This window comes from Salmo salar, chromosome ssa03 (genome assembly GCF_905237065.1).
Source record: "Salmo salar chromosome ssa03, Ssal_v3.1, whole genome shotgun sequence".
In the NCBI taxonomy this organism is placed as follows: domain Eukaryota; kingdom Metazoa; phylum Chordata; class Actinopteri; order Salmoniformes; family Salmonidae; genus Salmo; species Salmo salar.
In genome coordinates this window covers 53666654-53940382 of record NC_059444.1, presented here as the reverse complement: position 1 = coordinate 53940382, position 273729 = coordinate 53666654, and the positions used below count along the sequence as shown (strand labels likewise).

Genomic DNA, 273729 nt, shown 5'->3' with positions numbered 1-273729 from the left:
AGTCCCCCCTTATCTCAGCTCGCTGGTCACCATAGCAGCACCCAACTGTAGCACGCGCTCCAGCAGGTATATCTCTCTGGTTACCCCCAAAGCCAATTCCTCCTTCGGCCGCCTCTCCTTCCAGTTCTCTGCTGCCAATGACTGGAACGAACTACAAAAATCTCTGAAACTGGAAACACTTATCTCCCTCACTAGCTTTAAGCACCAGCTGTCAGAGCAGCTCACAGATTACGGCACCTGTACATAGCCCATCTATAATTTAGCCCAAACAACTACTTCTTCCCCTACTGTATTTATTTATTTATTTTGCTCCTTTGCACCCCATTATTTCTATTTCTACTTTGCACTTTCTTCCACTGCAAATCTTCCATTCCAGTGTTTTACTTGCTATATTGTATTTACTTCGCCACCATGGCCTTTTTTGCCTTTACCTCCCTTATCTCACCTCATTTGCTCACATTGTATATAGACTTATTTTTCTACTGTATTATTGACTGTATGTTTGTTTTACTCCATGTGTAACTCTGTGTTGTTGTATGTGTCGAACTGCTTTGCTTTATCTTGGCCAGGTCGCAATTGTAAATGAGAACTTGTTCTCAACTTGCCTACCTGGTTAAATAAAGGTGAAAAAGTCAAAAATAATACTTTTTACGCTCTAAACTCTGTAGGGGTGGGGCGTGAGGCAGAGTTGAGCAAAGCAGCTTCAATGGTAAACTTGACCCCGCCTTTATAAATCTAAATAAAATATTACAGTCGGAGGTGTATCACGTTATTCACTCAGCCTAAAGATGAGAAGTGTTTTTTCCCCCACTTTTTTATGGACAGCTAAAGGAGTCATCACTAACCACCCCAGTGGCTTTCCATAGCCCCCCTACACACACTGCGGTGCGATCTGTCCATTGTGCTGGCATAGCACAGCAGAGATAGATTGTTTTCCCCCACGTGGAGCCGGGCCACAATGTGTTGAATAGTCCATCAAAAAATGTATATACACAAGTTCACTGAATAGGTGTATAGTAATCCTTACTGAAGTAGTAATTACTCTGAATCAAAAAATATAAAATGTTAGTTAATTTGATCACTTACAACTTTAACATAACCATGTATAGCATAACAATAAACAATGAAGCTGACGGACCATACACATAAACCAAAAACACCATACATTTAGTTAAGTTATATTCTTTAAGAATCAATGGGATCAATGGGTATTCATCATTAATTTATTCAGTGCATTCGGAAAGTATTCAGACCCCTTCACTTTTTCCACATTTTGTTACATTACAGCATTATTCTAAAATGGATTAAATAAATACAAATCCTCAATCTACACACAATACCCCGTCATGACTAAGTGAAAATAGGTTTTTAGACATTTTTGCATATGTATTAAACATAAAAAGATACCTTATTTACATAAGTATTCAGACCCTTTGCTATGAGACATCGAAACATGATTTGGAAAGAGCAAAAACCAAGCCATGAGGTCGAAGGAATTGTCCATAGAGCTCCGAGACAGGATTGTGTCGAGGCACAGATATGGGGAAGGGTGCCAAAAAATGTCTACAGCATTGAAGGTTCCCAAGAACACAGTGGCCTCCATCATTCTTAAATGGAAGAAGTTTGGAACCACCAAGACTCGTCCTAGATGGTAGAATCTTCCAGAAGGACAACCATCTCTGCAGCACTCCACCAATCAGGCCTTTATGGTAGAGTGGCCAGACGGAAGCCACTCCTAAAAGGCACATGACAGCCCGCTTGGAGTTTGCCAAAAGGCACCTAAAGACTCTCAGACCATGAGAAACAACATTCTCTGGTCTGATGATACCACGATTGAACTCTTTGGCCTGAATGCCAAGCGTCACATCTGGAGGAAACCTGGCACCATCCCTACGGTGAAGCATGGTGTTGGCAGCATCATGCTGTGAGGATATTTTTGAGCGGCATGGACTGGGAGAGAGATCCTTGATGAAAACCTGCTCCAGAGTGCTCAGGACCTAAGACTGGGGCGAAGGTTCACGTTCCAACAGGACATAACCTTAAGCACACAGCCAAGACAACGCAGGAGTGGCTTCGGGACAGGTCTCTGAATGTCCTTGAGTGGCCCAGCCATAGCCCGGACTTGAACCCGATCGAACATCTATGGAGAGACCTGAAAATTGCTGTGCAGCGTCGCTCCCAATCCAACCTGACAGAGCTTGAGAGGATCTGTAGAGAAGAATGGGAGAAACTCCCCAAATACAGGTGTGCCAAGCCTGTAGCATCATACCCAAGAAGACTCAAGGTATGTAGTCGCTGCCTAAGGTGCTTCAACAAAGTACTGAGTAAAGGGTCTGAATACTTATGTAAATGTTACATTTCTGTTTTTTTGTTTTATACATTTGCAAAAATGTAGAAAAACCCGTTTTTGCTTTGTCAATACGGGGTATTGTGTGTAGCTTGGGAAGGGCGAAAAAACAACAACTATTTAATCAATTTTAGAATAAGGCTGTAACGTAACAAAATGTGGAAAAAGTGAAGGGGTCTGAATACTTCCCGAATGCACTGTATTTGCACGGGTGTTGCTAGGCCAAAGACAAAGTCGAGGGCCAACAAACCTTGCAAATATATCCTCTAACCACCGGCTTCAAGGGCATTAACCTTTTTATACAATGGGTTACCTACATATTCAAATTACTATTTACATATTTTCATAAATGTTATTTTGATTCATTCATTCTATTTCATCCTTCCACAAGATATAGTCCCGATACAAATCTAGGGTTGCTACCCAAGCCGGCTGGTCGTTCGTTCTATCGGTTCGGTTGCCAGAGACGCGACTCAGTCGTTCAGTCTTTTTGTTCTGTATCTATAGACGTGACCCATTCGTTCGTTCTAAATGTTCCGTTGCCAGCCTTATGCCTTGCTTGCTAGCATGCCAACTATGGCTAACTTAGTCACATTAAAAAGTGCAGCCAGAATAACAGCAAAGTGTCAAAGTTCTGTATGTTTCATTGCCGGGTGAGAAACTACTCCAGTGTGATAAAGACTCCTATATGGCTGGACAGGGTTGTGGAGAAGCTGCAGCAGAATCTCTACCAAACAGTGCAACACTTTGTGTATGATGTGTTCCTTATCTTCACCAACTGTGCCACATTTAACAGGGTAAGACTGCACTACTGCAGTATCCAATGTGAAGACTCAGGGCTAACATTTTGATTATACTAGTCAACTTGTGCTAAATGAATGAATAACACTTTAAAATGTGCCCTTGTTTAATCCATAACAAATATGAATTAGGCTAAATGAGTTGTTTATTGCATTTCTAGCTTGTTTATTATATGTTCTATACAAATGTGTCTGTGTTTTTTTCTGAGGGATAATGCAGAGTTCCATGGAATGGGCGAAAGATTGAAGGATCTATTTGAGAGAGAGTTCAAGAGTACATTCAGCGGGCGGACAGGCAGGCAGGCAGAGCCAAGCACGAGCTAGCGAAATCCTATTGGCGCGTTCTATCGTTATCTGCATATTTCCGTTAGGGAACGCCTACTACGTGAAGGGCGCGTGTGCAATAACTCGATTCGCATTTGCACTCCTGAGCAACGCCATTTTTTTAAAACGTTTACAAAGGTTAAAGTCTACAAACTTTAGTCCACTCTGTTCATAACATATTCTTGTTTTGGGAACGGAAAACTTTATTGAGATCAAATGTTTCATCGCTGAGAACATTTGCAGAATGTCGGCCAAAATCCATCTTCTCCCACTGTCCGCCAGTGGTCTTCCTCTCAGTACCATATTTGGTAGCGAGTGGAAACGTCAAGCGGATGCTTCACATTTAAACATCCAGTGAAATATCTGTCTCATTGTTCTATCTGTGATGTCACCTTCATAGTTTTTTTTTTAATCCGCTTTGTACGTGCGTTTTTTTATTTTTTATTTGCTGTCGAAAATAAACCCACATTTTCTAAAACATTGTACAACATACTATAGGTCTACATGTTTAACAGAGTGTAGCCTACCAGAATATGGTTCTGTTGAGGAGAATGTCATCAGAGCAGCAGCGCCCTCTTCAGGGCAGTTTGGGCAGCGTCTGCGTTGCGTCTCTGCACTCGTGCAGGGCCTGCGCACGCTGGTACACGTCACCACAATTGCCAGCAGCGAATCCCTGCTCAGAGCTGCGAAGCAGCGTTGCGCAGACATGCTTGGTAAAGTACGCAGCCATTTCTCTTCAGCTTGTTGTAAAGTCACAGGTCCGATAACGCAAATACTGCGATAGTGGCTGATGTTGGGGTTTGTAGGCGAATTTCTTTATCTAAATGAAAGACTAAAACTTTTTCCTTCTCATAAGCATTGAGAGAAACAGCCACATAGGCAGCCTATTTAGACGTGGTCGAGCGATTTCATAACCAAGACAGTGCGCTTGGTAGACGCGGTAATGTCGTTGAATATCACTGTGAAAAGTGAAGACTCCGAGTCCTTTGACGAAGAAGACGAATCATCTTCGCTGCTTTCGGGCAAAAGAGCATCGGAGTCTGCAGCACGTCATGATATTTCTCCGGGAGAATGCGGTCCAATAGAAGACCATGCAGGATATTCAACACAGCATGGGCGGCTAGCAACTAAAACGACCAGCAAACCCATCGTACTGTGTAAGTTGTTGGTACAGTATAATCAGACAGCGAGAGCATATTTTTCAGTCTTGTCTCACAGGAACTTTTACTTTAAAAACACTATTAGATAATAGGCCAAATCTACCGCACACCCAGAGCTGAATAGTGAAGGTATTGGACATAAAAGGCAAACCTGGAGAAACAGGAAAAAGGCTCTGCACACTTTAGAAATATTTGTATAATCTATAATGAATGATCAGAATATTATTGACATTATGAACTATCGCAAAATACTAAACTGTATTTGACGGTTTTGCTTGTGACACCTGCCTCTCTTTCTGTCCACTAGATCCAGTGAGTGCTGACCGTTTCTTTTCCTCTACTTCTGCAGATGGCAAAACCATCTTAAAGATAGCTCCAGGTGAGTCCTATTTTTCCCGTTTAAGAGTGAGGGAGATAGAGGGGAGTAAAATAAAGAGGGAACATCAAACAAATATAACTCCTTCCTATATTTCTTGGTCTTAAGCACCTACTGTAGACGTACCATTTATCTGCAGCACCCAGAACCAAATCTCACATGCATGCTGGCTAGCTGATCGAGTGACTTACAGTACTTATATACTTATTAAACATCCCTCTTCTCCAACCTCCTTCCTCTCCTCCGCAGCCACAGTCATGACCCTCCCGACTCCTCGGCCTCCTCCCCAGGTTTCCCCAGAGTTCTCCTACCAGGCCATCGTGTACCTGATCGAAGCAGTGGGGCGCCGCTGGAGCCTGTATGGGACCCGGGAGCGTTCGCAGCTCTTCCAGAGCGTGCAGAAGGAGTTGGAGGAGCAGGGTCACTGTCTCCCCGTTGAGAAGATCCGCCGCAAGTGGAACAACTTGATCGTCACCTACAAGAGGGTCAAATACAGAGGCAGGGAGACCGGCCAGGCCAGAACCTCCTGGGAGTACTTTGAGGTACTTGTTTGTTTTTATTATAATAGACGTGTGATGTTTAGCAAGAAAACCGATGCGTGTGCATCTTCTGGGCAAAACAGACAGGGTTGGCTTTGAATCATAGGATTATTGAAACTATATTAAGTTTCCAAATGTTTATTGAAAACACAATAAGCACTTTTTGTCTCTCAAATACATCGTGACAGTTGTTAGCTAGCTAGCGAATTTGAGCCATATTATCGTAGATGTGGTATAAGTCAAAACACCTTAAAACGTGACATGGTATCACAAACAAGATACTACAAGCCACCTACGATGCCCCACATGGCAGTTTCTTGTCATTGTTTGCTAGCTCTGGCTGTTCAGGATCACAGCAACACATGGCCTACTCATCCGTACCTCACACATCATTTTCGTGACGTTGTCAGGCAACCGTCTCTTCATTTTGTTGAAAATGTTGTTCTAGTGGTCTTGTAGTGAATGCTCATCAATTCTAGTGACATTGGGGGTGTATTATGAAAGTAAGAAACAAGATAGGTATTATAAGCTGCCCAAGGGTGCTAACAAGACCCTCTTATCTCAACTATCCATCTCTCTCTTTCTGTCTCTCACTCGCTCATAAGATGATGGATGCCATGCTTGGTGACACCATCGCGCCGAGACCACTAGCAGCCCTACCCTAGTAACCAGCATCCCTAAGGTGAACGTCGCCACGGAAACCGCCAAAACAGAGCAGAAGCCCCTCCTTCCCCATGGCAACCTCATCACTGCATGCACTCGGACACTCACCCTTGTCCCCTCCTCCCTCCCACTCCACACGCCAGTTCCCTCCACCCTCCCTCTCTACACCTTTGTCAGATCCCTCCCTCCCCCTACCCCCGTCCGCTCCTCACTCCCTCTCCCCACCCCCTTGGACACGCCCTCTCCCAGGATAGCCAATAACACAGACCCTCTACAGCCAAACCCCTCCCCTGCCTCCCATCACATCCCCTCCAACCTCAGCCGCGTACACCTCCGCAGAAAGAAGCGCCGTCACTTCTCCTCCAAGGGCTCCTCCATTACCTCCCTTCTGGCCCAGCAGCAGAAGCGAGTGGAAGAAGGCACCTCCCTGCTGCAGGAGTTCCTGCGGAGGCAGGAGGGGCAGGCCAAGGAGGAGCAGGGGCGTCGCAGCAGGACGGAGGCCCGGGGGAGGAGGCGCGAGAGGAGGGAGGCGCGCATGGCAGAGTCCCTGGGTAGGATGGCCACGGCTCTGGAGCTGCTCTCCTCCAAACAGGACACGGTCATTGCCCTGCTGCAGAGACTGGCTGAGAGAGACAGGAAGTGACAGTCATCACCCCGGATTGTCACTAGCTTCTATAGCCACAAAGCCATAATTATGGCTAAACCCCGCCTATTTTTACTATTCATTTTACATTTTGATTGTTAAACCTAACATGCTAACCTTGTGCCTAACCTTAAATTAAGGACAAAAACCTCATGTTTGTTTTCATGAATTTTGACTTTGTGGCTATATAATCTAGTGGAAACGCTGCTGCAGAGACTAGCTGAAGTGACACTGTAATCGCCCTACTGCGGCAGGGTAGCCTAGTGGTTAGAGCGTTGGACTAGTAACCGAAAGGTTGCAAGATCGAATCCCCGAGCTGACAAGGTACAAATCTGTCGTTCTGCCCCTGAACAAGGCGGTTAGCCCACTGTTCCTAGGCCGTCATTGAAAATAAGAATTTGTTCTTAACTGACTTGCCTAGTTAAATAAAGGTAAAATTTAAAAAAACTGCAGAGCCTGGCCGAGAGAGACGGGGAGGCTGACTCAGCATGCGACCGAAGGGGTACTCTTTTCCCTATATACTGCACTACTTATGAGCTAAAACACAGTAAAAAACCCACCTTGTGTCCCAGGTCTAAATTGGTCCCTGATTAGAGGGGAAGAATTAAAATGAGCAGTGGAACTGGGTTCGAGGTTCATATTTGAATTTGCCTAATGTAAGGAAATAGGGTGCCATTTTGGACGCAGACTCAGATAATGTTAATTGATTGTGTTGTAGAGTTTACAATGGAATAACAATTTTGATTGATTTAAATGGTTTATTAATTAATGATTGATCATTATAATCAAAGTAATTTACAACAGCAGCATTTGGTTGCAGCATTTCTGGTTGGAGAAACCGGTGTGGTGAGTGGAAAGCACAATTTAGGCCTACACAGATGGATAAGGATGGTGAGACTTGTTCTCACTAGTCTGGCATCTGGTCCAACCAGTAACTCCCGAAACGCACACGGTATTCTCAACTGTTTGGTTATCAGGCAGCATACATGAGGCCGATTCAGACCGAGGCAGATGCGGACACTCTGAGACAGGCGAACAACCTTGGAGAACAGCACCTGTAGCTACAGTAAGTGAATTGTTTGACAAAGATTATCTTAAATGATAGCAATGTTTTCTAAATGGGTGTTTTCATAGTGTTGCCGGCTTGTAAAAAAAAAAAAAAAACAGAAACACATACTGTATAGTCAAGGTGCGTAAATGGAATCATTGAGGATGACACAAAAGTCTTGACTTATTTCCATCGTGGTTCTCTAACCTATAGATGCAACCAGTACATCAGTGATGGAGAGGGATCTCCTTAGAAGAGGCACCTTCAGTGGTCAACATGAGATAGACTGAAGGAACTGATCCACTCTGAGGGGGTGGGATATCAGATAACCAAATTCTGGTTTCACCTTTCACTAAGAAAAACAGGTTGCCTCAACTCATCCAATGGAGACAGAAACAATGGGAGGGTGATTGACTGAACAGTTTTGGTGATTCAATAAAAAAAAAAAATTGTTCATTAAAAAAAAAACGATGGGAGAGGGAACAGAGAGAGACGGATCGTTCTCCATCCAGGGGAGAAGAAAATACGAGAAGGACGTAGGAGGAGGGGGTAGATGCTGGAGCATCATGGGACGTCAGTGGGTGTTTGTAAGGGCCATATTGGTAGTGGTGAGTCTGGGAGCTCTCTTTCTCTCTCTTGGAGCATGGTCAGTACTGGGACTGGAAGACATAGAGGAGGAGAGTCCAGGGGAAGCAGAGTCACTGCCACCAGCAAGACCGCTGGACTACCACCTCTGTGTGGAGCTGGTGTTGAGAACCACAGCCAGAGGGGGTGCCATCGGGCTACTGAGAGGACTAGCAGCCATCTCAGTGGTCTGGATAGCAGAGGTCCTGTCTGGGTCTAATGGCCTGGTTACATCGGTGCTCCGCGCCCCCTTCTTGGGGCTTCTGATAGGGCTGGGGCTGGGTGCTGCAGATGGGGTGGCCCAGGCAGAGGAGCTCCAAGAGCCTGGGGTGTGGTGGGAGGTTGTGGGTAACGGGATGAGCGGGGCTGGGGTGGGGGCCAGGGTGGCTGCAGTGAGTGGGGTGGTCATCGCTGGTTTGATGAGCATCATGACGGTCAGGGCAGTGAAGAATGTGGCGAAGAGCGGTGAGATCAGGATGGCACAGTTCATTACCGTATCGGTGGCTGTGGGGGCTGCTAGGATGGTGCTGTGTTTGGCTCCCGGATGCATGGCCACAGGAGCCTTGGTAGTATCCATCCTAGGGACCGGGAGGGACCTCCACAACTTGGGGGCCCTAGTCGTGCTGGGGTTGGGGTGGTGTGCAGGGCAAAGGTGGCTCTGTGGTGGTGTGTCAGTTTTCTTGATGTGGGATAAATTGGGGAAACTCTCACCCAGATATCTAATAGGAAGGTTAGTGGGCTTGACTGTAGCTGTGGTTGGATCCATGTGCCTGGGGTTCTCTCTGCAGATGTACTCAGCCCTGGTCAGTGTGTTACTGGGTGCTTCTATAGCCTTTCTGTCCTGGAGGGGTGGGGAGGCTGTTTGTCAAGTTTTTGCTGAGGTGGTAGAGAGATTATTTGTAGCTATAAGCATCAATACATATCATGGACAAGAAGAGAGACTTTTGAATACCTTTGGATGGGGAAAGAGGCCTCTCGATGCTTGATATATTTGTCTTATTTGTTGGGATTAATTACTGTGATTAGTAGTCTCAAATGCATTTATTTCCCAACATGATTTACTTTTCCAAATGTTAGAAGTTTAGAATTTGTTGGATAGGGATGCAGAAAGTACATTTTGTAGTGAACTTTAATATTTGCAACCACAAAACACAATAAAACTACATACCCTTTTCCAGAAAGGAGCACATTTTAGAAGTTTAGAATTAAGAATACAGACAGGTGTATTAGCTAGCCTGTAGAATGAACAAGACTATGAAAACAACATGATTTCCACTAGATAGCACAGCCACAAGGTCAAAATGGTCTATCCTAAAAATGTATGAAAATAAAAATGTGCTTTTTGGTCTTAATTCAAGGTTAGGGTTAGGCACAAAGTTAAGTGTTGTTAGGCTCCCAGGTGGCGCAGAGGCCTAAGGCACTGCATCGCAGTGCTAGAGGTGTCACTACAGACCCCGATTCGATCCCGGGCTGTATCACAACCAGCCGTGATCGGGCGGCACAGAATTGGCCCAGCGTCGTCCAGGTTAGTGGAAGGTTTGGCCGGGATAGGCCGTCATTGTAATTAAGAATTTGTTCGTAACTGACTTCGCCCAGTTAAATAAAGGGGTTAGGTTTAAGAATCTTTATTTTAGAAATAGGCAGGGTTTATGACGTCTGTGGTAAATGTGACGACCGGAAAACATTGTGGGACAAGCGCCAAGCCAGAGATATTAGAGAAAAGTAACTCCAAACCACAGGAGATTGGTGGCACCTTAATTGGGGAGGACGGGCTTGTGGTAATGGCTGGAGCGGTATTAATGGAATGGTTTCATGTGTTTGATGCCTTTCCATTTGCTCCATTACAGATATTATTATGAGCAGTCCTCCCCTCAGCAGCCTAGTCCACATTTTTGTTTTATAACTAACCCATTATTCTGTCTGTGGAACTGTATCTGGATAAGCCTGAGATGCGTTTCGTTCGCTTGAACGTTTGCTATGTTGCGGAACGGTTTGTACTGAACGACACGTTTACCCAAAACGTTCTTGAACCGACTGAGGTACTTTTGCTCCGGTTTGGTGGGTGTGGCTTGAAGTAATGAGTGTATTTAAATGGCAGTGGTACTGTTGACAGCGTTCCCCAACCAAATACAGTACAGTATGACAACCCGTCCCCGTTATTCAACTGGTCATTCAGTACAGCACCGTTTCCGTTCAATTGAGTGTTCCAGAACGTAAAAGCCTACTGAACGCAGCCCTACTGTTTCATTTGTTTGAGTGACAACTGGAAAAGCCAATAAAATGAACACGCGGCATCGCCTATTGTCCAATCACCTTATTGGGAAAGGGAATATATTTACCATTGGCTATACGAACGACCTGGATGTAAAATGAGTAAGAAGCGCATTCGGGGGAAAATGGTTTTAATGTCTATGTGAGAAACCCATAAGAGCATCCAGCCGCGTTGTTTTTTGGAAGGAACGAAAATGTCAGTATCAGTATCTCTATTCCCTAACTATTTTGCATAGTGGGATGCAAACAAAACTGTCAACTTTACATGTGTATCTACCGCAATTAAAATGAGCACTCGAGAATTTCGATTTGCTGAAGTTTTCTCGTACGAAAGCTTGGTGCATGCTATGGCAGGAGCAGTGGTAAGTAAACTTTGTTGACGTGCATAGCCTTTTTTTTATAGTAGGTTATTGCAGATTCTCTGCATTACATGAAAACAAGGGGCAGTATTTCCTTAAATTGCTATCTGACAGGCCAATACTGCCAAACCTGTATCCCCTATAAATAAGGTTAGCCTAATATCAGCAAATCAGGGGCGAAAATCTGATATCAACTTTGGAGGGGACAATTACATTACATTTTCTCAAGAGCAATTCCTGAGGGGGACACCAAAAGTAGTGCTGTAACACATAGCCTACATTGTAATATGGTAAATGTATATTGAGGAACCAAAGAAATAAGGTGTTTGCCGTACTCCTAACTACCGGTACCCAAAACTACACAACTAATCACAACAGCAATACCATTGCCTTTAACAAATCTTAGTTCAGTCACCAGTTTAAGTTGAGAGTGGGGGTATCCATGGCGTTTTCCAATTATGTTCCTATTTTACAAGTCAAAAAAATGGAGAACCTTTCATAATGTTGCCAAACAAAGACTCAACAAACTTACCTGAGACTCCCTGTCTCTGCCAGTCTGTCCCTGCACATCTGTCCCCAACTCTGCTGTCTGTGTGCCATCTGTTGCCTGCTCTGCCTAATGACATCATTGTGAAACATTTCCATTAGAATTTCATTTCTTTCTTATGAACATTTTATCAACTAGTCTTTGAGATATTAGGCTACTAGGGTTCTTACTTTGCGTTTTGGTGTACTGAAAAATACTCTAATGTCCGTCTTTTATTTTTCTGTCATTTTTCTACCTGGCTGGCTGGCTGGCTACACACACACACAGTGTGTAGGTTATTTACAGTAGGAGATGGGCTTCTATCATTCTATATGGGCTTCGATCTAAAAGGTAGCTAGCAAATGTGAAATGGATTAAAATGACAAGAGTTGACAGCTGTATGAGTTCACCATTTACACAACATATGCTGCAACCTTTTGTAATTTTAATAGTTTGTTTCATATTGGCTGGCTTCCAACAATAGCTGAATTTGCAAAGCTAGCGAGCACCAATTACGTTTCAGTGGTGTTTGCTATAATCTTTGCTACCCGGGTTAAATAAAGGTGAAATAAAATAAATAAATAAAAGTTCCCTTGCAACAATTTAGCTTTTGCAACGAGACCATTAAATATATTTAAGACAATGGTAGAAGAGAGTGTAGTTCTGTTCAGTTTGGACTTCAGTTTATCGCTAACCTTATCGCAGGGACTTTGAAGCACTAACTTACATCATCTGCATGCTGATCTTGGAATAAATTGACGATAGCAAAGATTCCATCTTTGACGAGGCCACATAAATGGAATAGGTACTAGCTAGCTTAATAGTTAATATTTGCGAGCTAGCTCTGCATATTCAGCTAGTGTGTGTGCACGATTGACTGGATTAACCTCACTTCAGTTACGTTCATTGAGTGCCTTTCAGACAGTAGATACGACCCCTCTGTTACCTTGCCAACTAAGGAACTGGCAGTGGATCAAAACATTGTGAGGCAAAGGGTGGGGGGGTCGCAATCTTTTGAAACTTAAAAACACGCTATTAAGTGTCTATAATCAGCACAATTGCTTTCATTGCGTATTATTAATATTATTTAAATTACATAGTTATGTTTCAATGATATATTGGGGGAGACAAATCATATTTTTCCAAGGATGGGGGGGTCGTGTCCCCCCTGTCCCCCCCGGGATTTCTGCCCCTGCAGCAAATGTTCACATTTTGAAGACCCTACATTTGACAGTAGGCCTATATGTTTTTAGGGGAGTGTGACAGCAATGACCGTTTTCTTCCCACTTGACACTGCAAGACTACGGCTGCAAGGTAAGGCTAGCTATGTCTTTACGCCTTTGTGCCAAACTGAATAGAGGACATAAGATATCTCGGTGCAAGTCTCATGTCTATTCTTCTCTCTGTTCCTTTTTTTCTATAGTGGATGAGAAGAGGAAAGCCAGGTCCACTCCTGCCATTCTGTCAGAGATTGTCAAGGAAGAGGGGGTTGTGAGTAAGCAAGAGCTCTGTCTCTCTGTCTTTCTCTCGCTCTCCTTTCTCTCTGCTCTTTTAGCCTTTTTGTATTTGAACAGAATCACTTGAGGTTGTATCTGTCCCCCTGCCTGTCCTCTCTGCAGGCTGGCGCCCTACAGGGGCTGGCTCCCAGTGATCTGCAGTCTCTGCTGCTCCAACTTCGTCTACTTCTACTGCTTCCACAGCCTGAGAGCCAGCTGGCTCTGGGGACACAAGTCAACTCCAAGCAGAGACCTGCTATTGGGCACCGCTGCAGGTAGGCCTAAATAAGACCCTAAATACCCAGACGCTGATACTAACTTACCAAGTTATTAAGACTTAATAACACTTAAACAGTGTCATGGAATGATTGAGCTTTCTCTCTCCCCATCTCTCTCTCTCTCTCTCTCTCTCTCTCTCTCTCTGCAGGTGTAGTGAATGTGCTTATGACCACTCCGCTGTGGGTGGTCAACACACTACTCAAGCTTCAGGGGGCAAAGTTCCACAATGTAGACATCCTTCCTACTAACTACTCAGGCATCATGGGTAAAGGCAGCTGCAGTATGAGTGTTGGAAACAGATAAAGTTGTGGATGTGTGCCAGTATAATCTCTCTCTCTCTCTCTCTCTCTCTCTCTCTCTCGCATCATACATACACTCGCTCTCTCTCGCATCGTACATACACTCGCTCTCTCTCGCATCGTACATACACACTCTCACTCTGTCTTTTTCTTTCAAACACGCAGGCAAACACACATTGTACTACTGTTGTCCTAGTCTGGTTTCTTTGTCACTATGTCAGATTATCTCTAGGGTAAACAGTATCCCGCTCTCCTCCCCTCAGATGCCTTTGTGCAGATCATTGACGAAGGGGTGGGGGCCCTGTGGAACGGAACATTCCCCTCTCTCCTGCTGGTGCTCAACCCGGCTGTCCAGTTCATGATCTGAGGGCTTGAAGAGGCAGCTGAGAAGCTTGGTTCACAGAGAGGTAATGGGAGGGGGCGGAGGGATTACTTGCAAAGACTGGGCAAAATTATCGATGGGAATTGAATTCTCATTAATGGGAAAAAGCCCTTCAGTCCTCCCTCACTAACAAAAAATGGTATAACAGAAGAGCAAAGAGGAATCAATAGCGTTATCTTTCAACAAGTACTTTTTTATTTTTAACCTTTATTTAACTAGGCAAGCCAGTTAAGTACAAATTCTTATTTACAATGATGGCCTACCAGAAGGCAAAACGCCTCCTGCGGGGACGGGGGCTGGGATTAAAAATAAAAAAATGTTTTAGGACAAAACACATCACGACAAGAGCGACACCACAACACTACATAAAGAGAGACATAAGACAACAACACAGCATGGCAGCAACACATGAAAACACAACATGGTAGCAACACAAAACATGATACAAACATTACTGGGCACAGACAACAGCACAAAGGGCAAAAAGGTAGCGACAACAATACATCACGCGAAGCAGCCACAACTGTCAGTAAGAGTGTCCGTGATTGAGTCTTTGAATGAAGAGATGGAAATAAAACTATCCAGTTTTAGTTTTTTTGCAGTTCGTTCCAGTCGCTAGCTGCAGTAAACTGAAAAGAGAAGCGACCCAAGCGTGTGTGCTTTGGAGACCTTTAACAGAATGTGACTGGCAGAAAGGGTGTTGTAGGTGGAGGATGAGGGCTGCAGTAGGTATCTCAGATAGGGGGGAGTGAGGCCTAAGAGGGTTTTATAAATAAGCATCAGTACACATCTTGATTGAAAATATTGATTTAAAAAGTATATAAATATAAAAATGCCCTGGTATGCTGTATTATCATATACCTGCCCAACCCTATTTAAACTGGAACTAACTGATACTGTTTCTGTCCATTTCTCTAGTTGTTGTCTCTTGAGGTCTTTCTGATTGGTGCCATAGGCAAAGCAGTGGCCACCACAGTCACATACCCACTACAGACTGTACAGTCCATCCTGAGGGTAAGAACAGTGTGGGTATGCGTGTGTTTGTGTGAATGTTCCTCATGAAAAAGTACTACTGAATCACTTCTACCCAAGATCTACACAAAACCTGGTTTTGCTATTTGTTTGAGATGTGTAGTAAACCAGTAATGATTTATGTAGTTATTTAAGTAGTAATGAGTGATAAATTGGGGCGTTTCAAGACTTGTGAACACTACGTATTTCCTAGTTACTGTGTAACTACTGAGCTTTTGGGTATCTATTACTTAAAACCTACACATTCTACCACAATTCCTACATGTTCACTATTGAATTACTACTTAATGCCTACACCTTCAGTGTGTAGTGTTGTGTCAGTACTGATTTGCACCTGATACCTTTTCATTTCCTACATAAACCCTTTTGAATTACTAATGAAGACGGACACATTTACAACTGTTTGCCTATTCAAAATCACTATTGGCATCTTCTTGTGTCACTACTGTGTCTCTACTAGACTAGTGCACATGTAGTTATATCATCAAACAAGAAATAACATGTTTACACAAATGTAGTAGCAAAAAATATTACATTAATTACATATTAAATTAGATATTTACACTTTTTGTTTATCCTTATCTATATTTAGAATATAAAGACAAGTACAAGAAACAATTAAAAGCCATTGTCAATCCTCTGCTAACAGAAGTCACATAAGACAAACAAATAAATATTTGATCAACAATATTAATCTTACCAACAATGGCCTCCAGTCTTATGTCGAGGGCTTCCTTGGCAACAGGTCAAAAGAGGTAAGTAGAATGGGTAAGTATACCAGTAAGAACATACTGTACATCTGCATACAAACACCTTTCTATTAACTAGCATGCCGAAAACAGGGGCTACATAGCTACATTTCAATGGTGCTAGCAAACAGCTCGGCTACCAACATCAAGTAGTAAAACTCTCTACCTGATTACTACTGGAAACGCTACTGTTTTCCTACTGAACACGACAAAACTCTACTTGTGTATCTTGAGTAGTGTGTAAACTACACAATCCCTACAAGTCTCTACATTGCCGCTAATGCACAAATAGGTTCTGTGTAGTAATTCTGTAGTACTCTTTCATGAGGGCTGTCTGTCCTGTGACTGTGTATGAGTGTGTCCGCCAGTTTGGATGTTCCATTTTAGTGCTCTGCTGTGAACATTGGGCTGTCCCAATGTTTAGTGTTATTCCAGTGGAATAAGCTCTCCGTGTGTTCATTTCACTGCTCGTTATCTGCATCTCGTTCTCAGTTTGGTCAACACACGCAGCACACAGACGGATCACCATTGCTGAACAGCCTGAGAAGTGTGATGCATCTGCTGATCAATAGAGTGAAGTTGGTCCATCCACACACACACACCTGCCTACCTTATTTCAACATTTTATTTACCAAGCACCATGACTGCTACCACTCCCAGACTTAGTCAGTGGTTGCGTTCCAGGTTGTCTTATTGCCGTCGTGCTGTGCATCTCAGAGGATTCTTATACCATATTGTGTTTCCTGAGATGTCAAACACTTCTCCAGGCGTTGTGAGATCTGGTCATATGTGCAGCACAATTGCAATGAAGACTACCTGGAACGCAGTCAATGCCTTCATCTCTTACATATTCTGTTTTTCGACGCTCTCTCCCACCCATAGGAAGTACAGCATGCTGGGCCTGTTCAAAGGCCTGGAAGCTAAACTCCTACAGACTGTCCTGACCGCTGCCCTCATGTTCCTGCTCTACGAGAAGATCGCCAGCAGCACTTTCAGAGTCATGTGATTGAAGAGGCCTGCGTTCAGCCACTAGCCTGTCTGTTACATCAGACATCCAATCCCATATTGCTCCCTATCTGTCTCCCCCGTAGCCCTAACCCCTCAATGTTGGCATGTCTAAAGGGTCTGGATAGGTATACGCAGTGTGGCTAGGGGTAAATCTTCCACCGTATTGCTTCCACCTTACAGATATGCAAGCGTCAAAAGGTTAGGGCCAAAGGGAGGGGAAGGGATCGAACTGAGACCAGCTGAGACTGTACCAGAGATATTAGAGAAAGGATGAGATAGCAGTCCCATTGGGCAATGAACGGGAGGAATGTATAACGCTTCACCCAGAAGACTGTCGACCAATCACTTGGTCCACGCGGTGCATTCTGGGCAACTCTGGGACAAGAAGAGCTCTCCTTCAAACAGTGAATGGGAGTCAATTGGGCGCTAGCTCGAAAACCCCAAATTAGCATGAATAACCGAAACCCTTTTCCTAACCTTAATTCTCCTAATCTGCTTCGTAAATTGTCCTAACCTGCTATGAAAAGCCAAATCTGACGTTCATTTGACAAAAGCTGTATCCCTTCTAGCCATGACCGAGCTCTCCTTGTCCAAGGTTTTTTGTCTATTTATTTTTCTGTAACTGCCATTTTTGTGGAAGTAGACACCACTTGTTCCTCAGACCTCCTGTGGATTTCACCATTTTGTACTTTCTATGTTCTTCTAAGGTTAGCTGATTAACAAAATCCACAAATTATTTAGTGATGCATTGTTGCTCTTGTCAAATCCCTGGAAATGTTTTCATTGTGTCATTAACTGTCTCTCTGACAAACGTATAGAATAATTAAGGGATGTATTTAAATGTATTTTTGTACAGTGCAATGTCATGTATGGATAATTCACCAACATTTCAGATTCTCAGAAAGGTAGAAATAAAATGTTGCTTCTAAAATAAGTACATTTTAGTATTTTTTGACCATATGCATTCACTGTCATTTTCAGATTGTCATTTTAAAAAATCAGTTTTTCCTCTGATTTGCGTACTTCCTTTTACTGATGTGGAGCGTTTTTTTTTTTTTTTTTTTTTTACAGTAATATAATTTTGGACCAGTAGATGGGGTCACAGCCCCAGAAAATAATAAAGATTTAAAATGTAGCGTTTACTACGGTGCTATATGTTTAATCAAATTATTGGTATGTATTCCGTTTAACTATAAAATGTTCGAGATAACAAAGCATATTTTTTATCCACATGTATGCTATTTTAATCTGTTTCACGTCATACGTATGCGTCGGCCGGAAATTGAATTTCCATCGCCTCTTGTTTTTGTTCCCAGTTAGATTCTGTTCAGCAGCTGGGTTAGGTAGGCTTTTTGTGTTCGAAATTTACGAAATATTTGGTTAGTTTGAACAACTTTATCAATTCAAACGGTGTTTGGACAATAACGCAGAGCCATGTCTAAACGCGCTTCTTTTCACACACAACTGTCCTCCATCATGGAAATACTGTCCAGAACCGCAATGGCTCATGTGTGCAAACTGGTTGACGACGAATACGCGGGAATGTCTTTAGAAAATGAGGCTCTCACTGATAAATTGCATAATCTGGAAAGTGAACTGACAATTGTGAAAAGCACAGCTCCCAAGCTGTCTGGAAACTATCGCTCTGTTGGTGTTCAAACTGGTGAAACTATCACCAGAATAGACAGAGGTATGTTGAGGTTCTTTGATAATGCATCCATGACAGGGAGGAGGATGCATGTTGTGTTGACAACAATGCATGCAGAATGGGGATTTTATAGTCTTCCTTCCTTTCCCTTTTAGTCTATTCGTCCTATAGGGGCCACTGTTTTCAATGTGTTTGACACAATATGCCCAAGTGCCAATTCAGTTCTGCATTCTCTTCCAGGGCTAAATGGGTCCCCCACCATCGAAGGAATATTTGGGAAGGAATGGTGCCTTGATCTATGGAACCATGGGGATCCCTACAGCACAGAGAACAGTCCGCAACACACTGCTAAAGTGAGTGAGTAGACTGAGGACAGTTTCCCTTGCCTCATCCGCTGTTCTTCATCTGCACTGATATGAGAAAGCACTAGGCAGGATTGTGGAAACCAACAGAGGACTCAGGCTTACCAGAGGACATGCTGTCAGATGCCCAGCTCTTTGAAATGAGTGACTCAGAGGCTCCCCTACATTATTGACACTTACCCCTTCTGTCATGTTTAGAAGTCTTATTCCTTCAATGCATTTTGTTATTTAGTGTCTGCATTTTTCATGTGGCTCCTAAAAATATTTGTCTTATTCTCATAGTCAACAGGGGTGCCTTCAGGCCAAGCTGACGTTAAAGAGGAGGATTTTGAGGTGGAAATCATAAACAGCAGAGACCCACAGGAAAGACCAACAATAATTTTAGATGGTAAGTTGTTAGAGGTTTTAATCTGAGATGTTTGAATTGCCTGGCTGGTGTAGTGCTAAATCGCATAGGTTTAACTGTATGCGTTTGATGACATGCACAGTTATAAGACACTGTGACCGTCATCGTGGAGGTTTGGACATTGTTTTTCATGAATAGGTGGACAGGCAATCGAAGCCACAACTCGTATGTGTATTCTTTTTGTATTTTCTCTGTTGCTTCAGGAGATGATGACTTATTGGACAATGGAAGAGAAGGGCCCTCCAATGAGTATCCATCCTTTGATTCCTTCCGCCAGGACAGGCCAGGGAGACGGGATAAACAGGTACTGGAGATGTCAACTACGGATGTCTCCACAGGACACACTTTACGTTTCATATCCATCGACGGAGTGGAGGAGGAATATGGCGAGCATGTCTTTCCCATTGAGGACGATGAGACAAATGAGTTCCTACCAGACGATACCGAGCTGTTGCCCAACGAAGGACAAGATGAACACATCACAAAGCCAACGTACGCAAAGAAGTCTTTAGCAAAGTCAAAAAGCAAAGCTGGAAAGACTGCTGGGAAGACTTTCAGTTACTTTAACAGGTTTAACTTGCACTCCCATAGTAAATCCGAAACAAACAAGTTAAGTTGCGTGATTTGTAAGAAGACTTTCTTGCGGCAGAACCATCTGACAATGCATATGAAATCTCACAAGTCGCTTTACTGCAGTGTGTGTAAGAACTGTTATCCTGGGAAAACTCAGCTCAAAAAACACAAATGTGTTGCTCCCGATTATCTGGCCTCGAACAGCTCGAAGTACTTTTGCCATTACTGCGGCAAGTCTTTCAGCTGTCCGTCAAGCCTGAGGATACACCACCTGGTGCACACTGGAGAGAGACCCCACACGTGCACTGTCTGCGGGAGAGGATTCACACAGAAGGGCAATCTGAAATGTCACATGCGCCTTCACACTGGTGAGAAACCGTTCAAATGCCTCACATGCGAAATTGGTTTCACCCAGAAAGTATACCTCACTCAGCACTTGGCCAAAGCTCACGGTCAAAAGGAAGATAAGAAAAAGAAGGCGCAAGTGCACAAATGTTCTAAGTGTCAGTTGTCTTTCGTCAATCAGCAACTGCTCCAAACACACATGGCTGTTCATAAAAATAAATGAAGTATTTTTGGTTGATTGCAATACTCTTGACTTAAAGGGGCAAGCTGCAGTTGCTACATGTATTTTGGGACTTAGAAATTATGTACTCATTTATTGTTGAAGAATATAACTTATTAATCCCTCATGAGCTTAGTTGAACTGTTGTACCCCATCAGAACCCAACATAAACAAAGTAAATAAACACTTAACATTTGTCATTTAGCAGACGCTCTTATCCAGAGTGACTTACAGGAGCAATTAGGGTTAAGTGCCTTGATCAAGGGCACATCGACAGATTTTTCTCCAGGCCCAGCCCTCAGCTTTTTACCGAAACAGGTGGGGAGGCCTCTATCTGAACCGCTGATTGCCCCTTTAAAGGATTGTGTGCCTGCTCTGCTCAAACTGGAGAACCGAATACTGTCTAATGTATGTCATACTTCACAATATTGGAGCGACCTTGTCAAGGGGTTTGGATCTGGACACTGGAAGTCCCCCCCCCCCCCAAATAAGCTACAGTATGTTGTAGGCTTTAAGTGTATTTATTACACTTGTTTTATTTGACTGAATTCGCTACAACACTAACAGGATGTATTAGGCTATCTGGTATGATTTACCTACAATAAAAGTAAATTGAAGTTTTATTTTGCAAAGAACGTGGTGCATGAGTATTGCACAATTCATAGGTACTGTAATGTTTACCTTCCTGCCTGTTCTATATTTTAGGCTCAAGGAATTAACCTGCCAATGTTTGGTGCAAGATGGCAGTTGGTACTGTATCTGCATTGTCCTCTATACATTGGTAAATATGACAAGTTATCATTAAATGGATGTTTTCAATTTCTGTTCCCAGCAGCGCATTTTATACTTGTTTTGTACATAATGCTTCCATGATTGTCTGTTTTTCTGGAGTATATTCATCTGCTGTAAACTTAATTTGCTTTTAATTAAAACAGCATTATGGGTATAACATTTCAATCATTTAATCATTGCCATGTTTACATTTTTATAACATATGGAATACAAATGTAATGTGAGTACAAATAAGTAAATGTATTACTGTACCCGTTTAATTCATTACAGAAAATTATTTGGCACACGTTTACGTGACCGGTCTACCACACTGGCATTCTTCACAGTAGCACAAACAACTGGTATCAGGACTACCACTGTTTAGCACAAACAGTACATGTCTTTAGAAATACTTCAAAAATGTCTTCATCTAACAGTGGGGCATCTAGTCTATTGCCAATTGTGTGACAAGAAGGCAGTGTGTGTGTGTGTGCAATCCTACAGACAGAGCAGGAGGGAAAACTTGAATGGAGCAGTTCTGCCATGTAGTGAAGAGTAACAGCTTGGTCATGTTCATTAGGGCACACAGTAGCGCAAAACAGTTAACTTTAAAAAAAAATCTACCTACTGAAAACCACCATGATTACAATACGGCTAAAGATGTTTCAGTTTTCAAAACAAGGTTGAAATGTAAATTATTTGAAACATTGGTGTGTGTTAAAACCGTGTTTATAGGTGTAGCTCTTCCCACAGTCGACACAGCTATAAGGCTTCTCCCCGGTGTGACTCCGGAGGTGGACATTCAGCGAGCTCTTCTGAGAGAAACTCTTCCCACACTCTGTGCAACTGTAAGGTTTCTCCCCAGAGTGTGTACGCTGATGCAGCTTCAGGTACGTCTTCTGAGCGAAGCGCTTCCCGCAAACGGTGCAGCCAAACGGTTTCTCTCCAGAGTGGCGTCTGATATGGACTTTCAAGTAGCTCAAATAACCAAAGCTCTTCCCACAAAACAAACAGTCAAACTGCTGCTTCAGGTCTTTTCCAGTTCCCTGCTGGTGGCTTGGCCGGTTTCTTGGTGCGTATGTGTTGCGGGGAGGATAGTCCATGTACATCCCATTGGCTGTGTCAAGGGCCAGGCTCTGTGTGGTCAACCGGGCCAGGCTCTGTGTGGTCAACCAGACCAGCCAGAGTGGGGTCTTCCATGAGGCTCTCAATGGATGTGGGCTGCTCTGTGTCAGGCTGTACCTGATGGCTGCCTGCAGGGTATGTGTTTAAGTCCCCCTTGTATAGGTGAAGTTGACTGGCAGCTGCTCGCTCCACTGCTGGAGCATCCTCCACAGCTACGCTCCCTGTACAGTACAAATGAAAAATCTCAATACCAGCATCACAGCTGTGAAACAATTCAATAACCAGTCCCATATAGGGCTATTGCAGTGACTGTATTACTGCCACACATATTACACATGGCAAGGGCACGTCGACAGATACAGTTGAAGTCGGAAGTTTAAACGTATTTGGCTAAGGTGTATAAACTCAGTTTTTCACAATTCCTGAAATTTAGTCCTAGTAAAAATCCCCTGTCTTAGGTCAGTTAGGATCACCACTTTATTTTAAGAATGTGAAAAGTCTGAATAATAGTAGAGTGATTTATTTCAGCTTTTATTTTTTTCATCACATTCCCATTGGGTCAGAAGTTTAGATGCACTCAATTAGTATTTGGCAGCATTTCCTTTAAATAGTTTAACTTGGGTCAAATGCTTTGGGTAGCCTTCCACAAGCTTCCCACAATAAGTTGGGTGAATTTTGGCCCATTCCTCCTGAGAGAGCTGGTGTAACAGAATCAGGTTTGTAGGCCTCCTTGCTCGCACACGCTTTTTCAGTTCTGCCCACAAATTTTCTATAGGATTGAGTTCAGGGCTTTGTGATGGCCACTCCAATACCTTGACTTTGTTGTCCTTAAGCCATTTTGCCATAACTTTGCAAGTATGCTTGGGGTCAATGTCCATTTGAAAGACCCATTGCGACCAAGCTTTAACTTCCTGACGTCTTGAGATGTTGCTTCAATATATCCACATAATTTTCCTACCTCATCTATTTTGTGAAGTGCACCAGTCCCTCCTGCAGCAAAGCACCCCCACAACATGATGCTGCCACTCCCGTGCTTCACGGTTGGGATGGTGTTCTTCGGCTTGCAATCCTCCCTCTTTTTCCTCCAAACATAATGATGGTCATAATGGCCAAACAGTTCTATTTTTGTTTCATCAGACCATAGGACATTTCTCCAAAAAGTACGATCTTGGTCCCCATGTGCAGTTGCAAACTGTAGTCTGGCCTTCTTATGGCGGTTTTGGAGCAGTGGCTTCTTCCTTGCTGAGCGGCCTTTCAGGCTAAGTTGATTAAGGACTCGTTTTACTGTGGATATAGATACTTTTGTACCTGTTTCCTCCAGCATCTTCACAAGGTTCTTTGCTGTTATTCTGGGATTGTTTTGCACTTTTCGCACCAAAGTACATTCATCTCTAGGAGACAGAACACGTCTCCTTCCTGAGCGGTATGAAGGCTGCGTCGTCCCATGGTGTTTATACTTGCGTACTACTGTTTGTACAGATGAACGTGGTACCTTCAGGCGTTTGGAAATTGCTCCCAAGGATGAACCAGACTTGTGGAGGTCTACAATTTTTTTCTTAAGTCTGATTTCTTTTGCATTTTGGAGTAGAGGCACTGAGTTTGAAGGTAGGCCTTGAAATACATCCACAGGTACACCTCCAATTGACTCAAATTATGTCAATTAGCCTATCAGAAGCTTCTAAAGCCATGACATAATTTTCTGGAATTTTCAAAGCTGTTTAAAGGCACAGTCAACTTAGTGTATGTAAACTTCTGACCCACTGGAATTGTGATACAGTGAATTATAAGTGAAATAATCTGTCTGTAAACAAGCTTGCGGATGGCTACCCGAAACATTTGACCCAAGTTAAACAATTTAAAGACAATGCTACCAAATACTAAATTGAGTGTGAACTTCTGACCCACTGGAAAGGTGATGAAATAAATCATTCTCACTACTATCATTCTGACATTTCACTTTCTTAAAATAAAGTGGTGATCCTAACTGACCTAAGACAGGGAATGTTTACTAGGATTAAAATGTCAGGAATTGTGAAAAACTGAGTTTAAATGTATTTGGCTAAGGTGTATGTAAACTTCTGACTTCAACTGTATATCTTTTGATTTCTAAGGCTTGTATCATTCACAACAAAAGTTGCCAAATAACTGTTTCAAATGATACATTTTACACTCAACATAGCCACTTCATATGCACACAGTCATTCTATTTTATTCAGGTAACTTCAATTACATTCTTCTTAATATAAAATAATGGCACAGATCTTATAAGCTTACCTTGTCTACTAAATGAACAAGCCTATGTTATGGTGCATAGCCAGATAACATACAGTTGGCCAACTCATTCTGTTCTTCTGAAATACATTTTCATATCATAACGTTTCTTCAGACCTGCCTAAAATAATGAATTTGTGATTGTGGTGTATAGTCAATTGATTTATTCAACTTTTTTTAAATGCAGACATTCCAAAGGCGTGCATCAGAGGCTTGTACGAGTGGAGCCTGGAGATGCTAAACGTATTCATGTTAATTAACAGTTAATTACCGTGAGACCAGCTGTCTTTCGCATGACAATAACAGGCTGACAAAATGTAATGACCGCCACAGCCCTAGTTCCTTAACAAGTCATAGTAGCATACAACTCTTATCCAGAGACTGACTTACAATTGCAACTCGCATCCTTCCTTCATGAAAGGATGTCATTTATTTTACATATGAATGAGTTGTCCAAATTTCAATGATCACGACACACATACTTTTTCTGTTGCTTGCATGTCCCCTCTGCTGGTCCACTGGCTGATCCTCAAACAGCTCTTCTTTGATAAACACCAAGTCAGGCTCATTGTCCACCAAGTCTATTGCCTACACAAGACAGGTGAGTGACCGTTAGACAACACATCGTTCTTTTTTATTCTGAATGTAACAGAAGCACCTTTGTAACCTTCATTGTGATCCATGAGTATAACCCTTCCCAGTCCCAATTTACTCCTTAACCCTTTCCCTAGGCCCTAACCTTTTGATCTGAATGGTCTGGATAGGTATAAACACTCAGCTTCCACCACATTGCTGGGTCTTTAACCTTACAGATCTGCAAACATCAAATCGGTAGGACTATTGTCAGGGGAAGGGAGCAAATTGGGACAGCCTGGCTAGCAGATGCACTATTCAAGGATATTAATAAATCTGACCTGAGTGACCTCATCATCGCCCAAGATGGCAGATCCAATTGTTGTCTCTTTATCCTGAGGGATTGACTCCCCATCTCTCCATAGATCCATGCACCAGTCCTTACCAAAGACACTCTCTATCGCGGGGGCAGACTGCTTCTCTGAAAAGGGGAACGTCGATCATGAATATAATGACCGTGGCTGAACCAGCCTCCATCTTCCCATTAAACAGCTCTGCAAGCGTTATAACGTTAAAATATGTTACTCACCAAATATGCCTGCCCTGCCTGCAACTATCGCCATTTACTGCTGTTACGCCCGGTATGTACTTCCAAAAAAGGCCTAAATAAAAATTGACAAGCAACCGGAAAAAAATTAAGTATTGTTTTTTGACCAGAAGAGGTGCCTATTGGTAGCTCTTCCGGTCAAAAACACTACATAGAAAAAAAGTGTCCGGTTGCTTATACATTTTTATTTAGACCGTTTTTGGAAGTACATACATGCTTGCAGAGTTGTCTACTGGGAAGATGAATAGAAGCTTTGTGGGAAAAGAGGAGATTGTCATATCAAATCAAAATGTATTTGTCATGTGTTCATAAACAGGTGTAGACTAATAGTGTAATGCTTGCTTACGGGTCCTTGTCCAACATGCAAAATAGTGACAAGGAATAAATACACAGTGAATAACTTGTAAAAAATAACATGGCTATATACAGTGAATACCAGTACTGATTCGATGTGCAGGGATACGGCGTAATTAATGTAGCTATGTACATATAGTTAGGGGTAAAGTGACTAGGCAACGGGACAGATAATAAACCGTGGCAGCAGCATATGTGGTGAGTGTGAAAGTGTGTGTGTGGGCTTATGTAGTGTGTATGTTGGTGTAAGTACGTGTGTGGGTAGTCCAATGTGGGCATAGAGTCGGTGCAAGAGAGTTAGTGCAAAAAAGGGTCAATGCAGGTAGTCCGGGTAGCCATTTGATTAGCTATTTAGAAGTCTTGTTGGTTTCAGACTTGGTGCACTGGTACCACTTTCCATGCGGTTGCAGAAAACGGTCTATATATCACTTGGGTGGCTGGCACCAGACACTTTTTTGGTTCTTCCTCTGACACTGCCTGGTGTAGAGGTCCTCAATGGCAGGGAGCTCGGCCTCAGTGATGTACTAGGCCGCACTCACCACCCTCTGTAGTGCCTTGTGGTCAGGTGCCTTGCAGTTTCCATACCAAGCATTGATGCAGCCAGTCAACATCCTCTTAATGGTGCACCTGTAGAACTTTGAGGCCCATGCCAAATCTTTTCAGCCTCCTGAGGGGGAAAGAGGTGCTGTCATGCCCTCTCCACAAAATGTGCAGACCATGTTAATTCCTTAGTAATGTGGACACTGAGAAATTTGAAGAGCTCGACCCTCTCCACCACTGCCCCATCGATGTGGATGGGGGCATGCTCGCCCCTCTGTTCCTGTAGTCCAAGATCAGCTCCTTTCTCTTGCTGATGTTGAGGGGGAGGTTGTTGTGCTGGCACCACATTGCCAGGTCTCTGACCTCCTCCCTATAGGCTGCCTCAGTCATCAGGCCTACCACCATCATGTTGTCGGCAAACCTGATGGTGTTGGAGTCGTGCGCAGCCACGCAGTTGTGGGTGAACAGGAGGGGACTAAGCACACAACCCTGAGGGGCCCCGGTGTTGATGGTCAGTGTGGCAGATGTGTTGTTGCCTACCCTCACCGCCTGGGGGTGGCCAGTCAAGAAGTCCAGGAACCAGTTGCGACCTCCCAGGGTCTTATGATGTTGAATGCTGAGCTGTAGTTTAACAAACGGTTAAATTACCACATACCTTTACAGGGTTAAGGGTTCCGACATGAACAAATGTCCATGTTACAGCGCTCGTTTACGGAAAACAGCTGGAAGACAGAGGCGTACCTGTGCTAATTAACGTTAGCCATCTGCGTCTCCGAACACCTTCGTGTAAACGGAAGATGGACGCCACAAACATGTTGTCGCCTGCAACTGTGTTAAAACCGGTTAAAACAGTGCAGTAACTGTATAATTTGAATTTGTGAAATGTTTTATGTAATATTAAAGTAGGAGGGATTTATGTTTCTAGAATTGTACCAGAATTGAGTCACGTTTAGATGGAATAACGTTATTTGGCTGTTTGGCCGACGTCACAAAGTTATCAAAAACTAACAATGTATTGATTACATCACCCAAAGAATAGCCCGGAATTACAAAGAATGTGTGCAGCTAATTGCGGGCTATTCTTTGGGTGCTGAAATCACTAGTTGTATCTAAAGTCTGCCCACACTAGTCTTAACTCGTAAATCGTGGGATCTATTTTAATCGGCTACAGTAGCAAGCTAGCTAACGTTACCGTCTAAAAATGCTCACCTCGGTTCTCTGTTGCTCGATGCGTAAATATTTGTCCCGAGACCTGAACTCCATTCTGACAACGGCTGGCAATGACCCTTTTACGCTCGTGCAGTTTTACCGTCTTTAATTCAATCTCTAGCAGATAACATTTCTTCTTTAATGCCTCGTTCTCATTCATGTGTTGGGATATTTCAGAACGGAGAACGGACGAGCACTCGTCGACAAGTTTACCGATTTCAACCACAGCAGCTTTGCTTAGCATTTCCATAATGGAAGCTAACTGGATCTGAAAACTTCCCCGATTTATCATCGTATTCATGGTTTTGTTTTAAAAAGAAACTAAGTCCAACGTGTATGATAGGCTGGCGATATTAATAAAAATGATTAATAATAGACATTGATTGGGTGGCTAGCTAGCTGAAATAGACCAGGGATAAGAGAAATTACGAGATAGGAATCCTATTGGGCAAAGATCTTCGAATGTATAAAGCCCCACCCATCAGACTTTCGACCAATCGCGTTTAGGTTGTCATGCTGCGTCACGCGGTTGCTAAACTGATCGTCACGCAATCCCTTCTCAAAGTCGGGGTATGGCTATTTTCCTCGAAAGTACGATGCAAAAGCTGTACGATATTACAGATAAGTTAATTATCTCACATCTCCGAAAATATTTTTTATGTGGTACTTCTTGTCGAAATTCATGCTAATGTTGGGGGTTTAGAGCTAGCCCAATTGACTCCCATTCACTTCTTGAAGGAGCGCTCTCCTTGTCTCAGAATCACCCAGAATGCACCGTGCGGCTCATTGACGACGCATGGGCAGCGTAGACAATGGGCTGGAATACGAATGCAATGGAGTTTTCCATCTTCTCAAAAATATCTCTGAATAGACCTCTCGCTCACGATTCTAAACATTACCGCTTTGAATTGTGGGATTCTTTACCGTAAACCCACAAAGTAATGGTCATGTACACATTTTTTGTTGAGCTTTAATTCATAGTTTATGGTCAAATATCCCACAATCCAATGCGGTAATGTTTCGATCCAATTAAAAAACTATACCCTTGGCAATTGGCTGTTACTTTCAGGGCTATATTTCACCTCCAAACCCGATTTCAAATGAGGAAAACGATATCCAGGCTGTATCACATCCTGCCGTGATTTGGAGTCCCATAGGGCGGCGCACAATTGGCCCAGCCGTCATTGTAAATAACAATTTGATCTTAACTGGCTTGCCTAGTTAAATAAAGGTTACATTTGAATAAAATAAAAATGACAGAGCGCAAAATAGAGACCTGGCAAATGTTGAAAAATAGGACAGCTTTATTTTTCTGAAAAGCAGAGACTAATATTTTATGAGGAAAACTTTGAATGACTGAAGTCCAGCAAATCCGCTGCAGAGGCTGTAGGCCTATGGTTGGTACTAGTACGGATGAGGTCTATTTGTCCATCTGTCCTCTTGTAAACTGGACTCACTGTAAACATGCATGCTAAACTCTGTATGTACACCCATGTGTTTCTTAAGGTTACAGTTTTTAGTAAATCCCTTCCCACATTTCACACAAACATAAGGTTTTTCTCCGGTGTGGGTGCGCTGGTGCATATCGAGAGTGCATTTTTGAATGAAGCTCTTGCCACAGTCGAGGCAGCGATATGGCTTTTCTCCGGTGTGTGTGCGTTGGTGGGTATAAAGATGCCCTTTCTGTGCGTATCTCTTTCCACACAGCGTGCATCGGTACGGTTTCTCTCCAGTGTGACTTCGCTGGTGTATTTCCAGCTGACTAGAACACCTGAAGTTCTTGCCACATTGCATACAGCCAAATCTTTTAGCTCCTGATGTTCTCAGGCTGTGGATCTTCATGTTCGACTTTGCCACACTGAAACTCTGAGAGGGCACATTTGTTATACCACCAGAGCTGTTTCCAGTTATGGAGTTTCTCTGTGCAGCAGGTGTGATCTGCTGCGCATCCTGGCTCTGTGAACATGCAGGTGGCGTCCAATGGGTGTCCAGGTCCTCCAATTGCACTCCGGATGAGTGCTGAGTGCTGTGGTTCCCTTGGCTCTTAGTTAGTATAGGGTGGTTGTCTGAGCTGTCTGGACAATGCTGAAGCACATTGAGACACCCAACATCTGTATCAAGTGATGTTGCTGCTCCTGTTTGACACAGGAAGGAATGTGTAAGTATATCTTTTAGAACATAATTAAAACAGTTCAACCTTTATATTCAGTTACACAAGACAAGCCGATGCTTCTGCATTTTGCCTATTGCACTATATTACCCAACTTTCTAGGTTACCCAACTGTTAAGCAATGCCAATACAAGTCACTGTCCTCCCTGACAGTGTACTATTTGGCACCCAGGCCCTCATGTGATTTTTAATCCATCAACACTCACCATTTTCATGTATGAGTTCGGTCTTTGGCCCACTACCCCATATGTCCACCTCTGAAGGTTCCTCCTTGATCACAATCAACTCAGGCTGGTCTCTCACCACTGTGGTAGGCTTTGGGGTAAACAACAACAGCTCAGCAAAAAATGGTAACTAGAAGGACATTACAGTGAGGCTACTTGACAGAAGGAATGACAGTTAATGTACCACTGTTTCCAAAACAAGAGCACCATCTTCAACCTGATGGATGACGTGCATCTCTTGGGGAGGACAAATGTTTTCCCAGGAACTCTCACTAAGCAGACAAGAAAACAAATAGATTCAATTCTGCCAGATTAAAAGGGTTGGGTTCAATCAATAAATCAAGTATTTAATAAAATTATTTTTACATCAGCATTTATCAAGAACTGCTTTACAGTTACCCAGCCTAAACCCAAAGAGCAAGAAGAAGCCACAGGATTCAGGCAGCACAGGGTTTCATGCAGAATCATTAAAATATCTGTGATTTGTGGCCAGTATAATCCAGACCTGGGTCAAAAACTATAGCAAATTAGAAATGTGCACTTTTGGGACTCAAACACAGCACACGTCTTTGACTCAGATCTATTACACACACACACACACACACACACACACACACATTACCTGCCCATAGAATATTCAATAAGGGTCAACTTTGCAAACCTTTTTTTGATTGCAGGTATTTTGGGCTCAGACTGAGGTATTTCACAATAACCGTTCATTAAACCATCTCTCATTCTTGTTGGCGTTTTCGTGAGTGTATCTGCCGTTGCGTCCTGCCTGTGCCCTCCATCGATCCAAAGCAAATTCTCCATCAGCTGCAGTTTCTCTGTAAGTGTTGCTATTTCATTCCGACCACGCGTTATTTCTAATTTTAAAACCTTTGATTCGATGTCGACTAGTTTGCTTATTTCTGAAACTGCTGTTTTTGATAACGCGTCCATGACAGAAACGAGCTGTGCTTGAAAACAAAACGCTGTCGACATTTTGGCAAAAGTATTTATATAAAACTCTAATCTGCTGATAACTGTATGTATTACTTCCAACGAGCTGTCAAATATTTAGTTTGTTGTATAAAACAACGTGTGCCTCGAGTTCTTTGTACAAACATGCACACAACAAAGACGCATGGTTCCATCTACAGGATCGGAGGGGAAATCACAAAGGATCACAGCAAAGAGAAGTGGCATCTAAAAAGCATTTGGGAGAATAATTTTAGAGCATTTTCATTTAATTAATAACTACCACAATTATAACGAGTAAAGGGGTTTCATTAGTATACGTAGTTCATAGTCTGTTACTATACTGTTAATTATCAGTTAGTTGATTTACATCTAATATCGTATACAATCCAGATCATCAAAGACGATTAGAGTGTACTAAAGACAGTTCTTAGGGTTAAATCCAAATACAGTGCACACAACACACACAGCATTTGAGGCAATCACAATCACTACAATTACCAGAATTCAACATAACAGGGCGGTCCTGGATATTTGATTGGCTAGTGGAGGAAAAGTTTCAGGAAGTGCTGCGAGTGGCAAATTTGCGTTCGCCGACAAAAAAACAGAAGGTAATTAAACAAGATTTACTTTGAGTAAAATGTTGCTTTTTCACACGCTTTATTAGAGCTAATAGTATGAATTTGATACCTGTCTGGAACTGGTGAGCTTCACCTACTCTCCAGATTGAGATGCAAGCTATCAATGGCACTGCAGAGCTCTCTTACATGCACCATACTGGACACTTAACGTGCATCAGTGAGATTATGCTGATAAATCCGAATGTTATACCAGTTTTCTTGTTACACAGCCTGAAACTAAGCACTGCAAAAACGTTTCTTTACAAGCCAGAAAGTTCAATATAATTACATTTGAACTTAGTCTGATGTACAGGCAATGTAAAGCGTAGTCACATTCGGACTACAGTGAGATGTGAATTTCCCCAGAATACTCACCATCATCATTATTATTATAGACCAGTCCACTCTTGCCTTTTTTTGTTATATTTATTGGTAGCTGGCCCGCTTCTCTTGAATTGGGGAAATTATGCAATATCATGGTGAATTGTAAAACAATGTGGTGTATTGACAGTGACACTTCCTCCTTACTGGTATAAGAAGTGCATCACTGATTCTAAAATGAACTGTTTTCTGTTACCCTTCTTTTTCCTCCCTCTTCTATTCCAGTCAGGATGTCAGGCAGAAGAGTAGTGGTGTTCCCCTCAGCAGCAGAGCTTGGTCCAGCTCTAGCTCACCTGGTAGTATCTCGGGCTGACAAGGCCCTGTTGGACCATGGCCGGTTCTCCCTGGGCCTCTCAGGGGGCAGCCTGGTGTCCATGCTCAGCAAGGAGCTGCCCGCCCTGCCAGACCTGGACTGCAGCCTCTGGCTAGCAGGGTTCTGTGATGAGAGGCTGGTTCCCTTCGACGATGGAGAGAGTACCTATGGACTGTACAAGGTAACATAATCTCATAGTTTACTGGTCCTCGCCTCATCAGCTGCATATATTAACATCAGTTTACTGTAAACCTGCTATGCACAAAAGATGACAATTAATATACAATGAATGTACAAAATATAGGAACACTTGTTATTTCCATGACAGACTGACCAGGTGAAGGATATGATCCCTTATTGATGTCAGTTGTTAAATCCACTTCAATCAGTGTAGATGAAGGCTAGGAGACATCTTAAAAAAGGACAATTGAGACATGGATTGTGTGCAGCATGTGTACCATTCAGAGGGTGAATGGGCAAGACAAACTATTTAAGTGCCTTTGAACAGGGTATGGCGCTAGGTGCACCGGTTTAAATTTGTGTCAACAACTGCAACACTGCATGTTTTTTTTACGCTCAACCGTTTCCTGTGTATCAAAAATGGTCCACCATCCAAAGGACATCCAGCCAACTTGACACAACTATGGGAAGCATTGGAGTCAACATGGGCCAGCGTCCCTGTGGAACACTTTCGAAACCTTGTAGAGTCCATGCCCCGACAAATTTAGGCTGTTCAGAGGGAAAAAGGGGGTGCAACTCAATGTTAGGAAGGTGTTCCTAATGTTTTGTACAGTCAGTGTATGTGAATATTCTTATCCTACAGCCTGATGTCTGTATTTTTCTGCAAGCACACATATTAATTCAGGGGCAGGGCATGTACCTTTTTCTAGTTTTCATTAAAACCTTTTAAGGCCAGTTCTATCAAGTGTTGATCCTATTAGGATCAACACTTCTATTCATCCTAACTCTTTATATTCAATCATGTTTTGTTTTTGTCAACAGAATCAGTTGTTCTCCAAAATCAACATCCCAGACAGTGGGGTCCTGGCGATTGACCCCTCTTTATCTGTACAGGAGTGTGCTGAGGATTATGCCCGCAAACTGAAGGAGGTACACACCCACACACACACACATATACACACACAGTGATTTAATCACTTGTATGGTTATGAAACAAAGAAAAGTTATGACATGAAACACTGAAATATTATAGTCTATTTTGGTATTGAAGGTAGACTCAGCGATATGACGTAGATGCAAAAAGTAAACAGCATAGTTGGTCAATTTCCACAACAACTAAGAGCGTTGAAGCGCAAGACTTTACTTCTCTGCTGTTTTGGTGCCCTGTCTACCACGCTGTGAACAGCGTGAAGGGAACCCGTGCCGATACTGACTGTGTGTGAGCGAAGTGTTGCATCTCGCTCACCTCAATATCTCCGGTGCTGCTCATGGCAACGTCATTTTGACTGTGTCTACCTTTAATTATTTTGTCTCACATGTACATATAGGCCTTCCCGAAGGAGGATATCCCAGTGTTTGATCTGTTGCTGCTGGGCATGGGGCCTGATGGACACACCTGTTCCCTCTTCCCAGACCATCCCCTGCTGGAGGTGAGCACAGTCTACGCCCCAGTTCCAGGCCGTCTTTATTGCGCTGTAGCCTCGTTCCATGTTGACTCCCAGGTTGTCTTTTTTTGCAGTCGCGTTGCACTGATGATCAAATCTCACAACGCCTGGAGAAGTGTTTAGCATTTTCTATGATAAAGCAATCTTCTCAGACGACCTGGATCCCCGCCTGTATCACTCACTAGGTTGTAATTTTGGTATCGGAGGAGCTAAAACGCATAACTATTTACATCGATGTTACTGATACATCTTCTTTTTTTGAACCATGTGGTCTTGTGATGATCAGATCATGACGTTCCATCTGTTCTCCATGAGGGTTAAAAAAGGCGTTGCTTGGTCTGGGCGTAATTAAAGCTGTTCGATACTATTCTCATCAGATAGTCTTTCATAATGGAAGAACTGTCATCTGTTATGGGAGAAGAGAAAACCCTCAGCATACATGTCGGAAGCAGCCCTCTCCCCGTTTCATGTTGTTTGAACTGGAAATTAGCCGTAACCCCTCTACAGTTAGTTGAATATAAATATTTATGTTTAACACATGTAAGGGAAGGCGTTCATGTTGACAGAAACATCATGTATTGTAGTGCAAATACATGAATGCGTGATCACAAATTACTGTCAGACCGACATATGGGGCTTTTAACAATATAAAAAAATCCCACACCCATTTTAGAAATCCCCCTGGGAACCCACCCTTCGTCTACTTTAATTAGAACGTCTTTTAACGACACTTATAGATACAGTTGAAGTCGGTAGTTTACATACACCTTAGCCAAATACATTTAAACTCAGTTTTTCACAATTCCTGACATTTAATCCTAGTAAAAATTCCCTTAGGTTAGTTAGATCACCACATTATTTTAATGTGAAATGTCAGAATAATAGTAGAGTGATTTATTTCAGCTTTTATTTCTTTCATCACATTCCCAGTAGTTCAGAAGTTTACATACACTCAATTAGTATTTGGTAGCATTGCCTTTAAATTGTTTAACTTGGGTCAAACGTTTCGGGTAGCCTTCCACAAGCTTCCCACAATAAGTTGGGTGAATGTTGGCCCATTCCTCCTGACAGAGCTGGTGTAACTGAGTCAGGTTTGTAGGCCTCCTTGATCGCACACGCTTTTTCAATTCTGCCCACAAATTTTATGTAGGATTGAGGTCAGGGCTTTGTGATGGCCACTCCAATACCTTGACTTTGTTGTCCTTAAGCCATTTTGCCACAACTTTGGAAGTATGCTTGGGGTCATTGTCCATTTGGAAGACCCATTTGCGACCAAGCTTTAACAGCTTGTGATGTTGCTTCAATATATCCACATAATTTTCCTGTCTCATGATGCCATCTGTTTTGTGAAGTGCACCAGTCCCTCCTGCAGCAAAGTACCCCCACAACATGATACTGCCACCCCCGTGCTTCACAGTTGGGATGGGGTTCTTCGGCTTGCAAGCCTCCCCCTTTTTCCTCCAAACATAACGATGGTCATTATGGCCAAACAGTTCTATTTTTGTTTCATCTGACCAGAGGACATTTCTCCAAAAAGTACGATCTTTGTCCCCATGTGCAGTTGCAAACCGTAGTCTGGCTTTTTCTATGGCAGTTTTGGAGCAGTGGCTTCTTCCTTGCTGAGAGTATTTTCAGGTTATGTCGATATAGGGCTCGTTTTACTGTGGATATAGATACCTTTGTACCTGTTTCCTCCAGCATCTTCACAAGGTCCTTTGCTGTTGTTCTGGGATTGATTTGCACTTTTTGCACCAAGTACGTTCATCTCTAGGAGACAGAACGCGTCTCCTTCCTGAGCGGTATGATGGCTGTGTGGTCCCGTGGTGTTTATACTTGCGTACTATTGTATGAACGTGGTACCATCAGGCGTTTTGGAAATTGCTCCCAAGGATGAACAAGACTTGTGGAGTTCTACAATTTGGTTCTGAGGTCTTGGCTGATTTCTTCAGATTTTCCCATGATGTCAAGCAAAGAGGCACTGAGTTTGAAGGTAGGCCTTGAAATACATCCACAGGTACACCTCCAATTGACTCAAATGATGTCAATTAGCCTATCAGAAGCTTCTAAAGCCATGACATAATTTTCTGGAATTTCCCAAGCTGTTTAAAGGCACAGTCAACTTAGTGTATGTAAACTTCTGACCCACTGGAATTGTGATACAGTGAATTGTAAGTGAAATAATCTGTCTGTAAACAATTGTTGGAAAAATTACTTGTGTCATGCACAAAGTAGATGTCCTAACCGACTTGCCAAAACTATAGTTTGTTAACAAGAAATTTGTGGATTGGTTGAAAAACGAGTTTTAATGATTCCAACCTAAGCGTATGTAAACTTCAGACTTAAACTGTAATATGCAGTAGGTTCAAATACGGATTCAAAGGTATGGGGCTATACATGAAAGTACAGACAGTATTTTGTGGAGTCTCAGTGTAAGGTTTAAAAAAATTATCTTTAGATTCTTCCTTTCAGTTAATTCAGGTCTGGTTCTGTCCAGTACTGTGTTTATTTAATGTGTTCCTTTACACACACGGATACACCAGTCCTGTCATGCATGTGTTGTTTTAGTCACTCCACTGGCTATGTATGGACTGTTCTTGTGTTTTGGGTTTACCCCTCTTTTAGGAAACCCAGAAAATTGTGGCCCCAATCAGTGACTCGCCCAAGCCCCCACCACAACGTGTGACCATGACATTTCCCATGGTGAACTTAGCCCGCTGTGTGGTCTTTGTGTCAACAGGGGGCAGCAAAGCACCAGTGCTAAAGGTACTGTATCCTATCCTCCAAACTGGCATCCTCTCTGATGGAATAATATCTCACTCTGATCCTAACCTATTAAGAATCAAGAAATGTCACTATGAAGACTTGATTCAGTTTATTTGTATTTATGTTTACTTGTCATTTACTGTCATAATTTTTTTTTAAATCACTAAAATAAATGTCGCTGAATAACAGTAATGGATTGAGAGCATTTCTGTGGTTGTTGATAACACTACGACAAGTGAGCGTTTCCTTTCAACTTGTGAGTTTCTGTTTTGGTCTCCCACAGCAAGTGCTGGAGGGTGGGGAAGGCCCGGCCCTACCTGCAGCCAGAGTGGTCCCCAGCCACGGTGAGCTGTTCTGGCTCATAGATGAACCAGCTGCTGCCTCCTTGACACTCCAGGTGGAGAGACCAGGCTCTGCAGCAAAACTCTAAAGACCAAAGAGAAGGACAAAAAGTAATTCAAGAACTCAACATCCACAGAGAAAAATGTACAGGATATCACTGAACGTTCCCGTTTCTATTTGACGGTGTTATGTTTTAGACATGAGATTAAAACCTACATATCATGAAAATGGGATGTAAGTGAATGAATGAATGAATAGGAAAAACATTGGATTGTTAACACATCTGTTGTAGAACTGTGCTGTGTGTGTGTGTATCATGATGGGAAAACCATTTGAAGTAGTTGCTGGATGATTCATTCCAGACGAAACGGTGTAACGTCATAATAATACAAATAGATTTACTATTAAAGTTTCAGGGTTCAGATGTCGTGAAAACTTTAGTGTGTACAATCTCGTGGAACTGTATGGGATTCCAACTAGCTGCTTGTATGGTAGCTAGCCTCAGCCAGAAAGTCTCCATATGGGACCAGTGTTTACTTTGTTACTAATCTGTTGACCTCTGTACTTTAAATTTCGACTTTGCATTTGACTAGCAAAGTGGGCGATAAAAATTAGGACATGCACTTCTAACCAAAAATGTAGGATTTTGATGATAAACTGAAATGGCACATGCCCTTCTTGGCTAAAGGGTACAATGATGAAAATAAAGATTTGTACAGAATTATCAATATTAACATTAAGAATTGATGAATAAAGGTAAAACAAATCATTTGCTCAATTCGTAGTTGTTTCCACATGCAAAAATTATTATTCAATATGTCATAAGCTTGCTGTTACATTGTAACAACCACTGTGTAATTTAGGCCCATCCCCTTTAAACATTGAGGGACATCTCCTTTAATCCCCTGGTTGAATATCGCTGAGACTGTTTGCAGCTTTGTAATTGAGGCGTTGCGTTTTTGTCGGTGGTGGCATATTTTCATGAAAGGGCTTCAAGTCAGTGAAATATTTGCTCTTTCTGCATAGTGTGTTTCTTTGTTAGTTTATAACTTGCTTTTTTCCATTTGCTGTGCTTTGCGATGCACGGGTACAACGTACTTCTGTCCACCGCCCTGACGATACTGTTCTCCGGAACAGCTCAAGGATACTTCCCCGAAGAGCGCTGGAGCCCCGAATCTCCACTTCTTGCCCCGCGGGTCCTCATTGCCCTCGTCTGCCGCAACTCTGAACATTCTCTGCCTTATTTCCTTGGAAATATCGAACGTCTGAATTATCCCAAGGACCGCGTGGCAATTTGGTAAGTGTGTTTAAATGTGAGGTATGGTCTCTGTTTTATGATGGTATTGATGTGGCTAGCATATTAGTTAGCTAACGTTACTGTCATTTACAAGGGCAGGGTGAAATTCCTCGTTACTGGGTCAATTGTATGTATGTTAGATGACAGTCAAAAGCAACTTTCCTAGCACCAACCATAATGTACATATGCAAGATCAGAATTACAGCTACCATCACAAAAGTTCTAGAAAGATAAATCCGGGCGAGGGGGCGCGACTTTCCTTGCAGTGAGTCTGTGAACGTTTTTAGGGGGAAAAAGGGGGTAGTCATTTTCCTGCAACGTCACCAGAGTGCACTGCATGGTGCTTAGTGTTAAATTGAATTGGTCAGATGTTTGGCATTTCTGTTGAAGTAGAGGCCACTACTACTAGCCAGTGCCTACGTGGTATTTCAGATTTTATTTCGTTCATCACATTCCCAGTGGGTCAGAAGTTTACATACACTCAGTTAGTATTTGGTAGCATTGCCTTTAAATTGTTTTACTTGGGTCAAACGTTTCGGGTAGCCTTCCACAAGCTTCCCACAATAAGTTGGGTGAATTTTGGCCCATTCCTCCTGACAGAGCTGGTGTAACTGAGTCAGGTTAGTAGGCCTCCTTGCTCACACACGCTTTTTCAATTCTGCCCACAAATTTTCTATAGGATTGAGGTCAGGGCTTTGTGATAGCCACTCCAATACCTTGACTTTGTTGTCCTTAAGCCATTTTGCCACAACTTTGGAAGTATGCTTGGGGTCATTGTCCATTAGGAAGACCCATGTGCAGCCAAGCTATACTCACTGATGTCTTGAGATGTTGCTTCAATATATCCACATAATTTTCCTGCCTCATGATGCCATCTATTTTGTGAAGTGCACCAGTACCTCCTGCAGCAAAGCACCCCCACAACATGATGCTGCCACTCCCGTGCTTCACGGTTAGGATGGTGTTCTTCGGCTTGCAAGCCTCCCCTTTTTTCTCCAAACATAACGATGGTCATTATGGCCAAACAGTTCTATTTTTGTTTCATCAGACCATAGGACATTTCTCCAAAAAGTATGATCTTTGTCCCCATGTGCAGTTGCAAACCGTAGTCTGGCTTTTTTATGGCGGTTTTGGAGCAGTGGCTTCTTCCTTGCTGAGCGGCCTTTCAGGTTATGCCGATATAGGAGTCGTTTTACTGTGGATATAGATACTTTTGTACCTGTTTCCTCCAGCATCTTCACAAGGTCCTTTGCTGTTGTTCTGAGATTGATTTGCACTTTTTGCACCAAAGTACGTTCATCTATAGGAGACAGACTTGTGGAGGTCTACAATTTTGTAGAAATGACTTGTGTCATGCACAAAGTAGATGTCCTAACCGACTTGCCAAAACTATAGTTTGTTAACAAGAAATATGTGGATTGGTTGTAAAACAAGTTTTAATGACTCCAACCTAAGTGTATGTAAACGTCCGACTTCAACTGTGCATATAAATATATCTGGATGAGCAAGAAGTGGGATAGGCAAGATGCAATAAATGATATAAAATACAGTATATACATATGAGATGAGAAATGCAAGATATATAAACATGATTAAAGTGGCATTATTAAAGTGACTAGTGATCCATTTATTAAAGTGTCCAAAGAGTTCAAGTCTGTATGTAGGCAGCGGCCTCACTGTTAGTGATGACTGTTTAACAGTCTGATGTCCTTGAGATAGAAGCTATTTTTCAGTCTCTCGGTCCTAGCTTTGATGCATCTGTACTGACCTCGCCTTCTGGATGGTAGTGGGGTGAGCAGGCAGTGGCTTGGGTGGTTGTTGTTCTTGATGATCTTTTTGGCCTTCCTGTGACATCGCGTGCTGTAGGTGCCCGGAGACACCTGAAACCCCACCTCTTTAAGGAATACCTAGGATAGGATAAAGTAATCCTTCTAACCCCCCCCCTTAAAAGATTTAGATGCACTATTGTAAAGTGGTTGTTCCACTGGATATCATAAGGTGAATCCACCAATTTGTAAGTCGCTCTGGATAAGAGCGTCTGCTAAATGACTAAAATGTAAACGTAAAATGTGTCCTGGAGGGCAGGTAGTTTGCCCCCGGTGATGCGTTAGGCAGACCACACCGCGCTCTGGAGAGCCCTGCTGTTGTGGGCGGTGCTGTTGCCGTACCAGGCGGTGATGCAGCCCAACGGGATGCTTTCAATTGTGCATCTGTAAATGTTTGTGAGGGTTTTAGGTGACAAGCCAAATTTATTCAGCCTCCTGAGGTTGAAGAGGCGCTGTTGCGCCTTCTTCACCACACTGTCTGTGTGGGTGGACCATTTCAGTTTGTCTGTGATGTGTACACCGAGGAACTTAACTTTCCACCTTCTCCACTGCTGTCCTGTCGATGTGGATAGGGGGGTGCTCCCTCTGCTGTTTCCTGAAGTCCACGATCATCTCCTTAGTTTTGTTGACGTTGAGTGAGAGGTTGTTTTCCTGGCACCACACTGCCTTCTGGGCCGGCAGCCTTTTGCAGGGTTAACACGTTTAAATGTCTTACATCGGCCACGGGGAATAACTACACTGTTTGTATTCGGCCATATTCCCAGTCAACTTTCCATGGTTAAATGAGGTGGTTCCTGCTTTCAGTTTTGAGTGAATACCTCCATCTATCCACGGTTTCTGGTTAGGGTAGGTTTTAATAGTCACAGTGGGTACAACTTCTCCTATGCACTTCCTTATAAACTCACTCACCGAATTAGCGTAGAAATCGATATTATTCTCTGAGGCTACCCGAAACATGTCCCAGTCCGCGTGATCAAAACAATCTTGATGCGTGGATTCCGATTGGTCAGACCAGCGTTGAGTAGTCCTTGTCACGGGTACATTCTGTTTGAGTTTCTGTCTATAGGAAGGGAGGAGCAAAATGTAGTTGTGGTCAGATTTCCTGAAGGGTGGGCGGGGGTAGGCCTTGTATGCATCTCGGAAGTTATAGTAGCATTGATCCAGTGTATTGCCAGCACGAGTGCTACAATCAATATGCTGATAGAATTTAGGTAGCCTTGTTCTCAAATTTGCTTTTTTTAAATCCCCAGCTACAGTAAATGCAGCCTTAGGGTATATGGTTTTCAGTTTGCATGAAGTCCAGTGAAGTTCCTTGAGGGCCGTTGTAGTATCGGCTTGAGGGGGGATATACACAGCTGTCACAATAATTGACGAGAATTCTCTTGGGACTTATTGTTAGTGAATGAGTTGTGTACAGGCCAATGAGGCCAATGCGCTTGGACTGAGTGGGACATTGCCATAATTACAATGGACTATCCAGAGCAACTGGAAATCCTCTCAAACTAGAGTAGCTGACAACATTAGTTTAGATTTAACACTTTGTGACAAACAAACCATGACAAACAAGATTCTCTGGTCTGATGAAACCAAGATTGAACTCTTTGGACTGAATGCTAAGCGCCAGGACTGGAGGAAACCCGGCACCATCCCTCCCATAAAGCATCATGCTGTGGGGATGTTTTTCAGTGGCATGGACTGGATAGTCAGGATAGATGGAAAGATAAACAGAGAAAAGTACAGCGAGATCATTGACGAAAACCTGCTCCAGAGCGCCCAGGACCTCAGACAGGGCGAATGTTCACCTTCCAAGAGGAGAACGACCCTAAGCACACAGCCAAGACTACGCGAGAGTGGTTTCGGGACAAGTCTCAATGTCCTTGAGTGGCCTAGCCAGAGCCCGGACTTGAGCCCTATCGAACATCTCTGGAGAGACCTGAAAATAGCTGTGCAGCGACGCTCCCAATCCAACCTGACAGAGCTTGAGAGGATCTGCAGAGAAGAATGGGAGAAACTCCCCAATACAGGTGTTTCAACAAAGTACTGAGTAAAGGGTCTGAATACGTATGTAAATGTGATAGTTATCTTTTTCTATTTTATACATTTGCAAACATTTCTAAAACCCTGGTTTTGCTTTGTCATTATGGGGTATTGTGTGTAGATTGAGGGGGAAAAAAATAAGTTAATATATTTTAGAATAAGGCTGTAACGTAACAAAGTGGAAACAGTTGTCATGTTCGTTGGAATAATCGGACCAAGGCGCAGCGTGAGTAGCGTTCCACATCTTTAATATAAAGTGAAACTAAGCAACATACAAAAACAATAAAGAATAAACGAAACGTGACGACAATGAAACTACACATAAACAGAATATCCCATAACCCACAGGTGGAAAACATGCTACTTAAGTATGATCCCCAATTAGAGACAACGATTACTAGCTGCCTCTAATTGGGAATCATACAAATCAACCAAACATAGAAAAACTAAACGAGAACCCCACATAGAAAATATAAACTAGATTAACCCCCCCAGTCACGCCCTGACCGACTATACCATAGAAAATAAAATCTTTCTATGGTCAGGACATGACGACAGTCAAGGGGTCTGAATACTTTCCGAATGCACTGTAAATAGAAATAATGAAGTGTCTTACTCTTCTCCATGGTTGGTTCTCTTTCCTAATCTTTGAAGGTGGAAGGAGCCACAGTTATACACCTGAGCCTGCTTACTTGCACAACACAATCCATCAATCAGGTTTATACACAGTGTGTAGTTGTGGGTTATGGGGTGTCTAATTGTTCTACATTTGTTCAATATGGGTGACTCTTAAAAGATACTTTTTTCCCATACAGACACCACCCTTACCTGAACAGCACCCTCAAGTAAGAAGTAGAAATCAAGGGGAGAGAAACTGGGAATTGAATAACTGCAGCTAACATAGCTAAGTAAATGGAAGAATACTCTTATTTCAATATGAATGGCTGTTAACTTCTATGGGCTACGTGGGACGCTAGCGTCCCACCTGCGGGACACAGCCAAATTCAAAAACAACAAAATGTCATAATTAATCTTTCTCAAACATACAACTATTTTACACCATTTTAAAGATCCACTTCTCCTTGATGTAACCACATTGTCCGATTTCAAAAAGGCTTTAAAGCGAAAGCAAAACATTAGATTATGTTACGAGAGTACATAGACAAAAATAATCACACAGCCATTTTCCAAGCAAGGACATGTCAATAAAACCCAAAACACAGCTAAATGAAGCACTAACCTTTGACGATCTTCATCAGATGACACTCCTAGGACATTATGTTACACAATACATGTATGTTTTGTTCTATAAAGTTCATATTTATATCCAAAAACAGCATTTTACATTGGCGCGTGATGTTCAGAAAATGTATTCCCACCAAAACATCCGGTGAATGTGCACATCAATTTACAAAAATACTCATCATAAACGTTGACAAAATATATATATAACAATTATTTAAAGAATTATAGATGGACTACTCCTGGATGCAACCGCTGTGTCAGATTTTAAAATAGCTTTACGGAGAAAGCACATTTTTCAATATTCTGAGGACATAGCTCAGCCATCACGGCGAGCTATTCAGACACCCGCCAAGTTCGGGGCAACCTATACACAGAATTAGTATTAGAAATATTCTCTTACCTTTGCTGAGCTTCGTCAGAATGCACTCCCAGGACTGCTACTTCCACAAGAAATGTTGTTTTTGTTCGAAATTATCCATATTTATGTACAAATACCTCCGTTTTGTTCGTGCGTACAGATCACTTATCCAAAGGCATAACGCGCAAGCGCGGAACCAGAGACGAGAAGTCAAAATGTTCCATTACCGTACTTAGAAGCATGTCAAACGCTGTTTAAAATCAATCTTTATGGTATTTTTAACGTAAAATTGCAATAATATTCCAACCGGACAATAGCATATTCATTCAAGAAGAAAAAGGAGGGGCGCGCTCGCGGGACCGAGCATGTCCAATCCCTTTGTTGCCAGGCAGACCACTCAGAAACTGAGCTCCTATTATCTGCCCAGTGACAGGAGAATGCTCATACCACTTTCTGAAGGCTGTTGACAGCCAATGGAAGCCTTAGGAAGTGCAACGTCCCCCACAGACACTGTAGTTTCGATAGAGAATCAAAAGAAGAACTACAATTCTCAGACTTTCCACTTCCTGCTTGGATTTTTCTCAGGTTTTTGCCTGCCATATGAGTTCTGTTATACTCACAGACACCATTCAAACCGTTTTAGAAACTTCAGAGTGTTTTCTATCCAAATCTACTAATCATATGCATATTCTAGTTTCTGGGCCAGAGTAGTAACCTGTTTAAATTGGGTACGTTTTTCATCCGGCCGTGAAAATACTGCCCCCTAGCCCAGACAGGTTAAAAGAGCCTTTGGTTGTGCGTAGTGTAGTCTCTGGTGTTGCCAGGGAACAGCACCCTCTTCGAAGAAGTAGAAGGTGAAGATCTCCCGCACATGGATTGTTGGCCCCCATCCTGGCAAAACCCTGCAGAGCAGCAGACCTCTCCTCGTGTCCATCCTCATGGCGTTATGCAGGACACAGGTAGCCTTCACACACGCCTAAATTCCCCCACCAGGCAGTTCCAGATGGCCCTGGTCAACCAACCATGCAATGCCCTACACGGTAACTGTAGGCAATCGTTTTGAAGGAATCTCCAGTTTCGAGGTATCTGTAGGAATATGGAAGGTAATGTCATCTATTAGACTTTTACATCACCAAGTCACTGTGGATTATTAAAGTATAATATCTCTTATAACAAATCATGATAACATTGGATAGATGGACGAATGTGCACACACGTGTGCATGTGTAGCATGTGACAACAGCAGGATCATATCAAGGATCGCATCACAAATGAATACATAAATACCACTTGAAGGTTGCTGATGAGTTGATCATTTGAAACAGCTGTGTTTCTGGGGAAGGAGGAGGGGGGGATGGGTTCACCATTTTACACCCAAACAACATGCTCAAACAGGGTATGAGGCTCTGAGGCTCGAGCTGTTTGCTTGGCTGTGCTGGAGAGGATTGGAATGTTCTAAAATGATCTTCACTCATCTACTTTAGGCCTACCTCCATGAATGGGCCACAGTGTAGTGAGGTCACAATATACCACGGTGTTACGGCTAGACTCTAGCCCTTGAATATACTAGCCTAACTGGTGGATGTGTGGGCTTAGGCTATACTCCAATTGACAGTAAATGTGTTACTGTTTGTGTAAAAAAATATATACATTTATTCAATGTTATACCAAAACGAAGCATTTTGTTTAGATGTGTTTGTAAGCCCATTAAGTCACATCTTTGCTTTTTCCAAACAGTTTCCTATGTTAAAAACATGGCTCATGTACTGTTATAAACACGGCCTTACAGTAACAAACAGTTTTGCGCTTGGATTTCCATAATAAGCTTAAGGATATCTTACTGTTACATCAACGTTTTGTCAGCTCATGTTGAGATAAGTCCAGGTCCCAGCTCCAGACCATTTTTGTATAGATCCAGCTATATGTCTCAGACCCAAAATGAATGTAAAATGTCATTATTGGAGTTGAAACATAGGCCTATCTGGACCTACACAATCAATGGCTTGGGCAGAATGACGGTGTAGGCTACCCCTGCGTACGTTTTCTGAAGAGCTCAGGAGGAGCGGATTTCGACTGTGCACAAGGCTTGGAGAGTCCTGGATGTGAAATCGGTTTGATGAGTATGTAGGTGCGTCTTGGCGGGCTAAAGTGAGGAGACGGGAGAGAACAAACTTAGCGAGGAGCTGCCGTGTTCTCACAGACCAGTGTGACATCAGCACTCCAGCACTCCACACTGAGAAGGTAGAACCTGCTTTGGCTGCCTGCCGTCAGGACTGGAGAATTACAAGCTGTGCTGTCAGTGGCACAGTTGTGCTTAGAGGTTTAGGCCAGACCAGCACTCTGACTCTGTTGCCTGCCTAGAAACAACCCCTAGGCACTATTCTGCATGATTTGGATAGGTTAAGGCTAAGCAAAATGGGGAGTAGCTCCTCCCTTGGGCACCATCCAGAAACGGCCCCTAACCCCTAGGCACTGATCTGGAAGAATTTGATAGGAAGGCCAGCAGAATAAACATTCTGCTGGCTCCTCCTTGCCCTCTGCTTACAGAATAGCCTACCTAGCCAATCCTCTCAGATCTACATGCCGAGAGGAGATATGGGATAGGGGTTGTCTCTTGACGGGGCCTAGGGCTCAGGAGGAGTAATGGGTGTTGTAACTAGAGAACGACCGATGTGGATTTTTTTTTAGGGCCAATACTGATTTTTGGGGGTCAAGGAGGCCGATGGCCGATATGCAATATCATTAATATAATTTCGCAGCAACAGCTGTGTATATTCATCAATATACATATATATATCAATTTTAAAATCACACAATGTTTTTACCAAAGTTAAATGTAATCTAACTACGTAACAACATAATGTTATTTGAATGGTAAATCTTTTGATAAACTGGGTAAATGAAGATGGCATAGGCCTACTCACAATACAGGTGAATGCATATTCGATAAGTGTGTGCATGCATTGATTGAGTTATTGAGGAGGGGGGTGGCAGGTAGGTGAACAAGGCAGTTAACCCACTGCCCCTGAACAAGGCACTGTTCCCCGGTAGGCCGTCATTGTAAATAAGAATTTGTTCTTAACTGACTTGCCTAGTTAAATAAAGGTTGCAAAAATTGAGCTTGTTTGGCTGATCGGTAGAGTGTATCGATGGTGCTACAGGTAACAAAATCTGTTTTGTCTTCCATTTGGGACTTATATTAGCCTACAACTGATCAGAGATGGGCAGAATTTCTGTTATATGTATTTGAAATAATTACTTCTGAGTATTTTGTAATTGGAATTACACTGGGCTGAACTACACTCCAATGTATTTAAAAAATACAAAATGCTTTTCTATAAAAATGTTTTATAGCTGCTCACATCTTGTGGCCCCCCCTTTCACCCTTCATTGGTATCAGAAGTCTGACACAGTATGGTGTGATAAGAGCGTCTGATAAATGAACTAAATGTATATGTATAAATGTTTCTTGAAGGAAAAAGTACTTGATACAATTATGATATGTTGTTGTCTCACCTGTATTCGGAAAGTATTCAGACCCCTTGACTTTTTCAACGTTTTGTTACATTTCAGCCCAATTCTAAAATGGAATCTATGAAGTTTTTCCCCCTAATCAATCTACACACAATACCCCATAATGACAAAACAAAAACAGAAATGGTTGCTAATTTATTGAAAATAAGTCAAATTTACATAAGTATTCAGACTCTTTGCTAAGACAAAGCAAAAGGGGCTTCGGGACAAGTCTCTGAATGTCCTTGAGTGGCCCAGCCAGAGGCCGGACATGATGCCGATCGAACATCTCTGGAGAGACCTGAAAATAGCTGGACAGCAACACTCCCCATCCAACCTGACAGACCTTGAGAGGATCTGCAGCGAACAATGGGGGAAATTCCCCAAATACAGGTGTGCCAAGCTTGTACCATCATACCCAAGAAGACTCAAGGCTGTAATTGCTGCCAAAGGTGCTTCAACAAAGTACTGAGTAAAGTGTCTGAATACTTATGTAGATGTCATATTTCAGTTTTTTACATTTTATACATTTGCTAACATTTCTATAAACCTGTTTTTGTTTTGTCATAATGGGGTATTGTGTATAGATAAATGAGGGGGAAAAACGATTTCATCCATTTTAGAATAAGACGTAACAAAATGTGGAAAAAGTTAAGGGGTCTGAATACTTTCCAAATGCATTGTATCTTAAGATGAACATACTATTTGTAATTTGCTCTGGATTAGAGCGTCTTCTAAATGACTAAAATGTCAATGTAAAAATGAACAATTGCAAAGCATGCTGAGTATTATTCTAATGAGCTCTGCCCTGAAACAAGGCCAATAATAAACCTAGTGTGCTTTGCAGTTCATTTTGGTATGTTCTGTTGACATATACATTTTGGTCATTTAGCAGACACTCTTATCCAGAGTGACTTGCCCAACTAAGGTAGATAAACAACAACATATTACAGTCATAGCAAGAAACATTTTTGTAACTGTTCCTCAGAATGTTGTTGCTGTTCGGGCCAGCTACTTGCAAATTCATTTTTGTATTTTAAAATACAAAAAACATGTATTTTAATTAAATACATTACAAAATAAAAAAAACATTTTTTAGTTTATTTTGATACATTGATCTTTATGGTATTTTGTATCTGTATGTTGTAATAGTATTTAGTAATTGTTGTCCATCCCTGCTACTGATCAACGTTTGCATAGGAGCATCATTCCAGCATGTCACGCCTGTATGGAAGGACATCATTATAGGCACTGCTCTTAGTTTGAGAATATAAAATAACATCAATGCAAATGGGTCTAACGTTAAGTCATGATTTGTGATCATCATTTTCCATGATCATTTTCCATGATCGGGAATAAGGATTATCTCTAAACAACTCAGCTGCCAAGACGAAATTCCAAACAACTCAATTGGCTATTTCAGCTATGTGTTAAGAAATGGGCGGGTTGTAACTTGATCCTACTGCTGCGATTCGATAGAGCGAGGCTGTAACTCCGCTCCCTTTCACATCTCATCATATCTCTCTCCATCGCTCATACACTACATGGCCAAAAGTATGGGAACATAATTTCAAATTGGTGGATTCAGCTATTTCAGCTACACCCGATCACACAGCCATGCAATCTCAATAGACAAACATTGGCAGTAGAATGGCCCGTACTGAGGAGCTCACTGACTTTCAACGTGGAACCGTCATAGGATGGCACCTTTCCAACAAGTCAGTTCGTCAAATTTCTGCCCTGCTAGAGCTGCCCTGGTCAACTGTAAGTGCTGTTATTGTGAAGTGGAAACGTCTAGGAGCACACACAAGCTCACTACCGAGTTCCAAACTGCCTCTGGAAGCAACGTCAGCACAATAACTTTTCGTATGGGAGCTTCATGAAATGGGTTCCATGGCTGAGCAGCTGCACACAAGCCTTAAGCCTGTCCACATACTTTTGGTCATGTACTTGGTCCACATACTTTTTGTCCCTGTACCTAAGAAAGCAAAGGTTATTGAACTAAATGACTATCGCCCCGTAGCACTTACCTCTGTCATCATGAAGTGCTTTGTGAGACTAGTCAACGGTTCGCCCCCAGGTGGTGAAGGTAGGAAACAACCTCCTCTTTGCTGATCCTCAACACTGGGGCCCCACAAGGGTGCGTGCTCAGCCCCCTCCTGTACTCCCAGTTCACCCATGACTGTGTGGCCAAGCACGCCTCCAACTCAATCATCAAGTTTGCAGATGACACAACAGTAGTAGGCTTGATTACCAACAATGATGAGACGGCATACAGGGAGGAGGTGAGGGCTCTGAGAGTGTGGTGCCAGGAAAATAACCTCTCACTCAATGTCAACAAAACTAAGGAGATGATCGTGGACTTCAGGAAACAGCAGAGGGAGCACCCCCCTATCCACATCGATAGGACAGCAGTGGAGAAGGTGGAAAGCTTCAAAGTTCCTTGGCGTATACATCACTGACAAACTGAAACGGTCCACCCACACAGACAGTGTGGTGAAGAAGGCGCAACAGCGCCTCTAACCTCAGGAGGCTAAATAAATAACAGCTTCTATCTCAAGGCCATCAGACCGCTAAACAGCCATCACTAGCACATCAGGTGGCAGCCTGATGGGGCTGCCTATAGACATAGATTAGGAATCACTGGCCACTTTAAGGAAATGAAACACTAGCCACTTTAATAATGTCTCCGTATCTTGCATTACTCATCTCATATGTATAAACTGTACTCTATACTATTCTACAGTATCTTAGTCACTTTAATTATGTGTAAATATTGCATCACTCATCTCATATGTATATACTATGCCACTGTATCTTAGTCCAATGCCGCTCTGACACACACACACATATATGTATATATATACTGCTCAAAAAAATAAAGGGAACACTTAAACAACACATCCTAGATCTGTATGAAATAAATAATCTTATTAAATACTTTTTTCTTTACATAGTTGAATGTGCTGACAACAAAATTGCACAAAAATAATCAATGGAAATCCAATTTATCAACCCATGGAGGTCTGGATTTGGTGTCACACTCAAAATTAAAGTGGAAAACCACACTACAGGCTGATCCAACTTTGATGTAATGTCCTTAAAACAAGTCAAAATGAGGCTCAGTAGTGTGTGTGGCCTCCACGTGCCTGTATGACCTCCATACAACGCCTGGGCATGCTCATGATGAGGTGGCGGATGGTCTCCTGAGGGATCTCCTCCCAGACCTGGACTAAAGCATCCGGCAACTCCTGGACAGTCTGTGGTGCAACGTGGCGTGGGTGGATGGAGCGAGACATGATGTCCCAGATGGGCTCAATTGGATTCAGGTCTGGGGAACGGGCGGGCCAGTCCATAGCATCAATGCCTTCCTCTTGCAGGAACTGCTGACACACTCCAGCCACGTGAGGTCTAGCATTGTCTTGCAATAGGAGGAACCCAGGGCCAACCGCACCAGCATATGGTCTCACAAGGGGTCTGAGGATCTCATCTCGGTACCTAATGGCAGTCAGGCTACCTCTGGCGAGCACATGGAGGGCTGTGCGGCCCCCCAAAGAAATGCCACCCCACACCATGACTGACCCACCGCCAAACCGGTCATGCTGGAGGATGTTGCAGGCAGCAGAACGTTCTCCACGGCGTCTCCAGACTCTGTCACGTCTGTCACGTGCTCAGTGTGAACCTGCTTTCATCTGTGAAGAGCACAAGGCGCCAGTGGCGAATTTGCCAATCTTGGTGTTCTCTGGCAAATGCCAAACGTCCTGCACGGTGTTGGGCTGTAAGCACAACCCCCACCTGTGGACGTCGGGCCCTCATACCACCCTCATGGAGTCCGTTTCTGACCGTTTGAGCAGACACATGCACATTGGTGGCCTGCTGGAGGTCATTTTGCAGGGCTCTGGCAGTGCTTCTCCTGCTCCTCCTTGCACAAAGGCGGAGGTAGCGGTCCTGCTGCTGGGTTGTTGCCCTCCTACGGCCTCCTCCACGTCTCCTGATGTACTGGCCTGTCTCCTGGTAGCGCCTCCATGCTCTGGACACTACGCTGACAGACACAGCAAACCTTCTTGCCACAGCTCACATTGATGTGCCATCCTGGATGAGCTGCACTACCTGAGCCACTTGTGTGGGTTGTAGACTCCGTCTCATGCTACCATTAGAGTGAAAGCACTGCCAGCATTCAAAAGTGACCAAAACATCAGCCAGGAAGCATAGGAACTGAGAAGCGGTCTGTGGTCCCCACCTGCAGAACCACTCCTTCATTGGGGGTGTCTTGCTAATTGCCTATAATTTCCACCTGTTGTCTATTCCATTTGCACAACAGCATGTGAAATTTATTGTCAATCAGTGTTGCTTCCTAAGTGGATAGTTTGATTTCACAGAAGTGTGATTGACTTGGAGTTACATTGTGTTGTTTAAGTGTTCCCTTTATTTTTTTTAGCAGTATGTATATATATATATATATATATATATTAATCCATTCCTTATTTAGATTTACATGTTTTTGAACATTTGTTGTGAAACTTAGATATTACTTGTTAGATATACTGCACTGTCGGAGCTAAAAGCACAAGCATTTTGCTAACCCGCAATAACATCTGCTAAACACGTGTATGTGACCAAAATTTGAATTGATGTAGTGTATCACTTGGTGCTGTTTATTGCGATGACATTTTGCTACCAAGCCATAAATGTGCATAATATCTAACAAGCAGAGCGAAGGCAGGAAAAACGATGCAAGTCAATATACGGATACGATTGCAGCTGGTCAGATCAGCAAACCTGTAAATAGCTAACGTTACTCAGCAAGTCAGATGGCTCGTTGCCGAAAATAGTGCATGTAGCTAGCTAGCCACATTTGCTATTAGCTCCTATCAGATATCTTAGCACCATGTTTATTGGACAAAGGGTATGAGAAAATGCAAAACGTATAATGTCTCCTAAACCTGTGTTAACTTCAGGGTTCTGATCTAGAAGCACGGTTTTGACTGCTCCTACAGTTTTGCATCGGTACCACAGTTCAACTGATGCCCCGGCCCAAAAAGACGATTTCAACACACTGCCACATAGAGAAGTCAGATTAGAACATTCTTAATAAGACACTTTAGTCATCGCCTTTGTGCACAAAACATCCATTGACTTATTCAAATAATTGTCGCTGAGGCCAATTGTTTTTCATCACTCACAGGCGAAGATATTACATTTTATATTCATCCAATGTCTGACATGTTTTTTTTTTGGATGACTTGATGACGGCGTCGCTTCTCACGCTGCTCTCTGTGCACGCTGAGTGCTAGTGCGCACGCTTGTATGGAATCCAATGCTGGAGTCAGTATCCCACGGCTCCTGACAATAGGCCACGATGAAGTGAACACTGAAGTACTGTCATCTGAGCCCTGATATGCTCTTTCACATTCACTGTCTCTACTTTACTCAGGTCTACTTCCAATGCCACATCTCCTATACAATGCCAATGCCACGTCTGTGTGTGTGTGTCTATGTGCTTATTACCCTTACGCTGTTGACCAGAAAAGGAAAAAAAGAATAATGTGCCTCTCTCTCTGCGTTGTACAGGGTAGCGACGGACCACAATGTGGACAACACTACAGCCATCCTGCGTGACTGGCTCGTCAAGGTCCAAAAACTCTACCACTATGTGGAGTGGAGGCCGCAGGAGGAGCCCACGTGAGTTCCTCTCATGTTCACTTTATAAACTGTGTGTGTTTCTGTATCTATCTGTCTTATTTATACAGGAGAGGTAACACTTTTACATTACATTTGTAAGGCATCTTAATGTAAAGTGTCACCGGAGAGGCACCTTAATGTAAAGAGTTACGGAGAGGCACCTTAATGTAAAGTGTCACCGAGAGGCACCTTAATGTAAAGTGTTACGGACAGGCACCTTAATGTAAAGTGTCACCGGAGAGGCACCTTAATGTAAAGAGTTACGGAGAGGCACCTTAATGTAAAATGTCACCGGAGAGGCACCTTAATGTAAAGAGTTACGGAGAGGCACCTTAATGTAAAATGTCACCGGAGAGGCACCTTAATGTAAAGTGTCACCGGAGAGGCACCTTAATGTAAAGTGTCACCGGAGAGGCACCTTAATGTAAAGTGTCACCGGAGAGGCACCTTAATGTAAAGTGTCACCGGAGAGGCACCTTAATGTAAAGTGTCACCGGAGAGGCACCTTAAAGTGGCAATCGGCAGTAGAAACAATAATAAAGCGTCCTCCCTGCCTCTATTTCGGTATAAAGCTGAGGGATGGGGCTAGAGGAATATAACTACTCAAATTCATAGACAGCGAAGGACTGACCATCCATTATATCAGCATTATAGTTTTAACCATGTCGTGAGACTATATAGTGTTTGTTTACATTTACTTTGTTTATAAACATTGGAGTAAAACAAGCTTATTTTGGCTTCTGATGGGGTACAGCAGTTGAACTAAGCTCATGAAGAATTTATAAATTAGCCTATATTCTTCAAGAATCGATGGGGAATCCTACATATCATTAATTCATTTAGAAGTCCCAAAATGTATGTAGCAACTGCTGATTGCCCCTTTAATGTAAAGTGTTACGGAGAGGTGCCTGAATGTAAAATGTTACAGAAAGGAACCTTAATGTAAAGTGTTACGGAGAGGCGCCTGAATGTAAAATGTCACAGAAAGGAACCTTAATGTAAAGTGTTACGGAGAGGCACCTGAATGTAAAATGTTACAGAAAGGCACCTTAATGTAAAGTGTTACGGAGAGGTGCCTGAATGTAAAATGTTACAGAAAGGAACCTTAATGTAAAGTGTTACGGAGAGGTGCCTGAATGTAAAATGTCACAGAAAGGCACCTTAATGTAAAGTGTTACGGAGAGGTGCCTGAATGTAAAATGTTACAGAAAGGAACCTTAATGTAAAGTGTTACGGAGAGGTGCCTGAATGTAAAATGTTACAGAAAGGCACCTTAATGTAAAGTGTTACGGACAGGCACCTTAATGTAAAGTGTCACCGAGACGCACCTTAATGTAAAGTGTTACGGACAGGCACCTTAATGTAAAGTGTCACCGAGAGGCACCTTAATGTAAAGTGTTACGGAGAGGCACCTTAATGTAAAGTGTTACGGAGAGGCACCTTGCTGTAAATTGTTCCCAGAGAGGATGTACTGAATGTCCTGTTTGTTTATGTTTGTCACTCAGAGAGTACCAGGATGCAGACAGCCCGAAGCAGTGGACCAACCTCCGCTATGCACACGTGATGAAGTTACGGCAGGCAGCACTGGACTCCGCAAGAAACATGTGGGCAGACTACTTCATGGTACATCTTTCTCCAGTCTCCATGACGACCCCACCCTATTTTACAGATAAACCGGGTGTGTCCCGAACGGCACCCTATTCCCTACATAGTGTGTAGGGAATAGGGTGCCATTTGGGACGCAGAGTGCACTGCTTTTGACCAGGGCCAATATGTAGGGTATAGGGTGCCATTTGAGACGCTGTCAAGTCTTTCTCCACAACGACCCGCCCAATTTTACGGCGGCGCAGAGTTCTCCTTACAAGAACAATAACGCAGTAAGAGAACAGCAGGAGTCATGTTTTCCTGTCTCACTTCTGGTTTAGAGGAAACCAATTCATCTGGCTTGGTGTTACTATGTACCATTCTGTAACAAATCTGGCTAAATCTTAAATATGACAGCTTTGAGTTCTATTCTTGCACCCCAAAGCATGAACACGTTGTCCAGGACTCGCAGGGGTATAATTTTGGGACGGAGTGAAAGGACAGATGAGGAATTTTTGTTCTTGAAATGTGCCTTTTGTCTTCAGTAATGTTGTGCAATTAAAGCTGGGTTAAAATAGAGCAGCTAAAGTTTATGAATGATAACAAATACTATTTGAACCCAGGTCTGTGGCCAATACTGCCTCTTCATTCTAACACTGATTCTGGTGGCTGGACTTAGGCTACAATGACATCCATTGTTCAAAGTGTCTCTAGAGAGGGTTGACATTGCAGAGTGATGTTTAAAGCGTGAAGTGGATTAAGTGTCCCACTGTTCCCTCTCCCTCTTCTATCACACTCTCACACACACACTCACACCCTCTTCCACTCTCCCCTGTCTAGGTGGCGGACTGTGATAACCTTTTGACCAATCCTAATGTACTGTGGAAGCTCATCAAGGAGAAGAAGACCATCGTAGCTCCCATGTTAGAGTCCCGTGCAGCCTACTCCAACTTCTGGTGTGGCATGACCTCCCAGGTATGCTACTATGTGTGTGGGTGGGTGTGTGTGCTTGTGTGCAGGCGTGCGGTCGTGTCCTCTCCACATACTTTGCATGCGATCATGCATTAAAGTGAGAGCACAATAACCTTGATTGAAGCGCTTAGAAGTGCTCATCGTATTCTGAACTGTTCTCCCTCGTCCTCCTCCAGGGTTACTATAAGCGCACCCCGGCCTACATCCCTATGAGAAAGCAGGTGCGTAAAGGATGCTTCGCGGTTCCCATGGTGCACTCCACCTTCCTGATTGACTTGAGGAAGGAGGCGTCACGCCAGCTGGCCTTCCACCCCCCTCACCCAGACTACAGCTGGGCCTTCGATGACATCATTGTCTTCGCCTTCTCCGCTCGCATGGCAGGTACTGTTAACGTGTTCTCTCTCTTTTATCCTGCTTAGTAGCTTTCACATGCAATACAGCATGATAATGATTTGGTACACTTCACTGTGTTTGACCTCTACGCTCACATGGCAGGTGGGATTACTGTGGTTATTCTGTTTTACATGGCAGGTAGGCCTACTGCTGTTATTCTGTTCATAGGGCAGGTAGACCTACTACTGTTATTCTGTTCATAGGGCAGGTAGGCCTACTGCTGTTATTCTGGTCACATGGCAGGTAGTCTTACTGTGGTTATTCTGTTCACATGGCAGAAAGGCTTACTACTGTTATTGTGTTCACAGGGCAGATAGGACTACTACTGTTATTGTGTTCACAGGGCAGGTAGGCCTACCTTTTAGATCCGAGTTTTTCACAACAGTAATGAATAAGACTATATGGACAGGGAGGACCTGATACTAGATCAGCTGTCCGCTTCCCGAGGCGCTTTGTGAATAGGCTGAGGCTATGACTACGTAGATTTCACCCCTGCCCCACCCCCGTCCTGCCCCTCAGGGGACTTCTTTCTCAAATCTAAGGATCAGAAATCACGTTCTGCACGTGTTTTTTTTAAATTATTTATTTATTTTTAATTCCTGGGGGTTTAACAGACAGTGGTGAGTTTCCAGAGTCTGTTTTTTCTAATTCTATCCATAGACATAGCGTATGCTTTGTGTAAGATATCTTAATTATACTTTTGCATAAATACATAGTGTCATATTTTGAAGGATGCTATTTTGAGGCGTGACACAAAGAACCTCATCTACAGTGAGACTTGTAGTGTGAATAGCCATCGCAAAGCAATGTGTAACTGTTTGTAGTAACCTTGTCGTTAATAACAAACGTCTCTTCTCCCTCAACACTACTCTTCCTCCGTCTTCCACAGATGTGCAGATGTTCCTATGTAACAGAGAGACTTATGGGTATTTCCCCGTGCCACTGCGAGCCCACAACTCCCTGACAGACGAAGCGGAGAGCTTCTTACATTCCTTGTTGGAGGTCAATGGTGAGTGTTATGTCATATTGTCACAGGTCAAAAGGTAGTCGGCTCTAATGTCCATACTAGCATCCAAACGGGCAAAACTGGTTGAAATGACCTATTTTTGATGCTCAATACATTGCCTCATTCTAAGTGGTAGGCCAGTGTGGATATCGGAACACAGCTGGAAGTTAGAGCTTTTCGTTCTTCTCTAACTAATGTTACTGGTCGGCATGTGAGTTGTTTAACATTCCTATAATTTTTCTCCTTTCTCACGTTAGTGCGGAACCCTCATGTGCTGCCCTCTGAGTACATCCCGGCCCCCATAAAGATACAAGATAAACTGGGCTTTGATGAGGTGGGATATGAGCCAGCTCAGAATATGGTTTCTGAGTTCCTTATTGACCCCTACCCCCTATTGTCAAACTCTTTCTATGGAGGTTGCGTGTCTGCAGGTTTTCACTCCTCCCTTGTACTTGACTGATCAATTAAGGTCACTGATTAGTTAAGAACGCCCCTTGCGTGGTTGTCTAGCTCTTCATTGGACACAGTCGAAAGTAAATGTGAAAAACCAGCAGACACTCGGCCCTCCATGGAATGAGTTTGACACCTCTGACATAGGCACTCCTGAAGATGTGTAAGGATCTAATGGCATTAAGCCATAAGGCAATTGCTTCACCATGTCTTCTGGTAGGCTCGGTTGAATTGTCACCACATTTCATACACCTATCCAATTGTTTCCGAGTGTTTAAGGGTAGCTGTCTTTTTAGCATTTATCACTAGAATTCAGAATGTCTCTTTTGCACCCTTCAGCTCTAAATGTCTCCCTCTGTGGGTGACATGTGGTATTGCATGTATTGACTCACTACCATACACTAAGGCCCATGTATTGCATGTGTGCAGGTGTTCATGATCAACCTAAAGAAACGGACAGACCGGCGGGATCGCATGCTGAGGACTCTGTACGAGCAAGAGATTGCCTGCAAGGTCATTCAAGCGGTAGACGGCAAGTAAGTTGACCCCTTTTTGAAGGCGCTCCTCTCTCTGCACGTCATACACTTCATGTACCATTTAAAGGTAGACTCAGTGATGGGACATCATCGCACACAGCAGAAGTTGCCTCACTGTTTACAATGTCATGTCGCTAAGTCTTCAAGTGCTCAAAATGACCCTGTTATTTCTCTCTCCATCTCTATTTGTGTCTCTCTTTATCTCTGACCCTTTCTCTCTCACCCCCCCCTCTCCTGCCCCTCCCTCTCTCCCCCTCAGAGCGATGAACATCAGTGAGATCAATGCCCTGGGGATCCACATGCTACCAGGCTACAGTGATCCGTATCACGGCAGGCCCCTCACTAAGGGAGAGCTGGGCTGCTTCCTCTCACACTACAACATCTGGAAAGAGGTGAGCCCTGCAGCTGCAGGCCAGGGTAGTGTTCAGTGGGGAGAACATTTTTAGAAACGGTGTGAAACAGGGAGGGTAGTACCTGAACTTGTCCAATAAGAACACAGATTAACAAAAAAGTTTTACTTCAGTGTGCTCTCCTAATGAATACATTAGGGTTGGGCTCAATTCATCATATTATTGAGAATGCCTCAAATTCTTGAATTGAAATTGACTTGAATTGAATTTGAATTGAAGTAGTAAACCAGATACAGAATTGCAATTCAAATTTGAATGAAAGGAAATAGAATTGAATTCAATGAAATTCAAAATCCTCTTCTATTCTACAGTACATCTTGCACATAAAACATGTCGTGATAAACGCTTAAAATGAATGGCCAAGGCAAACAAAACCTGTATCAAAATAACATTGAAAAAGAACATTGGCCTGTATGCGAATAAGTTATATTTCATTAACTGAAACTTTGTTCAATTTGGGGAAAATACAATATTTCCCAGAATGTATTAGTTTAACCCTCAAGTTGACCCTGAGGCCTTCAAAAAGAAGCCAAAGAAATGAAATGGTTGGTGGAAATATCATTGGATATTCTAGTCATATAGTCTTTGGTATCTGGAAGTGTGACCTGTCAGATTCACTGAAACTCTCATGTTCTATGATTTCTTTGAATTAAATTATACTTCACTCAAATTCAACATCCTGTTCAACTCATGCTGGGATGTGTTTTTCAATGATGTTAAAGGTAATTATGATGCAACTATGATGGTGATACGATATGGATTACAATTATCATCATGAATATTAAGGCTATACACACTACATGTTACACACATAGACACTCAACCATGCAAATTGGCAGGGTTATTATTTATTTGGACATCACACATTATAGTCTTACTCTTATACAGACATCGTACACACTCACTAAATCACATCCAATATCATACACATCAACCTACTCAGATTTACTACACACATAATATCTTATCTAAATTTTTTTAACATCTGTGGCATTGGCTCACAGGCAAACAGGCAACAGAATAAAACAAATATTGCTAGAACCCATTTCTTGAATTCTAAATATCAGACATTTGAAAGCTCTAATTTTGACCGTCATAATACCTCTGATAGCAGTAACTTTACAATCACTAATTATGGTAAATTTTGACAGAATAGTATCTAGTTATGGTAAGGGGTGAAATAAATATAGCCAGTTATAATTGTAACGGTTTAGCAGATTATAAAAAAGATCAGTCTTTACATGGTTGAAAGAAAAGGAATATAACATATACTGTTTACAGGAAACTCACTCTACGTCCTTAGATGAAGTTGCTTGGAAAAAGGAATGGGGTGGTGAAATAATTTTCTGTCATGGACAAAGGAACTCAAAAGGTGTGATGATATTAATTAACAAAAATGTCTATCTGAATGTGCAAATAGTCAGGAGTGATTTGCAAGGCTGGTGGATATTTTTGAATATGAAAGTGGATGAAAAACAGATTTGGCTCATTAATCTATATGGTACGAATAAGGATGATCCATACTTCTTCGAAAAAATGTATATCAATTTATTGAACTTACATCAACAAATGATCAAATCATTATGGTGGGAGACTATAACACAGTGTTAAGTACCTCAATGGACCGTAAAGGAAATCACTCTACAAACTATCATCACCAGTCTATCTAAAAAAACTGGAGGCCCCTTACACTTCAATGTTGTGATGCAAAAATACTAGTGAAATGCATAGCACTCAGAATTAAAAAGGGTTTACCAGGTATTGTTCATCCTGATCAGACAGGTTTTTTACATGAACGATACATTGGAGATAATATACGACAACTACTAGAAATAATAGAACATCATGAAACATCCAAGAAGCCAGGCCTGGTATTTATAGCAAAGTTTGAAAAGGCATTTGATAAAGTAAGACTGGATTTTATTTACAAATGACTGGATTTTTTCAATTTTGGTGACTCTTATAAAATGGGTAAAAGTAATGTATAGCAACCCCAGGTGTAAAATAGTAAATAACTGCTACTTCTCAGAGTTTTTAATTGTCAAGAGAAGTTAAACAAGGGTGTCCGCTGTCACCATATCTATTCGTTATGGCAATCGAAATGATAGCTATTAAAATCCAATCTAATAACAACATTAGAGGATTAGAAATCCAAGGCTTAAAACAAATGTGTCAATGTATGCCGATGACTCGTTTTGTATTAAGTCCGCAAGCTAAATCCCTGCAATGTCTCATTGAAGATCTAGATAACCTTTCTGGACTCTCTGGACTAAAACCTAAGTATTTAATGTTACGTATTGGATCTTTAAAAAATACAACTTTTACATTACCCTGCAGTGTACCTATAAAATGGGCTGACGGTGAAGTACAGAATCTTGGTATTCATATCACAAAATATATAAATAAGCTCTCCACAAGGAATTTCAATAGAAAACTTGTAAAAATAGACAAGATCCTGAAACCATAGAGAGGTAAATACCTGTCTATTTATAGAAAAATTGCCCTGGTTAACTCCTTAGTCATATCTCAGTTTACTCACTTATGGTGCTGCCTACTCCTGATGATTCGTTTTTCAAATCATATGAGCAAAATATATTTTGCTTTAACTGGGACGCTGAACCAGACAAAATAAAGCATGCCTATCTATATAATGAATATGATTTGAGTGTGTTGAGATGATTAAATATAAAAGCACTAAACCTCTCTAAAAGCTTCACTAATTCAAAAGTTTTACTTGAACCCTAAATGCTTTTAAAGTAGGTTACTAAGAAAAGCTCATCCATTGTTTAAAAATGGCCTTTTTGCCTTTGTGCAGATTGCCATGTCTCATTTTCAATTAATTGAAAATGATACTTTTAGAAAGTATCTCTCTTTTTCAAACAAGCATTGCAGAGCTGGCAACAATTTCAATGTCATCCCCCTGAAAAAAATAGAACAAATATTATGGTTGAACTCAAATGTGCTGGTTGATAAAATACCTGTTTTCATGGGAAAGATGTTTGAAAATGGTATTTTGTTCGTAAATGATATTGTAAATTGGAATGGTAGAGTTATGTTTTTCATGGAGTTATCAGAATTGTACGGGAAGGTCTGCTCAATTCAAGAGTACAACCAATTGATTACAGCATTACCCCAAAAATGGAGGAGGCAGGTGGCAGCGGGAGGAGGAAGGTAACTGGTCTGTGTAATATAAAGGATCAAATCTGGCAGAGGAATAAAAATAGCATAAATAGGAAATTATACCAGTTTCGTTTAAGGACCAGGATGTTGACAACTGTGCCATACAGATTTCAAAATAGTTAGGAAGAGATTTTTGATGTACCGATTCCATGGTACAGGGTGTATGAGTTGATATATAAAACGACGCAAGATTCAAGACTTCGTGCTGTTTCTGGTCTCAGGTTCAGGAATGGAATGGCATAACATTTTAAATTGACCCTAGAAATAGTACTGTTAGGGAATCTGGAGAGACCGGGTCAGTCAATTACTAATATACCAATACTCTTAGTAAAAGTATTTATCTTCAACTCGCAATCTGTGGATTCTATTTGATTAGATAGATTGAAATTGTACGTTAAACATAACATAACAGCATAGTTGAAGATATACACCAGCGTTCAAAAGTGAAGAGGCGACTCCGGGATGCTGGCCTTCTAGGCAGAGTTACAAAGAAAAAGCCATATCTCAGACTGGCCCAAAAAAAGAAAATATTAAGATGGGCCAAAGAACACAGACACTGGACAGAGGAATTCTGCCTAGAAGGCCAGCATCCCAGAGTCGCCTCTTCACTGTTGACATTGAGACTGGTGTTTTGCGGGTACTATTTAATGAAGCTGCTTGTGAGGTGTCTGTTTCTCAAACTAGACACTCTAATGTGCTTGTCCTCTTGCGCAGTTGTGCACCGGGGCCTCCCACTCCTATTTCTATTCTGGTTAGAGCCAGTTTGCGCTGTTCTGTGAAGGGAGTAGTACCAGATCTTCAGTTTCTTGGCAATTTCTCGCATGGAATAGCCTTCATTTCTGAGAACTAGAATAGACTGACGAGGTTCAGAAGAAAGTTCTTTGTTTCTGGGCATTTTGAGCCTGTAATCAAACCCCAAAATGCTGATGCTCCAGATACTCAATTAGTCTAAAGAAGGACAGTTTTATTTATTCTTTAATCAGAACAACAGTTTTCAGCTGTGCGAACATAATTGCAAAGGGGTTTTCTAATGATCAATTCACCTTTTAAAATGATAAACTTGGATTAGCTTACACAACGTGCCATTGGAACACAAGAGTGATGGTTGCTGATAATGGGCCTCTGTGCGCCTATGTAGATATTCCCCCAAAAAATCTGCTGTTTCTAGCTACAATAGTCATTAACAATGTCTACAATGTATTTCTGATCAATTTGATGTTATTTTAATGGCCGGATGGTTGAGGGGCAGCTATTGGAGAACTGTGGGGGGGATCTTGGAGGGTTCGGGTCCCCGTTTTTGGCCTTGTGGGAGATCTGTCGACATGCCCTTGAGCAGGGCATTGACCCTGGATACTTATGTATGTCGGTCTGAATGGGAGTCTGTTGGATGACTGGTGTGGTGTAGTTGTTGAGCGGCTTCACTGCAAGTATATTGTATGTTTTGGATTCCATATTTTTTTTTAACTCATGAGTTGAATATGGAGTCAATTCCAACATTCTGAATTGAGCCCAACCCTTGGAACACACCTCTGACTGCCACTCTCAGGTATAGATAGAGTGTACATACATTTCTTTGCGTCCTCTGAATGTGACGGTCACTGTTTTCTCTCTGGCTATCTCTCAGATCGCAGAGCGGGGTCTAAAGAGTTCCCTGGTGATCGAGGACGATCTGCGTTTCGAGGTCTTCTTCAAGCGACGCCTGATGAACCTGATGAGTGAAGTGGAGAGCCAGGGTCTAGACTGGGACCTGATGTGAGTGTTCCATTCACTGTTCCACTCATAGAGATACATTCAATTGCTGTTGTGTTCTGATGACTGAAGTGGAGAGCCAGGGGTAAGACTGGCACCTGATGTAAGTGTTCCATAGACTGTACATCATCCACTATACACACTGGATATCCTCTATTATAGGTCAGTGATTCTCAACCTCTGGTCCGGGGACCGGCATTGGTCCCTGGGATGTCGCTGGCCGATCCCTCAGACACATGATACAGTATTTGGTTAGTTCTTAAGTGTTAATTGTAATGTTAGAAGTCCTTTTAAAAGAGTTAAGAACCCCTGTTCTAGCTTGCTGACTCAGCACTTACTGTCTACCCTTCCCATGTGGTGTAAGCTTCAACTTCTTCTTTCCCTAACTGTTCTTCCTCCCAGTTATATCGGCAGGAAGAGGATGCAGGTGGACCGCCCTGAGAAGTCCGTGCCCAATATACACAACCTGGTGGAGGCCGACTACTCCTATTGGACGCTGGGATATATGATATCATTACAAGGAGCCCAGAAGCTGCTGAGGGCAGAGCCGTTGAAGAGGATATTACCCGTAGATGAGTTCCTCCCTGTCATGTTCAATAAGCACCCTGTGTAAGTTTACCCCTCTCTGTCGCACGCTTTCTCTCTTTGTCTTTCTGTCGCCTCGGGTAAATCTCAAAAGTATTTTCCTGTATTCCTTGAGTCCTGTCTTCTCGCCTCCTTTTCAAAGTGCAGCAAACGAAGGGAGCATCAGAGGAGAAAGATATTCTCTTCCGAAGCTCCCTTCACCCCCCTTCACGGTTTGAGGAGGCAGCGAGGAGAGAAGACACTTGAGAAAAGACTTGAGATTCACCCCTTTTCACCTATTTCTCTTTTCAATGTTTCTCTTGACATCTTTATCTCGTCTCTCTCTTACCTCTCTCTCCAGCTCGGACTACATGGAGCAGTTTGAGGAGCGAAACCTGAAGGCCTTCTCAGCCGAGCCTCTGCTAGTGTTCCCCACTCACTACACAGGAGACGCGGGCTACATCAGCGACACAGAGACCTCCGTGGTGTGGGACAACGAGAAGGTGCGTACGGACTGGGACCGAGCCCGCTCGGGGAAGACACAGGAGCAGGCGGAGATCAGCAGCGAGGCCCAGAACTCTGACGTACTCCAGTCACCTCTGGACAGCACAGCCACACGGGACGAACTATGAGAGGGGAATGGGTGGAGAGGAAGGGGATGGGATTGGCGATGGAGGATAGATGGAGAGAAATGCTGAAGATTAAGAACCACCTTGGGTTATTTTGTCTTTTTTTTTTTACGTTTTAGCCCCGTTTCTTTGCATCATTGCAGCGACAGGATGTATAGTACATGGGCACCTGTTTTTGTTTCATTTTTTTAACCAAAGAGGACAAGTTAAAAAAGGGATCGGTTGCTTTCTTTTAGAACATTTTTTCTTCCATTAACTTTTTCATTTCAGAAATATGTTGGACTCACCTTTTTTTGCTGCATTTACTAGACCTAAATACAGGGTGGGATCTGTATGTCAACAGTGATCTGGTTGGACTGTCTATTACATTTCAGTGAAGTGATTGGCCTGTGAACTGGAACTTTGTTTTCTGATTGGTCACTACCATGCCTCAAGTGCCTTATAGCCTAGTTCATCATGCCAAATCTCACAACTGACCCGAGTAGACCTTGTGACCCCTAGAATTAATAAATCATTTTTTAATTGTTAATTAATTAACATGTGTGCATGTACTATAACAGTGTACTGTAGCAGTCTTTCTGAAAGGACTGGAAAAGACAAGCATCTGCATGCTTTTGGATATGGCTTTAAGATTACCTTTTTAATTTGTTCATTTTCAAACTATAGGTAGACCTAACATCTTTTGCATCATTTAGAGATTTATGCTTGAAAGTTGTGTGTGCCGCTTCGCAAACGAGTCCCATAGTTTTACGAAAACCTCACCAAGGAGCTCAAAGTCCTATCCTATGACATATGAGATTAATACCAAAACAGTAGTAATTAAAAAAGCAACAGCTCCCAAAGTGAATGACTTGGCTCCCTGTCAGACCCTAACCATTGAGTTACAGTAGTGCTCTTTATAGCAGTGGAGTACATCTGTTTAGAAACCAACATCTCAAGTTAATAACTATGGGTAGAATCCTAACTTCCACTTAAGTCAAATCTTCCTAATCTCTTAATTGAATCAATCAAATGTATTTATAAAGCCCCTTTTACATCAACAGATGTCAGAAAGTGCTATACAGAAACCCAGCCTAAAACCCCAAACAGCAAGCAATGCAGATGTAGAAGCACGGTGGCTAGGAAAAACTCCCCAGAAAGGCAGGAACCTAGGGAGAAACCTAGAGAGGAACCAGGCTCTGAGGGGTTGCCAGTCCTCTTCTGGCTGTGCCGGGTGGAGATTATAAGAGTACATGGCCATTTTAAGGCCAGATTGTTCTTCAAGATGTTCAAACGTTCATAGATGACCAACAGGGTCAAATAATAATCATAGTGGTTGCAGAGGGTGCAACAGGTCAGTGCCTCAGGAGTATGTGTCAGTTGGCTTTTCATAGCCGAGCATTGAGAGGTCGAGACAGCAGGTGCGGGAGAGAGAGAGAAAGAGTCGAAAACAGTAGGTCTGGGACAAGGCAGCACGTCCAGTGAACAGGTCAGGGTTCCATAGCCGCTGGCTATGCAGTAGCATGACCAGGTGGACTGGGGACAGCCAGGAGTCATCAGGCATGATCCTAGGCCTCAGGTCCTCCGGGAGGGGGGGAGAGAGAGAGAGAGAGAGAGAGAGGGGGGGGGGAGAGAGAGGGGGGAGAGAGAGAGAGAGGGAGAGAGAGAATACTTCAATTCACACAAGATGCCAGATAAGACAGGATAATTACACCAGATATAACAGACTAACCCTAGTCCCCCAGCACATAGACTATTGCAGCATCAATGCATCACTACAAGTGAAAATTCAACTTAAGTAGATGTTAGGATTCACCCCTATCTGCCTCCCCTGTCAGTCCATGGCCATTGAGTTGCAGTGGAGTACTCCTTTCCCCCACTTGCCACCTCTGGTCTGTTTCCAGACTAATGCCTTGTTGCCTTCACACAGAGTTATACGAGGGTCGCAGGCGGGAGCGACCACAGAGACCGCAGTAGACGCCTCACACTTTTGTGGTTGAGGAGCCATGTGAGCTATTAAGATTCAGTTGAGATTCAGTCATGGTAGTCTAAGAGATTACATTGTCTGTCATAACAGCGTTTTTGTAACCTCATACCAAATAATAAAATATTTTGTTTAAAAAAAAGAGTAACGATAATTGTGGTCTCTATTCCTCCACATGGTCAAATTAGAGATTTCTCTATTTGGCTAGATGTTGCACCACTGAAACGTTATCAAAGTTTATCTGTCTGTGATTATAGGGTTGTTGAGTGACAAATTGCCATCCCCTTCTTATTCTGTGCAACAATTGCAGAGTTCCTTTTTACATGTGCCATAACTCAGTGAACAAACTTTACCCAATAATTCAAAATAACTAACTATAGGATCCCCATGCATAACAGCAAGTTATTAAAAATGAAAGCCTAAAATCAAGGATTTCTAAATCATTTAAAAAAAAGCATTGCCTGCCAAATGGGAATAAGACATATCCGGATTAGACCTAGGCTAGGCCTAATTTGCTTCATGTGTGCTCTATAAACCAGTTATTCTGCTCCCAGTGTGATGGCCCGCGAAAATGTAACCTTGATAGGCCTTGTGTCCCAAAGGTGTTATTTTCAAGTGGTTTATAAATCAAACATTTAAACGAAATCCGGGAAACGATTAAAACCAGGGTCGAGATGACGCTAAGAGTGTTGCGACATATAGTAGGAATGCGGTTGGACAAGATGCCTAGCGGAACAAGACTGTACGTAGGGAGGGAAAACCCTAGTTGATAGACCTGGAAACATTGTTCTATGACACGGTTTTTACTTCTCAAAGAGATTGAGGAAATCAGTCGGAGGATATGAGACAACCGATAGTGGCTGAGTGGACTCTGGGCTAGGATGCGCCAAGGACACTGCCTATCCAAACTGACAATTACACACCTGAGGGAAATGTATTGATTTCCGAATGGATTTTGTTCTACATTGCATGAAATGGAAGGAATGTTTTTGATTTTAATCAATATAGCCTACCACATTTTGAGGTAGGCTATTTTAATGCGTGTTAGCCAAATTGTTTTGTGTTGCGTGCCTATATGGAATTAGACAGCTAGAAATGTCTTTGTTGGAGTTGAATATGTGCCAGCGGTGTGGTGTAAAGCATACGCCTACTGAACAGAGAGAGAATGATTCTCATTTACCGGGAATGAACGACACACTAATCCCGTGTCAAAACGGTAGTGGTATTCGTAGGATGAAATACTTCGATATAACATGGACAGTGTCAAGACTCCGCGCAGTGGCGGAATGTCTGAGACAACTTCGGCTGCTTTTTGAGGACTGTTGCGGTAAGTCAATGGAACATATTTACGCCTTTCACACATATGGATTTCTTTGTAGATCTAATGATTTACCATAAAGACGAATATGACTATGCAGTTATCTCATGTTATCTGAAGATCTTCGAGTCTGCCAAGGCATGCCACACATAGCCAAGTTCATGCGAGGACAAACAAAAGGATTGTCTGGGAGACTTTCATGTGCGCTCTGAGTCTGACACGAAGATTCGTTCATGTCCTAGGTTGCAGTTATACACATCCCGCGTTCAATTATTAAGTCGGAAATGTCAGAGTTTCCTAGTTCCAACTAGCACCTGAACCCGGCATAATGCCCATAGGCTTCACATCGTGACGTGTTTCATTACGCCGTACGTCATCACAGAGTCTTGCCCAATGATCCGTGTATTGCTGATAAACTACAGCTTTCAAACCAATACGTTTTTTCGCCAACTTTAGCATCTTGACAAATATTTTTTACATAGGCATATGTAGGCCAACGTTTTTTTTTTACTAGAGAAGTTGATTGGCCCTCTTCGATGTCACGAGCGTTGATACATTGCTGTGTTTTGATTTATAAAGCCCTTTTACAAAAAGTTCCACTGTACCTAACATCATACTAATTTAGACATACCAGTTACCACACCCAGTCTCAGGGATGGCTAACTCTGGAAATTCCTTTGGTCTCTTCTAGGTAGCCTAAATCAGTGTAGTTTCTTGCACCTTATTTGTGGAACAAACATCAAAATGTTCTTAAATTTGATGTTTCGGTGCCTCCAGGACAGGGGCGGGCAAACTTTTTGGCTGGATTTTGAAATTCAACGGAGGGCCGCATTTTTGGGGGGAACAATTGTTTGTTAAAATCAATTTGCAGGGGCCTCTCGAGTGGCGCAGCGGTCTAAGGCACTGCATCGCAGTGCTTGAGGCATCACTACAGTCCCGGGTTCGATCCCAGGCTGTGTCACAGCTGTGACTGGGAGACCCATGAGGCGGCGCACAATTGGCCCAGCGTCGTCCGGGTTAGGAGAGGGTTTGGCAGGCCAAGATTTCCTTGTCCCATCGCGCTCTAGCGACTCCTGTGGTGGGCCGGGAGCATGCACGCTGACACAGTCGCCAGGTGTACGGTGTTTCCTCCGACACATTGGTGCAGCTGGCTTCCGGGTTAAGTGGGCATTGTGTCAAGAAGCAGTGCGGCTTGGCTGGGTCGTGTTTCGGAGGATGCATGGCTCTCGAACTTCGCCTCTCCTGAGTCTGTACGGGAGTTGCAGTGATGGGACAAGACTGTAACTACCAATTTTTTTTATGTCTCACGAGCTGGATTGAAGTGCTTTGCCCCCCCTTGCTCTAGGGTCAATTCAGGAAGCTGATTGAGGACCTTATTACTGATGATTGAGGACCTTATTACTGATGAATGTTTGTTTTTTTATGGCTGTTTTTTTCTGCTTGCATTTTGTATTTATATTGATGTGTATTTTCTGTAATTTATGTAAATCAGGGCTCATCTGTAAAAGTTAAAAAAAAGCCTATACTTTTATTTCCGCCAACCGACCTAGTCATGATTGCAGTAAAGTTCTGCCTATGGCTTCATTGTCTTACATCAAATAGGCGGATTCCGCCTGCAAAGGGTAATGGGATAGATCTAAAGTAGACTGGCTACTTTTGCCATCAGTGGAGGCTGTTGAGGGGAGGACGGCTCATAGCCTATTAATGACTAGAATGGAGTGTAATGGCTGTAATTTAATTGTATCAAACAAACGTGTTTGATACCATTCCATATACTCTATTCCAGCAATTTATTATGAGCTGTCCTCCCCTCAACAGCCTCCACTGGCTGCCATAACATTCAGAAAAAATATTACACTTAGGTGACATTGTCTGCTGAACCCCATTTCTGCCTCAAACCAGTCTGAATTAATCTAAGCTAAAATAATAAATATGTCAATGAGGGAGTCTTGGTCACCCTATTTTACATCTAGCGAAGGATTATTGCGCTTTAATGAGCAGTAGTGAGTACATAGGTGTTTTTGCAGCATATGACATATGCTCTTGTTTGCCATTAATTCATGCCCTTGTACCTTCCTCATTATTATTAGCGATTCTGCAACATGGAATTGTAACAGATGGGATTTAAATGGAGTCCACAAAGGTACTTCCTGTGTGGTAGGCTAATAGTTTGCTTGTCAGCCTCAGTAAAGCCTGCAGTGTATTTCTCAACCTTTTATTGCTTTTGTCAGTAAGCATTGAAGGAATTTGATTCAATCACACGAAGGACAAAACACTCAATGTACAGAAAATGGTTAATGCATTTGATTGAAGCAATAGTCCACTCGTGCATTTCAGCACTATTTTGTGCTGTTAAGCATGGGGTCTTGATAAATCAATCAATGTCAGATTTTTCTGACGATAAACGTTGCACCCAAAACAGCGCAGTGGATTCGGCACAAAAGCTCTAACGAGAACTGATACAGTGCATTTGGAAAGTATTCACACCCTTTCCCTTATTCTAAAATGGAGTAAATACATTTTTTCATCATCAATCTACACACAATACGCCACAATGACAAGCCAAAACAGGTTAAAAAAATAAAAAGAAATACCTTATTTACATAAGCATTCAGACCCTTTGCGATGAGACTCGAAATTGAGCTCAGGTGCATCCTGTTTCCATTGATCATCCTTGAAATGTTTCTACAACGTGATTGGAGTCCACCTGTGGTACATTCGATTGATTGGACATGATTTGGAAAGGCACACACCTGTCCCGTGTGGCTCAGTTGGTAGAGCATGGTGTTTGCAATGCCAGGGTTGTGGGTTCGATTCCCACGGGAGACCAGTACAGAGAAAAATATTTATGAAATGTATGCATTCACTACTGTAAGTCGCTCTGGATAAGAGCGTCTGCTAAATGACTAAAATGTAAATGTAAAAAATGTCTATATAAGGTCCCACAGTTGACAGTGCATGTCAGAGCAAAAACCAAGCCATGAAGTCGAAGGAATTGTCTGTAGAGCTCCGAGACAGCATTGTGTTGAGGCACAGATCTGGGGAAGGGTACCAAAACATTTCTGCAGCATTGAAGGTCCCAAATAACACAGTAGCCTCCATCATTCTTAAATGGAAGATGTTTGGAACCACCAAGACTCTTCCTAGAGCTGGCCGCCCAGCCAAACTGAGCAATCGGGGGAGAAGGGCCTTGGTCAGGGAGGTGACCAAGAACCCGATGGTCACTCTGACAGAGCTCCACATGACAGCCCACTTGGAATTTGCCAAAAGGCACCGAAAGGACTCTCAGACCATGAGAAACAAGATCCTCTGGTCTGATGAAACTAAGATTGAACTCTTTGACCTGAATGCCAAGCGTCACGTCCGGAGGAAACCTGGCACCATCCCTATGGTGGTGGCATGCTGTGGGGATTTTTTTCAGTGGTAGGGACTGGGAGACTAGTCAGGATCAAGGGAAAGATGAACGGAGCAAAGTACAGAGAGATCCTTGATGAAAACCTGCTCCAGAGCGCTCAGGACTTCAGACTGGGGTGAAGGTTCACCATCCAACAGGACAATGACCTTAAGCACACAACCAAGACAACACAGGAGTGGCTTCGGGACAAGTCTCTGAATGTCTTGAGTGGCCCAACCAGAGCCCGGACTTGAACCCGATTGAACATCTCTAGAGAGACCTGAAAATATCTGTGCAGCGACGCTCCCCATCCAACTTGATAGAGCTTGAAAGGCTCTGCAGAGAAGAATGGAAGAAACTCCCCAGGTGTGCCAAGCTTGTAGTATCATACCCAAGAAGACTCGAGGCTGTAATTGCTGCTAAAGGTGCTTCAACAAAGTACTGAGTAAAGGGTCTGAAATACTTATGTAAATATTATATTTTAGTTTTTTTTGAATGCCTTGTCATTATAGGTTATTGTGTGTATATTGATGAGGGGAATGTATTTTTTTTAATGAATGTTATAATAAAGCCATATAACGTAAGAAAATGTGCAAAGAGTGAAGGGGTTTGAATACTTTCCGAATGTACTGGATATCCTAACATGACTTTGTCGGGTAAAGACTGACTCAAAACTCAAAAGGACTGACAGTGAATCCTCTGTTTCACCACGCTCACCACCGGGTCTGCTTTGCACCAAACGGCAGGCATCACAAACACCAGGAATCTTCAACTTCTATTGCTCCACCTTCACACTTTTAACGCTACCCCAGAAATCACTAATTTCATTTCATTTGTGCCCCGTTCCCAAGAGCAAAGCAAAAAACTGATTTTGACCCAAGTTGCGTGACACGGAGCACCCGCTCCCTCTGGTCAGAAGAAACACAAACAAATATAAGTCCACTGCAGGTTACCTTCCCTGATTCAACTGCACCCAACTTCTTTCCCACCCACCCTGAAACCACAAATGGATCCACCAAAAGGCAAGGATCCACTTTCTCCAAAAATGTCACTCCTACTGGACCAGATTCTTATTTATCATGTCCATTGATGCCAGGCTCGGGGTCCGAGCTCTTCACCACACCTTCCACCTCACTTAACTCACCCTCATTCACTGCCATTTTACCTCAAGAACTCACTGTTTGCACTTGTCACCAATCTCCTCCAGGTCTCACTCTGTTTTCACTTGACACCAATCTCCTCCAGGTCTCACTCTGTTTTCACTTGACACCAATCTCCTCCAGGTCTCACTCTGTTTTCACTTGACACCAATCTTCTTCGACACCCCATCTCTATTTGTATCGCCATCTTCCTCAGATTCATATCCAACCTCGGCTTTCCTCGTTCTCTTCCACCTCTTCTTCCTCTTTTCTCCTCCTCCTGCTCACCTCGGAAATGTGTCTTTTCCTGGCGCCGACATTTTGAGAGCATGAGCAGTCGCACAACCGTTCTCCCGTTCTTTCTCCTCTCCTACTGTCCCCCGACGAACAATGAGCCAGATATTTAATTGATGTATAAATGTCAAGCATCCGGTTGCCGTTTCCACTCACTACCAAATATGGCGATGAAAGGAAGCCCATTGGCCTGCTGTTGGAGAAGATGGAGCGAGATCCATTTCTGCTGACATTCTGCTAATTTTCTCATCATTGAAACATTTGATCTCCAAACAGTTTTCTATTTCCAAAAATAAAAACAGAGTGGACTGCGTTTTGTAGACTTTACCTTTTGCCAAAGTTTTACAAAATTGCGTTGTTTAGAAAGGGTGCAAGGGGTAATTGAGTTATTACATTTCAGAGTAGGTGTTCCCTAACGGTTAATAGGCAAGTCAATGCTAGAACGCGCCAATAGGCTCGTGCTTGGCTCTGCCCACCTCATTCTTCATTGCTCTTACCACGCTCTTACCACTTCATTGCTCTTCAAGGAGTGAATGGGAGTCAATTGGGCGCTAGCTCAAAAACCGAACATTAGCATGAATTTCGTTAACAACAAGTACAAGATTACAAATATTTTCTGAGATGTGAGATAATGAACTTACTTTCTAGGAAAATCTGTAGTTTTCTCGACTTGCTAACTGGTTGAACGTGGGACGTGTATAACTACAAGCAATTAGTAAGTCGGACATTTCCGAGTTTCCTAGTTCCCACTCTCACGTGAATGCGGCGTCATACACTGACTTGGGAATGGATTCAAATCAAATTTGATTGGTTGCATACACATGTTTAGCAGATGTTATTGCGAGTGTAGCGAAATGCTTGTGTTTCTAGCTCCAACAGTGCAGTAATATCTAACAATTCACAACAATACACACAATACTCACAAACCTAAAAGTAAAAGACTGTAATTAAGAAATATATAAACATTGGTGATGATTAAAGGTGCTGCATGGTCAATCTGACATCTGCATTGGCTGTTTAGCATTTACGGTGTTATGGCCTCTGCAGAAGTCAGGGCATTCATACTTCCTGCTTCACAAAGCCGCGCAGAGCTGTTGTGAAGGAAGCTGTCAGGGAAGTGAGTTTGTGTTTATATAGGACCTCCCGCCCCCACCTACTGTCAACCAATCATGTCAATAGCTATATGGAGTCCTCCGCATTGGTACAACATTTGGGTGGCACATGGTGATGCAGTACAGAGCTCAATTTGGCCCCACAGGCCCCTAGCTGTCAAGCACTGCTTTCCCGGTTATTTTAACGTTATGGCCAGGTTAATCACTACCCGCGCAGTGCCACGCGAGTGGGTTGGCTACACTAGCTAACTACATCCCTCACCGTAATTTTTTATTTTATTTTTTATTTCACCTTTATTTAACCAGGTAGGCTAATTGAGAACAAGTTCTCATTTGCACTGCGACCTGGCCAAGATAAAGCATAGCAATTCGACACATACAACAACACAGAGTTACACATGGAATAAACAAAACATACAGTCAATAATACAGTAGAACAAAAGAAAACAAAAAGTTTATATACAGTGAGTGCAAATGAGGTAAGTTAAGGCAATAAATAGGCCATGGTGGCAAAGTAATTACAATATAGAAATTAAACACTGGAATGGTAGATGTGCAGAAGATGAATGTGCAAGTAGAGATACCGGGGTGCAAAGGAGCAAGATAAATAAATAAATACAGTATGGGGATGAGGTAGGTAGATAGATGGGCTGTTTACAGATGGGCTATGTACAGGTGCAGTGATCTGTGAGCTGCTCTGACAACTGGTGCTTAAAGCTAGTGAGGGAGATATGAGTCTCCGGCTTCAGAGATTTTTGCAGTTCGTTCCAGTCATTGGCAGCAGAGAACTGGAAGGAAAGACGACCAAAGGAGGAATTGGCTTTGGGGGTGACCAGTGAGAGATACACTGCTGGAGCGCGTGCTACGAGTGGGTGCTGCTATGGTGACCAGTGAGCTGAGATAAGGCGGGGCTTTACCTAGCAGAGACTTGTAGATAACCTGTAGCCAGTGGGTTTGGCGACGAGTATGAAGCGAGGGCCAACCAACGAGAGCGTACAGGTCGCAGTGGTGGGTAGTGAATGGGGCTTTGGTGACAAAACGGATGGCACTGTGATAGACTGCATCCAGTTTGTTGAGTAGAGTGTTGGAGGCTATTTTAGAGATGACATCACCGAAGTCGAGGATCAGTAGGATGGTCAGTTTTACTAGGGTATGTTTGGCAGCATGAGTGAAGGATGCTTTGTTGCTATATAGGAAGCCGATTCTAGATTTAATTTTGGATTGGAGATGCTTAATGTGAGTCTGGAAGGAGAGTTTACAGTCTAACCAGACACCCAGGTATTTGTAGTTGTCCACGTATTCTAAGTCAGAGCCGTCCAGAGTAGTGATGCTGGATGGGCGAGCAGGTGCGGGCAGTGATCGATTGAATAGCATGCATTTAGTTTTACTTGCGTTTAAGAGCAGTTGGAGGCCACGGAAGGAGAGTTGTATGGCATTGAAGCTCGTCTGGAGGTTAGTTAACACAGTGTCCTAAGAGGGGCCAGAGGTATACAGAATGGTGTCGTCTGCATAGAGGTGGATCAGAGAATCACCAGCAGGAAGAGCAACATCATTGATGTATACAGAGAAGAGAGTCGGCCCGAGAATTGATCCCAGTGGCACACCTATAGAGACTGCCAGAGGTCCGGACAACAGGCCCTCCGATTTGACACACTGAACTCTATCAGAGAAGTAGTTGGTAAACCAGGCGAGGCAATCATTTGAGAAAGCAAGGCTGTCAAATCTGCCAATAAGAATGTGGTGATTGACAGAGTCGAAAGCCTTGGCCAGGTCGATGAATACGGCTGCACAGTAATGTCCCTTATCGATGGTGGTTGTGATGTCGTTTAGGACCTTGAGCGTGGCTGAGGTGCACCCATGACCAGCTCTGAAACCAGATTGCATAGCGGAGAAGGTACGGTGGGATTCGAAATGGTCGGTAATCTGTTTGTTAACTTGGCTTTCGAAGACCTTAGAAAGACGGGGTAGGATAGATATAGGTCTGTAGCAGTTTGGGTCTAGAGTGTCACCCCCTTTGAAGAGGGGGATGACCGCTGCAGCTTTCCAATCTTTGGGAATCTCAGACAATACGAAAGAGAGGTTGAACAGGCTAGTATTAGGGGTTGCAACAATTTCGGCGGATAATTTTAGAAAGAGAGGGTCCAGATTGTCTAGCCCGGCTGATTGGTATGGGTCCAGATTTTGCAGCTCTTTCAGAACATCAGCTATCTGGATTTGGGTGAAGGAGAAATGGTGGGGGCTTTGGCGGGTTGCTGTGGAGGATGCCGGGCAGTTGACCGGGGTAGGGGTAATGTTAACAGAACTGCGGGAAAGCAGTGCTCGGCAGGCGGGCGGCGAAGGACACTGTATACCAGTGTCCCTTAGCTAGCTAGCAGCCTCTTTCGGTGGGGGTTTTTGTCGGTTGGCATCCAACGTTGCACCAACACCTAGTGTGCTGGAATGTGTGCCAAAGAATGCGCTAGCATATCAATAGCAGTGGGCGCAACATGTAGTAAGTGACGTGTAGCGGGCGCAGAATGTACTTGATGTGGTATGTAGTAACCACATTCTGTATATAGACATTAAACATGCATGTTCAATCTGACGTCTGCTTTGACCATGCAGCATTTTATGGTGATATGGCAGAAGTCAGGCCATTCATACTTCTTGCACTTTGCGGAGCAGCGCAGAGCTGTTGTGAAGGAAGTTGTCAAGGAAGTGAGTTTGTGTTTATACCGGACCTCACGCCCTCACCTACCGCCAACCAATCATGTCAATGCGTAACTATAAGGAGCCCTCCTCATTGATCCAAAATTTGAGAGGTACTCTTCATGCCTCCGGAGGCTCCGCAATTGTGTCACACCATCCATATGGCGCCTCTGACCACATTATCGGATCAAGCATCAACTGGCTTTTATTAACTGAAGATGGGGCAAAGGTTGGAATAATACAAAGTATGCGGCGTCTGTATCGCAACGGAGCCTTCAACTGCAAGGGTTCGTTGAGATTCCACTCTGTTGCGTTGTGGACGTCCCCATTGAAATTTAAGACATCCAGCGCAACGTAACGGTTAAGAGACAATTTATGCTTGGTATGAAAATGTGGTCGGAGGCGCCATATGGATGGTGTGACGCAATTGCGGAGCATCCGGAGGCACGCAGAGGCCAAATTGAGCTCTTACATCATGAGCTACGTACATCTCAAATTTTGTGACTATGAAGGACTTAAATAGGAAGTGTAATATTGCAGTTTAAACAGAATAAGATTGGATTTTATGCACTTGGTAATGGACCTAGTTGTTTCCCAGTGGGCCCAAGCAGGGTCATGATTGTTCGACTTTCAAACCATTCAAGAACCCCCTTCATGCGTCTTCCGGGCACGCCTCAAGGGGTCGCCATCCTACTTCTGATTCCAATGCAAGTTGCAGGGCCAGTAGGCATACTGTCTGATATGCCAATTCAGTGTTGATTTTAGCATGTACATCTTGGTAGGGCATACCCAATTTATTTTAGATGCCTGCCAGCAAAGCCACTAAACCAGTGGCGACCCATCATTCAGGGCAGGTGTATCACCTGCATTTTGGAGGTGCCTTACTCCAAAAATCTAAAAGGAGATCATGTTTCTATCCAGCTTTTTTAACTCAATATCTATATATTTTTTTTACAGTTTGCAGACTGATATGTGACACCTATTAATGCCAATATAACATGCAAAACAAGCAACTACAAAAAATATATAAAATATACAGTGCCTTCGGAAAGTATTCAGACCCCTAGATTTTTTTTTGTTATGTTATAGCCTTATTCTAAAATGCATTAAATAAAAACAAATACTCAGAAATCAACACACACTACCCCATAATTACAAAGCAAAAACATGTTTTTAGATTTCTTTGCAAATGTATAAAATTTTTTAAAAAGTAGCTTGTTTACATAAGTATTCAGATTCGAAATTGAGCTCAGGTGCATCCTGTTTCCATTTATCATCTTTGAGATGTTTCAACAACTTGATTGGAGTCCACCGGTGGTAAATTCAATTGATTGGACATTATTTGGAAAAGCACACACCTGCTAATATAAGGTCCCACAGTTGACAGTGCATGTCAGAGCAAAAACCAAGCCATGAAGTCGAAGGAATTGTCTGTAGAGCTCCGAGACAGGATTGTGTCGAGGCACAGATCTGGGGAAGGGTACCAAAACATTTCTGCAGCATTGAAGGTTCCCAAGAACACAGTGGCCTCCATCATTCTTCAATGGAAGAAGTTTGGAACCACCAAGACTCTTCCTAGTGCTGGCTACCCGGCCAAACTGAGCAATCGGGAGAGAAGGGCCTTGGTCAGAGAGGTGACCAAAAACCCGATGGTCACTCTGACAGAGCTCCAGAGTTCCTCTGTGGAGATGGGAGAACCTTCCAGAAGGACAACCATCTCTGCAGCACTTCACCAATCAGGCCTTTATGGTAGAGTGTCCAGAAGGAAGCCACTCCTCAGTAAAAGGCACATGACAGTCCGCTTGGAGTTTGCCAAAAGTCACCTAAAGACTCTCAGACTATGAGAAACAAGATTCTCTGGTCTGATGAAACTAAGATTGATCTCTTTGGCCTGAATGCCAAGCATCACGTCTGGAGGAAACCTGGCACCATCCCTAAGGTGAAGCATGGTGGTGGCAGTATCATACTGTGGGGGGGGTTTCAGCGGCAGGGACTCGGAGACTAGTCTGGCTCAAGGCAAAGATGAACGGAGCAAAGTACAGAGAGATCCTTGATGAAAACCTGCTCCAGAGCGCTCAGGAGCTCAGACTGTGGCGAAGGGTCACCTTCCAACAGGACAGTGACACTAAGCATACAGCCAAGACAACTCAGGATTGGCTTCAGGACAAGTCTCTAAATGTCCTTGAGTGGCCCTGCCAGTAATTGCTACTCTGCCCCCCCTGCCCAGAATGACGGGTCGCCACTGTGCCAATTGACTATAGAAACGTTTAGTGTTTACCACACAAACACACACACACAGACAACGTTTATTTGATTACATTTTTTACAGTGCATAATACCAATTGTGCGACTGAGGTTTTTCTTCTCTCTCTCTTTCTCTCTCAATCTAAATGTTTTCTCTCTCTCTCTCTCTCTCTCTCTCTCTCTCTCTCTCTCTCTTTCCCTCCCTCATTCCCCCTCTCCGTCCCAGAGCTGGGTGGTCCTAACCAGGTGAATGTGTCCATGGGGCTCCAGGCCCTACAGCAGTCTCTCCAGCCCCTGGCGGAATGCTACCCATCCATGGGTCGACCTCCAGTCAGCCACACCCTCACCATGCTGCGTCTCTCCCTCACAGGTCAGTCTCAGCCTCTAGAATATATCTCCTGGACATTCTTACCTCACTATCATGGGTTGTGTAGGTCACACTGTAGCAAAATGTTTGCAACAGAAAAAGAAAACCTACAGTGAGGGAAAAAAGTATTTGATCCCCTGCTGATTTTGTACGTTTGCCCACTGACAAAGAAATTATCAGTCTATAATTTTAATGGTAGGTTTATTTGAACAGTGAGAGACAGAATAACAACACAAAAATCCAGAAAAACGCATGTCAAAAATGTTATAAATGTATTTGCATTTTAATGAGGGAAATAAGTATTTGACCCCCTCTCAATCAGAACGATTTCTGGCTCCTAGGTGTCTTTTATACAGGTAATGAGCTGAGATTAGGAGCACACTCTTAAAGGGAGTGCTCCTAATCTCAGTTTGTTACCTGTATAAAAGACACCTTTCCACAGAAGCAATCAATCAATCAGATTCCAAACTCTCCACCATGGCTAAGACCAAAGAGCTCTCCAAGGATGTCAGGGACAAGATTGTAGACCTACACAAGGCTGGATGGGCTAGAAGACCGTCGCCAAGCAGCTTGGTGAGGTGGTGACGACAGTTGGTGCGATTATTCGCAAATGGAAGAAACACAAAAGAACTGTCAATCTCCCTCGGCCTGGGGCTCCATGCAAGATGGACGGGGCCATGTACCGTCAAATCTTGGGTGAGAACCTCCTTCCCTCAGCCAGGGCATTGAAAATGGGTCGTGGATGGGTATTCCAGCATGACAATGACCCAAAACACACGGCCAAGGCAACAAAGGAGTGGCTCAAGAAGAAGCACATTAAGGTCCTGGAGTGGCCTAGCCAGTCTCCAGACCTTAATCCCATAGAAAATCTGTGGAGGGAGCTGAAGTTTCGAGTTGCCAAACGTCAGCCTCAACCTTAATGACTTGGAGAAGATCTGCAAAGAGGAGTGGGACAAAATCCCTCCTGAGATGTGTGCAAACCTGGTGGCCAACTACAAGAAACGTCTGACCTCTGTGATTGCCAACAAGGGTTTTGCCACCAAGTACTAAGTCATGTTTTGCAGAGGGGTCAAATACTTATTCCCCTCATTAAAATGCAAATCATTTTATAACATTTTTGACATGCGTTTTTCTGGATTTGTTTGTTGTTATTCTGTCTCTCACTGTTCAAATAAACCTACCATTAAAATTATAGACTGATCATTTTTTTGTCAGTGGGCAAACGTACAAAATCAGCAGGGGATCAAATACTTTTTTCCCTCACTGTATGTTGTTATTGGATACAGTTACAGTTATTAAAGGTACAATTAGTATTCCCATTTCAAGATGTTTACTGTCTACTGCAACACTGGTGAGGACTGTTATCTAATGAGGTTGATGTTGAATTGCAGAGATGTGCATTTTCTATTTTATTTAACCAAGTCAGTTCAGAACAAAATATTATTTACAACGACGGCCTACCGGGGAGCAGTGGGTTAACTGTCTTGTTCAGAACACCAGATTTCTACCTTGTCAGCTCGGGGATTCGATCCAGCAACCTTTCGGTTACTGGCCCAACGCTCTAACCACTAGGCAACCTGCCGCCTCAAATGTAGTATCAATATCATTCAGCTTTCAACGCCCATGAGAGAGATCATTTTAGAGATCAAAGTTTGATCTCTGAACATCTGCACAACACAAACAGTATAACACAGAGGCCACAACACAAACAGTATAACACAGAGGTCACAACACAAACAGTATAACAGAGAGGTCACAACACAAACAGTATAACACAGAGGTCACAACACAAACAGTATAACACAGAGGCCACAACACAAACAGTATAACACAGAGGCCACAACACAAACAGTATAACACAGAGGTCACAACACAAACAGTATAACACAGAGGTCACAACACAAACAGTATAACACAGAGGTCACAACACAAACAGTATAACACAGAGGTCAAACAGTAAACACAGAGGTCACAACACAAACAGTATAACACAGAGGTCACAACACAAACAGTATAACACAGAGGTCACAACACAAACAGTATAACACAGAGGTCACAACACAAACAGTATAACACAGAGGTCACAACACAAACAGTATAACACAGAGGCCAGCTCACTTTCTCTCTCTCTTTTTCCTCCTCCACCCTCTCACACATATCTAGCTACGTTCGGTATGACAACCTAGGTGTGACCTAGATTGACAGAGTCACACTTCCTCTTCATGATGGTGAAACCGTATTGGCCAACCTCGCTCTGCACTAGAGGAAGAGGACTCTGAGAGAACAAGAAGAGAAGGGTCAGACCCAGGCACTTTACCAGACAGCAGCATTGTGCTAGTCAAATGTTAGTGTGATTGAGTGCAACTAGAGGAAATCGAGCCCATTTCCTGCTCTGTCGCTGCTGTTTGTCATGTGTACGAGTACGCATTGCTAACGTTGATGGAATTGATAGATTGATTGATAGAAGGTTGATGGAACGTTGCTGGTGGAGCGGGGAAGATTGATGGGGTTGCTGTGGTAGATGCTGGTTTGGGGCTAGGTACACTTGTGATATTTAGTCTCAAATAGAGATGGAGAGGGAAGAAGAACCCGAAGTTAATGAGAAGGAGCACTCCAAAACCCCAGGTGAGTAACAACAAGAGAAAACAGAAGATTGTTATCATTTGGGCCAGTTTTCAGTGCTCAGATGAAGCCTACTCCTGGACCAAAGCATGCTCAATGGAGAATAGTCTCCATCTGGGTCTGGGAAACCATTAATTTGGGTAGAAAAGGAGGTGAGAAAATGTTTCAGGGAAGGTGTGTGAATGTGTATGTTTTACTATCCTTGTGGGGACCAGAAGTTCTCACAAGGATACTTTGGACAAGTTTTGGTCAGTCCTCACAAGGAAAAAGGCTATTTTAGGCTTAGGGGTTAGGTTTAGGGTTAGGATTAAGGTTAAGGGTTAGGGCTTAGGGAAAATAGGATTTTGAATGGGAATCAATTGTTTGGTCCCCACAAGGATAATACAAAAAAAAACGTGTGTGTGTGTGTGTGTGTGTGAGCATGCTACATCCTCCCAGTCAGTGCAGGATCAGTGAACCTCCTGAACTCATCCTCCATTTTGCGTGTTGGCGTGTGCCGTTCGTGAAACATATATCTTTTTTTAAATTTTTTATTAAGCTCTTGAAACCATCAAGTCAGGGACGTCAGTCTCCATCATTTTAAGAGAAAATGGTTTGACGGGAAACAAATACTATTTGAACCCACTCTCGATCTCCCTCTAGAACTCTGCCATGCACAGTCGGCTATAGGGCCCTGCTTTCTGTTAGACTAAGGGCTCGATTCAACCCATATTGCCGAAGTTCAGCACCATAGCTTGCTTAATATTTCAAGGTCATTTCTGATTGAGCCGCCATGTGCAGCGTTTACCGTGAATGCGGTTTCCGCGTAGGAGGGAACGTTGCTTATCAATGTAATTTGCGCTATAGAGCTGAACATGGTTGTTTACAGTTCTTACCTGTCTTCTACTGCCGTATGAACAGAACTGTGCTAAGGCGAATAAACAAGAACATTGTGTCTTCTGAGCAAAACATGACACACATCACAAGCAGGATGTGGTCGACCTAAATGGAGACAGAGCGAGAGAGGGAGGAGAGATGAAAAAATATCTACACTGGGAGTTGAGTGTTTTTGCATATTGACTGGGTTTTAAGCCTCATATGCAGTCTCAGCACATGATGCTAGCCCGCAAACGTCTGTTGAGTGAGACTACAGCATTAGGTTGTAGTCAGGGTTGGGTAGGTTACTTTCTACATGTAATCTGTTTACAGTTACAAGTTACCTGTCCAAAATTGTAATCAGTAATGTAACTTTTGTATTACGCAAACTCAGTAACGTAATCGGATTGCATTCTGTTACTTTTAGATTACTTTCCCTTTAAGAGGCATGAGAAGAAGACAAAAATGTATGTTACCAATTGAACGACATCTTTTGCAGGATAAATCAATGTTAAAGTTTATATAGCTGGCCATATATGGATGTTATATTTTACTTTATGGGTTGGTTACGTAGGCTTCTTCTTTCTCCTACATATAATAATATGATTAAATTATATCTTTACATTAAAAACCAAAGTCTATCAGCGTTCCAGTCATTCCGATAAATGTTATACACCTTGATCGTCAAGAATAGGACTTGCAAATATGGAAGTATAGATTAGCCAAATTGATTTACCTGAGCATGACCCCAAAACTAAAGACTTATTAGCCAGCCCTATTCTGTTGTTTATGATTTTGTTGTCGCGGAGGACTGATTGGGCTCATTGATTTGAGTTGAAAAATGGAATGGCATGCTTTACCAAGAGTGTTTAAAGCTGTCATCATGGCAAAGGGTGGATACTTTGAAGAATCTAAAATATATTTGGATTTGTTTAACACTTTTTTGGTTACTACATGATTCCTTATGTGTTATTTCATAGTTTTGATGTCTTCACTATTGTTTTACAATGTAGAAAATAGTAAAAATAAAGAAAAATCCTTGGAATGAGTAGGTGTCCAAACTTTTGACTGGTACTGTATATGTAATTTATAAGTCCAAAAATAGATGTAGCAACTACAGATTACCACTTTAAATCTATCAAAAGTGTGCAAATTTGAGCAAGTGTTCATTAGGACTATGGATTATTTTTTATCAGCATGAATTAGATTGAGCAATACAAGCCCCACTTTTATTCCATAGTCCTGGATCCGCACTATGCAGCTGTTGCAAGAGCGCATTTTTCACTGGCTGTCCACTGGTTTGAAGAACAATGATTGATAAGCAGCTTAAACTTCTTGAATTCAACCATTATCATGTTCAAATACACATTTAGATTTGTGAACAGCCATCCACAACGACCTGTAGCCTACAAAAGCCTATTCCTGCTCTTTTCCCGCGATCCATCAAACACATTTGGTGCGTCATCATTGCGGTCTCTACTTGTGGTCAGACTCGCTCAGGTGGAACAAATTTACATTTGCGCCTTTTTTCAATGCTGATTTTAATGTCTTTGAGAAGAAGTGTCAACAACAACAAAAAAAATCACAAAAATCTTTTCAGAATTTAATAGTACTCCTCGAAGTAATCAGCTAGTTTTTCAAAAGTATTGGTCATCTGATGTGTCACGTCACGACAGTTCCCCGTCCAGAGCTTCCGACGACAGTTCCCCGTCCAGAGCTTCCGACGACAGTTCCCCGTCCAGAGCTTCCGACGACAGTTCCCCGTCCAGAGCTTCCGGTGACAGTTCCCCGTCCAGAGCTTCCGGCGACAGTGCCCCGTCCAGACCTTCCGGCGACAGTGCCCCGTCCAGAGCTTCCGGCGACAGTGCCCCGTCTAGAGACGGCCCTCCAGTCCGGAGCTCCCAGAGACGGCCCTCCAGTCCGGAGCTCCCAGAGACGGCCCTCCAGTCCGGAGCTCCCAGAGTCGGCCCTCCAGTCCGGAGCTCCCAGAGTCGGCCCTCCAGTCCGGAGCTCCCAGAGTCGGCCCTCCAGTCCGGAGCTCCCAGAGTCGGCCCTCCAGTCCGGAGCTCCCAGAGTCGGCCCTCCAGTCCGAGGTCTTCAGCGATGCACCTTAGTCCAGAGACTTTGGGAGGGGTAAATAATAATAAGCAGTTAGCGGGGGTGGACAGGTTAGGTTGGGGAGTAAGGCCGGAGCCTGAGCCACCTCCGTAGTTGGAGGTTAGGGAGGGGGGGGTGTAGCACAAGAACTGTCGGTGACGGTGGCCACCCTCCCTTCCCTCCCTTTAGTTAGGGGATTTTTTTTGTGTTGGGGTTTATTTTTGTGTTTTTTTTTAAATTGTTGTTTAAAGTGCATCCGGGGTCTGCACCTTTGGGGGTGGGGTACTGTCACGTCCTGACCAGTAAAGGGGCTGTTTGTTATTGTAGTTTGGTCAGGGCGTGGCAGGGGGTGTTTGTTTAGGGTGTTTCGGGGTTGTTTGGGTTATGTTCTATGTTAGTGTATTTCTATGTTATTTCTAGTTGGTCTATTTCTATGTGGTGTTTATTGGGTTGACCTTCAATTGGAGGCAGCTGCTTCTCATTGCCTCTGATTGAAGGTCCTATTTATAGGGGTGTTTGTTCTATGGGGGTTTGTGGGTAGTTGTTTAGTGTTTGTTGCACCTGACGGGACTGTTTGGAGTCGTTTGTTTTTGTATACATGTTTATTTTGTTTTTCCTTCTTCAAAATAAAAAAAGAAGATGAGTATACATTTTCCCGCTGCGTTTTGGTCCACTCCTTACGACAATCGTGACATGATGACAATATTTTGCTGGTAACGTAACGGATTACAGTTATTACACGTAATCCGTTACTCCCCAACCCTGGTTGTAGTTCACTCAGAGTTAATGTACTACCATCGTTCAGTTTTGGGTGTCATCAACCTGTATTTTCCCCAGCTGAGTCATGTATTGTAAATGCCTAGCCTGGTTAAACCAGGCTTAACGCTGCACTCAGTAGTGAGCACAGCATTCAGTCTGTCCTAGGAAATGCATTCCACCATCTATGTATCAAATGAACAGAAACCCTTTGTTGGAGTTGCATTTCTCCTTTTTCTCTGTTTATTTCCAGTCCTTCCCATATTAGATGTTATAAAACAAGTAAATACGCTTGTCTGCCTTTCACACAAAGTTTAAAACCATTCCGAGCCATCTCAGCAGTACTTAGTGTGATTTAATGGGTGACCGACAGCGATATGCGTTTTTCACCAGAGGCTGGGGAATTGAAAGACAACAGTGTTACAGCTAATGCCTTTTACACGAACATACAATCACACATCTGAGGGCTCAGTCACCACCACCACCACCACCCTTCAAATCCACAAACGTCTTTATTTCCTTGCACATTGTTTAACAACTGGGTGTCGGCTGTTGGTTTACCCTTTATTTGTTATTTCTAAAAATAGAACATATTTCGTAAGCTGTTTTTTTTTTTTTACAGATCCATTTTTGAGAGCTGCAAAAAGCAATTTCAATTTGTGTGTTTTTTTATAATATTTATTTTATGAAAAGGAAAGAGCATTTGGCCTCTCTTGCTCACATGTTTGTCCTCCATCTTTTACCCCAGATGTGACGGTCCCCAACAAATCAGAGACCAAGCGCTACAGTGAGATCTTCCGGGACTTCGATAATTTTGAACTCTCTTTGGTCAACTCGTAAGTCTGACTTTTAGATTCACTCATCATGTACACACGTATTACCATTGTCACCCTCCACGTCATAATCAGTCCATCATTCTAGAACACCTTGACATGTTTTACATTTTAGTCCTTTAGCAGACTCTTATGCAGAGCGACTTACAGTGCATTCATCTTAAGGTAGCTCGGTGAGACAATCACATATCACATTCATAGTAAGTAAAGCACTTCCTCAATAAGGCAATTATCAGCAGTGAGCTAGTAAGAAAGACCAATGTGACTGTTAGTGCAGGGATTACTTTTTTATTTGTTGGGGGGGGGGGTCTGCTACTAGTTGCCAGAAAGAGGAAGTGTATACCTACGTGAGATTATAAACCGAGTATATTCTTCCTCTTACATCTATGTGGATATACAGTACCAGTCAAACGTTTGGACACACCTACTCATTCAAGGGTTTTTCTTTATTTTTACTATTTTCCAGGTGTGTCCAACCTTTTGACTGGTACTGTACCTTAGTTTGATAGGTCCTATTTAAGAGTAAGCCTTCATAATGGTATCTTAGGTTTCTTCATAAATCATTCATAAGCAATTGCAATGCTATATAGAAGGTGGAAAATGGGTTATGTCGCATTTGTCAGTGCACCAGATGTAAGGACCTGAAAGTAATACCTTTTATATATTCTGAACGCAAATATAAACGCAACATGTAAAGTGTTGGTCCTATGTTTCATTAGCTGAAATAAAAGATCCCAGAAATGTTCCATATGCACAAAAAAAATGATTTCTCTCAAATGGTGTTCACAAATTTGTTTACATCGACTGTTAGTGAGCATTTCTCCTTCGCCAAGATAATCCATCCACCTGACATGTGTGGCATATCAAGTAGCTGATTAAACAGCATGATCATTATACAGGTGCACCTTATGCTGGGGACAATAAAAGGCCACTGTAAAATGTGCAGTTTTGTCACACAACACAATTCCACAGATGTCTCAAGTTTTGCAATTGGCACGCTGACTGCAGGAATGTCCACAACAGCTGTTGCCATATAATTTAACGTACATCTCTCTACCATAAGCCACCTCCAACGTCATTTTAGAGAATTTGGCAGTACGTTCAACCGGCCTCACAACCACAGACCACGTGTAACCACATCCGGCTTCTTTACCGGCGGGATCATCTGAGGAGGGTGGGCTGGTGCTGAGGAGTATTTCTGTGTGTAATAAAACCCTTTTGTGGTGAAAAACAAATTCTGATTTAACTGGGCCTGGCTCCCCACCCATGGCTGTGCCCCTGCCCAGTCATGTGAAATCCATAGATTCGGGCCCAATGAATTTATTTCAATTGACTGATTTCCTTATATGAAGTGTAACTTAGTAAAAATCGTTGAAATTGTTGCATGTTGCGTTTATATTTTTGTTAAGTATAGTATGAATTTGCGCAGAAATAATAAGTGAAGCATCTAGTAATTCTAAAGGATTTACGAAGGCTTCATAAAGCCATTATAACATGTGTCTGCCCTCTGCTCCATCAGCACTGTGGAGGAGATGTTTCTAGACCCTGACTCCCAGTCAATCGCTGAGACCGTCTCTACGGAAACCACCGACAACACTGAGCTGGATCACGTGACGGTGGGGGAGCAGTACTATCAGTCAATCAATTAACTAATCAACATTATTTATAAAGCCATTTTTACACCAGCAGTTGTCACAAAGTGCTTTACAGATACCCAGCCTAAAAACAAACAATCAATCAATCAATCAATCGTTACTATGTCATCTCTGTCAATCAATCAACATTTTTTTCTAGCCTGGTGCTCCGTTGTGTTGATACTTTTGGTACCGTTTGTACTAGCCAACAGGGGAATCATTTTGAATTTAGGTTCCGCTCATATTCTACTGATGCGAAGTACAGTGTATATCGTCTTGTCTCCAAATCCATTTCTCTGTGTAATGGTCTGTATTCTGCCCTGCAGTGTGAGGATGTCTACCCCCCAGATGGTGATGACAAAGATGGAGGTCTATCAGGTATGTTTGTAATACAATCAAATGTATTTATAAAGCCCTATGTACATCAGCAGATGTCACAGAGTGCTTATGCAGAACGTGGCGTGTTGTATGCATGTGTGTTTTTCCATTTTGTTTTATTTCAGTTCAAATCACTTATACTGACTCGAAATGACCCCAACCCTGGTGTGAGTAACGGAGGTGGTTTGTTGGTTCAGCGTGATGAGTAACCTTGCCAGAGACATGAAGACTTGCATTAGCTCCCACACCTAAAACCTACTTAGGCTATAGCTCAGTGGGCTGAGGCATGTAGCACACAGGTGACCCAGGTTCAACCCCAGTTGGTAACATGTGCAAACCCTTGTGGTTTAGGCTTAGGCTTCAGTATCCATGGTGTGCAGCAGGGCATTTGTAAAGGCTAAGAGAGATTTCGTTACATTACAGCCAGCAGTAATTAGAGGACAGGGGTTATGGTTGTAATGTGTTGAAGGTGACTAGTCTCTGTGATCTCTATCACCAGCACCATATGTTCCTCGTGTCCATTACTCATTTTAGACAGAAGATGTGGTACTGTATGTTACCTGCAAAAAATATAAGGCAATGTTTGTATGACTAGCCCCTTATATACAGTGCATTCGGAAAGCATTCAGACCCCTTGACTTTTTCCACATTTTGTTACTTTACAGCCTTATTCTAAAATGTATTAAATCGTTTTTTTCCCTTATCAGTCTGCACATAATACCCCATAATGAAAAAATAAAAATAGGTTTTTAGAAATATTACATTTACATAAGAATTCAGACCCTTTACTCAGTACTTTGTTGAAGCACCTTTGACAGTGATTACAGCCTCGAGTCTTCTTGGGTATAACGCTACAAGCTTGGCACACCTGTATTTGGGGAGTTTCTCCCATTCTTCTCTGCAGATCCTCTCAAGCTCTGTCAGGTTGGATGGGGAGCGTTGCTGCACAGTTATTTGCAGGTCTCTTCAGAGATCATCGATTGGATTCAAGTCCGGGCTCTGGCTGGGCCACTCAAGGACATTCAGAGACTTGTCCCGAAGCCACTCCTGTTGGAAGGTGAACCTTCGCCCCAGTCTGAGGTCCTGAGTGCACTGGAGCAGGTTTTCATCAAGGATCTCTACTTTGCTCCGTTCATCTTTCCCTCGATCCTGACTAGTCTCCCAGTCCCTGCCACTAAAAAACATCCCTCAGCATGATGCTACCACCACCATCCTTCACCGTAGGGATGGTGCCAGGTTTCCTCCAAATGTGACGCTTGGCATTCAGAACAAAAAGTTCAATCTTGGTTTCATCAGACCAGAGAATCTTGTTGATCATGGTCTGAGAGTCTTTAGGTGCCTTTTGACAAACTCCAAGCGGGCTGTCATGTGCCTTTTACTAAGGAGTGGCTTCCATCTGGCCACTCTACCATAAAGGCCTGATTGATGGAGTGCTGCAGAGAAGGTTCTCCCATCTCCATAGAGGAACTCTAGAGCTCTGTCAGAATGACCATCAGGTTCTTGGTCACCTCTCCAGAGGGTGTGACAATAAGTCTTGTACAAACTTGGACCCAGGCGCAGAGAAACACAGCAGGCAGAGGTGAGGATAAATCCAGAACATTTACTGAAGCTTACACAGCAAAAACAACAAAGCACTGGCACATGAATCACTAAACAAAACAAGAGACCTGAGCAACCGGCCCAGTCCACAGAGGACCTAATAGTCATACACTAGGTGAACCCAATAAACCCAAATCAGGCTCACCTGGACACTAGAAAACACAGGTGGACTCCAATCAAGTTGTAGAAACATCTTATGGACGATCAAAAGAAACAGGATGAACCTGAGCTCAATTTCAAGTCTCATAGCAATATACTTATGTTAATAGGGTATTTCTGTTTTTTATTTTTAATACATTTGAGAGAGAAAAAATGAAAAACCTGTTTTCGCTTTGTCATTATAGGGTATACTGTGTAGATTGATGTGGATTTATTTATTTTTTAATCCATTTTAGAATAAAGCTGTAACGTAAGAAAATGTGGAAAAAGTCAAGGGGTCTGAATACTTTCTGAATGCTCTGTAAGGCAATATTTATTTCAAACAGCCCCTTATTACCAGTTGTTTGCAGGTATACCCCTTTTATACATATCAGTGGGTAATTGGCAAATTCGGAGGGTTGGGGGTTGTTGTTGAACCATGGGGGCTGTTTGCATTTCAAATGAGGGAGGTGTTAAACAATGGAAGTGTTAATGAATTTACCTGCAAGAAATCTGAGAACCATTCACACAGACCCAATACCTGTATTTTGGTTACAGGGTCAGTATAAATACAGGAATCATGACTAGGTGGGTTTTATTGTGCCATGTTTTTCTACCCCCTATGCTTTTCAGAAATACAAAAAAATCTGGCATAAAAATGCGGGCATGGTAAATTTGTGTGGTTTTGGTCTTTATGTGAAAGGAATGCAAGAGTCCAAGCCATTCTCTTCTGGAAACACTGGTGACTGACACTAATAGACAGCCAATCCAGGTGGGAGGTGATGAGTGATGTGGGTGGGACTAGTGGGGTGATAGCCAGTCACGGTGGTTAATCTCCACCTGTTCAACCTGTCTTGTTGACGTGTAATTAGCCGGTGGCACTAATTGCTTCTGTGTTAACGAGATTAGGAGAAGACGGGAGAGGGTGGGGGGAGAGAGAGGATTAGAGCTGCAGACAGATGCTCTCTGGTTTACCAATCAGACATATCCATCAAAACAGGAGAGAGAGGGAGGGAGGGAGAGGGGAAGGAAGGGATGAGAGAGGGGGAGAGAAGGAGATAGAGGTCGAGGGAATGCGAGAGGAAGGGAGGGATGTGGGAGTGAGGGAGAAAGGGAGGGATAGGGGAGGTAGAGCGGGATGGGGGAAAAGAGAGGGGGAGATCCCTTACGGGAAAAAACTACATCAATTTCACATGTGATCTCATGTGAAGTTAATATGATTACATGTGATATGTTAAAGAAGCATGTGATAGCATGAAACTACACATGTGAAAACATTTAAGCACATGTGAAAACATGATCTCATGTGAAATAAATGTGACGACATGGGAATGCAACATTTCCACAGGTGATACCATGAAAATAAACGTGACAACATTTTGAAGTTTTTCCATGTGAAAGTGCAAATTAGATTTTCACACATTTGAAAATGCAATTCCACATGTGAGAGTTAGGTTATAACATGTGAAACTGCAAATTCCACATGTGAAAAGATGGTGTGCACATGTGAACAACTGACCTCATTTGTGTCTCTTTTGTTTTCACATGTGAAAATTTCAGCTCAACATGTGAAAAAAGTTATAGGAAGTCATGAAATGATATAGGCGTTTTAAGGTAACTGGTGCGCTGATCAGCTAAAAGAGTGTCATTTAAAAAAATAATCTATGACAGACATCAAATCAAATTTTATTGGTCACACACACATATTTAGCAGATGTTATTGTGGGTGTAGCGAAATGCTTGTGTTTCTAGCTCCAACAGTGCAGTAGTATCTACGTTTTCACAACAATGCACACAAATCTAAAAGTCAAAGAATGGACATAAGAAATATAAATATTAGGACAATATGACGCCCCCTGGGATTTGAAGTGCGCTTATCTTTCTGCTGCGCCACAAAGCCTGTATCATTCTCAGAAGTCCCCTGCACGTTCATTACATATAATACCTCTCTGCACTGCTTTTTTTTTATATCAGTTAATATGACTATTCTCTCATCATTGATTCCATTGACTTATTTCAGTAATTTGAGGGTTTTCTGTATCGTTGTCTAATGTTGGTGAGGCATATAATTCTGTTTTAATATTACTCCTGAATGGATAACTAGGATAAATATAATAGTTTTCTTGAGTGTATTATACAAAGCTGAGATTGTACTATTAAGTCAAAAGTATAAGAATACAGGTGAAACTAGTCAATGACACAGACATGGTGGCGTAGCAGGAAGATCTGAATGCTGTGAACCAAGAGGTTGTGAGTTCAAATCCCAGGTGAGGACCTGTTGAATAATTATTACTGTATAAATAAACATACGCAATGTAATCATGTGTGTCAAATATGTAGGTTGGAAACACTGCGGTTATTTCGTGACGTTCCGGCGACATTCATTTTATTCACAACGCTTTGAAATGTTTTCCCCCCTACTGAACGCAGCCCACTTGTTTCTCTAGGAAGTGTGTATGTATGTAGGGATGTCCTTTGACCCCATTAAACCCCAATTCCATGGACACAGACACAGGTTGCCGTAATGGAGATTAAGGATTACAGGACCACGTAGAGCAGTGTTTAAATAAGACATTAGAATGGAAACATCCTGGAGCCGTGCCTAGTCGCTGTGCTGCACGCCACGGAAGGCCTCACGTCACCCACTGCAGCGCACCAGACAGCCACCTCTTCTTGGTGCGGGTTGCCCCTAGATGCTGATCTTTTTTTGTGTGTTGTAAGATTTTATTTGATCTTTTAGAAACGGTACAAAATATACACATACAAACGGCAACATCATACAAACATCAACTACATCACAACCGCCCAGACCCGTAAGCACAGACCCCAATCTCCAGCCCCCCTGCATCACTTTCCGTCACATGGCCTAAAACTGCACTATTTCTCTCCGTAGCCCACCCACTTTCAATATTTAAATAATAAATCATTACATTTTTCCATTGTGCTAATGATGGCGGATTGATTGATTTCCAAGTTTTTAGTATACGTAATTTTTTTTCAAGATGAGCGATGAAAAGAGAATCGTTCAACCCATCGGGTATCTCACGACACCCCCATATGCCATGTCTTGAAATATGCAGACCGACAGATTAAAGGGAAGTTTACATTGTAATACTTCTGACAGCCAACTGTCTAGGTCCCGTGTGGCTCAGTTGGTAGAGCATGGTGTTTGCAACGCCAGGGCTGTGGGTTCGATTCCCACGGGGGACCCGTACGAAAGAAGAAAAAAAATGTAGGAAATGTATGCATTCACTACTGTAAGTCGCTCTGGATAAGAGCGTCTGCTAAATGACTAAAATGTCAAATGTAGCTCCGCCTACAACTTTCGGGCTTTATAGCGTTCCCAGAAAGCTTGGATTGTCGAGTCATTATTCATTTTATACTTCAGACATGACTCTGCCATTGTGCTGTAGAATTTGTCAATTTTGTCTCTTGTATAATACATTCTATACATTAGTTTATACTGGGTTAAGCATACATTTTCGTTAACTGTAATTTTGGTAACACTTTACTTAACACCCAGCCTACGTGGTCATAACCATGCTATAATATGTCAAAACAGCTGACAGAACTTGTCATAACCTGTCATAATATGGTCATAACACTGTCATGACCCATATATTTACACCTGTTGTGACATATATTGCATTATTTTATGGATGGTTATGACACCTACATACTAGTGTCAAACCCCACATTTATTCAAATGTCTTTTTTACCTGCCAAGAAGTTTCCATTCGTTTCAAAGTTTATTTCTTAAGTCCTTTCATGTTTTTTTTCATCGTACAGTATTTTAAGTAGCTTCTAGAAAATACACTATGACACTGTCATAAAGGATTATGACCATCCTATGTCACTTTACTTGGACTAACAAAATACACTCTATGACACTGTCAAGAAGCATTATGACCATCATAATCGTATAAGCCAATCACGTACATTCCCTTATAAACTGGGTTGTTCGAGGCCTGAATGCTGATTAGCTGACAGCTATGGTATATCAGACCGTATACCACGGGTGTCATGGTATACGGTCATGGTATATCATCCCAGTCATCAGCCACAAAGCTTTGGGATAGGTGCACGTCGGACATTAATGTGTGTGCAATTACAATGATAGTTTAATATGGTCAATTTCAGAAAATGTTATATAACGTAAACATATTGTTGACAGGTAGGCTATAGTGTAATGGAACGTTTTGCCTTGTGTGGTAGGTTTTGTGGGTTTGGACAGTTATGTAGGTGTCTTATATGTCACAACAGGTCTAAATATATGTGTCATGGCAGTGTACGTCAGCTGTTTCGACATGTTATGACATGGTTATGTGTTATGACGCTGGCTATCAAGTGAAGTGTTAGCGTAATTCTGTTAGTTATGCTCCAACTTTACCTCCACCTTGTGCCAACATCCGTTCTTTTTAAGTCTTGGTTCCAATAGTTTATATATTTTTTTCTAAGAGATTGTCAGTTGGTTAGGCTCTCTGCAAGGTTTTATATATCTTACCTGTCATATGAACATCCTTTTCTGACTCAAATAAGATTCCCTAAATGATGCTCTGGTGCCCAAAAGATGTAAAAATCGAGTCGTAATAGGTCACTTTTAAGTTGCATGTATTTGAAACGATCAAATATGATCTTTTGGTCAATTTGGCATTTTCCCCACTAATGGTTAAGGTTAGGATTGGGGAGAGGAAGCTGATACTAGATCTGTACCTAGGGGAAACTTTACCCCGGAGCACCTCTTCTTTACCGTGTTACTAAGCATATAGCTATACCTTCCCTCTAAGTGCCCTCCTCCTCTCTCTTCATTCAGTTACATCGAAAACAGAATCCTGCCCTCACCCTCACCCAACCCACTCTTCCCAATCCCATATTCTCCCAGCTACCCCCTCACCCGTTTGGAGCTGATCTGTAATAAGTCAAATGGAGGGGCGAGGCGTGGGGCTGCGGATAGGGAGCGAGCGGTGGGGGGGGTAGGGTGGTAGGGCTGATGAGTTGAGTGGTCCGTGCCGTGGCCTGCTTTCTGTAATGCCTGTCGTCTGCCCCGTCGGGTTGACATTGATCCTTGCACTGTATATGTGCGCGTGTCAACTGTGTTGTTTATCTGTGTTAGTTGGTGTCAAGGGTAAATAACAGTATGGACCGAGTTCGGAGCTTGTGTAACTAACTACTGTCGGCACTTGTGTAACACAAGTTGACATTCTGACAGTCGTATATCAATATTCCTGATTTACTGTAATTCCACTAACCTACAGCTGTGAAGTTCTCTCTACTGAGACAGAAAGGGAGAGAGAGAGAGAGAGAAAGAGAGATTGGGAGAGGGCGAGAGAGAGAGAGATGGGGGGGGAGATCATGTACAGAAAAAATGCTGTAAGGAGGAGCATCCATAATCAGTTTGTACTGAGCTCTAACCCGTTCCTCACCCCATCCACCCTCATAGTCCTCCTGACAGGGTCTGCAAGTCGCACACACACACACACACACACACACACACCAGGAGGTAAAACCTGGTTGTGATCTAAAGCCTGTCACTCCACAATCTGGACCTGCCCTCTCTGGATAATCCATAGTCCCAGAAGCCAGCACAGGCAGAGCGGAGCGAGAGGACACACACACACACACACACACACACACAAGTGGCACAGGGACACTCGTTGCCGAAGTGTGAAGGGGTGCCCACAAGAGAGGGAGACAGGGAGCTAGAGCGAGAGAGAGAGAGAGAGAGTACAACGCAGCACAACACAGCAAGTCTTCATCGTTTTTGGTGGATTTTGCTCTCCGACATGGAGTTACTTGGAGCTACTTGTTTCAAGAGAGAAGCCCGTTGTTATCTGCTCTTCTCTCACTCTTGGAACTGAGAGCGGCGTCTGTGACAACACACAGAGAGGACTCGAGCTCAGAATTAGAGTGTAGGACACAATGCATCTCTGTGTTGGAGAAGAAGAAGTGAAACAGGAAATAGACTTCTCAGAAGACTGCGGTATTGACAGATCCAACAATCTATTTCTGTGCTGGCAGCTCGGCCGTGGACGGGTCAAAGAAGTGGAAGGACAGTGGTACCGAGAGTGACGCTGCGAGATCACGAGTGAGCAGGGGAAAAGAGGACTGAGAAAACACATGACAGGGAAAGAGAGAGCAGAAAGGAGAGAGCGGGAGGAAGGAAGAAAGATAGCAGATGACATGCGTTGCAAGATTGTTGCACATCGCCATCTGCTGTCACTGAGTCAGAGAGGAAGACGAGAGAGAGAGAGAGAGAGAGCAGTTGACTGACTTCAGACTGCTGTCAGTCACACCAACGCCCTGACTTCCATAACAACCACAACACAAAACACCCGCTCTGGTGTTGCCACATCGATTACAGCACTCTGGCACCGGGGAGTTGCCAGGGTGATCTTCTCAGACGTCACATTTTCTCTCTCTCTCTCTCTCTCTCTGACGGAGGAGGGGAGTGGTGGAACAGGTGCTGGAGGGAGGAGAGGAGGGGTTAGGAGCCAGAGAGAGGTAGAGAGAGGGAAGAGGAGAGGAGGTGTACCTAAAAAGCCTGTTTGGGACCCTCATGACATCCCTTTCTCTCTCTTTTCCTTTCTTCACTTCTGTCCGTCAAAGCACAGTCTGTTTAGCCCTGGAAGCAGCTGGTCTATGCTGGTACTGGAGAATTTCCTTGGGACGTTTAGATTTTCCCACATGATGACCTCTTGCTATGCGTGCTTTGAGATGACCAACCTATGACCACACCTCCACCCGTGGTGGTGTAGTAGTGACCACTTGGGCAACTGCAGCACCTGGAACTTGTGGACTCTGGGGACAAGCCCTTATGACAAGTCATTCTCAGTCTCTCTTCTCCATAGAGTTTGTTTGGCTAAAACCACAAAACCTGTTGTGGAAACAGAGCTATGTTTCTGATGAACTGAGAAATACCCTTTTCTGTCTGTTCTCTTTTATTCATTTTAGTCCTTTGTTGTTGTTTCTTGGATGACAAAGTATTCGGATTACATATTATTGATAGTATGGGACACAAAGCATACCCGTGAGCCCAGCTTTTCCCCTGGGAATCAGGGGGGGGGAGGGGTCTGTTTTGGACGCCCCGTGGGGGTCCAGACTGCCCCGTTGTGTGTGTTCTGGGGTAAAAAGCCCTCCTGACTGTGTGCCATCAGGGTGAGGTAGAGAGGATATGCAGTGATGCTGATGTACTCACTCTCAGCCCAGGAAGCAGACCTGGCTCTGTGTCGCTGTGAGGGAGGCGTGGAGCTGGCCCTGCAGTATGCCAAGATGTGGTGTCGCTACGCCAAGGACCTGCTGGCCTGGATGGAAAAGAGAATCAGCCTGGGTGAGTGGAGACGTGGGTGTGTACGTGGGTGTGGGTATTTCTATGTCTGTCTGCCTGTGTGTACGTGGTTGTGGGTGTGTTTGTTTCTGTGTCTGTCTGCCTGCTTGTCAGTCTGTCTCATATTCATACTTGCATATCTCACATTGACATAAACACATGATTTAATTAAAGTTAAGTGCACCTATCTCAAATTAGGGCATGGCCCATAGTGCATCACTGCAATGTGGTACAGACTCATTCAAAGTAACAAATGGACACAACTACCCAAGTATAACATATTCACAAACATATATTTGTAAATATGTGCTTGCATGTGAACAATGTGCTTTGCATATAAAGAAATGAAATAGTTCACACACCAAATGTGAAGTACATACCATGTTTCTGGCATTCATAGACAGTTAAACCTTCTCAAGACAATAATTTTAGGACAACACGAAAGGCTCTCTTATCCCTCTGTAAAAAAAGTAATTTTACGGGTATGGAACTGCAGTAACTACAGCAACCAAAGCTCTTCTCCTAGGAAAGACAAGCAGTTAGTCACTCTATTCCTGGAAAAGACAACAGAGTCTAAAGTAGGCCTACACTGCCATTAGAGAATGTGTGTTTATTCCTCAACTGTAATAGGATAATAGACCTTGTGGTTGAACCCTGTGTGGAAGGATAAACAGTATTCTCCACAGTACCCTCTGGTGGTAAAACTTCAGTATGACAAGGACTGTTATAAGGACCATTTACATTCCTAGTGAGCAAAAGTGGTTGAAAAGATATCAAAGAAAATAATTAACAATTTCAGGGACAGCAAGATAACACGGACCCCTTAGGTTGAGAAACACTGTTAGGGTATTACGTAGCGATATAACCTACCCTGAGAAAACACAGTTAGGGTATTACAGTATGATAAAACCTACCCTGATAAACACTGTTAGGGTATTACGGTATGATAAAACCTACCCTGAGTAACACTGTTAGGGTATTACTGAGCAATATAACCTACCCTGAGAACACTGTTAGGGTATTACGGAATGATAAAACCTACCCTGAGGAACCCTGTTAGGGTATTACGGAGCGGTATAACCTACCCTGAGGAACACTGTTAGGATAGTAGATCTGTATGGTTGGTAGCCAATGAGGATAACATGGAGTGGGCCAGCCACTCCCCCCAGGGGAACCCCACAGAGACTACAGGGCTTACAGGGCAGATTAACCAGGCCACAGCAGGAGAATGGACAGGATGGACAGCCTACGGTTCTGCTCTGTACTGTAGCTTTCTGTACTGTAATGTACTCTGCTATACCACACTGTAGTGTACTGCACTGTTCGGTGCTGTAGGAGGGCAAAGAGATCCGCTCACCAAGGTGCTGCCAAGCAGACCTGTGTTTTGATAGCTGTGTATAGGAAATGGAGAGAGGTCAGAGTGACACTGTAGGGGAAGTGGTCAGCGTAGAGGGAAAGGTCTGAGCCAGTGGTCAGAGGTCTGAGCCACTGTGGACAGTGGTCAGTTGAATGCAGTGGAGGCTGGTGGAAGGAGCTATAGGAGGGCTCATTGGGCTGGAACGGAATCAATGGACCGGTATCACACGCCAAACCTATAGAAAGCACACGTTTGACCCCGTTCCATTTATTCCATTCCAGGCATTACAACGAGCCCATCCTCCCATAGATCCTTCCACCAGCCTCCACTGGTTGAATGGTTGCAACGCTGCCACCACCGCATCAATATGGATCAGCAGATTAGTCTACTTGAAGTAGGGCAGCACTTAGGCAGCCAAAGCAGAGCATTGATTTTGATATTTGGTGATGTAAGCTGATCTGACCTCTCCTCTCTATGAGGTCTGATGGCCTGATATGGGATCTGATATGTTACATATTGGTTGTTATATCACCATTGAAAGGCATAAATGGAACACGCAACAGCTCCAAAAGTCATATGGATATTTGGCCTGATAAAAGCTTTTGACGAGACTGCCTGACAATATTGTTACGCTAATAAATTGTTTTTACTCAAATCAATCACGTCCCATCTTACTGACTTATTCTGGTCTGTTTGCAGAGCAAGAGTTTGCCAAGAACATCATAAAGGCAGCAGAGACGGCTAAGTCCTGTGTGGCTCAGCAGGTATGGATGCTTTTCTTGTCTCTCGTGTGCATGGGGCTGTACAGGTTGTACATGTGATGATGTGTACAGTAATGCATAGAAAAGTATTCAATTCATATCAGATGACTCTTCAGGCCTGTTATTAGCTACCTTAGTGGAATGCACTGAAAGTCGCTGTGCATAAAAGCGCCTGCTAAATTAGCAAAATAAAATGTTTTACAGCGCCTTGACTTTTTGCACCGTTTGTTGTGTTACGGCCTGAATTTCAAATGGATTAAATGTCTCTGGCCTACACACAATATCCCATAATGACAGAGTGGAATTATGTTTTTAGAAATAATTCATTAACAATGAAAAGCTGAAATGTTTAGAGTCAAGACTAAATATGTTCAGGAGTAAAAATGTGCTTAACAAGTCACATAATAAGTTGCATGGACTCTGTGTGCATTAATAATGTTTAACATGATTTTTGAATGACTACCTCATCTCTGTACCTCACACATACAATTATCTATAAGGTCCCTCAGTCGGGCAGTGAATTCCAAACACAGATTCAACCAGAAAAACCAGGGAGGTTTTTCCAATGCCTCGCAAAGAAGGGCAACTATTGGTAGATGGGTAAAAAAAAAAACAGACATTGAATATCCTTTTGAGCATGGTGAAGTCATTAATTACACTTTGGATGGTGTATCAATACACCCAGTCACTACAAAGATACAGGCGACCTTCCTAACTCAGTTGCAGGAGAGGAAAGAAACCGCTCAGGGATTTCACCATGAGGCCAATTTAAAACATTACAGAGTATAATGGCTGTGATAGGAGTAAACTGAGGATGAATCAACAACATTGTAATTACTTCACCATACTAACCTAATTGACAGAGTGAAAAGAAGGAAGCCTGTACAGAATACAAATATTCAAAAACATGCATCCTGTTTGCAACAAGGTACAAAAGTAATACTGCAAACAAATGTGGCAAAGCAATTCACTTTTTGTACTGAATACACAGTGTTGTGTTTGGGGCAAATCCAATACAACACATTACTGAGTACCACGCTCCATATTTTCAAGCATAGTGGTGGCTGCATCATTTTACTGTATGTGTACGCTTATAATCGTTAAGAACTTGGGAGTTTTTCAGGATAAAACCATTTACTAAATGGAGCTAAGCACAGGCAAAATCCTGGTTCAGTCTGCTTTCCACCAGACACTGGAAGATGAATATACCTTTCAGCAGTACAATAATCTAAAACACAAGGCCAAATCTACATTGGAGTTGCTTACCAAGAAGACAGTAAATGTTCCTGAGTGGCCAAGTTACAGTTTTGACTTAAATCTACTTGAAAATCTACGGCAAGACCTGAAAATGGTTGTCTAGAAATGATCAACTCTAACGTCCGTTGTTGGAATGAGACCAAGGCGCAGCGTGGGTTGGGTTCATCATACTTTAATAAAAACGGTGAACCAGCAAAAACCAAAACAAGAAACAACACAACGAATGAACAGTTTCGCAGGCTACTCACAGCAATGCAAAAACAACTTCCCACACCAGACAGGTGGAAAAAGGGCTACCTAAGTATGGCTCCCAATCAGCGACAACGAAGTACAGCTGTCCCTGATTGAGAGCCATACCAGGCCAACACACAGAAATACAAAACATAGATAGGGAACATAGAATGCCCACCCCAACTCACGCCCTGACCAAACCAAAATGGAAACATAAAAAGTAACTCTAAGATAAGGGCGTGACATCAACAACCAATCTGACAGAGCTTGAAAAATGTTGAAAATAATAATGGGCAAATGTTGCACAATCCAGGTGTGGAAAGATCCCAGAAATACTCACAGCTGTAATTGCTGCCAAAAGTGCTTCTACAAAGTATTGACTCAGGGGTGTGAATACTTATGTAAATGATATATTTCTGTATTTCATTTTCAATAATTTTGCAAAAAATTCTACAAACATGTTTTCAGGCAACACAACAAAATGTGGAATAGGTCAAGGGGTATGAATACTTTCTGAAGGCACATGTACAGTATTGCATAGAAACATATTATTTCATTAATTTCACCACTCTCTCTACATATTCTCTGAAATATATCTAAATAACGTATTGAAACGATATCTGTGTGTCACGGTTGTCGTCTGGAATGGAGGACCAAAACGCAGCAGGAATGTGGATGCTCATCTTATCATTTATTTTAAATGAAGAGAACACCAAAAACAACAAAACAAAGAACGCACGAACAACAAAACAGTCTTGTAAGGCTCACACAGGCAAAACAAGAAACAATCTCCCACAAACACTAAACCAAACACATACCCATATATAGGACTCTCAATCAGAGGCAACGAGAAAGCACCTGCCTCCAATTGAGAGTCCAAACCCCCATTAACCTAAACATAGAAATACAACTAACAAGACTAAACATAGAAATACATTAACATAGAACAGTGCCCAAAAACCCCGGAATACATAAATCAAATACCCTTCTACAAAACCACCACCCCGAACCACATAAAACAAATACCCTCTGCCACGTCCTGACCAAACTACAATAACAAATAACCCTTATACTGGTCAGGACGTGACACTGTGACCTGTTTCTTACTGTGCTGTTGTTACAGGACATGATGCCTCTGCAGTACATCTACACCATGGCCCTGGAGCACGATGTGAAGACCAGCCAGTCGACTAAACAGACATCAGAACTGCTGCACCAACGCTGCTACCAGGTACTACAGACAGACAGGCAGGCAGGCAGGCAGGCAGACAGGCAGACAGACAGGCAGGCAGGCAGGCAGGCAGGCAGGCAGGAGAACCGCCACAGACAGAAACAATTAGCAAGCCTACTCAATGTGTCCAAAAAAAACAAACCTTCCTGTATGCAAGAAAATGTGGAATAATGTGTAAACTGATTGAGTATGATGTGTTTAATCTGACGTCTTTATCCTGAAGGCCCTGGCATCCAAGAAGAATGAGATTGACAAGTGGCGCAGGGAGTTCAAGGATCAGTGGTCCAGAGAACAGAGGAGGATGGTAAACGCCGTTTTTTCTTTTAGACGCTAATGTGCGTGTTTAACAGCTTCTCCCATTGGTCGGAACATTGCGTTAACTAACGGCTTCTCCCATTGGTCAGAACAATGCGGGTAACGGCTTCTCCCGTTGGTCAGAACAATGCGGTAACAGCTTCTCTCATTGGTCAGAATGAGGTGGTGGCGGCTCTGAAGAAGGCTCGTCAGCAGTACCTGCAGCGCAGCGAGGACCTGGAGAAGACCAAGGCTTTGACGGCCAAGGCCGGGGACGAGCTCACAGCGGGAAACAAGACCCTGGACAAGAGGAGGAAGTCACGTGACGACGCACAGTCAAAGGTGTCATATGGGGTTCACTGAAACATATCCCTCTCTTATTTTGGTTCCACTTTTAAGGTTTTCATTTTTTTTTTTTATAGGAAAATTATAGTTATATTTTTCGGTCATCATGTGACTCACTGTGCCTATCTCTCTCTCTCTCTCTCTCTCTCTCTCTCTCTCTCTCTCTCTCTCTCTCTCTCTCTCTCTCTCTCTCTCTCTCTCTCTCGCTCTCTCGCTCTCTCTCTCTCCCTCTCATCCAGGTGATGGAGGCAGAGATGCAGTACAGACAGTGTGTGTGTGAGGCCCATGACCACCAGGACAAGCTGGAGAGCTTGAAGGAGAAGATCATAGTTCACACCCGCAAACTCATCTGCCAGGGGGACACTGTACTCAAGGAGGTGGGTGTCCAAGCCTATTGGAGAGAGAGAGACGTTCCCTGTGCTGGATGGAACAAGTGGAGTGCGTAATAGGGATAGTGATAGCATAAGGGTGGGCATAAGAGTAAACAGACTCAAGGCAGGCAGTCAGCAGCCGTTTCAGTTAGTCTTTTAATGAGGATACAATCCCGATAACGGGATTGGTTGGACAACAACCAGTGAGATAGCACGGCGCGATATTCAAAACAAAATAATCTCAAAATTAAAATTAAAGTATTATACGGCATTTTAAAGATACTCTACTCGTTAATCCAATCACATTGTCCGATTTCAAAAAGGCTTTACGGTGAAAGAAAAACATTAGATTATTTTAGCATAGCACCTCGGCAATTTTTTTTTTTAAATGCCATTTTCCAAGCACGATAGCCATCACAAAACCAGATATACAGCTAAAATTAAGCACTAACCTTTGACAATCTTCATCAGATGACACTCCTAGGACATCATGTTAGACAATACATGGATTTTTTGTTCGATCAAGTTTATATTTATATCCAAAAACCCAATTTTTACATTGGCGCGTGACATTCAGAAAATGTTTTCTCCCCATAACTTACGGTGAATAGGCACATTTAATTTACAGAAAAACTCATAAACGTTGAAAAAATGTATAACAATTATTTAAAGAATTAGAGATAATCTACTCCTTTATGCAACCACTTTGTCAGATTTCAAAATAACGTTACGGAAAAAGCACATTGTTCAATATTCTGAGTACAGAACTTAGCCTTCAATGCTAAGCTATATAGTTAGCCTACAACCACGGCGTCGACAAATCTCTAACAATATGTTCGATATATTTACTTACCTTTGCTGATCTTCGGCGGAATGCACTCGGATGGGCACCCACTTCCACAAGAAATGTTCATTTGTTCTGCAAAGTCCATCATTAATGTCCAAATACGTCCGTTTTGTTGACCCATCCAGAACACTTTACAATGCCATGTGGCGTAGACGCAAATCCATAGACAAAATGTTCAAAGTTCCATTACCGTTTGTAGAAACACGTCAAACGATGTTTACAATCAATCCTTTAGGGTATTTTTTAACATAAAATTGCGATAATTTTACAACCGGGCAATAGCTATTCATCCCAGAATAAAAATATAAAAACGATGACGTCACGTGCATCATAAGACACCTCTCCTCAGACTGGCCAATGATTGACTGAGCCAAAATGATCTGCCCGGTAACAGCTGACGGTTGAAACCAGTTCCTAAAGATTGTTGACAGCCAATGGAAGAGTTAGGAGGTGTAACGTAAATTCTATGTCACTGTAGTTTTTCAAGGGATTCAAAACAAAAACTACATTTCTAATTTCTCCCACTTCCTGCTTCAATTTTTCTCAGGTTTTTTGCCTGCCATATGAGTTCTGTTATACTCACAGACACCATTCAAACAGTTTTAGAAACTTCAGTGTTTTCTATTCAAATCTACTAATGATATGCACATTCTATTTTCTGGGCCAGAGTAGTAACCTGTTTAAATTGGGTACGTTTTTCATCCGGCCGTGAAAATACTGCCCCCTAGCCCCTAGAGGTTAAGACTGTCAATGCTTTTGATTTAAACAATCAAACAAACAAACAAAAAACATTCAAATATGGTCCAGTTCTCCATTTCTAAATAATATATTAATATAACACATGCCAGATAGCAGACCCTTTTATCCAAAGCAACTTAGTCACGCGTGCATACATTATACATACAGGAAGTCCAGGGATTGAACCGAATATGCTGGCGTTGCCATGCTCTGCCAACTGAGCTACAGAGGTATCTTGAGCTCAATGGGATGAATCATTTTGAAATAATCCCTCTTAATCATGTACCTCTACCACCCCCTAGGCCACAGTGAACATGTTCTACTTCCAGCGTCAGCAGACGGAGCCGGTTCCCCTGGGATACCACAACCTGGAGTTGACCTGCAGGCCGTGTGAACCCGGGGAGCCCTACCTGCTCTACGTCTTCAGGAAGAGAAGCCAAGAACAGCCCCTACAAACCTTCACCTTCCAGGAGTTTGTCCCTCAGAACAAGAGGTATGGACGGATGGATGATTTGTGCTGTTCGAGATAGGCTACGGCTCTAATGGATGCTACTGTTTGTCCCATTAGTGCCTGTTGTCTTATGTTTAGAGTTGTTGTCAATGGTAATTGTGTGTGTGTGTGTGTGTGTGTGTGTGTGTGTGTGTGTGTGTGTGTGTGTGTGTGTGTGTGTGTGTGTGTGTGTGGCACCTCCAAGTGGCCGTCGTAAGACCAGCAACCCCAGCTCTCTGCAGGACTCCTTCTCCCTGCCTGAAGAAAGTCTGGTTAAACGAAAGGGCTACAGTGACAGCGAGAGCATAGGAGGCAGTCTGGAGTCTCTGTCCAGCCCAGGTAAGCCTGTGTGCTTCACTCCACAGATTTCATTGAATCCTGCTCAGAAGATTGACCAAACGTCAATGTCATAATTGCTAGAGAAATCACGCGTTCGCTACGAAGCTTTACTCAGCTCGTCCTGTTTGTCCGGTCTTCTCTCCTTCTCTGTGTGTCTTACCCACATTGAACCCTGAACCCTGTAGCCCATGGCAACAGGAGGCTTCTTAAAGCCCCCTCCACAGGGACCATGTCATCAGACGACCTGGATGAGAGGGACATGGGCACCGTCCTGGAAGGAGGTGATTGTCACCGTCATCACCTAACTCACACAACAGACACCAACTCAACTCAGACACCAACTCATTGCTCTCTATATTATTTGAATCATCTGTGTAGTGTTAGGACAAACAACAACAGAAACGTGCAGCCCTTGAGGTCCCCAGGACCATGTTTGGGAAACGCTGCCCTAACCCCTACACCCTAGCCACTCCGGTAGATCTGAGAGGATTAGATCGATATAATCAATGTGGCAATTGTTTCTTGTCTACTGATTGGCTAGGTGGAAATGTCGCCGTATTCTTCCACTTGCCCAATCCTCTCAGGTCTAGGTGAGTTGCTCGGGAGTAGGGTTCTGTTTGGAACTGGGGGGGGGTTGTGTTTCCCACCATGACATGTACACTGCCGAGTATGACTGAGTCCTGTCCTGTGGTTTCCCCTAGACTGTGTGGACTCCACCCCAGAGGGGAACGGTACGGTGGGGAAGGTACGGACTACGTCCCGGGCCGCGCTGACGCACCGACTCCGGAAGATGAAGAGCAAGATGGTGAAGTGCAAACAGTGTGACAACTACATCGTGGTCAACGGCATCGAGTGTGAGGAGGTGAGAAAGGGGAGGAAGCGAAGGAGCCTGTTAAATGACAAAAGTAGAACGCTATTGCCGGATTCACAGTCACACTAAAGGGTTGAACCGAGCTGTACTGGGCTGGTTTGGTTCTCTATCCTCCACAGTGGCGCCAGCACGGTATGGTTCAGGTTGACTCTATAGTGTGAGCCAGGTTTATAGGGTGTGACTTGAGGTCACCCTGTGGTTTGCTAATCCGTGTCCTCTTGTCCCGCCCGCCACCCGTCTGTAGTGTGGCGTGGCGGTTCATAGGAAGTGTCTGGAGGTGTTACAGCATGAGTGTGAGAACAGGAAGGGCGTTCTGTTTGGGGTGGGTTTCTCCCTGTTGCCCCGGGACCGGCCTGACGAGGTGCCCTATGTGGTCCAGCGCTGCACGGCCGAGATAGAGAGCAGGGCCCTCACTCTGCAGGTACAGTATTAACCTGGATGTCATATGCCTTAGAATAAGTACTGAAGCAAACAGGAAAACTGTTTTGCAGAAGCGACAGTGCAGTGCCCTTCTCTCAATCCCTCTTGCTTTCTCTTGCCCTCCTTCCCCCCTTTCCCCCTACATCCATCCATCCATCCCACCCAGGGGGTGTATCGTATCAGTGGGTCGAAGCCTCGTATCCAGAAGCTGTGTCAGGTCTTCGAGACCCAGGGGGACCAAGTCGACCTCTCTGACCTTTCACCTCATGATGTCACCTCGGTCCTCAAACACTTCTTCAAGGAGGTACAACTCCACTGTTTCCCAGACAACAAAGAAAATGGATATTACAGACAATATGCTGTAGAGCCAACGATACAGTTAATACAGACAATATAATGTAGAGACAACGACACAGTTAATACAGACAATATACTGTAGAGCCAACGACAGTTAATAGAGACAATATCGAGTCGAATGGATTCTGACTTGAGATACAGTCATACACTGTTATTTAAGCTCTCACACAAAGCTCCCTTTCATGATTATGCCAAACTATGACTAATATGGACATATCTTAATTCAGGATTCCCCTTTTAGTGAACATCATGTGGTACAGTTGTCAGTCAATGCATCGAAGCTAATAAGTATTTATTATTATTATTATTATGTGTTAATTCATTGTTAATAATAACAATCTTCCTCCTCACACAGCTTCCAGAGCCGCTGTTGACCTTTGACCTATACAATGACTTCATCGGGGTGGGCAAGGAGATCCAGCGTCTCAGTGAGAGAGAGGCGGCAGCAGAGACTCCTGGGATAGTGAATGACCTCACATATAACCTGAGAGACCTGCTGGAGAGACTGCCCCCATACCGCTACTACACACTGCAGCATATGATGCGGCACCTTCACAGGTACTACTCTACTACACAGTGCAGCATATGATGCGGCACCTTCACAGGTACTACTCTACTACACAGTGCAGCATATGATGCGGCACCTTCACAGGTACTACTCTACTACACAGTGCAGCATATGATGCGGCACCTTCACAGGTACTACTCTATTATACAGTGCAGCACCATGCTCCCACCTATTCGGGACATCTATTTGGAAACGGTGCCCGAGGAAGGCCTGCAGCATCATCAAGGACCCCACACACCCCAGCCATGAGGTGTTCCCTCCCTTACCGTCGGGCAGACAGTATCGGTGCATGAGGTCTGATACAAACAGGCTCAGAGACAGTTTCTGTCCACAAGCCATCAGACTGCTGAACACTTGAACTGGACTGACCACCTGATCTGATTCTCCACACCTTAGAACACATGCACTCACCCACACATGCACGCCCACACAGACATACAAACATCACACACACACACACACACACACACACACACACACACACACACACACACACACACACACACACACACACACACACACACACACACACACACAGTACATTCATGCTACACACGCATCACAACTGCTGCTACCAGACTCTTATTATGATTGCTCAATACTGCACAATCCCCCCTTCCCCAAAACACATGTAAATATTGACTGTAAATTGTGCCTTCCTGTATTATTTACATATATATATATTTTATTTTTTTGAATTACCCCCCTTTTTCTCCCCCACTTCCATCTTGTCTCATCGCTGCAACTCCCCAACGGGCTCGGGAGGCGAAGGTCGAGTCTTGCGTCCTCCAAAACATGACCTGCCAAACCTTGCTTCTTAACACCTGACCGCTGAACCCGGAAGCCATCTGCACCAATGTGTCGTAGGAAACACTGTTCAACTGACGACCGAGGTCAGCCTGCAGGCGCCCGGCCCCCCACAAGGAGTCGCTAGAGCGCGATGAGCCAAGTAAAGCCCCCTCGGCCAAACCCTCCCCTAACCCGGACAACGCTGGGCCAATTGTGCGCTGCCCTATGGGACTCCCGATCATGCCTGGTTGTGATACAACCCGGGATCGAATCCGGGTCTGTAGTGACACCACTAGCACTGCGATGCAGTGCCTTGGACCGCTGCGCCACTCGAGAGGCCCTGTTTTATTTTATTCTACTGAGCCATTTACTTAATGTTCGGATTTTTCTTATTTCTTATTGTTGTTGCATTGTCGAGAAGGAACCTGAAGTAAGCATTTCGTTGGATGGTGTATACCATGTGTATCCCGTACTGGAACGTGCAACATGATGCGTCACCTACACAGATACTACAGCACACTGCAGTACATGATGTGTCACCTACACAGATACTACAGCACACTGCAGTACATGATGTGTCACCTACACAGATACTACAGCACACTGCAGTACATGATGCGTCACCTACACAGATACTACAGCACACTGCAGTACATGATGTGTCACCTACACAGATACTACAGCACACTGCAGTACACGATGCGTCACCTACACAGATACTACAGCACACTGCAGTACATGATGCGTCACCTACACAGATACTACAGCACACTGCAGTACACGATGTGTCACCTACACAGATACTACAGCACACTGCAGTACATGATGCGTCACCTACACAGATACTACAGCACACTGCAGTACATGATGCGTCACCTACACAGATACTACAGCACACTGCAGTACACGATGCGTCACCTACACAGATACTACAGCACACTGCAGTACATGATGCGTCACCTACACAGATACTACAGCACACTGCAGTACACGATGTGTCACCTACACAGATACTACAGCACACTGCAGTACATGATGCGTCACCTACACAGATACTACAGCACACTGCAGTACACGATGCGTCACCTACACAGATACTACAGCACACTGCAGTACATGATGCGTCACCTACACAGATACTACAGCACACTGCAGTACACGATGCGTCACCTACACAGATACTACAGCACACTGCAGTACACGATGCGTCACCTACACAGATACTACAGCACACTGCAGTACATGATGCGTCACCTACACAGATACTACAGCACACTGCAGTACACGATGTGTCACCTACACAGATACTACAGCACACTGCAGTACATGATGTGTCACCTACACAGATACTACAGCACACTGCAGTACATGATGCGTCACCTACACAGATACTACTGCACACTGCAGTACATGATGTGTCACCTACACAGATACTACAGCACACTGCAGTACATGATGCGTCACCTACACAGATACTACTGCACACTGCAGTAAACGATGTGTCACCTACACAGATACTACAGCACACTGCAGTACATGATGTGTCACCTACACAGATACTACTGCACACTGTGGCACATGATGCGTCACCTACACAGATACTACTGCACACTGAGGCACATGATGCGTCACCTACACAGATACTACTGCACACTGCGGCACATGATGCGTCACCTACACAGATACTACTGCACACTGTGGCACATGATGCGTCACCTACACAGATACTACTGCACACTGTGGCACATGATGCGTCACCTACACAGATACTACTGCACACTGTGGCACATGATGCGTCACCTACACAGATACTACTGCACACTGTGGCACATGATGCGTCACCTACACAGATACTACTGCACACTGTGGCACATGATGCGTCACCTACACAATTAGCAAACCTGGTTGTTGTGGAGATGTCTCAGTGAACCATGCTCATAGACTTGTGTTAGCTCCTCAAAGTTATGCTTCAGCTCACTGGGTAAACAGATTATTGTGGCGTGCAGCAGAACGCTCAGTCACCTGGTCATATGAGGGGTGCTGGGCCCTCCTCCAGATTGTCATTTTTTCTACCATACTCTATCCTCTCTTTTCTTCACTGATTTCACATTCTCTCTCTCTCTCTCTCTCTCTCTCTCTCTCTCTCTCTCTCTCTCACTCTCTCTCTCTCTCCACAGAGTATCAGAGAACTACGAGGAGAACAAGATGTCTCCCAGTAACCTGGGCATCGTGTTTGGTCCGACCCTGCTGCGCCCGCTGGTGTCTGTAGACGTGTCCATGGTGGCCCTACTGGAGACCACCTACCAAGCCCTACTGGTGGAGTTCCTCATCACCCACCACCAACACATCTTTGACGCTCCACCTCCCGCCCCCACCACCCCCCTCCCCGACACCCCTCCCCGGGCGACGTGTTCAGGGGGGGCCCAGAAGACCGTTGCTGGGGCTGACCCTGGCTCTCAGGACCCCCCCGCTGGAGGAGCCTCGTCCAAAGAACGGCCCCGTTCCCTAGAGGTAAGGGACACACTGAGGGGGGATTCCATCGTGTCAGACAAGCTCAATCAAGTGCAGCTTAAGTATTTGAATCCAAACATACCATTTGAACCCAGGTCTGGTTAACAGATGGGCTACCCTCAGCTGATAGACAAATACATACTTTTCAAATACTTTTCATAGACCCACTATACTGAAGTACATTTAAATACAGATTTTCTCCAATGTTTTTCAATGGTTTGAATAGGAGGGCAATGTTAACCTCAATCAAACGCTTCATTTTGAATCTGAGGCCTCTTGATCACACGTCTGGCAGCTGTAGATTTGTCAGCCAGTGATTGGTCTTCTAAGTCGAAGTAACATTGAGACGGCTCACGATGCCCTACAGTCAGACCTGGGTTAAAATACTATTAGAAATGATTTCAAATACCTTCGCCAGGCTACTACACGGCGCAATAGTTCCAATAGAATAGTCACAAAACTGTCAACCCAGCCCATATGGCACTCCAGGAAGGCTAGAGCAACTACTCAAAGTATTTGACAGATTTCAAATAGTATTTGAACCCAAGTCTGCCTCACAGCCAGGGTTCACGGAGTTCAGCCTGATGCCTTGAGCTGCTTTCTTTCCTGTTGCTTCTGTTACCTGTTGTTGTCTCAAAGGGGTAATCTGGGATTCAAACAACAAGAGGTCACTCCAGTCACTTTTTTTGGTAAACAGCTGAGGGATTGGGGTTGAACAAATATAACTAATGAGGCACTTATAAGGAATATTATTCAAGAGTCAATGGCTATATCATGTATTAAAATTAAAAGTCCCAAAACAGATGTACCAATCCCAGATTGCCCCTTTTAATGCTCCTGGCTCGCCATGCTGTGACTCTGCTGTGGCCAACCCGGAAGGGATTATGTGCTTTTTTTGTGAGGCTTAACACAATGCAACATTGGGGTGTGTGTGTGTGTCTGTGTGTGTCTGTGTGTCTATGCTACCTCTGACTGGTCTCTGATCTGACCCTTCCTTTCCTGACCAGATCTACCCCGGCTGGATCTCAATACTGTCCAATGGCTTCTTCTGTGAAATATAGTAAATGAGTGTCAAATTATTCCTGTTCTTCTTCTTCCTCTATTGTAAAATGACTTCCTTTCCTTTCTCCTCTCCTCCGTTACCACTGATAGGCCAAAGGACTGGATAATGTGTAAACGGCAGGATTCATGGGTAGGAAAGGACATGAGGAGAGGAAGCAAGTTAAAGCTATTGAGACACAGCCCTAGCGTGGGCGTTCTTGGCCACTAAATACACAACACTGACCACTGGGAAATACTGGGAGGGCGTGGGGGGGTGGAAGAGAAGGTTAGGGCCCTGCCCTTTACTGATTTCTTTGCCTGAAAACAGAACTGGGAGAACAAGTGACCAGGCAACTTGATTTTCTCCAATAAGTAAAAAAAAAAAAAATCCCTGTTATATGTATAGGATACTCAACATCCACAATTTACCTGTCAATCTCTCTGTAACCCACTGGGGTTCACTTTCTAGACCTAGAAATATAGTATTTATCTCGCTACAGCGTTCCATTCCCAACACTTCCTACCCCAAAAATCTGGTATCTATTCTCCAAAACTCAGAGTTTGTGTCATTTCAACAGACTCGTACAATCAAGAGAGACTCGAGCGAGGGTTATATATCTGACAAGTCGTCGTCCAATGAGGCAGTGGACCAGCTCAGCCCTGAAGCCAGTGAGAGAGCAGGTAGGCGGGATGTACTGTAGTATCAGAGGAATGGTTGGTTGGATTAATGGGTATTGTTGGTAAACAAGTGGGCTAGATGACTTTGCTGTTCTTATCTGATCTGTCATTTCCTTACATAACCTTTCTCTGCTGCCATCAGATCTTTTGTCTGCTCGCTGCTCACTGTTTTTGTCATGTTGTAGCGCCCTCTGCTGACTTCACTGCAGGCATTTTCTGCATTCGTTTGCCAATGTTCAACAGCCTCTCAAAAGCGAGCCCTAAACTCACACAACATGTTATGATAGAAAGAGACAGAGTATTTACTTTGCCAAGCTAAAGGTGAAGTACAGTGGTTAATCTGTGTTTCTCTGGTTTGTCTTGTTGTCGCATCTCTTCCCCTCTCTTCTCCCTTTCCTCCCCCTTGCTTCCCCAGTCGTGGCTGTGAGGGGGGCATCAACAGAGGCTGCTGCTCTGGGTGATCTGGTAGGGGGTCCAGAGCCAGGCGACTCTCCCTCCGTGGGGACCCAGCCACGGAGCCACTTCAGCAGGCAGCCTGTCAAGTACCCGCGCCAGTCCACCCCGGGTCTCCGCCGCTCCGCCGGCACTACCAGTGCCGGGCAGTTCGGGGAAGAGGAGGATGATGAAGAGGAGGATGAAGACGAGGAGAGGAAGAGAAACCAAGCGAGGAGCGCAGACAGCAGCCGTAGCCCCTCCCCTGAACCGGTTAGCCAGAGAATGAGAATCCTTCGATTGGAGCTTCCCCCCGAGACAACCGCCTACCACCTGCTCAGCCAGGCTGGAGGCCACGCCCCAGAGAGCCAGACGGAAAGAGAGAAGACACGCCCATATGAGGTTCCACAGGGCAGGCTGCGGGCGGGGACAGTGGTAGTAGAACCATCAATAGCTGCAACAACAGCAGGAGCCTATCCGACGCCGAGCACCGGTGCTCAGGAGGCGGGGCTTAGGAGTCGGTCTGCCACATTGTCTCAGCTGAACGTGAACCAGTCCAATAACAGGCAGGGGTGGGTGGGTGAGAGGCGGAGACTGAGCGGAGAGGAGGGTCTTAGTGGCCCGGCCCGGAAGATCTTGTCAGGGCTGAAGCTCAGACGTAGCCACTCAGGACTGCAGCAACACTTTGTCTGAGGAGGAGGAAGGTTGGAACTTTGAACCATAGAATTAGAATCACATTCGAGAACGGACATTCCCCATTCAAGTCAAAGTTCCGTGGACTGGCAGGATTCTATTTCTATGGTTAAACCCATAGAAGGGATGAATTGTATTGTGTAACGTCGTGTTTTTTACAAATACAGCGAAAAATGACATACACTCATGATTACTCGAGAATACTCATGAATACAGAACATACTAACATACAGTACCAGTCAAAAGTTTGGACACACCTTTTCTACATTGTAGAATAATAGTAAAGACATCAAAACTATGAAATAACACATATAGAATCATGTAGTAACCAAAGAAGTGTTAAACAAATCAAAATATATTTTATATTTGAAATTCCGCAAAGTAGCCACCCTTTGCCTTGATGACAGCTTTGCACACTCTTGGCATTCACTCAACCATCTTCATGAGGTAGTCACCTGGAATGCATTTCAATTAACAGGTGTCCCTTGTTAAAAGTTAATTTGTGGAATTTCTTTCCTTCTTAATGCATTTGAGCCAATCAGTTGTGCTGTGACAAGGAAGGGGTGGTATACAGAAGATAGCCCTATTTGGTAAAAGACCATATTATGGCAAGAACAGCTCAAATAAGCAAAGAGAAACAACAGTCCATCATTACTTTAAGACCTGAAGGTTAGTCAATCCGAAAAATGTCAAGAACTTTGAAAGTTTCTTCAAGTGCAGTCGCAAAAGTCGTGTAGACCGCCACAGGAAAGGAAGATTCAGAGTTACCTCTGCTGCAAAGGATAAATTCATTAGAGTTCACTGCACCTCCGATTGCAGCCCAAATAAATGCTTCACAGAGTTCAAGTAACAGACACACCTCAACATCAACTGTTCAGAGGAGACTGCATGAATCAGGCCTTCATGGTCGAATTGCTGTATAGAAACCTCTACTAAAGGATACCAATAATAAGAAGAGACCTGCTTGTGCCAAGAAACACAAGCAATCGACATTAGACCGGTGTAAATCTGTCCTTTGGTCTGATTAGTCCAAATTTGAGATATTTGGTTCCAACCACTGTGTCTTTGTGAGACGCAGAATAGGTGAACGGATGATCTCTGCATGTGTGGTTCCCACAGTGAAGCATGGAGGAGGAGGTGATGGTGTGGGGGTGCTTTGCTGGTGACACTGTCAGTGATTTATTTAGAATTCAAGGAACATTTAACCAGCATGGCTACCACTGCATTTTGCAGCGATACGCCAACCCATCTGGTCTGTGCTTAGTGCGACTATCATTTGTTTTTCAACAGGACAATGAGCCAAAACACACCTCTAGTTTGTGTAAGGGCTATTTGACCAAGGAGAGTGATGGAGTGCTGCATCAGATGACCTGGCCTCCACAATCACCCAACCTCAACCCAATTGAGATGGTTCGGGTTGAGTTGGACCGCAGAGTGAAGGAAAAGCAGCCAACAAGTGCTCAGCATATGTGGGAACTCCTTTAAGACTGTTGGAAAAGCATTCCTCATGAAGCTGTTTGAGAGAATGCCAAGAGTGTGTAAAGCTGTCATAAAAGCAAAGGGTGGCTACTTTGAAGAATCTCAAATATAAAATATATTTTGATTTGTTTAACACTTTTTTGGTTACTACATGATTCCATATGTGTTATTTCATAGTTTTGATGTCTTCACTATTATTCTACAATGTAGAAAATAGTAAAAATAAAGAAAAACCCTTGAATGAGTAGGTATGTCCAAACTTGTGACTGGTACTGTAACTCATCACAGTTATGCACATAGATATAAATGATACGCTCATCAAAGGGCCTACTCACACCACACACTGTCCATACGCACTGTCTATATACACAGACACACAGGACCGAATCTTGACTTTAAATAATTAAGCCCTATACTGTATGTATAATTTGCATCAACATGCACTGTAATGATATCAACAGGACTTCTGTGACAATTCCAGTCATGCACACTGTGTGTGTCTTCAATAGAAACCAAACTGAACCAAATGGGGAGGGACCTACCTGAATATGTCCAATAGAAACCAAACTGAACCAAATGGGGAGGGACCTACCTGAATATGTCCAATAGAAACTCTGGTAGCCCTTTACAGTAACTTCATGTAATAAAGCATTTGTAATGGATTAGTAAATTGTTTATTCGTCATTTATTAATCATTACTCCAGTCATAAGATGTTTAATATAGGTCATTTAAGCCATTTGAGAATCATTAGTTAAGTCTTTTTGCGTGGCCTCATATAAATTGTGTGCAATCTACACTTTATAAATACTTTATAAATGTTTTGAGTGACCAGTGTAATTTCTCACAAAAAGATGGACATGCCATTGGTAGACAGTCCAGCTGTACCTGATGCTCCTTATAAGGTATGAAACATACAGTATCAATGGTAAAAGAACAAGTACACAACGCAGGATGTTTAAAGGGCCAATTCAGACGTTTTTATCTCAATATCAAATAATTTCTGGGTAACAATTAAGTACCTCACTGTGATTGTTTTCAATTAAAATGGACAAAAAGAAACAAAAAAATAGCTTCTTAGCAAAGAGCAATTTCTCAAGCAAGAGTTTTGCTATGAATGTCGGAGTGGTCTGAGTGGGGAGGGGAAAACTTAAAAACTAGCTGTTATTGGCAGAGAACTTTTGTAAGGTCTTACACTAAAAGGGCATTATCATAATTTTCACAATTTCACTGGATTATTCCAATCTCATATTGTGGAAATATATATAAAACACAGGAAAATCTAGTGTTTGACTGCAGTGGACCTTTAAGTTAAGGAAATATATCAAACATTGTATTCACGAAAACTGTTGTAAAACAACTGTTGCAAGGACATGAGGAAGAGGTGTACTGTAGAGGTCTGCACCAGACTGATTTATTCATCCCGCTCCTGCCCGCACCCGCTCTCGCCCTCACCAGCATTTTTTCATACCACTGCTGGCTTTCTGTCCGACTCCCACCCGCCAATGCAAGAACTGGTCCCGAACCCAACTGCAGTCCCGCAATGTTCTTTTAGGCTTATGTGACCCAGCTCACTCCACTCTGTCTCGCACAGAAATGCAGCCCTCTATTGTAACGTGAATGTTTTGCTAATCTCGTCAACCTCACAAACGCAAACGAGTCATAAAACGGGGAGATGTAGCCTACACACAACAGCTGGCCAGATCGGTTGTTCTCTTTCGTCATTCATTACTACTGATAGTCCTATGTGATTGAGGTAGATATGTTCCATGTATGATTTGCAGATTGAAATGTTACATGTATAACTTTTGAATGCTTCCAGTCTTTAAAATGTAGTAACTCTTTAAACATAATGGGATAATTCAGCTAAATTATAAATTCAGATATTTGTTTCCCTACCTCGCAAGCTGTCTGTAGACTGACTGCTCCACACTTTGGTTTTGGTAGAAATGTCACTGTTAGCATTTTCAGACGAAAAAAACGTTATTCTACTCAGCATAGTGTGTCTGAAGTTACACATCGCACTATTACAACAGTGTGACTGTTTTGGAATAAAATGTTCAATATATTTAAACATCCTCTGTATTGTGTGATTATTGTTTAACCATTGATATGTTCTAAGGGGGGCATTTTGAGACCTGCAGCAGGTACTGCTAGAATGTCTACCAATGAATGGCATGGCCATCTTTTAATGAGAAATTACACTGGTCACTCAAAGCATTCATAAAGTATGAATAGCCCACACTTTAGATCAGGCCACGCAAAAATACTTAACTAATGATTACAAAATTGTATGAATGAGTAATGATTAATAAATGATGCGTGAACTATTTACTAATCCATTATAAAGCAGGAGAATCACTGTAATAACCCCTTTATGGAGAAGTCCATGTGTTTCCATCCCAAATGGCACTCTATTCCCAATAGTACATTACTCTTGACCAGTGCCCTACGGAAGGATTCAGAATAGGGTTCCATTTGGAACACAGATTCACTGTAACCCCTATAATGAGGAAGCACTCTCTCTCTCTCTCTCTCTCTCTCTCTCTCTCGCTCTGGAGTCCTTCCTGACATAGTTACAGACTACAGACGGACTACTCTGTCAAGGTTCTCTCCAGTAAAACTTGGACCAGACAAATATGTGATTTTTTGGGGGGTAAAGTTAATCTGGACTGCTCTGAAATATTTGTAACTGTAACTCTGAACTGCTCTGAATATTTGGATAGAGTTTGAGAGTTTTGGGGGAGAAGTATGCTCTATGCAGCAGCACACACAAAGACAAAGGCTAGATCGACTGCCCACTTACGGTCACAGGGCCGGGAAATAAATCTCTGTCTATAACCTCATCCTCTTGATGAATTCTGTAAAAAGTTTATCCCCCTCCAGCTCTGACAGGAGTGTTCCTGCACGGTTTGCTATTCCCTTAAAAACGTGAATGCCAGGCTTCTACTGTAAACAAACGGTACATGTGTGATTTTTCTATTACGTTTTATAGGAAGCTCATTGGAATGCTGTAAGATTTCTATTAATAAACACATATAAAATGTACTTACATTGAGCTTCCCTTTTGTAATCTATTCCATATTAACTTCTAACTACAACTATTTCCACATTTGGATCCATTTGACATGAATTCCAGTCAGATGAATTGCTGTATGGACTTTGTACGAAAGCATTTCATAGAATTGCTGGTGTGACTGACTTTACCATCATGTAAGAACAGTAGGCTGGCTGTAGGCAACTCGCCTCCACCTCTCTTGCCACACGGCGGCAGTAGAATTCACCGCATGAAAAGTGCTTCTTTTTTTTTTACAAACGGGGCCAAAAGTTAAACCAACCACTTATTATTTCTAGCAAGTAGGAAAACATTTGTTTCTAATTGTTTTGTTAGGTGCATGTTTTGTCTCACTCACACATAATTCATCAAACCCTTTCTCTTTACACATGTAGGTTGCTCATGCATACAGTAGGGCCTAGTCCAGCGTTTCCCAAACTCGGTCCTCGGGACCCCAAGAGGTGCACGTTTTTTGTTGTTGCCTTAACACTACACAGCTGATTCAAATGATCAAAGCTTGAAGATAAGTTGATTATTTGAATTAGCTGTGTAGTGTGAGGGTAAAAACCAAAACGTGCACCCCATGAGAGGCCCGATGACCAAGTTTGGGAAACCGTGGCCTTGTCATTGTTCAATAGGCCTAACTATCAAAATAGTTCTACGTCATCTCAACAGTTGAGAATACGGGTATAGCCAAGTAGGATAAGGTTTGAAATTTAAAACAAATCTTATAAAAGTTCCTATATTGCAGCAGCACTCTTTGATAAGATAACGTGTAAGCTACGCATTGATGGTCAATGGCTTATTTATTTTTACTGTGAATTTTATTGAAAGTCATTTTAATGTCAATGCTAATGCCTGATGGTTTTGTTAAAACAATCCAATTTATCTAAAAAGAACAACATTCATCACCCGATGGTGATTCCTTATTATCCAGTCTCCATCTCCACCACATGCAAACACCTTATTCCAGCACAGCACATTATCACTACGTCATACACCCCCTCACCTTAAGAACCGTCGCCGTTTCTCCTGCTCCCCCGACCCCCCCCTCCCCCCCCCCCCCCTCCCCTCCCCTCCTTCCACAGTATTGTGCACACCGAACTCCGGGCGCACAGTCCGCTTCAGAGCGACGGGGAGAAACGAGAGCACAATAGAATAGTTTGCCTTTACATGAAGCTATTTTGCTGCTGTTCGCTGTCTGGAGTTTGAAATAGGACTATACGACGCGTGCACGTCCACGGACCGACTAGTCTTATGTTATTTTAATGCTACCGATAGAGGTTTCGGAAGGAGTGTGTTTCACCTCAAGGTATGTGCGTCCGCCGCCAACATCCAAAACGCGTCGACAGGTTGTCGGTGCGTTGCCAACATCAATTTGCAGATATGTTGCCAATATGAAGTGTTACATTTTTCATCACATTTAACCAGGCCACCCCCTTTACGTGTCTTATTCTCCCTTGGAAATAGGAGGGATCCTACGTCGGTTTCTTGATGGTATTATTTGAGGCTCATGGGAATTCCTCCAAAGGTTTGACTTTTATCGAAGTGTAGGTTATGTGTTGCATATCGCCTGTAGCCTAATCTGCAATTTGACTAGCCCACATCATTTCCTATTTGTAGGCCTATCAACTTTAACATCAACTTTAACATAAATACCCAAATAGTTTTGTAATATTTGACTTTAATCTTTTGTTGAATGGTAAAGTTGTCGAGATACATTTTCTGTCTTATTATAGGCTTGCGGTCCATAGCAAACCTTTAGTCCTTATCGATATATTTTTTAATGATTATAGCCTATCTCAGGGCTTTTCAAAGCTCTCATCAGGAACCCCGAGAACCCAGCCCCTTCCAAAATGTAAACTATTCAAGAGCTAGCACACCTCATTCACCTCGTCAGCTAATTATCAAGCCCTTGATGAGGTAAACTAGTTCAGGGCTACAACACGACTGTGGAACATCTGGCGGTCCCCGTTGAGGGATTTGAAAACCGCTGGCCTTTCCCATGTCTACCTGTATGCTGATGATGATGATGATGATGATGATTGAGTCTCGCTCCTCATCGAGATAATAGCCACAACCTCGGTTGGAGCCAATGGTCCGAAATGTCAATGTAGGCATGTCTCTCCAATGAGTTGCAGAAATGTGGGCTGCTATTAGCCTATAAAGAAATATACTATTTATCCCAAACAAACAAATATTTGTCTAACAGTAGCCTACACATTTTTATATGAACATGTTGTGGAGAATATAGGCTACAGGGAGACGCAAATTGAAAAAGGCAGTGGTAGCCTAGTTATGTGAATATAATGGGGAAATATACGGGAAAATATGATATCAAATGGTGATTAGCTTTATTGTGAACGTGTGATGATGATGATGATGCGGTAATAACATAGCTCCACGAAAATCGACGACATAGCCTATATGCACCGCATTTGCTGGCAATCTTTCATTGTTAGTGCTATCCGCGATCCTTGTGACATCCCTACCCTAAACCCTACCCTAAACCTTAACCATAAACCTTACCTGACCCTAACCTTAACCTACAACTTCACACAACGCTTTAATTTTTGGCCTACCGAGCACATTCCCCAGACTTTGGTGTTAACAGAACATATTTTAAAGCTTTGATAGCCCTGTCACTACACAGGGCCTACAGCTTTTGATAGGCCTATGCTTTTTATTTAGAGGGGCCGCAAAATGAGACTAAACCAGGTGCCCCTTCAGTTTTGTCCAGTATATTATCGGTATAACGCAAAGCTCATCGGATAGACTCCAGTCAAAGACTCCAGCCATCCTAGACTGTTCTCTCTGCTACCGCATGGCAAGCGGTACCGGAGCGCCAAGTCTAGGTCCAAGAGGCTTCTAAACAGCTTCTACCCTCAAGCCATAAGACTCCTGAACATCTATTCAAATGTCTACCCAGAGTATTTGCATTGCCCCCCCCCCCCCCCTTTTTTTTTTTACACCGCCGCTACTCTCTGTTGTTATCATCTATGCATAGCCACTTTAATAATTATACCTACATGTACATATTACCTCGATTACCTCGACTAACTGGTGCCCCCGCACATTGACTCTGTACGGGTACCCCCCTGTATATAGTCTCGCTATTGTTACTTTACTGCTGCTCTTTAAATACTTGTTACTTTTATTTCTTATTCGTATTTTTTTTTTCAACTGCATTGTTGGTTAGGGGCTCGTAAGTAAGCATTTCACTGTAAGGTCTACACCTGTTGTATTCGGCGCATGTGACTAATACAATTTGATTTGATTTGATAGTAGTTTATGGATATACCGTTCTGGTCCACAGTATTAGTCTGCATGACCCTTACACAGTTATGAATAATAGACATGAAATTGCAATCAGTTATGTGCTCTCAGAAATAGACGAATAGAGACGCACGCGCTTTGGCACAAGCAAGGCAACAACAAGGCTCACATTCTATGACAGATAGTGTCCATTATAGCACTTGGTCGGGAAAACAAAATAATATTCCCTATTTGTTTTTCAAGAGATTTTATTGGTTTATGTGGTTTTCTAATATTATAGCCTATCTTGTAATCACTGTTGTGATCATTTGGATAATAATCAATTGAAATACATATTTGTGAAGTTATTGGATACAGTTCTGTAGTCTATGCACATGCATAGGCCTAAATTATTTGATTTAGTAGGCTATTTTGTTCGATATTGCAATCCTTAATTCAACACATAGGCCTAATAATTATTTCGATTTGTAATGACGGTGTAAATTACATTATAGCCTACATCAATTATGATTCATATTTCTTGATGATTTTTCAGGTTTAATTTTTTTTTTTCTTTTATTTTTATTCGAAGCAGTGACACCCTCATTCCTCCAATGAGAGCAAATGTATCTTGAAAGTCTATCAGGTCATTTCATGAACAGGTAGCCCACGGTAAGCTTCATATTCGATTAAGAATTGTTATCTGATAACCCAATAATTGATAAATAATATATTTAAATTAAATTGGTCATTCAGAACGGTTAGTTCCTTTCGAAATGTAGGATATTGGCGGGAATTAGATTTAGGCGTTCTAAATCATAAATATTCATAAAAAACAAACTTAATGTCGCTTTGATTTGGAATATTGTCAATTAACAAATAAACATGTTCTCGCTATGTTTCAATAGGCCTATTGAATACAGTGCATTCTTGAAATGTCACGATTTATGTAGATTAAGTTTGTGTTCATGGAATAGGCTTGAGAAATCCAAGACTAAGTGGCGTGAATGAACAATTCTATAGTCTACCACACCATTAGTAAATGTATTATCATATTATTATTATTTGTATTATTCTATTATTAACAGTATTATTAGCGTATTATTATTAATATTGGTATTATTATTCAAAGTATATTAATGAATCCCCATGCTTTAGTTGGAATTTAGATAGATTTCATACATTTCTATGAATTGTATTCGACAACATTATCAACATTACCCCCCCACCCCACCCTCCATTTATGCGTTTGTGTGGCCGTGTGGCGTCAGCAGGTCACGGGGTTTAAATCCCGACCAGTTTTTGGTCAAGATTAGGCCAAGGCCAGATCTCCGGTTCCACCCCCAATCTGACTTCGGGTATCACATGATGCAAGTAAATAAACAGGAATAGGGCCACACACCACCTTCGGCTCCATCGTTCAATCTCAGTGTGTCAGGTGTTTAAAACTCTGTTGAGTAGACCGAATTGAGTAGCCTATTAGGCCTAGCACATTTATTTAATTTCCTAATCATTTATCCAATCCACGGCAATATTTCTATTCTATATTATTCCTGTTGCAATATGTGCGCATTGCAGGGCGACTGTTCATGTAATTAATTTATAAATTGGATATTAAGTATGTTTTCAAGAGGACACTGAAATATAATATCCACGGTCATGTTTAGGCCTATAGCCTACGTGTCTTTCTTTCATTGACTTTTGATGCGTTTTATTTCCCCCTTACGGTATATACTCTTTCTCACTTTTCGTCGACGACAATCTGTCCTCTATTTTTTCTCTCTACACACTTGTTGTCTGTAGGCTTGATATTTAGAGGGTAACTGTCCCCTTTCTCTTTCCTCCTTCTCGTCCAGCGAACACGACGAAGGAAGGAGGGCCGGGATGAAAACAGAGGAGACCCAATCATGTCTTCAGCAGCCTCCAGCCTCCACGCCATTCGGTGAGGAGTGAAATGGGACTGACGTCTTGAGCCTGACTGGCACATAATGATTTTAGCATTATAGTCTAATAATGAAATAAATATCCATTGAAATTTCAAAGGTTATAGTGACAGAAACTTTTACATTGTCAACTTTATATGTTATAAATGGGAAAAATATATGATAAATATGTAATACATATGATATGTGATACATTTTCATTTGTATTTATTATTTGTATTACTATTTTTGTCATAAAAAAGAAATCCTGGACCTTGCTGGGAAGTAATACTGAATTGTATTCTTTTTTTTCAAGCTCTGCTTGACATTTACAGGTCTGAACACGCACACGCACACACACACACACACACACACACACACACACACACACACACACACACACACACACACACACACACACACACACACACACACACACACACACACTATACCCGATGACATGGACTTCGATTAAGGCAGCCCCCCTGCACCTCACTGATTCAGATGGGTTGGGTTAAATGCGGAAGCAATATTTGGGTAGAATGCATTCAGTTGTGCAACTGACTAGGTATCCCCATTCTCCTGTGTCCCCCTCTCCCCTCAGGTTCAGAACACAGGGGCGGAGGGGGCGAGGTGTGTGCGGGGTGTGAGTCGCCCATTGCCGACCGCTTCCTGCTGCGTGTCAACGAGCGCTCGTGGCACGAGACCTGCGTCAAGTGTGCGGTGTGTCTGAGCGCACTCAGTGGGACGTGCTACTGCAGAGACCGTCTGCTCTATTGCAAGCATGACTACGAAAAGTAAGAGAACGTCAATACTACTAAAATCCCAAAAGACACACAAACCTTAGTGTTGGCATTGTCTTAATCAGTGTTTTGTCACCTAGTCCTTGTGCCCCTCCTGAATCAGGTGTGCTGGTCTCGGGATAGAACAACAATTATTTAGGGGCTTATAGGAACTGGTCTATATGGAATAAGTGACAGAACAGATGTAAAATGTGTCAAACTCATTCCATGGAGGGCAGAGTACTTGATTGATGAATTAAGGTTACATTAGTAAAGAACTCCCCTCACCTGGTTGTCTAGGTCTTAACTGAAAGGAACAATTAAAACCTGCAGACACTAGTCCCTGAATGTTTGGTGGGTATATACATGAAACGCTGGATTGCTATTAGCGAGGCTTTAAGTTAGCTCCACACTTTCCTCTCTGATAAATATGACTTGGAGTTTTTAATCAGTCTGGGGGTCGGTTTGTCCGTCTGGGTTTGTGTGTACTTGTGTGGTCGTGTGTGCATTCGACTTGTGCGCGGGCGTGAGATCCCCAGGGACGGACGGCTGAAGGACGTAGCCGGCAGGTTGTTATCATTGTTGTGAAAAGTGTCAGACGACGTCCAGCCGCACAGACTCTCCCACTGTAGCAGACATCTGGAGGAGAGAGGGGGGGGAAAAGGGAGGGAGAGTTGGGAGAGAGGATAGGGAGGAGAGAAGGGAGAGGAGAGACAGAGGGATAGGTGAAGAGGGATATAGAGTGGAGACTGAGAGGTTATGAAGAGAAAGTGAGAGAGAGTAGTAGAGAAGTTCTCTCAGTTGCTGCGTCTTTGGAAATGATGTTTTACAATTCCCAACTTGAAAACTAAGATGAGTGTGTGTACCGTTACAGGGTAATTTGGGTGAGGTGTTAGTGGGGGGAATAGGAGGGCGACAGATATGAAATGGTGTTGAGTTGATGAGTTCACTGTCTCACTCCCTCTACAGTGCCTTCAGAAAGTAATCATACCACATTACTTTTCCCACGTTTTGTTGTGTTTCAAGGTGGGATTAAAATTGATTTAATTGTCAATGATCTACACAAATTACTCTGTAATGTCAAGGTGGAAGAAAAATTATATTTTTTGTGAAACATTCATGAAAAACACACAACTATATCTTGATTATATAAGTATTCAACCCCCTGAGTCTATACATGTTAGAATCACATTTGGCAGCGATTACAGCTGTGAGTCTTTCTGGGGTAAGTCTCGAAGAGCTTTGCACACCTGGATTGCACAATATTTGCACATAAATTTTTTTTGAAATTCTTCGAGCTCTGTCAAGTTGGTTGTTGATCATTGCTAGACAGCCAAGTGTTGCCATAGATGTACCACTCAGGAACATTCAATGTTGTCTTGGTAAGCAACTATATTTGGCATTGTGTTTTAGGTTATTGTCATGCTGAAAGGTGAATTTATATCCTGGTCTCTGTTGGAAAGCAGACTAAAGTACGTATCTCAGAGCATCGTAGCACCATTAGGTGCAAAAACTTAACTTACCCAGTTGCGGCCCACTTTTTGGAAGCAAACCATCCGATTTCGTCTCTGCGTTATATTGGTATCGAACATGTCACCCTCCCGAGGAGAGGGGGTGACCTTGATAATTTATTGTTGAAACGAGAGGCTGCCTGGATCTTTAATTTAAAGACCCTTGCTCCCTTCGGTCTCAACATAGACTTTGATCTGAAGCCATTCTTGTGATAATTGTGATTTTGCCATTGTAATTGTTTGTTAGATACATTTTAGACTACAAATGCTATGATCGTATGCTATCCATTTGTTTGTCTTTTTGTATGTTCTTTGTATGCCATTTTTTTAAATATTTGAGTTAACCAATGATATTAGGCCATACTTGGCCATGATTACAAACACCTGTGTGTCTTTTGACACTATATAAATGACTCATCTCGCAGTGTTTGATGATACCCTGATGAAGACAGCTTCGCTGTCGAAACGTTGGTGATTAAATTTTTGCATCTGAGCTCTTAGAGTGTGCGGCTTTCCTTTATTTTCTAGGAAAGCAGACTGAACCAGGTTTTCCTCTAAGATTTTGCCTCTGCTAGCTCTATTCCATTTCTTTTTATCCTAAAAAACTCCCTAGTCCTTGCTGATGACGAGCATACCCATAACATGATGCAGCCACCACCATGCTTGAAAATGAAGAGTGGTACTCTGTGATGTGTTGTGTTGGATTTTCCCCAAACATAACAAAGTCAATTTCTTTGCCACATTTTTTGCGGTATTACTTTAGTGCCTTGTTGCAAATAGGATGCATTTTTTGAGTCTTTTTTTATTCTGTACAAGCTTCCTTCTTTTGACTATGTCAATTAGGTTAATATTGTGGAGTAACTACAATGTTGTTGATCCATCCTCAGTTTTCATCCTATCACAGCCACTATACTCTGTATCTGTTTTAAAGTTATCATTAGCTTCATGGTGAAATCCCTGAGCGGTTTCCTTCCTCTTCGGCAACTGAGTTAGGAAGAACGCCTGTATCTTTGTAGTGACTGGGAGTATACTATCCAAAGTGTAATTAATATCTTCACCATGCTCAAAGGGATATTCAATATATGCTTTTTTTTAATCACCTACCAGTAGGTGCCCTTATTTGCGAGGCATTGGAAAACCTCCCTGGTCTTTGTGGTTGAATCTGTGTTTGAAATTCATTGCTTGGCTGAGGGACCTTACAGATAATTGTATGTGTGGGGTACAGAGATGAGGTAGTCCTTCAAAAATCATGTTGAACACTATTATTGCACACAGAATGAGTCCATGCAACTTATGTGACTTGTTCAGCACATTTTCACTCCTGAACTTATTCAGGCTTGCCATAACAAAGTGGTTGAATACTTATTGACTTAAGACATTTCAGCTTTACATTTTTTATTAATTTGTAAAAATGTCTAAAAACATAATTCCCTTTGACATTATGGGGTATTGTGTGTAGGCCAGGGACACATCTCAAAATAATCAATTTTAAATGCAGACTGTAACACAACAAAATGTTGAAAAAGTCTAGGGGTGTGTATTGCAGAGTTGCAAATGAAAAAGCCATATCTCAGACTGGCCAATAAAAATAAAAGATTAATATGGGCAAAAGAACACAGACACTGGACAGAGGAACTCTGAAGGCCAGCATCCTGGAGTCGCCTCTTTATTGTTGACCTTGCGGGTACTATTTAATGAAGCTGCCAGTTGAGGACTTGTGAGGCATCTGTTTCTCAAACTAGACACTCTAATGTACTTGTCCTCTTGCTCAGTTGTGCATCTGGGCCTCCCACTCCTCTTTCTATTCTGGTTAGAGCCAGTTTGCGCTGTTCTGTGAAGGGAGTAGTACACAGCATTGTACGAGATCTTCAGTTTCTTGGCATTTTCTCGCATGGAATAGCCTTCATTTCTCAGAACAAGAATAGACTTACGAGTTTCAGAAGAAAGTTATTTGTTTCTGGCCAAATTGAGCCTGTAATCGAACCCACAAATGCTGATGCTCCAGATACTCAACTAATCTAAAAAAGGCCAGTTTTATTGCTTCTTTAATCAGAACCACAGTTTTCAGCTGTGCTAACATAATTGCAAAAGGGTTTTCTAATGATCAATTAGCCTTTTAAAATGATCAACTTGGATTAGCTAACACAACGTGCCATTGGAACACAGGAGTGATGGTTGCTGATAATGGGCCTCTGTACGCCTGTGTAGATATTCCATAAAAAATGCTTTCCAGCTACAATAGACATTTAAAACATGAACAACAATTTTGATGTTATTTTAATGGACACAATTTTTTGCTTTTCTTTCAAAAACAAGGACATTTCTAAGTGACCCCAAACTTTTGAATGATATATATATATATATATATCATATCAATGTGTGTGTGTGACTTTCTCTCTATATAGTGTGTATATGTTGAGTCTCTCTCTATAAAGTGTGTGCATTGGCTTGCGAAAGTATTCACTCCCTTGGCATTTTTCCTATTTTGTTGCCTTACAACCTGGAATGAAAATGTATTTATTGGGGGTTTGTATCATTTGATTTACACAATATGCCTACCACTTTGAAGATGCCAAATATTTTTTTATTGTGAAACAAACAAGAAATAAGACAAAAAAACGGAGAACTTGGGCGTGCATAACTATTCACCCCCCCAAAGTCAATACTTTGTAGAGCCACCTTTTGCAGCAATTACAGCCGCAAGTCTCGTAGTGTGTCTCTATAAGCTTGGCACATCTAGCCCCTGGGATTTTTTCCCATTCTTCAAGGCAAAACTGCTCCAGCTCCTTCAAGTTGAATGGGTTCCGCTGCTGTACAGCAACCTTTAAGTCATACTACAGATTCTCAATTGGATTGAGGTCTGGGCTTTGACTAGGCCATTCCAAGACATTTAAATGTTTTCCCATAATCCACTTGAGTGTTGCTTTAGAAGTATGCTTAGGGTCATTGTCCTGCTGGAAGGTGAACCTCCGTCCCAGTCTCAAATCTCTGGAAGACTGAAACAGGTTTCTCTCAAGAAATTCCCTGTATTTAGCACCATCCATCATTCCTTCAATTCTGACCAGTTTTCCAGTCCCTGCCGATGAAAAACATCCCCACAGCATGATGCTGCCACCACCATGCTTCACTGTGGGGGTGGTGTTTTTGGGGTGACGAGAGGTGTTGGGTTTGTGCCAGACATAGCATTTTCCTTGATGGCCAAGAAGCAACATTTTAGTCTCATCTGACCAGAGTACCTTCCACATATTTGGGGGTCTCCCCATGCCTTTAGGCGAACACCAAAAGTGTTTCCTTATTTTTTTCTTTAAGCATTGGCTTTTTTCTGGCCACTCTCCTGTAATACCCAGCTCTGTGGAGTGTACGGCTTAAAGTGGACCTATGGACAGATACTCCAATCTCCGCTGTGGAGCTTTGCAGCTCCTTCAGGGTTATCTTTGGTCTCTTTGTTGCCTCTCTGATTAATGCCCTCTTTGCCTGGTCCGTGAGTTTTGGTGGGCGGCCCTCTCTCTTGGCAGGTTTGTTGTGGTGCCATATTCTTTCAATTTTTTAATAATGGATTTAATGGCGCTCTGTGGGATGTTCAAAGTTTGATATTTTTTTTATAACCCAACCCTGATCTGTACTTATCCACAACTTTGTCCCTGACCTATTTGGAGAGCCCCTTGGTCTTCATGGTGCCGCTTGCTTGGCGGTGCACCTTACTTAGTGGTGTTGCAGATTCTGGGGCCTTTCAGAACAGGTGTATATACAGATGAAGTCGGAAGTTTACATACACTTAGGTTGGAGTCATTATAACTCTTTTTTCAACCACTCCAAATTTCTTGTTAACAAACTATAGTTTTGGCATGTCGGTTAATACATCTACTTTGTGCATGACACAAGTAATTCTTCCAACAATTGTTTACAGACAGTGAAATAATCTATCACAATTCCAGTGGGTCAGAAGTTACATACACTAAGTTGACTGTGCCTTTAAACAGCTTGGAAAACTCCAGAAAACAATGTCATGGCTTTAGAAGCTTCTGATAGGCTAATTGACATCATTTGAGTCAATTGGAGGTGTACCTGTGGATGTATTTCAAGGACTACCTTCAAACTCAGTGCCTCTTTGCTTGACATCATGGGAAAAATCTAAAGAAATCAGCCAAGACCTCAGAAAAAAAAAATTGTAGACCACAAGTCTGGTTCATCCTTGGGACCATGCAGCCGTCATACCGCTCAGGGAGGAGATGTGTTCTGTCTCCTAGCGATAAACTTACTTTGGTGCGAAAAGTGCAAATCAATCCCAGAACAGCAAAGGACCTTGTGAAGGTACTGGAGGAATCAGGTACAAAAGTATCTATATCCACAGTAAAATGGAGTCCTATATCGACAGAACCTGAAGGGCTATAAACAAAAATAGTACTGTTTGGCCATTGTTATGTTTGGAGGAAAAAGGGGGAGGCTTTCAAGCCAAAGAAAACCATCCCAACCATGAAGCACGGGGGTGGCAGCATCATGTTGTGGGGTGCTTTGCTGCAGGAGGAACTTGTGCACTTCACAAAATAGATGGCATCATGAGGAAGGGAAATTATGTGGATATATTGACGCAACATCTCAAGACATCAGTCAGGAAATTAAAGCTTGATCGCAAATGGGTCTTCCAATTGGAAAATGACCCCAAGCATACTTGACAACAAAGTCAAGGTATTGGCCATCACAAAGCCCTGACCTCAATCCTGTAAAAAATTTGTGGGCAGAACTGAAAAAGTGTGTGAGCAAGGAGGCCTACAAACCTGACCCAGTTACACCAGCTCTGTCAGGAGGGGGGAAAAAAAGTCACCCAACTTATTGTGGGGAGCTTGTGGAAGGCTACCCAAAACGTTTGATCCAAGTTAAACAATTTAAAGGAAATGCTACCAAATACTAATTGAGTGTATGTAAACTTCTGATCCACTGGGAATGTGATGAACAAAATAAAATCTGAAATAAATCATTCTCTACTATTATTCTGACATTTCACATTCTTAAAATAAGGTGGTGATCCTAACTGACCTAAGACAATACATTTTTACTAGGATTAAATGTCAGTAATTGTGAAAAATTGAGTTTAAATGTATTTGGCTAAGGTGTATGTAAACTTTGACTTCAACGGTATACTGAGATCATGTGACACTTAATTAAAGTCCACCTGTGTGCAATCTAACTAATTATGTGACTTCTGAAGGTAATTGTTTGCACCAGATCTTATTTAGGGGCTTTATAGCAAAGGGGTGAATACATATGCCCGCACAACTTCAGTAAAAATGTAGATTATTTTGGTTTAAAAAAAGTAATTTTCTTCAGTTCACCTCACCCATTTGGACTATTGTGTCACGAACCAGCTCGAAGTTCATAACAAGGGAGACAAAGTGGAGATAAGGAATAACAAAATATATTTATTAACTGAAGTAAACTAAATACAATCAACAATGGTTTGTGTAGCCAGTAATCAGTATTGTAAGCGAGTGTTTGCGTGCATAACTGTGATAATGAGGGGTGTTGAAAGGTGCCAAAGCAAACAAACGGCCACAAAAATGCCACAACCAAAATCTATGTCTGTCTGCATGGAGCGAGAGTCTCCCCAATGAATGAGGTGTATTTATCCTGGGACACACCCGAGCCCAGGTGTCCCATTTCGCTGATGACCCTCCTGGCTCCACCCACTGACATCCTATTAAGGAAAATGAGAGCAAAGAGAAAGAATTCGGCAGACAGAGTGGGAGGGTCGTCACTCCCCCATAAAACTAGGGACCAACAAGGAACTCGGAAAACTGCGTCCCAAATTGACCCAGCCTCTGCGTCCCAAATTGACCCAGCCTCTGCGTCCCAAATTGACCCAGCCTCTGCGTCCCAAATTGACGAGGGGGTACATGTTCACACTTCCACTTTCCCCAGCAACCTTCGCACACAGGAAGCAACGTTTAAGAGGAAAGAAGAAAACAAGTCCAGAAGGGAACTGACAGGAACGACAGAAAAAGGACAGTACCAAACAATGGTCAGTCACGGAAACATTCAGGAACAGGGTGCACAAGAGCACGTCAGCAACAAGCTCCAACGAAAAGAACATCTCAGGGTCCTTCTAATTACATTTTGGCAACACCAACATTTTTTTAGACATTCATCACTCATTTCAATTTTGTAGTGTTCAGCGATCTTCAACAGCTGTTCTTTAGTACATCATTTTAACAGTTCCTCTGATGGAAAGCGAATGAACACGTCTACATTAGACGTCATAGTCACAAGTAAATACAAAAAAAAAATCTCGCTCTTACCCCCTGCTGAGCACACCAGACCGGACCACTAGAAGATAAATGACAACCACACTGGGCACCACAGAAGAGAGATGAGATATATATGGAGCTTCCCCAAAACCTACAGTAACTCAACCCTAGTCTTCGTGCGGATTTGCGGTGGGTAATTACGCACTGTAGCCCACTGGCAAGGGGAAAAAAAAACCCAGCAAGCTGGCAGATTCCCCCCATGCCACAGATGTGCCCCAGAGACAACTGCTCAGTCCACGGACACCACACAAATAAACAAAATAACCATGCCCAACGTACCCCAAAGTGTAACACGTCGCTAAGCCTAACAGGGGAAAAAGAAAGGCTATAGCAAGTTTCACTACCCTACCCAAATCTCCCACTGAGGTACATAGCCGATTGTACTCACCTCAGACCGATGTCCCAACAGCAGGTAGAGCAAGAGTCTCCAGCATGGGCAGGGGCCTGGAAACTAACCAATATACTCTTTCCAACGCAGCACACAACCAACTAGCCACCGCAGTGGCAAGTTACCCAAACAAACAAAAAAAGGCAGCCAATACTGGGCATTAAACATTACAACTCAAAAGCTGTAACCAAAAGATGCAAACAAAGCACCTACAGAGTTTTCAAACATTAACTCCACGTTTTCTCCCAAACACAACACGCATACAACGCCCAACGACACTAGTATTAGTCCTTCGTAATGCAACAAAGTGCTACATGCTAAAATGTCTAGGAACCAACCTTATGATCCCGGACGAGCCTCCACTTGTCACGAACCGGCTCAAAGTTCGTAACAAAAAGGAGACAAAGTGGGGATAAGGAATAACAAAATATATTTATTAAGAAAACTAAATACAATTAACAATGGTGTGTGTAATCAGTAGTGTAAGTGTTTGCGTGCATAAAAGTGATAATGAAGGGTGTTAAAAGGTGCCACAACCAAAATCTATCAGTGTGTCTGCATGGAGAGAGTCTCCCCAATCAATGGGGAAGAGGTGTATTTATCCTGGGACACACCCGAGCCCAGGTGTCCCATTTCGCTGACAACCCTTCCGGCTCCGCCCACTGACATCCTATTAAGGAAAACAAGAGCAAAGAGAAAGAATTCAGCAGACAGAGTGGGAGGGTCGTCAAATTTCTGTATGTCCATTACATGAAATCCAAATATAAACCTATTTAAATTACAGGTTGTAATGCAACAAAATAGGAAAAAAGCCAAAGGGGATGAATACTTTTGCAAGGCACCGTATATGTTGAGTCTCTCTCTGTATAGTGTGTATATGTTGAGTCTCTCTCTGTATAGTGTGTATATGTTGAGTCTCTCTCTCTATATTTTTTAAATGTAACCTTTATTTAACTAGGCAAGTCAGTTAAGAACAAATTCTTATTTCCAATGATGGCCTACCGGGGAACAGTGGGTTAACTGCCTTGTTCAGGGGCAAGACGACAGATATTTACCTTGTCAGCTCGGGGATTCGGTCCAGCAACCTTTACGGTTACTGGCCCAACGCACTAGGCTACCTGCCGCACAATATAGTGTGTATATGATGAGTCTCTCTCTATATAGTGTGAGTACAGTATATGTCTGTCTCTGTGAGAGACTTGGCACACGTCTTTACTGGTGACCTTCAGAAGATCAGTAACAATGTCTCCTTGTGTTCCCTGCAGTCACTCCATCAGCACCTCACACACACACACACACACACACACACACACACAGACACACACACCACTCCCCGGCTCCCCCTCAACCGTGAGCAGGTGTGTGTACTGCATGATGTACGGGAGGAGTGTGTATGATAATTTGGGGTGAGTGTGTGTGTGTTTGTGAGTCTAAGAATTTAGCAGAAATAGTGGAAAGCTTGAGATCAGTTTTTTTTGCTGTAACCCTTTGCGGTCTGGAGTTGTATGTGTTTGCTGATGGTTTGGCTTTTGGTTTGAGTTATTTTATCTGCTGTACGTTATTGCAAATGATCTCTTACTTAAGCATAGATTCGATCAGTTTATACAAATGCGATTCGCATGTCTGCGATAGGTATAACACGGGAAGCCGCTTCTGATTGGACAGTTCCAACGCAGTTCCACCTCCGACATCGCCTAAATAGAACAATAATACTGCTATGCAGAAGTCGGTTATCGCGGGCTAAAGTCGATCTGATTGAATGGAGCCCTTACTGTATCATTCCCATAGCACTCTAATAGTGACCTTGTAGTGACTGACTGGGTCTCCTGTGCTAGTCCTAAGACTGTGTTAGCCCGCTGAGCTAAGCCTAGGTATTAGCTTGGGGAGCTAATCAGGGGTTAAATTGTGAATTCGGAGTTGGGGGATTATGGTTGGAGCTGGATTTAGGGTTATGGTTGAACCGGGATGTGGACTTGAAGCTTGGGTAAGGGTATTGGTTGAAGCTAGGGTTAGGTTTCCTCATTACATGAGGAGCATGGTAACAGGTAATCAAATGGCTACCCGGACTATTTGCATTGTGTGCCCCCCCAACCCCTCTTTTTACGCTGCTGCTACTCTCTGTTTATCATATATGCATAGTCACTTTAACTATACATTAATTTACATACTACCTCAATTGGGCCGAACAACCAGTGCTCCCGCACATTGGCTAACCGGGCTATCTGCATTGTGTCCCGCCACCCACCACCCACCAAGCCCTCTTTTACGCTACTGCTACTCTCTGTTCATCATATATGCATAGTCACTTTAACCATATCTACATGTACATACTACCTCAATCAGCCTGACTAACCGGTGTCTGTATGTAGCCTCGCCACTTTTATAGCCTCACTACTGTATATAGCCTGTCTTTTTACTGTTGTTTTATTTCTTTACTTACCTATTGTTCACCTAACACCTTTTTTGCACTAGAGCCTGTAAATAAGCATTTCACTGTAAGGTCTACACCTGTTGTATTCAGCTCATGTGACAAATAAAGTTTGATTTGATTTGGTTCCACTCTGCTGTGCCTAGATGTTTGCCTCCTCCCGCTACGGTATCTCTGTCTAGCCATGGTTTTCAAATATTTTCATATTTGTCCTTTTTTCTTAGGCGAGAGGTGTGTGTGTGTGTTTACTGCACACAATTTCCAAGAGACACAGACCGCTGCCCATCCAGACTCTCCAGTATCCCCCAGTCACACTCTGATACGCACACACACACACATACACACTCCACACACACTTCCCACAGAACAACAGAGAGCAGAGTCTCCAGGCTGACCCAGGTCTCAGACCAATAAAGGCCCTGCGCCCTGGGGGCCCGGCGGGCGACTCGAGCCTGGAGGGGCCTGGAGCCCAGGTTCAATATCAGTCTGGAGTGGGAGGCCCCCCCCCCCACCACCACCACCACCACCACCACCAAGCAGCACATAGCCTGCTCCTACTGCACACACATATGGAGTGGATATCAACACGTAGAACACTACAGTGGTTATCACTGTATCACGATAGCTGGTGGTAAAACACCATCGATGTTTTTAGTAGTAGAGACATTGTAGAGAGAGGGGCCGGAAATGATAGCGAGAGGTTCGTGTGGAAAGTACGGCACCCAAGGTGGTATCGCCGGTAACTGCTAGACCCAACCCTCTGGCCCTGCAATGCTGGCTCTAATAGATCACTCTGTGGGGTGGGAGACCCTGTCTGGAGCAGGGGAGACTCCCACAGTCACACGGGAGCGGAGACCCCAAGAGTCACAGCCAAGTCCAATGTTCACTGACCCAACAATCTCTCAAACTGCCAGGCCAGAAGTCCACCTTCTCGTCTTACGTGGTTCTACGTGGAATCCCTGTTGTGCTATGCTGCGATTGAGAACAGAGAAATCATGTCTTCCACACAGATACAGCATCTCTCCCACCCGTCCCCCTCACGCTCCTCCCGCCTCCCTCTCTCGCTCCCCCTCTCTCCATTACCTCGTTCATCACTGTCTGGTTTGTAATAATATTTCTCAATTCCAAACCTCATTTCCCGCTCGTTGAGATTGATAGCAGTGATGACACCAATCAGTTTATCTCTCCGTTTATCCCTCGTTTTCTCTTAATCGTCTCTCCGCTCAGCGCCTCTTTGTGTCTCAGGACGGGAGGAGAGGGAAGGTGGGATGGAGGGAGGGGGTTGATTGGACACGGCGCTAATTACCAAATGTACTCAGCCACTCCAGTGATGACAAGCCTAAAAGAAGAACTATATATGCACAGTACCTGTATATAGTTATATTCTGTATATACCATAATATACAGTATAACTGTGCAAGGAGATGGATAGTTAGTATGCACAGTGGAAAGAATGGGTTAAATCAAGCATAAGACATTCTACCCCATACTGCTAAAACATATATACTGCTAAAAAAAGATATGCCAAAACCCACAAAGCTGATTGATCAACACAACTGCAGCAAGCCTAAATCAAATCAAATGTATTTATATAGCCCTTCTTACATCAGCTGATATCTTAAAAGTACTGTACAGAAACCCAGCCTAAAACCCCAAACAGCAAGCAATACAGAAGCCTACTGTACAATGCAGCACACAGTCAGAACCGAAGCATAGCCTATTGCAGCCAATGATATCCATTCTGAAGAATTATTTGTAGAATTGTTAGGAATTCATCCCATGTGTTTGCACTCACTATAGTTCAGTCTGAGGGAGTGTAGGAGTGTGTTAGGGATATGTTGTTGCTCTTGGCTCATACACAGTCGTCCACAGGGGTATGGTCAGACAGACAGACACAGCCACGTTTAGTACTCCATATCCAGACTGAGGAGTAGTATTGTGGTTTTTAACGCAATATCTTGTCTCTATCTGAAATGACATTAAATGGCATTTAAAGTATTTCATTATAGTGCACTATATAGGGAATAGGTTGACAGTCTGGTCAAAAGTAGTGCCTCTATATAGGGAAAATGGTGCTATTTCAGACAGTCCTTCTGTTCCACCAGACACACAGTAAGGGTTCTCACGTCACCTCCCAGCTCAGGTCAACAGGTGATGCGGGAGAGCGAGAGAGAGAGAAGAGGTAGGAAGAGAATAGAGATGGAGAGACAGAACCTCACAGTGATTTATATCAAGGCATGCATTGTGTCAAAGCTATGCAGAGAGAAAGGACAGAAAGAGAACAGAGAGATGACTGAAAACGAGAAGAAAGTTGGAGAAAGTTGATAGAGAAGATAAATTGCAGATCGGAGGGCGAGCATGGGATAAAAGCAACAGAGGGAGATTTAGGAGAAGATGAAAGCCATGGAGGAGAAGACAGAAGAGCAGGAAGGTGAGGTGTGTCTCTGTCAGCCCCTAGTAATATTGCCACGGTTTTTGCATAATGCCCGATGAGCCCCAATCATCTGGCCTCCCCCACAACAATTTCATTACAGACAGCTAATAAATGTTTCATGGAAGAACAAGCTGCTCGCCTCGCCGTTATTAAATCTGAGATAATAAAAGAAGAGCGAGAAAAGAAAAGATGGGGGGGTGGACCCGAGAGAGGGAGGGAGGGAGAGAGACAGAGAGAGGCAGAGAGAGAGCGGTGTCAACATTCTCAAATCGGGGGGCTGTATCTCCAGTTTCTGGGGCAACGGGTCCCCTCCCCTCCCCCTGCTCCCTCCCCCTTGCATCCCGCTCCGCCAGAGAGAGACAGGAAATGAGAAACCACTAGACAGGATATTGCGTTCTGGTGGCCTGGGGATTAGCTGTTTTATCTAAACACACACACACACACACACACACACACACACACACACACACACACACACACACACACACACACATATATACACACATATACACACACACACACACACACACACACACATACACACACACACACACAGAGACTCATCCATATCCTCGCACACATCCACACACTCCTCTCACACTCTCCCAAGCATCAAGCACAGTGTTCTGCACAGTTTTCAGTCGTTACTCTTTGCAGGTATATTCCATTTGGTCATGTTATGCCATATCTGAGCTGTCTTTCAAGGGTCAAATCTTTCAGTCGAGATCAGATGTGGAGTATGGAGTATCTCAAGTATTATTAGGAACAGTGTAAATAGTTGAGAAAAGAAAAGTGTATGGAAAGACTGGTCTGCTAATCATTAGCAATAAACCTTGATATTGTATTTTATACTAATCAGAGGGTCATTCATACCGTATAGCTCAACACATAGGCTTTGAAGGAAATGGCTTCCATCTGCGTGTGTGTGTGGGATTGCAAGTTGTTTCTGTTTGTATATCACCGTTCTGTGATGTACCGTGTCTGTGACGCATACACTCCAAGAAATGCTGGGTTAAAAACAACCCAATTTGGATTATTTGGTAACCCAGCACTGGGTAAGTATTGGACAGAACACACGCTGGGTTATTTTGACCCAGCCAGTTGTTTTTGGGGTTGTTGGGATTACCCAAACATGGGTTAATTTAACCATCAGTTGGGTATTTTTTACTCTCATTCTGAGTTGACCTAGCAGCTGGGTCTGTTTTCAATGTAATCCTTCAATTATTTTCAGATAGATTTTATTTGTCTACCTGTTATTTTGTTTTTGCATTTTACACATTCTTCAATCTATAACATGAAGATAATTTATTACATACTGTATTATAAACTGGGGTGGTTCGAGCCCTGAATGCTGATTGGCTGACAGCCGTGGTATATCAGATATAGGGAATGACAAAACATTTTTTACTGCTCTAATTACGTTGGTAACCAGTTTATAAGAGCAATAAGGTACCTCGGGGGTTTGTGGTATATTGCCAATATACCACGGCTAAGGGCTGTATCCAGGCACTCCACGTTGCGTTGTGGTTAAGAACAGCCCTTAGCCATTGTATATTGGCCATATACCACACCCCCTCGGGCCGTATTCCTTAAGTGTACCACGGGTATGACAGAACAGTTATTTTTACTGCTCTAATTACATTGGCAACCAGTTTACAATAGCAATAAGGTACCTTAGGGGCAGTGGTGTAAAGTACTTTAAAGTATAACAAAAATATTTTTGGGTGGTATCTTTACTTTGCTATTTATATTTTTGACAACTAATGTACTTTTTACTCCATACATTTTCCCTGACACCCGAAAGTACTTGTTACATGATGAATGCTTAGCAGGTCAGGAAAATGGTCCAATTCACACACTTATCAAGAGAACAGGTGGTCATCCCTACTGCTTCTGATCTGGCAGACTCACTAAATATAAATGCATTGTTTTTAAATGATGTCTGAGTGTTGGAGTGTACCCCTGGGTATACGTGAATTTTAAAAACAAGAAAATGGTGCCATCTGCTTTGCTTAATTTAAGGAATTTGAAATGATTTGTACTTTTACTTTTAGCAATTACATTTTCTTTTGATACTTAAGTATATTTAGAAACAAATACTTTTACTGGGTGACTTTCACTTTTACTTGAGTAACTTTCTATTAAGGTATCTGTACTTTTACTCAAGTATGACAATTGGGTACTTTTTCCACCACTGCTCGGCGGTTTGTGATTTATGGCCAATATACACTACATGACCAAAAGTATGTGAACACCTGCTCGTCTAACAGTTCATTCCAAAATCCTGGGCATTAATATGGAGTTGGTCCCCTCCTTTGCTGCTTTAATAACAGCCTCCACTCTTCCGGGAAGGCTTTCCACTAGATGTTGGATCACTGCTGCAGGGACTTGCTTCCATTCAGCCATGAGCATTAGTGAGGCCGGGCACTTAGGCCTGGCTCGCAGTCAGCGTTCCAATTCATCCCAAAGGTGTTTGATGGGGTTGAGGTCTGGGTTCTGTGCAGGCCAGTCAGGTTCTTCCACACCGATCTCTACAAACCATTTCTGTATGGACCTCACTTTGTGCACGGGGGAATTGTCATGCTGAAACAGGATAGGGCCTTCCCCAAACTGTTGCCACAAAGTTGGAAGCACAGAACCGTCTAGAATATCATTGTATGCTGTATCATTAAGATTTCCCTTCACTGGAACTAAGGGGACTAGCCCGAACCATGAAAAACAGCCCCAGACCATTATTCCTCCTCAATCAAACTTTACAGTTGGTTCTATGCATTGGGGTAGATAGCGTTCTCCTGGCATCCGCCAAACACAGATTTGTCCGTTGGACTGCCAGATGGTAAAGCGTGATTCATCCCTCCAGAGAACACGTTTCCACTGCTCCAGAGTCCAATTGCGGCTAGCTTTAGACCACTCCAGCCGACAGTTAACATTGCGCATGGTGATCTTAAGCTTGTGTATGGCTGCTTGGCCATGGAAACCCATTTCATGAAGCTCCCGGCGAACAGTTCTTGTGCTGACGTTGCTTCCAGAGGCAGTTTGGAACTCGGTAGTGAGTGTTGCAACCGAGGACAGACAATTTTTGCAAACTACGTGCTTCAGCACATGGCGTTCCCTTTCTGTGAGCTTATGTGGCTTACCACTTTGTGGCCGAGCCGTTGTTGCTCCTAGATGTTTTCACTTCCCGATAACAGCACTTACAGTTGACCAGGGGCAGCTCTAGCAGGGCATAAATTTGACGAGCTGACTTGTTGTAAAGGTGGCATCCTAGAACGGTGCCATGTTAAAAGTCTGAGCTCTTCAGTAAGGCCATTCTACTGCCAATGTTTACCTATGGAGATTGCATGGCTGTGTGCTCAATTTTATACACCTGTCAGCAACGTGTGTGGCTCAAATAGCCAAACTAATTTGAAGGGGTGTCCACATACTTTTGTATATAATGTACCACGTTGCGTCATGCATAAGAACAGCCCTTAGCCGTGGTATACTGGCCATATACCACATTCTCCTCGGGCCTTATTGCTTAATTATAATAAGGTATATCACCTTATTGCATCCCAACAGTGGGATTTACATAAGCTTTTAGGGAACTCATACACTTCTGTAAGCTTCATTGAAGCTAAACGTGATAACTATATAACAGAACAGATTAACAGGAATGACATTTACTCTCATGGGTGGCCAAAAAGAACTATCTGAAAGCTACACCCCTACTAAACTAGGCCTCCTGTTTTTGTATGCGTGCGTCTTTTGTGTGTGTGTGTGTGTGTGTGTGTGTGTGTGTGTGTGTGTGTGTCACGAGCGTGTGTGTGTGCGTGTGTATGTTTGTGTGCGTGCCAGTGTGTATATGTGTGTGTTTGCGTGTTTGTGGTGGTGGCGGAGGGAGCGGTATCGTGGGGAATGCTGGGAAATTTTAATAACACAGGAGCAGTGCAGGGAGATTTAATAAAAGGAGATGATGTGATTACTGAACCCTGGCTCTGAGCCATCCTGCTTCACAGTGCAATATCCGCTCACACACACACACACACACACACACACACACACACACACACACACACACACACACACACACACACACACACACACACACACACACACACACACTTGAACATCCACACATACAATCACACGCTCACACATAGACACCAAAATAAAATTATACTAAAGCTATACTAAGATTGTAACATCCAGATTCACTGTAAAGATCTCATACCCACAGCCTCACCTAAACTTACATTTCCAATATGCTAAAACAAACACATACCGAATATGCATGCTTCCGCATATAGGAGCAAGCAGCTCCACGTACACATCAACATACAACTAACACATGAATAAGATCAGAGGACTTGCATTCGCTCCCCAAGCTAATGTCTCGGCTTTAGCTCAGTAGGTTAACAGTCGTAACCCACTGGCGTGCAAGAGACTGGGGTTCGAACCCAGTCAGTCTCATTGGTGCCGTGAATTTGGGAGGTCAAAGTGCCAAACAGGGTGAAATGTAACTCAGTTTGCTTATGAATGCTTGTGATAATTTCGGAGATACCTATATAGGCTTCATAAAGGGTTTATGAAGGCTTCATTATGCCTAAAAAGTTGTGTTTCGTCTAAAGTGGGACCATTCATCTTGATAGCAGCCATGAGCCATTTCTCCTCTCCCTGGGTTATGGGGGATGCGGCCCAAATGGCACCAAATCCCCTATATAGTGCACTACTTTTGACCAGAGCCCTATGGGGCTTGGTCAAAAGTAGTGCACTATAAAGGGAATGTGGTGCCATTTGGGCCACAAGTCGGTCTATTGTGAATTACACTTCTATTAGGGGGATTAGACTGATCTACTTAGAGACCTCCCTCAGTGACTGTTGCCCTCAGTTTCCAAGTTTAGTAAATTCTACAATATGTGGCACTATGAAATGGGATTAGTAACCAAAAAGCAGGATTTAAACACTGCAGAGGAATTGTGGTCTGGTGACCGTTGTCCCAAGTCGCCTTTATGTTGAGTAAATTCTGGCAGTATAAAATGGGATTAAAAAACAACAACTGGGATTTAAAGGGGAAATCTGCGGTTAAAACAATAACAAAACCGGCACCCTGCCATTGGTTTTGTAAACGGCTGAGGGATGGAGAAATGTAACTACTCTCAAATGTATACAGAGCTATTGATGTAAAGACTGACCATCCATGAGATCAAATGTATAGTTTTAACCAATATTTTGAGGCTATACAGTGTCTGTTTAATTACTTTGTTTATGAACAAATCAGTAAAACAATCTTATAATTTGGGTAATGATGGGGTAAGACAATTGAACTAAACTCATGAGGCACAAGTTTCATATTCTTCAATAAGGAATGTGTATATGTCATGAATGTTAAAGTAAAAAAAATAGCAGATTGCCCCTTTAAAACGATAGATTCTGGTTTGCCATTTTCGGGGCTATTGGATGAGATATTTTACAATTGCTGTAGGCAATGAGGCAATTAAGAGGAGGCACTTGAGAGAACTTTCTGTGTGTTATAGACAGACAGCTTGGTATAATGGAGTGTGAAGTGAATAGATGGTGGTGGTGGTGGTGACTGGATTAGTGGTGAAGTGGTGCTCCTCGATCGGTGTGTGTGTGTGTGTGTGTGAGTGTGTGCACGCACGTGTGTGTGTGTCTGTGAGTGTGTGCACGCACGTGTGTGTGTGTGTAAGTGTGTTTGGCAAGTGAGTGTGTTTGGTTCAGTAAGTATTTGTGACGGTGGCGGGCTGTGATTGGGGTAATTTTCGGGAGTGTTAGCTAGTTTTGGCAGACCGATGGATTGAGATAGATTATCCGTGGCAGCTGTGGTTCGGACAGGGCAAGATCACAGATTAGGAGCTCTAATGTGCCGACCTGGCTCACTCTCCTCTCCCGCTTTCCTCTTCTCACCTCTTCCCCTCTCCGCCCTTCAGATTTGGGGTAGCAACACCTTCCTCTCACCCAGTCAGGGAGCCTTAACGCTTCTCTTCCTCTTTCCCTCCATCTTCCTCCCTCCGTCTCTCTGTCCCTCGTCATCCTGTCACTTTCTCATCTCATCCAGTCATCCCTTGCCTCGACAGAAATATTTTTCTCTCACACTCACACTTATTTCTATGGCCTCTCTTTCTATGAGCTAAGTCTCTGCCACAGCAGACCTCTTGTTTGCAGTCTTGTTTAATGACCCGGGATTTCCCCAGTGTCAATATGTCATCATATGATTAGGCGTGTGCAGGTGTGTGTTTTAGATATGTATAGATATTGTAGAAATGTATATGGAAGTACTCACCGTATATTGATGAGTAACCTGGGTTTCCTGTAAATATATGTGTGAGTTTATAGGTTGGGTTAGGCTAGAGAGACAGAGAAAAAAAGAGTGTGTGTGTGTGTGTGTTTGTGTGTGTATTTTGGTGTGTAAAAGAGAGAGAGATTAACCCCATGCTATGGCCAATCCCTGGTTATGAGTTTACAGCGTCTGTCTGGGCATCGCACTGTTTAAACAACAATCTAATTAATCCTGTCTTTATTAGTTTCACTGAACTACAGAGGGAGGGAGCGAAGGAGAAGGGACGGAGGGCGGAGAATCGGGAATCCTGTCAGAAAATACTGGAGGGAGATGGAAGGAGGGATGGGGGGGCAGAGGGATAAAACAACTGGGATTCAAGAGGAATTTAAAAGCAGGAGTTTTGGGGCCTTTAAATTGAATTGATATGTTGATGAGAAGAGAATGAAGAGTGGGAGAAAATGAAAGGGGTTGGGACACACGAGAGGAGTGGTGAAAAGACAAAAGGAAAGTAGACAACGAAGCCCCGTGAATGACAGTGTGTGAACTGTTAAAAAAAAGCACGATGCTTGTTTCACATGTTCTCTTCTAAATCCTACTAATTGTGAATAGTAGGTAATGATGGGCTAGAACACTGGACCAGCTCGTTAAATAGATTCATGTAAAGAATTAGTAAAATACCTAGAATCCACCAACACTTCAGAGCAGGCTCCCTATACGTCAGTTGAATACTGCCCCCAAGTGTCGTCAGTGAAGAACGACATTCTAAAGCGTTACCACGTACTGTTATTGCAGGAAACGCATGTTAGATGTTCAAGCTTTAAGTTCTGGGAAATGCTGATGTGACCTTTAATTATATATCGTACACAGGTTTGGTTGAGAATCTCCACGGGTGCAAATGAGGTCTAATCTTTCAGGCAATCTGTGTCTGTCTCTCTGCCTTTGGGTGCGTTCCAGGTTGTCTTTAATTCAGTCGCTCGGCACATCTCAGAGGACCGCTAATATCATGTTAGTGAGACATTACAACACTCCTGCAAGCGATGTGAGACCTGATCATCTGCAGCCCGACTTCAAAAAAGACAGTTTGGAAGGACACCTCGAATGAGGCCTTAAAAGCTCTGCGCTGCTGTGTGGTCAAGACGGTGTCTTCTGCACATCTAAGAATATTACTTAATATTCCTACTGTGACGTTAAACTAACTCTTCTTCAGGACTGCAAAAAAGACAACCTGGAACACACCCGACTGCAATAAAGACACCTGATCTATTACACACTGGAACGCACCCTTTCCCCCCTCTGTCCCTATAGGCTGTTTGTCAGGAAGTGCAGTGCGTGCCTGCAGGTGATTGGCCGCTCAGAGCTGATCATGCGTGTGCTGGGGCAGGTGTACCACCTGGGCTGTTTCAGCTGCTGTGAGTGTGAGCGCCGGCTGCAGCGCGGAGACGAGTTTGTCCTGAAGGAGGGCCAGTTGCTCTGCAGAGGTGACTACGAGAAGGAGAGAGAGATGCTGGCTGCCATCAGCCCCACACCCACTGAGTCAGGTAACAGGAAAAGACGGGGCGACCAACAAATCAATCAGTCAATCAACCAATAAAATCACTGGATGAAATCTAGGTGGCACTTTGTGCTACGGTATAGAAAGCGCAGGAGATTACATAATTACACAGTGATAACCTAATGACTTTTTTTTTCATTGGGATTCACTACTAGGCACCATATGATACCAGTTTGTCTGTCAATTGAAGATCCTATTTTCTCTCTCCACACCCCTCAGTGAAGAGTGAGGATGAGGATGGTGGGGGCGGTTCTGTAGGGGGGAAGGGCGGCGAAGGGAAGGACCACAAACGGTCAAAGCGACCACGCACCATCTTGACCACACAGCAGCGCAGAGCTTTCAAGGCCTCCTTCGAGGTGTCCTCCAAACCTTGCAGAAAGGTAAGCAGACCAGGCGTAACACGGTTTCTTTGTTTTGTTCCTTCTCTTTTTTCCTTTTCTTTCACTTTCTCTCTCTCACACACGTGCGCGCGCACACGCACACACATGCACGCGCACACACACACACACACACACACACACACACACACACACACACACACACACATTTAGTGTCATGGCTTAATTTCTCTTATCTTCAGGTGAGAGAGACACTGGCAGCTGAGACCGGGTTGACGGTTCGAGTCGTGCAGGTGTGGTTCCAAAACCAGAGAGCAAAGGTGAGATATTTGACCTGTCCTGAATCCCCCCCCCTCCCCGCCCATGACACTAATACAACTAATAACACTAATCATGAATCTAATGGCCCAATTGCTCTGAAACTGCATGCAAACATTTATTTTAAAGGCTAAAGCACAGTTAAAGGGATAGTCCACCCAAATAACACAAGGAAGAACTATCCTTATAACGAACGACAGAGCAATAGCGCCATTGAGTCCATTATCAGTGTGTTGGTCCTGTGCGTTGCAGATGAAGAAGATAGCTCGCAGGCAGCAGCAACAGCAGCAGCAGCAGGAGCAGGAGCAGCTGGGAGGGTCCAGGAGAGGGCCGAGCAGGGGGAGCCGACAGAGCAACGATGACAGTGAGGGTAAGAGGGGGGAATAGAGCAGGGATTTCACAAAAACCTTGTAGCTAACTGGTACTTAACTCGCGGAACGGTAGATTTAGAAGTGCTTAATTTGACCGTTTTTGTTCATTCATGCTCAGGAAGATTAGTCTTTCGCTACAAACGTAACAATTAAAAGAGTAGCTTGCCAAAGTAGCGAAGTTTCAGGAAACTCACCTCAAGGCAGGTGAAACAATGTCTCTGGAGGTAAAGGGGCAGGACGAGAGGAAGAGATGCAGGGATTGATTCATGTTCTGTCTCTCTCTTCCCAGACGGTTCTAGTGGTCATGGATTGGACGGTCTGTTGGCGTACCCTTCGTTGCCACGACAGCAGCTACTGGCTCTGGACCCCAACATCTACGGAGGAGAGCCGTTCCGCCATGGCCTCACACCTCCTCAGCTGGGCTCTGAACATCTTCACTCCTACGGTAAGAGAGGGGGGGAGAGGGAGAGAGATAGAAAAAGTCCGAGCGAGATGGACGGACCAAACAGAGACATACTAACTCTATTTCCCCTTTAGATTCAGAGACTGTGTTCCACGATCTGGACAGCGACGGGAGCCTCAGTCACCTCGGCGACTGTCTTCTGGCAGCGGCGGACGGTGGGCTCCTGGCGGGGCGGGTGGGAAACCCCATCGACCGCCTCTACTCCATGCAGAACTCCTACTTCACATCCTGACCCCTGACTCACTCCACCAATCACCACTCAGAGAAGCAGCTAATGGCCGGTTATCCTACTAGGCCCACAAGGTCATCACACCAACCATGCTTGAGCTGGGTCCATATCCATATCTGACCAGGCTTATTGTACATTACCAAGTAAAAGCATAATAGGAAACACCTGGGTCATGTTCAGTAGGGCGGAAACGTTAGGAGTGAAACGGGGAGTACTACCTTAACTTGTCCACTAAGAACACGTTTTTCCATACCAAACACGACCCAGGTAGCCATTTAAGATCTTAATTATGACTTAGGCCGTGTCCGAAATCTGGCTTGCCCATTACTTACTTAAACTGCATACTGTGTACTAATCGTATTACATACTATTTAGAACGTTCGGTTTAGTGCAAACGTATGCAGTAAGCAACAAACATCAAAATACTACTCATCCATACTGAGAAGGCGTCATCGAATGCGCCGTTCGCTCTTGTTCCCCGCCATTCTTACATTTTTGCAGAGAGCATTGGTCCGTTGCTCCAGGCAAGCTTAAATCAAGGGCAGCTAAAGTATTTCAAAGAAAAGAAATACTATTTGAACCCAGGTCTGTCAGGTCTGTGTGTTTGTGAGTCAGAAACCTATGTTACTTATTAGGTTGCTAATGAATGGGGAGTGTTTCATTCATTAGCTCAGGATCTGACCTGCTTGTTGTGCCCACGTGGTTAGGGAGTCTTCTTGGCAGCAGGGTTAAGGAGTTAAGGAGTGGGTTAAGGAGTGAAGACGCATACCAGAGAGGTTACAGCAGGCTAAGGGCAGAGCTGCCTCCAGAACACGATTCAACCCAAAAAGCGTTGTAATGGAGATGGGCACTGGTTCATAGCGTGGATGGGGTCAATTCAGTCAAATCAAAAAGTGAATGGGAGTTCAGCCTAAATTAATGACTGGAACAAAGGTACTGGGTGGATTTGGAGGAACATTGGAGAGATAGATTTCATAAGAGGTTGAGATGAGTTGAAGAGTACAGAGTGGCACGCTCGATTTGTATGGGAATGAGTGAAATATGTGGGTTAGGTAACTTAGGTCCAGAGTTTGCTCTCAGGTTAGTGTGTCGGTTAGGATTTTTAGCAATGTTGTACGAGAAATGATTTACAAATCACTGTAACCCGATTAGTTCACATTAGTCAACGTAGTGAAAGGAGATGTGTAGACCGTAGATAACATCAGGGTCCTATAGAATAGTGTTTCTCAACCTTGGTCCTGGGGACCCAAAGGGGTGCACATTGAAAAGAGAGCGAAAGAAGAAAGAAACAATGTTATGCCTGGTCTGCTTACCTTTCTGCAAGGTTTGGAGGACACCTCGAAGGAGGCCTTGAAAGCTCTGCGCTGCTGTGTGGTCAAGATGGTGCGTTGTCAGGTGCGAAAGGCCAAAACTAAAAATGTACACCCCCTTTGGGTCCCAAGGACCAGGATTGAGAAACACCACTATAGAGTAGACTAACAGGGTCATTCAGATAACCTTATAAAGGAAACAGGGTTGTGTAAAGTGTAACGCTTTCATGTAGCTCTGGTTCAGGGTTTTATGTGGGGTTTGCGTAGGAATGCTCAGCATCAGCAAGCCGTTCGTAACACCCTGGACCAGAGCTAGCGTCCGTGTAATTATTTCTTTGATACTGTGAAGTAGTCACTAAAAGGTGCAGGAGTTGTCCTGGGCTGGAAAAACACTAAGCCCTAAGGAAAATGTAGAAGTTGAATACTAATTGGTGTGTAAAATATAAGTAAAAAGTATGATTAGGCCCTGGAGTTTTTCCAGTTCAGGTCACAGGGTCAGGAAAACTACTGGCCCTAGCTACGATAAACAAGTATGTGTTCCAATGTAAAATAATTGTGTTAATATTATTGTTGTTACAATGAATACTACAGTACTACTATAGGTATAATCACTGTAATTTATCTTTGATCGAAAACACCTTACAATAGACGTTGTTCAATATTTTGTACTCTTATGGTTAAGTATTTATGTTGTAGCATGAGCTGTGTGTGCCACACTTTCAAAATGTAAATAATTACTACTATGAACATAGCACTGATGACAGTATTTTCCTATAGCTTATACCCACACTGGGACCATTTTGTGGAGTCCACTTCCTATATGATTTCTCATAATTGACTGATGATATATATTTTTTACAGTATAGTATTTACGTGGATATAATTTATTGTGTGATACATTTCTCTGGAAGGTATGAGAAATTCCTTAATCTTAGATTTTGTCTGAAAGATATTGTTCAAGTTTTTGTTCTGTGACCTCTTCCAGTGTGTGCTTTTTTGAGTGTAATGTCGCATTTCTTCAATATAACCTGTCAATTCAGAGTCCGACTAAATATGCCCACATTATTCTGATTATGTGTGACACTGATGATGCAAGGCTTCTCCTTCTACATTGAGTGTACAAAACATCATGAACACCTGCTCTTTCCATGACACAGACTAACCAGGTGAATCCAGGTGAAAGCTATGATCCATTATTGATGTCACTTGTTAAAATCACTTCAATCAGTGTAGATGAAGGGGAGGAGACAGGTTAAAGGAGGATGTTTAAGTCTTGAGACATGGATTGCGTCAAAGGGTGAATGGGCAAGACAAAAGACTGAAGTGCCTTTGATCGGGGTATGGTAGTAGGTGCCAGGCGCACCAGTTTGTGCAACACTGCTGGGTTTTTCCATGCTCAAGTTTCCTGTGTGTATCAACAATGGTCCACCACCCAAAGGACATCCAGACAACTGTGGGAAGCATTGGAGTCAACACAAGTCAGCATTTCTGTGGAACTCTTGCACCCCCCTTTTGCCCTCAGGACAGCCTCAAAATGTCAGGGCATGGACTATACAAGGTGTTGAAACTCAATATTAGGAATGTGTTCTTAATGTTTTGTACACTCAGTGTATGTAAGGTATGATAGGGAGCTATAACGTAATTATAGAAAAGAGCCTCTGCACGTTGTTTGTGTCAAAGTTTTTGAAGACTGACATTTCTAAGGAAGAATCTCTCCACTTGATTGCGTCTCCCTCAGCCTTTAATAAGTGAAGCAGAAAAGGGGGCCTGTTCTGGTTTGTAGTCAAAGGGTACATAACTCAACACCCTCCCTCTTGTCTGTCTCTGTGGTCACACAGATTGTAACTCCACAGCCCCCTCCTTCTCCTCCATCCTTCCTGGGCTCTGTTCCTTCCTCCAGCGGAAAGCCTCCTCCTTCATCCCCTCTACTTCTCCTTCCTTCCACCTTTCCTCAGCTCCTTCAAATTCTAATTCTCCTGGCCCCTTCCCCTCCTTCCATCCTTCCTGCACTCCCTCCTTTCCCTCAGCAAGTGAGTAGCCAAGGAGAGATGTGTGGGAGAGATATACATTCCACAGTTGAATATTCTACCGTGACTCACTCCAACTTGAAGAAAAGGAGAGTGGGAGGGAGAGAGGGGCACCCTTGTGTAGCACCATAACATCAGACAGCATGTATCCAAACTGGATGAGTAATAGGACTGAAATATAGGAGTTTCATGATAAAATTCACCCAAAATAACATCAAGAGACAACCACACCGCAAACAAGGGATACTTATATATCACGCAGTTGTGCAAAGATATGCTGTGGAGTAAGGTTACAAAGCTAACACCTTTACACACATTCATTCTCAATATACATTTGAGAGGCAAAGAAAACCATTTATGCTGCTACCTGAGGTTATCACAGTGTTGTAAATATGTATTACACACTAAAACCTGCTGCATAGTCAGTCGCACTGAGTGATTCATTTCACATACAGGGGAAACGACTCCTCTGATTCCCATTGTATTTCAGAGAACTGTAGCGTCGATGAGTTATGAAAGAACTTCAACAAATAACCCGTCTTGATTCTTGACAGTTTCGGACAGAAATCAGTCCCAGCAACTTGTAAGTGTCTAGGATTTTTAGTTCTCTTGACAAATCCTAAAGTAGCCATGGACAAGAGTCCACTTTATCCACGTACCAAGTCAGGGTGCTATCAAAATGACATGGGCATTGATTTATCCATGATTGATAGAGCAGTCCGGCGTCAGTGTCGCAGGAAGGAGATATCTTCTCTGAGAGGGATGGATTATGGTCACTGGCGGGTCCTAAGAGGGCTGAGGAACCGGGTTCACTGCTGAAAGAGGAGATACATTATATTCACTTCAACTACTACACCAAATATTCAAAAAGGTAATCTCTCAGAAACAGATTACGTAAACATAAATTACAAAATTGCGCAAGATTTTAGTTCTGGGTTAACCCGAGATGATCAAAATGGTAAAACAAATACAGTACGGAGTACGGACACTGGACAGGTATGAATACTAAGGACAGAAAGACCCAGTTTATGCCACGTAATAAGATATTTCTTTAGTGTTTACTTTTGGGGGTACTTGAAGAGGAAAGACACTGATGTAAAGCACTCTCTCAGGGCCAAGGGGAACCAGTCAAAAGTTAGTATAATCCCAAAAAATTGAGGGCTGTGATGAACGAGCCGAAGACTGATCTACAATCAGTGAACACTCACCCACTCCGGTAAGGTCCACTGTCTCTGCACAGCCGAGGAAGCTCGCTACGTGTACTGAACAGGAGGTAGGTGAGTTCTGGTTCTCTAGTAAGCCGTGTTCAAACTCTGTAAACTCTTTTGAACAGTCTGTCCGGATCACAGGGATCTTCTGGATCACAGGGCTGCAGAAACATTGATCGACAAGATCTTGAAGAAAACAAACACAATCCTACACTTCACAACATCAGCACTGTACAGTACTCACTGGTTTGACTTCTTGCATCTGAATTATTTTCACACCAACAGTTCTTTACAGTAACCCAACCTAGACCCTCAAAGGACAAGCAGCAGCACAGTGGAAGGAATAGGGTCTAGGCCTAGGAGAAAACCTGTGCAAAGCCTATGGTCTAGTGTTAACGCTCCCGGCTAGTCACATATACTGTTCCCCACTGGAGACCCGAGTTCATTCCCCATGTCCACCCTTCTTACTCTCTCCCCCCTGTTTCCAACTTTCAAAATAGGAATAAACCTAGAGAGGAACCAGACTCGTGCTGCTGCTCCAGTTTCAACTGTTCTGCCTGCGGCTATGGAACCCTGACCTGTTCACCGGACGTGCTTGTTGCACCCTCGACAACTACTATGATTATTATTATTTGACCATGCTTCTCATTTATGAACATTTTAACATCTTGACCATGTTCTGTTATAATATCCACCCTGCACAGCCAGAAGAGGACTGGCCACCCCTCATAGCCTGGTTCCTCTCTAGGTTTCTTCCTAGGTTTTTGGCCTTTCTAGGGAGTTTTTCCTAGGGAGTTTTTCCTAGCCACCGTGCTTCTTTCACATGCTTTGCTTGCTGTTTGGGGTTTTAGGCTGGGTTTCTGTACAGCACTTTGAGAATATCAGCTGATGTACGAAGGGCTATATAAAAATAAATTTGATTTGATATGACAGTTATAGCAATTACAACAAAAATCTATAACATTACTGAGAAGTTTATTGTAGCTGAAGTGGTCCGTTGGTTTATTCATTAGTTTTGACTATTTTGAACATCTCTGTTACCAGTTTTAAAGCTTTTGATAAAGCTAACATAAGTGCATGTGACAGATGGGGAGCAATAATAAATCTAGTGTTGCAATCTCCAATTGGATCCTCTTTCCTAACCTGTTATGAAAAGTTAGATCTGACGATAATTTGACATAAATTGGATAAATCCCTTCTAGCCATGCAGAAGAGGTATTTTTTTCGGTTACTTGTCAATTTGTATTTAGACATTTTTGGAGTACATACCGGGAGTAAATGAAGATTTGCTTAGCGAAACTCCATATTTGGTGATCAACGAACGTATTTTGACATTATATAGCTTGAATTGGAGTTTTAATCTGAGCCATCTCTGGACTTCAGAGGTCTCTAACACACAGATACTGGTGCAGTCACAACTGTATTTTATTGGTGTGAATGGCTACAGTTAATAACGTCGATTTTTTTACTAAAATAGATAGCTATGAAATGGAATCAAATGCATAACGTTGAAGACACATGTTTGCGATGGAGGTAATTTGACGGCTTGTTTAGAAAGAAAGTAAAGTGAGAATCAAGGTTATAAAACACGTGTTCACAGCCATACACAGAATATCTACCGCATACACCCTCCTCTATTTCGATTGTTCGAAACCACTTGCATACTGCCATTGTTCTAACCCATTGGTCCTGGGTTGTTGTCAATCACAGATTTTGACATTTCCGCACGAGTACAAAAGCGTCGATTTCTTAAAGGAGAAACAACCGAATGCCCTGTGATATTTTAGCCTTTATGTTGTTAACCATTGCTTTGAAAATGTTCCTTTTAAGATGCACTTGATTTAGGATATTTGATGTCAAACAAATGTGATCAAATCGGCATCTCTCTCGGCAGGAAGTAACCACACGACAGCAAAAAGATTACGTGTCCTTACGCGGTTGCGTACGCGGAAGCAGCTGTGAGAACGAGCCGATACAGAAAACTGGACCTGACACCGGAATAAAACAACTATATTGAACTGCCTTACCACAGACACTAATAACTAGTGGGAGGTGGAGGAAAGAGAGGGCCCGGAGAGAGAGGGACGAAAATTAACGGGGCTACGAAACAGGGGAATATGAAACCGGGGAATGTGGTTGCGGGGGACGGGATTCCGGGACCGGGGGACCTGCAAATGGCCCCCTCTATGAACAACCACAGCCAGCATGACAGCGCCGAGACTGACGACGAGAACGTTAGCTCGGTGTCGATGTACCGGCGCAGGCCCCGGCTATTTCACGGCACGGTTCTACCTTTTATAGCCGTGCTGTACCCTGGCTGGTTGTACTTGTGGCTCGTAGTATACGGTACTTCCGAGTACCCAGAAGCAGGCCTACTAGCTCTCGCCGCCATCGGGATCGCTCACGTCCTCACAGCGCTCTCCGGTTATTGGTCCGTGCACGCGCACTGTTGGCTCACCTGCGCCAAGGTAAAGTGGATGGATCGTCTGCGGTTGTTTTGGAATTAGCTGTTGGAGATTGTGAACCAACACTGCCCAATTTAACTTGTGATCACTCTAGTCAGCATTATTTTATGCTCTACACAAGGACATTTTCAAATTATGTGTAATGTATTTGTGTTACTTGTTCAGAAAGTTTTGACCTGATTATATGGCTGTGTCTTGTCAGATTGAGTATGTGAATTGACGTGTATTAACAGGAGCCAGACCCAGACAAGGCCACCCTGGCTAAGGTTATACCCACCCCCAACAATGGTTCTGCTGAGCTGGTACCACTACAGAGAGAATGGGTGAGTTTGCCTTGTTTCCTGTCCTACACCTTGTTTACTTAAACAATGGTTGCGCTCAATGGGGAGAAAACATTTGTAACTGTTGCAAAACGTTTTGCTACGGTGTGCCGTGCTGAACATGACTCAGGTATACTGGTTAAAACTTGTGGGAAATGCATGGTGTCAGAATGGTCCTCTCTTAACATCTCTATGCTAGTCAGTTATACTGCTTTTTGGATGGCATATTTTTTGTGTGTGTTTTAATTCATGTACTCACTCGCTCTCTATCTCTCTGTCTCTCCTGCTCTCTCTTCAGGATGAGAACGGCGAGGGAATCCTTTCCTTTGAGTTCCAGAAGATCTGCTACATCTTCGACAGTAAGGAGAGGAAGTGTTTCCTCCCCGTGTCGTTCCCCGTCCGACAGCCAATGGGCTTCTTCCAGGCCTGGCGAGGCTACCAGGAGGAGACAGACCTGCATGCCGCCGAGAAGCGCTATGGGACCAACCGCGCTGAGATGGTGGTGCCGGACTTCCTGGAGCTCTTCAGGGAGAGAGCCACCGCTCCCTTCTTTGTCTTCCAGGTGTGTGTGCGCATGCGCACGCACGCGCGTATTTGCGTGTCGTTTTGTCAAGTAGTAATGTGACACGTAGTAAAATCCCTCTCTAGTCTCTTTCTTTAATTTTCTATATTGAACTCTTTAAGGGCATGGTGGGGATAGAATTGACTCAATAGTTAATACCCTTTTCATACTATCTTGCTGACCTGAAACGTACTGCACTAGCTCTGATATTTTCTTTTCACATGGTCCTTTCCAGTACCGTTCTAGCAACTATGGTGGATGGCCGATGCATCAACCAGGCCAGCACAGTACCACTCGGCTTGGCTCAACATTTGTACAGATGGATGCTCTCTCTCCCCCCTCCTCAGGTGTTCTGTGTGGGTCTGTGGTGTCTGGATGAGTACTGGTACTACAGCGTGTTCACTCTCTTCATGCTGGTGGCCTTCGAAGCCTCTCTGGTACAACAGCAGATGAGGAACATGTCTGAGATACGACGCATGGGGAACAAACCGTACATGATCCAGGTGAACTACTGTTTCTTTATCCGAATGATCATGTCGTTTTGATGTTTGATGATACGATACAAGCAAAGGCGCATGTTCTTGCTCAAGTGCAGATCATCAAATTCTCCCCAGAGCCTTGCTATTGTAGTTGTAGAATGAAGGCCCTGACTCCCGCTATATACTAGCATCAGACTCATTTACCCAGGGGTTCCCAACTTGTTTTTGGTTTAAGGCCCCATTTCATTATCAAAAATGTTTTGCGTCCCCACCATGTGTTAAAAAGAAGAAAAAAAAGGTACTGTAATCAACAGCCAATCTTTATTTATTTATTTATTTATTTGTGTCTATGGCAAATCAGTATGGCAGTACTTCAATCAGAAGGAAGTATGGTTTGAAGTGACTGAAATGCATCAGAAAGGTATTGGGAAGTTCAGAAAAATCATCGGCCAATAATTGTGTATGATCTTCTGTGTAGAAAAGAACACCATCATTGCTTTCAATTATGACATTCTTTTCCCCCCAGTCTGATTTGGTGCCTGGTTCTGTCTACTCTGTTCTAAAGAATTATGCTTGTGTGCGTGGTAGAGGGAAACGGGAGACACATACTTGTTGCTGAGAGTCTTAGCCGGCAGGAATAGGGTCATAATAAATAGCCTATAGCTTACGTCGTTCCAAAGTTAGAGCTACGATTGGTGGAAATAGAAAGGGGGGATACCTAGTCAGTTGTACAACTGAAAGCATTCAACTGAAATGTGTCTTCCGCATTTAACCCAACCCCTCTGAGTCAGAGGTGCGGGGGGGCTGGCTTTATCGACATCAGCGTCATTGGCGCCCGGGGAACAGTGAGTTAACTGCCTTGATCAGGGGCGGAACGACAGATTTTTACCTTGTCAGCTCTGGGTTTCGATCCAGCAACCTTTCGGTTTCAACCTTTGGGTTACTGGCCCCACGCTCCTAACCCGCCAGGTTACCTGCCGCCCCTGTAGGAGTTTTGTGACCCCTAGTTTTGGAAATGCTGCATTAACCAAATGATCGATTTGATCTGGATTTATATAGATCTGTCCATGTCGTGTTCAGTAGGGCACACTGTGGAAAATGTTTTGAAACGGAAAAATGAACATCTTTGTGTGATCTTATTATTGAACAAGTGTAGCTAGCCTCTCTGGGCTAGGCGGGACGAATTCGTCCCACCTACGCAACAGCCAGTTGAATCCCGTGGCGCGATTTTCAAATACCTTAGAAATGCTATTACTTCAATTTCTCAAACATATGACTATTTTACAGCATTTTAAAGACAAGACTCTCGTTAATCTAACCACACTGTCCGATTTCAAAAAGGCTTTACAACGAAAGCAAAACATTAGATTATGTCAGCAGAGTACCCAGCCAGAAATAATCAGACACCCATTTTTCAAGCTAGCATATAATGTCACAAAAACTCAGAAGACAGCTAAATGCAGCACTAACCTTTGATGATCTTCATCAGATGACACACCTAGGACATTATGTTATACAATACATGCATGTTTTGTTCAATCAAGTTCATATTTATATCAAAAACCAGCTTTTTACATTAGCATGTGACGTTCAGAACTAGCATACCCCCCGCAAACCTCCGGTGAATTTACTAAATTACTCACGATAAATGTTCACAAAAAACATAACAATTATTTTAAGAATTATAGATACAGAACTCCTTTGTGCAATCGAGGTGTCCGATTTTAAAATAGCTTTTCGGTGAAAGCACATTTTGCAATATTCTCAGTAGATAGCCCAGCCATCACGGCTAGCCGTTTAGACACCCACCAAGTTTAGCCCTGACCAAAGTCAGATTTACTATTACAAAAGTTTGATTACCTTTGTTGTCTTCGTCAGAATGCACTCCCAGGACTGCTACTTCAATAACAAATGTTGGTTTGGTCCAAAATAATCCATCGTTATATCGAAATAGCGGCGTTTTGTTCGTGCGTTCCAGACACTATCCGAAATGGTAAATCAGGGTCACGAGCATGGCGCAATTCGTGACAAAAAAATTCTAAATATTCCATTACCGTACTTTGAAGCATGTCAACCGCTGTTTAAAATCCATTTTTATGCCATTTTTCTCGTAAAAAAGCGATAATATTCCGACCGGGAATCTGCGTTTCGGTAAACAGAGGAAAGAAAACAAAGCATTCGGTCGACGCGGGCACGCGCCTGAGTCTCACAGTACTGTAACCAGCCACTACCCAAACGCGCTACTTTTTTTCAGCCAGAGCCTGCAAAGCCACGATTCAGCTTTTTGCCGCCTTCTGAGAGCCCATGTGAGCCGTAGGAAGTGTCACGTAACAGCAGAGATCCTTTGTTTTGGATAGAGATGGCAAAGAAGGCCAAGAAATGGTCAGACAGGGTACTTCCTGTGCAGAATCTTCTCAGGTTTTGACCTGCCATTTGAGTTCTGTTATACTCACAGACACCATTCAAACAGTTTTAGAAACTTTGGAGTGTTTTCTATCCAAAGCCAATAATTATATGCATATTCTAGTTACTGGGCAGGAGTAGTAACCAGATTAAATCAGGTACGTTTTTTTATCCAGCCGTGTCAATACTGCCCCCTAGCCCTAACAGGCTAGTACCTCCCTGTTTTACTCGGTGTCAAAAAAAGCTTTCTCCCTACTGAACAGGCCCCTGATATTTACACGTTTGTGCCCATGTTTCCCAACAGGTTTACCGCAACAGGAAGTGGAGGCCTGTGTCAAGTGATGAACTAGTCCCCGGGGACATTGTCTCAATAGGTAAGGTTCCTGTCTGTTAACCCTTCTCGTTCAGGAGTATTTCCTTAATCTAGAACCAGGCACTTTCTCAAATCATCTTTCCTCAATTTCACGCATCTTATATCCTCGCTCCTTTTTAAAATACATTGGAGAAAAGGGGGAGGGACCTTGGACTTTGTCCTCGAATACTGTTGAGGAGATGAGATGTGAGGAATCGTGGAGAGCCTAATTGAGATAGAGCCCCAGCCAGTTTGACACAGTGTGCGTATATCTTTGTCTTCCCCCCCCCAGGACGCTCACCCCAGGAGAATTTAGTTCCTTATTTCCTCTGTCCACAGCCAGTCAAAATCAAATCAAGTTTTATTTTTCACATGCTTCGTAGACAACAGGTGTCGACTAAGAATGAAATTCTTACTTACAGGTCCATTTCCAACAATGCAGATAAATAATATATATATTATTATTTTTTGTTCTTTTACCCCTTTTTTCTCCCCAATTTTGTGATTTCCAATTATTAGTTAGTCTAGTCCCATCGCTGCAACTCCCCTACTGACTTGGGAGAGGCGAAGGTCGAGAGTCATGTGTCCTCCAAAAACACGACCCTGCCAAGCCGCTCTGCTTCTTGACACACTGCTCACTTAACCCGGAAGCCAGCCGCACCAATATGTCGGAGGAAACACCATCCAGCTGGCAACCGAAGTCAGCTCATGCGCAGCCTCATGGGTCTCCCGGTCACAGCCGGCTGTGACACAGCCTGTGATCGAACCCTGGTCTGTAGTGACTCCTCAAGCACAGCGATGCGTTACCTTAGACCGCTACGCCACTCGGGAGGCCCCAACAATGCAGAGTTAAAGATAAGATACAAAATTGTAAAATATAAATATCGATAAGAGGAAGAAATACACAGTGAATAACGAATAAAAATAAAGAGTAAAAATAACATGGCTATATATAGGGAGTACAAAATAAAATGTGTATATATACAGGGAGTATCAGTACCAAGTCGATGTGCAGGGTTACTAGGTAATTGAGGTAGCTATGTACTGTACATCTACAGTGCATTCGGAAAGTATTCAAACCCCTTGACTTTTTCTATATTTTGTTATGTTACAGATTTATTCTAAAATTGATAAAATAGATTTTTCCCCTAATCAATCTACACACAATACTCCATAATGACAAAGCAAAAATGTTTTTTTATTTTATTTATTTGCTAATTTATAAATAATATAAAACTGAAATCACATTTACATAAGTATTCAGACCCTTTACGCAATACTTTGTTGAAGCACCTTTGGCAGCGATTACAGCCTCGTCTTCTTGGGTATGACGCTACAAGCTTGGCACACTTGTATTAGGGGAGTTTCTCCCATTCTTCTCTGCAGATCCTCTCAAGCTCTTTCAGGTTGGATGGGGAGTGTCGCTGTACAGCTATTTTCAGGTCTTTCTAGAGATGTTCGATCGGGTACAGGTCCGGGCTTTGGCTGGGCCACTCAAGGACATTCAGTGACTTGTCCCGAAGCCACTCCTGCTTTGTTTTGGCTGTGTGCTTCGGGTCATTGTCCTGTTGGAAAGTGAACCTTCACCCCAGTCTGAGGTTCTGTGCGCTCAGGAGCATGTTTTCATCAAGGATCTCTCTGTACTTTGCTCCGTTCATCTTGCCCTCGTTCCTGACTAGTTTCCCAGTCCCTGCCGCTGAAAAACATCCCCACAGTATGATGCTGCCACCAACATGCTTCACTGTAGGGATGGTGCCAGGTTCTTTCCAGATGTGACGCTTGACATTCAGGCCAAAGAGTTCAATCTTGGTTTCATCACACCAGAGAATATTGTTTCTCATGGTCTGAGAGTCTTTTAGTTGCCTTTTGACAAACTCCAAGCGCGCTGTCATCTGGCCTTTACTGAGGAGTGGCTTCCGTCTGGCCACTCTACAATAAAGGCCTGATTTGTGGAGTGCTGCAGAGATGGTTGTTCTTCTGGAAGGTTCTCCCATCTCCACAGACGAACTCTGGAGTTCTTTAGAGTGACCATTGGGTTCTTGGTCACCTTCCTGACCAAGGCCCTTCTCGCCCTGTTTCTCGCCCTGTTTCTCAGTTTGTCCGGGCGGCAAACTCTGGGAAGAGTCTTGGTGGTTCCAAACTTCTTCCATTTAAGAATTATAGAGACCACTGTGTTCTTGCTGACCTTCAATGTTTTGGTACCCTTCCTGTCTCGGAGCTCTACGGACAATTCCTTTGACCTCATGACTTGGTTTTTGCTCTGATATGTACTGTCAACTGTGGGACCTTATATAAACAGGTGTGTGCCTTTCCAAATCATGTCCAATCAATTGAATTTACCACAAGTGGACTCTAATCAAGTTGTAGAAACATCTCAAGGATGATCAATGGAAACAGAATGCACCTGAACTCAATTTCGAGTCTCATAGCAAAGAGTCTGAATACTTACGTAAATAAGGTATTTCTGTTTTCTTTATTTTTAATACATTTGCAAAAATGTCTAAACCTGTTTTCGCTTTGTCATTATGTGGTGTTAGGTTCTACATGAACCTAGTAAAAGTCATGGATGATTAGTAAAGCTTAAACAAAGTTTATTCACCCATTGGTTCATACAGCGCTAGTTTACATATACCTTAGCCAAAGTTTACATACACCTTAGCCAAATACATTTAAACTCAGTTTTTCACAATTCCTGACATTTAATCCTAGTAAAAATTGTCTGTCTTCGGTCAGTTAGGATCACCACTTTATTTTAAGAATGTGAAATGTCAAAAAATAGTAGCAGAGAGAATGAATTATTTCAGCTTTTATTTCGTTCATCACATTCCCAGTGGGTCAGAAGTTTACATACTAATTGAGTGTATTTGGTAGCATTGCCTTTAAAATTGTTGACCTTGGGTCAAACATTTCGGGTAGCCTTCCACAAGCTTCCCACAATAAGTTGGGTGAATTTTGGCCCATTCCTCCTGACAGAACTGGTGTAACTGAGTCAGGTTTGTAGGCCTCCTTGCTCGCACACGCTTTTTCAGTTCTGCCCACAAATTTTCTATAGAATTGAGGTCAGGGCTTTGATGGCCACTCCAATACCTTGACTTTGTTGTTCTTAAGCCATTTTGCCACAACTTTGGAAGTATGCTTGGGGTCATTGTTCATTTGGAAGACCCATTTGCGACCAAGCTTTAACTTCCTGACTGATGTCTTGAGATGCTGCTTCAATATATCCACATAATTTTCCTCCTCATGATGCCATCTATTTTGTGAAGTGCACCAGTCCCTCCTGCAGCAAAGCACCCCCACAACATGATGCTGCCACCACCGTGCTTCACGGTTGGGATGGTGGTGTTCGGCTTGTAAGCCTCTCCCTTTTTCCTCCAAACATAACGATGGTCATTATGGCCAAACAGTTCTATTTTTGTTTCATCAGACCAGAGGACATTTCTCCAAAAAGTACGATCTTTGTCCCCATGTGCAGTTGCAAACCATAGTCTGGCTTTTTTATGGCGGTTTTGGAGCAGTGGCTTCTTCCTTGCTGAGCGGCCTTTCAGGTTATGTCAATACAGGAGTCGTTTTACTGTGGATATAGATATTGTCGTACCTGTTTCCTCCAGCATCTTCACAAGGTCCTTTGCTGTTGTTCTGGGATTGATTTGTACTTTTCGCACCAAAGTACGTTCATCTCTAGGAGACAGAACGCGTCTCCTTCCTGAGCGGTATGACGGCTGCGTGGTCCCATGGTGTTTATACTTGCGTACTATTGTTTGTGCAGATGAACGTGGTACCTTCAGGCATTTGGAAATTGCTCCCAAGGATGAACCAGACTTGTGGGGGTCTACAATTTGTTTTCTGAGGTCTTGGCTGATTTCTTTTGATTTTTCCCATGATGTCAAGCAAAGAGGCACTGAGTTTGAAGTTAGACCTTGAAGTGCATCCAGAGGTACACCTCCAATTGACTCAAATAATGTCAATCAGCCGATCAGAAGCTTCTAAAGCCATGACATAATTTTCTGGAATTTTCCAAGCTATTTAAAGACACAGTAAACTTCTGACCCACTGGAATTGTGATACAGTAAATTATAAATGAAATAATCAGTCTGTAAACATTTTTTGGAAAAATTACTTGTGTCATGCACAAAGTAGATGTCCTAACCGACTTGCCAAAAACTATAGTTTGTTAACAAGAAATTTGTGGAGTGGTTGAAAAACTAGTTTTAATGTTTCCAAACTAAGTGTATGTAAACTTCTGACTTCAACTGTATGTATATACCCCAATTTGGGTGGTGTCCTCCTTCTCTCTAAACATGACATCTTCATTGCTAGTCAAGAAAGTAAGTGTTGCGGGCCATAAACTGTTCCTTCTCCCTTAATGTTACCTGACCTCGGCCCCCTTCCTCACTAAACCACATCTCTCCACCCTTATCAGTGCCTTAACCATTAACTTCTGGTGTAGAAACTAGATTATGGCACTCAATATTTCAATAGGATACCTGATAATAAACAATATTTCAAGTTTATAGTCAGAACTCATCAGAGGATTTTTTAAAAATGTAATCCATTTTAGAAGAAGGCTGTAACGTAACAAAATGTGGAAAAAGTTAAGGGGTCTGAACTTTCCCAATGTACTGTAAACAGGGGTAAATTGACTAGGCAACAAGATAGATAATAGACAGTAGTAGCAGCAGCGTACACTACCGGTCAAACGTTTTAGAACACCTACTCATTCAAGGTTTTTTCTTTATTTTTACTATTTTCAACGTTGTTGAATAATAGTGAAGACATCAAAACTATGAAATAACACATATGGAATCATGTAGTAACCAAAAAACTGTTAAACAAATCAAAATATATTTGAGATTCTTCAAATAGCCACCCTTTGCTTTGATGACATTTTTGCACACTCTTGGCATTCTCTCAAACAGCTTCATGAGGTAGTCACCTCGAAGGCATTTCAATTATCAAGTGTGCCTTGTTAAAAGTTATTTTGTGGAATGACTTTCCTTCTTAATGCGTTTGAGCCAATCAGTTGTGCTGTGACAAGGAAGGGATGGTATACAGAAGATAGCCCTATTTGGTAAAAGACCAGGTCCATATGGTAAGAACAGCTCAATTAAGCAAAGAGAAACAACAGTCCATTATTGCTTTGACTTGAAGGTTAGTCAATATGGAACATTTCAAAAACTTTGAAAGTTTCTTCCAGTGCGGTCTCAATAACCATCAAGCACTATGACGATACTGGCTCTTACGAGGACCACCACAGGAATGGAAGACCCAGAATTACCTCTGCTGCAGAGAATAAGTTCATTAGAGTCACCAGCCTCAGAAATTACAGCCCAAATAAATGCTTCACAGAGTTCAAGTAACAGACACATCTCAACATCAACTGTTCAGAGGAGACTGTGTGAGTAAGGCCTTCATGGTCGAATTGCTGCAGTGAAACCACTACTAAAGGACACTAATAAGAAGAGACTTGCTTGGGCCGAGAAACACAGTGGAAATTTGTCCTTAGGTCTGGAGTCCAAATTGGAGATTTTTGGTTCCAACCGCCGTGTCTTTGTGAGAAGCGGTGTGGGTGAACAGATGATCTCCGCTTGTGTATTTCCCACCTTAAAGCATGGAGGAGGAGGTGTGATGGTGTGGGGGTGCTTTGCTGGTGACACTGTTGGTGATTTATATAGAATTCTGGTTTGGGCTTAGTGGGACTATCATTTGTTTTTAAACAGGACAATGACCCAACACACCTCCAGGCTGTGTAAGGGATATTTTACCAAGAAGGAGAGTGATGGAGTGCTGCATCAGATGACCTGTTCTCCACAATCCCCCGACCTCAACCAAATTGAGAGGGTTTGGGATGAGTCGGACTGCAGAGTGAAGGAAAAGCAGCCAACAAGTGCTCAGAATTTGTGGGAACTCCTTCAAGACTGTTGGAAAAGCATTCCAGGTGAAGCTGGCTGAGAGAATGCCAAGAGTGCGCAAAGCTGTCATCAAGGCAAAGGGTGGCTACTTTGAAGAATATAAAATATACTTTTTTGGTTACCACATGATCCCATATGTGTTATTTCATAGTTTTTATGTCTTCACTATTATCCTACATTGTAGAAACATAGTAGAAAAGTCATTGTTCTAAAACTTTTGACCAGTAGTGTATTTGAGTTTGAAAGTATGTGTGTTTGGGCATATGTTGTGGGTATGTGTGTGGTTAGAGTCCAGTGTGTGTGCGTGAGATAGTGCAAAAAAGGGTCAATGCAGGTAGTCCGGCTAGCCATTTGATTAACTGTAACAGTCTTGTTCAGAAGTCATGGTTTGGGAGTAGAAGCTTTCCAGGGTCCTGTTATTTATAGACTTGGTGCATTGGTACCGCTTGCTGTGCGGTTGCAGAGAGAACAGTCTATGGCTTAAATTTTTGAATTTTTTTTGGGCCTTCCTCTGACAACGCCTGGTATAGAGGTCCTGGATGGCAGGGAGCTTGGCCCCAGTGATGTATTGGGACATACGCACTACCCTCTGTAGAGCCTTGCAGTCTGATGCCAAGCAGTTGCCATACCAAGCAGTGATCCAGCCAGTCAAGATGCTCTCGATCGTGCAGCTGTAGAACTTTTTGTGGATCTGAGGGCCCATGCCAAATCTTTTCAGCCTTCTGAGGGGAATGAGGCATTGTCGTGCACCCTTCACGAATGTGTTGTTGTTTGGACCATGATAGATCCTTATTGATGTGGACAGAGAGGAATTCTCGACACGCTCTACTACAGCCTCATCGATGTGAATGGGGGCGTGCTTGGCCCTCCGTTTCCTGTAGTCCACTCCTTTTGTCTTACTGACGTTGACGGAGAGATTGTTGTCCTGGCAACCCACTACCAGGTCTCTAACCTCCCTGTAGTCTGTCTCATCATCGTCGGTGATCAAGCATACCACCGTCGGGTCGTCGGCAAACTTAATGGGTGAACAGGCAGTACATGAGGGGACTAAGCATGCACCCCTGAGGGGCCCCCATGTTGAGGGTCAGCGTGGCGGATGTGTTGTCGCTTACCCTCACCACCTGGGGGCGGCCCGTCAGGAAGTGCAGGAGCCAGTATTCCAGTTGCAGTGGTAGGTGTAGTCTAGGGACCTTAGCTTAGTGATGAGCTTCTATGGTGCTGAACTCTGAGCTGTAGTCAATGAATATCATTCTCTTGGTTTGGCACAGTATATATGTCTTTCTCTTCCCCCACAGGCCGCTCGCCCCAGGAGAACTTGGTTCCATGTGACGTGCTGCTGCTAAGAGGGCGCTGCATCGTGGACGAGGCCATGCTGACGGGAGAGTCAGTTCCTCAGATGAAGGTTAGACAGACGGGAAGCCTGTCCTATACTAGACTAGATAACAACCATGCAAAACAATGCAGTCTATCTGGACAATATACAGTGCCTTCGGAAAGTATTCAGACCACTTGACTTTTTCCACATTTTGTTGTGTTACAGCCTCATTCTAAAATTGAATATACCATTTGCATAAGTATTCAGACCCTTTACTCAGTACTTTGTTGAAGCACCTTTTGGCAGCGATTACAGCATCGAGTCTTCTTGGGTATGATACTACAAGCTTGGCACACCTGTATTTGGGGATTTTCTCCCATTCTTCTCTGCTGATCCTCTCAAGCTCTGTCAGGTTGAATGGGGAGTGTTGCTGCACAGCTATCTATTTTCAGGTCTCTCCAGAGATGTTCGATTGGGTTCGAGCCAGGCTCTTGCTGAGCCACTCAACGACATTCAGAGACTTGTCCCGAAGCCACTCCTGCGTTGTCTTGGCAGTGTGCTTGGAATCGTTGTCCTGTTGGAAGGTGAACCTTCACCCCAGTCTGAGGTCCTGAGCGCTCTGGAGCATGTTTTCATCAAGGATCTCTCTGTACTTTGCTCCGTTCATCTTTCCCTCGATCCTGACTAGTCTCACAGTCCATGCCGCTGAAAAACATCCCCATAGCATGATGCTGCCACCACCATGCTTCACCGTAGGGATGGTGCCAGGTTTCCTTCAGACGTGACATTTCAGTTTCTCCCATCTCCATAGAGGAACTCTGGAGCTCTGTCAGAGTGACCATCGGGTTCTTGGGCACCTCCCTTACCAAGGCCATTCTACCCCAATTGCTCAGTTTGGCCGGGTGGCCGGCTCTAGGACGAGTCTTGGTGGTTACAAACGTCTTCCATTTAAGAATGATGGAGGCCACTGTGTTCTTGGGGTCCTTCAATACTGCAGAAATGTTTTGGTACCCTTCTCCAAATCGGTGCCTCGACACAATCCTGTCTCTGAGGTCTACGGACAATTCCTTCGACCACATGGCTTGGTTTTTTTCTCTGATATGCACTGTCAACTGTGGGACCTTTTTATATAGACAGGTGTGTGCCTTTCCAAATCATGTCCAATCAATTGACTCCAATTAAGTTGTAGAAACATCTCAATGATGATCACTGTAGATTGCCAACACAATGGGAATGTTACTATAGATCATTCACAAAGACTTCATAAGCATAGAATATCATAGATGCTTCACAATTGATCAAAATCATAAGCTTAGAAATCATAGGCTCCATTAATCCTTAAAAGTTGTGTTTTAACTTGAAGTTTTACCATGTTGTGTGTTTAGGAGCCAGTGGAGGATCTGGACCCAGCGAGGGTACTTGACCTTCAGGGTGATGCCCGCCTCCACATAATCTCTGGTGGGACCAAGGTGGTGCAGCACAGCCCCCCGCTCCGTGCCACTGTAGGACTCAAACGTCAGTTCCTACCTACTATGCAGTATATTATTCACTTGTCGTAAGGCAGAAACGTCCAGCATTTTTCTTCTCACTTTGAGTTAACAATTGTAATTGTATTGCGCTTTCAATCTACATTTTGTTATCACTTATTAATATAAAAAAATCAACATTTTAGATACACTTTGTCATCTCCCTCGGCCTCAGAATAGATGGATTGAATGTGCCCTCAGTGATTGTATCTATCTTGTCTTACTTAGAGCAAATCATAATAGTTTGTTTTTCTTCTTTTACATTTTTCTGCAGCTGTGGACAATGGCTGTGTGGCTTATGTGTTGAGAACCGGATTCTATACCTCTCAGGTGAGGGGCTGCTGCTCTTGACTACCGAACTTGTCCAATAAGAACCGCTTGTTTTCATTTTCTGTTGCAAAATGTTTTGCTACGGTGTTCACTAATGAATACAACCCTGGTGTTGTTGACCATGCCTGTCTACAGGGTAAACTGCTGAGGACCATCTTGTTTGGAGTGAAGAGGGTGACAGCCAACAACTTAGAAACATTCATCTTCATCCTCTTCCTCCTGGTGTTCGCCATCGCTGCTGCTGGATATGTGTGGGTGGAAGGTGAGTAATCCAGTGATCAACGCAAATCAATCGCTCAAATTTATTTTATAAAGCGTTTTTTACGTCAGCGGTTGTCACAAAGTTCTTCACAGATACCCAGTCTAAAACCACATGGAACAAGCAATGCAGAAGTACAGTTGGTCCTACTTAGAACATTTCTCCATTATACAGTTTGTTTATATCTAGGCTGTAGTTTATTAGCCAAGACAGAATTTAAGGCGATATGTTTTTACTCACTAAGACATGAATGAACATTTTGACAGTCTTGCCAAAGGATCCTATTCATACTAAAAAAACATGACTAAAACACAAATTCCTCCCTTTAATAAAACGTAAGAAAACAAGTTGTTGAAATAGGCCCTGAGGTCAGGAGAGAGCAGCAGATTTTTCCTGACTACATGCAGTATAACTGTATATATTATTAATAATAATAACAATATATGCCATTTAGCAGATGCTTTTATCCAGTGTGCAAACATTTTATAAATGAACATACTGCATAGCTTTCTCTGTGAGTAACTACCACTTCTAGTTGTGTAACTGTCTCTGTGTGAGTAACTACTACTTCTAGTTGTGTAACTGTCTCTGTGTGAGTAACTACTACTTCTAGTTGTGTAACTGTCTCTGTGTGAGTAACTACTACTTCTAGTTGTGTAACTGTCTCTGTGTGAGTAACTACCACTTCTAGTTGTGTAACTGTCTCTGTGTGAGTAACTACTACTTCTAGTTGTGTAACTCTCTCTGTGTGAGTAACTACTACTTCTAGTTGTGTAACTGTCTCTGTGTGAGTAACTACTACTTCTAGTTGTGTAACTGTCTCTGTGTGAGTAACTACCACTTCTAGTTGTGTAACTGTCTCTGTGTGAGTAACTACTACTTCTAGTTGTGTAACTGTCTCTGTGTGAGTAACTACCACTTCTAGTTGTGTAACTGTCTCTGTGTGAGTAACTACTACTTCTAGTTGTGTAACTGTCTCTGTGTGAGTAACTACTACTTCTAGTTGTGTAACTGTCTCTGTGTGAGTAACTACTACTTCTAGTTGTGTAACTGTCTCTGTGTGAGTAACTACCACTTCTAGTTGTGTAACTGTCTCTGTGTGAGTAACTACTACTTCTAGTTGTGTAACTGTCTCTGTGTGAGTAACTACTACTTCTAGTTGTGTAACTGTCTCTGTGTGAGTAACTACTACTTCTAGTTGTGTAACTGTCTCTGTGTGAGTAACTACTACTTCTAGTTGTGTAACTGTCTCTGTGTGAGTAACTACCACTTCTAGTTGTGTAACTCTCTCTGTGTGAGTAACTACTACTTCTAGTTGTGTAACTGTCTGTGTGTTCTCTCCGCTGCAGGAACTAAGGACCCTAGCAGGAACCGGTATAAGTTGTTCCTGGAGTGTACTCTCATCCTGACCTCTGTGGTTCCACCTGAGCTCCCTATAGAATTGTCTCTGGCAGTCAACACATCCCTCATCGCTCTGGCCAAGCTCTGTGAGTCAACAGAGAGAGAGTGTGTGTGTGTTGGGGTGTTATGTGGATGTATCTGTTGTGAAAGTGGTTCTGGAAGTGGAATAGTAATGTTTGTAGTACTTAATGATGCTAGTTCTCCTCGCTGTTCTGCTATTTGCCTCACCCCTTTATTCCTTCTCCCTTTCATAGATGTGTTCTGCACTGAGCCCTTCAGGATCCCGTTTGCAGGCAAGGTGGAGGTGTGCTGCTTTGACAAGACAGGCACCTTGACCAGCGACCATCTGGTGGTGCGGGGGGTCGCAGGCCTCAGGTACACTCTCTTAGATTTTTCAGTGTGATACATTTCTTTGTTGCAATTTTTTCCAAAGATTGACTGGACCTGATAATATTAAGACGTTTTAAAGGGTTCTTAACGGCATCGTAATGCATCGTAACGGTCTGGGTTAAGTAAAGTGTCTACCAATGCCCTTATGCGCTGGTGTCATACTGTGAATCTTGTCCTATTGAGGAGTGACACGTAAAGAGCAACAGACATGTTTTTAGCATTATTTAATCATATTAAAATCTTTGGAAGAATATGAAGTACATTTTTACATTTGTTTGTTTGTAAACGTTTTCTAAACTTCTCCAGAGAAGGGAAAGAAGTGATTCCCGTGTCAGAGATCCCAGTGGAAACGCATCGGGTGATTGCTACGTGTCACTCACTGGTTACCCTTGACGACGGACAGCTGGTAGGCGACCCTCTGGAGAAGGCCATGCTCACTGCTGCTGACTGGACCCTCACTAAAGGTAGTGTGTGTGCACGCGCCCGTGTACCTCAGGATTTTTGCTCTGTCTCCTCTTTGTACACCAGTAGTGAAAGTGTGTGTGTCTATGTGTTTGCATCATATCTACCCTTCTGTCCCTCTCTGTGTGGTGTAGATGAAAAGGTGTTTGCTCGCGGTATAAAGACCCCAGGCCTGAAGATCCACCAGCGGTTCCACTTTGCCAGTGCTCTGAAGAGGATGTCTGTCCTGGCCTCCTATGAGAAACTGGGCTCCACTGACCTCTGCTATGTCTCCACTGTCAAAGGAGCTCCAGAGACACTCAGGGACATGGTCAATATCATAGAATGAAAATAGAACACTGACATTTGAATGTATCATTTAATATATATATTTTTTTATGGTCAATATAATACATGTCTAGTATAATATATGTCTACTCTACTACACTTCACATACAAGTACACAATCTCAGTGTTGAGTGAATACCTCATTGCTGCAGTCATTACCGTTGTTCTAACCGTTTGTTTGTTTCTGTAGTTCTCAGAGTGCCCAGACAGCTATGACCAGGTGCACAGGGAGATGTCCCGAGAAGGGGCCAGGGTTCTGGCCTTGGGCTACAGAGAGATCGGACACCTCAGCCACCAACAGGTAACTCTGCCTGTCCTGTCTAACTCGCCTACCTGTCCTATCTGTCTTTCTTAAACTTTTTGCAGCCAGGGATCCCTTTTGTGATAGCAAATTCATCAGGGACCCCCTCATAATCAGATCACAACTCAAGTGAGATAAAAGAAAACTAGCATACAATGAGTTTTACTATGACTTTGGCAGTGCATGGCTGGACGAACCAAGTCTTGGGCCCCGAAAGACCCTCTCCTCTTGGCATTGGAGAGAAAATGTTTGTTTTCAAGCAAATTTCCTGCAATTCTGCACATTTTGTCATGTGGCAGAGTTAATTGTTGTTGTTGCAGCTTCAAAGCTAATGTCCTGCAACTCGACGCATTTTTCCATGGGGCATTGCATTTTTCCATGGGGCAGAGAGAAAACGTTGCTGTTTTAAAGCTTAAATGACAGTGCACTTAAGAAGAAAAATAAATGAATTTACATTTTGGGGGATTAAAATAAGTATTGAGTTGAGAAATGGGTAGTTGGTGGAGTACTGTGGAGTACTCTGTGAGCCTCCCAGGCCCATGTTGCCCAGGGTTAAGAACATTGTAGATGAATAATATTACATTGTATTACACACTCAATACTTATTCCACGGATCACTTGGTTAAAATGTATTAAATATGTTGTTGTTAGTAATATAATTTTTAAATAAAATAAATGTTTTTTTAGGTACACCACCCGGTTCACGAAAATGGATCGCTATGTAAAGCAGGCAGACGGGCATCGAAGCATTAGTTACTGTTTGATTGAACGTTAGAATGGGCAAAACGAGTGACCTGAGCGACTTTGAGCGTGGTTTGATAGGCGGTGCCAGGCGCTCTGGATCCATTATCCATTACCTACTTGTCCTGTCTAACTCACCTACTTGTCCTGTCTAACTCACCTATCTGTCGTGTCCTGCTCTGTGTGAGGGGATGAGTTTCCCGACAGCCTCGTAGTTAACGTGGCATGCTATTTCAATACTCTCAACAACCCAGCCGCACAGCCGAGAGAGACGGTGAGGTAGTTCTGGGTCTTCGAGATAAAGTACCACGTTAGCTACAGGGCTTTCGTGAACCTCAGCCAAGTGGCTAGATGAGAGTGGCTCTCTTTTACAGCAGGGGTTGGTTGTTTGTGTGACTGGGTGCTTTGCGGCGGTCTGTACAGGTGCGGGAGGTGACTCGTGATGCTCTGGAGTGTCACCTGCAGTTTGCCGGCTTCATGGTCGTCTCGTGTCCCCTGAAGACCGACAGCAAAGCTGTCATCAAAGAGATCCAGGAGGCATCGCATCATGTGAGGAGGCGCTCTCAGAATACACACGCACGCTCACACACATTCGCACAGGCTCATTAGCAGGAAAAGACACGCACACACACACACACACACACACCGATACTGATAAGGATTCTGTTCCGATTACAATTATCAAAGTAATATCAGGCACATCCATGCACGCACTCACTCAGTCACGCACACACACACCACACACACACACACATAACCCTCCTCTCCTCCATCTCTCCTTCAGGTGGTGATGATAACAGGTGACAACCCTCTGACAGCGTGCCACGTGGCCAGAGAGCTCCACTTCATCCAGAAGGAACACACGCTCGTACTGCAGGCCAGACCCAACCAGGGTAGGGCACACTAAGAGCCAGTTTATGCTTGATCCGAAAACCGTCCTGTAGGTTTTTGCTCCAACCCTAATCTAGTGCACCTGATTCTAATAATTAGCTGGTTGATAAGCTGTATCAGGTTAGTTACAACTGGGGTTGGAGCGAAAGCAGACAGGACGGTAGCTCTCCACGAACATGGTTGGAGGGCTCTGTACTAGACTAATCTACAGACTAATGCATTGATGATATAGCCATATGATTGTTGTAATGAAGCGATCTATAGTGGACAGTGCATGTGTTGTAGACCTGGGTCAAATGCATATGTATTATACTTGAGCTGCACTTGATCTACTTCGCCCCATTATAATGGAATAAAATGCAAACCAAATCAAGCGTACCTTAAGTACTTGAGGCTATTTGAAATAATATGCATGTATTTAACCCAGGTGTAATATGTCGCTGTTTTAAGAATGCTCTATAATACGGTCACTTGTGGCGTTGTTCCTTCCAGGTGAGTGGCAGTGGGAGTCTATAGACGGCAGTGTGCGTGTTCCGCTGCCCCCGCCGTCCGTCCCCTCGTTGGTCGATCAGTATGATCTGTGTGTGACGGGGGAGGGGCTAACCAGACTGACCAGTGACACGCAGCTGCTCCATGCCCTCCTGCCCCATGTCCGGGTGTTCGCGCGGGTCAGCCCTAAACAGAAGGTCAGTCTTCTTGCCTCCTTGTAGACGTTATCTGTGTCAGAAATGGCACCCTATTCTTTTTTTTATTCTTTTACTTTTGACAAAAGTAGTGCGCTATGGGCCCTGGTCAAAAGTAGTGCGCTATGGTCAATTCTGTCTTGGTTGTTGTAATGAATTAATTAATTTATTAGATAATTAAAAGTAGGCTACATTTACTCTGATTGTACAAAACATGATGAACACCTGCTCTTTCCATGACATAGACTGACCAGGTGAATCCAGGTGAAAGCTATGATCTCTTATTGATGTCACTTGTTAAATCCACTTCAATCAGTGTAGATGAAGGGGAGGAGACCAGTTAAAGAAGGATTTTTAAGCCTTGAGACAATTGAGACATGGGTTGTGTATGTGTGCCATTGAGAGGGTGAATGGGCAAGACAAAATAGTGACGTGCCTTTGAACAGGGTATGGTAGTAGGTGGCGCCAGGCGCACTGGTTTGTGTCAAGAACTGCAACGCTGCTGGGGTTTTCACGCTCAACAGTTTCCTGTGTGTATCAAGAATGGTCCACCGTCCAAAGGACATCCAGCCAACCTGTCATAACTTTGGGAAGCATTGGAGTCAACAGGGGCCAGCATCCCTGTGGAACGCTTTCGAGTCCATGCCCTGAGGAATTGAAGCTTTTCTGAGGGCAACTCAACATTAGGAAGATGTTCTTCGTGTTTTGTACACTCGGTGTACAACCAACACACTCAAGAACTGCCGGTACATTTTGAGGCTAGTTTTATGCTGTGTCGTTTTGTGCTAAATGTGTATATTGTTATTGTGTTCCAGGAGTTTGTAATCACTAGTCTTAAAGGATTGGGCTATACAACGTTGATGTGCGGAGACGGGACCAATGACGTCGGAGCACTCAAACACGCCCATATCGGTGAGGTCACTTGACATGTCACTCAAAGCTGTGCACAATATTCCGCAACGTTAACGCACACACCTGTCTTAGACCATGACACTTTCAATTCAACCTTTATTGTCTCAGTAGGCAAATGTATGCCATCCTCTTATCATAAACAATGTCACATTATGGGAATCATTTTGTGTCCATTCTGTCTCTCTCCCCCTACCCTCTCAACCTTCCCTCCCCCTTTCCCCCCCATCAGGTGTGGCTCTGTTGGCGAACGCCCCAGAGCGTATGCCTGAGAGGAGGAAGAGGGGCCGAGAGAAGGAGACCCCAGCAGCCGACTCCAGACCCTCCCTTCCTCCGGTCACCAGCTCAGGGGTCAAACTGACCTCCAGGGCAGCCAGGCAGAGGGTCATGGCCCAGAGAGAGGAGCAGCTAGCCGCGCAGAAGGTGGGTGTGTGTGTGTTGGGGTGTAGGGAGCGAGGGGGGGGTGTGTGTAGGGGTGTAGGGATGGAGGGGTGTGTGTGTGTTGGGGTGTAGGGAGGGAGGGGTGTTTGTGCGTGCTGTTAACCATTTGGTGTTTATTTTGTTGTAGGAGAGGATTAGTCAAGTCTTAAGGGAGCTGGAAGAAGATCAGATACAAGTAGTGAAACTGGGAGATGCCTCCATTGCTGCCCCCTTCACCTCCAAATTGTCCTCCATACAGTGCAGTGAGGAACACACACATAATCAACACACATTTTTTACACCCACACCGTATACAAACACAAATGAACACAAACACTCACTCACTCACTCACTCACTCACTCACTCACTCACTCACTCACTCACTCACTCACTCACTCACTCACTCACTCACTCACTCACTCACTGTCTCTCTCTCTCACTCACTGTCTCTCTCTCTCACTCACTGTCTCTCTCACTCACTGTCTCTCTCACTCACTGTCTCTCTCTCTCACTCACTGTCTCTCTCTCTCACTCACTGTCTCTCTCACTCACTGTCTCTCTCTCTCACTCACTGTCTCTCTTTCTCACTCACTTTCTCGCTCTCTCACTACATGATTATCATCTCATCATCTCTCCTCCTCCCCAGTCTGCCACGTGATAAAGCAGGGCCGCTGTACGCTGGTCACCACACTACAGATGTTTAAGATCCTGGCGCTGAACGCCCTGGTGCTGGCCTACAGCCAGTCTGTTCTCTACCTGGAGGGGGTCAAGTTCAGTGACTTCCAGGCCACCCTACAGGGCCTGCTATTGGCCGGCTGCTTCCTCTTCATCTCCAGGTCAAAGGTGAGAGGTCACATGGAGGGAAAAACACGGTAGTGCTTTCCCTTGATAGTTTTTCCTCCTTCAGTTCCTTGTGTCCTCTCCTTCCTGCCTCCTTCCCTGCCTCCTCAAAACGTCAGAGGGAAGCGTTCATTTTCCTTGAATCCTCTCCTCAGTTCCCGCAGATGTTTTTTTTTTTAGGAGAAAAGGACATTAGGAATCAAGGAAAGAGTATTGAGAAAGAACCAGTGTGTACTTACTACATGTATGACATGCATGTACTGTAGTTGTGATTGGTAGGAATCCATATTATTATGTAGCCCTAGTGCTAATAGGTGTAGTTTCAAGTTAAGCCTTTAACTCAACTTAGGGGGTTTTCACATGAAATTTGGTGCCCTGGTCCGTTTTCCTGGAGTGTTTGTGAGAATTCTACAAAATCAGTTTTGCTTTCACCAGACCTGAAAATAACCGTTTCAGGGTGCGATTAGCAAGACACACATTTTACATGACGTTAGCGAGCTAGCTAGTTTACAACAGGCAAAAGGTTCCACGCGACTCTTGATACTCTGGTCCTGGATCTTGGACCCGCTACAAACGCAGGTCCAGGATACGTTTTTAGCCAGGATTAATTTGTGTGTCAGACATGCTTTTATAGTGCGGCTCAGGGCACCAAACGCTCCAGGAAACGGATCATACAGGGGATATGTGAAAGCTCCCTTTTGAAGTTTTCATCCTATTTTCTCTTGTCCTGTCCAGCCCCTGAAGACTCTGTCTAAAGAGCGGCCCTTACCTAACATCTTCAACCTGTACACTGTTCTGACAGTGCTGCTGCAGTTTGCTGTTCACTTCTGTAGTCTGGTATACCTGTACAAAGGAGCACAGAGCAGAAGTCCTCCAAGGTACACATGCATGCATACACACACACACACTATAGATACCTACAGACTTGCTGATACTGTATTTGCTCCCACACAGTATTAACCATACATGTTCACCTTACAATAATTTACATGATCTTGTTTCCAACCTGTCCAAGTATCCCCTCTCTTAATCCTCTGTCTGTTGTCCTTTTACCTTTTAGGGCGGAGAGGTTTGCGGACCTGTACAAAGAGTTTGAGCCCAGTCTCATCAACAGCACTGTGTACATAATGTCTATGGCCATGCAGATGGCTACCTTTGCCATTAACTACAAGGTACTGCTCTTCCTCCTCCATATCTTAGATTTAATGAAGCCTTCATGATCCCTTTATAAGGCCTTTCTTTGCATATAAAAGATTTGTGAGGCTTTTATGTAGGTCTTATGAAGGCTTCATTAAGCCTACATAGGGGATACCTAATTGAAAATGTGGCCCATTTTCTATGCAATGAATAGACTCTTCAGTACTTATCCTAGCCATCGTTGAATAATACACGTGTATTCCACTAATACTGTGTGTTTTTCTAGGGTCATCCTTTCATGGAGTCTCTGAGAGAGAACAAACCGCTGCTGTGGAGTATTGCCCTGTCAGGTCTGGCCATCGTGGGCCTTCTCTCAGGGTCCTCGCCTGAATTCAACGAGCAGTTTGCTCTTGTAGATATACCAACAGAGGTCAGCATATATTATACAGATGTCGGATCTTAATTTGATCACTCTTTTGTCCCGGGAAAAATGTCCTGCTCATTAGGGAATTCAAATGAGCCTCGTGATTTATAGTAGTTATGTTCACTGAAAAGCCGCAGTTCTCTTTTTCTCCTTGCGGGGGCGGTCAAGTTTTTCAGACCAGTGGGGCTATATTTGTCCATGTTCTGTAGGCTAGCTGTTAGCCTATTCATTGTCACATATTGAAAGGTGTTAAAACCCATAATAGGCTACTGTTTGTTTCCCAGTCTATTGTTACTTGCTAGGTCTGTGCATGTTCTATGAATCAATTGAGCATACCTTGTATTACTTATCATTTTTATGTTGGACTTGTGCTCACAATCTAACTGTTATTTGTCCAATGATTTATTATTTCTTAAAGGTGGGGTAATCCCATTCCTTTTGTATTTGTTTTGCTTTTATTGAAGCGAGAGAACAGTGTTGGTAAGATTGTGGGGTTGTCATATGGAAGTGGGATGGATTTGAACCAATGCCAACTCTGGTATATATGTCCCGGGGTCAGTGGCTGTAGACGCTGGACCACACAGGCACTGAGGCCACCAATGATTTGATTCTGCCTATTTCTTACCTTGAACATATAATAAAACAATTGATTAAAAAATAAAATGATTTTCCCTAACGAAAAATACATATACCCCCTACAAATATGTCAATGTTTTATAATCCACATAAGAATTCACACGAGACGCGCTGTAGCCTGCGTATGCTACTTGAACTGGCACACAGTGGCCTTGCAGTCCAAGGTACATTGTAGGTACGCTATTGCATTGTATAGAAACACCGCTTCCAGCTGCCCCCTGGCGGCGATTCTACATATTTCTTCAAACATTCAACTCCTGCAGGATTATTTTCCTCCTGCAATGAAATGGGTCAAATCAAGATCCAACATCTGTACTTTCACACACATTTTGTGTGATTGTTGTGATGTATTGCTTTATAACTTGTTATAAGCATGTATGAATCTTTATAATGAATTAACTAAGTTTATAATAATATGTTTTGAAGTTCTCCTTTTAAGTCCAGGAATAGGCTTAATCTGTTCTGGGAAACCAGCGCAAAAGGACAAATAAATTATTATAACCTTTTATGTGTTTTCTGCCCTGCAGTTCAAGCTAGTCATCGCCCAGGTCCTGGTGGTTGACTTTGTCGCTGCCCTGTTGGTTGACCGCGTTCTGCAGTTCCTGCTGGGCAAAGGAACCCTGAGGCTGCCTTCCTGAATTGCCGTGCCAACAGCTGCCCTGAGCAACCCGCTGCCCTCAGCAACCAAACTGTAAAGGGAGAGGATTGAGGAGAATTGTGGAGGGAGGAAAAGATTGAAGGCTGATGTGTCGCACAAGACGGCTGAGGAGATGGACTAGGCATGTCAGGCAGACGCGCAGTACTGCTGCACCACACCCCTAAATGTTACCCCATCTCTGCTCTGTCCCTCTGTTCCCCCTCTTCACTAATGTATTTAAAATTCAATTTATTTTATGCTAGAGACAAACTTGGGCTCAAATGGTATTTTCTTCCTTTCGAATACTTTGAGCGTTTTGGTTGATCCTGCCAGGAGCTCCAGATAAGCAGGGTTTGCACTTTTGGGACTGTTCTGTTGCGCCTGGCAAGTTGAAACAAGTGCAGCTTAAGTATTTGAAAGAAAATAAATACTATTGGAACCCAGGTCTAGTTAGACTCCCCCTTCTCTTGCCTTCCCGTTCCCTCTCTCCATCCCTCCCTCTCACTGAAGGCCAAGAAGACAGCAGTATTGTGTGGCGTTAGAGATTGTGTGCCAGCCCATGTGAAATGCGCACACACACAACAGGGCGTTCTCCAAGAGAATTGCGAAGTGTTTGATTTTTTTTTTTCCCATTTTGTTTTCTCTTCTTCATTTTGTAAAAAGATAAAGCTCTTACAGACTTCTAAAAGACCAACAAATACAAGTGGTGCTTTTTTTTGTCAAGCGCTAATTTGTCATGTTCCATTTACCTATGCTGTGCACTGCCTACTATACCTACATAGGGGTTGAACATATATTTTTAAGGTGATGAGTGAGCTGCATACATTGTAACTGGAAGTCAAGTTGAGAGGCCACAAAAATAGCCTTCAGATCCTTTTGCTTGATGTTTGTGTTTGAGAGGACTTTAATTAAGTCCCGTGTGCCTCACTTGGTTGAGCATGGCACTTGCAATGCCAGGGTTGTGGGTTCGTTTCCCATAGGGGACCAGTATGAAAATGTATGCACTCACTACTGTAAGTCGCTCTGGATAAGAGCATCTGCTAAATGACTAAAATGTTAAATTGTCTGGTGCACCCTGGCTTGTTACACTGGCAATCTATTGTAACAGATTAAAGTCTAATAGTTGAGATTACTACACTGGCAACAGAGGTGGGATGATGTCATAATGACTGTGGTACGGGACACCCATAGACCTTATATATATATATATATATATATATACTGAACAAAAATATAAACGTAAAGTGTTGGTCACATGTTTCATGAGCTGAAATAAAAGATCCCAGAAATGTTCCATACGCACAAAAAGCTTATTTCTCTAAAATGTTGTGCACAAATTTGTTTACATCCCTGTTAGTGAGAATTTCTTCTTTGCCAAGATTATCCATCCACCTGACAGGTGTGGCATATCAAGAAGCTCATTAAACAGTATGATCATTGCACAGGTGCACCTTGTGCTGGGGACAAGAAAAAGCCACTAAAATGTGTAGTTTTGTCACATAACACAATTCCACAGATGTCTCGAGTTTTGAGGGAGCATGCAATTCGCATGGTGACTGCAGGAATGTCCACCAGAGCTGTTGCCAGAGAATTGAATGTTCATTTCTCTGCCATAAACTGCCTCCAATGTCGTTTTAGAGAATTTAGCAGTACGTCCAACCGGCCTCACAACCGCAGACCACATGTATGGCGTAGTGTGGGCGAGCGGTTTGCTGATGTCAATGTTGTGAACAGAGTTCCTCATGTTGGTGGTCGGGTCAGGGTATGGGCAGGCATAAGCTACGGACGACTAACAAGTGCATTTTATCTATGGCAATTTTAATGCACAGAGATACCGTGACGAGATCCTGAAGCCCATTCTGAGGCCCATTTTTTTTTTAGCAGATGTTATTGCAGGTGTAGCAAAATGCTTGTCTGCAAAGTTGCTTAGGAGCTAGAAGCAAAGCTTCCATGTCTGTCGGCGCCATCTTACTTTTTTAAATCTGTGACGAACAGATGCATATCTGTATTCCCAGTCATATTAAATCCATAAATTAGGGCTTAATTTATTTATTTCAAATAACTGATTTCCTTGTTGCGTTTATATTTGTGTTCAGTATAATAACATGGGGCCACCTCAGATTCCATTTGGTGCCAAACCGTGCTAAAAACTAAGGGTTTTTTCAAAAGCTGAATTATGGTAACCATTAGGTTGTTATCTTGAGAGGAGTAGACCGCAACTCGTCCCCAAAAAAACAGCTTAAGGGACGGCTCATACAGAGAAATGGTAGCTAGAGCCTAAGTAGTCCAAAGATGTTCATAGGGGCCACGTCGCTCAACACTACATTTCCCGACATGCATATCTGTACATGGGAGGGGCGATTTTGTTTGTGCGCGGGCAGATTTTTAAAAAGAAAATGGCGGAGATTCATTCTGGAGAGCAATCGGAAAGGTTTGTATCTTTTTAGTTAATAACGTTACTGAAAGTTTGTCTGAAGTTCACTGCTTTGCTGTGAAGAATTTGCGTCCTATCTCAGGGGCTCGTATTGGGTTTTCCATTAAAGGAGTATCTTCCTAACGTTAACCTTCCGGCCTCACTGCCAGGGTAACGTTGGCTATTAACGTTGTTAGCTAGTAGCTAACACCTGCAATACGCCAATTTTAAAGTAGTCCTAGTGTTAGCCACGTTGATACACAGCTAACTTGCCATTTCAGTATAAACTATGCTAAGTGGTTGTGTTGATCTTTCTCCCTTTTTCATTGACGTCATCAGCAGCTGCGACAGCTCTGCTGAACAACACCAGAAGAAGGTAAGACACTCAACAGCTGATTGTGTTGTGGTCTAGGCAGATTTGGTTGCACATAAGGGCCAATATAATATACATAATAAAACCTTACTAAAATGATAGCCAGCTGATGAAGTTAGCATACCACTGACGATAACATAGGAATGATCTAAAAGCCCACTCTCATTTTGTCTGTTGATCAAGGTCCACCAAGAAGAAATCCCTCAGCAGGGACTTAAAAGAGTTTGCCCTGGGAGTCCAAGCCCAGCAGCTCCTCACCCCAAATCTCCCCGCAGACACACTCCTGCCTCCACCACCACCCAGATGTCAGAAACAACAGAGATACAGATGGAGCCAGCTCTGGAGCCGTGTTCTGGAGGAGAGGGGCAGGGAAGGGACCCAGAGGGGGGTGTTCTAACAGAGGGTCGGTCGTTGAGCCCCAACAGCACGCGAAGGAAATCCTGGAGGAGGTCGACCAAGGGCCGACGCTCTCTCCCTGCCCTCCCCAACACCTCCCAGAGTGAGACCCGAAACTTATTTTTCAATGTCAACAATATTGGTTTTGGTGTCTGGGATGGGTGACACTAGTCAGAGCGTCCAGTTGGATAGAGAGTATTGTTTACGTCTTCTTGAGCCGTAAAACATATACTCTTTCCGAGCTATGGCTAGAGTCAACTACCTATCCCAGGTTGACCCTAAACAACAATGAATGGCAGTAAGGGAAGGAGGTACAATTGGGGCTTAGTGATTTACAAAATACTCTCTTGTAACCTGTAAACACTAAGCTTCTGTCTAAATGCCTCTCATCCAGCTCTATGCAGGTCAATCAGCCAATCCCTACCTGAGGAGGAGAGGCTGGAGAAACTGATGGAGGCTTCTATGAGGGTATGTTTAAGTGATTACAATTCGCTAGGGGGTGTGTGTTTTTGAAGGTCAGGCTAACTTCAACCTGTAGATTATTTCAACATCCTATGTGATCCTGGCTGACAATTGAACTCACTTTCTGTGTGTCCCATCTCTCTCCTCTTTGTCTCCAGCTGGCAGTTGAGAAGTTACAAGACTCACTGAGCACGACACCCAACGGCAGTTTAGAGTCACTTCAGACACAAGGTTGGTAGGATTCTTGTACGTCTATCAAATACGTAGTGGTTTTGGATTATAACATCTAACAAAAAAACCATCCAATGTTTACCTCTTCCCCCTACTGGTTCGGTGCTGTATTTTGAATGCAGCCAGCTGTTTTCTCCATCTCTACATTCAAAGACTCAATCATGGACACACTTACTGACAGTGATGACTGATTTGTGTGATGTATTGATGTCTCTACCTTCTTGTCCTTTGTGCTGTTGTCTGTGCCCGATAATGTTTGTACCATGTTTTGGGTTGCTACCATGTTTTGTTGCTACCATGCTGTTTCATGTGTTGCTGCCATGCTATGTTGTCTGTCTCTCTTTATGTAGTGTCTCTTGTCGTGATGTGTGTATTGTTCTATATTTCCCCGTACCCGCAGGAAGTCTTTTGCCTTCTGGTAGGCCGTCATTGTAAATAAGAATTTGTTCTTAACTGACTTGCCTAGTTAAATGAAAATAAATAAGTTGAGTGCAGTGCACTAGGCATACGGTGCATTCAGAAAGTATTCAGATCCCTTCCCCTTTAACAGATTTTGTTATGTTACAGCCTTATTCTAAAATGTATTAAATATCATTTTTCATCTACACACAATACCCCATAATGACAGTGAAACCAGGTTTGTAGAAATGTTTGCAAATTTACAAAAAACATACCATATTTACACAATTATTCAGACCCTTTGCTATGACCAAAGGGTCTGAATACTTTGAAATACCTTCGAAATTGAGCTTAGGTGCATCCTGTTTTCATTGTTCATCCTTGAGATGTTTCTACAACTTGATTTGGAGTCCACCTGTGGTAAATTCAATTGATTGGACATGATTTGGAAAAGCACACACCTGTCTCTAAGGTCCCACAGTTGACAGTGCACATCAGAGCAAAAACCAAGCCGTGAGGTCGAAGGAATTGTCTGTAGAGCTCCACGACAGGATTGTGTCGAGGCACAGATCTGGGGAAGGGCACCAAAAGATTTCTGCAGAATTGAAGGTCCGCAGGAACACAGTGGCCTCCATTCTTAGATGGAAGAAATTTGAAACCACCAAGACTCTTCCTAGAGCTGGCTGCCCGGCCAAACTGAGCAATTGGGGGAGAAGGGCCTTGGTCAGGGAGGTGACAAAGAACCTGATGGTCACTGACAGTGCTCTAGAGTTCCTCTGTGGCGATGGGAGAACCTTTCAGAAGGACAACCATCTCTGCAGCACTTCACTAATCAGGCCTTTATGGTAAAGTGGCCAGACAGAAGCCACCCCGCAGTAAACGGCACGACAGCCTGCTTGGAGTTTGTCAAAAGGCACCTAAAGGACTCTCAGACCATGAGAAAGAAGATTCTCTTGTCTGATGAAACCAAGATTGAATTCTTTGGCCTGAATGCCAAGTGTCACTTCTGGGTTCCACCTGGCACCATCCCTACAGTGAAGCATGTTGGTGGCAGCATCATGCTGTGGGGATGTTTTTCAGCGGCAGGGACTGGAAAACTAGTCAGGATCGAGGGAAAGATGAATGGAGCAAAGTACAGAGAGATCCTTGATGAAAACCTGCTCCAGAGCGCTCAGGACCTCAGACTGGGGTGAAGGTTCACCTTCCAACAGGACAACGACCCTAAGCACACTGTCAAGACAACGCAGGAGTGGCTTTGGAACAAGTCTCTCAATGTCCTTGAGTGGCCCAGGCAGAGCCTGGACTTGAACCCGATCGAACATCTCTGGAGAGACCTGAAAATAGCTGGACAGCAACACTCCCCATCCAATCCGACAGAGCTTGAGTGGATCTGCAGAGAAGAATGGGAGAAACTTCCCAAATACACGTGACAAGCTTGTAGCGTCATACCCAAGAAGACTCGAGGCTGTAATTTTTGCCAAAGGTGCTTCAACAAAGTACTGAGTAAAGGGTCTGAATACTTATGCAAATGTGATCCTTTTTTATTTATTTTTGTATTTTTTGCAAACATTTCTACTTGGGATGCACGATATATCGGAATCAGCTGAGATTAACTAAAAATGCCAACGTCGGTATTGGCCCGATGTCTGTCTAGTGTATGTGCAAACTTGGGATGTGCATACCTATATAACGTAGCTACATGACGTAATGACGCTATGTAAAATTTTGCGCAACACAGCATTCCTAACCTAGTTCACAATGTCTGCTGTGTGGATCGAGCAGTCAACAAGTTGAGCAGTTATTTGAAGGAATAAGAGAATTTCAGCAAGACAACTCAAAGGCGAAATCCGTTAACGCCAAGATAATGGAATTAGTGTCACTGTTATTAGCTTCACAACATACTATGGAACGCCGTTTAGGTCTTTGCGTGTCCAAAAAGACACGTTAATTAACACTGCCAAAGCTGTACAAAAAAGTCTGCAAACACCAGCCACGAACAATGTGTTTACAATAACGCGTTGGTAACACAGCATTATTTGTGCGACTGCAACTTCTGGGGTAGCTAGCTAGCACAAATAGAACCAGCCTGAAAACAATGACCAGTAGAAACTGGTCTCCCAATCACAGCCGGATATGATACAGCCTGGATTCGAACCAGGGACTGTAGTGACGCCTCTTGCACTAAGATGCAATGCCTTAGACTGCTGCTTGTGTGTGTTACTATTTAACTGTACTAGAATGCTTAAGGCCGCAAACATTTTGATTATCGGTTTCTTTTTTGAGGGGCAAGGAAAATATCGGGTATCAGCCAAAAATGTAATTGGTGCATCACTAATTTCGACAAACCTGTTTTTGCTCTGTCATTATGGGGTATTGTGTATAGATTGATGTGGGGGGTCAACTATTTTAGAATGACTATAATGTAACAAAATGTGGAAAAAGTCCAGGTCTGAATACCTTCCGGATGCACTATAAGTATTGTCTAATAGTGTTATCATTCGTTACTACCTTTCTCTTCCCTGTCTCAGTGGAGGCTGTAGAGAAGGGGTGGTATTGCCTGGCCAAAGACCTACGCAGTGAGCCGCAGTGTCAACAACTTCCCACAAGCACAGCCAGGTAATGCTGTCTCTAGTCAATCTCATTTTGTTCACTGACTTAACGTCCTTAAGCATACATACTTTTTCCTGAGCAGTCTATTTTGCCCTTTCTGTTCTATGCACTGACTTTTTCCTAATCTTTTTAACATGAGAAAAATCGGGCCAGGACGATACGAGTATTGCAATACTCATCAGTATCGTGGCAAGGAAACAAAACCCGAAGCAGATTTAACTTCTTTAGGAAAACAACCCTAATCTTGGAAACAAACAGCATCAGAGGTTCATGTATTTTTTTCCCCCAAGCACAACACACAATATTTTACATAGGGCAGGTTTTTAAAGGACCAAAGAGTTTGGCCTGCTTTGTGTTTTCATTTTTGCCATGGAAAAAATTATTGCAATTCTGGTATCGGCACAGCCCTAGAGAAAAAGGACTGTCATTCTTCTGTATTGTCCTTTATTTCTAGTTCAGGCCTTTCTGTATTAATTCAGTCGTCTTATGAATCCCTTTTGACTGTCTCTTTCTCGCTAGTGACACTGCAATGCAGAACACCTTGGAGCAGACCAGGAAGGATATACACAGGTAACTGATTCCCTGTGTGTGTGTGTGTGTGTGTGTGTGTGTGTGTGTGTGTGTGTGTGTGTGTGTGTGTGTGTGTGTGTGTGTGTCGCAATGAATAAAAAAATATCTATTTTTTTATTCCACCTGTGTGATTCAGGCTGCAGGCTGAGCGTGCATCTTGGGAGTCCCTGTTAGACAAGCATCGGAGTAAAGCTGAAGAATTGGCCAGGTGAGCACATTCACACACACAAATCACATGCACTCATTCACTCTCGTTCTGCTCTCACCATGCTCCAAGTTTCGGGTTGTCAATAAAGTGATTTGTCTTCTCATGTACCTGGTGCTCCAGGCCTGGTATTCATAGCTGACTTTGAAAAGGCCTTTGATAAAGTATGACTGGAGTTTTAAAATATAAATGCCTGAAATATAAAAATTTTGGAGAATCTCTTTATAAAATGGGTTAATGTTATAGTAACCCTATGTGTAGAATAGTAAATAATAGCTACTTCTCAAAGTGTTAAACTGTCAACAGGAGTAAAACAAGGTTGTCCACTATCGGCATATCTTTTTATTATTGACAAATATTAAAGCACTGGTTCACTAGCAAATTAGTAAGAATGTCTCACCCCATGTTCAAGAATGGCTTTTCCCCGTTACCTCACTTTTGGTTATTTGAAAAGGAAATAATCTCCAAAATATCGTTTTTTTTTTTAAACAATGAGCCATAGAAAGTTGGTTGCAATTTCAGTTTAATACACCAGAAAAGACAGAACAAATATTGTGGTTAAACTCAAAAATACTAATTGATAATGAAAAAAAAAATGTTTTTCTCCAAAAAATAATATCTTTGTATATTATATCATAAATAGGACTGGTGGATTTATGTCACACTTGCAGCTAGCAAAAATATATGGAAATATCTGCTCTACCCAAAATTACAACCAACTAATTGCAGCATTTCCATAGTCCCTGTGTCCAAGGAAGCAAAGGTAACCTACCTAAATGACTACTGCCCCGTGGCACTTATGCCGGTAGCCATGAAGTGCTTTGAAAGACTGGTCATGGCTCACATTGCACACTCTTGGCATTCTCTCAACCAGCTTCATGAGGTAGTCACCTGGAATGCATTTCAATTAACAGGTGTGCCTTAAGTTAATTTCTGTAATTTCTTTCCTTCTTAATGCATTTGAGACAATCAGTTGTTTTGACGAGGTAGGGGTGGTATACAGAAGATGGCCCTATTTTGGTAAAAGACCAAGTCCGTATTATGACAAGAACAGCTCAAATAAGGAAAGAGAAACGACAGTCCTTCATTACTTTAAGACATGAAGGTCACTCAATGTGGAAAATTTCAACAACTTTGAAAGTTTCTTCAAGTGCAGTCGCAAAAACCATCAAGGGCTATGATGACAGGCTCTCAAGAGGACCTCCACAGGAAAGGAAGACACAGTTACCTCTGCTGCAGAGTATAAGTTCACTAGAGTTACTAGCCTCAAATTGCAGCCCAAATAAATGCTTCACAGATTTCAAGGAACAGACACATCTCAACATCAACTGTTCAGAGGAGACTGTGTGAATCAGGCATTTGTGGTTGAATTGCTGTAAAGAAACCACTACTAAAGGGCACCAATAAGAAAAAGAGACTTGCTTGGGCCAAGAAACACGTGCAATGGACATTAGGCCAGTGGAAATCTGTCCTTTGGTCTGATGAGTCCAAATGCAAGATTTTTGGTTCCAACTGCCATGTCTTTGTGAGATGCAGAGTAGGTGAACAGATGATCTCTGCGTGCATTTTCCCACCGTGAAGCATGGAGGAGGTGGTGTGATGGTTCTTTGCTGGGGACACTCAGTGATTTCTTTAGAATTCAAGTCACACTTAACCAGCATGACTACCACAGCATTCTGCAGTGATACGCCAGCCCATCTGGTTTGTGCTTAGTGGGACTATCATTTGTTTATCAACAGGACAATGACCCAACACACCTCTGGGCTGTATAAGGGATATTTTGCCCAAGAAGGATAGTGATGGAGTGCTGCATCAGATGACCTGGCCTTCACAATCCCCCAACTCAACCCAATTGAGATGGTTTGGGATGAGTTGGACTGCAGAGTGAAGGAAAAGCAGCCAACAAGTGCTCAGCATATGCGAGAACTCCTTCGAGACTGTTGGAAAAGCATTTCAGGTGAAGCTGGTTGAGAGAATGCAAAGAGTGTGCAAAGCTGTCATCAAGGCAAAGGGTGGCTACTTTGAAGAATCTAAAATGGGTTTTGATTTTACACTTTTTTGTTGTTGGTTACTACATGATTTCATAGTTTTGTCTTCACTATTCTACAATGTAGAAAATAGTAAAAATATAGAAACATTTTGAATGAGTAGGTGTGTCAACTTTTGACTGGTACTGTATATATTTACAAAAAATATGGGGGATTGGAAATTGTGCAGACAATTACATTGATGGAAGCTACGGTCTATCTGCAATATTAAAGCTGATCTACCCCCAATGTTTGTTCGTTGTACAGCATGGCATGATAACGATACAAGAGTTGGCTACAGCCCATTTTAGGACCATGGTTTTCGGTTAGTGTAAATGTGTCTGTATATCTCCTCTTCTTTCCCTTTGCAGGCGAGTGGAGCAGTGCCAGGAGAAGGGGGTGACATTAGACCCTAGCTGCCTGGCCCAGTCCTCACAGAGCCAGCTCATCCAGAACAAACCTGATTACCACAGCCTGCTCTGCAGACAGCAGCCCGTACTGTCCACTATGGACATGGTGGTAAGACGGACAAACTAGTATTACACCACTTGGGGAAGGTTTCTTGGACACAGATTAGGCCTAGTCCTAGACTGAAAGCAAGCTCATTGGAGAATTTCTGTTGAAATAGTTTTGTCGTTTTTTTGTGTCCCGGAAAAAGGCCTGTGGAGTTTATTAAAATGTACATTTATACGTCCGGTGAAATATCTGTCTCCTTGTTCTTTCTGTGCTAATACCAGTGTGTTTGTACAACAGTATATTCTAAATCTGAGAGGAATAGGCAATGCATTAATGTTTTAGTTACATCAAGTAAGAGGACATGTAATGTAACATCTAATTGGCGTCCCCTGAGAGACGCTGACCAATATTTTGGTTCCTACCCTGTCACATTAACCCCTTGTTGTCATGTCAAACAATAATGTATTCAAAGTGTCCATTCACTTTATTCAAAGTTTGATTGTTTTATATTGTTCAATCAGAGTGGAGAAAGACCCCATTTTTTTATTTTTTTTAAATAAATAAATAAATTTAAACACTTGAATGTACAGTACCAATCAAAAGTTTGGACACCTACTCATTCAAGGGTTTTTCTGTATTTTTACTTTTTTCTACATTGTAGAATAATAGTGAAGACATCAAAACTATGGAATCATGTAGTAACCAAAAAAGTTTTAAACAAATCAAAATATAATTTAGATTATTCAAAGGAGCCACCCTTTGCCTTGATGACAGCTCTGCACACTCTTGGCATTCTCTCAACCAGCTTCACCTGGAATGCTTTTCAAACAGTCTTGAAGGAGTTCCCACATATGCTGAGCACTTGTTGGCTGCTTTTCCTTTACTCTGCGGTCCAACTCATCCCAAACCATCTCAATTGGGTTGAGGTCAGGTGATTGTGGAGACCAGGTCATCTGATGCAGCACTCCATCACTCTCCTCCTTGGTAAAATAACCAAAAATCTCAAATTTGGACTCATCGGACCAAAGGACAGATTTCCATTGGTCTACTGTACATTGCTCGTGTTTCTTGACCCAAGCAAGTCTCTTCTTCTTGTCCTTTAAAAAAAAAAAAATACAAGTCAGTTAAGAACAAATTCTTACTTACAATGTCGGCCCACCCCTGCCAAATCCGCACGACGCTGGGCCAATTGTGCGCCGCCCTATGGGACTCCCAATCACAGCTGGCTGTGATACAGCCTGGAATCGAACCAGGGTCTGTAATGATGTCTCTTGCACTGGGATGCAATGCCTTAGACCGCTGCGCCACTCGGGAGCCCATAAAGTAGTAATTTCTTTGCAGCAATTTCACCATGAAGGCCTGATTTCACGCAGTCTCATCTGAACAGCTGATGTTGAGATGTGTCTGTTACTTGAAATCTGTGAAGCATTTATTTGGGCTGCAATTTCTGAGGCTGGTAATTCTAATGAACTTATCGTCTGCTGCAGAGGTAACTGTGTCTTCCTTTCCTGTGGCGGTCCTCATAAGACGCAGTTTCATCATGGCGCTTGATGGTTTTTGCGACTGCACTTGAAGAAACTTTCAAAGTTCTTAGTTTTCCACATTGACTGACCTTAATGTCTTAAAGTAATGATGGACTGTTGTTTCTCTTTGCTTATTTGAGCTGTTCTTGCCATAATATGGACTTGGTCTTTTACCAAAATAGGGCTATGAAATACCACCCCTACCTAGTCACAGCACAAATGATTGGCTCAAACGCATTAAGAAGGAAAGAAATTCCACAAATGTACTTTTAACAAGGCACACCTGTTAATTGAAATGCATTCCAGGTGCACTACCTCATGAAGCTGGTTGAGAGAATGGCAAGAGTGCAAAGCTGTCATGCAAAGGGTGGCTGCTTTGAAGAATCTCAAATATAAAACATTTTGATTTGTTTCAGACTTTATTGGTTACTACATGATTTCATAGTTTGTCTTCACTATTATTCTACAATGTAGAAAATAGTAAAAATAAACCCTTGAATGAGTCGGTGTGTCCAAACTTGACTGGTACTGTATATGTTGCCACGCTAGACGCATGCACCACTCATAAAGCATGTTTAGAAATGTTATTTAAAAAAAATGGAATACAATAAAAAATATATATATATTTTGGCCATATTGCCAGTCCTAGCTCAAGCTTTTATTTGCATCAACGTCGGAGCTGCCCTGGCTTTTGTTAGAGATGGGCGCATATCGAAGTCCGGCGTTTTATGACTGTTCAAGTTGTGAAAAGCTCACATCACCCTCTTAAAATGTGGTTTGCTAGCTCTACACGTAATGTTTTTTTTATTATCTTCCTCCATAGATGGACACCCAGTGTAAGATGGTCAGGGAGCTGCTGTCCATACTCGAACAGTCTCAGCTACTGGTGAAGGAGACAAGCAGCAGATTGGGTAAGGATATGTCTGTCTGGGTGGGTGGGTGGATGGATGTATGTAGTGGTTCTCAGGGTCGTGTTCAGTAGGGCAGAATGTTTGCAAAACCTTATTTTTTTGCCATTTAGGTAGTACCTTCTTTCATTCTGTTTCAAAATGTTTTCTCCCTGCTGAACACTATTTTCTTGACTTATTAAAGACCCCGTGCAGTCTTTTTTTAAAATCATCACTATATGTCTAACTCACTTATTTAATGAAAAATAACTATATTTGGATCATTTAATTCCCAGAGCCTTCTTTGGCCGTTGAAATGTTCAGTCTGGTCGTGTGGGCGTTAGGAAGCAAATTTCAAGTTATTTGCATACACAGTCCTGATAGGATGGTCTAGAGCCTACCCAGAGGAACAGTCATTGGTCTATTATAAGCAGATCACATTGTCATGATGTGTGCCAAAAGTTCCATGCCACCTGAACGGGCTGAAATTCCAGGCATTTTATTTCAAATAGCTCTTACAAAAAGTGCATTATCATAATTAAAAAAATGTCACTGTTGTTTTGACCTCAGTGTAGAAATATTTAAAAACAGGAAAGTTAACTGCACTGACCATTTTTTTTTAATTTTTTTTATTGTGTTAGAATATACTCCATTTTTTTTTTTTTTATGTATTTGTTGTGATCATGTATTAAGTGTGTACTTCTATTCCCCCCCCATCAGCGGCTGATGTGGGATTCCAGGAACTCTCCTCTGACCCAGTCAGGGATCTACTGGCAGGACCCGTATCCTCTGTATCAACCAACGCATCATCCTAGTACCTCTGTCTTAGGGTTGTCACAATACAGAATCACGGTACAACCATAACTAGATTTTTCATGGCAAAAAAAGAGAACTAAGCAGACTGAATTCTGGATTTGTACAAGCAGGACAAAGCACACCTTTATTAGAAAATGACTGTATTGTGGCCTTTCATCTCGTCCAGGTTCACTCAATGAATTACCAATAGGAGAAAGATCAGTCTGGCTTTTTCTCAGTGTTTTTTGGTATTTATGTGTCTTAACTCTGTACCCATGGCTCCCTAAGTTAGCTGTTCTCTTTGGTGCCTTGTGTGGTTGTTTGTAAATAATAGTCTCTCTGGTATCTTCATGGGATGAGTTGATTATTTCTGCTATAACTTTCTATCTATTCTATTCCACTACTATACTATTGTGTCCTCCTAAATGACACCCTATTCCTTATATAGTGCACTAATTTGGACCAGAGTGCTATGGGCCCTTGGTCAAAAGTATTACTCTATATAGGGTGCCATTTGGGACAGAGACCTCTCTCCCTACAAAATGTATGCTGTTGGCCACCAGAGGGCGATGTCACCCTTTTATTTAAGCAGTTTATGAATATTCACCTATAGTAAAAGATGTTGAAAATATTCACCTGCAGTGGATGTCTTTTGGGGCTAATTTGTAAGATGCCAGCTTTCCTTTATTTACCTGTACATTCTTGTAAAAAAAGTGTATGATCTTTACGTTGTTATTATTAACAGCAATTATCTGAATTTGTCTTTTACTTTCTGACCATTGAAATGGTTGTTTTAAAAGCAGGTCCAATCCTGTATTTGTTTTTAACCCTTCATAAACAAGGAAATGTGAAATGTTATTCCATCCCAACTCCTTTGAAACATTATTGGTTTCAGTGTGTAACAAGGGGACGAATTCTCTTTACACACAACTTGTTAGTTCTCACAACACACCCTTGTATCTTATGTATTATAATTTACTCCCTGTCCCTTTCTTATCCTGTAATCTTTTCTGTTTTGGCCAGAGATTCAGTCCTCTTTTCTCTCCTCTGGCACTGCTCTGTCCCTTCTCCTGTCCATCAGGGAGGAAGCCCCTCCCCCACCTCACCGTGACTCCCTCCCTCTCCTTTCACTGGGTCACTGACGCAGAACGAAGGCCTGACATTATGCCAAGTGTTTCATAACCCCCCCCTTCTTCCTTTTTCAATATCATTCACTATCACCTCTTAAGTCTTCTCTCACCATATTTCATGCTATAGGGTTGTGCCTTGCCTCTTCTTTTTTACCAAGAGAAACATGATGAACAATTGAACGTGGCCCTGGCGTCGATGAGGAATAATTACTCAGATAAAACTTGAACAGTCAATAGTTACATTTGCATGAACAGTGTGATGTCTGTTTTTTAAGAACTTGTGTGAAAGGTATCAGATGGGCTCAAATTCTGACCAAATAGGAAAGGTGTCCTGCACCTACTGACTCAAATCACCATGATATTTGTTCTTATTTATTGCTGTATTACAAACATATGTATTTTCTGTGGGCTTGCATTGGGGTGGGGTGGGGGGGGTGCATGGTGAGAATGAGAGAGAGAGAGAGGACAGAGGGAGAAAAGTGGGGTTTTGACTGTGAGCGCTGGAGAGTCATGGAGGGAGGGTGGTGCACGGCAAGGGATCGATTCTTATTTGGATGGAAATAAGGCTAGGTGCTTGTGGAATGAGAGAGAGGGCATCTCCTGCTTACAAATTGAAAGAAGTCAAGTCACATATTCAGGCACTGAAGAAACACATTCACAGAACAAACAGGATATAAAGAGGAAAATATAGTAGAGCACTAGATACAAAATATGGATTAGCTCATTAGTTATTGATCATGTATAGTTTCTTTAGATTTGACATCACTGCTTTACATTAGTCTTACAATATAGAGTTTGCAAATGGACCAAAAATGTATTCAAATAAACTGGGTTGAACGTGAATGTTGTTTTGTGACCCCTGTCGGTGCTATAAAAATGATTCTCTCCCTGTTAGGCCAGGTCTTTATGAAATCTACCCCCTCTCCCTTCTCTAACTTCAGATTGATTAGGCATAGACTGTGGAAGAGGGATGCACCGAGCGTCAGCAGAATCCACGGCCAGTTTTGTCCCGTGCACTCCCCTTCGTGGCGTGCACACCCCTTCGTGGCGTGCACACCCATTATTCCAGCACAGCAGTCAGCCTTCTCTCCTCCATGTCTATTCAGTCTCCCAATTCATCTAGCGGAGCTGCTCTCTCATCTGAGTGATAAACTGCAGCAAAATCATCCGCTTTTGCAGAAAAAAAAATTGATGTTTGTATTCAATCTGTTCTGTACATATTTCTCACACTAAAAGACCTAAGGATGTTTCATTCATTGAATGTTTCTGAACACGTCCTGTTTAATAGTGGCCTATTTGATGGTGTGATTTGTTCCAATTTTACGGAACACATTTTTTGTAGACTAATAAGATACTTCAATATTGGTCCCAGTTACTGTATGAGTCAGTCATTGATTTGGTTAATGGGTGGAGCGTGGTGGTAATTCAATCGACTGACAGTTCAGGTTTGAGGTGATCTTGACAGTAAAGAAAACACACTACTAATTACAATTGTGTCAGACTGACACTTAGCCAAGTCCAATAAGGTACCCCCTTATTCAAACTCAACCCCTTGATCTGCCCCCTGAAAACGTAGTGTGCCACTGAGGTCAAGACCTCTTGACAGTATTCTATTGTAGCCGAAGTGCTTCCGTGAAGTCTTTTCGCATAAAAAGTAACCATGCCTGTGACCTGAATGCCAGCCTTAGCTCAGTGGGCTAACACTGATTAGGGTCATCTGCATGTTAGGGAAGGGAGCGAAACTGGTTCAATACAAAAGTCTAAAATAGCCGACTGAAGTTTTTCATATGGCCCTGGATTAGTTTATATGAAACAGGAAAATATCTGAAAAATAAAATGGAAAGTAAACATCTAATCAAATACAATCTGACGCAGTAGCATCATGAATTGAATGCGCGATATTGTATGGTCACAGAGTTGGCTGTGGCTTCATGAGCAGCAGGGAGAAAACTGCAAAGGGGAACGCTAACCTTTATCCAGCAAGAAGAAAAAGATTGAGAAAACACACTACTGCAGCCAAGAGTGTAATGGAATTCAACTTGCCGTGGCTGGCCGGTGGGAAAGAATGCCATTATAACTTTCAGAAAACATTTTTTTCCTCAAACGTGATTTTTTTTACGTGGGAGGAGAATGACTGTCCCAGCTGAGGACCCGTAAAAATACACTGGTGATCATTTTGTTGTTAGCTAACTATTTAGCATGCCAGCGTCGTTGCCTTTTAAACTAGCATAGCCCACTTGCTACATTTTGTTTGGAATAATTCAATCAGTTGCGATTCTATTTTAATCGCATCAAGCTAGCTAGTTATGTTCTGAGCTTCAGCATTGTGGTCCTCGTTCACATTATTAGCCACTTTTAATTCAGTTAGCGTTATTTACTTGCGCCAGGATAGTTATCTAAATTAACCCACATTTTGCCTGTTATTTGCATAACTAGTGTTATCAAATTATAGTAATTTAGTTATTTTCTTTACCGATGCCATACGAGTTTGTTTTACTTACCTGAAGTATCTAGCTAACTGGCTACTTAGCGAGCTAATTTGGTAATTGGCTACACTAGCTAGCGCGAGCTGGTCTGTGAACGATGCACACTGGTCCTGGCGCTGCCTTTTCCAGTCTGCGAAAACAGTCCTCTGTTTTGATAAGTCCCTTTGAACCACCGCAAGTGTGATTTATTGATGTATGCATCTAGCTAGAAAGGTGTTTGGACATTTTTGTTTTGTCTTTATTTTTTTGTTGCATTATTTTGAATGCATATTTTATTCGCCGGAGAGAACGCTTTTCTTCTTGTTTTAGCGTGAGGCGCTGTCTGCCAGCTCCCTAGTTAGTGCATGTGCCCGTTGCTTTTTTTCCTGTATGTTTCTTAGGGCTACACAGCTTGCCAGTTGCTTAGCTAGCAGCATTTATTCGCTAGCTTACCGTGGTTAATGACATCGGCGAGCAGCACAAACCGTTTATGAATGTGGAACTGCTTTGGAATTTTATTTTTTAGGTTAACTAGCTGGCTGTAATTAATTACTATCGGCCAGTGGCGTATGATTTGCGCTGGGGGTTTCATTGTTAGCTAGCTATCTGGCTAATTGTGTGAATTCGATTGTGAGGAAAGGACCTAGGTTTCTTTGAAAGTAGCTATGGATGATCAGACGCGAATGCTGGCAGGTCTCGCCGGACTCGGCGGGTTATCACAAGGCGACATTGGCGACCCAGACTCGGTTAGAAAACAGCTCGGTCAACCGCAACAAGACATTGGGGATATTCTACAACAGATCATGGCCATCACAGACGAAAGCCTGGACGAGGCGCAGGCCAGGTAAAAAAAAACGTGCTGCGAAGATAAAATAAGAAAAGATATGTTTTTGTTAATGCTGTCTTGTGTTCTGTTGCTCGCTTGTTGCCTGGTACAGTACAATGATGGATATTTTTGATGTGATGCACGCTGCTTTATTCAGTCACTTGTGGTTTGTCAACAACAGAAGATATCATTATTTGACAAATAATTTAATGGTTGGCAAACGTTACACGAAAAAAAGAAGCAGGCTCCCCACACAGACGCACAGAATATTGCTGTATGCTATAGCCTAGCCCAGAGGTGCCAAACATACGGCCCAGGGGCCGGATTCGGCCCGCGAGGGGGTCCAATCTTGCGGGTGGTTTAAGTAAAGTAATTTTATATTTTTGTGTGGAGGAAAACGAAGTGAAAATACTTTAAATTACTAAAACAAAATCTTAACTGTGTAGAAATGATAGACCGACATTCATACAGTTTCTTGACTGTGTCCAACAAAAAAATAAAAGCTGAACAGTCAGGGAGTGTCAAATTCCCCCAAAATATATATATTTTTTGCAAATTTGGAAGGAAAGGAAATATAACACATTTTCAGTGCAGCTCTCCGGACGGACTTCATTGAAAACAGAATGCCAGGAGTTTGACACCCCTGGCTTAGCCCATTCATAGACGCAAACCACCTTTAATGCCTTGTGAGTATCTTTTGGACGGGAGAGTTGTGTTAAGAGCCCCACTGCTTATGCTAAACGTTAACATGCATAATTTGTAGTACAGGTTTGGAAACATAATGAACATATCTTTCATATCAGCGAGAAATAATTTTCCAAAAACAAAAGGTTAAATTACTACACACCTTTTTATAGGGGTTTAGGGTTCCCGCATGGCCATATTTCCATGTTAAAGCGCTTGTTTTACAGAAGACAGTCGACTACCTGTGACAATTGGCTATCAGCGTCTCCAAACACCTGTGTGTAAACGGAAAAGACACCGCACAAAAGTGTTACTGAAAAATACTGTCTGCTGCAACTGTGTTAAAACCGGTTAAAGCAGTGTATGTTTTGCATTTGTGAAATTATTTTGATATTAAAGAGGGCTTTATGTTTCTAGAACTATACCGCAATTGAGAATCCATTCACGTTTAGATGGGAGTATTTGGCTGTTTTTGGCTGGCAGAGCCAATTCTCCTCTGAACAGAATATGTAAGGTCTTTGGACTATAAGGACTAATGTTAGGCTCCTTTAGTCTCTTATTGGGCTAGCCATAGCCCTGTGTTTTACAGCTCAAGATTAGAACAGCTCTCATTGCATTGTGATTTTCAGACATAGTGGCATCTGTGTCCGAGTTCATATTTTGATGTACACTTATGCAGATAGCCCATCTGATTAGTTCCTAGGTTGTTGGATAGCCAGGGCAAACAATATTACCTGGGTTATGTTAACTCTTACCTTAGCCATTGTACATTTCTACTTCCATGGTGGGGTGTAAGGACGTCCCAAAGGTCCCAAATAGCAAATACCATTATGGATGTGTCCCAAATCGCACCGTATTCCCTCTATTGTGCACTACTTTTTACGTTGTGCACTATATATAGGGAATAGGGTGCCAGTTTGGACACACATAAATACACTTGATTAATCTCCTACATTGTCATTAGCATAGATAATCAGGCCTCCTTTAATTGAGCCGTCGCTGTCGGTGATGAGCTTTTCAAATTCAAATGGCCGTTAGTTAAAATGTTGGAGGGACTTCACTTGTGTGGGCTTGTAAAAATGATTCGCAGTGCCATATCTGATATGACACATCAACATGGTTATGGAAATCTAACGGCGTGGTGTAGGTATAGGACAAGTTAATCAGTCACTTGTGTTTTGACAGAGCAATCATTAATATTTTAGGTCTCTCACTTCAATTGTTAATGTATGCAGAATATATGTTTGCATATCACAACTCTTGGTGTGTGCGTGCATGACAATAAGCAAATTACCCATATTCATATGCCATGTGGCTCCAAGGAGCTGTAGGTCAGCTGGGGGGGGGCGCGTCAGAATTGTGAACAAAAGACGCGGCTGTCCCAATACGAGGCTGTGGCCAGTGTCTGTGATGTGTCATTAGCTAGTGATTTTCCACCCCACATTTGACCACCTGGTTCTCTTAATTAATTCACTCCCTCCCGTCCTGGTGGTGTGCATCCTTTTCATTTTGCACGGGGTGCAATCAATTCTCCTGTAATGTGTACGGGAGTGCAGCTGTCCGAAAATCTAGTTTCTATTAATGAGAATTGGGGGGGGGGTGCTGGACGCTACACGCAGCTTATGACGATTCTGATAAACTCAAGGATATTGCCTTCACTGTTAAGGGTGTAACTTTGAAGATGTAATTAACGAACTGAAATACTACGTGTTCAAGAAGAACAAAAAAAATAAGGCCGGAAATAATGTTAGTGTGTTTACAATGTTAAAGACCTCTTTTTCTTTCTATATGGTGTGTGCGATTGTGGTTCTGTGTGTGTTTCTAGATGGCTGTTGTGCTATAGTGTCTGAGAGATGTTCAGAGTTGAGCACTTTATTCTTTTTTTTTCTTCTCCTTTTTCCTTCTTTTTCCTTCTCCTAGCAGTCCTGCTCCTTTAGTACTTCCTGTTGTTTTCGTGTGTTCGGCCTTCTCATCTGAGGATGGAGTCAGAAACTCTTAGGCAGCAGATAAAGCCTGTTAGGTGTCGTTGTAACGGTACCTCTGAGTATCGTGACGACCCTAATTAGTTGTATATGCAGGTCTGAAGACATGAGATGCTCTAGATCAGTGAAATTACTCACTAGTCGTTTCTCTCAGCAGAGGTAGGCTAGATTGATTTATTTTTGTTTGAAAGTTTAACAAAAATACATATACACACAGTATACATTTGAAAACTTGCCAGGGATGACAGTCAATCACTTATTTCCATACAGCAGCAAGATGGAGAAAGAAGTCGATGGACGGTTGATTTTCGACTTGGACGTGATACAGCCCATCATGGATTAGTCCAGTCCGTGATTTGGATGGTCTGATAAAGGCCTATTCAATTCTGATAAAATTGTTTGCTTTTGATTTTGACTAAATGCTCTCCTATCACTCGAGACGAGAGGGCCAAACGAGGTGACTGCCGCTTTGATTGGCATATCTCTGCGCACACACACGCCATCAAATGTAGCCTACCTAGGTCATGCATGTCACCTGTGGGGCCCCTTGCATACATACAAAGCCCTTGTACTGACCTGGAGGGTGGGGTGTTACTGTCTGGGCCGGGTGGCAGGAGAGAACCGATGAGATGGACAACACAGTGCCCTGCTAGGGCACTACGTACCGGGTCTGACCTAGTGTGATAGGACGGCTAATGTTTTCCTATCTGGGTGGTAGCGGATAGGACGCCTCCTCACCCTCTCCCCCCTGTTACCCCATGTCCAGATGCTGGCCAGAGGAGTCGCCGGCGCACTGGGGCGGATCAGATGACCCCACAGAGGGAGGGGAAGCTGGGGGGGGCACGGCAGGGGGTGGCCTGCCGCTCAACTTCCAGCACAGGTCAGTAGTGTGTACAGGTCTACCGGACCCACAGGACCGACCGCATGCCCCATGAAAGCACGAGCGCCACACCTGCTCCTGCTCATACCCCCCCCCCCCAACCCCCACCTCCCTCCATGGCCCCTCTCCCACTCAAATCCAGCAGTGATTTTCAACAAAAAAATACGTTTTTACCTGAGCAGCTCTCAGAAATGTTAGCTCAGGGGAGACAAACTTGTGTAAATAAAGGTTAAATAGAATTAAGACCGACACAATTATGCGCTCCCTCGAAGGAGTAACGTAACGAGCGATCCCCTCGTTATTGGCAGACGCATCAATGTACACTTCCTGTCAGCATATAAATACTCACGCATTTCCCAATATGATATAGCCTAGGTTCGGCATCCTACATGGACACAAGTGGAGTTGAGGTTAGGTGTTGCCCACTCATATTCATCTGTTGTTTTCATTCTCCCTCCGATGCCTGTGTTGGGTACGTTTCAAAACAGTTTCAGTTGAACACCTTTTTTACCTTTGCCCATCTCCCCTTTTGGGTAGTATTATTTTTAACCTGTATTATTTGGTGGTTTATTTATTTTGTTATCCATCAAATCCTTGAATGTACGTTTCAGCTGTCGTGTATTTCAGCACATGATCTCCCAATGTATTTCATACGTTTTGAAAATGAGATGTTTTGTGGTTTATAAATAGGCGTAGATGAGAGAGAAAAAAAATCCATAAAGGTTCTCTTCAGATGAGGACCACAGCTCTAGGGACATGACACTCTGGAAGGGCTCAATATTAAGCTCTTCACTGAAGCTGCACAGATCAGAGCAATGAGGAATATGTGAGTCATGTTTCTGTGTGTGTGTGTACAGGGATTTTCAGACTTTAATGTCAAGGCCTCTTAAATATTATGAGCCCCTGGGCAAGGGACCCCCTGCTAAAAAATGAATTTTCACAAGCCACCATTTAAGTTCCTGAGAGCAGCATGCAGCTGCTATTCTGCTAATCCTGCTATTCTACTCATTTTGCCATGAGGTTGAAAGAGAATTTTGCCATTTTAAAGCAAATTTCCTACTATTCTACACATTTTGGCGTGGCTTATGATGCGTTCATATGCTGAGTAGTTTTGGGTCCCTAACTAAGTTTTATTTTTTATTTCTTTCTTTTTTTGGGGGGGGGGGCCTGCCTCCGGAAATATTAATAATAATTTTGTTGGGGGGGGCCCTGGAGGTCGGGGCCCCAGGGCACATGCCCTGCGTGCCCGTCAGTAATAAGGCCCTGACTACCACTGCTGTACAGTTTGTGCGCATGTGAGCGAGCACTAAGCAGTGATGGAGCATGGCCCATTAGTTTGTTTTAATTGAATATTCTAATTGAGAGTTTGTAATATAATTAAAAGTCAAGTGTCGCTGAGTGGGTGTTCAGCAGAGTATGCTATCACCAAAAAATTGCTGTGCGGGTACAAAAGTAGCATGGCTTGGGAGGGAACTTTATTACTGTGCTATGGGGGACCAAGATATTAAAGTCAATGTGAAACTGTGAGTGTATTCTAGACCTATATCTTTGTCATTCATTAGTATCAGAGCTTGTAACCCAGATGTAGAAACTGGCATTAAAATCTAGTAATTGTGGTATCGTTTCTTTGTTTAATTCCTGTGATAATACAACTGTTTTCCTTTTTTGTATTTTTGTTTATATTAGCTTTTAGAAATCCGCTAATACAGAACCTTGCTCTACTAGATCAACGCTGGATGGACGAACCTCATCGAATCCAATCTCGCTCGCTTTTCCGTGGAACGGCACATGCTATGAAATGACTAGAAGATGTACCTGCATCTCCTAATCTTACCTCCAACCCGCTCTCTCTCTCTTCTCCCCCCTCGCTCTCTCCTTTCTCGCCGGCAGGAAACACGCCCTGAACTGTCACAGAATGAAGCCCGCCCTCTTCAGCGTTCTGTGTGAGATCAAAGAGAAGACGGGTGAGTCTCCACTTCCCTTTTTTGTTCTCAACTCTCATCCCAGTCTGCCTGAATCCCAGTTCGCTACCATTTCTATTGAAATGTGCACTCAATAGGAGTTGTTTTATAACGCAAACACACATTTCTGTGAAAACAGACAATAAAATGATATCTTACCCACCCCACACGTTTCAAAGCATTGGATTGGCGTAAGCACGAGCTGTATTTCCAGGTTGTTTGTTTCAGACATAGGCCCTATGGGTGCCTCTATTGGTTCGTTAATGGCTCCCTTGGCACCTGGTTCATTACCAATTGATACCTCAGATAACACTGTATTGGTTGATTTGGTAGCTGAGGTTCGAAAGGAAATTTAGATGGTTGTTTTGTTATGCTGAGGTGATCTTAACCTGCTGGAAGCGATTGCGCTAATCTCATCAATGTGGACTACACTTTCCTTGTCTGGGAGCAATTTCAGTGGTTTAACCTGTTAGGGCTAGGGGGCAGTATTGACACGGCTGGATAAAAAACATACCCGATTTAATCTGGTTACCACTCCTACCCAGTAACTAGAATATGCATATACTTATTACATATGGATAGAAAACACCCTAAAGTTTCTAAAACTGTTTGAATGGTGTCTGTGAGTATAACAGAACTCAAATGGCAGGTCAAAACCTGAGAGATTCCTTTACAGGAAGTGGCCTGTCTGACCATTTCTTGAACTTCTTTTCCATCTCTATCTTTTACTAAGGATCTCTGCTCTAACGTGACACTTCCCACGTCGTCCATAGGCGCTCAGAGCCCGGGAAAAAACAGAATGTCGTCATTCCAGCCCCAGGCTGAAACACATTATCGCCTTTCTCAAGTGGCCGATCAAGGGACTCTGGGCTTATGCGCGTGACTCGACCGCCCCCGCCTTTGTGATTTTTTTCCTCTGTTTGCCGAAAAGGAGATTCCCTGTCGGAATATTATCGCTTTTCTACGAGAAAAATGGCGTAAAAATTGATTTTAAACAGCGGTTGACATGCTTCGAAGTACGGTAATGGAATATTTAGAATTTTATTGTCAGGAATTGCGCCATGCGTGCGACACTTCTTTACCATTTCGGATAGTGTCTGGAACGCACGAACAAAACGCCGCTATTCGGATATAACGATGGATTATTTTGGACCAAACCAACATTTGTTATTGAAGTAGCAGTCCTGGGTGTGCATTCTGACGAAGACAACAAAAGGTAATGAAACTTTTATAATAGTAAATATGATTATGGTGAGTGCTAAACTTGCCGGGTGTCTAAATAGCGAGCCCGTGATGCCTGGGCTATGTACTTAGAATATTGCAAAATGTGCTTTCACCAAAAAAGCGATTTTAAAATCGGACATATCGAGTGCATAGAGGAGGTCTGTATCTATAATTCTTAAAATAATTGTTATGCTTTTTGTGAACGTTTATCGTGAGTAATATAGTAAAATGTTAGCGAATTCCCCGGGTATGCTAGTTCTGAACGTCACATGCTAATGTAAAAAGCTGGTTTTTGATATAAATATGAACTTGATTGAACAAAACATGCATGTATTGTATAACATAATGTCCTAGGGTTGTCATCTGATGAAGATCATCAAAGGTGAGTGCTGCATTTAGCTGTCTTTTGGGTTTTGGTGACATTATATGCTGGCTTGAAAAATGGGTGTCTGATTATTTCTGGCTTGGTACTCTGCTGACATAATCTAATGTTTTGCTTTCGTTGTAAAGCCTTTTTTGAAATCGGACAGTGTGGTTAGATTAACGAGAGTCTTGTCTTTAAATAGCTGTAAAATAGTCATATGTTTGAGAAATTGAAGTAATAGGATTTTTAAGGTTTTGAAAATCGCGCCACAGGCTGCAAGTGGCTGTTACGTAGGTGGGACGAATTCGTCCCGCCTAGCCCAGAGAGGTTAAAGGGCAGGGAAAGGATCTGTGACCATCCTTTTGTATAGTGTATGTGGACACCCCTTCAAATGAGTGGATTCGGCTATTTGAGCCACGCCCGTTGCTGACGGGTGTATACAATTGAGCACGCAGCCATGCAATCTCCACAGACAAACATTGGCAGTAGAATTGCCTTACTGAAGAGCTTAGTGACTTTCAATGTGGCACCGTCATAGGATGGCACTTTTCCAACAAGTCAGTTCATAAACTTTCTGCCCTGGTTAACTGTAAGTGCTGTTATTGGGAAGTGGAAATGTCTAGGAACAACAACTGCTCGGCCACGAAGTGGTAAGCCACACAATCTCACAGAACAGGACCGCCCAGTTCTGAAGCATGTAGCGCGTAAAAATAATTTGTCCTCGGTTGCAACACTTAGTAGCGAGATCCAAACTTCCTCTGGAAGCAATGTCAGCACAAGTACTGTTCGTCGGGAGCTTCATGGATTTCCATGGCCGAGCAGCCGCGCACACAAGCCTAAGATCACCGTGCGCAATGCCAAGCGTTGGCCAGAGTGGTGTAAAGTTTGCCGCCATTGGACTCTGGAGTAGTGGAAACACGTTCTCTGGAGGGATGAATCACGCTTCACGATCTGGCAGTCCGACAGAGAAATCTGGGTTCGGCGGATGCCAGAAGAACGCTACCTGCCCCAATGCATATTGCCAACTGTAAAGTTTGGAGGAGGAATAATGGTCTGGGGCTGTTTTTTGTGTGTTTCTTTTCATGGTTCGGGCTAGTCCCCTTAGTTCCAGTGAAGGGAAATCTTAACGCTACAGCATACAATGACATTCTAGACGATTCTGTGCTTCCAACATTGTGGCAACAGTTTGGGGAAGGCCCTTTCCTGTTTCAGCATGACAATGCCTCTGTGCACAAAGCGAGGTCCATATAGAAATGGTTTGTTGATCGGTGTGGAAGAACTTGACTGGCCTGCACAGAGCCCTGACCTCAACCCCATCGAAAACCTTTGGGATGAATTGGAACGCTGACTGCGAGCCAGGCCTAATCGCCCAACAGCAGTGCCCGACCTCACTAATCCTCTTGTGGCCGAATGGAAGCAAGTCCCCGCAGCAATGTTCCAAAATCTAGTGGAAAGCCATCCCAGAAGAGTGCAGGATGTTATAGCAGCAAACGGGGGACCAACTCCATATTAATGCCCAGGATTTTGGTATGAGATGTTCACCGAGCAGGTGTCCACACTATTGGTCATGTAGTGTAGCTTTTCCAGACCAGCCATGGCTCTCATTGAAAAGTTCTCCGTTCCTATCTTATTAGCTATTCCAGTCAGCTAGCTAGCGGGCAGCTCTCTCTCTGGCATGGTTCAAAGGAGGAGGCCAGCTCAGGAGTGGATGGATGGATGGCAGATTGATGGCTGTGGTGGCTAGCGTGGGAGGAGATGGGCTGGGCTTTACAGCTACCTGCCCTCCTTCTTTCTCTCCACTCTTTTACCTCTCCTTTTCATGGATTCTCTCCTCTCCCTGCCTTAAATTACGCCCCCATCCTCCTCTGCTCTCTCCTCTCACTTCCTCCTCCCCTCTCCCCTTTGTCTCGCTCCCCACTCTTCCCTCTCCTTTAGCAATACAGTTTGAAAGTGCTGTTGCACTGCCGCCTGTTGTGGTGACCTGTCAGTAGTGCATTATTGCTCTCTCCTGATAGGACCAGAGTAAAGGGTAGGCTTGAATGGGTGAGGGGATAGACTGTTGCCCAGGCAACTAGTGGCCTTATTTACCTTAATGCCATTCACTTCGATTTTTCACATTAAGCCTTCTAGTGGAGAGAGGCCTGAAAATGTGTGGATGGAATGGATGTGGTGGGAGTTACAGGTTATATCAGTTTGGTTTGGATGTCACCTTCAGCTTTGCTGTGGTTATTACATGAAATACACTGAACGAAATATCTAAATGCAACAATTTCAAAGATTTTACTGAGTTCATATAAGGAAAACAGTTGATTTAAATAAATAAATTAGGCTCTAATCTATGGATTTCCCATGCCTGGGAATGCAGATATGCATTGGTTGGTCACAGATGCCTTTAAAAAAACAGGTAGGGGCGTGGATCAGAAAACCAGTCAGTATCTGGTGTGACCACCATTTGCCTCATGCAGTGCGACATATCTACTCGCATAAAGTTGATCAGGCTGTTGATTGTGGAATGTTGTCCCACTCCTCTTCAATGGCTGCTAGATATTTGCGGGACCTGGAACACGCTGTCATACACATTGATCCAGAGCATCCCAAACATGCTCATTGGGTGACATGCCTGGTGAGTATGAAGGCAATGGAAGAACTGGGACATTTTCAGCTTCCAGGAATTGTGTACAGATCTTTGCGACATGGGGCTGTGCATTATCATGCTGAAACATGAGGTGATGGCGGCAGTTGAATGGCACGACAATGGGCCTCAGGAGCTCGTCACGGTATCTCTGTGCATTCAAATTGGCATCAATAAAATGCAATTGTGTTCGTGGTCCGTATCTTAAGCCTGTCTATACCATAACCCCACCGGCCACGATGGGGCACTGTGTTCACAATGTTGACATCAGCCAACCGCTCACTCACACGACGCCAATCACACTGTCTGCCACCTGCCTGGTACAGTTGCAACCGGGATTCATCCCTGCAGAGCACACTTCTCTTCTCACACTTCTCTCACTTCTCTTCTCTTCTCTAGTCAGGTCAAGACCCCGGTGGGGACGACGCACACGCAAATGAGCTTCCCTGAGACGTTTTGTTTTGACAGAAATGATTTGGTTGTGCGAACCCACAGTTTCATCAGCCGGATGTGAAGGTTGTTGGCTAGCGTGGTTACACGTGGTCTGCAGTAGAGGCGAGTTGGACGTAATGCCAAATTCCCTAAAACAAAGTTGGCGGCGGCTTTTGGTAGAAAAATTAACATTAAATTCTCTGGCAACAGCTCTGGTGGACATTCTTGCAGTCAGCATGACAATTGCACGCACTCTCAGCTTGAGACGTCTGTGGCGTTGTGACAAAACTGCACGTTTTCAGGTGGCCTTTTTATTGTCCCCAGCACAGGGTGCAGCTGTGTAATCATGCTCTTCAATCAGCTTCTTGATATGCCACACCTGTCAGGTGGATGGATTATCTTCGCAAAGGAGAAATGCTCACTAGCAGGGATGTAAAGAAATGAGCTTTTTGTGCATATGGAATATGTCTGGGATCTTCTATTTCAGCTCATGAAACATGGGACCAACACTTTACATGTTGCGTTGATAGTTTTGTTCAGTTTACTTGCGTCCATACAAAGCAGCTTGTTAGTGTTACAGTACCTGTGGTTGTATGTAGGCCAATGCTATTGTCTATCATCTTCACCACTGCCCCAGTCTGCTGACTATTCTGTATTTAGTGCCCCTCTTCCTACCAGCTGCGTATATGCCTACCTGCTCTGCCATTTCCCTGTTCCCTGCATCTCCACAAGACCCCCTGCAGGCTCCATGATGTGCCTCTGGAATGTCAATAGAAAGCATCCCTTCCTCCTGCTCTGTGTCCCTCGCTCTCTCTCTCTATCTCTCTCCATCTCTCCCAATTCATAGGGCTTTATTGGCATGGGAAATATGTTTACATTGCCATGGCAAGTTAAATAGACAATAAACAAGGGAAATGAACAATCAGAAATGAACAGTCAACATGACACTCAATAAAGTTAAAAGAATAGACATTTCAAATGTTACAATGTGCAAGTAGTTGAAGTAGGAAAGAGAAAATCAAACCGATTTAATGTAGGTTGTATTTACAATGGTGTTCTCCACTGGTTGCCCTTTTCTTGTGGCAACAGGTTACACATCTTGCTGCTGTGGTTGTACACAATGGTATTTCACCTAAAAATATATATATAGTTTTTTTGTTTTTCAAATTGTTTGTGTTTAATCTGAAATATGTGTCTCTGGTCATACATTTGGCAGGAGGTTAGGAAGTGCAGCTGGGCTTCCACCTCATTTTGTGGCAGAGGGCACATAGCCTGTCTTCTCTTGAGAGGTCGACCTATAGATGCCTCTCTCGGTAGCAGATGCATGCTCACTGAGTCTGTACATAGTCAACGCTTTCCTTCATTTTGGGTCAGTGAGTGGTCAGGTATTCTGCTACTGTGTATTCTCTGTTTAGGGCCTTTTGTGTTGTTGATTCTTTCCAATGTGTCCTGGGGCTCTGCACACTTGTTTGTGTACATGGATTTTATAATGACGTATGTTTCCCTCCAACACCGCTTTCCATCAATTTGTATAGCAGACCCTCATGCCAAATTGAGTCAATATTTTTTACTTTTTTTTAATCTATCAACAAAGCATCAGAGGACTTACATTTTTTATTTTTTATTTAACTAGGCCAGTCAGTTAAAAACAAACTATTATTTACAATGACGGCCTACCCCGGCCAAACCCTCCCCTAACCCGGACGACGCTGGGACAATTGTGCGCTGCCATATGGGACTCCTGATCATGGCCGGTGGTGATACAGCCCGGGATCGAACCCGGGTCTGTAGTGTCGCCTCTAGCACTGTGATGCAGTGCCTTAGACCGCTGCGCTGGGAATGGACAAGCAAAATATCCTCTATGGGATCTGTGTGTCTATACCGGAACGCTTGAGCTAAACTGCTCCTAAACTGCAATATTACGTTATGGCCGTTCTCTTGCATTTCAAAGATGATGAAACTCCCATTTTATTTCTATTCTTTGAAATCGCATGTTTTTTTTGTTTGCATTATCTTTTACCAGATCTAATGTGTTATTCTCCTACATTAATTTCACATTTCCACAAACTTCAAAGTGTTTCCTTTCAAATGGTATCAAGAATATGCATATCCTTGCTTCAGGTCCGGAGCTACAGGCAGTTAGACTTGGGTATGTCATTTTAGGCTAAAATGGGTGCGATCCTTAAGAGGATATTTTGCGCCCATGTGTATCATCAACGCTCACCTAAAGCCGTTATGCCACTGGTTTAGAGAAATTGTCATTGTTTTAGGGCCGCAGTCGGGGGGGCAGGTATTCTAGTGCGTTGGGCCAATAACCAAAGGTTGCTGGATCGAATCCCTGAGCTGACAAGGTAAAAATCTGTCGTTCTGCCCCTGAACAAGGCCGTTAACCCACTGTTCCCCGGTAGGCCGTCATTGTAAATAAGAATTTGTTCTTAACTGACTTGCCTAGTTTAAATAAAATGTAAAAAACATTGTTGTGTTGGCGGTGCGTCTTGGTCAGTTTTAGCTCAGGAAAATCCCACCCTCGTCAATCTAGCGCCATAGGTGGCCACTTAATCCTGCCTAATGGGCCTGCCGTGCTTGTAAACAAGCACCACGTGACCGGGTACTATCTGCATTTTTCACAATGAAAAATGTATGAATTGAAGAACACAATCTAATTTAACTCCTAACGTATAGCACAAGTTGACTGCTGTTATTTACTGAAAGTAGCTACAAAAAAAGTAATAGTTTTGACAGTATTGAAAAAATACTGTCAGGCTGTTCAGGGTAGATTGAAGGAGAGGAGACTGGTTAAAGAAGGATTTTTAAGCAGTCTAAGCCCTGGCTATTTCCAAATACCCCGGTATACGGTATACCACCAAAGCCTAAATTACATTGAGCTGATTTCTGCTGATACCTGTTCTTTCTTTTTGCTTAGCATATTTCTTTACTGTTTTAGTGTTTCTATATAGTGAAGGCGTAGGTCTCTCTCTCTCTGCTGCAGCCTATGGAAGGCCCCAATCAGTAGTCCTCTAGTATCTCTACTAGATTTTCTGCAGTCTTTACACACAGGCACACACACACACACACACACACACTGAACAGCAGGGATAAAAGCAAACTCAGTGCTCTGGTCTACTCCTGCTGCTTCGGTCTTGTCCTCTCCCCCTCCTTCTCTCCCTTCGCCTCGCTCCCATTCTTGAAAGAGAAGACTTGCTCTGAACTCCGGGCTTTGATATGGTAATGTTGGTGGGGGGGGTAGAGGGAGTGGGGGAGGGGAGGTGAATTCCTCTGAGTGCTGCAGTTGGGTAGATTGTTTTCATTGTTAAGGAAATGTTCTGCTCAAAATGCCAGGACCCCCCTCCTCTCCCCCTTCACCAGCACAGTCTCTCGCTCTCTTTCTCGCTTCTTTTTCTGTTTGTCTTTTGCTCTCCACCCCTCTCCTCTTGTCTCTCTCTCTATCCCTCTTTCTTTCTCTCACGTTAAATATTACCTTCATCTGAGCAACAAAAAAAAAAATTCTAATCTTTTGTTGACGATTCACTCTGAAACAAATTAAAAGCCATGGGAGAAGGAGAGAGGAATTATGAATTGATCAAAGTTGAAGAGACAATTCCTTTGCTTCCACTCTGGGTTGACGGCCTGTTCTGTTCCTTCTCTCTCTCCTGGGCATTGGCATTAAAAATAGCTACTGGTGCAATGGGGAAAGTTTTGCCAAAAGCTCCTGCTGTTACTTTTTAATCCTAGTTTGCTTGCGTGGATTCTGCTCTCCTGCCTTTTTTCTGCAGCTAAGTTTTCTCTCTCGATATGACACTGGTACACATCTTCCTCCATCCTCTCTCTGCACTGTTTTTCCTGGTTAATATACCATTTAGCAGAGGCTTTCATCCAAAGCGACATAGTCATGCAGGCATCCATTTTTTACATATGGGTCAGCTGGAATCAAACCCTCGTCCCTTGGCGTTGCAAGCACCATGCTCTACTGAATGAGCCTGCATAGCAGTCTGGCTGAACCAGCATTAGGTTTTGAGCCAGCGTTGTAGAACGTTTTAATGACGGAACATGTAAACCTCAAGCCCGTCTGTTTTTAGGCCTGTTTCTTGAAATAGGAGGTACAAGCCAGGGTTTTGGAATCGACTTCAACCCACTTAAAACCAACAGCCATGTTGTTTTTCAGCCTCCAGATGAAGCCGTTTGCTTTTTATTGGTTGTTTATTAAAAAGAAAGGCAATAAGCTGTAATTCTTTACTGAAATTAACCTAGTTATTGTTACAATCAATAATATATGCCGTTTTGCAGCTGACTTTATATAAAGCGACTTAGTAATGTGTGCAAAAATGTTACGTATGGGTGGCCCTGGAAATGAACCCACAATCCTTGTGTTGCAAGCGCCAGGCCCTACCAACTGAACCGTAAAAGACAACACAGTTAAATATTGAATGTCTCTGACCGTAGACATCCTTGACTGTTCTAGATCAGTGTTTGTCAACCTCCAGTCTGTGGACTGCAACTGTTACTTGGGACGATGCTGCTTGAGCTAGTTCACTGACTGATTTAGTCGGCTTTCAAAAGTTAGGCCTAGATTTATTGTAAAAAGTTATCCAAGGAGCAAAACACCCATCTTGCCATGTCAAGTACAGAAAAGGTTGAGAAACGCTTGTCTAGTAGGGCTGTGTCTGAAAATGCACCCTTTTTGACCTGCCCTGGTCAAAAGTAGTGCACTTGGTTTAAATGGGGTACAATTTCAGACACACACATAGCATTGGTCCTGGCTCTGCTGTAGTACCGACTAGAGCCATCAGCCCTGCCATCCAGTGAATCACATGGCTAATTAAGCCCTTTTAATTATTATTATTTTTCAAAGAGCTTCATTTGAACCTAGCTGTAAAACTTAACGAGTTGTTGGAGAAACCTCAGACTTTTAATGGCTTTTTTTACGAGGTTAAGTCCTGCGGCGTCTGTTGGCTGAAGAGCAGGCCGAGCCCAAAGTTTGGGTAAAGGGAAATTCCTATATGCAATGTACAGTATGCCACTTAGGACAAAAGAGAAACACATACCATTTACAATGCGTTAGGACCACTGGGATGAAGCTCGTTGACTGAATGTAGAACAAAATTATTCTCAACTTGGTTTGTAAATGATAGCCTGCTTAGGTTCAGTTGTCAAGGATAACAACTAGTGTTGCACAGTATACTGAAACTGTACTTTTTCGATACTAAACTCAGCAAAAAAAAGAAACGGCCCTTTTTCAGGACCCTGTCTTTATAAGATAATTCGTAAAAATCCAAATAACTTCACAGATCTTCATTGTAAAGGGTTTAAACACTGTTTCCCATGCTTTTTCAATGAAACATAAACAATTAATCAACATGTGGAACAGTCGTTAAGACACTTACCAGCTTACAGACAGTAGGCAATTAAGGTCACAGTTATGGAAACTTAGGACACTAAAGAGGCCTTTCTACTGACTCTGAAAAACACCAAAAGAAAGATGCCCAGGGTCCTTGCTCATCTGTGTGAACGTGCCTTAGGCATGCTGCAAGGAGGCATGAGGACTGCAGATGTGGCCAGGGCAATAAATTGCAATGTCCGTACTGTGAGACGCGTAAGACATCGCTACAGGGAGACGGGGTGGACAGCTGATCGTCCTCGCAGTGGCAGACCATGTGTAAAAACACCTGCACAGGATCGGTACAGCCGAACATCACACCTGTGGGACAGATACAGGATGGCAACAACAACTGCCCGAGTTACACCAGGAATGAACAATCCCTCCATCAGTGCTCAGACTGTCCGCAATGGGCTGAGAGAGGCTGGACTGAGGACTTGTAGGCCTGTTGTAAGGCAGGTCCTCACCAGACATCACCAGCAACAACATCGGCTATGGGCACAAACCCACCGTCGCTGGACCAGACAGGACTGGCAAGAAGTGCTCTTCACTGACGAGTCACGTTTTTGTCTCACCAGGGGTGATGGTCAGATTCGGTTTATCGTCGAAGGAATGAGCATTACACCGAGGACTGTACTCTGGAGCGGGATCGATTTGGAGGTGGAGGGTCCATCATGGTCTGTGGCGGTGTGTCACAGCATCATCGGACTGAGCTTGCTGGCATTGCAGGAAATCTCAACGCTGTGCGTTACAGGGAAGACATCCTCTTTCCTCATGTGGTACCCTTCCTGCAGGCTCATCTTGACATGAAAATGCCACCAGCCATACTGCTCGTTCTGTGTATGATTTCCTGCAAGACAGCGACGAGCCCGGATCTCAATCCCATTGAGCACGTCTGGGACCTGTTGGGTCGGAGGGTGAGGGCTAGGGCCATACCCCCCAGAAATGTCTGGGAACTTGCAGGTGCTTTGGTGGAAGAGTGGGGTAACATCTCACAGCAAGAATAGGCAAATCTGGTGCAGTCCATGAGGAGGAGATGCACTGCATTACTTAATTAACCTCTTACATCTAGACGTTCCGCTAGCGGAACACCTGCTCCAATATCCAATGATAGGCGTGGCGCGAAATACAAACTCCTCGAAAATCCGAAAACTTCCATTTTTCAAACATATGACTATTTTACACCATTTTAAAGACAAGACTCTCCTTTATCTAACCACACTGTCCGATTTCAAAAAGGCTTTACAACGAAAGCAAAACATTAGATTATGTCAGCAGAGTACCCAGCCAGAAATAATCAGACACCTATTTTTCAAGCTAGCATATAATGTCACAAAAAACAAAACCACAGCTAAATGCAGCACTAACCTTTGATCTTCATCAGATGACACTCCTAGGACATTATGTTATACAATACATGCATGTTTTGTTCAATCAACTTCATATTTATATCAAAAAACAGCTTTTTACATTAGCATGTGACGTTCAGAACTAGCATACCCACCGCAAACTTCCAGTGAATTTACTAAATTACTCACGATAAACGTTCACAAAAAACACAATTATTTTAAGAATTATAGATACAGAACTCCTTTATGCAATCGCTATGTCCGATTTTAAAATAGCTTTTCGGCAAAAGCACATTTTGCAATATTCTGAGTAGATAGCTCGCCATCACGGGCTAGCTATTTTGACACCCACCAAGTTTGGCCCTCACCAAACTCAGATTTACTATAAGAAAAATTGGATTACCTTTGCTGTTCTTCGTCAGAATGCACTCCCAGGACTTCTACTTCAATAACAAATGTTGGTTTGGTTCAAATATCCTCTGTTTTGTTCGTGTGTTCAAGACACTATCCGAAGGGTGACACGCACGACGCGTTTCGTGACAAAAAATGTCTAAATATTCCATTACCGTACTTCGAAGCATGTCAACCGCTGTTTAAAATCCATTTTTATGCGATTTTTCTCGTAAAAAAGCGATAATTTTCCGACCGGGAAACCCTGTTTTCGTTCAAAGATGAAAAATAAATACATGGTGTCGGCTCGTGCATGCGCCCCCAGTCTCATTGTTCTCTGATTGACCACTATCCAAATGCACTACTGTTTTTCAGCCAGGGGCTCCAAAGTCATCATTCAACGTTTTGCCGCCTTCTGAGAGCCTATGGGAGCCGTAGGAAGTGTCACGTTACAGCAGAGATCCTCAGTTTTCAATAAAGAGAGTGTAGAAGGCCAAGAAATGGTCAGAGAGGGCACTTCCTGTAAGGAATCTTCTCAGGTTTTTGCCTGCCATATGAGTTCTGTTATACTCAGACACCATTCAAACAGTTTTAGAAACTTTAGGGTGTTTTCTATCCAAATCAAACAATTATATGCATATTCTAGTTTCTGGGCAGTAGTAATAACCAGATTAAATCGGGTACGTTTTTTTATCCGGCCGTGCAAATACGGCCCCCTACCCTAGAGAGGTTAAAGCAGCTGGTGGCCACACTAGATATTGACTGTTACTTTTGATTTTGACCCCCGCCCTTTGTTTCTGGGACACATTTATTCCATTTCTGTTAGTCACATGTCTGTGGCACTTGTTCAATTTGTCTCAGTTGTTGAGTCTTATGTTCATACAAATATTTACACATATTAAGTTTGCTGAAAATAAGCGCAGTTGACAGTGAGAAGACGTGTCTTTTTTTTGCTGAGTTTAGAACATGAAATACGGTTTGGTACTAGAACTTGTTACTTTTGGTACTTCTGTCAAATGTGTCGCACGGAATGAGAGGATAGAGTCTGTGTACTTTGTCTGAATCTCAAGGGGGCTGTAGTAAGCTAGCCAGACTACTTGCATTTGCGCATGCATGGGGCTGACGAAGCGCAAGCCACTTTTGAGAAGCAAGCGAGAGGAGAGAGAAAATACAGACCGCATGGCTTCTTTATAACGAAAACTTCAACTGCAAACTGTTGGCCAGAGCGCAAGTGCCAAGACCAGAGTAGGCTATTTAATGCAACAGTTTTTGTAACAAAGCTATCGGCAGAGTTGGAAATGCAATGGAAACACATTGAGAGTTTTAAGATTTTTATTTGGTGAATGAAAACTCAAGAGGAAAAAGTACAATTTGTGTGCACGGTCATCAAGCACTGTTTTTTTTTATCCACAACAAGTCTTTTTGGTGGAAACGCCACTGGTGGGAAAATGTGCATATTTTCTTTATGCTGCTTCTAGAGCATTCTCATGAAAATCTGTTGCCAATTGGATGGAAACCTAGTTGGTGACATGAACATACATATTCAGCATGACATTCATGTGAGCATTGTAATATGATTACAACCCAAAAGTAATGTGAAATGCACTCATAACTTAGCTATATAGCAATATATTAAGACTACTTTGCGTTTGTCTGGGCTTGCTAGCAGTAGCCACTAGCCAGCCAGCAGCACTGGCAATTGAAATGCACTCTGGAAATCGTAGTATACTGTGTAAAATCCATTGTATTTCTATGGTGTGTGGGGACTATTGCAATATAGAAGCTTAAGAAATGAGCTTCAGTGTTTTTATATGTTTTGGAACTAAAACTGTTAATTGAATACATACAATTATTTAGCTGTAATGAATCATGTCATTTTACCTAATATTATGGCCTTGGATGAGCAAATTACCACTGTCAAATTAAAATTTTAGAACAGTTTAGATGTAACTGTACAATTATTTTGTATGCTCTGAGTCTCATGGTTCTGCAGAAGGAACATTTTCAATATATTATTCTGTTATTTAATATGGTGGTTTATTTTTGAAGTGTAATATAGAATATCTTTATTTGTTTTAACAGTTATCAAATCACATTTTATTTGTCACATGCACCGACATTATTGTGAAATGCTTACTTACAAGCACTTAACCAACAATGCAGTTTTAAGAAGAATACTCGAAGTAACATAATTAAAGAGCAGTAGTAAAATAACAATAGCGAGGCTATATACAGGGGGTACCGGTACAGAGTCAATATGCGGGGGCACCAGTTAATCTGTACATGTAGGTAGTTATTAAAGTGACTATGCATAGATGATAACAACCGAGAGGAGCAGCGGCGTATAAAGGGGGGGAAATGCAAATGGTCTGGGTAGCCATTTGATTAGGTGTTCAGGAGTCTTATGGCTTGGGAGTAGAAGCTGTTTAGAAGCCTCTTGGACCAAGACTTGGCGCTCCGGTACCGCTTGCCGTGTGGTAGCAGAGAGAACAGTCTATGGCTAGGATGGCTGGAGTCACTGACAATTTTTAGGTCCTTCCTCTGACACCGCCTGGTATGGAGTTCCTGGATGGCAAGAAGCTTGGCCCCGGTGATGTACTGGGCCGTACACGCTACCCTCTGTAGTGCCTTGCGGTCGGAGGCCGAGCCGTTGCCATAAACATATTGTTTGTTTTCAAAAATAAAGCCCTGTGGTTATTCTGACTTAAGATAATACACATTATTTTTGCCGTGGTATACTTTTGGTATTGCGTATCCTTTCGGTATTGAGACTCGTGATACTAAACCTGGTATCGAGGTCAACATTCTGGTATCGTGACTATGCTATTAACTACATAGACAAATGAGGATAACCCAGTCAGATACTTGTATACACAGCTCCTTGACTGACTCATACTCTCTACTGACTAAGGACATTTTTATTTTGTTTATTGCATCGACGCATTTACATTCAAGCTGGTATTGTCACTCACACACCCCAGATGATTTCATTCCGTTTGTCACTGTCACTCAATCTGTTTGTTCCTTCACGGAATGAAGAGAATGAAAAAGAGGGAGAGGGAAGGGAGAAGGAGCGATAGAGATTGATGAGGCATTAAGAGCAGTAGTAATTACTGTGTCCATTCCCCCACGCCAGATTGGCAGACGGCTAATATCACACAGACCCCTGGACCTGACGGACACCCAGCGACGCCCCCCGGCCCCCAATACAAGCCCTCCGACCGGGGAGGGAAGATCAACCCCAGGCTTGGTTGGGCCTAATGGTAGGTGGGCTGACTGGCCTGTGGTGTGGTTACCAAACCCCCATGTTGTTTTATTCCTCCACGAATTAAAGGCTCTCGTCTCGACGCTGTTGTGATTGTTACCCAGAAATGATTTGATTTTGAGCATTTCTTTTATATATTTTAATTTTTTAAGCCCAGACATACTGGTAGGATTGTCAAACGTTTGCCTTCCGACAGTACTTTGCACCTCTGAACAGTGTCGACAGTCACTCTCTTTTGTGTTCACACAGCAAAGACCTTGGAAGTCATCAGCCACTCACCTTTGTTAAAATACTCCAAACTAGGTGGCAGAAGTGTTGTTTAGCAATACATATCCGTGCGTATTGCTTATGGTATAGATTCCAAGCGATCTGCGCTAATGTTGCTGTTGTGTAGAAAGCCCTTGTTGAAACTAGCCACAGCTAGATAACTACCTAGCAAGATGACGAAGAAATCATTTAATTCACTCTCCATAATCCCATACTGTCAGTGCCAGCCCATTGCCAAATGTTTAGCTAGCTAGCTAACATTAGCATATTCGATAGCTAGCACAACATGGCTAGCTAGCTAAGGACACTGCACTAACGCGACAGCTAACACAGGCAGCTGTCACATGGAAACTAGCTATTCCATTGTGACTTAATTATGTCAATACTAGCTGCAGTGGTTAGCTAGTTTGGAGGAAGTATTGTGTTATGTGCATTGCGTCTGTGCGCTTAGCTAGCTACCATCCCATAGCACTTTGAAGTGCAGTGAGATTCTCGGTGTGTTTCATGCTTCAAAGGCCCTCTCCTCGATGTGAAACGAGGTAGCCCCGCCACTTGGTTTTCTATAAAGCTGAGGGATACCGCTGGAGAAATGTAGGCCTACCTACTCTCAAATTCATAGATGCAAGTGTATGAGGTCAGATCTATGTGAGGAACCATGCCTGTGTTCCAGTGCTCTTAGCCAATACCCCTCAGCTTGTCTCTCTTCTCCCTCTCTCCTGTTCAGTGGGGAGCTTGTTGTAAAGGCAGCCACTGTCAGTCCTCTTAATTAAAGACATGTAAATGTGGCCTCAGCTGAATTGCATTAAAGGTGGCAGTGGCGGGCGGTTGGAGTGTCGGAGCTCCCAGTGCCCTAATCCCCACTAATTAATGATTAATTACAATTGATGGAAGGGAGCCTTCTAGCCTGGTCCCATATATGTTGGTGCTGTCTTGCCTGACAATGAACATAGGAGTTGGCAAGATGACACAAACAGATCTGTGACCAGGCTAAGAGCTTGTAGAACTCCTTCACACCAACCGGAGTCCCAGAGAGAATGTGTTTTACACACACACACACCATGCCTTTTTAGAGTGCATTACTTTTGATCAGATCCCCTGTTAGACATAAGTGGAAAAAAGGCCATCACTCACTTGGATATAGTTCTCTAACTCGGCGCCTTCCGTGTGTGTGTGACTGTCACGGAAACTGCCCAGGATTAGTTAGTGTGTTGAGGGTTATTGGCGGTATTAAGGACACCTTCTCCTGGTAAGCCTGTGGAGCTGCTGTGTTGTTCTCCTGAGACGGAGATTCGATTGGTGACACGTTGGATTTAGGCTTTGGATACAGCCTGTTGGTTAATCTACTCTAATCTGGCAGTCTCCCACAAAGGTGTAAACACAACACTCATATAAAAATGCACATGAACAAAACTCGCTCTGCGTCAGGGATCATCAACTAGATTCAGCGACGGGCCAATTTGAAATAAAAATAAATTGAGAGGATGGTCGGAAGGCCGGAACATAATTACAAACATTTTCACAAGAAGCCCAGAAGGATATAATTGGACTAAAACAATTTCAAACCTTGCTTACATTTTGTATACAATCGCTTGTGTCTCGCTTATGCATGGGAGTACTTTGGAACAGATTTCCTAAATTTAAAATCAGTTGGAGCTGATTTCCTAGTGTTTTTACTAGAGGTCGACCGATTTTTTTTTTATTTTTTTTTTACGCCGATACTGATTTATTGGAGGACCAAATAAAGCCGATACCGATTAATCGGCCGATTTCTGTATGTATATTTGTGATAATGACAATTACAACAATACTGGATGAAGGCTTTTATTTTAACTTAATATAATACATAAATAAAATCAATTTAGTCTCAAAGAAAAACGTGTTCAATTTGGTTTAAATAATGCAAAAACAGTGTTGGAGAAGAAAGTAAAAGTGCAATATGTGCCATGTAAAAAAGCTACCGTTTTAGTTCCTTAATCAGAACACGAGAACATATGAAAGAAAGCTGGTGGTTCCTTTTAACATGAGTCTTCAATATTCCCAGGTAAGATGTTTTAGGTTGTAGTTATTATAGGACTATTTCTCTCTATACCATTTTGTATTTCATATACCTTTTGACTATTGGATGTTCTTATAGGCACTATAGTATTGCCAGGCTAATCTCGGTAGTTGATAGGCTTGAAGTCATAAACAGCGCTGTGCTTCAAGCATTGCGACGAGCTGCTGGTAAAGGCAGGAAAGTGCTTGTTTGAATAAATGCTTACGAGCCTGCTGCTGCCTACCACCGCTCAGTCAGACTGCTCTATCAAATCAGACTTATCATATAATAAACACACAGAAATATGAGCCTTAGGTCATTAATATGGTCAAATCCGTAAACGATCATTTCGAAAACAAAACGTTTATTCTTTCAGTGAAATACGGAACCCTTCCGTATTATATTGAATGGGTGGCAACCCTAAGTCTAAATATTGCTGTTACATTGCACAATCTTCAATGTTATGTCATAATTATGTACAATTCTGGCAGATTGATTATGGTCTTTGTTAGGAAGAAATGGTCTTCACACCGTTCGCAACGAGCCAGGCGGCCCAAACTGCTGCATATACCCTGACTCTGCTTGCATTGAACGGAAGAGAAGTGACACAATTTCCCTAGTTAATATTGCCTGCTTAACATGAATTTCTTTGAACTAAATATGCAGGTTTAAAAAAATATACTTGTGTATTGATTTTAATAAAGGTATTGATGTTCATGGTTGGGTACATTGGTGCAATGATTGTTTTTTTCACAAATGCGCTTTTTGTTAAATCATCACCCGTTTGGCGAAGTAGGCTGTGATTCGATGATAAATTAACAGGCACTGCATTGATTATATGCAACGCAGGACAAGCTAGTTAAACTAGTAATATCATCAACCATGTGTAGTTAACTAGTGATTATGTTAAGATAATTTTAATGCTAGCTAGCAACTTACCTTGGCTCCTTGCTGCACTCGCGTAACATGTGGTCAGCCTGCCACGCAGTCTCCTCGTGGATTACAATGTAACTGACCATAATCGGCGTCCAAAAATGCCGATTACCGACTGTTATGAAATCGGCCCCAATTAATCGGCCATGCCGATTAATCGGTCGACTTCTAGTTTTTAGTCTTCTGTCCAACAATGAAAATTCATCAACCTTTTTGCTCAGACAACTTGGAGGGCCAAATAAAACCACTTGGGGAATCCTGTTCTACAGGCTGTATAGTTTGTTTCAAGCAGGCTATGTTTGAGTAGTTTAACTAATTCGAGAGTACATTGTAGTACCTACTTACCAGTACTCTAGATTTGTGCTATAATACTATTTAGTATAACCGCTGAATCTGTGTGTTTGATTACAGAGTTAGTGCTAGTGTAATCAGACGGGCACAAACACCCAACATGCAGGCTTAGCTTCTCCAGCTCTCTCCCCGGTAACATCTGACTCTGTCATGGTGCTCGTTGGTTCATTATAAATGGCCGCTGCTCCTCTGATCTACTGCTTAATTGCCACCTCATTTGCATAACAGTGCAAATGAACAACCTCTCAAATGAGCGTTCATTTTTCAAAGTCTTTAGGAGCTCCTTCAGAGGCGACTCTTAACGAGCACGGGAAAGCAGGCAGCTGGGCTGATGAGAGGGAAGACGGGGAGCCTACATGTACATATCATTTCGACTAACCTGTAGCCCCCCGCACCCCTTTTATATAGCCTTGTTTTATGAACATTGAAAAATATATATAAATAAAACAAATTTGAAAATATTTTACTAAACCAACAACGCAGTTTAAAAAAATATATATATATATTTATGAAGGGACTGTAAGCATTTCATGGTTAGGTCTACACCTGTTGTATTAGGCGCGTGTGACACAACATTTGATTTGAGAGGGAGAAGGATGGAGGGGGAAAGGGAGTAGTGTTGTACGTTATACTGAAACGTCATTTTTTGATATTAGAACGTGAAAAACGGTTCGATACTATAATTTGTTACTTTCGGTACTTCAGTCAAATGTACCTCAGGTCGTATACTGATTGAGAGGATCAAGTCTGTCTCCTTATAGCGCGAGCGCACCATTCCTGCCTCTTGTCTGCTCCACTTACTCATTCGCTAGAGCACTGGGAGTCTGGACTGCATCATGTTAGCTCCCCACTCATGCTGCACAGAAGTTAAAACACTTGAATAATGCAACACAGCATGTAACATTTTTTTTACCTGTTCATTACTGTTCGCAAAACAATGTCCATACAGGCTAGAACACTTTCCAATGCAAGAAGATACCGGTAGCTTCCAGCTTTGTAGGCTAGCTTTCCTTGCTAGCTTACTGTGGAAGCGAACATCAATTCACTATCCTAGTACTTTGTTTGTGATAATATACAAGCGTAACGCAAAATATGATGATTGTCACCAAAAACTTTTAAAACTTAATCGTCTCCCCATGTCCAAAGAAACTTTTCCCCTTCGCCTGTCATGTCTCTTTCTCACGACCTCAACGGACTGTGTGGGCGTGTGCCTCGTCATGAATGACATCATTACTGGGTTTAAAGAGACAGTGCAAACTTTTATTGAAGAAGAGATTGCAACTTCTATGCAAATGTTGTTGATCAGTACAATAAAATAAGTCCCAAATGGAAGGGAAACCAATTGTTTCATCTATAGCCACATGAAATCAATGAAAACAAGCTCAATAACTCAATGCATGCACACAATCCTATTGAATATTTCAAATACCTTTGACTATTGGACGTTCTTATAGGCACTATAGTATTGCCAGCCTAATCTCGGTAGTTGATAGGCTTGAAGTCATAAACAGCACTGTGCTTCAAGCATTGCGAAGAGCTGCTGGCAAACACAGTAAAGTGCTGTTTGAATGAATGCTTACGAGCCTGCTGCTGCCTACCACTGCTCAGTCAGACTGCTCTATCAAATATCAAATCATAGACTTACATTTTAAATGTGATGTTACAATTAGATTGTTCAAGCGTTGGGCATCTTTTGAGTTCAGAGCAGTAGAAGAGTTTCTGTCTGCGTCAAGTGCAATTCTGTGATTTTATTTTTTTTTTTTTTATTAAAAAAAAAAATATATATATTTTTTTTGGGGGGGGCTAATAAGAGTTGGGGTTTTTTTACGTGGTATTTTGATACTAAACCTGGTATCAGTCAAAATTCTGGTGTCATGACAACACTAGGAGAGCGAGTGAAGGAGGGATAGAGGGACAACGGCCGCTTTAAGGGATACATCTACCTAATCTCTTTGGAGGGCTCCTGAGTGTTGCAGCGGTCTAAGGCACTGCATCTCAGTGCTGGAGGCATCACTACAGACCCTGGTTCGATTTCAGGCTGTATCACAACTGGCCGTGATTGGGAGTCGTGTAGGGCGGCGAGAAGTTGGCCCAGCGTTGTCCTTGTTCGAGTGACGGTAGGCCGTCATTGTAAATAAAAATTTGTCCTTAACTGACTAATCTAGTTAAATAAAGGAAAACATTTAAAATACCCTCCTGCCTCTCACTCCTCCTCTCATCTCATGCCTGCTGCTCTTCTAGTGGATGCTTATTATGGAGAATGTGTTGGATGGTATAGGCTCATATAGAGCACCTGAGAACAGGAGGTGTGTGTTGAGCCTTATAGGCCTAGATCTGATTTAAGCCTTTTGTCCCTGATTTGCTCTGGTTTCTATAGTTGTCGTCTCTAGTTAACAAAGGGTTGATTTCATGCTTAATGGTATTCGCTGTGTTTGCCCAGGGCGGGACATCTCCCCATTCACACCCCTCATCACACGGTGTTGACACTGACCACTCACCACTCCCTCGCTCAGGAAGGAAGCACACTGACCATTTGTGTGACCGTTTGTTTGTTTTTGTGTGTGTGTACCTGGGTGTGTGTGTGTACCTGGGTGTGTGCCACAGGGTTTCAGTTAAGAGGACCAACACAACCACAGACGCTGCTTAAAGCAGGTCCTGAGACATCCACAGCTTACTACTGCCCCTCTCCAAAAAGTACCACTCGATAGACTAAAACTGTTGTCGGAACGAATGTGGTCCCCAATTGACAACTTGTGTAGCTAAAGATGTCACGATGCCCTCCCCTCCCTACTTACTTATGAACCGCTAGCGTCACCTTTTTTGTACAGCTTGTTTGCTGTTGCACGCGACCGACTGGGTTTCGAACCCGGGTCTCAAGACTGTGAGCCTGTTGAGCGAAAGCCTTGGAAGTCTTCAGGTCTCAGGCAAGGTAAGTCGTCGTCATCAGGGCTCCCGAGTGGCGCAGCGGTCTAAAAGGCACTGCATCTCAGTGCTAGAGGTGTCACTACAGACCCTGGTTCGATTCCAGGCTGGGATTGGTGAGTCCCATAGGGCGGCGCACAACTGGCCCAGTGTTAGGGTTTAGCCGGGGTAGGCCGTCCATTGTAAATAAGAAAGAATTCTTAACTGACTTGCCTAGTTAAATAAATAAAAAAACATCTGAGTGTGGTTCCCGACCTCTGTTACACCAGGGCTATGTTATTATTTGTGCTAGAGGGAGGAGGGGAAAATGGTAGACGATACCCCTGGATTAGGACTAGTACTCCAGACAGCAGTCAGACGACTCCCGCTGTAGCATGGGGATCCTAATTCAACCTGTGGGTTCAGTAACAGTCTTCAATTTCCTCCCGGGGCCCAGAGTTACTTTGCACTCTTCCTTTCTGATGCCACAGAATGCTCACTAGGTTGCTTTCATCATCAAATTTCGAATGACAGAGTACTCCTTTATAGAAGTCTATGGGTGTCATAGACCTAGGTTGAAAATATTTGATATTTTTATCATTTTCAACCTAGTCATAGACTGGGAACTTTGCTAATAGTGAATTTATTTCACGAAGGGTTTACTGCACATCCTCCTCTTCTCTGTGAGTTGGCATTGAGACCAGTCTTTTTTTTTCTCTCATTTGGGCCAGTGACTTTCACTTAGTGCTGATGGCGAATTCGCCAGAATGTCAAGCCTTGACTTGTATGCAGCTCCTTCTTGTTTTGAAGGTTATGTAGCTTGGAACCTCCTTCCTGTTGGACCATTCTTTTCTTCTGGATCCAGTTATGGTATAGTAGTAGGAGCATTTCTGAAGCGTTCTTATTCTGCTGTTCCCTCTTGCCTTTTTACATTTTTTTTTTATCTTCTTCCTCTGCCTCTCTGCTTTTAAGTCTCCTCCTGTGACTCCCTTGTTTTTCCAATTCTCCTTGGTTCTTCTTCTAGGCTGCCCTCTATCCTTACTTTTTCTCCCCCCCCCTTCTCTTTCTCTCTCTCCCCGGTTCGCTCCCTCAGTGGAAGGCTGAGAATACCCAAGGGAGCTGAGGCAATTAAAATGCTAATCCTGTCTGTCTACAGGGAGAGGAGGAGGAGGAGGAGGAGGAGATGGAGAGGTGGGGGCTGACAGCATGAGGGATTGCAGCTCACATGGAGAACTCAACTGAAATGGAGAGCGAGAGGCGCTGGAGTGAGGGGGGTGCCGAGAGAGAAAGGGGGATACAGGAGAGGGGGTGGGGGGGGCGAGAGTGAAAAGGGGTTGCAGGACAGAGCGAGAGAAGAGAGAAGACAGACGTGGGATAAAAAGTGTGTGTGTGCCATGAGCTGAGGGATGGATGAAGGCCTGAATGTGTTCGGGGTACATGCATCTCCCCCTAATGTACTGAAGACACTGCTGGTCTGTTAGGGTGGCCTTCAACCTCACCCTGCCACACATGAAGGCCGAGAGCAGGGCTTCTCAACTCTGACCCTACGAGGTCCGGAGCCTGCTGCTTTTCTGTTCTACCTGATCATTAATTACACACCTGGTTTCCCTGGTCTAAATCAGTCCCTGATTAGAGGGGAACAATGGAGAATGGAAGAAGAAAAAAAATGCAGTGGAACTGGCTTTGAGGTCCAGTTGAGTTTGAGGGGCCTAGAGTGTGTACCTACCTACCTGCGCGCTACCTACTAGGCCTACTACGCACAATTGCGTTCTAGCCTGTGTGCATAGCGATATTGGCTGTGAGGCAGGAATGAGCTTCAGGATTATGTATGCAGTGGAAACCCCCAGCTGGAGAGCCTGAATATTTCATAGTGTGGCTGTAGCTCTTCTCCTCTCGTCTCGCTGCCTGTCTCAATGCCACACAACCTAGGGTGCTGTTGTGTTTTTCTACTATGTAATTGTATTGTGGCCGCAAACACCAGCTCCTTATTGCGTTATTGGAAAATGCATTACGACTGCTCAGTACTGAGTGCGTAGGCCCTAATAGATGTGTATGTGTGCGATTTGTCAGAAATCACAGCTTAATAATTGGAGTAATTAGGAGAATCTGAGGTCATTAGGGGCTACAGCTGGGGGCTATAATAATGAAAGGTGGGGGGGTGGGGTTGGAGGGTGTGTGTGTGTGTGTGAGCAGAGAGGTGGGGCAGGATGGAGGGGGAAGACCCGGAGAGGCATGGTTGACCTCTTGGGCTGTCGGTCAATCCTTCTATGACCACTGCATCCTTGTATGACACTAACTGACCAAAAGCAAATACTTTTATCTGATGAAGTGCGTTTTGCCTGGAGTGCTAGATGGGTGGGGTTTGTACCTTTTGGGACTATTCCATTGACGTTGTTGGTCTAGATGAGCTCAATCAAGCACAGCTAAAAGTATTTGGTAGGTAACAAATACTATTTTGTGTTTTTTGAGCCGACGTCTGAATATTCTGGGCCTCCAGTGTATTGCACTGTCTGCTGCCTCTGCTGGATCGGGAAATGGTTCGTCTGGAACAGTGTCTGGGACGGGACTCCTACACACACGTGCGAACACACACAGTCTGGACGCTACAGACTTACTGGAGAGCACACACAAGATAGGCTAATCCTCCTAACACTTAAAACACAATCTACTCAAGACAAGCACACACACAACTCTAGAAAACTTAGCAAGTAGGTGTATAGTTTGCGTACACATCGTAAAAGCACTTTCTCTCTACCTAGCCTATAAGTACTAAAGTTTAGCTTTGCGAGTGGAGAGGGAGATGGGCCAATCGGGGTCATTAGTTCAGTCGGCTGGGTCTGCTGCATTCCTGAGCGGTGAGCGGGGATGAGAGAGGGGGAGCAACCGTGAAGGAATGCGTCTTGGGGAGAACAGAGGGAACAGAGAGAGGATCTAGATGGAGAAAACAACGGAGGCAAGAGGGAACAAGAAAAAGAGAGCAACAGCAGGGGAGAAAATAAGTTTATAGAAAAGGAGGGAAAGTTAAGAGAAGAGAGGGAGACCATTGTTTAGGGGATGCGGGGACGAGGGGAGTGGGCAGAATTGATAGGATACACTTTTAAAATAGTACACTAACAGAAAGGATATTGACTTTATTGTGGAAACATTTGTTTTTATCTCGTGTCCAGTAACTACATGTTAAAGCCCCAATCCAGAGTTGGTGTTCCAGTCCAACAGCAGGCCCTGCCACTAGGTTGTGTATACGTTTCAAGAATCAATGGATAGGCCTGTATCATTTAACATTGAGCTGCAGGAAATATCCCAGATGTATTTACTGTTTAGGTGAACTCTCTCCGATGGCTGTGTTAACCCAGAGAGGACAAAGCTGGTAGAAATAAAATGATCTCCTGTCTTTCCTCTGTTCCAGAACTGTAAGCTGTACAGAACAGCTGCTAGGTATGGCTTTAACAAAAATACTTTATTTATCCGTGCAAGAGGGAAATGTGTCCTGTTGGACCCAGCCCCATGGACATACACACATTTATATACTGAACAAAAATATAAACGCAACAATTTTGAGGATTTTACTCATTTATAGTTCATAAAAGGAAATCAGTCAATTGAAATACATTTATTAGGCCATAGTCTATCGATTTCACATGAATGGGCAGGGGCGCAGGCCTGGGAGGGCATAGGCCCACCCACTGGGGAGCCAGGCCCAGCCAGTCCAATGAGTTTTTCCCCACAAAAGGGCTTTATTACTGACCGAAATACTCCTCAGTTTCATCAGCTGGTCTCCGATCATCCTGTAGGTGAAGAAGCCGGATATGGAGGTCCTGGGCTGGTGTGGTTACACCGTGTGCGGTTGTGAGGCCGGTTGGGCGTACTGCCAAATTCTCTAAAACAACGTTGGAGGCGGTTTATGGTAGAGAAATGTTACATTAAATTATCTGGCAACAGCTCTGGTGGACCTTCCTGCAGTCAGCATGCCAATTGCACGCACCCTCAACTTGAGACATCTGTGGTGTTGTGTGACAAAACTGCACATTAAGTGGCCTTTTTATTGTCCCTGGCACAAGGTGCACCTGTGTAATGATCATAATCTGTTTAATCAGCTTCTTGATATGCCACACCTGTCAAGTGGATGGATTATCTTGACAAAGGAGAAATGCTCACTAACAGGGATGTAAATACATTTGTGCACAAAATTGGAGAGAAATAAGCATTTTGTGCAATCTTTTATTTCTGCTCATGAACATGGGACCAACACTTTACATCTGGCGTTTTTAATATTTTTGTTCAGTATATATTCCTGTACTGTGAACAGCAGAACAGTAAGTTGGATAGAACAGGCTCTGAGAGAGTTACTGGTCTTGGCTTTAATACAGGAATGCTACAGTTCTCTTCTACCCCTTTCACACTACTGAGCCAAACCAAGCCGAGATGTACAGCGTTAGGTTGCAGGACAATGTACAGTACGGCATGATGGTGTTAAAACAAAGGCTGTGAGTCAGTGTCTTTGTGTTTAGGAGTCTGTGCATTGAGAGCAATGTGCGTGTCTGTTTGCACCTGTGTGCGCGTCTGAGTGTGTACTGTGTGCCTCTGTGTGTGGGTGTCTATCTGTAAGAGGGAGAGATGAGTGTGTGGCTGGGGGCTGACAGAGGTCCTGGGTTTAATACAGTGGAATAGCAGAGCGGCTGAAAGCTGTACTTGTGGCCAGCCGAGCTTGCAGTGACAGCACATGCACTCCCATTACTCTGCCCATGCCTCATGTTGCTGCTGCCTGCCTCTCTCGGCTCTGTACTGGCAGCCTGACACTGACAGAGGCGCCACACTGCCACCTGGTGTTAGAATAGGGTGCTGCTAATTTTAGAATTCACTCGAAGAATCTTCTGCGTCCCAAATGGAACCCTAACCCCCCCCTTTTTTTTTAAAGTGCACTACTTTTAGGATGCCATTAGGGACTCATAGCCAAGTGACTCGAGAGAGAGAGTTGACAGGGTTGTTTTGACAGCTCGGCTCTTCTCCTTGAGGTTTTAGTATTGATGAAGTGTCCTACTGTCCTCCCTTCCCTTGCACCGGCTGGAACCCGGAATAATCATCCTCTCCGGTAGAGAAAATACCAAATGCCTATTTGGAAACTTTTTTTTTTCAGTACTAAGGCCCCAGTCCAGAAACAACCCCTAGCTGAGGCACTTCTAAAGATCTGAAAGAAATTGGATAGGAGAAGCCTTTAGCCTAAGCAGTATGACAAACATTCTACCTGGCCTATCTGAGAGTGTTATAACCATATTGCCTATACCTATCCGACTTCTTCAGATCTACCTCAAGTGCCTAGGGTCGGATAAGGGGTTGGATCTGAATGACGTTGCAGTTGAGACACGGTGTTCCCTTATCCTTAATGCCTGATTTTTGATATATTGAATTTCTCTCTCTTCGCCTCCTCTCCAGTGCTGAGTATCCGAGGCATTCAGGATGAGGACCCTCCAGATCCCCAGATTATGCGTCTGGACAACATGCTGCTGGCCGAGGGCGTGTCTGGCCCGGAGAAGGGCGGGGGCTCGGCTGCAGCGGCGGCAGCGGCAGCAGCAGCAGGAGGGTCGCCCGGCGCCGACGGAGGCATCGAACACTCAGACTACAGAGCCAAGCTGGCCCAGATCAGACAGATCTACCACTCTGAGCTAGAGAAATATGAACAGGTAGGAGAGCGAGGGAGACGCGTTTACACAGATTTACCAATCGAAGCTGGAGAAAAACCGCACACGCATTTCTCTCTCTCCTTCAAAGTTGAGTGTTTTCCTGAGAATTTGTGTTATTTTGTGTAACTGGACCGAATTTAAGTTTGAAAATTTGTGTTGATAGTCCCATTTCTCCCTCTTCCTCATCCTCCTCCTCCTCCCTTTCTCCTCCTCCGCCCCTACACCCCAGGCATGCAGTGAGTTCACCAACCACGTGATGAACCTGCTGAGGGAACAGAGTCGCACGCGGCCCATCTCTCCCAAGGAGATCGAGCGCATGGTGGCCATCATCCACCGCAAGTTCAGCTCCATCCAGATGCAGCTCAAACAGAGCACCTGCGAGGCCGTCATGATCCTACGCTCCAGATTCCTCGACGCCAGGTCTGTCTGTGCTTCTCAGAGTTTTGCAGTAATTTAATTTGTTACCTGCAGGGCTTTTTAAAATTGTTCCGAGATGAATATTGTCTGACTGACTTTGTGTGTGTGTCGTATCAATATCTCTGTCAGGCGTAAGAGGCGTAACTTCAACAAGCAGGCTACAGAGGTTCTGAACGAGTATTTCTACTCCCACCTGTCCAATCCCTACCCCAGTGAGGAGGCTAAAGAAGAGCTGGCCAAGAAGTGTGCCATCACTGTCTCCCAGGTACCACCGTACTGCACCACACACTTCTGCTGCCAGTGGACTTACCAGTACTGAAACCAGCTTATCCCCTTCTAATGTATAGGTAGGGGGGTCTGTTCCCCTGCCTAAAATAATTTACCTTTATTTGGTTTCAATTGAAAGTGTCAGGTGACTGAAAATGTACCGAAACAAGGATGGACTACCTGACATTTCCAGTACGAACCGCCTGTTTTCGTTTTCCGTTGGGGAAACATTTTGCTACGGCATGCACTGATGAATACACCCCTGGAAAGACATCTAGGGGATACACTGACTAATACACTGTCTGTCCGTCTCCCCCACAGGTTTCTAATTGGTTCGGCAACAAGAGAATACGGTACAAGAAGAACATTGGTAAGTTCCAGGAGGAAGCGAACCTCTACGCAGTTAAAACAGCGGTGGATGCTGCCAGTGTGTCGGCGCAGGCTAGCCAGGCTAACTCTCCGGCGACGCCCAACTCAGGTACTGTGTGCCCCTGCCAACCACCCCTGACCCCCACCCCTCCATCCATCTCAATCACCCGTCCTCCCCACACCAATCAGCTGAGGTCCATGCTATTACACACACATTACAGTTCATACACACTGGCAGTAGTGTAGAACCACATACACGGAATGAGGACAATGTCTGCATTGCTGTCTGTCCTGTCTGCATTGCTGTCTGTCCTGTCTGCATTGCTGTCTGTCCTGTCTGCATTGCTGTCTGTCCTGTCTGCATTGCTGTCTGTCCTGTCTGCCTGGCTGCGTGCGTGGCTGGCTGGCTGGCTGGCTGCGTGCGTGGCTGGCTGGCTGGCTGCGGCGGTGGCTGGCTGCGTGCGTGGCTGGCTGGCTGGCTGGCTGCGTGTGTGGCTGGCTGGCTGCGTTGCTGGCTGCGTGCGTGCGTGGCTGCGTGCGTGCGTGGCTGGCTGGCTGCGTGCGTGGCTGGCTGCGTGCGTGCGTGGCTGGCTGGCTGGCTGCGTGCGTGCCTGGCTGGCTGGCTGCGTGCGTGGCTGGCTGGCTGCGTGCTTGGCTGGCTGCGTGGCTGGCTGCGTGCGTGCTTGCCTGGCTGGCTGGCTGCGTGCTTGGCTGGCTGGCTGGCTGCGTGCGTGCTTGGCTGGCTGGCTTGCGTGCTTGGCTGGCTGCGTGCTGGCTGGCTGCTTGGCTGGCTGGCTGGCTGCGTGCGTGCTTGCCTGGCTGGCTGCGAGCGTGCTTGGCTGGCTGCGTGCGTGCTTGCCTGGCTGGCTGCGAGCGTGCTGTGGCTGGCTGCGTGCGTGCTTGCCTGGCTGGCTGGCTGCGTGCTTGCCTGGCTGGCTGGCTGGCTGGCTGCGTGCGTGCTTGCCTGGCTGGCTGGCTGCGTGCGTGGCTGGCTGGCTGGCTGCGTGCTTGGCTGGCTGGCTGGCTGCGTGCTTGGCTGGCTGGCTGGCTGCGTGCTTGGCTGGCTGGCTGGCTGCGTGCTTGGCTGGCTGGCTGCGTGCTTGGCTGGCTGGCTGGCTGGCTGCGTGCTTGGCTGGCTGGCTGTGTGCTTGGCTGGCTGGCTGGCTGGCTGCGTGCTTGGCTGGCTGGCTGGCTGGCTGCGTGCGTGGCTGCCTGCCTGCTGCCTGGCTGGCTGGCTGGCTGGCTGTCTGCCTCTGTCTGTCTGGCTCTCCATCTGACTTTTATTCTGTTCCTCTGCTTGTTTGGTGCCTGATGCATTGCTGTGATGTTATTGCTCTCACAGGTTTTCTATAGTGGAGTTTTTTTTTAGACCAAATCTTATTTTGGACCAGATTGATAATCTCCTTGTTAAAAGTTGCTTTAATGTTGTAGAAAGTGGTAATTTTCAGGGATAAATGTAGCTTGACTCAGCAGTATCTTAGATGCTGGGCTATTGCCCTAAGCAATAACTCTTAGTAGGAAATGACCATCGTCCCCCATCGGATTATAAATCCAATTCACTAACAAATGTAGTTTTTTCTTTCTGAATGGTTTCTGTTCAATTTCACCACTTCCTCTTTTGATGTCGTCATTTTAACATGATATATTTCTTACTTATTTATCTTACTACTACTGCAAACTCCCACAGTCACCCTGTTGGCTGTCTGTCTTTATGTAGCAGCCAGAACACCTTCACATTAGTGTACAGTACGCACACACACACACTACCGTTCAAAAGTTTGGGGTCACTTAGAAAGGTCCTTGTTTTTGAAAGAAAAGCTCATTTGTTTTGGTCCATTTTAAAATAACATCAAATACAGTGTAGACATTTTAATGTTGTAAATGACTATTGTAGCTGGAAACGGCTTTTTTCTTTTATGGAATATCTACACAGGCGTACAGAGGCCCATTATCAGCAACCATCACTCCTGTGTTCCAATGGCAAGTTGTGTTAGCTAATCCAAGTTGATCATTTTAAAAGGCTAATTGATCATTAGAAAACCCTTTTGCGATTATGTTAGCACAGCTGAAAACTGTTGTTATGATTAAAGAAGCAAAAACACTGGCCTTCTTTAGACTAGTTGAGCATCTGGAGCGTCAGCATTTGTGGGTTCGATTACAGGCTCAAAATGGCCAGAAACAAAGAACTTTCTTCTGAAACTCGTCAGTCTATTGTTCTCAGAAATGAAGGCTATTCTGTACGAGAAATTGCCAAGAAACTGAAGATCTGGCACTACTCCCTTCACAGAACAGCACAAACTGGCTCTAACCAGAATAGAAAGAGGAGTGGGAGGCCCCGATGCACAACTGAGCAAGAGGACAAGTACATTAAAGTGTCTAGTTTAAGAAACAGATGCCTCACAAGTCCTCAACTGGCAGCTTCATTAAATAGTACCCGCAGAACACCAGTCTCAACGTCAACAGTGAAGAGGCGACTCCGGGATGCTGGCCTTCTAGGCAGAGTTCCTCTGTCCAGTGTGTGGTCTTTTGCCCATCATTTATTTTATTTATTTATATCTATAGATAGATATATAGATCTATATATCTATCTAACCACACACATACACACACAGTGAGGGGAAAAAAGTTACTTTTAATGGTAGGTGTATTTGAACAGTGAGAGACAGAATAACAACAAAAAAATCCAGAAAAACGCATGTCAAAAATGTTATAAAATGATTTGCATTTTAATGAGTTTCTTGGCATTTTCTCACATGAAATAGCCTTCATTTCTCAGAACAAGAATAGACGGACGAGTTTCAGAAGAAAGTCCTTTGTTTCTGGCCATTTTGAGCCTGTAATCGAACCCAAAAATGCTGACGCTCCAGATATTTAACTAGTCTAAAGAAGGACCGTTTTATTGCTTCTTTAATCAAACAACAGCTTTCAGCTGTGCTAACATAATTGCAAAAGGGTTTTCTAATGATCAATTAGCCTTTTAAAATTATCAACTTGGATTAGCTAACACAACGTGCCATTGGAACACAGGAGTGGTGGTTGCTGAAAATGGGCCTATGTAGATATTCCATAAAAAAAATCTGCCGTTTCCAGCTACAATAGTCATTTACAATGTCAACACTGTATTTCTGATCAATTTGATATTTTAATGGACATAAAATTAGCTTTTCTTTCAAAAACAAGGAAATTTCGAAGTGATCCCAAACTTTTGAATGGTAGTCTGTGTGTATATATATACACACACACACACACACACACACACACACACACACACACGTATGTACCAGCTACCCCTATTTGCTCAGGAAGCAGACAGGAGCAGGTAGGTGATGTACCATTGTCATTGTGAGCCGCACTGTATGTCTGCTTCATAGAAATCTATTCTATTATCTGGATTCGATTTCCATGGTCTGCCTCTCCTGCAGTAAGATTACAGATCGCTGGTGGACTGTCGAGTGTCAGCACTCGGACTCAAGACTTAACAACTAAAAATGTCTGAATTCCACTTTATGACGCTCACTTGTTATAGTGTAAAGAAAATGTTGACCGCCGTTTTTTTCATGTAATAAGACATTTGTTTTGTCTTGATTTTGGTCCGTTTCGATCAAGAAAGTTGCAGTTGGCCCTATAGTTTGGCTATTTCATATTCTCCTGCACTAGCCTCATTCTTCATTCACAACAACTTGAGGAAGGTGGAAATTGAGGATCTAGCTGTACAATGTATTGGATCATCTTGGTACCCAGAAGGCTGTGTCACGAGCGACTAAAATCGTTGCTCACCTCATTCTAAACACTCTGACTGTGGTCCACGATCCTCATGTTTTCAACACTAGCCAACGGGTTGTGAGCACGGGTATGACGGTCTCTTTTCAAAAGCCAGTGTACTTTTAACTTCCTGGTTGAACTGTGATCTCTGACCCCGGCACACTGCGGTACCTGATTTGACTGACAGAGCCACACTGAGATGCCTGATTGGCTGACACAGCGTGTGTTGCCTGCAGGGTCGTCAGGGTCATACAGCTTGTCTCATGCAGGCGACGCTGCTGCTGCCTACCTCGGCCTGCACCCCTCGAACCTCAACGGGGCTGGGGAGGCCGTCCTCAACATCGCCCCCTCTCTGCAGCCCCAGGTAGGCACTGAGGACCTCTAGGAAAGCCTGCCTCAATGCTACGACTCCCTCCAATCCAGTCTCTATAGGTTTGCAAAATTCCTGTAATGTTCACAAAATGTCCTGGTTTTCACAATCCTGGTTGAAGGATTTCTGGAATCGGGAGGGAATAGTGAAGGCAATCTTGAAATTTGTTCAAACAAGATTTCTTTAAACAAAAAACAGGGCATTTTGGGGAGGTTTCCGGGACTTTACCACCCCAAAACCAGTGACCCAAACATCCCTAGACACCAGCTCCTCCTAGCTATGATGACCCCCACCTCCCTCTCCTCACCCCTGATCCCTAAACACCCAACCCAAGACCCCCTGTGGCAGCTGTCCTCGTTCCACTTAGCAGAGAAACACGCCTCAGGTGCATTTTGGCCCTCCCCCTCTCTCCACCTTGTTTCAGTTAAGCCTTTGGTGTACCTACCTTACCATTCTCCCCCAGTTATTTATCCATCCATTTCGTCTATGTCCACATTTGCTTCTCCAAATGGCACCCTAGTCCCTATATAGTGCACTACTTTTGATGGATATGGTACCATTTGGGAAGCAGCCAGCCCATGGCCATCTCTCTCCATCCTGTCACCATGGAAGCCAAAGGCCCCCCCCCCCCCACTCCCCATTACTCTGCTGTTGTTGTTGCCCTCCGCTGTTGAGAAAGCCAGCGGTGTTGTTGAAGAGGATCCACAGATTTCTGCTGTAAACAGCCTGAGGTTAGCCTGGACGGTCAGTGTCAGCGGCTGAGGGGAATTCCTCAGTTGCATTGCCTTGACTCTTTTGTCTCCGCTCCCTTCACATCCTTCTCAAAACCCATTGGAGGAGAATGTCAGAGGGGCGAGACCGCTGGCTTTCTCATCCAATAGGTTTTGAGAAGGTGGAGAGAGGACACGAATGCAATTGAGTCTCCCTGACTAACCGGATGGTAGGCAACATTTTCTGCATTCCATCAGTGACAACTGAATACAACATTGTGCAATTTTAAATAGGTAGAAATCATTTCATCTCATCAATCTTGGAATGAACAATGAATCATAGCTATTGGCTTGTGATAGTAGAGGCAGATGGATAGTGTATGAACGCAAAGTCAGGGTTGTACAGAGAAGTTAGCTCATAGGGAACCAGCAGTCCAAACCAAGAGCCATGCTGCTTTTGCATTGACCGATACAGCAGAGGTTTGTGGAAGCTTTTAAAGTTCCTTTAATTCCCACCTGTGTTTGTGTGAGACTTTGCCCTGATTGATGTGCAACTACGTGTTTGTGTGTGCGCCCCAGACCTGGGTTCAAATAGTATGTTATCTTCCAAACACATTTCCTGCACTTGATTGCGCTTGCGTGGCACAACGGAACCAAGCCCGTGCCAATCAAATGCACTCAAAGTATTTGAAAGGAAACAAATCCTTTTTGAACCCAGGTCGTGTGTGTGTTCTTCGATCCTTGTGGGGACCTAAACTCCCCACAAGAATAGTAAAACAAGGAAAGTGTGTGTGTGTATATGTGCATGCATCTCGTAGCTGATGGCGCCTGTCTTGTCTCCGTCCAGGTGGATACCCTGCACCATGTTACACGCCTGACGGCAGGCTATGAGGAGCTGACCTCTAGCTCCCTCTACGCCCCACACCACCTCGACGTGAGTCAAACCTCTCCTTTTTTTATTTAGACCGAAAGAAATGCATGCCTATCAACAAAGCATTTGTAGTCCAGGCAAATGTATTTGGAGCATTTTACACGTGGATTTTACCGGGGTCACAACACGCCTATATTAAAAAGTCGGAACAAAACTAGCTGCCCAAATTGACATCTTTGTTTTTCTCTCCTGGTTCTTGCCTTCTAGACTAGCAACAGTTGGCAGGACAACACCCACCCCTCCTGTGTCACTTCTCCACCAGGCCCCCCTGGCAGCGCCCACTCTGACACCTCCAACTGAGACCCCCCCCCCCTTCCTCCTCTTCCTCCACCCCAGAGACCTCTTTCTTTTGGGATATGCTCGGACTACCCACTTACCCCCCCCATCCTCCTTCCTGCCTACCTCTCCACTACCGGTCCGAACTGGGCAATTCATGCCAGGCGCTGTGTGTACACACACACACACACACACACACACTTCTGTTGACTGTTAAGATGGACAAGTGAACAGAAGACATTTACCTTCCACACTACAGAAATTCTGGAGGCTCGCTTTTGTCTTCATTTTGAATTTGAGGAGACTGACTGGCGCCTGATCATGACATCATAACCCCTCGCCGCCTCCAGAACCTTTGGGGAACTACTAACCCAACCTGGCTGTGTAGGGCAGGTGATGATCACTGATGATGTCTGTACATTACCTGTGTAAATGCTCATGTCAACTCCACACAGTGTTCACAGCCTGTCCATTACCTATACCTTGTGAGGTTCTGGTGTTGAAGCGTGTGATAGTGGTCACACACTAACGCCAGGCACTGTGGCGATACGGATCACAAGACGAGCTCTGCTCACCTTGCTTGTACCAAAGTGATGTCCTCTCTCCTTCCCCCAACCTGATAGTTTTCACCCCCCCTTCTGTTCCTCTGAGAACCAACTAGTAACAAAGACACCGCTGTTGTTTCTCCCATCTTTTAGTATTGAGTGAGTGCTTTATAGGTCAGATATGCACACACCACCCACTTTTACAACCCCGCGTATGGAACGTGGACACATCTGTCAAGCACAAACATTTGCACCTTTTTACGGTTGCGTCTACCTGGTGACAGTAGTTCTGGGGAGTTGAGGGCAGGACTGAAGATGGAGTGGGGAAATGAGCGATCCTCTAAGTCCTCCAGAGGTCGTTTCTATTGCGTCCCCCTTCGGTTAGTCATCAAAAGCTATACTCTCTTTTGTAGGCGTTACTTTCCTCTGTCAACTACTTTTAGTTGATTGTAGCCTTTTTCTTTCTGTTGTTTCACAAAGAAATGCACCAGCCACCAAATAAACAAAGTTTGTTTATAGAACTTAAATGTGGTGTTGGGACGGTGAAATGGGTGGAATGAAATAAATGTTGGGGCAGAGAGATGGCTATGTCATTGGGGGGACAAAATGTGACATGAAAATGTTTAAAAAAAAAATATTTGTGACCGTCTTCCAATGCATGTAGGCTTTTTAGGTGTTCAGTGATGGTTCTCATTTAAATATTCAAGTTATTTAGCTTCTTCACTTTTGTTTTCTCAAAGACACAGACCAAAAAGAAGTAATGCGTTATGCTGTATGTACAGAGTTCTTAGATGTTTCAATCGGGATGGCTTAATGAATAAAGCCCAGCCTTACGGGGTAATGCTGGGCCGTATTCATTAGGAACGAAACTGGCTGAAACAGGGAGAGGGATTACCTGAATTTGTCCAACAAATGCTTTTTTTATTTTTTTTGCCATTGCTAAACATTTTTGCTACGGTGCAAAACGTTTCACTTTTGGTGTACACTAATGAATAGGACCCTGGGTTTATACTCCACCAAACGGTCTCTGGATCAGAACTTTTCTGGGGCGTTCACCGAAGTCAAAGGTTATGGAGTACATTCAGCCCTTACATTTTATTTATCAGTTCGTTTTCGGTGTATTAAATAACTGTGGCCTCCCCACTAGCAGGGTATTGTTCAGTAGGGCGAAAACATTTTAAAACCGAGTGATACGGGTAGATGCTACTACCTGAACTTATCTAATAGGAATGCGTGTTTTGGGTTGCGCCCTACTGAACAGGACTCAGGTGGAAGTCCCAGGTCCAGACAGGGCTTAAACTCTCATCTACTCATAATAATCTGTTTTGCTCACAGGCCACACTACAACTTTGCATCGTACCAAAAATACCAGTTATCAATAATGTAATTATGATGATTATATTTCACACAAAGTTGGTGAATAAAAAGTTTTCAGTTTTGGGGTAGAGGGAATTGTATTTGTACTTGTCTTTCTATGATGTCTGGCCTCATGTCATTTAAGTTTGGGGTTATATGGGGGGGGGGCTGTTATGTCTGTCACACCAGTGCTAAAGAATTGATTGTATTGTTGCTGTGGAGATGACAGAGCATCGTTGCCGTAGAGAGCACCTGTTCCATGGGAAGGCATGTTGCTTTCTCCCTTTACTCCATCTCAGAATCTGCTGGTAAAAATGGATCCTATTGGTTAGCTCTATGATTTGGCCAATCAGCAAGGGCTTACCTCTGTTAATAACTGTTACCAAAAAGGCACCACTGGTTTTATTACGATAAACAAGGTAGTCTTCAGTTTCTCTGATTTCATTTCCTTTTATTTTTATTCAGCTTAAAATGTTTATTTACAATCATACATCAACTGTTAAGAGTACCGGGCATTTTGATAAAGGACAAACTATATATTAAACAGATATACAGACATCGTTACAGAGAACTCTTATATTGTATTACCCAAATTAGTGTCCTTGTTTACTGTTATTATAAACATTTCATATGGCTTATATCTTACAAATAATGCTACCACTACTACACCAAATTAGTCTTGTCTTTTTCTACCCGTCGTAAATGGATGTCACTGTACAGATTGTGGAATGTTCGTCTCTCTTTTTATAAACCCTCTGCTTTATTTTTGGGTGAGTTGCCTGATTGTTTGGTCTTTTAATGTTCTCCTGAGGTTGGGGTCAAGTTAATTTGTTCGTTTTTTTATGATTATTTGCGTATTTTAATTTGGTATTTTTGTTAATTGGGGTTGCAGTGTGGGGGTTATGGGTATTGTAGTTTTGTTTGGTGCTGTATGAATTCCAATTGGCACTTTTGTGAAACCGCATTTTAGCAATAACCGCTGAATTAATGCCAGAGCCATTGTTGGCCATCTTGCTAGCATATACCGTGAATGCATTTAATCAGCCCTTACCTCAACTGGGGGGGAAAAAACGTCTCACATTTTTAGAAATCCCTGGATTTCCCTTATCCATTTAACTTCGGCCATTTTGTCTGGATTGACCCCATTTTTAAAATATTTTGTGTTCGCCCAGTATTTTATAGTAACGATACAGTTAAACGTAAAAATGTAGCTACTCCTATACAGGTTGAGCCAATACTGAGTCACCTACTGTAGGATTCTACCACAGAATATTCTATCTGCGACCGTACAATTCCACAGCACCAAATCAAACTATACATTAAACCCTTTTAATGTGTCACTTTTTTGTTAGTATCTTTGTATATTACTCCCTCTTCTTCGTCCCCCTGTATTTTAAATACCCCCTCTCGTCTCTACCTCTGTCTCTTGTATATAAAACCCCACTGTTTCAAGACCTGTGAGTCTGTACGAACTCATTTTATACCTCAACTTTAGAATTGTTCTAGAACGAGTAAAAAGAATGACAAGTTGTAGTGTTCCTTATTAGAAGAAAAAAATGAATAAAATAATTGTGCTTTTCATTATTTGGGGTTGGTTTTTATTTTTATGATTAGTCATTACATCTATGCTCGCTCTTGTGACATTTAAACAAATCAAATAACGACACCATTTGATGGTGTTTTACATATAGTTGAAGTCAGAAGTTTACATACACCTTAGCCAAATACATTTAAACTCAGTTTTTCATAAGTGAAACCCGCCTCTGTAGCTAAGTTGGTAAACGTAGAGCATGGCGCTTGCAATGCCAGGGTTGTGGGTTCGATTCATAGGACCACCCGTACGCAAAATGTGCATGCATGATCGAATGTCACGCAGGTTCACTATAGTTTCATTTCCAGTAAATAGTGACAGGGTGATAGTCAGCTTAAATTCCAGGCTTCCCTATATCCCCTGCTGGTATTTTTAAAGCATCTCATGGCTCGTTTTATAATGTATCACATAATTTAACTGTGGCACATAGAGGTAGTCTTTCCCTAGACAGTTTGGAAGTTTCTGAATTTCCCAGTATTAGTGTAACGCATCTAGATAAACAAAACATACTGTACACGTACAAACAAGCATCCCAAAATGTACACATGACCGTATGGCGTCATAAACAATATTGTCCAGTGCTTGTACATTGTCGTCCTGTTTCAACCCCACTAACGGCTTTATTCAATCTGTGTCACGGAAGTTCTGCGTAACAGTGATTTAAATTTAAACGCAATGTTCCCGCATTAGCAGAGACGCATTCACAGTAAACGCTGCATATGTCAATCGGAAATCGCCTTTACATTTCTATGGCGCAATTTGTAACGCTTCAGTGACAGATTTGAATAGAGGTCTACATTCATGAGTGGCTGTAGATCTTAATGTCCATGGTGTCAATATGATTTGAATCCAGCTGTCAGGGTGAAGAGGCTTGTCACCACTCTGTCTTTATCAGCTGGAGGGCAGTAAAGTTGGCTTTCTCCTCTGATTTTACTTCACAACCATTTTCTACCTGTGGGGAGCAGACACACAGTATCGTCTTTACTGTTGAACAATAGTAACCTCTTTGCGTTCAGAAAGTATTCATACCCCTTGACTTACTCCACATTTTGTTGTGTTACAGCCTGAATTCAATATTTTGTTTCACCTATCTACAGTACACACAATAACCCATAATGACGAAGGGCCCGATTCTGACTTAAGAAATTAGGCCTTTCTTACGCACGCCTTTCATTTTCACTTCTCAGTAGTTGGTTTTCAGACTTACCGTATGAAGGTGCGTTCCGGACTTTGCAGGTGTGGTTCCCTTGCGCGCGCTGAATAAATAATTCAACCGCTAAAAACCCTTCCACTTGCGAGCCAACATTTCTCAGTGAGTTTATTCAATAATCCTTTTAAAATACGGTGTACTAATCTATTTCGAATTTTGTCCGATTAAGGCAGCCCCACGCACCTCTGATTCAGAAGGGTTGGGTTAAATGCGGGAGACACATTTCAGTTGAATGTATTCAGTTGTACAACTGACTAGGTATCCCCCTTTCCTTTATGTTTCTGCACCAATTGAGAGTATCAGTATTTTGATATCACCAATGTAATTAAACGGAATGATAATATAGGCTAGACCACCTGAAGGGAACTAACAGTAAACTGGCAGTTGAATGTGTTATTAGGCCTATGGCTAGTGGTTAATACTTATGATACAAATAGGAAAGCAAAAGTTGATAGTCTATAATCATGACATTTGAGAGTATCTCTGCAACTTAAAAGGCCATTTAAATGCTGCATAATGGCACAGTATTTCATCAACTTACTGTGGTACTGTGGACTGGTTTCACATCTCCTGCGATAAGGTAAAATATCTAAAACAAGTATTTTTTTAAATTCTCTTATCCAAAGCGGAATACTCATTTACCTAGCTCTTATCAAGTTGTAAATTACGGAGAATGGTGTTATTTCTATCAAAAAATTAGGTAGATGCTTTTTCCACTTTATTCATAGTTTCCTCACGAGTAAAAATGGTGGAATTAAGTCAAGGTCAGAATATGGCGTATCTGTAGACGCAACACCGACCACACCTTAATTTATTTGATCTCCACCCAAACGAATAGCACACTATTCTAATGCTTAAGTTCAAGATCAGAATATGCATTAAAAAAGGGAATTCTGTTCCATTTACGTGCTCTTAATTTTTTTGAAATTGTAGCAAATGTATTGAAAGTGAAATCACATTTACATAAGTATTCACACCCCCAAGTCAAAACTTTGTAGAACCACCAATTGCAGCTTTGAGTTGACTTGGGTACGTCTATCAGCTTCGCACATCTGGATTTGGGGATTTTCTACCATTCTTCCTTGCAAATTCTCTCAAGCTCTTAAGTTACTGAACAAAAATAGACGCAACATGCAACGATTTTACTGAGTTACAGGTCATATAAGGAAATCTGTGAAATTCATTAGGCCCTAATCTATGGATTTCACATTACAGGAAATACAGATATGCAAAAAAAAGTAGGGGCCGTGGGTCAGAAAACCAGTCAGATTCTGGTGTGACCACCATTTGCCTCATGCAGCGTGACATCTCCTTCGCATAGAGTTGATCAGGTTGTTGATTGTGGCCTGTGGAATGTTGTCCCACTTCTCTTCAATGGCTGTGTGAAGTTGCTGGATATTGGCGGGAACTGGAACATGCTGTTGTACACATCGATCCAGAACATCCCAAACGTGCTCAATGGGTGACATGTCTGAGTATGCAGGCCATGGAAGAACTGGGATGTTTTCAGATTCCAGAAATTGTGTACAGATCCTTGCGACATGGGGCTGTGCATTATCATGCTGATGATGGCGGCGGATGAATGGCACGAAAATTGGCCTCAGGATCTCATCACGGTATCTCTGTTCATTAAAATTTCCATCAATAAAATACGATTGTGTTTGTTGTCCGTATCTTATGCCTGTCTATACCATAACCCACCGCCACCAACGGCACTCTTTTCACAGCTTTGACATCAGCAAACCATACATGGAGTCTGTGGTTGTGAGGCCGGTTGAACGTACTGCCAAATTCTCTAAAATGATGGAGGCGGCTTATGGTAGAGAAAAAAACAATTATCTGGCAACAGCTCTGGTGGACATTCCTGCCGCCATCATGCCAATTGCAAGCTCCCTCAAAACTTTAGACATCTGTGGCATTGTGTGGTGTGACAAAACTGCACATTTTAGAGTGGCCTTTTATTACCCCCAGCACAAGGTGCACCTGTGTAATGATCATGCTATTTAATTAGCTTATTGGTATGCCACACCTGTCAGGTGGATGAATTATCTTCGTGAGAAGGAGAAATGCTCACTAACAGGGATGTAAACAAAATGTGTGCAAAACATCGGAGAGAAAAGCTTTTTGTTAGTATAGAACATTTCTGGGATCTTTTATTTCAGCTTTACATGTTGCATTTATATTTTTCTTCAGTGTTGATGTGGAGCGACAGTGAACAGCAATTCTGAAGTCTTTACACAGATTTAATGGGATTCAAGTCTGGGCCACAGTGTGCCTACTTTGAGATTCTTCAAATATAAAATAGATTATGATTTATTTAACACTTTTGGTTACTACATGATTCCATATGTGTTATTTCATAGTTTTGATGTCTTCACTATTATTCTACAATGTAGAAAATAGTAAAAATGAAAAACTCTGGAATGAGTAGGTGTGTCCAAAACTTTTGACTGGTACTGTATGTAAATTGAATATTTATGTATTTTATTTTCAATACATTTGCTAAAATTTCTACAAAAATGTTTTCACTTTGTCATTATGGGGTATTATGTGTAGACGGGTGAGAAAAAAACATTTAATACATTTTGAATTCAGACTAACAACAAAATGTGAAATAAGTCGAGGGCTATGAATAATTTATATAGATATATCCTGTACATATTTGTTGTTGTTGATACTTTCTGAAGGCACTGTATCTCTGCGTAGTGGCAGACACGCAATATTGCTCAATATCATAAATAGTAATTGTTCACAAAGATAGCAGCACGCTGTGAGTCACAAGTGTTAGGTTAAAGTCTAAAGGGAGAAGCAAAGGTGAAAGATGAAGAGGCACGAGATAAGGCAGGAAATTATAGAGTCACCGTTTAAATACATTTGGAATACAAAGCTCTCAAATTTGTGTTTTCTTTCAGAAATCATGTAATGATGGCAGACAAATCTATTTTGTCACAACGGAGCCTCTTAAAAAATCCAAACCAACGCATTCTGGAAAACATATTACACAATGGTTTTGCTGTATGTAGTCTCTCGGTCTAAAGTTTGTTCTCCCTCAGGAAAAGTATTCAAATTTTGATTGTGGAAAAAAAGTTGCAGAAGAGCACCAAGCAGAGAGAGCGGTTACAAGCATAGCACCACATCCACCAACTAAACAGATATTCCCAACAAATACTCCATTGGAATAAGTAGTTGGAATATGTGTCAGTCAGTCAAAGTTCAAGCCAGAGCAGTTTGGGGTAAAGAAAAAGATTATTGGTCATCCCTTGCCAGTACCAGCTTCTCAATTATTGTAAGAAATTAAAATCTAGGTGAAACACACTGAAGGACAAAAACAAAAGAGGAAACGTGACATGTGAGCCAGAATGGTAAATCGTTGTGAAGTAAAAGCAAATTTTTAGATGTTGGAGAACAACAAAAAGCATGATTAGAACCCATACACCGTATAAAAAGCCTATAGCATCGTAATGTGGTTCTATCTCAATCTTTACTTGATTCTTTGCACCCTCTCGCCTCGTTCTCAAAACCCATTGGACAAGAAGGTCCAAAGAGAGGGGACCTTGGACCTAGTCCTACAATACAGTTGAGGAGGTGGTAAGGAGATAGGATGCCAGGAATCACAGGATTATTTTTGTTGAAAGAGCTGACCTGTAATCTTTCTGTGGTTAACCTACCTCTGGTTGCAGTGTGGTGAACTCCACAGGGGACTGCTCCCCCTGATGGTCAGAGCTCCTCCTACACAGGCAGCACAGGATACACTTAAAGGTCCTTCTCATCTCCTCGTCCCGGAAGGAGTAGATAATAGGGTTAACCAGGGAGTTACACTCAGCCAGGATCAGACAGTACTTCTCATAGGTCAAGGCATGGCTGTCTTTACCCATGATCCCATCTAGCAACAGAGTCATCAGGCCCGGCGTCCAACAGATGACAAACACACCTAGGGAGAGGAGGGAAGGAAGGAAAGGAGGAAAACATGAGAGGATATGCCATACCCATGCCATTCACTTGTCAATTAAAACAAACGATTATGTTCCCCATAACCTTACAATAGTATGTATGTTTTAGAGAGTTGCATAGATCTGGAAAAAGGTTAGGTACCTTTTAGCAATGAGTAAGATGTAAGTAAGGATGTGCATGGAATGGAAATGATTTGAGAATAGAAAACAGTCAAATAAAATGGCACGATCGTTGAACAGTATTAGTTTCATTAGCGTCACATCCTCTTGGAAGTGTACGTTCCAGGCCAGTTCCAGATCCCACTCACCCAGTACAATAGAGATAGTCTTCATGAGGTTAAAGACAGTCTCGTTGTGCCTCAGATGGTGGGAGCTGTGCTGAGACATCCGTTTAGCCTTACGTCTCACGTAGACATAGATGCGCGCGTACACAGCCACCATGACAAAAAAGGTGAGCAGGTTGAGAGACGCCCAGAAGATCATATACCTGGAGAAGAAAAGACTTTGTCCTTTTTCTTTGTAGATCATGACAATTTGTCTTTCGCTTTAAACCCAACATCCTGAGACACACACACACATTGAAAGCCAAGGTCAGCCAGCCACACTGCAGAAGCACCCTTGGAGCAGATTTAGGCTAGATTAATGCCTTGATCTAGGATAGGGCACAACGGCAGGAGATGGCATCTAAGATACTTGGACGCCAACAACCCTCCAGTCCATTTGCCAGCTCACTCTCGACCAGGGGTCGTATGGATCAAGCATCTCAGAGTAGGACTGCTGATTTAGGATCACCTTTGCCCTTTAAATAACATTATAAGGACAAGGGGGACCTGATCCTAGACCTAGCTGGTTACCTGCGGCTGTAGAGCGGGGCGATGATTGAGCAGTCGCTAAGCTGGCACTCACAGTTCCACCCCATGGAAGGGACCAGCCCCATGATGATAGACACTGCCCAGATACACACGATCAGCAGCACCACACGCCGGTTGGTCATCTTGCTGTGCAGCTGCATAATCATAATAAAAATAAACGTATAACACAGTACATCCAGAGACCGCAAATCAATGTACATGATAAAAATAATACAAATAGAATGAGAAAAACGAGTACAAACACGTCATAAGATACTAAAAGAACAGCCAGACTAATTTAAAGCCAAAGGAAAAGGCTTTAGAGTCTGTTAGAGTCGTTAGTCTTTTTACCTGCATGGTAATTATGGTCTGGTGACGCTCCACCGCCACCGCCAGCAGGTTGGCCACAGACGCCGTCAGGCTCATGTCCACCAGAGCATTCCTAATGAACCATTGCTGCTTGGACAGCCTGAAGAAGAAGAAGATTCCTCTGTTGTCAACTGCCACAGAGACACTGAGATTAGTATGTCTTTTATCCAAACCCACTCGAGACACACACATACATTACAAACACCTACTGAGAAGTTGGAAGTCAGGGTCAGCCACAGTGTAGTGCCCGTAGAGCAGTTGATGGTTAAATTTGCTTAAGGGCACAACGGCAGGTATCTAGGATACTGATTCAAACCAGTGACCCTCCGGTTACTGACCCGGCCTCTCTAGACTACTGTCCGCCCTACCTGATGGTCCAGGGTCCTGTGTTGAGCACGAGGTTGGTGTAGGCCAAGCCGGCGAACAGGTCCGCAGCGGCCATGTTGGCTAGCAGGAAGTAGATGGGGAAGTGGAAGCGTCGGTTGATCAAGATGGCCGCCATCACCAATATGTTGGACAGGATCATAATGAGGCAGATGGTCAGGCCCAGGACCACTACCACACAGTCCCTGACACTCCAGTCTCTGCTGATCTCCTTACCTACGTAATCGTAGAAGAAGGTGACGTTGTGGCTGTAGTCGCACGCGTTTCCCATGCCACCGCTCTCCATGGCGGCTGGAGACAGAGACAGAATAGAATGGAATTCGGTAAAAGTAAAACTAAAATAGAACTGTTTGGCTATAATGACCATCATTATGTTTGGAGGAAAAAGGGGGAGGAGGCTTGCAAGCCGAAGAACACCATCCCAACATTGAAGCACGGGGGTGGCAGCATCATGTTGTGGGGGTGCTTTGCTACAGGAGGGACTGGTGCACTTCACAAAATAGATGGCTTCATGAGAAAGGAAAATTATGTGGATAAATTGAAGCAACATCTAAAGACATCAGTCAGGAAGTTAAAGCTTGGTCGCAAATGGGTCTTCCAAATGGACAATGACCCCAAGCATACTTCCAAAGTTGTGGCAAATGGCTTAAGGACAACAAAGTCAAGGTATTGGAGTGGCCATCACAAAGCCCTCAATCCTATAGAAAATCTGTGGGCAGAACTGAAAAAGCGTGTGCAAGCAAGGAGGCCTACAAACCTGACTCAGTTATACCAGCTCTGTCAGGAGGAATGGGCCAACATTCACCCAACTTATTGTGGGAAGCTTGTGGAAGGCTACCCGAAACGTTTGACGGAAGTTAAACAATTTAAAGGCAATGCTACCAAATACTAACTTCTGACCCACTGGGAATGTGAAGAAAGAAATAAAAGATGAAATAAATCACTCTCCTATTATTCTGACATTTCACATTCTTAAAATAAAGTGGTGATCCTAACTGACCTAAGACAGGGAATTTTTACTAGGATTAAATGTCAGGAATTGTGAAAAGAAATGTGGCTAAGGTGTATGTAAACTTCCGACATCAACTGTATATATTAGTCTTTGTGGTTAAGCCCTAGCTGTTGCAAGAGTGTGCTTGCAGGCTAGGTCGGAGTCAGACCGAAACTTGATAAAGAGAAGTAACCACTGTCTGGTATTGACATTTTGATCTTGTGTGACAGTGGACAATGCTAATGAATTCAGAGAAGCTACTGTACTAGGTTACCTTATAAGGTAACCTCAACATATTGCTGTATACATACATTGACGTAGGTGATCATACCACTAGGGAGTGATGACGTATAAAAATCAGCTGTGCTTTTAGGTGGGGTGCAGAACTTACTGTGAAACATACGTGCTGTGTTTCCATTGTCACTTCTGTCTGCAATTGCATTAATAAAGGTTTGATTGATTTACTTAAAGATGATATTGTCTGACTGCTGATTTCACCAATAAGCCAATGATTGACAAGGAACCTACCCCGACAATACCCTAGACCCACTGCAATTCGCATACCACCCCAACAGATCCACAGATGACGCAACCTCAATCACACTCCACACTGCCCTTTCCCACCTGGACAAAAGGAACACCTATGTGAGAATGCTGTTCATTGACTACTGCTCAGCGTTCAACACCATAGTGCCCATGAAGCTCATCACTAAGCTAAGGACCCTGGGATTAAACACCTTCCTCTGCAACTGGATCCTGAACTTCCTGACGGGCCACCCCCAGGTGGTGAGGGTAGGCAACAACACGTCCACCACGCTGATCCTCAACACTGGGGCCCCTCAGGGTTGTGCACTTAGTCCCCTCCTGTATTCCCTGTTCACCCACAACTGTGTGGCCAAACGACTCCAACACCATCATTAAGTTTGTTGACGAAACAACAGTGGTAGGCCTGATCACCGATAAGACAGCCTATAGGGAGGTCATAGAACTGTCAGTGTGGTGCCAGGACAACAACCTCTCCCTCAATGTGAGCAAGACAAAGGAGCTGATCGTGGACTACAGGAAAAGCTGGGCTGAACAGGCCCCCATTAACATCAACGGGGATGTAGTGGAGCAGGTTGAGAGCTTCAAGTTCCTTGGTGTCCACATCACCAGCGAACTATCATGGTCCAAACACACCAAAACAGTCGTGAAGAGGGCACAACAAAACCTTTTCCCCTTAAGAGACTGAAAATATTTGGCATGGGTCCCCATATCCTCAAAAATGTATACAGCTGCACCATCGAGAGCATCCTGACCGGTTTGCATCACCGCCTGGTATGGCAACTGCTCGGCATCTGACCGTAAGGTGCTACAGAGGGTATTGCGTACGGCCCAGTACATCAACTTGGTAGGTTTGACACAGAACTAACATCAACAACATGCATGATAGTCTTTCATGGTTGTGGTTTGAGGAGAAATGTACTACTTCTCTTCTAGTCTTTTTAAGAAATGTGTGTTGAAAATGCCAAACAACTTGTATAAATCTATTTGCATTCACTTCAAAACAGATATACAGCACCAGTCAAAAGTACACCTACTCATTCAAAGTTTTTTCTTTATTTGTACTATTTTCTACATTGTAGAATAATACTGAAGACATCAAATCTATGAAATAACACATATGGAATCATGTAGTAACCAAAAAAAAAAGTGTTAAACAAATCAAAACATATTTTATATTTGAGATTCTTCAAAGGAGCCACCTTTGCACACTCCTGGCATTCTCCCAACCAGCTTCATGAGGTAGTCACCTGGAATGCATTTCAATTAACAGGTGTGCCTTGTTAAAAGTTAATTTGGGGAATTTCTTTCCTTAATACGTTTGAGCCAATCAGTTGTGTTGTGACGGGATATATATATATAAGATAGACCTATTTGGCAAAAGACAAAGTCCATATTATGGCAAGAACAGCTCAAATAAGCAAAGAGTAACAGTCCATCATTACTTTAATATATGAATGTCAGTCAATCTGGAAAATTTCAACAACTTTGAAAGTTTCTTCAAGTGCAGTCGCATCAAGCGCTATGATGAAACTGGCTCTCATGAGGAACGCCACAGGATAGGAAGACCCAGAGTTACCTCTGCTACAGAGGATAAGTTCATTAGAGTTACCAGACTTATAAATTGCAGCCTTCGCTAAGTTCAAGTTACAGACACATCTCAACATCAACTGTTCGGAGGAGACTGTGTGAATCAGGCCTCAAATTGCTGCAAAGAAACCACTACTAAAGGATACCAATAATAAGAAGAGACTTGCTTGGGCCAAGAAACACGAGCAATGGACATTAGACTGGTGGAAATCTGTCCTTTCGTCTGAGTCCAAATGTGAGATTTTTGGTTCCAACCGCCGTGTCTTTGTGAGACACAGAGTAGGTGAACGGATGACCTCTGCATGTGTGGTTCCCACCGTGAAGCATGGAGGAGGAGGTGTGATGGTGCTTTGCTGGTGACACGGTCTGTGACGCATTTAGAATTCAAGGCACACTTAACCAGCATGGCTACCACAGCATTCTGCAGCGATACGCCATCCCATCTGGTTTGGGCTTAGTGGGACTATCATTTGTTTTTCAACAGGACAATGACCCAACACACCTCCAGGCTGTGTAAGGGCTATTTGATCAAGAAAGCGAGTGATGGAGTACTGCATCAGATGACCTGGCCTCAAGCGAATTGAGATGATTTGGGATGAGTTGGACCGCAGAGTGAAGGAAAAGCAGCCAACAAGTGCTCAGCATATGTGGGAACTCTCAAGACTGATGGAAAAGCATTCCAAGTGAAGCTGTTTGAGAGAATGTCAAGAGTGTGCAAAGCTGTCATCAAGGCAAAGGGTGGCTACTTTGAAGAATATAAAATATATTTTGATTTGTTCAACACTTTTTTGGTTACTACATGTGTTATTTCATAGTTTGTCTTCACTATTATTCTACAATGTAGAAAATAGTAAAAATAAAGAAAAACCCTTGAATTGGTAGGTGCATCCAAACTTTTGACTGGTACTGTACATACCCCACCAGACACGCCACTATGGGTTTCTTCACCGTAACCAAAACAAAAACAGAATTCATGCGTCACTCAGTTATGTAATGCTCTGCCACCAAAGGTTAGTCAGGCAAAAAGCAAGTTTCTCTTTGGAAAAAAGATTTTAAAAAGATTGTATCACAATGCCTATCCTCTTTCTAAAGTTCTAATTTAACTATACTGTATAAAGGAATAGGATTATGTATATGTATATTGGAATAGTGTGTAAATTGTATTTTTGTTGTCTCTTGGTGTCTTTCTAATTTAAAACTCTTATTTTATATATAAAATGTTATGTAATATCTTATGTTGTTCTCGTTTATAACTGTTCTGTACTTTGTCATGCATTTGTATGTTTTACAGTGAGGGAAAAAAGTATTTGATCCCCTGCTGATTTTGTACGTTTGCCCACTGACAAAGAAATGATCAGTCTATAATTTTAATGGTAGGTTTATTTGAACAGTGAGAGACAGAATAACAACAACAAAAATCCAGAAACACGCATGTCAAAAATGTTATAAATTGATTTGAAATACTTATTTCCCTCATTGAAATGCAAATCAATTTATAACATTTTTGACATGCGTTTTTCAGGATTTTTTTGTTGTTATTCTCTCTCACTGTTCAAATAAACCTACCATTAAAATTATAGACTGATCATTTCTTTGTCAGTGGGCAAACGTACAAAATCTGCAGGGGATCAAATACTTTTTTCCCTCACTGTATGTGGACCCCAGGAAGAGTAGCTGCTGCATGTGCAGTGACTAGTTGGGATCCTAATAACTAACTACTATGCTCTACTGTAGTGAACTATAGTCTACTCTACTGAACTATACTTTTATTTACTGTACTCTACTGTGCTCTGCTGTCCAAACTTCCGTCCGGACCAAATCTGAACCAATCATCGACGTCTATGCTTGGCTAACCTCGTCCCAAGGCTATTGCGCACAGCGCATATAAGCCTGGGGTATCAACCACTCAAAGTTGGTGTTAGTGGGAGTGACCATAGAATTCTATGGGAGTAATCTACTGAGTAAAGTATTTGTCGTCACTTAATTTTAGCGAATCACACAAGTGCAATGCATGGCTCTGTGCTTGTGGAGTGCTAATGTCCTGGGAGGGTTAAGGGGAAGGATTTGTGGGAGATGATTGGTTGGCCAATTAAGCCGGAAGTGTCTGCGTATGAGATTAATGTTTGGGCCAAATGAAGGCCGGTTCAGCCGTCTGTGGACGTTGAAATCAAAGCCAGGGTTAATTTGTCCAGACTTTTTACTCTTGCTTTGTCCAGACGACAGAAAGAAAACAGTTATCAGTGGAAAGGAGGACAGTAGCCAGTGAGCCAATTGTGGTTTGTGACTACTTTGATTTCCTATTGTAGCCAATTAAATTGCAGAACTTCCGTTACCGATTTTTTGCAAATCTGTTACCAATTTGGTAATAATTCTTAATCAAAATTAATATCCGTAAAAACACTATAACTAGTTGATAGGTCTACCTTTACTTGTTACTTCTGTGAACTTTCATTATTCTCCCTCCTCATGAGGAATATCTTAAAGTTATGTGGGTTTTTGGTAACGGAATTTCAAGACACAAGGCAATGTTTCTTAAACTTACAGAAGGCAGAAAAAATATCCTGAACTAAATAAGTGTTGACAACTTGGCAGGGGTATTTCTAATACCTTTAAGACTTTTTTCTGGTAGATATTTTCTAAACCCCTTTTTCATCTGACAATAAATCAAAGCCTTTGCTTATTCCACATGTTTTGAATGGAATATGGTTGAAAAATGTATACATGGCTTAATATATTTTTTTAAAGACTCATAGCTTTTATTTAACACACAATTTGATACGCTCCTATAAACTTTTACATGGAAATGACCACACACACATCGTATGGATCTGTGCAACTCTGCTACAGTAACAGGCATATTTTTTCTTTGAAAAATTATTTCTTGCTGATATGAAAGATATGGCCATATATTTCAAAAAAACTTTAAAACACAGCATCGTAACTGCAGTTCACACAGAGCCAGCTGTGGGCGAAGCTAACTGCTGAAAACCCCTATACAGAGTTAGGCAGTAGGCACTACTTTTTTCAATTGATTTTTTTTTTTAACTAGGCAAGTCAGTTAAGAACAAATGATTATTTACAATGACCACTTACCCCGGGCAACTCTGGGCTAATTTTGCGCCGCCCTATGGGTCTACCAATCACGGCCGGATGTGATACAGCCTGGATTCGAACCAGGGAATGTAGGGATGCCTCTTGCACTGAGATGCAGTGCCTTAAACCACTGCGCCACTCGGGAGCCCTGTACTAGACACCTTGTGCCAGATGTGATATAGGCTTACTGACACTAGTTGCTTCCACTGATTCTACCCCCTTAGACCTATTATGGGATGGTTTCTGCCACAAAAAAAAGGCATGTGTAAACCAGCAGAGTGCAGGTTGAGTGTGTGAACTCAACCTGGTCTCAAAGCATTTCGTATTATTCTGGAACGAAATCCGAGACACTCCATTTAGTAATATTTTACATTTGCAATGGTTACATAAGACAGATGGTTACTTAAGTCAAAACCTAAAGGAGGGGAGTTGGTCAGGGTGGATGGGTATAACGTGAATGTCTAGCAACCTAAAGGTTGCGAGTTCGAATCTCATCACTGACAATTTTAGCAACTTTTCAACTACTTACTACTTTTTAGCTACTTTGGAACTACTTAGCATGTTAGCTAACACTTCCCCTAACCTTAACCATTTTAGCTACACCTTCAACTAACCGTAACCTTATGTTAGCTAACCCTTCCCCTAACTTTAACTCTTTGAGCTAACTCTTACCTTTACCCTTTAACCTAACTCCTAAACTTAACCATAACCCTAATCCCTAGCCTAGATAACGATAGCGAGCTAGCCACCTAGCCAGAATTCATAACATATACGTTTTGCAAATTCGTAACATATTGTATGTTAACAAATTCATAACATATAATACAAATGTAATTTGTAACTAGTCATACGAAATGGGTGATGGACATCCACAAATTAATTAATACCATATGAAATGTAACATATATTAAATGTAGCACTCGGATTTACGTACAGAATAATACGAAATGCTCTGACACAAGGTTGCTGAACTGTATTGTAATAATTTGTGTTTATAAACAGATAACTATCTGCTCGCGTCGCGCACTGTTGCAAAATAAGTTGACAGATATCCAGTTTTTCAAGTTAAACTTAGAACATTGTACAAGCCCGAGACACCAAACCTTATAGTTAAACTTTACATTTTCTTGAACAAACATAAAAAGATCTACGTGACATTGTTTTATTCCCTCTGTAAAATCAGGTGTAAACAAAAGGTACAAGGTACGGTTACAGTAAAACAAAGACTGAAGGTACGGTAGAACTAGAAGAAAATCGTAAAGGTTTACTGAATGACGCCTAGGTCAATTAAGAAGTTTCAGCTTTGTTTTAACCCTTATGACAAAATAAGTGCAGACTTTTTCAGAATAAATACAGGGACTAAAAGTGGGCTACTCTGATTGTCATATCCGACTACACACAATTTGATCAACGCTGGACCTGACGTGAGTTTGTAATTTAATTATCGAAACCCACATTATACAACCAAGAATAATCATGCATAGGCCTATAATAATAAACATTCGGTTGCTTACCGCCGTTTTAGAACGTTTCCCTCCAATATAACCCGAAATGCAATTTATATGTTCAACACTTCCAACAGGTAAATGTACCTTTTCACCCCAAGTGGCCAGGGTTCCGGTCTAAAAGCACGGTTTTGACTGCTCCTACAGTTTTGCTTCGGTACTGCAGATTAACTGACGCCCGGCCCAGAAAGACAAATTCCATACACGGCCACATAAACAAGTCAAATAACCAATAAGACACCACCTACAGCCAAAGTTAGTAAAGATGTCTAAGTTTAATGTATATGTACGTTTTTGGAGGCCTGACCAAATTTACATCGAAATTTAAGTTATAGATCTGTCACTCGTTAAAAGCAAGTCTAAAAAGCGCTAGATCTGTTCTATGTGCGCTATTTCTATGCTTCCCTGTGTTTCATTTGTGCATCTTTTACTTTCGATTTTGTATACCAGCTTCAAAAACCTATACAATAAATGTTGGTTATTGAAAGTATATTTCACAGCAGTTTAGATGGTAAAATGATACTATAAACTGCATGTTTTATCACATAAACTGAAATTAGGCAAACTATTGGAATTTTTGCAAGCAGGAAATGGCAGAGCGATTTCTACATATTGCACCTTTGACATTTTATATTCATCCAAATGTCTGCCATGTTTTAGGATAATGTGATGACGTTGTCGCTGCTCCCTGTGCGCACTGAGTGATTGTGCTAATGTGATGTTGATCCATAAAAACCGGATGCAACCCGGAAATAAACGGTCCATGTATTGGCAATATGCGAACGTGAGTAGATTACCTTGGGTTTACGGTCAAAACACTTAAAACACACCCTCGTTCACTTACCCTCTCCTTATGCCCTTGGGGGAATCCCCGTCGCCATCTTGGTGGGTGGTCCAAATGATTAGCCAAGCAAGGGAAGTTTGCAACGTAAGCCCCTCAGGCTTCGTTTTTAGTCGGCTTTGCGAGTGGACAATTATGTTCACCCCCGGGCCTGAAACTCCCCATAATTCAATTTGCGACGATTGTACATCCGCTAAAAAGTCCGCGAAAACTTAAACAACATCATTGGAGAAGTCAACATAGAAGTGTAAGTTAAAACGAACGCAAATAGGTTAGAAATTGTACTACTACGTAAAAAGTAAATATGTTTTTGTTTGGTTATCTTTTGGAAATTGTAGAAATAAAACATTTTCCTTCTTCAGAAATGTCAGCTTGTCAGGCTAACATTAGTTAGCTAATTAATTTGCTAGCTTTTCATACAGTAGGCATATATTAATAATAATATATTTAATATAAGTAGACATGCACTCATAATTGAATGTAGCGCATATAAAGCACCCACAAGCCACCGGTGGCTGAAAACACAATCATCGCGGGATGAACGAGTGATGAATTTCCAGCCAAGGGTGGTCCATTTAAATCATATCTTCCTTTCCTTTCCTTTCTTCAAAAATAATATCCTATTGGTGAGCCAACTGGTAAATGCAGAGGGTATTTTACTCAGTTATAAGGAATTCTTATCACTTTACAAGGTCCATGTAACACCTAAAGATTTTGCAATTGTTTCAGATGCCAGGTGTTGCTTTATTATTCAGGAACGTGTCAAGACCTGACCCTCAGAGCCTACCTTCTATTGACCCTGTTGACTCATCAGTAGGAAAGATCTGTTTCTCTTTTGGTCCAATCAACAACAGAGCGATACAAACCTTGTTTCAGCAGGATGTTGTATCTATACCTTATGTCATGCCTTATTGGAATGGATTTATTGATAATATCTGTTGGAATTTTTGGGGGATGTTGCCAAACACATACCTACTTGTTAACAAAATTAAGGAAGTTACCTTTAAAATTATTCATAAATATTTTCCTGCCAACCACTATATGAAGACGTTTAAGGAAAACATCAACTCAAATTGCTCCTTTTGTAATGACCACCCAGAAACAGTGTTGCATCTTTTTTGGCATTGTATTCATGTAAGAAAACTGTGGCAAGACATCAGTAGATTTATAATTGAACACATTTATGAAGATCCTACACTATTGTGGAGAGATGTACTGCTTGGATTATTTACCTACATTTTTTTACATTTTTACATTTTAGTCATTTAGCAGACGCTCTTATCCAGAGCGACTTACAAATTGGTGCATTCACCTATAATATCCAGTGGAACAACCACTTTACAATAGGGAACAACCACTTTACAATAGTACCTACGTACCTACGATACGAATAAGCTGAAACATTTTTATGTAATTAATTTCATGATTCTTTTGGCCAAATTTCATATTCACAAATGTAAATTTACAAACAAAAAAACAAATTTTCTTACCCTACAAAAATAAATTGAACTGTATTTTAAGACAATTAAATACTCTACTAACAAAAAAGCTGTTAGAATTATAAGTGTATGCATGTCCCTTAAGGTCCTTATGTAATGTGATATTGTACCCCCTAACTCAATTGTCCATTGTATATTATCCATATATACTTGTGTTCCCTCATGTAGTTCCTGTATTGATTTGTTAATAATAAAAAAATATATATCTTTTTTTAAACAATCCTTCCTCCTTTTTTAAAATGCTATATATATTTTTTTATTAACAACATATCAATACAGAAAGTACATGGGGGAACACAAGTGTATATATAAATAATATACAAAGGACAATTGTGCTAGTGGGTACAATGTCAGGACCTTAAGGGACATACATAGAATTCTAAGTGTAACAGCTTTTTTGTTTTTTTATCTTAAAATATAGTTCAATTTATTTTTGTAAGGTAAGGAAATATGGTGTTTTGTTTGTAAATTTGCATTTGTGAATATGGAATTTGGCCAAAAGAATAATGAAATGATAGAAATAAGTTGAAACAATTTTATGTCAATCGTAGGTAAAGAATCCAAGCAGTACATCTCTCCACAACAGTGTAAAATCTTCATAAATGTGTTCAATTATAAATCTATTGATGTCTTACCACAGATTCCTTACATGAATACAATGCCAAAAAGGATGCAACACCATTTCTGGTACAATTTGATTTTGTTTTTCTTAAACTTCTTCATGTAGTTGTTGGCAGGATCATATTTATGAATAATTTTAAAGGAAACTCCCTTAATTTTGTTACCAAGTAGGTATGTGTGTGGCAACATCCAAACTTTTTTCAACAGATATTATCAATAAATCCATTCCAATACAACATCCTGCTGAAACAACATCCTGCTGAAACAAGGTTCGTATCGCTCTGTTGTTGATTGGACCAAAAGAGAAACAGATCTTTCCTACTGATGAGTCAACAGGGTCAATAGAAGGTAGGCTCTGAGGGTCAGGTCTTGACACGTTCCTGAATAATAAAGCAACACCTGAGGGAATGGCATCTAAAACAATTGCAAAATCTTTAGGTGTTACATGGACCTTGTAAAGTGATAAGAATTCCTTATAACTAAGTTTTAAAAAACTCTGCATTTACAAGTTGACTCACCAATAGGATATTATTTCAGAACCAATATTCTAAAAACAAATAAGTATTTTATACAATATATCCCGATTATTCCATATATATGTGTGGAGAAAAATTATGCTTATAAATTAAGGATCATGACAAGAAAACCTGCTGATGAAAAGCAGAGAGTTTCACTGGAACTTGGTCAATATTATAATTGCAAACCAACATGATGTCAAGGCCACCAAAAGTAGAGAAGACATGAGGAATAACATTTCACAGAAGTGGGTCTTCTTAGGAATTGTTTTATTCAATTCATCTTAAAAGTATTGAGGTAGTAAAGTCGGAAAATTCAGCGTTCATTGCAGTGTTCTTTACAACAGTTTTCCTAACGGAATGGGTACGGTTTCTCCACAGAAAGTTGAAAAGCATCTGGTCTCTCTCTTTGCTTATTTTACCGTCAAGATATAAAGATAAAGCACCATATGTTAGCCTAGAGATACCTTCAGCCTTGGTTATTAGGACTCTTCCTTTTAAAGATAAGTCCCTCTGTAGCCATTGATTTAGCTTCTTCTGGTCTTTTTTAATAAGAGGGTTAAAATTTAGTAAGCCTCTAGACTTCTGATCCTTAGTAATGTTAATTAAAAAATAAAAATTTAAAATAAATCACCTTTATTTAACCAGTTAGGCCAGTTGAGAACAAGTTCTCATTTACTACTGCGACCTGGCCAAGAAAGCAAAGCAGTGCGACAAAAAAACAACAGAGTTACACATGGGATAAACAAAAGTACAGTCAATAACAATAGAAAATCTATATACAGTGTGTGCAAATGGAGTAAGGAGGTAAGGCAATAAATAGGCCATAGTAGCAAAGTAATAATAATTTAGCAAATGAACACTGGAGTGATAGATGTGCAGGTAGAAATACTGGTGTGCAAAAAAAGTAAACAACAATATGGTAGTTGGATGGGCTATGTATGGTGTCCAGGGCACAGCTGGGAGCTGAGGGGGGTCTATAACAGGCAGCAACAGGGATAGAGTTATTTCTGGAGAGATTCATTTTAAAAATTAGAAGCTCGAACTGTTTGGGCATAGACCTGGAAAGTATGACAGATCTTTGCAGGCTAACTCCTCCCCCTTTGGCAGTTCTATCTTGATGTAAAATGTTGTAGTTGGGGATGGAAATCTCAGAATTTTTGGTGGCCTTCCTAAGCCAGGATTCAGACACGGCTAGGACATCAGGGATGGCGGAGTGCTAAAGCAGTGAATAAAACAAAATTAGGGAGGAGGCTTCTGATGTTAACGTGCATGAAACCAAGGCTTTTATGGTTACAGAAGTCAAAAAATGAGAGCCCCTGGGGGCACACAGGGCCTGGGCTAACCTCTACATCACCCGAGGAACAGAGGAGGAGTAGGATGATGGTACGGCTAAAGGCTATCAAAACTGGCTGTCTAGTGCGTTGGGGACAGAGAATAAAAGGAGCAGATTTCTGGGCGTGGTAGAATAGATTCAAGGCATAACTTATGGTAGGGTGCAGGTACAGTGGAGGTAAACCTAGGCATTGAGTGACGATGCCTAAATATTTAAGTTCTTATTTCACTGGAATACCATAATATGAAAGTGTCACACAATCTTTGACAGCCATGAGTTCACATGTATTAATGTTAATATATAGACCAGATGCTTTGGAAAAGGATTGTGTCACATTGATCGATATGGGAATCTGACGAGCATCTTCCAGAAAGCATTCCTTCCTCCCTCCCTCGCCCCTCAAGTGTATACTCGTCAGACGTCATCAGAAGTGTCCACTTAATTTGAGGGCTGAGGGGATAGGTATGTCTTTTAAGTGTTTGGACCGCAGTCCTTAAACAACGGTCGGACATCTTGAACGCAGTCTCCTGTTCTTATTATACCAAGAGAGAAAGAGAGGCGAACTCCATGGAAAATTCTATTCACTTTCAATGTAAGGGCTGTATTGGCATGGGAAACATTTGTTTCCATTGCCAAAGCAAGTGAAATACCACTCTCCAGCAGGTGGCGTTTTTGTTTTTGTTGCCCACCAAGCGAGGAGTTTTTGTATGGAGGTCAATGAGTGACGAACTTAGTCAACAAAAAAAGGAATAGTTTATTTTCAACGTGAGGTTTATTTGATCGAATAGAAGTTTCGTAATGCTTAAGTTGTTACTCGTGTACTGATATAAGTAGGACACGTGATATCCCGGAACTTTTAGAAAAAACACTTTATATCGGAGTTGTGTCGATATGGCTATGCATGTTCATGTTATGAGGCTAGTCAGCAAAGTATCGCTCTCCATTGAATACATGCAGTCACGTCAACAACCCTCATCGAATATTCAAAAAAGAATTACAATAATGAGATGTATCCACCAATCCAAATAAAGGATAAGAGGAAGTAAGATAATCCGCCGTCCCGCTTTCCTGTCAACGACTTCCATTGTTTAGGGCGGAGAAACATGCAATCTTGTCAGTATATCCATCATCTTTGTATTATACCTCAGTGGTTTTCACCCGTGTCTACTTAGTTTAATGGTTGTTGTATATAGGCACGAGCCACACCCTCCTCGTCCCTGTTGGATGAATCGCAGGTGGGGACGTCCAATTCAATGAACGCTATTTCTTTGTGATTGACAGTAAATGATGATTATGCCATATTTACTATTTCTAAATAATATAACATTCTGAATTTGTTATTATAAAATGTATATATTGATGCATTCATCTGTTTAATCATTCATTTCTTACAGATGCATCATATTTTTTAAACTGTTTTAATCCTCGTACCCACTACATTCTCCATTAAAGTGTTGAATTGTGTCTCATTTCCTACGGTTTAAAATGATCAACTTGAGAATGGATGGAACATCAAGGTTTGGATTGCACTTGATTTTAATATTCTATATGTGGTTTGGGGTTCCACATTGTGTAAGAACAGCCAGATAGCCGGGGTATCGGGCTGGTCAGTCTTTAGCCAGTGGGCCTGTCTAAATTGTAGTTTTTTCCCCCAAAATTCTCTTTAGTTGGTTAATAGCGGGGGCCACGGATGTGCCGGTATGTAAACACCTGGGCCAATTTCTGGTCCCAGTCCGTTCCTGGATACCCCCATGTGACCTCCCATCCAGATTAGTGACCCAATAACAGATGACTCATCACAACTAGCCTTTAAAATGCAACACTCCCCACAGTTGGCCATTGTTGGTTGCCTATAGGTGTGTGTTTTCCTCTATATGTCCAATGTTTACCAATCAGAGGAAGAAGATGGCTGATATGATTTAAGTGTGAATGTTTTAAACATAGGTATGTTACAGGTAGAGTATAGGGAGAGGTGGGTAAGGTAGGTCACGCATAGGTGGATTACAGACCGCAAAGATGCATACAATCCATCAAAGATGCTTTTACACCAATCATCCACAACACCATGGACTGAATCAAACCAGATAAAATACATGGCAGACCAAAGTAATCAACAGAATTGGAAACCGATCGATATGATTGAATCTCATTTATTTCCATTGGTTTGGAAATGTAGACAGTTGATACAGTACGGGACATTGTGTCTGTGGCCAGTGGTCTTAATGTCCAGGCAGTGACTGGGTTTGCTTTGGTAACACGGCCGCATCGTTATGGTAACATGATACAGTTATGATGGCAATAGGTTGAGACAGGGCCACTGTATCAATATGAACTGGCTGAAGTCAGTGAGAATAGTAGAGAGGCCTAATATACAACACATTACAATTGTGGACAAAAAAAAAAAGACAAAACCGCAATACCTTTTTAAACCATACTGTGCTGGCTTAGATATTGTCTTTTCTAGCACGGTTCCAGCAACAATGGTGATTGCGTAACCAGGCCAGCTTTGCTCGGCTCAGTAGTGCGAAACGGTTATAGTGGTGATTCCCAGCAGGATTGAGGTCAATTATATTTCAATTTCCAGTCATTTCAGGAATGCACAAATATTCAAATTCTCTTCAATGCTTTGCAATGAGGAAAATGTGAAATTTGAATTTGGTTTACTTTCTGAATTGGCCCGACCCTGATTCTCAGCAGTTCAGGACCACCATCCATTTACTCTCTGGTCCACTTTATGGCCCAGCCTGCACCTCTCCGTGCGGAGCAGCGCTCCACGTCCTTCTCCCTATCCAGAAGGAACTCCCACAGCAGCTGGTTGACCTTCTCCGGCTGGTCCTGCTGTACCCAGTGGCTGCACCCAGGGATGGTGTGCAAGGTGACGGACCCCCGGGCGTAGGGCCTGGTGCCCCCAGACATCCCCTCTACCAGGATGCTGTCAGCCTCGCCCCAGATCAGCAGGCATGGCACCTCCACCTCCTGGTGCTTGTAAAGGGCGTTACTGGAATCATATTAAATATACAATAAAAAGTTCTATAAAACATATTGGTTTTACGTATTTTTTCCTGGTCCAAACAAACAAAGTACTGGTATGCTGTTTTCTTTCTATATTTCCATGTCCATCTTTTGTATATTTGTATTTTTTGTGGTGATTGCAGGAACAAAATCACCAAGGTGGTGATTCAGTGTCAGATACTGTATGTTGGTGGGAAAAGTTGAATTCTACACACAAAACTGCAAATCAAACTTATTCTTATTTGACAGTCCACATGTTATCATAAAGGATATTGAGGCGGTTAGCTATATATTTCTGACCTGAGTAGTGAGCGATAGTAGTTGAGGGGTGCGGTCAGCCCGCCAGGTTGGGACAGGCGGTAGAGATACCCCTCGAGCTGAGCTTCAGTCAGCCTGCGGGCACGGTTCCTGATGCCACCACGACCCCCACACAGCAGACTACGCACCAACTGGACACAAAAACACAGGAGAGGATGAGAACCATGGTACTATGACCTGTAATCATGAAACAAAACAGGGTGGAGGACTCAAGCAGACCGTATAAATTAGTTTTACATGCAATTCTATGGGAGGACAGGACCTGGGTTCAAATAGTATTCGTTTTCTTTCAAATACTTTGAACGTACATGCCTGGAGGGGCAGATTTGCGGGTTTTGTACTTTTGGGACTATTCCATTGCACCATGAAAGCTCGATAGTGTGTATGAATGTAACTATACGAGTCATAGAAGAGAAAGTGCCTCTATGCTGGTGTGAGTTTCTTAGACACTACCTTGAAGTCCTCCAGTGATAGAGTGAACTCTGGGAGTGCAGGGAGCTGGAAGAAGCAGGCATGACCACAGCGCAGGAGCTCAGAGGGTCTCCTCAACACTGCATCTAGGTGGAGAAAAGAGAGATCACATTATACATAGCCAGTTAGGACATTTCCAATATACTTCTATTCTCTGGAAAAACAAACTATACTGATCGAGCATCGAACGGAACCTATTTTAAAGCAAGTCTATAGATATGGTACGGTTCAGTACCCATAAGGGAAAGTAATAGAACACACACATGCAGGTACACACTCATCATTACCTAGCCAGGAGGCAGGGTGCGGTGCGTTCATGATGACCAGTCGCTGCACCATATCAGGCCTCTCCAGCGTGAAGTGCCAGGCCAGCATACCGCCCCAGTCATGGCCCACCAACACACAACTGGTGTGGCCTGAAATCCCAGAAGAAACAATAAACCGTTGAACCTTTGAGGCCCATTGAACTCCTTTTGGTTCTACAGCACCATTTCTTCTAGTAATGTAGGATATTTACTACTAATTTCTCCCTCTGTCCTAGACAGTGAAGTCTGCATACATAGCCTGCTGTATATCAGGGAAATTCAACTAATGGCCTTCAGCCCTCAAATACTGCTGGTTTTCTTTTTTAGTTGATATTTCATTCCTTGTACGGACAGACCACACACATCTGGTGTCCCTGTCCCAGTTCCCTGATTAGAAGGATAGACCAGCAGAACTTCAGCCCTCGAGGGCCAGCAGTTAAATAGCCCATATGGTATACCGAGGCTAACACGTGTAGTGTACCTAATTCATCAATGGCGTCCCTGATATCGTAACAGAGTTTCTCCAGAGAGTAGTCCTCTAGCTGGGAGGGTGCGTCAGAGTCGCCACAGCCACGCAGGTCCATTGCCACCGTGTGGTACTGCCCACTAAACCCACACAGCTGGTAGCGCCACGAGTACCTGAGATAGAGATAACGGGAGAGAGGATTATTACTTTGCTTAAAGCTGGCAGGTATAATTGTATTATGATATAGTTATAATGCGTTGTAAAACTTGTCACTGGCATGTACAGTGTGTCAGGAGATGTGATAATGCTTTATAATGTAATAAAAAAGGAGTGGGTGTGTGTATGTTACCAATTCTCTGGGAATCCATGAAGGAAGAGCATTAGAGGCTTCCTGCTGTCTCCCTTGGTTACATAATGGAACCTCAAACCAGAGCTCTGTGATAAAAAAGGGAGAAGAGGGAGATGGGGGGGATAGATAGAGGTGAGAGGAGGAGATGGAAAGAGAGGAAGACGGCAGAGAGAGAGGGAGAGAGATAACAGCTGCTGTGCTTTCCATCAATCTGGGAATTTGAAAGTGTTTGGCAGAACTACCCTGTTCTTTTTACATAGTTGTCGGTCCTCCAGCTTCTAATATTAGAGTAGAGTGGAGATAGATAAGGTTGAAACCGGTGTGTATCCCAAATGGCACTCCATTCCCTAGTTAGTGTACTACTTTTCACCAGGGCTCATAGAGCTCTGGTCAAGAGTTGTGCAATGGGTCCTGGTCAAAAGTCGCGTGTTGAGTTCCATTTGGGATGCAGACAGGGAGGTGGAGTGGGTGACCAAACTAAAATTAGGTACAACCCCTCAACTCTTGCACACATTAGTCAACTGAGCAATTGTCAAGACAGATAAACAGATAGCCTAATGTTGTATTTCACTTGAAAGACCCATTGATATTTTATTTACCCCGCTATCCCACCCAAACATATTTGATTTTCATATGTTTTATGGAAATCATTAAGTACTCACCAATTGCTGACTGCAATAAAATATAAAAGTAGCAAATGTTTTCCCGACAATAGCGGTGTTTTTCTCTCTCAGTCCTATCTATTCTTACCCTGCCCCACAAGTAGCCGTGTTTGCCCAGAGTGGGATCACGCAGACAGGCGGGCTGCTTCTTGCGGACTGTCCATTGGAAGGTCCCGTAGGGGTCTTTCAGTGCACGCCATGCGATCCGGGTAAGAACCAGTCCGGCTGTGATTCCAGCCGTGCCATATACAAGAAACCAGTACAGCACAGACTGAAACCACAGACACAATCTGGTCGGAATCAGGAGAAGGTCCACGATCACGGAATTGCTCATTGCTCGCCTCCTTATTCTAGTTTTGGACCGCAAGTTTAACAGGCTGTGAGTGCGTCTGCTGTGTGTCTGTTGGGAAATCCCCAGTGGCGCGTCCGCTTCTTCAATTTGACTTATTGGAAAGAGCGTACCTTTCCCGCCTCATTTCAGTACCCGTAGGGGGAAAAAAACATTATTTCACAGGTGTAAAAATCACATGATTTCACATGTGCAATGTCCCCATGTTTTTGGAATACTTCGTGATATTTCTCAGGAAGTTTCACATGTGGATTTTCACGAGTGATCGCAACCTTTCACATGTGAAATCATGTGGTTTTGGGACACTTCACATGAAGTTTCACATGGATTAAAATGTTCACGATGCCTTGCAAAGTCATTAGATTGTCCACAGAACGTCACGAAATAGCCAGTGTTTTCCACGTACATAGGCTATTTGACATACATGATTACATTGTGTATGTTTATTTACACATTATTTATTATTCAACATGTCCTCAACCTGGGAGTAAAACTCACAACCTCTTGGATCACAGCGTTACGATCTTCCTGTAACGCCACCATGTATGTCTGTAACTGATTGATTTCAGTCGTATTCCAACACTTTCGACTTCAAAGTCAATCTCAACTTTATGTAATATACTCAATAAAAACGATTTCAGTACCTCTAGAAATTATTCACACCCCTTGACTTTTTCCACATTTGTTGTGTCACAGGCTGAATTTTAACGGGGTCACACACACAAAATACCTATAATGTCAAAATTGAAAAGTGTTTTTAGAAATGTTTTGAAATTAAAAGTTGAAATGTCTTCAGTAAATAAGTATTCATCCCCTTTCTGATAGCAAGCCTAAATAAGTTCAGGAGTAAAAATTTGCTTAACCAGTCACATAAGTTGCATGGACTCACTGTGTGCAATAGTGATTAACAATTTTTTTATGACTACCTCATCTCTGTACACCACACATACAATTATCTGTGAGGTCCCATCAGTTGAGCATTGAATTTGAAAACAGATTCAACCACAAAGTCCAGGGAGGGATTCCAAAGCCTCTCTAAGGCCACCTATTTTATTTTACCATTATTTAACTAGGCAAGTCAGTTAAGAACAAATTCTTATTTTCAATGACGGTCTAGGAACTGCCTTGTTCAGGGGCAGAACGACAGATTTTTACCTTGTCAGCTCGGGGATTCGATCTTGCAACCTTTCGGTTACTAGTCCAACGCACTAGGCTACCTGCCGCCCCTATTGGTAGATGGGTGAAAAAAAGCAGACATTGAATATCCCTTTGAGCATGGTGAAGTTAATACACTTCACACGGGTATCACTACACCCAGTCAATACAAAGATACAGGCGTCCTTCCTAACTCAGTTGCCGAAGAGGAAGGAAACCACTGAGAAATTTCACCATGAGGCCAATGGTGACTTTTAATGGCTGTGATAGAAAACTGAGGATGGATCAACATTGTAGTTACAATACTAACCTAAAATGACAGTGAGGAAGCCTGTACAGAATAAAAATATTCCAGAGCATGCATCCTGTTTGCAACAAGGCACTATAGTAATACTGCAAAAAAAAGAGGCAAAGCAATTACATTTTTGTCCTGGTATGAATACTTTCTGAAGGCACTGTATATGCTACAAATGAGGAAGCTTCACTTTCTCTCTCCCTCAAAAGTTAATATCCCTAAGAAAGTATGGGCTAGTTTTACAGATAGATTGCACCAGTACTGTAGTACATTGTACTCTAGTCGATAAATAGTCCATCCCCGACATCACAGAACCAAATGTAGGACTTCACTAAGGAAACCAGTCCAGGGCCCTTATTGCCATAATCCAATGCAATGAAGAAAAAATACCAGCATTTTGTTTATTTTTTTATTTTCTATAAAAGAGATGAGTTTACTCCATGATCATAACAGATTTAATCATTGACCTCGACAGACCACTCACATACCAAACAATAACCGAGGAAAATGTTACACAAAACCCCCCAAAAAACAAAAGACCAAAAATGTAACACAAAATAAAATACCTGAATAAAGCAAACTCTGCTGAGCACATTCTGAAGAAGAATCCATATTTATGGCACATCATGTCCATCAGTTACCATGGGGATAAAAATAGGGTATTAATAAAAGGCTTGAAGGAATGAAAAAGTATTTGACCTTTTCATAACTTGTCTAACAAAACAAAATTATATATAGGCTATTCATATATGGTGGACTCCATCAAAATGATGACTGGCTTTAGCAAAGAAACTCGTTCTCTTGTAGCATTTTGTATATTCATCTTCATCCCCATTTCAAATGCTTTTCTATAATGGGGCACATGCGTCCCTGCGCCACATACTAAAATCATACATACACACTCATCCACACAAACGTTCTGACACACAAATGCTAAAGTGGCGCGGCAGAAACAGGTCTACTTAAAAATGTACTGATTGAATGAAAATGAGAAAGTAGTCGAGTCAAGTGTACACTCATACCACAGAAGTCCAGCTAAAACTAGATTTAAACCTGAATATCGTTAAATGGGTAAAATATAAAATGCTGACTTTTCCTTTGACTTTTTACACAAGCTTATCCTAAATCTCCCTCCCTTCCCACCCGTACATACTGTATCCACCCCAAATGTAATATATGCCAACTAGAATCATAGAACAATACAGGCACTGGAGAAAAACACCATAAGAGAAAACGCAGAGGACAGGGTCAGAGGTCAACCCGTCGTGACCCTCGACCTGTGACCCCCTCGCCAACTCCAACAACAGAATTATAACTTACATGTATCCACTAGAATCGAACAAGAAAAAATGATAGAAATCAGAGCTGTTTTTGTAGGGTTTTCTAGAACATTTTTTTTGTCATATTTATTTCTCGTATTTTTGTACGGCTAAAAGTTTCCCTCTGATTAATTGTAGTCATAATAATAACAACAAGACTCATGCACAGACTAGCCAGGAGGTGGAGCTCTTTTTTGGTCTCTGCTCTTAGCATTACTAAAGTCTGGAGGGTGGAAGTTCATCCCAAATGGCACCCTATTTCCTATATAGTACACTACAGGACCCCATGTGCCCTGGTCAAAAGCAATGCACTATATAAGGAACATTTTGGATGCATCCTGGAACTAAAATCTGTAAGAAGTGTCTCATCTGTTCTTATAAAGAGCCCAATAAAGTTGCAGTTAGAACTAATTATGTTTTGAGGTTTGCCTCTCACCGCATTCCTTGTCCCCAAATGACATATAAAGTAGAGTGGCGGGCTCACTACCAGATTAGAACCCTTTGGATATGTTCCAACAACCATACCAGCACACCACTTATTTTGCATGTCCAATACATTGCTTCATTCTAAGTCATATGCTAGTGTGTATAATGTAACATTATTTAAAATTTTAACTAGGCAAATTCCAGGCCAATATACAAGCAAGGAACAGGGAGGAATCAACACAGTTTACAAATCAAACAGTTCAGTAATAGTTACTGATCCTCTGGTTCAATAGTTAATATGAATCAGCTGCAAAGAGGAAAATGCCATTTATGACCACTTTCCTAGCTGTCTCCTAACGTAATAATACACAATACGGTGGTTACAGTGATGGTGAACTCAGATTCAACCCAACCAAGACATAGCACTAGAAACAGCTGGACTCTGGCTTCATCCAAAATGGCACCCTGTCCCCTTTATAGTGCACTGCTAAACTAGTGCACCAAGTAGGAAACCAGGTGCCATTTGGGACTGAGCCTCTGCCTCTAGTAGTGATCAGACTGTTTCGCTCCAGCTTCAGATGAGGAAGAAAACATGAAATATGAAAACTTCAAATGGTTCTTTAATTAACTAACACTTGTTGGAATAATGCATATATTAGGTTTTATCCTCTTTAAAAAAACTACCTAAACGCTTTGTTTGAAGAGGGGTGACGAGGACACGGGGGGAAAAAATCTATTTATATATTAAGAAAAAAAAACACGTTATATGAACAAAGAAGCATTTTTTTTTTAAAAGGAGAAGTGGGAGGAGTTCAGCATTGAAAAGGTAATGGTTGTTTGGCATAGACAGTGGGGCAAGTGTGTTGGTGAGGGAGGGACAAAAATATATACAAAAAAACCAAACAAATAAACAGTAATCATAGAATAAGAAAATACCTCTTTACAGTAGATCCTACATAATGAAAAAAGTCATCTGCACTTAATTCTGCTTTCTCCCTCCTCCCACTGCCGGCAGACTGTTCCATACTTTGTTGTTACTGATTTGTTCATAGGCCCAGGCGAGGGAGAGAGAGGCCTATCTAATGTACGGTCTGTGTGTGTGTGGACAATGGACAAGAGTGAGGCAGAAGGCAAAGCTGTACTGTACCTCCTCTCCTGGAAAAAACACATGTCAGAATTTGAAGTCCCTCCCCCCTTATACACACACGCCTGTCCCCAACATTTCCTTACATGTGTTCTCTCTAACAAAACAAAAAACAGATCACATAAAAATATTTATTCTGCCTCTCCTCTTATCAGACAGACGTCTGTCTGGCAGTCTATATGAACACCCCAGTCTCGGTCCGTAGATACGCATAGGTACTTTGTTTCTCAGAGCATTTCACCGCTGCTCTGTGTTTCCGTTATCGTCTTTCACTTCCATTTACAAGATTGTTCTCCTTCGCTCTGTCCCGTGTGAAAGTATCAAACAGGTGTGAAATTACATAACCACCCGGAGTCCTTTCCCTCATGTCTTGTTGCCAGGGGCAACAACAAGGGTCAAATCCCCAGAGAAATGACACCAAACGTGGTTGAAAATATCCTGTTCATGTCGCTCCTTCAATGTGGCATCTTACTTCCAGAGGCTGCATAGCAGAGCAGCTAACAGCCGAGTAGCTCGCCAGTCTAGCTGAAGATCACCCTCTCTGCTCGAGGGGAGGGGGGGGGGAGAATTGTTTAATTCACATCCTGTATCTTGGTTCATTAAACCCCCCCACCTGTGATGTCATACAGAAGATTCCATTTCATAAGAAATGTTCAATTCCATATTCATTATTCTGTGATGTGTTCTTTTTTTCAGTGTTAAGTTTCTGGGGGTGCTCTCGTCATCAGAACAAGTTCTCCTCAAAGATAGCCATCAGGTCGCTTTGGAAATTCATGTCGATGGTCGCCGCCATCTGGAGAGGGGAGAGAGATTGAGGCGTCAGAAGAGCTGAGAGACTGAACATGGCATAGGGACTGATCATAAACTCACTGACACCGCTTTTGTGCTTCTCCCCTTCTGTCAATTCCCAAAGACATGGATATGTAAAATTGTTTTACAAAATGCAATACACGAGACAGGACAATTAAGGACATGCAATAGTCAAAAAGAGACATGCCAACTATGAAACATACAGGACAATAACCCTACAGTAACAAACAAATAACCCAATCCCCCAACTATTAGCGATGGGGATTTTTTTTTAAAATTCAGTTACATATCGGGATTTGACGATATACCGTATCGTTTTGACAATTTCGCAATATTATTTTTGCACTAGGTGTCTGCATCCATTATTTGTCCTTCCCAGCCCTACCAACTATGTGGGAAACTAGTCTCACCGCTTCTCTCCTCCTCCTCTCCTGCTCGCGGCGTCGCGCTAGCTCCCTCTGCTGGTCCTGGGCTGAGGGCTGGGGCGGTGTGGGGGCCTGTGGGGGCTGGGGGAGGGCAGCGGGCTGGGCCTGGGGGGGCTGGTGCCTGGGGTTGCTGCTGGGGCTGGGGGGCCTGGATGTGTTGCTGCTGCTCCAGACGTCTGCTTCGAGGCTCCTCATGAATCCTCCTCGACTGCTGCTGAGGCTCCAGGACATCCTCATCATCCCGGTCACGACCCCTGAGAGAGAGAGACGAGTGAGTGTCACAAAGGCTTGGTAGCTAACGTGGAATGTTCTTTCTCTCGACAATCCCGGATCCGCAAGACTCAGAACAGCAAAGTGAAACTTCATTTGACAAATTTGGTTTGCTCACACACACAGAAAATGCATTGTCAAACATCGATGTTGAAATACCAAAAGAAACATTGAATGCAGGGTTGAAACACCGAGTTTTTGAAGACAACCCAACTGTAATCCTCACCGTAGTTTCTCCTGCTCCCGGCGCAGTTTGTCCCTCTCAGCCTGCTCTGCCTGGGCCTTAAGAGCCTTCTCCCTCTCCTCTTTCTCCCGGGCGGCCCGGCGGAACTGCTCGAAGCTGTCGCTAGACGACTTCACTGCAGACAAGGGCGCTGACGTGAACTTCTGGGCCAGGCTGGCCCACGAACCCATGTTCTTCAGTTTCACATCCTGACCGACGGATAGATGGAAAGATAGACAGATGGCGACAGACAGAGAGAGTGAGACAGGCAGATGACAGCGAGGGAGGGGATTGAGGGAGAGCAGATATGTTAGTATTTGACTCATCACATACCCAAACTATTGAAACGAGTGGCTATGATGGTATTCTCATAATAAAAGATAATATACAGAGTATACCAAACATTAGGAACATTGAGTTGCACCCCCCCATTTTGCCCTCAGAACAGCCTCAATTCATCAGGGCATGGAGTCCACAGGGTGTCGAAAGCCTTCCACGGGGATGCTGGCCCATGTTCGCTCCACTTCCCACAGTTGTGACAAGTTGAGAGGATGTCCTTTGGGTGGTGGACCATTCTTAACACACCCAGCAGCAGTGCAGTTCTTGAAAGAAACTGGTGCACCTGGCACCTACTACCATACCCAGTTCAACGGCACTTCAATATTTAGTCTTGCCCATTCACCCTCTGAACAGCACACCCACATCCTCCCCTTCATCTTCACCAGTGGTCACCAACCTTTTCTGAGTCAAGATCACTTTGAGTCAAAACGCATGCCGAGATCTACCGCTCTGATTTTTTATTAACGTGACTTAAAATGTCAGCCTATGCAACATTAGCCAATTAAACAGTTCTGTAGCAATGAGTTTTGCGCAGTAAGCTACAGGCCCAATACATTATCACCGCATACTGGCTTTGCTTGAATTTACCTGCCAATGCTTTGTAGTCTGGGACATTTTTTAAAATTCTAATTCAAAATTTGAGGTAGGCTACATGATCCCACCGGTAACAGATCCATTGTTGTATTACTTGGGAGGCACAGCACCAGCATCTGATGGTCAGTGTCAGCGGAGGGAGAGAGCAGCAGACTGAGGGTCTGTCTCTCAACATCCCCCCCCCCTCTCCCTTTCCTCCACTGACACTGACCAAAAAGGGACACTCTCTTCCAGCTGATGGTGAAACTCAAGTCACACCGCATTATTTCTGCCTCATGCACAAATTCATGTTGTTACTCCTATGAACAGAGAAAGTGAAATATTCCTTGACATTAAAAAAGACCCAAGCCGCTAATAACAACAACACAAGCCCATAGATACACTTTCCTCCTCATTCATTACTGCTGCAGTGCTTGTTGTAGCGCTGAGTGGAAATGGGAAGAACGCGCATTTTATGGCTTATAAAAAAGTGTTGAATACAAAGTCTTGACAGTGCTGAGTGAGAACTTAAACATGAACTCAGTCATAAAAACAGCAGCTCTTTGATGTGTTCGTTAACAGTCTCTCTCTAGTCATGGTTTTAAACGTCCTGAAATCTCACAGTATCAATTTTGCTGTGGCTTTCTTTTATGCCTGCTACGTTACTGCAGACACTGTCATCTGCGCAATCTGATTGGCCAGCGGTGGCATAGTGCACTTGATTTCCTCTCCAGGCCCACCGGGAAGGCAGAGTTAGTACCTTCAGACACATGAAATGGCAACAGTTTTCAGCTGCCCTGTGCGCCGGGTAGGCATTGGCTGCACCTACCACCAACAGCCCGAGACTAATAAAAAAAAATATTAACAAGACTTTATCATTTGTTTTTTTACAGACATGTTTGGAGATCGACGAGTCGATCGACCGGTTGGTGTCCACTGATCTACGGTGATTGAAGTTGATTTAACAAGTGACATCAATAAGGGATCATAGTTTACACCTGGTCAGTCTGTCGGGGAAAGAGCTTCATGTTTTGTATACTCTGTATTACATTTACATTTGAGTAATTTAAGAGACGCTCTTATCCAGAGGAGCAATTAGGGTTAAGTGCCTTGCTCAAGGGCATGTCGACAGATTTCTCACCTAGTCAGCTCTGGGATTCAAACCAGTGATCTTTCAGTTGCTAGGCCAACATTCTTAACCACTAGGCTACCTGCCACCCATAGGTTTACAATACGGTGTATGTGTGTATGGCAACGTGCTGCTCTGTCTTCCACCCACCTGTACCTTTTTGGGGGCGATGGGCGTTTTGGGCTCCTGTTTGAACTTGTCCTTGTCTGGCAGGGAGGAGGAGGAGGAGGGAGGACCGCTGGGCTCTGAGGAACAACGGATGACCGGCCGAGAGCTGTCCATCGACTTCACATCTGATGCACGTAAACACACACAAGGAATACAGAACATGTCAAAAAGAAAGACATATGTGCTCGTTTGTTTTACACACAATCACGTTCATTCTTATGGAACGTGTGTCTGTCTACAGATGAGCACTATTCCCCAATACTGTTCTTCCACACACAGTACAGCCCCATAAATAGTACACCCACAAATAAAACACACTAGGCTGTGCAATATGGCCAAAATATCTGACTGTATTTTATGTTTTTGAATCATAAAAGTTCTACATTTGCTTTATGAGTAGTTCATGACCCCATGGTGGCAACACATACATTCTAAGTGTTTTTAAATGGGGCTTTCCCCGTTCTGATTCGTTTTATACTGTTTAATCAAACTTAAACCAACATTTATTTGGCATATTCATCCATTTCTGCATTTCCTGCAATCATTGGAGATCATTTCCACACTGCCACATAGGGCTGCACGATATGATATGGGCAATAAATCTAGGCTTTGTTTTTAACCAAATGTTGACTTGCGATTTAGATCAAAACACTTTGAAGTTGTTTGAATCATGGAAATATTATGATTATTCTAATTCTATAGTTCAAATATAATAGTAGGTACTTTGAATACGGTGTTTGACATGACAACGAATGAAAATGCCAAGGAGTTATTGTGACAGAGTAGAAACCAAAGTGTTGGTCAGTGTTTCCCAGGGAACCATATAATCTTTGGCTACATTGAACGTTCTCCTTCTTCATGTAGCTAACATTCATGGCTCGCCTATTCCTTTTTGATTTAGAAGACACTGATGCACAAACATGCAGATTTAGGCCTACACTAGCACCGAAATCAGGTTGTATTAGCTAGCTACATTTGTTCTGACGCAGAACATTTATTTGCTAGCCAGCTGACTAGCGATTAGCATTAGCAGCTAAGACGATTTATTTTAGCCAAAACTTGCCAACAAAAGACAAACTAGCTGGGTGCAGACTAAGAGAAACTAACAGTGTAATTGTAAAACCTTTGTGGATTTATATTAAGGAGCGAAGTGGAAAGCAGCATCGCTGTCATCGACGTCTTGTTGCATCTGCTGCATTGACTATGCAGACTCAAGTGGCCTCGCGGTCGAGCAACAACTGCACAACTGTCACTT

The 273729-nt window shown here is 43.0% G+C and overlaps 12 protein-coding genes, 1 long non-coding RNA gene and 1 pseudogene across 38 annotated transcripts; 10 read left to right on the top strand and 4 right to left on the bottom strand.

Annotated features, from left to right (window-relative positions):
- The first annotated feature begins 4123 nt into the window (after positions 1-4123).
- Positions 4124-13451, top strand: LOC106600903 (uncharacterized). 4 transcript variants are annotated; one of them, XM_045714953.1, is made up of 7 exons: positions 4124-4628; positions 4939-5010; positions 5257-5549; positions 6152-7918; positions 12934-12994; positions 13104-13175; positions 13300-13451. In XM_045714953.1, exons 1-4 carry the CDS (start codon positions 4415-4417, stop codon positions 6209-6211), a joined length of 639 nt encoding a protein of 212 aa, XP_045570909.1. In that variant the 5' UTR covers positions 4124-4414; the 3' UTR covers positions 6212-7918; positions 12934-12994; positions 13104-13175; positions 13300-13451. The 4 variants fall into 4 exon arrangements, with proteins under 4 accessions (XP_045570909.1, XP_045570910.1, XP_014048147.2 ...); XM_045714954.1 differs by lacking the exon at positions 12934-12994; XM_014192672.2 differs by lacking the exons at positions 12934-12994; positions 13104-13175; positions 13300-13451 and adding an exon at positions 8114-10823.
- Positions 12949-17859, top strand: LOC106600906 (peroxisomal membrane protein PMP34-like; annotated as a pseudogene). Its single transcript, XR_006769383.1, has 8 exons — positions 12949-12994; positions 13104-13171; positions 13265-13451; positions 13604-13720; positions 14018-14161; positions 15055-15150; positions 16410-16495; positions 16800-17859. The product of XR_006769383.1 is annotated as a peroxisomal membrane protein PMP34-like (transcript).
- A 154-nt stretch (positions 17860-18013) lies between these two features.
- Positions 18014-21298, top strand: LOC106600910 (zinc finger protein 33B). Of its 3 annotated transcripts, none has more exons than XM_045714949.1 (4): positions 18014-18098; positions 18814-18926; positions 19218-19323; positions 19545-21298. In XM_045714949.1, exons 1-4 carry the CDS (start codon positions 18080-18082, stop codon positions 20480-20482), a joined length of 1176 nt encoding a protein of 391 aa, XP_045570905.1. In that variant the 5' UTR covers positions 18014-18079; the 3' UTR covers positions 20483-21298. The 3 variants fall into 3 exon arrangements, with proteins under 3 accessions (XP_045570905.1, XP_014048152.1, XP_045570904.1); XM_014192677.2 differs by lacking the exon at positions 18014-18098 and adding an exon at positions 18139-18615 and having other exon boundaries at positions 19548-21298; XM_045714948.1 differs by lacking the exon at positions 18014-18098 and adding an exon at positions 18144-18615.
- Positions 21299-21425: 127 nt separating this feature from the next.
- On the bottom strand, positions 21426-32327 carry LOC106600912 (uncharacterized). 8 transcript variants are annotated; one of them, XR_006769164.1, is made up of 9 exons: positions 30985-31575; positions 30508-30595; positions 30306-30414; positions 27930-30064; positions 26040-26077; positions 25809-25881; positions 25561-25700; positions 25129-25234; positions 21426-22596 (listed from the first exon to the last, which is right to left on the bottom strand). XR_006769164.1 is itself a non-coding variant. In XM_045714951.1 (5 exons), the coding sequence occupies exons 2-5, from the start codon at positions 25840-25842 to the stop codon at positions 22373-22375; spliced, it is 504 nt and encodes a 167-aa protein (XP_045570907.1). In that variant the 5' UTR covers positions 25843-26077; positions 27930-28643; the 3' UTR covers positions 21426-22372. The 8 variants fall into 8 exon arrangements, 3 of the variants coding, with proteins under 3 accessions (XP_045570907.1, XP_014048157.2, XP_014048158.2); XR_006769163.1 differs by having other exon boundaries at positions 25809-26077; XR_006769165.1 differs by lacking the exons at positions 25809-25881; positions 26040-26077; positions 30985-31575 and adding an exon at positions 32279-32325.
- Positions 30929-38096, top strand: pgls (6-phosphogluconolactonase). 2 transcript variants are annotated; one of them, XM_014192423.2, is made up of 6 exons: positions 30929-31152; positions 32510-32778; positions 33600-33707; positions 34106-34207; positions 36845-36985; positions 37269-38096. In XM_014192423.2, the coding sequence occupies exons 2-6, from the start codon at positions 32515-32517 to the stop codon at positions 37413-37415; spliced, it is 762 nt and encodes a 253-aa protein (XP_014047898.1). In that variant the 5' UTR covers positions 30929-31152; positions 32510-32514; the 3' UTR covers positions 37416-38096.
- Positions 38097-38222: 126 nt separating this feature from the next.
- LOC106600909 (procollagen galactosyltransferase 1) lies at positions 38223-65287 on the top strand. The gene is made up of 12 exons (XM_014192676.2): positions 38223-38624; positions 53175-53285; positions 54791-54908; positions 55710-55844; positions 56018-56222; positions 57124-57243; positions 57498-57574; positions 58120-58226; positions 58486-58618; positions 63441-63568; positions 63968-64174; positions 64491-65287. Exons 1-12 carry the CDS (start codon positions 38407-38409, stop codon positions 64759-64761), a joined length of 1830 nt encoding a protein of 609 aa, XP_014048151.1. The 5' UTR covers positions 38223-38406; the 3' UTR covers positions 64762-65287.
- A 1930-nt stretch (positions 65288-67217) lies between these two features.
- LOC106600913 (GEM-interacting protein) lies at positions 67218-114347 on the top strand. Of its 3 annotated transcripts, XM_014192687.2 has the most exons (21): positions 67218-68048; positions 79137-79280; positions 86356-86443; positions 87960-88056; positions 88401-88452; positions 97391-97516; positions 99570-99634; positions 102243-102350; positions 102574-102654; positions 102822-102986; positions 103229-103366; positions 105248-105438; positions 105641-105774; positions 105960-106055; positions 106476-106636; positions 106890-107066; positions 107232-107369; positions 107778-107980; positions 110957-111290; positions 112910-113012; positions 113425-114347. In XM_014192687.2, exons 1-21 carry the CDS (start codon positions 67817-67819, stop codon positions 114132-114134), a joined length of 3543 nt encoding a protein of 1180 aa, XP_014048162.2. In that variant the 5' UTR covers positions 67218-67816; the 3' UTR covers positions 114135-114347. The 3 variants fall into 3 exon arrangements, with proteins under 3 accessions (XP_014048162.2, XP_014048165.2, XP_014048164.2); XM_014192690.2 differs by lacking the exon at positions 112910-113012 and having other exon boundaries at positions 67222-68048; positions 113425-113717; XM_014192689.2 differs by lacking the exons at positions 67218-68048; positions 79137-79280 and adding an exon at positions 81496-81902.
- A 5424-nt stretch (positions 114348-119771) lies between these two features.
- On the top strand, positions 119772-149590 carry lmx1al (LIM homeobox transcription factor 1, alpha-like). The gene is made up of 9 exons (XM_014192693.2): positions 119772-119978; positions 123778-123863; positions 124448-124640; positions 145274-145506; positions 145740-145900; positions 146101-146178; positions 146429-146546; positions 146837-146992; positions 147085-149590. The coding sequence occupies exons 1-9, from the start codon at positions 119935-119937 to the stop codon at positions 147240-147242; spliced, it is 1227 nt and encodes a 408-aa protein (XP_014048168.2). The 5' UTR covers positions 119772-119934; the 3' UTR covers positions 147243-149590.
- Positions 149591-150813: 1223 nt separating this feature from the next.
- LOC106600916 (uncharacterized) lies at positions 150814-153495 on the bottom strand. 2 transcript variants are annotated; one of them, XR_006769161.1, is made up of 3 exons: positions 153054-153495; positions 151785-151945; positions 150814-151391 (listed from the first exon to the last, which is right to left on the bottom strand). It is a non-coding gene; the product is annotated as an uncharacterized lncRNA (long non-coding RNA). The 2 variants fall into 2 exon arrangements; XR_001327915.2 differs by lacking the exon at positions 153054-153495 and having other exon boundaries at positions 151785-152382.
- A 166-nt stretch (positions 153496-153661) lies between these two features.
- LOC106600914 (endoplasmic reticulum transmembrane helix translocase) lies at positions 153662-179036 on the top strand. The gene is made up of 25 exons (XM_014192692.2): positions 153662-154252; positions 154483-154572; positions 154868-155131; positions 155479-155634; positions 158318-158387; positions 165570-165676; positions 166975-167104; positions 167390-167445; positions 167581-167707; positions 169054-169191; positions 169360-169480; positions 169802-169959; positions 170092-170267; positions 170475-170585; positions 171750-171875; positions 172111-172219; positions 172710-172903; positions 173716-173812; positions 174042-174232; positions 174378-174492; positions 174877-175073; positions 175806-175948; positions 176131-176242; positions 176494-176637; positions 177795-179036. The coding sequence occupies exons 1-25, from the start codon at positions 153902-153904 to the stop codon at positions 177903-177905; spliced, it is 3594 nt and encodes a 1197-aa protein (XP_014048167.1). The 5' UTR covers positions 153662-153901; the 3' UTR covers positions 177906-179036.
- A 1210-nt stretch (positions 179037-180246) lies between these two features.
- Positions 180247-193224, top strand: LOC106600917 (uncharacterized). Of its 2 annotated transcripts, none has more exons than XM_014192695.2 (11): positions 180247-180335; positions 180657-180693; positions 180874-181189; positions 181481-181554; positions 181707-181779; positions 184707-184794; positions 185308-185358; positions 185495-185566; positions 187962-188109; positions 190393-190480; positions 191177-193224. In XM_014192695.2, the coding sequence occupies exons 1-11, from the start codon at positions 180253-180255 to the stop codon at positions 191269-191271; spliced, it is 1125 nt and encodes a 374-aa protein (XP_014048170.1). In that variant the 5' UTR covers positions 180247-180252; the 3' UTR covers positions 191272-193224. The 2 variants fall into 2 exon arrangements, with proteins under 2 accessions (XP_014048170.1, XP_014048171.1); XM_014192696.2 differs by having other exon boundaries at positions 180268-180335; positions 180660-180693.
- A 1077-nt stretch (positions 193225-194301) lies between these two features.
- On the top strand, positions 194302-238961 carry pbx4 (pre-B-cell leukemia transcription factor 4). 6 transcript variants are annotated; one of them, XM_045714945.1, is made up of 10 exons: positions 194302-195690; positions 199105-199218; positions 201109-201182; positions 228127-228374; positions 228604-228794; positions 228921-229056; positions 229380-229428; positions 233426-233553; positions 235117-235203; positions 235408-238961. In XM_045714945.1, the coding sequence occupies exons 1-10, from the start codon at positions 195512-195514 to the stop codon at positions 235498-235500; spliced, it is 1299 nt and encodes a 432-aa protein (XP_045570901.1). In that variant the 5' UTR covers positions 194302-195511; the 3' UTR covers positions 235501-238961. The 6 variants fall into 6 exon arrangements, with proteins under 6 accessions (XP_045570901.1, XP_045570902.1, XP_045570900.1 ...); XM_045714944.1 differs by having other exon boundaries at positions 194304-195690; positions 229380-229536; XM_045714946.1 differs by lacking the exon at positions 199105-199218 and having other exon boundaries at positions 194303-195690; positions 229380-229536.
- On the bottom strand, positions 237808-254455 carry lpar2a (lysophosphatidic acid receptor 2a). 3 transcript variants are annotated; one of them, XM_014192701.2, is made up of 7 exons: positions 254299-254455; positions 245717-246023; positions 245331-245448; positions 244983-245134; positions 244437-244615; positions 243847-244109; positions 237808-239920 (listed from the first exon to the last, which is right to left on the bottom strand). In XM_014192701.2, the coding sequence occupies exons 2-7, from the start codon at positions 246016-246018 to the stop codon at positions 239843-239845; spliced, it is 1092 nt and encodes a 363-aa protein (XP_014048176.1). In that variant the 5' UTR covers positions 246019-246023; positions 254299-254455; the 3' UTR covers positions 237808-239842. The 3 variants fall into 3 exon arrangements, with proteins under 3 accessions (XP_014048176.1, XP_014048175.1, XP_014048177.1); XM_014192700.2 differs by lacking the exon at positions 254299-254455 and adding an exon at positions 253464-253771; XM_014192702.2 differs by lacking the exon at positions 254299-254455 and adding an exon at positions 253542-253561.
- Positions 254456-260400: 5945 nt separating this feature from the next.
- LOC106600921 (epoxide hydrolase 4) lies at positions 260401-264305 on the bottom strand. The gene is made up of 7 exons (XM_014192705.2): positions 263938-264305; positions 263188-263273; positions 262854-263011; positions 262355-262483; positions 262050-262153; positions 261579-261727; positions 260401-261264 (listed from the first exon to the last, which is right to left on the bottom strand). The coding sequence occupies exons 1-7, from the start codon at positions 264181-264183 to the stop codon at positions 260982-260984; spliced, it is 1155 nt and encodes a 384-aa protein (XP_014048180.1). The 5' UTR covers positions 264184-264305; the 3' UTR covers positions 260401-260981.
- Between the last annotated feature and the right edge of the window lie 9424 nt (positions 264306-273729).

Coding starts and splice junctions, on each gene's coding strand:
- LOC106600912 (XM_014192682.2), bottom strand. CDS start 28,230: ATGAATACGATGATAAATCGGGGAAGTTTTCAGATCCAGTTAGCTTCC. Junction 25,235..25,560: donor GCGATGATGAGGTCACTCAG/GTCAGATTTATT, acceptor TGTCTTGTGTAG/GCAATAGACTTGGTGGACAA. Junction 22,597..25,128: donor ACATGCAAGCAACAGAAAAA/GTATGTGTGTCG, acceptor TGTACTGTACAG/GGAGCGTAGCTGTGGAGGAT.
- lmx1al (XM_014192693.2), top strand. CDS start 119,935: ATGCTACCGATAGAGGTTTCGGAAGGAGTGTGTTTCACCTCAAG. Junction 123,864..124,447: donor TCCAGCCTCCACGCCATTCG/GTGAGGAGTGAA, acceptor CTCTCCCCTCAG/GTTCAGAACACAGGGGCGGA. Junction 124,641..145,273: donor TGCAAGCATGACTACGAAAA/GTAAGAGAACGT, acceptor CTGTCCCTATAG/GCTGTTTGTCAGGAAGTGCA.
- LOC106600910 (XM_045714948.1), top strand. CDS start 18,360: ATGTCTAAACGCGCTTCTTTTCACACACAACTGTCCTCCATCATGGAA. Junction 18,616..18,813: donor TATCACCAGAATAGACAGAG/GTATGTTGAGGT, acceptor ATTCTCTTCCAG/GGCTAAATGGGTCCCCCACC. Junction 18,927..19,217: donor GTCCGCAACACACTGCTAAA/GTGAGTGAGTAG, acceptor TTATTCTCATAG/TCAACAGGGGTGCCTTCAGG.
- LOC106600903 (XM_045714952.1), top strand. CDS start 8,371: ATGGGAGAGGGAACAGAGAGAGACGGATCGTTCTCCATCCAGGGGAGA.
- LOC106600909 (XM_014192676.2), top strand. CDS start 38,407: ATGCACGGGTACAACGTACTTCTGTCCACCGCCCTGACGATACTGTTC. Junction 56,223..57,123: donor CTTCTCCGCTCGCATGGCAG/GTACTGTTAACG, acceptor CGTCTTCCACAG/ATGTGCAGATGTTCCTATGT. Junction 57,575..58,119: donor ATAAACTGGGCTTTGATGAG/GTGGGATATGAG, acceptor GCATGTGTGCAG/GTGTTCATGATCAACCTAAA.
- LOC106600913 (XM_014192687.2), top strand. CDS start 67,817: ATGTCTTTGTTGGAGTTGAATATGTGCCAGCGGTGTGGTGTAAAGCAT. Junction 102,655..102,821: donor CCAGAGAACAGAGGAGGATG/GTAAACGCCGTT, acceptor CTCATTGGTCAG/AATGAGGTGGTGGCGGCTCT. Junction 107,981..110,956: donor ATGATGCGGCACCTTCACAG/GTACTACTCTAC, acceptor CTCTCTCCACAG/AGTATCAGAGAACTACGAGG.
- LOC106600914 (XM_014192692.2), top strand. CDS start 153,902: ATGAAACCGGGGAATGTGGTTGCGGGGGACGGGATTCCGGGACCGGGG. Junction 158,388..165,569: donor CGGGGACATTGTCTCAATAG/GTAAGGTTCCTG, acceptor CTTCCCCCACAG/GCCGCTCGCCCCAGGAGAAC. Junction 174,233..174,377: donor AGCAGCTAGCCGCGCAGAAG/GTGGGTGTGTGT, acceptor ATTTTGTTGTAG/GAGAGGATTAGTCAAGTCTT.
- pbx4 (XM_045714944.1), top strand. CDS start 195,512: ATGGATGATCAGACGCGAATGCTGGCAGGTCTCGCCGGACTCGGCGGG. Junction 195,691..199,104: donor CTGGACGAGGCGCAGGCCAG/GTAAAAAAAAAC, acceptor CCCCATGTCCAG/ATGCTGGCCAGAGGAGTCGC. Junction 201,183..228,126: donor TGAGATCAAAGAGAAGACGG/GTGAGTCTCCAC, acceptor CCTCCTCTCCAG/TGCTGAGTATCCGAGGCATT.
- LOC106600921 (XM_014192705.2), bottom strand. CDS start 264,183: ATGAGCAATTCCGTGATCGTGGACCTTCTCCTGATTCCGACCAGATTG. Junction 263,274..263,937: donor ACGGCTACTTGTGGGGCAGG/GTAAGAATAGAT, acceptor TTTTTATCACAG/AGCTCTGGTTTGAGGTTCCA. Junction 261,265..261,578: donor TACTATCGCTCACTACTCAG/GTCAGAAATATA, acceptor ATATGATTCCAG/TAACGCCCTTTACAAGCACC.
- pgls (XM_014192423.2), top strand. CDS start 32,515: ATGTCAGGCAGAAGAGTAGTGGTGTTCCCCTCAGCAGCAGAGCTTGGT. Junction 33,708..34,105: donor ATGCCCGCAAACTGAAGGAG/GTACACACCCAC, acceptor ATGTACATATAG/GCCTTCCCGAAGGAGGATAT. Junction 36,986..37,268: donor GCAAAGCACCAGTGCTAAAG/GTACTGTATCCT, acceptor GGTCTCCCACAG/CAAGTGCTGGAGGGTGGGGA.
- lpar2a (XM_014192701.2), bottom strand. CDS start 246,018: ATGGAGAGCGGTGGCATGGGAAACGCGTGCGACTACAGCCACAACGTC. Junction 245,449..245,716: donor ACAGGACCCTGGACCATCAG/GTAGGGCGGACA, acceptor CTTCTTCTTCAG/GCTGTCCAAGCAGCAATGGT. Junction 244,110..244,436: donor GACTATCTCTATTGTACTGG/GTGAGTGGGATC, acceptor TCCTCTCCCTAG/GTGTGTTTGTCATCTGTTGG.
- LOC106600917 (XM_014192695.2), top strand. CDS start 180,253: ATGGGAGGGGCGATTTTGTTTGTGCGCGGGCAGATTTTTAAAAAGAAA. Junction 181,190..181,480: donor CCTCCCCAACACCTCCCAGA/GTGAGACCCGAA, acceptor CCTCTCATCCAG/CTCTATGCAGGTCAATCAGC. Junction 188,110..190,392: donor TGTCCACTATGGACATGGTG/GTAAGACGGACA, acceptor CTTCCTCCATAG/ATGGACACCCAGTGTAAGAT.